The 288,358-nt window shown below is 43.2% G+C and overlaps 3 protein-coding genes across 8 annotated transcripts; all 3 read left to right on the forward strand.

Annotated features, from left to right (window-relative positions):
* The first annotated feature begins 341 nt into the window (after positions 1 to 341).
* LOC118399987 (sodium-coupled neutral amino acid transporter 3-like) lies at positions 342 to 64,000 on the forward strand. 4 transcript variants are annotated; one of them, XM_035796288.1, is made up of 17 exons: positions 342 to 470; positions 26,148 to 26,358; positions 27,145 to 27,165; positions 27,378 to 27,459; positions 29,807 to 29,922; positions 41,172 to 41,245; positions 41,729 to 41,821; positions 43,270 to 43,351; positions 53,839 to 53,921; positions 55,962 to 56,020; positions 58,566 to 58,748; positions 59,040 to 59,119; positions 59,438 to 59,538; positions 60,197 to 60,321; positions 60,664 to 60,808; positions 60,880 to 60,983; positions 61,180 to 64,000. In XM_035796288.1, the coding sequence occupies exons 2-17, from the start codon at positions 26,243 to 26,245 to the stop codon at positions 61,282 to 61,284; spliced, it is 1,569 nt and encodes a 522-aa protein (XP_035652181.1). In that variant the 5' UTR covers positions 342 to 470; positions 26,148 to 26,242; the 3' UTR covers positions 61,285 to 64,000. The 4 variants fall into 4 exon arrangements, with proteins under 4 accessions (XP_035652181.1, XP_035652182.1, XP_035652180.1 ...); XM_035796287.2 differs by lacking the exon at positions 342 to 470 and adding an exon at positions 601 to 909; XM_035796289.2 differs by lacking the exons at positions 342 to 470; positions 27,145 to 27,165 and adding an exon at positions 600 to 909.
* A 1,395-nt stretch (positions 64,001 to 65,395) lies between these two features.
* LOC118399830 (guanine nucleotide-binding protein G(i) subunit alpha-2-like) lies at positions 65,396 to 228,048 on the forward strand. 3 transcript variants are annotated; one of them, XM_052473253.1, is made up of 9 exons: positions 65,396 to 66,267; positions 178,204 to 178,246; positions 192,434 to 192,575; positions 203,161 to 203,321; positions 216,973 to 217,101; positions 221,684 to 221,813; positions 224,576 to 224,729; positions 225,131 to 225,361; positions 227,028 to 228,048. In XM_052473253.1, the coding sequence occupies exons 1-8, from the start codon at positions 66,150 to 66,152 to the stop codon at positions 225,319 to 225,321; spliced, it is 1,068 nt and encodes a 355-aa protein (XP_052329213.1). In that variant the 5' UTR covers positions 65,396 to 66,149; the 3' UTR covers positions 225,322 to 225,361; positions 227,028 to 228,048. The 3 variants fall into 3 exon arrangements, with proteins under 3 accessions (XP_052329213.1, XP_052329214.1, XP_052329215.1); XM_052473254.1 differs by lacking the exon at positions 65,396 to 66,267 and adding an exon at positions 114,326 to 114,413; XM_052473255.1 differs by lacking the exons at positions 65,396 to 66,267; positions 178,204 to 178,246 and adding an exon at positions 192,082 to 192,147.
* A 1,453-nt stretch (positions 228,049 to 229,501) lies between these two features.
* On the forward strand, positions 229,502 to 235,238 carry LOC118399993 (PAK4-inhibitor inka2-like). Its single transcript, XM_035796309.2, has 3 exons — positions 229,502 to 229,668; positions 229,768 to 229,818; positions 234,162 to 235,238. The coding sequence occupies exons 2-3, from the start codon at positions 229,816 to 229,818 to the stop codon at positions 235,110 to 235,112; spliced, it is 954 nt and encodes a 317-aa protein (XP_035652202.1). The 5' UTR covers positions 229,502 to 229,668; positions 229,768 to 229,815; the 3' UTR covers positions 235,113 to 235,238.
* Positions 235,239 to 288,358: the final 53,120 nt, after the last annotated feature.

Genomic DNA, 288,358 nt, shown 5'->3' on the forward strand with positions numbered 1-288,358 from the left:
GCGTCTCTAGCAACCCTAGATTTGTTTTGGGACTATATCTTGTGGAAGGATGAAATAGTATGAATCAATTAATCAAAATAACATTTTTTATTAAAATATGTCAATCATTATTTGAATATGTTGGTAACCCATTGTTATCCTCCAAACACCGGCTTCCCTGGTATTATCACTTAAGTATCTATGAGTTGTTACTGTTAACTATAATACTTGCTACCGTGTAATTACACATGTAGTTACACTGTAATAAGGATCCCTTAAAAGGAAGTGTTACCAAGAATGGTAACACAAGAGGAATCAACTCAAATACACAAGTATGGAGCTAGCCTACAGGGTGTACCAGTACCAGATCAATGTGCAGGGGTACGAGGCAATTGAGATATGTGGCCTACATGAAAGCAGGGTAAAGTGACTAGGCATGGGGATAGGTAATAACAAGAGTACAATAAATAACAGAGTAGCAGAAGCATATGGTGAGTGTACAATTGTGTGTATGTTTTATGTGCACGTATGTGTATGTGTGTTCGTGTTACAGGCAGAACATGAAAGCAAAGTGATGAGCGAAATGAGAGCCAATTTTCCGTAGTCCACCGTTGGTATCATTTTCTCACCGGGCGCAGAGTGGGAAGCATGAACGAACAGTATCTAGGGAAGGAGGCGGAACTTAAACGAGCCCCACAGCTCAGCCATAAAGTAGAACATGTACAAATGCAGTTAATATCTCAATCGACAATTTTCTGTTAGGCTACTACGAGAGATAATTGAGTGCGCGCGTTTACCGAAGAGCGTATACAGAAAAGAGACCTAGGAGTCAAGAAACAGAAGAGGAAAGTATCGAGATAAAGTACACGTGTAAAATGTCTCATTAATCGCGGAATTCATTCGAAACCAGCGTGGCACTCGACTCAACTGGTAAGATTTAAACATATTCCAGTGTTTCATATTCCTGTGACTTGTGAAATGTTCGAAAGTCTTGATCGATTGTTCCACAATTTACTAGCCAACATAATTAATACAAACGTTTTATAGCACGATAATTGCATTCATGAAATAAACCTAAGTGAGCGTCAACACATTGTTAAAGACAATAAAAAATGTTTTGATAGCCATTCCTTATTCACATGAATGAACAATTTCTTGATATCATATGTACGATTTAATTTGTCTATTTATACTTATTGTATTTATTTTGATCATCTTAATTTTCCCGCGACGCGTAAATTTAACCACCATCTGCCTTCTTCGAAGGAGTCGATTGTAAGTTAATTTCATTGTTTGTCATTTGAAGACTACATAACACTCATATTTTAATTTGATATAGCCACCTTTCACAATATATTTTGTGCACTCCATGTGCGATGACTCAAGTTTAATTGTCGGATAGCAAATGCTATGGTCCCTGATATTAACAAAATAATAGTACACTGTGAAAATAGAAAGACTCAAAACACCATGATTGTGTAATGAAACCACGAACAGTAGTGCACCTAACCTGGTATTTCGTGTTTGGAGGGGTGTTTGAATCTAAACCCAATGTATGTGTTATGATACAGAGAAAGTTTTTATTAATTTTTTAAAACAGAATGGAAGTACTCTGAAACATCCAAAGTGGTTCTTCAATCTGAATACTGTTGTTTTTAAGTCTTGTGAAAGTGAGTGTAAAAGGCACCATCAAAACACAATATATGTTTAAAAAAATGTCAGACTCTGTAGCTGCTACAATCGAATGGTTAAGAATTGCAAATGGTTTTTCGTCTAAATATTGATTGACGATATGGAGAATGGAGATCTCTATGAATTCTCCATTCTCTATGGAGAATATTTTTGGGTGGCATTCCACCCTTTTTTATGCTTTATAGATTACAGTGGTGTAAAGTACTTAAGTAAAAGTCCTTTCAAGTACTAATTAAGTCGTTTTTTTGTACTTTACAATTTTTTTTGACAACTTTTACTTCACTACATTCATAAAGAAAATAATGTACTTTATACTCCATACATTTTCCCTGACACCTAAAAGTACTTGTCACATTTTGAATGCTTAGCAGGACAAGAAAATGGTCCAATTCACGCACTTATAACATCATCCATACTTCCTCTGATCTGGCGGTCATCCCTACTGCCTCTGATCTGGCGGACTCACTAAACACAAATGCTTTGTTTGTAAATTATGCCTGAGTGTTGGAGTGTGCCCCTGGCTATTCGTAAATAAATAAAAAACTAGAAAATGCCCAGTCCGGATTGCTTAATGTAAGGAATTTGAAACGATTTATACTTTTACTTTTGATACTTAGGTACATTTTTATCAATTACATTTACCTTTGATACTTAAGTATATTTAAAACCAAATATTTTTTAGACTTTTACTCAAGTAGTATTTTACTGAGTAACTTTCACTTTTACTTGAGTCATTATCTATTAACGTAACTTTACTTTTACTCAAGTATAACAATTGGGTACTTTTCCCACCACTGATAGATGAGGAACAGGAGGAGATGGAGAAGGAGCAGTGGTGTGTATTCATGGATGCCAGAAACATATCAAATAATTTACAGTGCCTTCGGAAAGTATTCAGACCCTTGATTTTTCCCACATTTTGTTATGTTACAACCTTATTCTAAAATGTATGATTTTTTTTTCTCCACATCAATCAAGAAATCTTTGCAAAGAACCCCGGAAATATCACATTTACATAAGTATTCAGACCCTTTACTCAGTACTTTGTTTAAGTACCTTTGGCAGCGATTACAACCTTGAGTCTTCTTGGGTATGACGCTACAAGCTTGGCACACTTGTATTTGGGGAGTTTCTCCCATTCTTCTCTGCAGATCCTCTCAAGCTCTGTCAGGTTGGATGGGGAGCGTTGCTGCACAGCTATTTTCAGGTCTCTCCAGAGGTGTTCGATCGGGTTCAAGTTCAGGCTCTGGCTGGGCCACTCAAGGACATTCAGAGACTTGTCCCGAAGCCACTCATGTGTTGTCTTGGCTATGTGCTTAGCACATGTTGTCCTGTTGGAAGGTGAACCTTCGCCTGGGTCTGTTCCCAGAACTCTCTGTACTTTGCTTTGTTCATATTTCCCTCGAACTTGACTAGTCTCCCAGTCCCTGCCGTTGAAAAACATCCCCACAGCATGATGTTGCCACCACCATGCTTCACCGTAGGGATGGTGCCAGGTTTTCTCCAGACGTGACGCTTGGCATTCAGGCCAAAGAGTTCAATCTTTGTTTCATCAGAACAGAGAATCTTGTTTCTCATGGTCTGAGAGTCTTTAGGTGCCTTTTGGCAAACTCTGAATGTATCTCACTGGAGAAAGCATCCAAGCCAGGGAAACAGCGCCCCTTTTTCAACGCCGATACCAATTATTGGAGGACCAAAAAAGCCGATACCGATTAATCGGCCAATTTTTTTATATTTATTTGTAATAATGACAATTACAACAATACTGAATCAACACTTATTTTAACTTAATATAATACATCAATAAAATAAATTTAGCCTCAAGTAAATAATGAAACATGTTCAATTTGGTTTAAATAATGCAAAAACAAAGTGTTGGAGAAGAAAGTAAAAGTGCAATATGTGCTATGTAAGAAAGCTAACGTTTCAGTTCCTTGCTCAGAACATGAGAACATATGAAAGCTGGTGGTTCCTTTTAACATGAGTCTTCAATATTCCCAGGTAAGAAGTTTTAGGTTGTAGTTATTATAGGAATTATAGGACTATGTCCCTCTATACCATTTGTATTTCATTAACCTTTGACTATTAGATGTTCTTATAAGCACTTTAGTATTGCCAGTGTAACAGTATAGCTTCCGTCCCTCTCCTCGCTCCTCCCTGGGCTCAAACCAGAAACACAACGACAACAGCCACCATCGAAGCAGCGTTACCCATGCAGAGCAAGGGGAACAACTACTAGAAGGCTCAGAGCGAGTGACGTTTGAAACGCTATTAGCGCGCTAACTAGCTAGCCATTTCACTTCGGTTACACCAGCCTCATCTCGGGAGTTGATAGACTTGAAGTCATAAACATTGCAATGCTTGACGCACAACGAAGAGCTGCTGGCAAAACGCACAAAAGTGCTGTTTGAATGAATGTTTACGCGCCTGCTTCTGCCTACCACTGCTCAGTCAGATACTTAGATACTTGTATGCTTGTATGCTCAGTCAGGTAATATAGATAATATCTAGTTATATCATCAACCATCTGCCTAATTCTGTCTGGTCAAAAACAGTATGACATTGTTGCTGCCGGTAGCATTTAGCCTCAAGATAAACCCCCCTCCCCCAACATTAATAACCACTCAGCGTTGAGCTAAACTGAGTGCATTCAACTGTAAATGGGCCTGGCGTACCAAAAAAGTGTCACCATTCCCAGCACATCAAGCCAAACGTCTTTGACAGATTCTTTTTTGAATTGTTGCATCTCGTTGTGTTGTTGTCCTCTGGTGGCTAGCTAGCTAAAATGGACCCTTTACTAAATTAGCCATGGATGGAGATAGGGATTTGGACTTGTGGTTTTAATTAATTAAAATTCCTACATTGTGCCTCTGGCCTGAGAGGATGGAAGTAGCTAGATGTAGACTAATGTCAACCAGCTGGCCAATCGTTGCACATGAAAGGAAGTTAGGGTAGCGAGCAAGCATTTTAGCCAGGTAGACTTGGACAACAAAAACTAAAAGCGTGTACTGTATGACAGTCACAGACGTTTTTGGCAACATGAAAGAGAGGGGAGGGCATTGGCGTTTCTCTATAAGTCAGGTGAGTCAACACACAACACACACACACACACACACACACACACACACACACACACACACACACACACACACACACACACACACACACACACACACACACACACACACACACACACACACACAAAGAAATCAGTACCATGGGAAGCCACATCTACCTTACATTGATTGGACTAAATTGTTTTTGGAATCTTTTAGTTGTCACTGTATTAGACTAAGCATAGGTGATGATGTTCAAAAGTTGAAATGGTGCTAGTGGTGACAGCTCCTGATTTGGCTGCGAGTTGCAGTAATTCTCCGGTGTTGTAATATGGCCTTTTTCCCCTGGCTTGGCTTCCCCAGGGATTTTACCCATGCACCGCTACTGAGAAGGAGTCAAAATGGGAATTGAACCCCGATCGTAGGTTACATTTCATGTTGCATTTCACAGCAAAAAAAATAATAATTTTTGGGTGAATTGAAATTGACAAAAAAAAAAATCTACTGAATGCAAGTCATTTCAATGATTTGTTCATTTCATTTGACCAAAAACATTTAAGAATAAATCCAACTTAATACGTTGCTCGAAATGTAAGTATATTTTATGAGGACAACCAAAGGATATCAAAACAACGATGAGGTCGACCCATTCCCGCTTTTCCAACTTTTAATGGTGTCAGCAAATACAGTATCCTGCAAACTTCTAGCTACTGCTGGTGTATTGAGAACGTTGCGCAACAATGTCAGCCAAAATGGGTTAAACTGGCATATGCTCAGACACATAAATCCATGTTATACATGAAAACACTCTAGAAGAAGTGTTCTCATTCTGCAGTAGACAGGATTTGAAACGCCATTATAGTATTTAGAAGCTACAGTGAGAGGAAGCAACACCAAAAAAGAAAGTATCTAATTCTGCGCTGAACAGAACTCGAAACACCAAAATAGGGTTTTCGACCATTTCCGTCAGTGCTCCCAGTCCCTGGCAAAGTGTTGCACAACAGTTGATTAAGTGGTGTTACAGCACACCATGTAAGGTTTCAAAATAGCTCAGGATGTGTTTCAATACTCCAACAAATTTAAGGTTTTGTCTCCTTCACTTTGGTGGCAGCTCAGTTGCCATTAGTTTGGTGTTACAAAGCAATTTTAACAGTGTATAACCCACCATAGCCTACTGAATATGTGAGTTTGGAAGTAAAATCCTTCTCTGAATAAGACAAAAAAACAACGGGGGGAAAAAACGGGATGGGTTTGAGTGAGAGGTCTAATTGATGTTTCCAAGTTGCCACACAACGCTCCAAAGTTTCTGTACAGCACTTTGAGATATCAGCTGATGTACGAAGGGCTATATAAATACATTTGATTTGATTTGCATAGTTCCTAATTTCAATGTACATTTATGACTCGGAGATTAATCTTTAACTATAACGTGCAATTTGATCTCTCCTAGCTGTGCCGTTGAGGAACTAAAGCACTTCTAGTAGTTTTCTTTAGAACACACCCATGCACCCACACCCATGGGGCGGCAGCGTAGCCTAGTGGTTAGAGCGTTGGACTAGTAACTGGAAGGTTGCAAGTTCAAACCCCCGAGCTGACAAGGTACAAATTTGTCATTCTGCCCCTGAACAGGCAGTTAACCCACTGTTCCTAGGCCGTCATTGAAAATAAGAATTAGTTCTTAACTGACTTGCCTGGTTAAATAAAGGTAAAATAAATAAATAAATAAAAATCCCTGCCTTTACACAATTACTGTTGTTGTTCACGCAGTCCATTTATACATCTCAATCTGGGTCACGTGGTCATCATTTTCAAGCTAGCATGGCTAGCTAAATTATAAAGTAGGATTTAAACGGTGTTCGGCTTTCACTAACACCGCAAGAGAAGATGATCGTAATTTTAGTGACGCATGTGAAGAAGTCACCAGTGCATTCAGATGCGTGGTCCGCGGCAAGTCTTCTTCACAACACAACAACCCTGGGTTGTTCTGAACAGAATGAGGCTATGTCATCTTGTAGCTTTACATCAAGTGTAGTGATCATAAACGCATTTCGCTACACTCGCATTAACATCTATCTGCTAACCATGTGTATGTGACAAATAGATTTGATTCGATTTGATTTGAGATGGAACTCTGTTACATTCATTATTTGATCGGGAGAAAGCCATGCGTAATACAAATCAAGCGTAGCCTTCATATTGATGTAGCCTATCGAATGAAGAGAGAACACAAGATAACAAGATAGTTAAGGAGAGTCCGTTATATATATATATATATAAGTACAATTTATCTATATAAATTGGTTATAGCTTAAAGGCTTCGGTTCGGCTGGCGCCTATTGGCTGAAAAACTTGAAAATAGCAACAATTAGTACTCTTTGTCTGTCTTGAAACGCCTCAAAATAGTCTGAATGAATCTAAAATCACTCAAGAAATCTATTGATAAATCCCGAAATGATTGTGGTAATTGACACTAATGTTACACTAATGCTCGCTCCACTTAGGTTAGTTTGAGCACAGTCTGCCATGTGTCAAGTCTTCCTATTTACTGCCCTTGAGATGACCATTGAAAGGTATTTTTTTAAACATAATCGGTTGATATGACATTTCAGTACATTTCAGTGTGGACCAGTAGATTTCAGTTGAAACTGATAAGTGTTTATGGCTAGCTGGGGCACATATTTCTTTTGGTGGAGTTTGACTCTAGACCTGCATGAGTGTCCTCCATGATTTCCCGGGACAGGAGCTGGGGTGTGATGCTTTCGACTTTGGTCTTTATCTAAACACTACTAACCAACACGAGGAGCAGGGTCACTGTTCATGAGGCTGGAGAACAGGGCAGATAAGCAGGGCCACGGTCAATGATCCCCCAGCTAGGGCATGACGGATTGGATTAGATCAGTGGTCACCAACCATTTCTGAGTCAAGATCACTTTCTGAGTCCAAAAGCAGGCCCAAGATCTACCGCTCAGATTACATTACAGATCTAATTTAAAGAACAGAAGCCTATGCAACACTAACCTATTAAAAACATTTCAAGGGCCACAGCGCCAGCTGTGCCACCAGAGACTCTGGGTTCGCGCCCAGGCTCTGTTGTAACCGGCCGCGACCGGGAGGTCCGTGGGGCGACGCACAATTGGCCTAGCGTCGTCCGGGTTAGGGAGGGGTTGGCCGGTAGGCATATCCTTGTCTCATCGCGCACCAGCGACTCCTGTGGCGGGACGGGCGCAATGCGCACTAACCAAGTTTGCCAGGGGCACGGTGTTTCCTCCGACACATTGGTGCGGCTGGCTTCCGGGTTGGATGCGTGCTGTGTTCAGAAGCAGTGCGGCTTGGTTGGGTTGTGTATCGGAGGACGCATGACTTTCAACCTTCGTCTCTCCCGAGCCCGTACCGGAGTTGTAGTGATGAGCTACAAGATAGTAGCTACTAAACAATTGGATACCATGAAATTGGGGAGAAAACAGGGTAAAAAAACAAGTTCGCTGAAAAAAAAACAATTAAAAAAACAGTTCCGTAGCAATGAGGTTTGTGCAGTAAGCCCAGCCAGGTCACCCATTATACAAGTCAGTATTAGAAGTTCATCCAATTCTGAGGATATCGGGAAATGACTTGGAAATTGGCAACTACGGGGCAACAGTGAGCGATGTTACCTTCAAGTAGGTTTTGGTTTTGCTAGAGTGTTGTGGATGTTGTGGATGGGTGTAAGCATCTGCCTCTGGTGCAAAAGGTTGCATGTGTTTGAATCCAGCAATAGAAAGTTGTTTTTGAGATTTTTGTTTTAGCCTATCCCAAACCTTACAATTTCGAAATGTGACGTTTAAGAAACATGGATAAGCATCTAATTCTGACCTGAGAGTTTGTTGGTAGGCTTTAGGCTCAATTCATTATCACAGCATATTGGCTATGCTTGAATTGCCCTGCCAATGTTGTTCTTCTCAGACAATGTAGAAATGATTTCAAAATTGTAGGTATATGATCACACTGGTAGTAGATAATTTGTTGTATTACATGTGAGGCACAGCTGAGTGAGTGTAATAATTAGTTAAACATTTTTTTTACTGGACTGATGGCCTGCATCTGATGGTCAGTCTGAAGGGAGAGAGGAAGGGAGAGCAGCAATGAGTCTGCATCGGTGAGGCTGACTAACCGTCCCTCCGCTGTCCCTCCCTCCGCTGTGGAAAGGGGACACAGTCTTCCAGCTGATGGCGAAACTCAAGTCGCACTGCATTATTTCTGCCTCATGCACTAATTCATGTTGTTATTCATATGACCAGAGAAAGTGAAATAAGCTTATCGGAACACTTTGCTGTACTCATTCAGTTCTGGTTGTAGCGTGAGTGGAAGTAGGGAGAACAAGCATTTTATGGCTTATAAAATTGTTGAACAAAGTGTTGACAGTGCTGAATAACAACTTAAACAGGAACTTACTTATAAAAACAGCAGCTCTTTGTTGTTCATTGCGTCTCGGTCAAGTCAAGGTTTTAAACGTTTCGAAATCTCACAGTATCAATTTTGCTGTGCGCTCAAGGCTTCTTTTTACATCCTATGGCTTGGGAAAACTGTGCAGACACGGTCGTCTGAGCTATCTGATTGGCCAGTAGTAGGCCTATAGGTGCACTTGATTTTCTCTCTGGGCCTGCCGGGTTTGCAGAGTTACACCTTCAGACACATTAAATGGTTAAAAATGGGAACACTTTCCCATCCCGGTGCTAGGGCAGCTGAATCAAGTGCACCTACCGCCAACAGCACTAAAAGGAAAAAAGAATAATACAGAAATGTTTGATGGTCGACTAGGAAGGCCTTGCGATCGACCGATTGGTGACCACTGGAGTAGATGATTGGTTGACCTGGCTCAGTATTCAAGATGTGATTGGTGGGGGGCTGGGGACCAGGCTGGATGGGAAAGGGGCCCAGCTGTGCTCTCCTGTCAGTCTGAAGTGAAAAGCCCTGTGAATAGTTCTGTTTGAGCCAAGCATCCGGCTCCGTTAAAGTGGAGTTCATTCTTATCCCAGTCCTTTCTCTATCTGGGCCAGACAGGCCCCCTTCAGACCTGACCTTGTCACATTCTGTATTAATATACACTACCGTTTAAATGTTTGGGGTCACTTAGAAATGTCCTTGTTTTTGAAAGAAAAGCAAAAATGTTTTGGCCATTAAAATAACATCAAATAGATCAGAAATACAGTGTAGACATGGTTAATGTTGTAAATGACTATTGTAGCTGGAAACGGCTGATTTTTTAATGGAATATCTACATAGGCGTACAGAGGCCCATTATCAGCAATCACCACTCCTGTGTTCCAATGGCACGTTGTGTTAGCTAATCCAAGTTGATCATTTTAAAATGCTAATTGACCATTAGAAAACCCTTTTGCAATTATGTTAGCACAGCTGAAAACTGTTGTTCTGGTTAAAGAAGCAATAAAACTGGCCTTCTTTAGTCTAGTTCAGTATCTGGAGCATCAGCATTTTTGGGTTCGATTACAGGCTCAAAATGGCCAGAAACAATACATTCTTGTGCAACTCGTCAGTTTATTCTTGTTCTGAGAAATGAAGGCTATTCCATGCAAGAAATTGTACAACTCTGTATACTACTCCCTTCACAGAGCAGCACAAACTGGCCCTAACCAGAATAGAAAGAGGAGTGGGAGGCCCCGGTGCATAACTGAGCAAGAGGACAAGTACATTAGAGTGTCTAGTTTGAGAAACAGATGCCTCACAAGTCCTCAACTGGCAGCTTCATTAAATAGTACCTGCAAAACACTAGTCTCAACGTCAACAGTGAAGAGGCGACTCCGGGATGCTGGCCTTCTAGACAGAGTTGCAAAGAAAAAGGCATATCTCAGACTTGCCAATAAAAAGAAAAGATTAAGATGGGCAAAAGAACACAGACACTGGAGAGAGGAACATTGGAAAAAAGTGTTATGGACAGACAAATATAAGTTTGAGGTGATCGGATCACAAAGAAGAACATTTGAAAAGATGCTGGAGGAGTGCTTGACTCCATCTGTCAAGCATTTTGGAGGCAATGTGATGGTCTGGGGGTGCTTAGATGGTGGTAAAGTGGGAGATTTGTACAGGGTAAAAGGGATCTTGAAAAAGGAAGGCTATCACTCCATTTTGCAATGCCATGCCAAACCCCGTGGATGGCGCTTAATTGGAGCCAATTTCCTCTTACAACAGGACAATGACCCAAAGCACAGCTCCAAACTATGCAATAACTATTTAGGGAAGAAGCAGTCAGATGGTATTCTGTCTATAATGGAGTGGCCAGCACAGTCACCGGATCTCAACCCTATTGAGCTGTTGTGGGAGCAGCTTGACCGTATGATACTTAAGAAGTGCCCATCAAGCCAATCCAACTTGTGGAAGGTGCTTCAGGAAGCATGGGGGAAATATCTTGTCCTTTTCCAACAATGCAGAGTAAAAGAAAATATACAAAAATACAAATAAATAATAGAAATAGTGACACGAGGAATAAATAACAATAACAAATAAAAATACCATGGCTATATACAGAGAGTTCCAGTACCGAGTAACAGCTTCTACCCCAGTACCGGGGGTAGAAGCTGTTCAAAAGTTGGTGCACTGGTACCGCTTGCCGTGCGGAAGCAGAGAGACCAGTCTATGGTTTGGGTGGCTGGAGTCTGCCAATTTTTTGGATGACAATTCCCAGAGTGGTCTCTGAATTGTTTGATGAGCATGAAAACGATGTAAACCATCTGCCATGGCCGTCTCCATCACCAGATCGTAACCTAATTGAACACTAATGGGAGATTCTGGAGCAGCTGCCTGAGACAGCGCTTTCCACCACCATCAACAAAACACCAAATGATGGATTTTCTCATTGAAGAATGGTGTTGCATCCTTCCAATAGAGTTCCAAACACTTGTAGAATCTATGTCAAGGCGCATTGAAGCTGTTCTGGCCCGTGGTGATCCAACGCCCTGTTAAGACACTTTATGTTTCCCTTATTTTGTCAATTCACTTTATGTTGGTGTTTCCCTTATTTTGTCAGTTTCCTGTATCTGTCCATTAAAACACAACAACCGTCAACCAATGAGCTCACTGTAATGGATGCAGGTGTTTATTTTGACAGGGGCTTTGAATAAGGGGAGTAGATCAGAGTGTTGCGCAGTGAAAAATCAAATAGACCGATACAGACACTGTGTGATGTTACAGAGTTGTGTATGTCAGGACTTAATTTGAGCCAGTTTGCTACTGAGAATAATCCTGCCGCAACAGGAAATGTGAAGTATTATGTGGATTATAATTCATGGCAAATGTTGTGTGTTGATACATTTTTCGTAAGGGACAAACAAGTCCAATGTTTCAAGGTGTAAATGACAAACTTCAGAAGCCATTTTAAATAGACAATAGTTTTAGATTTCCTGCATTGCAGGAAAGTTCTTCTGCAACAGGGCGATCAAATTAAGATCCTACATCTCAGTTTGTAGTGATGGGAATTTCAGTTAAAATAAATAATATTTTGACTAATTTCTTTCATTAGAGTCAATAATGCCCAGAGCACTCAGGACCCCTATCGGTGAACGATGAACTAGCCTCTCGTTCACATGTCGTTCACCATACGGGACTTATTTGAGCTGTCATTTGTGATAGACTCGTAAACTTGTGATTTAAATCATGTACATGTGTTCATTGCTAGGCATACAAATACGATTATTTCTTAATACATTTGAAACTACAGACCCTGTTTCGATCCCGGGCTGTACCACAACCGGCCGTGATCAGTCCGTAGGGCGGCGTACAATTGGCCCAGCGTCGTCCTGGTTAGGGTTTGGCCGGTGTAGGCCGTCATTGTAAATAGGAATTTGTTCTTAACTGACTTGTCTAGTTAAATAAAGGTTAAATAAAGAATGACAAAATTAACAAGGTCTAGTTGTGGCCACGATTTAACTAAACTTTGAGCGACTGTTGACGGAATACATTACTTGACTGCCGCGAGGCTGATAAGCAAAGTTGTTCTCGAACTACAGCCCCCAAAACGATTTGTTCTCGAGTTTGTTGAGCAGAGGCTGTGTATGTTTTGGTTCTACAAAGCTGTGTCCATAACATTCAATTGGCAATTAATTTAATTTATTCTTGCAACGTGATCAATTAATTATCAGTTCTAAACATGTATTTTTCTTCTTTATGCTCATGATCTATTTCCGCGCACGCATATTACAGACAGTTGTCACTTGGTGGTTGGAGCATGTCTCTGGAGCCGCTGAGCCTGGTGGAGCAGGATTAATCCTGCTGTAGGACTCATTGCGGCAGAGGCACTAGCAGGTCAAATGAACGGCGAAATTGAACAAGTCCGTCAGAAAAATAAATCATGACTCCCCAGTCAGTAAAGAGTCTTTCATAAAGATTGAATCGTTCGCAAACTGCACATCACTAGTAGCTTGTGAAGTCACAAGTGTAAGCAGAGCCAATGGAGCCATCCTGACCTGGGCTCAGACCCAAAGTTGTGCCTCAAGTGTCAGAAGAAGCGAAGTAGCGCCTGGAACCTAATTGCAAAGTGGCTCTGTGGCTAACACTCTGTTGCCAGGCTGTTACTTAGAGCAATGTTCCCTCTATGTAACCTCTATAATGAAGTCAGCTCGGGAGGTTTATTTCTTTCATAAAAATTCTCAGCTGGGTATGTGTTTATTTCAGTGCCACTGACATTTTATTTTGTATACCAGTCCTTTCATGTAGGTTGATTACTCACTTTGCAGTAAGTTGACATTTCGCCCCTGTCGCTTCTAAGAACAATGTTTCAATGTTTTCCTCACGACTCCCTCAGGCTGAGGGATTTTCTTGTGCCTGCAAAATTGGTTTTGGCTCTATGTCCGAACCAGACCATTGAGAAGAGGGGTGATTTTGCATTACTAAATGGCTTGTGTTGGCTTTGCTTAACCAGGTTTTGAAAGGAAGGGGTTAATTTGCGTAAAACCATTTTCACATGTTTGTTTTTTTTTACCGAGTTTGAAAATGCTTTTGGTTTGCTCTTTGTTTGCTTGGTTTTTGAGGTTGAATACATTCAGTTGTGCAACTGACGAGGCATCCCTATTCTAGGGATATTCTTATGACGCTCAGCCTTTTTTAACCTACTGCGTGTAGACTTCACGTTCTATACAGTGTGTTGTCGCAGAGCTTTAGCCATTAGGGGGGGTATTATTACACCATTCTATATAATGGTCTATGTAAAGTATCATGGTTTTCCATTACAGTGAGACCACTGGGTAACATATCAAATATCACCCCGGCTTCAGTACATTTCAATGGTTTCCAGCAAGCTATAACGATTGTCGCCTGACGTGGCTGAATTTGATGAGACGTGGTGTAACCGAGTGGAACAGCTGCACTTGAGATTATCAGCTCTACATCTCAACGTGGACTGACTGCCCATGGCACAGAGGCACCCCATTCCCGTCGGCTCTGGCGCTAGATTCAGTCCACTTTGCCGTGCTCTTTGTGTATGTATCCCCATGCACACTTCTTTGGGTTCTCTCAGCTCACGCATCCACGATGGCCCTGGTACTGTGAGAACGGGATGGAGGATCAAAGATGAAATGGGGGTCAAAATGTCCACAGCGCTTAAACTCAACGCTGGACCTTGAAGCCAGTTCCACTGCATTTTTTCATTGTTCCCCTCTAGTCAGAGACTGATTTAGACCTGGGACACCAGGTGTGTGCAATTCATTATTAGGTAGAACAGAAAACCAGCCGTCTCCGGACCTCACAGGGTCAGAGTTGAGTATCCCTGGCCTACTGTTTATATTTTAATGCAGTCATCTCGGTTTTTATTTGAAGCATGTTGTTGTTATATGTTACTTGTTTGTATCAAGTGCAAAGCCATTGGAAACTTATCGGCGGTCACAGAGAGATTCTATGTATAGCGGAGATCTTCTATTTTTGTTCCGTGTATATACAGTACCAGTTAAGAGTTTGGACACACCTACTAATTTAAGGGTTTAAACTATTTTCTACATTGTAGAATAATAGCTAAGACATCAAAACTATGAAATAACACATATGGCATCATGTAGTAACCAAAAAAAGTGTTGAACAAACAGATTATTCAAAGTAGCCACCCTTTGCCTTGATGACAGCGTTGCACACTCTTGGCATTCTCTGAACCAGCTTCGTGAGGTAGTCACCTGGAATGAATTTCCATTAACAGGTGTACCTTGTTAAAAGTTAATTTGTTTATTTTCTTTCCTAATTAATGCATTTGAGCCAATCAGTTGTGTTGTGACAAGGCAGGGATGGTATACAGAAGATATCCCTATTTGGTAAAAGACCAAGTCCATATTATGACAAGAACAGCTCAAATAAGCAAAGACAAACAACAGGCCATCATTACTTTAAGACATGAAGGTCAGTCAATCAGGAAAATTTCAAGAACTTTGAAAGTTTCTCTTATGGGATTTCTATGAATAATGACTAAATGATGTATACATTTAACGTAGAACTATAACTAAGCAGAATACTACTCTGTCACTGTATGAATGTATGAATCTTATTATAATCATAATACTGAATATAATGTGTGTAGTTTTAGTTCTGAATTAGAACAAGGCCTTTCTCTTCCTTGTTAGAAACGAATGGAGCTATCGTCAGACCGGCTGTAATACTGTGTTCCTGACAGGACATTTTGTCCCCACCTAGGGAGGGGAGAGACCTTGGGTTTGTAGTAGATTATTTAACAGGTGGCAGACAATGTGAGAAGGCTTGTGAACTATATTGCCATAGTATCTGAGAGGAGGAGGGACATTTATGACGAAATGTGAGGTATATAGACCAATGTACCGGAAATGATAGGGAGATCGTTCCCGTGAATAAACATTTGACTATTGTAGACTGGGCCTCTGTCTGTTTTAATTTAGTTTTAATTTAGTATCCTACAGTATCCTACAAATCCTGATTTAACAGACTAATTTAATTGAATTGGTTAAAGAACATGATAACTTAATTCTCCTAACAGTTTCTTCAAGTGCAGTCGCAAAAAACATCAAGCACTATGATGAAACTGGCTCTCATGAGGACCGCCACAGGAAAGGCAGACCCAGAGTTACCTCTGCTGCAGAGGATAAGTTAATTTGAGCTTCAGCTAAGAAATTGCAGCCCAAATAAACAGACACATCTCAACATCAACTGTTCAGAGGAGACTGCATGACTCAGGCCTTCATTGTCGAATTGCTGCAAAGAAACCACTGCTAAAGGACACCAATAAAAAGAAGAGACTTGTTTGGGCCAATAAACACGAGCAATGGCCATTACACCGGTGGAAATCTGTCCTTTGGTCTGATTAGTCAAAATATGAGATTTCTGCTTTGCCAATTGAGGTGGTTTGGGATGAGTTGGACCGCAGAGTGAAGATAAAGCAGCCAACAAGTGCTCAGCATATGTGGGAACTCCTTCACGACTGTTGGAAAAGCATTTCAGGTGACCACCTCATGAAGCTGGTTGAGAACATCCAAAGAGTGTGCAAAGCTGTCATCAAGGCAAAGGGTTTGCGACTTTGAAGAATCTAAAATCTAAAACATATTTGGATTTGTTTAACACTTTTTTGCTTGTTCCCACATATGCTGAGAACTTGTTGGCTGCTTTTCCTTAACACTGCGGTCCAACTCATCCCATATCAATTGGGTTGAGGTCGGATGAAAACACCTAAGGGAGATTCTGGAGTGGCACCTGAGACAGCGTTTTCCACCACCAACAAAACACCAAATTATGTCATTTCTTGTGGATGAATGGTGTCGTATCCCTCCAATAGAGTTCCAGACACTTGAAGAGTCTATGCCAAGGTGCATTGAAGCTGTTCTGGAGGCTCGTGGTGATCCAACACCCTATTAAGACACTTTATGTTGGTGTTTCCTTTATTTTTGCAGTTACTTGTATAGTGAGCATTATGTTCAAATCTCAATAAAATCGCAGTATCGAATCGCAATGTATATAGAATCGGCACCAAGGTATTGTGGTAATATCGTATTGTCCCTGGAAATTCCCAGTCCTAACACACACACACACACACACACACACACACACACACACACACACACACACACACACACACACACACACACACACACACACACACACACACACACACACACACACACACACACACACACACACACACACACTGTTGTCATCTTTGCCAAGGTGGACTGGAGATGTTCCCTTTGTGTCTAAGCGCTTAATGGACATTTGGCTTAGGATGGTGAGGAGCGAGCACCTCCAGGCTGTCTGTGCTGGTATCTTGTGGTGGCTTCTCCTGATGTACCGACACACGGACTGGGCAGGGGCATCTCCTCATCCCTCCACATGTGCCCACTGCCTGCTCCAGCTCTGTGCCAGCCCTGTCCCCCCCCCCCCTGGCCAACAGGTGGAGACTCTGAGTCCAAGGGAATGGAACTAAATTGACAGCATGCTACACTGATGGGTTAAGATTAAGACATCAACCAAGTCATAGAATGAAGGATGGAAAAAGCTAACACGCTGAAGTGTTTTCCAGACAGATGTGGCTAGGTCGACAAGGCGTTTATAGTAAGGTCAGTCACATTGAGGATGGCTATAGGATCCGCTGTACACTAATAGAGCTGACGAAAATGCTTCCTTCCACTCTGCCTGTTTTTACTCACCTCATGAACTTTTCAAGGGGGTTATTTTGAGTCAGATTGAGATGGCAACAAGGAACTCTCAGGTGGTTGTGTGGCTAATGGGTTACATAACAGCACCATGGAACCGTAGGTTAAAGGATGACCCTGCTGTGTAGCATGGTGTGACACATGTGGTCATACCCTGTAGAATGAGATACATACTGGGGTGAGGGCAGGGGTGTGTTATAGCAAAAACAAACAACCGCCCTCCATCCACCCCCAACCGACCCCAACAGGCCCGAACCGTCCCCTGACTGTATAAGTGGATGAGGAGCATGGTGTGGAATACACACCCCTCGTGAAGCGGATGTGGTACATGGTATGTCAGAAGGTATTGCTGGCTATTTAAGACAGCTGGGATAGGAGCTTCAAAAACACATGCAGTATAGCAGAGACAGCAGTTGATGCCTGTATCAACATAGTTTGGGGGTCCTGAGTGGCGCAGCGGTCTAAGTCACTGCATCACAGTGTCACTAGGGGTGTCACTATAGACCCGGGTTCAATCTTGGGCTGTATCACAACCGGCCGTGATTGGGAGTCCCATAGGGCGGCGCACAATTGGCCCAGCGTCGCCCGGGTTAGGGGAGTGTTTGGCCGGGGTAGGCCCTCATTGTAAATAAGAATTTGTTCTTAACTGACTTGACTTTCCCCGGGTAAGTCTTACACTAAAGTATCATTTTAAACCTGCCTCATATGAAGATAACAGGCCGTTGATGGTGTGTCTTTGCTGCTTGACAGGACTAAGTCACCTAAACTTGGGCTTTTTATGGCCCTGTCTTATTAATATGGCCTCCTCCTCTCACTCTGTTCCTCTCCCAGGGTCAGCAGCAGCTGTATGGCAGGGTGCTGCTGATGTTTGTTTGTTATGCCATGGGGCTCTGAGTGTCACCAGAGCAGGTGTAAATGTTTTACAAGTCACCAGAGCAGGTCAATACTGGCTGATTAACTATGTTGACTTTGGTGTAAAAGCAGAAGCTACCCACGGCCACTAATGGTCCCCACTCAGCTTCATTCCCCCCCTGCTTAACAGGAGTAAACTCAGGGATGCCATTGTAGAAGACGAGTAAGACATCTTCCAACAGAAAACGTTTTGCAACTAAAAATGCATTGTCTGGGGCCTCCCGAGAGGCGCAGTGGTCTAAGGCACTGCTACGTAGTGCTAGAGACATCACTACAGACCCGGGTTCGATGTGTTGCAGCCGGCCGTGCCCGGGAGACCCATAAGGCGGCGCACAATTGGCCCAGCTTCGTCCGGGTTAGGGGAGGGTTTGGCCGGCCGGGATGTCCTTGTCCCATCTCGTTCTAGCAACTCCTTGTGGCCGGCCGGGTGCCTGCACGCTGACTCGTGTCGCCAGTTGTATGGTGTTTCCTCTGACACTTTGGTGCGGCTGGCTTCAAGGTTAAGCGAGCAGTGTGTCAAGAAGCAGTGTGGCTTGGAAGGGTTGTGTTTCGGAAGACACATGGCTCTCGACCTTCGCCTCTCCCGAGTCCGTATTGGAGTTGCAGCGATGGGACAAGACTGCAACTACCAATTGGATATTACGAAATTGGGGAGAAAAGGGAGAAAAAGTACATCAACAAAAAATGGCTTACAACGTTTCATCTGTTTGCTTTGGTTTGGTTCCTAGTAAATACACTCCTGGTCTGTGTGTTGGATTGTGTTGGATAGGGTGGGCACAGTGACACATACAGTACAGAGTAAATAAGGGGTTATAACAACCCAAGATAAATATACAAACATTGAAAGATGTGTGTGTGTCTGACTGTGTAAAGATGGAAGTGGACTCTTCTAACGTCTTACCGTTGGACCCATCTCGGTAACAAGAAGACTACAAGTAAAGGACATAGACAGGTTGTACAGCCAGCTGCTCTATAAATACACACACACACACACACACACACACACACACACACACACACACACACACACACACACACACACACACACACACACACACACACACACACACACACACACACACACACACACACACACACACACACACACACACACACACACACACACATAATGATTCCATGTGCGTTCATATTCTCCAGAGTGCAGAGCTTTCTGGGAAAAATTCACCACATCCAAGGGGACAACATGATTGAAATTGATTCAGAGAAGCCTATGGCAAACGCTTGTATGGTTCAGAAAATCAATTGCGATGTACTTACTAACAATGAGTCACAGAGAAAGGAACGTGTTGCTTTTATAAGCCATAGTCAATGATTACGGTTGTAAAGAGTGGACGCTACTCCATTAGTACAACGGTAATAAATGCATGTACTGGGATCTTCCTGACTTAACACCCTTATCCAATCATATCGTTTTCATTTAATACAGTGTTTACGTTGGGAAATAAACTCCATACGTATTCAAATATTTACATTGGGCCTGACAATGAGAACCGCACCAGAGAGCATTGAGGAAGTGAATGAGAAGAGAAAATGATACAAATAAAGTATAGAGACAGGAAATGCACACGGTGGCCATACAGAGACTGGGGGCTAAAGGTGCAGAGCAAGAGAGACAGCAGTATGAGAGAGTCTCCAGAGTCCTGAGATACAGTGAAACATTCGGAAACAAATTCAGACAGTGACAGGTAGGATAATAAACATTGCTTTAATATTCCCATGCTCAAAATGAAAGATGAAGATACTTTGGTAATTAGAGTGTATTTGATGTAGTGGGCTAATATTTCTTGAACTTGAACTCAACTATAATGTTATTTATGTCCCCAGGGACACTAAAGTGGCCTAGCAACTCAGCAGAAGCAATATGCTATTATTGAGGGAGATCTTCACATTCCATAGTCTATTTCTCACCCACAAGGGTGAGAAATCCTACATCTGTAGGGGATGTTATCAGACTGGACATTATTCTCTTTTTGTCAACAGTCCATGTGTATTTTCTGTGTGTCTCTCTTTTTGTCTGTGTTCATCTGTCTAGTGGAAATTGGGTGTCATCTTTTCTTTGACCCTGAACTGACCATCTCACGTCTTCCAAAAAGTGTGGTCTGCCAGTGTCCTAGATCATCAGCCAAGGCCACAGATATAAAATGGGGCCTAAATAGACACTCAGCCTTCTGCTGACTCATCTGATCTTTAATAACCTTTGATAGAACAAATTCTGGATCTATCTCCTCACTGCTTGATCCAGCTCCTGCCAGGCAGCACTGCACCCCACCAAGTCAGAGAGGGAAGATGAACGATTGATCTTTTGCAACCTTTCAGATTCAAATGAATGAATGTTACATTTGAACCTTTACTCACATGTCCCTCATTTCGAAGTTGCTGAGAGATATTCAAGGTCTCCAATGAACCTCACTGCGGCTCAGTTTCCTTATGTTAATCACATATTGTATTGTTCACTTTAAAACTGGAGTGGTGGTGGGTGATCCATTACCAGCTGTGTGTAGAGCTACGGCTAAAGATGCTCTGCCAGGCCTGGTGATACTTGTTGTGGTGACACAATGGGGCTGCTGTCTCCACCCAGGAAGCAGCTAGATAACAACAACAGCCCATTGTCTGTGGAACGGACTCCCCCGGGGCCTCTGATCTCACAGAGGATATTGGAAATGGGGTAAATCGGTGTCACTGAGGTCATGCAACCCAGTGGGGAGTAACTACACCATCATCGTAGAAAAGATAACTCCCGCACATAATTAAATAATTGTTATTGGTCACATGCGACAAATACAACAGGTGCAGACTTTAGCATGACAGGCTTACTTAAGAGCCCATTCCCAACAGTGCATATTTAAGTAAGACAAATATTTGCTGAATAAAAAAGGAAATAGTAGCACAATAAACTCAGATACCTAACAGGGATGTAAACAAATTTGTGCACAAAATTATTTGAGAGGAATAAGCTTTTTGTGGGTATGGAACATTTCTGGGGTCTTTTATTTCAGCTCATGACACATGGGACCAACACTTTACATTCATATTTTTGTTCAGTATAATAAACATAGTAGCAGCAGCATATGTGAAGAGTGTGAAAGTGTTTATATGTGTGTGTGTGCGAGTAGCATCAATATGCGTGTGTGTGTGTGTGTGTTTTATGTGTGTGTGTGGAGTGTTCAAAAAATAAAGTTAAATAAATAAATAATAAAGGGGTCAATGTAAATAGCCCGGGTAGTCATTCGATTAACTGTTCAACAGAGGGTTTGGTTTGAACCTCGTGATCACCCTTACAAAAATGTACCTTCATAGTACAATGAAAAAAATACAATGGTGCTATAATGTTTTTTTGGTCACTGCCATGGCAGGAGAATACCATGGGAATGTTGCAAATAGCAAGGTATTCTCTTGCCACATCAGTGACCAATTAGGAGCAGGAACAGGACGTACTGGGCTGTGAAGGCACACCGGAGACCTGGTGCGTATAGCCTGCATCAATGGTACCGGAACGATGACACACTTCGCATGGCGAGTGCGAGGAGCTAGAATAGGACGTACTAGGCTGTGGAGGCGTACATCTGGGCGAATGCGAGGAGCAGGCACAGGACGTACCGGACTGGTGAGGCGCACTGGAGGCCTGATGCGTGGGACCGGCACAGATCGCAGCGGACTGGTAACACGCTCCTCCAAACTCCTGCGTTGCCGCATACTCCTCGCCATCTCCACTCCCCGGTATCCCTCCTCGAACTATTCTATTGATTCCCAGGCGGGTTCTGGCACTCTCCCTGGGTCGACCGACCACCTCTCTACCCCTTCCCATGTTGTCACTGGTTCACACCTCGGCTCCACCCTGTGTGCCCCTTCCCAATTTTTGGGGGGGCTGTCTTTTGGGCTTTCCTTGTGGCCGCGACCCCCGGCGTCGTCGCTGTTCTCCATTCTCTCCTTGCTTAGGAGAACCTGTCCTGCCAGGATTTCTTCCCAAGTCCAGGATCCCTTCCCATCCAGAATCTCCTCCCAAGTCCACGTATCCTTCTCCTCCTGGGCACGCTGCTTGGTCCTGTTGTGATGGGATATTCTGTCTCGTTCGCTAGAATAAATGTCGGACCATGGCGCAGCGGATGTTGAGTTCCACATTATTTAATAGAACGTGAAACTAAGCAAAGACAAAAACAAATAAACAATAAACTAAACAACGAACCGTGACAACAGCGATGCTACGTACACTTACTCAAAACAATATCCCATAAACACAGGTGGGAAAAACAGCTACTTAAATATGATCCCCAATTAGAGACAACGACTACCAGCTGCCTCTAATTGGGAATCATACACAATCACCAACATGGAAAAACAAACCTAGAACCCCACATAGAAATAATTAACTAGACTAACCCCCCAGTCACGCCCTGACCTACTCTACCATAGAAAATAAGAACTCTATGGTCAGGACGTGACAAGCGTAATATATTTAATATGCCATAAACTATTCTTATTTTTTTTTAAATAGTTTCACTAATTCATTTTAATTGACTTAATCATTATGACACACCCCTCACTTTTGACATTGGTTGCACTAATTGCACTGTTTGTCTACATAACCTGGTTCAAGTATTCATGACATCACCCCGAGGAAGGCACAGTGATGCCGAAACGTTGGTAAATACCCATTAAATTGCTGGGAGTTTATATAAGGAGTGTGCGACTTTCTTTATTTTGATAGTTTATGTTTTACCCGCAGTTAGTCAGCACCACACAAACTAATGCTTCTGGGTGTGTACCAGCTCATGTTTTTTAACATGCCATACCTCACAACAGCAAGTTACAATGTTTCCCTTTGTTTACACTCTCTGTGTGAACTTTTGTTGGAGTCCTCTGTCGCCATGACTACGAGAGGCTAGCTTGACTGGAGCTAACGTTAGCTGACGTTAGCTTCTATGCTAACGGACTCTCATAAATTCATTAAACTATCAAAACATCATTAAAAAATTTACAATAATATATTATCACTCTGCTTAACTTGGTGTTTCATATCCTATGCTTTATAACTCGCTCACTGTGAAGATAAGGTTTAAAATAATAGTTTTATCTGGTGCTTCTCTCTTCAGTTTTCAGTTGTCTCTCTCGTTCAAATGACTCCTTGGGGGTGTTCACACTGTACATTAGTCCAGGGCTAAGAGCCTCCTAAGCGAGTGTTCATACTTACACATTCTAAAGTAAGCTCGCACCATCCTTAGCTCAGGGCTAGCTGGCCCTGGTCCAGAGCAGGGTTAGCACTGACTTTTCAGGGTTAGTCCCATAAACACAGTGCCAAAATAGCCCATGTGAAACTGGGTCAAGAACGATTATGTAATGTCTGTAATGTGTTCTGCACATTATTTTGATAAGAAAATTCATACTACCATATTTACTCCTTCCATCTGAGGACAAAAACCAAAGTACTTAAATCGGTAGAAAAGCATAGGCTTGCAAAGGTTAGGCTACCATACTGTATATTTCACATTCTCACAAATTTCTGGTTGGCAATACAGGGACCCCAAACATGAGCAAAAAAACAAGACTATTAATACAGTAAGTATTACCCCTTTTTTGACAGCAACTATTCCCTTTTTCATTGATGTTACAGACAAACTAGTGGCAGCCTAATACCTCTTATCAGAGACGTGCCTATGCTGGTATATAAATGCATCAGTATAATACCAACCAACCTCTTTTGACCTTGGTGGGTTTATTTATTTAATGCATTATACTGCCATTGTACCATGGTAACCACAATGAATAAAGATGGTACCATATAATATTTTTTGGTACCATTTATCAATGTTGTGTGTTACCATGGGCTACCGAGTGGCCCAGCGGTCTAAGGCACTGCATCTCAGTGCTAGAGGTGTCACTACAGACCCTGGTTTGATTCCAGGCTGCATCACAACTGGCCGTGATTGGGAGTCCCAAAGGGCGGTGCACAATTAGCCCAGCATCGTCCGGGTTAGGGTTTGGCTGGGGCAGGCCATCATTGTAAATAATAATTTGTTCTTAAAACCTCTTGAGACTCTAGGGGCAGTATTTACATTTTTGGATAAAAAGACTTGCCCGTTTTAAGCGCAATATTTTGTCACAAAAAGATGCTCGACTATGCATATAATTGATAGCTTTGGAAAGAAAACACTCTGACGTTTCCAGAACTGCAAAGATATTATCTGTGAGTGCCCTAGAACAGAAGCTTCAGGCAAAACCAAGATGAAACCGCAACCAGGAAATGAGCAGGATTTCTGAGGCTCTGTTTTTCATTATCTCCTTATATGGCTGTGAATGCGACAGGAATGAGCCTGCCCTTTCTATCGTTTCCCCAAGGTGTCTGCAGCATTGTGACGTATTTGTAGGCATATCATTGGAAGATTGACCATAAGAGACTACATTTGCCAAGTGTCCGCACGGTGTCCTGCGTGGAAATTGGTGCGCAAAACTCAGCTGCTGATATTTTTCCATGGGATTCTGAGACGAAAGCATGCTTCCACGAACGGCATATCAATGAAGAGATATGTGAAAAAACACCTTGAGGATTAATTCAAACAACGTTTGCCATGTTTCGGTCGATATTATGGAGTTAATTTGGAAACAAGGTCGACGTTTTGGTGACTGAATTTTCGGTTTGTTTCTGTAGCCAAATGTGATGTACAAAACGGAGCGATTTGTCATACACAAAGAATCTTTCAGGAAAAACTGGACATCTGCTATGTAACTGAGAGTCTGCTCATTGAAAACATTCGAAGTTCTTCAAAGGTAAATTATTTTATTTGATTGCTTTTCTGTTTTTTGTGAAAATGTTGCGTGCTAAATGCTACGCTAAATGGTATGCTAGCTATCAATACTCTTACACAAATGATTGATTTTCTATGGTTCAAAAGCATATTTTGAAAATCTGAGATGACAATGTTGTTAAGAAAAGGCTAAGCTTGAGAGCAGGCATATTTATTTCATTTCATTTGCGATTTTTAGAAATCGTTAACGTTGCGTTATGGTAATGAGCCTGAGGGTGTATTCACGATCCCGGATCCGGGATGGCTAAGATCTAGTTAAATAAAGGTTCAATTAAAAATAAATTAAACAATAATGTAGAATGCAGGTTAAAGCTATGATATTTCCATGATCCACATCTATACCATGGTATAAATGATGCAATACCTATTATATAGGTTCTTGGAAGTACCATCATACTTTAAAGCTAAAAACATGGTACATTTCCATGATTCAGATCTTTGCATGGTATAAATGCAATACCATGGTAGTATTTAGGTACAATGGCAGTACCATGGTACTACCATCATACTTCAAGACTAAAACCATGGCACATGTCCATGATTCAGACTATACCATGGTATATGTGAAAGTACCATAATAGTACTTGTGCTTCTACACCTGCATTGCTTGCTGTTTGGGGGTTTTGGCTGGGTTTCTGCACAGCACTTTGAGATATCAGCTGATGTACGAAGGGCTATATAAATACATTTGATTTGATTAGTACCATGGTATAAATAAAAGTACCAACGCAAATATTTGTAAGGGCAGGTCAGAAATGGGCTTCCTGTGTAAACACAGCCAATGTATGCATGAAGTGTTTGAAACAGGTCATATCTTGGGTGTTGAAGTGAAAGGTTTACTGTGTAAATAAGAGTAGCCAGATAGTCATTAGCAGAGAGAGAGACTCGCTGTTCAGGTGTATTGTGGAATTCAGTTGGATGTATTTACAGAAATGCAGTATTAACATACACAAGTGTCCCAAAATGGTCGTATCCAGTAGAAAGACAGACAGAAGAGTAGCTATGGGATCTGTGTCAATCAACTACGTTCTGTCTCTCTCCTCTAGATACAGTATCTGAGGGAGCAGACTGAGAGGACCACACCCAGTGAACAGACACCACACGAGCCAAACAGACTTCTGGGATAACTGCTGACTAGAGTATGGAGCCGGCACAATCAGAGATGAGCATCTTGGGATGCTCAACCAATGGGAAGGGTCACAACCGAGGAGATGACAAGTATGTGCCTATGAAGACCATGCCAGAGGAATTAGACACGTGAGTTTCTTTTTGCTGTACATGTACATCATTGTCACATAAATGTATTGCGAAACAGCCACAGCTAATCAGAATCAAGGCTTTGCATATCTGTCTGATAAGCATCTGAAACGTTCTATACACTCACCTGATTGTCTTTGTGCCTCTACACCACAGAAACAATACAATGCGATACAATGAATTTCATTCCAATTGTTTTTGAACTGATGCTTTGATATTGTTATTGCATAAGGGTGGTGGCATTTAGCCCGCTGTTGTGCCCGGCCCATAGACTGGAGAGAGTAATGGTTTTTGTGCTGTGTTGGGTTAAACTGTGAACGTGCCACGTGTTGTCGTCATTTACCTGCCAGTATGGAAACCAAAGCCCATTTAACAGTCTGTAAATGTCATCTCTGTTTTTCTTAAAAAATACAGTAGCCTGTATTCATCAGGGTTTTGGGGTCAATTCCTTTTCAATTCAATCAATCCTGGATATGAACTGAAATTCTAATTTCAACCCTGATATTCATCCACATGATTCTATCCAAAAGCGGGTGACTTACCCTCTAATACAGACATCATTTTACAGACAGAACTCTTAAAACCCTGTTTCTATTTCCGCCATGCAAATTGTGCTTTGTTCGCCCAGTCCTCCTTACTATGACATGTGTATGACATCAGCAATGAGGATGAAGCGTTTATACGCCGTGAATGATGTCTGAACAGACAATATAACTGATTTCCTAAGTGCATGTTTGCCTTGTTTTTGTCCCATCGTCTCCCTTGGATCCTTTGTTTGCCACACAGAAATGGTACTCAAAATGCCAGGTATGTTTATACTTCAGATATACAGTCACACAGACACAATCTCTATCTAGTAGGCTCACTGACTATGTAACATCGTTACAATCCTTTCAGTGAAGCACCATGCCACTGTTTTGACAATAAACTCCCTTCTATTTGTGTAGCTTGAGTCCCTCATTTTAAGGTGCCGGTTTTTAGGGACTATCAATTGTAATATCCTTTTCTGTTTCGCCCAGGTTTGATGATCCCGATGGCATCCTGGAGAGTGAGGAGTTTCTGCCCAACGGAGATGGGACGAAGCCCATGCGCTTCACAGACGTGAGTGTGACTGACTTTACTATCGACACAACTGAAACATTACTCACTGGGCTGTTTCCCAAATGGCACCCTATTCCCTATGTCTAGCCCATAGGACAAGTTGACATGGCCACAATTGTCATCTATTTCTTGTTATGATGGATGTCGCTCATAGCCTACATGTCTTTTTTTTCTTTGTTAAAGAACATAGATGTGCATGAAACTGTAAGCAAAAAACATATGCAGAAATGTGCCTTTCTGCCTAATTTTGTTTAACGTCAGTGGTCAAGTCAAGGAAGCATCATGACCAATATATTGGCCACACTCCACTTACCAAGACCATTGCCAAATGAGGAGCACTGTCACTGGCTTTTATAGTAAGCCCTGAGGTGGTGTAATGAGCCTACAGTGGTACCGCCCAGCACATCTAGAAGGGAGTGTATTTCATACCGAATTCCTCCCTTGGGATGACGTAGAGGCACCTTCTCAAGGTGATGTCAATGGTAGAGTTGAACCGCTAGGGTCCTCAAACTCAACTCAGGACCTCAAAGGCAGTTGCACTGCTTTTTTTCATTGTTTCCCTCTACTCAGGGACTGATTTAGACCTGGGACACCAGGCGGGTGCAATTAATTATCAGGTACAGAAAACCAGCAGACTCCGGACCTCTTTGGGCAAGAGTTGAATACAAATGCGCTAGGGCCAAAAAAGAGCTAGATTAACTACTAAAATACCAAATATATCACTTTTGCAACAAACTGTCAAAATTAAGACTAGAATTGACATGTTTCACTAAAACTAAGCCTAAAACATCTGGTTTTTGATTATTATTATTTATTTATTTTATATGAAAATTACTCTTTAAATTTGTCTGTGCCCATAGGATAACCCTTTGAAGAACCCTTTTTGGTTCCATGTAGTACCCGTTCCACAGAGGGTTGTACATGGAAACCAAAAGGGTTCTACCTTAACCCAAAAAGGTTCTCCTATGGGGACAGACAAAGAACCCTTTTGGAACTCTTTTTTTCTAAGAGTGTACCCAGCTAGCACATTTGGTTCCTTCGAAGTTGTGGGAACGTAACTTTTTGGTTTCCCTTTGGTTCTGGGAACGAAGCAATACGTTTCCTGACCAGTAAAACAGAAAATGATTTCAACATTTTTGAACTCCAAGCACAGATAGGACACATGTAAATTAATTTGCTTAGGCATTAGTCATTCAAACACATTCATTTTTTTTTTGTGGCACGGCATCAGTAAGATTCAACCCTATATTTTGATGTCTATCCTTGGAATTAGTCGACTGTAACACCAGGATGGAACTAGCATACCATGTTTTTTTTACTTGTACAAAACTGTTCATTTTAGTCTATTCAAACAGACCCCATGTCAAAGCAAACACGCATTCATTAACATTAGGTGTGGCCAATTAGTGGGCGAGGCTAACATACCTGAACTCACAAGATCAAGGATAGATAGTTTTGTTGAAGCTGAGAACGGAATATATATTTTTTTCAATAACATTCTTAGAACGTTATTTGCACATTACTAACGTTTTCTTGTGTTTTCACATTTTTATTACCTTTATTTAACTAGGCAAGTCAGTTAAGAAGAAATTCTTATTTTCAATGACGGCCCAGGAACAGTGGGCTAACTGCCTTGTTCAGGGGCAGAATGCCAGATTTCTACCTTGTCAGCTCGGGGATTCGATCTAGCAACCTTTCAGTTACTAGTCCAACACTCTAACCACTAGGCTACCTGCTGCCGGGGCGGGGCAGGTTCTGAGAACATGACTTTAGATGGAGCCATGAGTATTCCTGCAGAAAACGTTATGCTAAAGTACTGAAATTCCCACAGGAGAATGTTGTTTCTTAACGTTCTCTGAACTATTAGAGAATATTCCCAATGTCAAAACCAGTTGGAGTGCGTTCCTAGAACATTACCCAAATGTAATTAAATGTATCCATGTTTGAACGTTTAGTAATAGTTCTGTTAAAGTAATGAAATACCAAGATCAATAAGGTTATTTTTGTCAAGTTCCTTAAATGTGCTGAGAATGTTCCAAGGCCAAGCAACTATCCTGCTCCAATCCCAAAACGTTCTTGAAAAGTTGTATGTAAAATAACCATAGGACAACCACACTCACACCAAGCTCTAAGAAACATATGGTTATCAGAAAATTATGTGCAAGCTGGGTAGAGAATAGGGTGTCAATGTGGGGTGCCATTTGGGAAGCAGACACATTGCTAATGACACATTCACATTGCACTTGACAAGAACACAAATTTTGAAATGTAAGAAAATCTGAACTTTTCAGCTATACATTATTATTGAATTAACTAAATCTGAGATTGTTGTATTTGTTTTGATTAGTTTGAGGGAAAGACATCTTTCGGCATGTCTGTGTTCAACCTGGGGAATGCTATCATGGGCAGTGGAATCCTGGGACTGGCTTATGCCATGGCCAACACTGGCATACTCCTCTTCCTGTAAGTCAAACTGTCAGCTTTCTACATGTCTCTACATGTCTGTAATAATGACCGTAAGTCGCTCCGGATAAGAGCGTCTGTTAAAGTACCAAAATGTCAAATCCTGCCCATGCTTCTTAACGGTCTCCTAGTCTTTCCATTCCCCACTTGGCTTAGTGTTTTTATCCTTCCTCTTCTCATAAAACCCGGGAAACGGCAAAACGACACACTGACTTTCAAATCACTGACACACTGAGCACAGATACAGTAGGAGTCACACATTAGCTATTGGTTGGTCTCTGTTGATAGTAGCGCTGCCAGCTTGTTGTGATATGATATCCCTTTGCTTAACAAGAGTGCCTGTAGAGAACGTGCTCCCCAGTCCCAGTTATAGCCTTTAGGTTGCACATAGAGTCCACACAGTGGAAAGGGCCAGGGTGGGGGTTGAAAATAGCCACGACCTTCGCTTGTAGGAGGGAGCTGGGACAGCCAGGAATGCTATTTGCCCAGAGCCCCAGCCTGCCTGCCTCAAGAAGGGTCCTGTGCCTGGGTGGAGTGATAAGGGGCCAGGGTGGGGCTGGAGGCAGGGTAAGGGTCTGTGGTGACGTGACACTTCTCATGGCATGATCCACACTATCCCCTCCCTCCCATCTTCCAGTATTCTCCAACCCTTGTCCCCACCCTTGTGGGCACATACAGGCCCCAGAAAGGCCACAGCCCAGAATAGCCCCCCGCCTGCCAGTCCCCACGCCGCCTGCCAGTCCCCACGCCCTCTGTAGCGTTGGACATGTCCTCCCCTCTCCTTGCTCTGTCCCTCCTCCCTCTGCCCCCCCGTCCTTCTCATGGAAACATACAGCTTCTCATGGAAACATACAGCTTCTCATGGAAACATACAGCTCCTGTTTATTGCTTTTGTGACTCCAGGTTATAGTACAGGAGAGGTTAGGTTCAAAAGGTTTAGACAGATATATTTGTTTGGACTTTGAGATTCACATGGATTTTTTTTACTGTGTATTTTGCCCCATGGATTTTTCTTTCCATCCAAATACAGTATTATCGACTTTGGACTCAAAGTATTGTCTTCTGGTAAAAGTAAGCTGATAAGTCTAGATTCCTGTAGCAAGCAAGATGTGATCAAATTTTGAAGTCCTTGTTCCAAGTCCTCTATCTTTTCCCATGGAAAAACAGATCATGTTATATTAGCAACCATATTGGATATTGGTTGCATTGCGGGTGTGACCGACACAGGGGCTTCTTTGTCTCTCGAGGGTAACATACTGTACAAAATACAGGGTTTCTCAAGGTAGACCTAAATAGATGTTCTCTACTTCCCTCAGCATATTATCACACCCTAGCAGTTCCAATGGGATGCGGGGAGAGCTTTGAAAACGTCATTTAAACACAAGACCTGAGAACTCAGATTCCACGCTCACAACGAGACATTTCCTGGACAATGAACCAAACCAAACATTAAGCAACTCCTAATGGCTCTCGTGACTCCTGCACTCTAAAAACTGCTGGTTTAAAAAGCAACCCAGCACTGGGTAAATAGTGGGCAGAACACATGTCAGGTTATTTTTGACCCAGCACTTGGGTCACTTAGTTGGGTTATTGAGCTATGCTCAGATGGGCAGTATTTCTTTTACATTTATTTAAAATTCATAGTTGAATTATGTCGGAGTATTTTGCATTACACTGGGCTGAACTACACTCCAATGTATTTTGTGACAAGATACTTTTGAAAGCTGTAATTTGTATTTTCAAAATTCTATACCATTTCTTTATAGTGGTTCACAATTTTGTGGCCCCCTTTCACCCTAAATTGGTATTAGAAGTCTGATCGGACCATGGTGTTGATAAGAGTGTCTGCTAAATCAGCTAAATATAAATGTATATGTAAATAATAAACAATTGCAAAGCATGCCAACGTAAAATTCGAATGAGTTCCGCCCCGAAACAAGTCTAATGACAATACCCAGTGTGCTTTGCATTTGCTCATTTTCACATATACATTTTGGCCATTTTAGCACAGGGTTTCCCAAACTCGGTCCTGAGGGCCCCCCCTGGGTGCACGTTTTGTTTTCTGTCCTAGGCCTACACCGCTGATTTAAATAATCAAAGCTTGATGATGAGTTGGTTATTTGCATCAGCTGTGTAGAGCTAGGGCAAAAAAACACAAAACATGCACCCAGGAGGGCCCCAGGATTTAGCAGAAATCCTGATATAGCAGATGCTCTTATCCAGAGTGACAGTGCATTCACAGTAGATAAACAACATATCACAGTCATAGCAAGTAAGATGTTTCTGTAACCGTTATCTTATATTTTATTTCGATACATTGTCTTTAGGGTATTTTATAGTTGTAATTTGTAATTTAAACCCATCCCTGGCTATTACCCACCGGGTCAGATCAGAAGACTGGAGGCATGGCTTAGTAGGCGTGTGGCATTCAGATTGTTATTTTTGTTGACCCGTGAGAATAAATGTCATTCAGCATTGTCAACACAATTGAGTACTGACGCTTTTGTAGCTTTAATAAGGCTTACACAAGCGTATGAGTTCCTCAAGTGTCTATGCATATCCCAATGTTGGGATAGGTACCACTGTGTTATGATGTTTAAATACTCATGTTATTAAAAAAAAAAAAAAAAAAATGCATTCAATAAAAAAAAACAGGTAGCAATAATCAGTCCATCAATTAGTTAATCAGTCAGTCAGTCTGTAGGAGTGGTTGACGGTGTGTTAGTGTCTTTGTGCTGTGGGAGGGAAAGTGGTGGGGACTGGGATGGCAGTTGCTGGATAGATGTAGTAGTTGTGGCTGGTCGGTGCTGTGTCCAGGGTTGTTGCTGGTGTTAGGGCTATGACTGGGACCAGGAAAAGCTGGGTTAGTTTTTGGGCTGGGTTGGATATAAGGGGGTGGTGCCGGGACTGGGGAAAACAGGACCGGTAACCAGGAACTGGGGCTGGTGCTGGGTTGGGATCTGTCGAGGGGAAGATGGAAAATCTGAGGAGCGAGTAGACACACAATGGAGCCTTAGACCCAGAGGTCAATGGTGGTACTTCCCTGTGGGCTGCTTCCCTGTGGGCTGCTCGGCTGAAGATATTTTGGCCCTCCTCCATGCCTCGTCTGGTGGTTTGATGCTTGGGCTGACACTGGAAGCCGGGGACTGGGTTGGTGCTGGGACTGGATCTGCAGAAAGGTGGAAATACAACCTGGGGAGCAAGCAGACACCCAAGGGAGTCCTAGACTATTGTGGCACTCCCCTGTGGTCGGCTCGGGTGAAGGTCTGGTGTTTGGTCCCTCTTCCGTGTCTCTGCCGGGGTGTCCTGTTGCTGTGACTGGGTCTGGTGCTGGATCTGTAGAGGGGAGGAAGGACAAGCAGACACAACTGGAAGTGATGGTACTCCCCTGTGGCTTTCTCACATAGGTCTAGATCTTTGGTCTTTCCTCTGGTGTGGTGATGACTGGTTCCTGATTCTGGTGAGAGGGATAAGTGTAATGGGAGAAAGGGGGAAATGGATGGAGAGGGATCAGAGGGTGGGGGTGATGGAGGGTATGTTCATCAGTCTGGGCTGGTGTTGGAGGAGGAGCGGTGTGGCGATAAGGCTGGATGCTGGAACACAGAGGGAGCAAAAAGGGCCCACACCCACCTGTCCACGGAGCACTCCCAAACAGCTGGTGGGTGACTTCAGTGCGAGCGCCAATGTAGGGGCAGTTCTCTGTACGTAGCTTGTGCCGTCTGTAGATGGATTCCCTAGTGGGGAGGCAACCATGAACAGCCGCCTGAGGAAAGTCCTTCTGTTCGGAGTGTGTTGTGAGGGTCATGATTATGGGTTATTGGGGGGTCCAGGTCTGATCATTTAATTACAGATTAGGACGAGGGCTTCTAGCGGGTCGGTTGTGTTGTTGAGTAGGTTCTTGGATGTTCACAGGTCTTGCCGTGCCTCCTGACTACCTGGTGGCCCTGGTGGTTCTTGGAGGGGTGAAGGCGGTTTGGAGGGTCCGGTTCGAAGGGTCCGTGGGGTCTGGACAGAGGCTGGCTGGCTTGCTGCTGTGCAGGATCAGGGGTGGGGTGGGGTGGGGAGGGCTAAGGGAGGTGGATCTGGGTCACTAAGTAGTGGACGGAGCATAGCCTCTGTTGTTTCCTAGCGTGATGGTACTGGGGAGGTTTTGGATTCCGCCCACTCCGGTTGAGTCCGGTCTTAACAGGACCTGCCATTTTCGTGCCCCAGTCCAGGCGTGGTCTTTGTACAGGACCCTCCTAGCTACTGACTTGAGGGTGGCTAACCTGCTTAACCAAACTTCTATTTCCTAGTTCTGGATGCATTCCTTGTTAAAATATACTGTAACTATCTTGGATTCTGTGGCAGAAAGTGGGTATGCTCAGAGTGTAAGGTTCTGTATTGATTTTCTAAGTCAACCTTGTGTTCTGTTTCGTTGTGTTCTTGAACGTAGCCCTGTATCTTTGTGTTCTTGAACGTAGCCCCGTCTTTCATTTTTGTTCATTGATTTCACCTGTGTCAGTTAGTTCACCTGGTCTCTCAGCTCATTTAGTTCAGTTCATTCTGTTTGTGTCTTTGTGAGGTATTGTTCGTTTTGTCTCTACCAAGCCTTTTCCTAGCTCGTTTGTGCGCACCAGTTATAGCCTTCAGTTCTTAGTTTTGATTAACCTGCCTGTTTGCCTACCTTGTGTATGACCATTGCCTGCCTGTGACCACGATTCCTGCCTTCTGCGAAAGCGAAATAAACACCTGCCGCGGTCTGCACGTGAATCTACACCTTTTTCTCCCTGAGTATTCATTACAGAATACCTCACCTAAAAACGGAATGGATTCAGCGGAGCTACAGCGGCGCCTAACCCAGCAGGAGGGGTGTATGGAGGAAATTTGCCATCTTCTCCGCCAACCTATCCCTACTCCTCCAATGCCAGGTATCGTAACCCATAGCCCTCCTTCATTCATATCCATGAATGGAAAATATGACGGTTCACCTGGGAAATGTTTGGGATTTCTGATTTTAGAGATGACCTTCAGGATTTAAATAAATATATTCTTATGTCCATCTCCATCGACCACCTCATCGCCAACGAACTCTGCCACCCAGGCACACGGAACCTTGTCTTTCCATGATTCCGTCATCCCATCCGAGTCTTCCAGAGCCCATGAAGTTGAGCCATGCTCCTCTCCCGTGTATTGAACGTCAAAGGCAGATCCAAGTAGGGCTCTGCCTATACGGTGCAGGGAAAGATCATCTACTCAGCCATTGACCTGTTCGCCCCCCACGGAGAGATGAAAAGGGTCCCTCCACTGTCATGCAGGTAGGAGTGTCTGTATGTCTAAATATCTCCCAGAAGCAATTCTCCATCCCAGTATTGATAACCATTGGGCACTGGCCTCATTACGCATCTGACACGGAGCGTCACCCTCCGGATTGGAGTCTTCCACACCGAAACCATTCAACTCATGGAACTCTCATCCCCCAAACAGCCACTCATCCTCGGACACCCCTGGCTTTGTTGACACAAGCCTGCCATCTCGTGGCAACAAAGTGAACTACTGTGCTGGTCTTCTACCTGCTTCACCAGTTGTCCCAGCATACCCTGCAGAGCCACCACCATTGAGGACTCTGCCTCTGCAGTGCCACCTACCATACCATCTGAATACGCCCAGTACAGCAACGTCTTCAGCAAAATCAAGGCTTCCACTCTGCCACCACATTGCCCAGGGGACTGTGCTGTTGACTTACTCCTTGTAGTGTCCCCACCGAAGAGCCATGTTCACCCCCCATCTATGCCGGAAAATGAGGCAATGGAGAACTACATTGATGAATCACTCAAACGGTTTCATTCATTCTTCTTCCCCGGCTGCCTCCAGCTTCTTCTTCGTTGGAAAAAGGACGGTGGTCTCCATCCATGTATTAATTTTCGTTCCCTGAATGACGTCACGGTCAAGAATCGTTTCCCTCTTCCTCTGATCCCAGCGACCCTTGAACAAGTGGTCCGCTCCAACATCTATACAAAACTCGACCTGCAAAGTGCATATAACCTTGTCCGTATACGTGAAGGCGATGAATGTAAGGCGGCATTTATTACCGCACGAGAGCACTACGAATACCTGGTCATGCCCTACGTCCTTACTAACGCCTCCGCCATCTTCCAATCCTTTATGAACAAGGTTTTCCAGGATATCATCAAGCGTTCTCATCGTCTACGTTGATGACATCCTGATTTACCTCTACTCCCTGAAGGAACACATACAGCATGTGCAAAAGTTTCTTCAACGGCTCCTTGACCATAACCTTTATGTGAAGACTGAAAAGAGCACCTTCCATGTAACCTTGGTAAACTTCCTCATCTTCGTACTGACACCTGGAGGGGTCAGTATGGATGAGAACAAAGTCACCGCCGTCAGTAACTGGCCCAAACCTACCACCGTTAAGGAACTCAAACGTTTCATTGGGTTCTCCAACCACTTTCACCGGTTCATTTGGAACTTCAGTTCTACTGCCACTCCCCTCACTGCCCTTACCAGCCAAAATACCTGCTTTCAACAACTTGAAACGTTTTTTTCACCTCAGCTCCTGTCCTTCGCCAATCTGATCCGGCCCTTCCTTTCACCCTGGAGGTGGATGCCTCCGAAGTAGGAGTAGGAGCCATGCTCTCTCAGTGGATGGGACCACCTCCAAAATCACATCCCGCACAACATCCTTTTCTCGTCCTAACAGATCATCGTAATCTGGAATATATCAGAGGGGCCAAGAGGTTAAACTCCAGGCAAGCCTGCTGGGCTCTCTTCACACGCTTCCATTTTCATGTTACTTACATCCCTGGGAAGAAAAACGTAAAAGCTGATACTCTCTCCAGACAGTTTGACCTTTCGACCAGTAACTCAGACCCTACACCCATTCTTCCCCTTCCTCTTGCATTATGAGACCGGTACAGTGGGAGGTTCACTCGGCCATACAAGAAGCCCTAGCCTCAGACCCGGCTCCTCCTGAGACACCAGCTGGGAAGAGTTATGTACCAGCAGCTCTTAGACCCCAACTGATGCAATGGTGTCACACGTCCTTGGGGTCAGAACATCCGTGCATTACACAAACCACTGAACTTCTAGCCCGTAAGTTCTGGTGGTCCTCATTGGCATCCGGCGTAAGGGATTACGTACTCTCCTGTCCAGTCTGCGCCCAAACAAAAGCCCCACATAGCTGTTGACTTCATCACAGACATCCCTGAATCCTCTGATAACACCACCATCCTTGTCATAGACCATTTTTCAATGTGTCTGATTCCTCTTCCTCATTTACTTAACGCCATGGAATTGGCTGAGTTTATGTTCCATCTGTATGGGATTCCGGTAGACATCGTCTCTGACAGTGGGCCCCAGTTTGTCTCCCGGGTGTGGCGAGACTTCTGTGACCGACTGGGGGTCGCCTTCAGCCTCTCCTCCGGGTACCATCCCCAGACCAACGGGCAGACAGAACGCCTGAACCAAGAAATAGGGAAGTACCTCCTCCAACAATGTTCTGCCTCTCCACACAACTGGAGTCGGTATATGGCCTGGGCCGAATACGCTCAGAGCTCACCCATGCATTCATCGCTCTGCCTTACTCCGTTTCAGTGTGTATTTGGTTACCAACACCCCATGTTACCATGGGAGCCGGAGCCTGGTACTGTCCCAGCTGTCGATGACTGGTTTCGGCGTAGTGAGCGGGTATGGGAGAACGCTCACTGGCATCGGCAGGAAGCCTCTAATACCCAGAAATGCTTTGCCGACAGACGCCGCTGACATATGCCACTCTTTCACCCCGGACAGTGTGTGTGGCTCTCTACCAGAGACATCCTGCTCTGCCTCCCCTGCAAAAAGTTCTGTCCTCGCGTCATTCGGGACCAATGAGGTAAGGTTCTGTATTTATTTTCTTAGTCAACCTTGTGTTCTGTTTCGTTGTGTTCTTGAACGTAGCCCTGTCTTTCATTTTTGTTCATTGATTTCACCTGTGTTAGTTACTCACCTGGTCTCTCAGCTCCTTATTTAGTTCAGTTCATTCTGTTTGTGCCTTTGTGAGGTATTGTTCATTTTGTCTCTACCAAGCCTTTTTCTAGCTTGTTTGTGAGAACCAGTTATAACCTTCGGTCCTAGTTTTGATTCACCTGCCTGTTTGCCTACCTGTGTATAACCATTGCCTGCCTGTGACCACGATTCCTGCCTTCTGCGAAGGCAAAATAAACACCTGCCGTGCTCTGTGCGTGAATCTACCACTTTTTCTTCCTGAGTAATCATTACACAGAGTTACACAGGGCTGAATCTTTGCACTTTCTGAATTATGACCCAAATTGGGGGCCTTGAAACTAACTTCAAATTATTCCGGTGGCCTTCATCAGGCAGTTCAGGTTAGACGGCACAACGCCCATACGGCTCTGGATAACTCCCCTACTCTTATGTATTAAAGCTACTAAAGTGTCAGTGCTTAACCTTAACGTTGCTAACAATACAACAGAAAAGACTAACAGAGTAAAATTACATTTACTCACTGGTGGCCAATAATAACTACCGAAATGCCACACCCCTACTAAGCCACACCTCCAGTCTTCTGCTATGATCCAGTGGATCATAGCTCATTAACCCAGCATCAACAACCCAACTTAAAGAAAACAATGGGTTGTTTGTGACCCAACTGGCTGGGTCAAAATAACTCAATGTGTGTTTGGTCCAATATTTACCCAAATTGGGTTGTTCTCAACACAGCAATTTTTTGAGTGCTGGAATGTCAGACCTCAACCTATGTGCCCACACTGTGGCCAGATGCTAGGATCCTTACCTCTACTGTGTTCAGTAGTCTAGGGGCCTCCATCTGGCTGCAGGGGCCGGACTCTGAGGTCTGGGAAAGGTGATGGTACTGGGAGTGCCCTCTGACCATCTAGGAATGCTGACTGGGGAATGTTCAGCTCCCCTCCTCAGGGGTCAGTGCTACTGTAGGCAGACTGCAGCTCCTCTCTGGTCTCCCTTTCGGGCACAGGGGTCTAAGAGGGAGATGGGTTGTGGGGAAATTCTCTCTCAGATTACACTGGGCCAGGATTGCTGGAAGGAGAGTTATGGCCTTTGTTATACCCCCCCCCCCCACACACACACCTCGCTACTGGGTTCTTACTCCAACATGATCTTCTCAGACTGTTGGCAACATTATTAGCATTCTCATAACATTCAGAGTCTGCTGAGAAAGCACTTGCCTTTATTAACTCTCTGGGCTTGAGCCCTGAGATCACATGGCTACAGTTGGTATTTAACCAGCCAGTCGGATTTGTTCTAGCTAGTGTATTTCACTTTCCCTTCAGGATACAATTAATGCCTTTTCAGTGAAACCTTAATATGTTTCTTTTTGGAATTATACTGAGGCAGTAACTGTAATTTACTTTCAAACTGTAGTTTATTTTGGTTTTATAAGTCAAGCCACTAAGTGCAAGGGTTTGTCATAGAAATGTGTGTGTGCTATTCTTACATATTGATAGAGAGGAGCTGAGGCTTTCACTACTACAGCTAGTTCTGAGCTTGTTAGTTGCTATGCTCAACTAACCTCCTTTTATTGCATTGAAATGAGGCAATGACATGTCTTATCATGTACAGTTGAAGCCAGAAGTTTACATACACCTTAGCCAAATACATTTTAACTCAGTTTTTCACAGTTCCTGACATTTAATCCTAGTACAATTCCCTGTCTTAGGTCAGTTAGGATTGCCACTTTATTTTAAGAATGTGAAATGTCAGAATAATAGTAGAGGGTGATTTATTTCAGCTTTTATTTATTTCATCACATTCCCAGTGGGTCAGAAGTTTACATACACTCAATTAGTATTTGGTAGAATTGCCTTTAAATTGTTTACCTTGGATCAAATGTTTCGGGTAGCCCTCTACAAGCTTCCCACAATAAGTTGGGTGAATTTTGGCTCCTGATTTCCTCCTGACAGAGCTGGTGTAACTGAGTTAGGTTTGTAGGCCTCGTTGCTCACACACACTTTTTCAGTTCTGTCCATCAAATGTCTATAGGATTGAGGTCCGGGCATTGTGATGGCCACTTCAATACCTTGACTTTGTTGTCCTTAAGCCATTTTGCCACAACTTTGGAAGTATGCTTGGGGTCATTGTCCATTTGGAAGACCCATTTGCGACCAAGCTTTAACTTCCTGACTGATGTCTTTAGACATTTCTTCAATATATCCACATAATTTTCCTCCTCATGATGCCATCTATTTTGTGAAGTGCAGCAGTCCCTCCTGCAGCAAAGCTACCCCACAACATGAGGCTGCCACCCCTGTGCTTCACGGTTGGGATGGTGTTCTTCGGCTTGCAAGCGTCCCCCTTTTTCCTACAAACATAACAATGATCATTATGGCCAAACAGTAATATTTTTGTTTCATCAGACCAGAGACATTTCTCCAAAAAGTACGATCTTTATCCCCATGTGCAGTTGCAAACCGAAGTCTGGCTTTTTTTATGGCGGTTTTGGAGCAGTGGCTTCTTCCTTGCTGAGCAGCCTTTCAAGTTACATCGTTATAGGACTCGTTTTACTGTGGATATAGATACTTTTGTACCCATTTCCTCCAGCATCTTCACAAGGTCCTTTGCTGTTGTTCTGGGAGAGATTTGCACTTTTCGCACCAAAGTACATTAATCTCTAGGAGACGGAACGCATCTCCTTCCTGGGCATATGAAGGCTGCGTGGTCTCATGGTGTTTATACTTGCATACTATTGTTTGTACAGATGAACGTGTTACCTTCAGACGTTTGGAAATTGCTCCCAAGGATGAACCGGACTTGTGGAGGTCTACATTTTTTTTCCTTCTGAGGTCTTGGTTGACTTCTTTAGATTTTCCAATGATTTCAAGCAAAGAGGCACTGCGTTTGAAGGTAGGCCTTGAAATACATCCCCAGGTACACCTCCAATTGAATCAAATGATGTCAATTAGCCTATCAGAAACTTCTAAAGCCATGACATCATGTTTTGGAATTGTCCAAGCTGTTTAAAGGCACAGTCAACTTAGTGTACGTAAACTTCTGACCCACCGGAATTGTGATACAGTGAAATAATATGTCTGTAAAAAATTGTTGAAAAAATTACTTCTGTCATGCACAAAGTAGATGTCCTAACCGACTTGCCAAAACTATAGTTTGTTAACAAGAGATTTGTGGAGTCGTTGAAAAACACATTTTAATGACTCCAACCTAAGTGTATGTGAACTTCCGATTTCAACTGTACTTTCTTTCCCTCCTTCCTCCAGGTTTCTTCTGACTGTTGTGGCGGTCCTCTCCTGCTATTCCATTCACCTGCTGCTCAAATCCTCTGGCATTGTGGGTAAGCTGGCCCGCGTCTTCAGTTGACCTCATGCTTCAATAGTGCATGTGTAACAACACTGTAACCCGTAGGGATGGGTCACACTGTTGCTGAACCCTTGAGAGGAGATGATGGTATTACATATTGGGGGCCGCTGCAGTGTCAAGTCACAGGGATTGGGCCAGATGGAGAAAGATATTATGGCTTGCATATTTGCCGCGTTAGCATGTCTAGATTCATTTGGTATTTCCCTGTCATTTGGTATTTCCCCAATGGCCCAGCATTAAGGATGTTTAACAAAACCTAATATATTGTAATATATTGTTCTTCATATTCAGCTGTAGGTGCCTAGCATGGAAATAGAGGCCCGGCATGAAAAACCTGTAAATGAACCAGGAGATTCTACACTGACTATCTAACTAAGTGTTGTTTAACTTACTACCTGGGTGTCCCCCTGTAAAAGTTGTGTAATGATGATGTTGCGCAACCCACTTTCTCTCCCAGGAATCCGAGCCTATGAACAGCTTGGCTACAGGGCCTTTGGCACCCCAGGCAAGATGGCCGCTGGCATCGCCATCACATTGCAGAACATCGGAGGTGAGAAGTCACTGTGGTCACTGGTCTAGTGTCCCACAACACAAATCTCTGTGTGTTTGTAGAGTGTATGGTGCTATTATAAATCACAAAGCTCAGCAGCAGACTGTTTCGTCTTCCTGGCTGTTCGATTCACCTAAAACTGTCCACTTGGAGTGCAGCCCTTCACATTACCGACCTATATACTCCAGTCCATATTTACATAGCGCTAATACAGCCCTAACTGAACCCTTATGGTTTCAATATGCTGGTCTGGGAAACATGACAGTAGACATTTGAGGAAAATAGCTCTCTTTGTTTGTCTCCCTCTCTCTCCCCATCTCTAGTCTCTCTGTATGATATAGGGGAGTATTTTAGGACCTAAAGCCTGCCGTCCAGCATATATTATATATATTTTTTATTTAACCTTTATATAACTAGGCAAGTCAAACAGTCAAACAGCTGCTGCCGTGGATGTGGTGGTGGTGTTGGCATTGGTTAGACTTCCCTCACACTGCTAACAACCACTGAACAGTGCAGTGGCTGTCTGCCTGGCTGGCTGCGTGTGTGCGTACTTGGGCAAATCCCTGGCTGCGACAGACACAGTCAGCAGTAGTCAGAAGCCATGTTACCAATCTTTGATTTGTTTTGGGACCTGATACATAGCTTTCAATTGTTCTAAATCTATTTACAACGAATGCCTTTTGAAACCCACTTTCCACACCGTATTATTTTCTAGATATCTGTAAGTATTTCTTTCTCGCTCGCTAGATAAGGTGGGATCTTTTTGTGTCTGTAAAATTAAGAATGCCACAAATGGATATAGAAATGCCTTTAAGTGCAAATATTGGTATAATTAACCGTCATATAATGAGATGACATGTTGTGTGGTCCTCCCACCACGACTCGGGAAAGCATGCAGTTTATTAGGCTACAGATGAACTAAGTTATGATTAACTTTACCAGGTTGTGAAAGTGAAAGCGGTGATTGATGCTCCTTTCCAATAAATGTCGAGGGTCTTATTCCGGAGACATGGCGATCGATGCTTTGCTGGCGTTTGACCAATAAAAATATTATCGCTCGTTTGTCCATAATAGTCTCATCGTGTAGGCCTCTCCTACCCGCACTGTATCTGCCAGCTGTTGGGTAGAGCACACGCGCTAAAAGACCAGAGTTGGCACATATGCATTTTTTGGGACCAAACCATTTTTTTGGACCAAACCATCAGTAGAGTTGGTTTGCAATGGAATCCCATTTCAATTGTATTAAGTTATTTTAATGTGCAATATGTCACCCCACACAGCCTTTTATCCCCAACAAGTCAATTTGATGGAGAGAAAAAATTCAGGTGGGAAAATGTGCATATTTCATGCGGATTGTAGAATATTCGCATGAAAATCTGTTGCCAGTTGAATGGAAACCTAGCTACTGACTGTGTCACTCATAGTTCTGTCTGTCTATTCCCTCACAGCCATGTCCAGCTACCTGTACATCGTCAAGTCTGAGTTCCCATTGGTCATCCAGGCCTTCAGTAGGGCGGACCCCACCGCTGAGTGAGTACTCATTGGTCTATCCACTAGATCTACCTGAACATTTCTCTACATTCCAGTCCCACGTTTAGTAGGCGAATGTTTGCACATAGAAAATGCATGAGTAGAGTCGATGTGATTCCTTATTCTACATGTCAGAGGCATGTTTGTTCTATAAAGTATATTTATATCTGAATGTTCCACACCGTTGTGCTCTGCTGAACGTTCAGATCTAGGCCACTGCCTAGAGACGGCCCTTTCTGCCTTGTGTAGCTTTAGCTGGTAGCTGAGCTTGTACCATTACCCAGGATCACCTGGCATGAGCTGTGGGGTGGTGTCCTCAGAGGTTGATGCCGTGTACAGTGGCCTGGTGGCCTTGGCCTAGTATTCCAGGGGAGGGGTGGGGCAGGGGCGTGAGTCTGCTATTGGCTAGACAGAAGAAAGGGGAATGGCTAGCACACACCTCTTCTCCCGGTCCAACCCGCCAGGTTGAGGTGACAACTGCTACAAACAGCAGTATTGTGGTGATGGGGGTGGTGTGTTGGGGCGCAACTGCGGTCTCTGGCGGTAAGAACGGGATTCCTGCTCTGCTACTCCCCCTGACCGGATCTAAAAACAAACTCTGGACTAGACCGGAGAAGACAGGGAGTGCTGAGAGCTGAGCCCTGTCCTGCTCTACCCAACCAGCCAGCCAGGCAGGCTGCTCTAGGAAACGTCATTCCACAACTCCCTTCTCTGTTAGTCTGTCCAAAGGGCTCAGCCCTGCATCAAAGCACACTGGCTATAGTTGACATGGGGGAGTTGAATACATGAAATACATGTACAGCAGTGCAGCTAGAAGAGCAGTAAATTGGACTCATATTAAATCACAATGGCGTTGAGACGGCTTCACCATCCGTTCTCTCTGCTCTGGGTCTGACCCCTGTTTGTCATCCGGCCTGATGTTCTGCCTCCTGTCTGTGTTTATTTGTGTCCTGTAGCTAAGTGTTTCAGAGTTGCAGTTATGCGTGTGTGTTTCATTTCTGGGAGAGTGCAGAGATTTCTCCATAGGGATTTTAGAGCTCTTTGAAAGCCCGTCAGCACCGTTTGTGTTGATGGGGAGGGGTGTGACAGATTCAAATTGTGACGTGTGTGTGTGTGTGTGTGTGTGTGTGTGTGTGTGTGTGTGTGTGTGTGTGTGTGTGTGTGTGTGTGTGTGTGTGTGTGTGTGTGTGTGTGTGTGTGTGTGTGTGTGTGTGTGTGTGTGTTGGGGGTAGGACCAGCAGTATGCTGGTTCACGCACACACGCGCTCATGTGACAGCTGACAGTTGGCCAACCTCAAGTGGCCACACTCAATGTATTGTCAGCCCAGGCCCAAACATGACATGAATAAGACTCTCGACGCCCAGACATCCACCCACTTACAGAGGTTCTATAGACTCACTCTCTCTCTCTGTCCAATGGCCAGCAGCGAGTACTTTTGTACCATTCATTAATCAAAATTGACGGGAAAGTGTGCGTATCAACATTTTGTTTATCACAATACATGATTGTGTTTCTATCTCCTGCCTTGGTATAGGCACTGAGATTAAACAGGCTATGTCATGCATCCTATCGCACAGCAATACTCTAGCCTACCCCATACTGTCATAGGCTACCGTCTATTTACTGTCATGCCTGGTTGTCTTTTCAATGAGCGATTGAAAAATGGTAGCCTAATACTCGTTGCGTAGCGGGAATAAACCAGTCATGTTAGAAAAGAGAGACATGCCCTGCAATATGATTATGATTTAGGCCTGTGCAATAAAAGTTAAATGTATAGGAGACATGCTGCTATGTGATCTTCTTACCAATGGGAAATGCATTTTTTTTATCATTAGGCCTACGCTTTAATGTTTTTATTAGCATACCATTATTTTGATTCCTGTGCATCAAACACCACCCCCGTTTCACCCAAAATAACCATATTTGCTTGTAATACAGTTGCTCAACCACTAGAAGTTATGCTTAAGCGTGGTCTGAGATTTGCGTGGAGATACGCACACTTTCCAGTCAATTTGGAAATGTCGAAATTACCAACCTTTGCAGGAAAACTGGAAAGTTGAGTATTTTCCGTGCGCACGCACCAGTTTTCCCGCAAAGGTTGGTAGGGGTTTGTTTATGGCCTCGGGCTCTTTAAATAGATTTGAGTTTACAGTGATTCATACAGTGTGTCTGACGGCTGGATTAGGGCCTGTCACGTGCGCGCGCTCACACACACACATTTGTTTTACTATCCTTGATTCCCATTCAAAATCCTATTTTCCCTTTCCCTTAACCTCAAAACCCTAAACCTAACCTTAATTGTAACCCTAACCCCGAAGCCTAAAATAGCCTTTTTCCTTTTGGGGACCGGTGAAATGTTCCCACTTGTCCGAATTGTCCTTGTTTTACTATCCTTGTGAGGACCCCTCAGAACCTGGTTCCTCTCTAGGTTTCTTCCAAGCCACTGTGCCACCTAGCCACTGTGCTTCTGCCTCTGCCTCTGCATTGCTTACTCTTTGGGGTTCTAGGCTGGGTATCTGTAAAACACGTCTGTTTTAAAAAATAAAAAAAAAGTTTATTTTATTTTTACAGGGACAGTGCACATTAATCAACGTTTCAGTAAAAGTGCCGGTTTTAGCCAGCCGGCTAATTTTCAACCGCAGTCCCAGGGCAGGTTATTAAAAACAATTACAATATAGACAATAGCACCATAGACATAGCAACATAGCAACATAGGACAAGCAAGACATAGCATACAGACAGAGCAACATAGAACAAAAAGCAGCAAGACAAAATTCATAAAAGCAACAAAGTGTTTCCATACCTCACAAGCTACAGACTGCTGTCTTTAAAAAAATACATGAGATTTTATTTAGAAGCAAGCACAACACAGCTAATAGGAGTTTCAGGAGTTGAATGGGTAGAGGGCTACATGCTAAGGAAGAGCAGTACAATCGGTAATTGGCAGCTGGATAGAACAGGAGAGGGTTTGAATACAGGGAATAGAATGCTGTATGTAGAAGATGAATATCACTGTTGAACGCTATTGGTGAAATGAGATGTTGTGAATCTGAAACACTCAGAGTGAGACAGAGAGTGAGATGGACAGGTGGATCACACATGGGACTGACTTAGGGTCCAGGACCCCCTTGACCCTGATCTGTAACGAAATCATCTGGACTCACGGTCTGTGCTTCCTGCTTTCTAGGGACTCTCTAAAGTCCCCTCCAACCCTCCTCCCCACCCACACACACACCCACTCACAGACAAAGGACAGTGCATTAAGCCCACTGTAAATCAAATCAAATTGTATTTGTCACATACACATGGTTAGAAATGCTTGTGCTTCTAGTTCCGACAATGCAGTAATAACCAACAAGTAATCTAACTAACCATTCCAAACTACTGTCTTATACACAGGGGATAAAGAATATGTACATAAGGATATATGAATGAGTGATGGTACAGAGCAGCATAGGCAAGATACAGTAGATGGTATCGAGTACAGTATATACATATGAGATGAGTATGTAAACAAAGTGGCATAGTTAAAGTGGCTATTGATAAATGTATTACATAAGGATGCAGTCGATGATATAGAGTACAGTATATACGTATGCATATGAGATGAATAATGTAGGGTAAGTAACATTATATAAGGTAGCATTGTTTAAAGTGGCTAGTGATATATTTACATCATTTCCCATCAATTCCCATTATTAAAGTGGCTGGAGTTGAGTCAGTGTCAGTGTGTTGGCAGCAGCCACTCAATGTTAGTGGTGGCTGTTTAACAGTCTGATGGCCTTGAGATAGAAGCTGTTTTTCAGTCTCTCGGTCCCAGCTTTGATGCACCTGTACTGACCTCGCCTTCTGGATGGTAGCGGGGTGAACAGGCAGTGGCTCGGGTGGTTGTTGTCCTTGATGATCTTTATGGCCTTCCTGTAACATCGGGTGGTGTAGGTGTCCTGGAGGGCAGGTAGTTTGCCCCCGGTGATGCGTTGTGCAGACCTCACTACCCTCTGGAGAGCCTTACGGTTGAGGCGGAGCAGTTGCCGTACCAGGCGGTGATACAGCCCGCCAGGATGCTCTCGATTGTGCATCTGTAGAAGTTTGTGAGTGCTTTTGGTGACAAGCCAAATTTCTTCAGCCTCCTGAGGTTGAAGAGGCGCTGCTGCGCCTTCTTCACGATGCTGTCTGTGTGAGTGGACCTATTCAGTTTGTCTGTGATGTGTATGCCGAGGAACTTAAAACTTGCTACCCTCTCCACTACTGTTCCATCGATGTGGATAGGGGGGTGTTCCCTCTGCTGTTTCCTGAAGTCCACCATCATCTCCTTAGATTTGTTGACGTTGAGTGTGAGGTTATTTTCCTGACACCACACTCCGAGGGCCCTCACCTCCTCCCTGTAGGCCGTCTCGTCGTTGTTGGTAATCATGCCTACCACTGTTGTGTCGTCCGCAAACTTGATGATTGAGTTGGAGGCGTGCATGGCCACGCAGTCGTTGGTGAACAGGGAGTACAGGAGAGGGCTCAGAACGCACCCTTGTGGGGCCCCCGTGTTGAGGATCAGCGGGGAGGAGATGTTGTTGCCTACCCTCACCACCTGGGGGCGGCCCGTCAGGAAGTCCAGTACCCAGTTGCACAGGGCGGGGTCGAGACCCAGGGTCTCGAGCTTGATGACGAGCTTGGAGGGTACTATGGTGTTGAATGCCGAGCTATAGTCGATGAACAGCATTCTCACATAGGTATTCCTCTTGTCCAGATGGGTTAGGGCAGTGTGCAGTGTGGTTGAGATTGCATCGTCTGTGGACCTATTTGGGCGGTAAGCAAATTGGAGTGGGTCTAGGGTGTCAGGTAGGGTGGAGGTGATATGGTCCTTGACTAGTCTCTCAAAGCACTTCATGATGACGGAAGTGAGTGCTACGGGGCGGTAGTCGTTTAGCTCAGTTACCGTAGCTTTCTTGGGAACAGGAACAATGGTGGCCCTCTTGAAGCATGTGGGAACAGCAGACTGGTATAGGGATTGATTGAATATGTCCGTAAACACACCGGCCAGCTGGTCTGCGCATGCTCTGAGGGCGCGGCTGGGGATGCCGTCTGGGCCTGCAGCCTTGCGAGGGTTAACACGTTTAAATGTCTTACTCACCTCGGCTGCAGTGAAGGAGAGACCGCATGATTCCGTTGCAGGCCGTGTCAGTGGCACTGTATTGTCCTCAAAGCGGGCAAAAAAGTTATTTAGTCTGCCGTGGACCAGACAGCCCTGTCTGTTGTGTGGTCTTGCTCGCAGAGAGGGTTAAGAATAACAGCTGTAGCAGCTTAACCTGGAGCCTATATGTCTGAAAGAGCCTCTCATACCCAGGTTGTAGGATACAAGGGCTCAAAGACCCTCTCGCTGGAAAGCGTGTCAGACTGTGATTGTATTTTGGTGTACCACTTAGCCGCCCTGCCACTGATTTCACCGTGCTGCTAATGTAACTACAGGAGCTTGTTCGCAGCAAAGTGGCAGCAGCAGGACATGGCCAATCAGGCCTGAGGTGTTTCACATAGACCAATTAAAAGACCATTCGATTTCAGGAATGGTTGTCTCAGACTGAGCCCAGGGTAAACAGCAAGTGGCACTCAACCTGTCCCAAGCCACCATGTGATCCGACCATGGGGTAAACCCTGTAGCCAACATTCTCAACACTGAGCATGCGACATGTAGCACATCTCAATGCCTGGTGACGTGCACAAATGCATGAAGTGCACATGTGAACACATGCAGACCGTTATAGGTACAGTATGTACTGTTTATGGCTATTTAGGACCCTCGAATCCAATTACATTTTATTATGAGAGGCAAATCACAGTTTTGATGGGAGGATGTGTGTTTCCCATATACTGTATTGGAGATGCATGTAGAGGGGCCTGGCCAGTGTTTGGCTGAAGGGAGGGAAAGGGATGGAGGGGGAGTCAGGCTAAGAATAGCATCTCCCAGCCCAGACCTGCTCCTCACACGTACTGGAGCACTGCTCAGGCCAAGGCCCTGTGGAAGGAAAGTATGTTTGGGTCAGGGGAGGGGGTGTGTGTGGGACTGGGGGGGTTGAAGTGAAGTGTGTTTGGGTTGGAGGGGTAGTTAGTACTTGAGGGTATTTTGGTTGGGGGGTTACTAGAGGGACACAGATATGAGGAGAGAGATAGCTGCCAAAAGAGCAAGCGGGATGGCGTGGGAACAGGGCGATTCTCACTTATTGAGAAGTTCAACCTCAGTGCTGTTTAGGTCCCTATATGCCACCCTTATTGGAACTGTAAACGTCAACATAAATCAGTAGCCGTACATAAGAGAGTGGCTTAGACCCGCGTGCCAGATGAAAAGAGCAACGTCTCGCAGCAACAAACGGTTAGAAATTGACATATTTCCCCAATAAGCACTACAGGCGTTCTACTGTAAATCAAGGCTGTTTCTATGGCTCTCACAGAACAGGACAGAGCAGACTGTTATTCTGACTGGCAGCGACTCAGCCGACCAGTCAGCACATGCCGTCATCAGATGAATGATCATGGAAAGTAAAGGAATCAACGTTTTTTTAAATGAATAGATTTGGTTTACAGTTTCGTTATTTTGACCTCCCCACAGTGCATTGGAAAAGGAAGTGTAAACTCTAACATAGTCTATTTGCTTGAAAGATATCTTGGCAGCATAGATAAAATGTTTCAGTTTTGAAGCTCATTTCCAGCAATTCTACACAGTTTGGCATGGAGCTAAGAGACAATTTTGCAGTTGGTTAATGGGCATGTGCCTTGAATGCCCAATTTCTCCCTGACTGTCTAGTTTTGATTTGATTGCTAGTTGTCAAAGATGGTATTGTTTAAGTGTACAATATATATATATATTAGTTCAAAATCTTTTATATGCTTTCAATCTGATTTTGGTCGTTGACACTGAAATTGTTTTTCTATTCCGAAAATGACCACTAAGATGGCCCGCAGAACAATTTTCTATACAGAAAAAACCCTGTAATTAGCCCTATTTATCTACTTCCCCAGAGTCGGATGAACAGGAAAAGCTAGCATGCTAACTGTTCAAGTAGACCAGGGATCATCAACTAGATTCAGTCACGCACCATTTTGTTTCCTGAAGTCAGGGGGCCGGAACATAATTGCAAATAATTTGTAAACTGCAAATTGACCGCAAAAAGACCAAACAAACCCAATTTTATTGGTTGCGTACACATATTTAGTAGATGTTGTTGCAGATGTTGCAAAAAGCTTGTTCCTAGCTCCAACAGTGTAGTATTATCTAAAAATACACACGTCTAAAAGGTAAAAGAATGGAATTAAGGAATATAGAAATATTAGGACGAGTATAAATATATATTCTATCCATGTACTGTCCATACAGTGCATTCAGAAAGTATTCAGACCCCTTGACTTTACAGCTTTACACACAATATCCCATAATGACAAAGTATAAACAGGTTATGGAATATTTTCCACAAATAAATGTACTATAAAACTGAATACATAAGTATTCAGACCATTTTCTCAGTACTTTGTTGAAGCACCTTTGGCAGCGATCACAGCCTTGAGTCTTCTTGGGTATGACACTACAAGCTTGGCACACCTGTATTTGGGGAGATCAGGTCTATCTCTTAAAAAAAAAAAAAAAAAAAAAAATCTAAACCTGTTTTCACTTTGCCATTATGGGGTATTGTGTGTAGATTGAGGGATAATATAAATGTAATCAATTTTAGAATATGGCTGTAATGTAACAAAATGTGGAAAAGTCAAGGGGTCTGAGTACTTTCCTTCTGTATATATACAGTGCCTTGCGAAAGTATTCGGCCCCCTTGAACTTTGCGACCTTTTGACACATTTCAGGCTTCAAACATAAAGATATAAAACTGTATTTTTTTGTGAAGAATCAACAACAAGTGGGACACAATCATGAAGTGGAACGACATTTATTGGATATTTCAAACTTTTTTAACAAATCAAAAACTGAAAAATTGGGCGTGCAAAATTATTCAGCCCCCTGCGATTACAGCTGTAAGTCGCTTGGGGTATGTCTCTATCAGTTTTGCACATCGAGAGACTGACATTTTTTCCCATTCCTCCTTGCAAAACAGCTCGAGCTCAGTGAGGTTGGATGGAGAGCATTTGTGAACATCAGTTTTCAGTTCTTTACACAGATTCTCGATTGGATTCAGGTCTGGACTTTGACTTGGCCATCCTAACACCTGGATATGTTTATTTTTGAACCATTCCATTGTAGATGTTGCTTTATGTTTTGGATCATTGTCTTGTTGGAAGACAAATCTCCGTTCCAGTCTCAGGTCTTTTGCAGACTCCATCAGGTTTTCATCCAGAATGGTCCTGTATTTGGCTACATCCATCTTCCCATCAATTTTAACCATCTGCTGAAGAAAAGCAGGCCCAAACCATGATGCTGCCACCACCATGTTTGACAGTGGGGATGGTGTGTTCAGGGTGTTGCTTTTACGCCAAACATAACGTTTTGCATTGTTGCCAAAAAGTTAAATTTTGGTTTCATCTGACCAGAGCACCTTCTTCCACATGTTTGGTGTGTCTCCCAGGTGGCCTGTGGCAAACTTTAAACAACACTTTTTATGGATATCTTTAAGAAATGGCTTTCTTCTTGCCACTCTTCCATAAAGGCCAGATTTGTGCAATATACGACTGATTGTTGTCCTATGGACAGAGTCTCCCACCTCAGCTGTAGATCTCTGCAGTTCACCCAGAGTGATCATGGGCCTCTTGGCTGCATCTCTGATCAGTCTTCTCCTTGTATGAGCTGAAAGTTTAGAGGGACGGCCAGGTCTTGGTGGTTTGCAGTGGTCTGATACTCCTTCCATTTCAATATTATCGCTTGCACAGTGCTCCTTGGGATGTTTAAAGCTTGGGAAATCTTTTTGTATCCAAATCCGGCTTTAAACTTCTTCACAACAGTATCTCGGACCTGCCTGGTGTGTTCCTTGTTCTTCATGATGCTCTCTGCGCTTTTAACGGACCTCTGAGACTATCACAGTGCAGGTGCATTTATACGGAGACTTGATTACACACAGGTGGATTGTATTTATCATCATTAGTCATTTAGGTCAACATTGGATCATTCAGAGATCCTCACTGAACGTCTGGAGAGAGTTTGCAGCACTGAAAGTAAAGGGGCTGAATAATTTTGCACGCCCAATTTTTCAGTTTTTGATTTGTTAAATTTTTTTGAAATATCCAATAAATGTCGTTCCACTTCATGATTGTGTCCCACTTGTTGTTGATTCTTCACAAAAAAATACAGTTTTATATCTTTATGTTTGAAGCCTGAAATGTGGCAAAAGGTCGCAAAGTTCAAGGGGGCCGAATACTTTCGCAAGGCACTGTATATATAATGCCTTCGGAAAGAATTCAGACCCCAGTCTTATTCTAAAATGGATTATCCCAGATGGGATAGGGTAGTGTGCTGTGCGATGGCAATTGCGTCATCCGTGGATCTATTGGGGCGGTTTGAAAATTGCAGTAGGTCTAAGGTGTCGGGTAAGGTGGAGGTGATATGATCCTTAACTAGCCTCTCAAAGCATTTCATGATGACAGAAGTGAGTGTTACGATAGTAATTTAGTACAGTTACCTTCGCTTTCTTGGGTACAGGAATAATGGTGGCAATCTTGAAGCAAGTTGGGACAACAGGCTGGGATAGGGAGAGATTTAGCAGCATTGTGAGGGTTAACATGCTTAAATGTCTTACTCACATCGGCCACGGAGAATGAGAGCTCACAGTCCACGGGAGCTGTGGTGGCCCAGGTCAGCGGCACTGTGTTTCCCTAGGAAGCAAGTGAAGAAGTTGTTTAGCTTGTCCGGGAGCAAGACGTCGGTGTCCGCGACATGGCTGGTTTTCACTTTATAATCCGTGATTGTCTGGAGTCGTGTCCGAGCCATTGAATTGTGACTTCACTTTGTCTCTGTACTAACGTTTTGCGGTGGTATCCACTTTCAGTTTTGTGTGAATGCTGCCATCTACCCATGTTTTTTTTTGGTTTGGATAGGTTTTAATGACTAAAACATAGTAACTTCAAACCTTGCTTACATTTGTATATGATCACATATCTCTCTATGCGTGGGAATACTTTGGAACAGATTTCCAAAATTAAACTCACTTGGAGCTGATTTGCTGGTGTTTTTAGTCTCATGTCCCACAACAACAAAATAAAAAGAGAACTGGGGTGCAAATAAAATCAACTGTGGGCCGCCAGTTGGGGAACCCTGCTGTAAACTGTCATTACGCTAATGCTAGCTATCATTGGCATGTGAAACTACCTTTAACTTCCTTCATACTGGACCTGGAGACATAAAAACAGTATCCAGAGTGGTATTTTGTTGCAGCTAGCGATATTATGAATAAAAAATATATTCCTACCCCACCCCCCCCTACCCTGTGGACCCCAGTTTGAAAATCCCTGCTGTAAGTAACCTCTCTCCTCTGTCTTATTTTCACTCTCTCTGTTCTCTCACTAGTTTGTGGTACTTGAATGGGAACTACTTGGTGGTCATGGTCTCTATTGGCGTTATCCTACCATTGGCCCTGATGAAGCAGCTCGGTAAGTTGCACCTCTTCTCCTTTCCTCTAACCTCTTTGTTTTCCCTCAAAATAACATCAACCTTGTATGTGTGACCAACCAGGTGTAAACACAGGTTTGTTACAACTCAATACTGTTTGACTTAACAGAGCTAAAGCCAAGCCATTATGTTTTGGTAGCTAAGGTCTTAAGGTCTCCGGCAAGGTTACTAATCACTGAACCACCACTACAAAAGTACACACGGCTGTCCAAAAGTTCATTAGAGTTACCAGCCTCAGAAATTGCAGCCCAAATAAATGCTTCACAGAGTTCAAGTAGCAGACATCTCAACATCAACTGTTCAGAGGACACTGTCTGAATCAGGCCTTCATGGTCAAATTCCTGCAAAGAAGCCACTACTAAAGGACACTAATAAGAAGAAGAGACTTTGTCGGTGACACTGTCTGTGATTTATTTACAAATCAAGGCACACTTAACCAGCATGGCTACCACAGAATTCTGCAGCGATACGCCATCTCATCTGGTTTGCGCTTAGTGGGACTATCATTTGTTTTTCAACAGGACAATGACCAAACACACCTCCAGGCTTTGTAAAGGCTATTTGACCAAGAAGGAGAGTCATGAGTGCTTCATCAGATGACCTGGCCTCCACAATCACCCGGCCTCAACCCAATTGAGATGGTTTGGGATGAGTTGGACCGCAGAGTGAAGGAAAAGCAGTCAACAAGTGCTCAGCATATGTGGGAACTCCTTCAAGACTGTTGGAAAAGCATTCCAGGTGAAGTCAGTTGAGAGAATGCCAAGAGTGTGCAAAGCTGTCATTAAGGCAAATGGTGGCTACTTTGAAGAATCTCAAATATAAAATATATTTTGATTTGTTGAAAACTTTTTGTTGTTGTTGGTTACTTCATGATTCCAGATGTGTTATTTCATAGTTTCATGTCTTCGCTACTATTCTACAATGTAGACAATATTCTAAATAAACAAAAACCTTTGAGGTGTGTCAACTTTGAACTTGTACTGTATTAATGTACACTACCGTTCCAAAGTTTGGGGTCACATAGAAATGTCCTTGTTTTGTTAAAGAAAAGCAAAAAATGTTTTTGTCCATTAAAATATCAAATTGTTCATAAATACAGTGTAGACATTGTTAATGTTGTAAATGACTATTGTACGCCTACGCCTTCCAGCTACAGAGACCCATTATCAGCAACCATCACTCCTGTGTTCCAATGGCACGTTGTGTTCGCTAAATGATAAACTTGGATTAGCTAACACAACGTGCCATTGGAGCACAGGAGTGATGGTTGCTGATAATGGGCCTCTGTACGCCTACGCCTTCCAGCTACAATAGTCATTTACAACATTAACAATGTCTACACTGTATTTCTGAACAATTTGATGTCATTTCAACGGACAAAAATGTGCTTTTCTTTCAAAAACAAGGGCATTTCTAAGTGACCCCAAACTTTTGAACTGTAGTGTATGTGATTTAAATTATGAGATGGAGGAATAGAGGGTTGTGATAAGGTTCCCATTGACATGTGGAGGTCCTGACAGCATTGCCAACACTCATGGGTCGTGTAACACAGCAGCCTATCAGACCCTCACACCGCTCCCTCTCTCCTGTCCTGGTATTGGTGCTGACGTGGAAATGTCAGAGGCCCAATTAGCTTCATACCTCCATGGAGCTCAGAAACATGGAGTAGACAAGCAAAAGACAACACTAACACATAAGACCATGCATCACACACACATTGCATGCACTGACAATTATGGTGGCTCCATGCACCTGCAGCACACTGATTTCTTTTCAAGAAATTAAGCGCATCAATCCCCTCCTTTCAGTCTACACTGGTATTCATGTCCATGTTAAAGACATGTAATCGGCGGTGGCCTTTCTCCAATTCTAGTGTGATCACCCAACTCCATATAACACTGTAGAAAACCTCCCTGTAAATTGCAACTCCAGGAGTCAGATGTGGGTTGAACGGCAATGAACTCACAATTCTACTCCATTGTTTCTAATATAACATTTGTCATTGTTTTTGTGCTCTACAGGCTACCTGGGCTACACCAGTGGTTTCTCCCTTAGCTGCATGGTCTTCTTCCTCAGTGCGGTACGTTTGCGTCTTCTCCATGCCCTCTCTCTCCATTCGTTAAGTTCATCTTGTTAAGTGTCATTTTTGTTATGCCATGTGCACAAGTCCAGTGATATGCCTTTCTCAAAACGCAACAGTACAATAATCAATGGCAACGTATTACTAGAAAAGGGCACACGAGAACTAAGAGCAATGAATATGAAATACACAAAGTATGCATACTAAACTCAGCAAAAAAAAGAAACGTCCCCTCACTGTCAACTGTATTTATTTTCAGCAAACGTAAAATGTGTAAATATTTGTATAAACATAACAAGATTCAACAACTGAGACATGAACTGAACAAGTTCCACAGACATGTGACTAAGAGAAATGTGTCCCTGGACAAAGGGGGGTAAAATCAAAAGTAAGTCAGTATCTGGTGTGGCCACCAGCTGCATTAAGTACTGGAGTGCATCTCCTCATGGACTGTACCAGATTTGCCAGTTCTTGCTGTGAGATGCTACCCCACTCTTCCACCAAGGCACGTGCAAGTTACCAGACATTTCTTGGGGGAATGGCCCGAGTCCTCTCCCTCTGATCCAACAGGTCCCAGACGTGCTCAAGGGGATTGAGATCTGGGCACTTTGCTGGCCATGGCAGAACACTGACATTCCTGTCTTGCAGGAAATCATGCACAGAACAGGCAGTATGGCTGGTGGCATTGTCATACTGGAGGGTTATGTCAGGATGAGCCTGCAGGAAGGGTAACACATGAGGGAGGAGGATGTCTTCCCTGTAACGCACAGCGTTGAGATTGCCTGCAATGACAACAAGCTCAGTCCGTTGAGGCTGTGACACCGCCCCAGACCATGACGGACCCTCCACCTCCAATTCGATCCCGCTTCAGAGTACATGCCTTGGTTTGACGCTCATTCATTCAATAAACGCGAATCCGACCATGGTGGGACAAACCCGTGGCACTTTTTGCCAGTCCTGTCTGGTCCAGCGACGGTGGGTTTGTGCCCATAGGCGACGTTGTTGCCAGTGATGTCTGGTGAGGACCTGCCTTACAACAGGCTTACAAGCCCTCAGTCCAGCCTCTCTCAGCCTATTGCGGACAGTCTGAGCACTGATGGAGGAATTGTGTGTTCCTGGTTTAACTCGGGCAGTTGTTGTTGCCATCCTGTACCTGTCCCGCAGGTGTGATGTTCGGATGTACCGATCCTGTGCAGGTGTTGTTACACGTGGTCTGCCACTGCGAGGATGATCAGCTGTCCGTCCTGTCTCCCTGTAGCGCTGTCTAAGGCGTCTCACATTACAGACATTGCAATTTATTGCCCTGGACACATCTGCAGTCCTCATGTCTACTTGCAGCATGCCTAAGGCACGTTCATGCAGATGAGCAGAGACCCCGGGCATGTTTCTTTTGGTGTTTTTCAGAGTCAGTAGAAAGGCCTCTTTAATGTCCTGAGTTTTCATAACTGTGACCTTAATGGCCTACCGTCTGTATGCTGTCACGAACCGGCTCGAAGTCCGTAACAAAAAGGGAGACAACGTGGAGATTAGGAATAACAAAAAATATATTTGTTAACTGAAGTAACGTAAATACAATTAACATTGGTGTGTGTTGTCAGTAGTGTAAGTGAGTGGTTGCATGCTTTAATGTGATAATGAGGGGTGTTGAAAGGTGCCAAAGCAAGCAAACAAACAAAATTGTCACAAAAACCATGCCACAACCAAAATCTAACAGTGTGTCTGTATGGAGAGAGTCTCCTCAATGAATGTGGAAGAGGTGTATTTATCCTGGGACACACCCGGGCCCAGATGTGTCCCATATCGCTGACGACCCCCCCGGCTCCACCCACCGACGTCCTAATCAGGAAAACAAGAGCAAAGAGAAAGACCGAGTGGGAGGGTCGACACAAAGCTGTTAGTGTCTTAATGACCGTTCCACAGGTGCATGTTCATTAATTGTTTATGGTTCATTGAACAAGCATGGGAAACAGTGTTTAAACCCTTTACAATGAAGATCTGTGATTTTTTTTGGATTTTTACTAATTATTTTTGAAAGATAGGGTCCTGAAAAAGGGATGTTTCTTTTTTTGCTGAGTTTATATACAGGAACTATTTAAAAAGTCAGTTCACATCATCTGTGGATGAAGGTTTATGTGATTTGTCACTCAGATCTCCTTATCGGTTCCACTCTTTCCCTGTATCTATTTTCATAGGTAATTCATATATGAATGGGAATGTTTTGTGTTGATGGCAGTAAACACATCAAAGGGAAAGAGCTCAACCAAAGTCCTTAGAGACTGACTCACTCTAATCTACTGTGAAATGGCTTTTCTGGGCTCCGTGATACTCCCTCTCCTTCCCTCCTCATCTCTCCTTCCCTCCTCATCTCTCCTTCCCTCCTTCTTTCCCCAACTTTCTCGTCCCAGTCCTCCTGTTTCTTCATATGACACTGATCTCTGAGACCTGTTGCTGCATTGCTTAACGTGTATCCTACCTCTCTCTCGTTCTCCCTCTCTCTCATCATCCTCCTCCTCTCTCTCCTTCCTCTTCCTCGCTCTCCCTGCAGGTGATCTATAAGAAGTTTCAGATCCCCTGTCCCTTCGAGGAGTTCTCGGCAGCCAATCACACAGTGTCTCACCTCGACAGTCACCTAAACATCACTGACAACCATGCTACCCATGATAATGGTCTGGTACATGAGATGGATGACTCCCACTGCGGTGCCCGTATGTTCACCATGAACTCTCAGGTACAGCACACCAGACTCGAGGCCCAATGTTTCACCATTACCCTCGTTCACTTTGCCTGCGTCCCAAATGGCACCCCATTCCCTGCGTTGTAAAGTACTTTTGACCATAGCTGGTCAAAAGTAGTGCACTACATAGGGAATAGGGTACTACTTTAAACACGGCCTTTGCTCACCTATGTACTGCAAAGGTGCAGGCCATGTAAGTCTAGTAGATGAGTCAATGAGCGGCCCCTCGGAGGTAGGTCAGTGGTCTATGGTAACACTGGGCGTTTGCGTGTGTTTCCTTTACAGACCGCGTACACCATCCCCATCCTGGCCTTTGCCTTTGTGTGTCATCCTGAGGTTCTGCCTATCTACACTGAGCTCCGCAAGTGAGTATGCCTGCCCTTTCCTGCCCTGCGCCGTCTTTCTCCACACAGTTCCTCCCTAGTGTCAGCACGAAACCTCTGCTCATAGGCTCCCGCGTGTATCACAGGAGGCTGCCGAGGGGAGGACGGCTCGTAATAACGGGTGGAGCGAATGGAATGGCATGACACGCGTGTATATAGTATATGCGGCCCCATGTGGGATTCAAACCCGTCAAGACCTTGTTGCGAGCACCAACTGAGCCGTTGGATTGTCAGTGCTGGCTGTGACATTAACCTGTGTGTGTGTGTGTGTGTGTGTGTGTGTGTGTGTGTGTTATCCAGCCCTACTCAGAGGAGGATGCAGCATGTCTCCAACCTCTCGATCCTGGTGATGTACACCATGTATTTCCTGGCTGCTCTCTTCGGCTACCTGACCTTTTACGGTGAGCACTTTCACTTCACTACCCCATGCCCTTTCCTCTGCCTGAAATATACCGTACTCATGATTATGTGTGCTGTAGCCTCGGAGGCCCAGGCTTCTCACGTTACGTTTGAAAACCCGGGGAGGTTCTCCTCTGAAGGTAGTCTAACGTGGGTTGAATATCTAGATGGAAACCTATCAAGTATTTTGAATGGGTGGAGTTGCAAAGCGACAGTGTTTGGAAACTAAAATCTGACTTGCAACAAGCTAGCATGCATAAGATACAAAACGAATGCCGCACTGTGTATTGAACAGAAACATTCTACCCTTTCGGGATACTCCCTCATGTGCCCTCATGAACATACTGAATGTTATTGAACAGTTGCAATGTCAGTTTTGTTGAATGTAAATTACAGTAGTATATTATTATTACCCAAACACTTGTTTGCAGCCAGTTGCCTCAGTCTATTGGAAGTAGGAGCATAACTCTCCCTTGTGGTCATTATGTAGTACTGCACACTACACTACTATTATGTTATACCTTGTGACACGTTGGATTATGCGTTTCAATGAGGAACGGCAGACATCAATGTCTCAGTCAACACAAGTACGGCTCAGTCTGGGGTTTTAGTGTATAATACTGCACCTCTTGACGTTCCCTCCTGACGTTACCTTTACAGGTAAAACTGAGACAGAGCTGCTGCACACATACAGCAGGATCGACCCTTATGACACGCTGATCCTGTGCGTGCGATTGGCTGTCCTCACCGCTGTCACACTGACCGTCCCCATTGTGCTCTTCCCAGTAAGTTACACCCTCCTCCACTATATACTCTTTCCTCCTCTAAAAGACAGAGGACTGATATTGTATACTAGTCGTTGGGGTGGGATTGGCGTGGGGTCTGCGGGGGGGGTTATTGGGTGGCTTTCGACCAATCATTTGGATTCCTCATGTCTTCATCTGAAATGATGGGTGTCGTGGCTTGCTGAATTGAGATGCTCATTTGAAGTGGAATGACCCCTGTTGTTTCTGAGAGCAGCTCACAGATTCCTTTAATTTAGTGCCTTTCCCCTCCTTATCGCTCCCGCCCTCCCTCCTCTCTGCCCCTCTCCATCTCTCTCTCTCACTCTCTATCTATCCCCTCAGGTGCGGAGGGCTCTGAATCAGATGTTCTTCGCCAGTAAATCGTTTAACTGGCTTCGTCACGTGGCCATTGCCGTCACTCTACTCTCCTTCATCAACATGTTGGTCATCTTCGCCCCCAACATCCTGGGAATCTTCGGCGTTATCGGTTAGTTGCACAGATTAAACCTAGAAGTGTAAACTGTAGCCCTGTTCTTCACCCCCCTCTTCCTCCTCCAGGTGCCACATCTGCCCCCTGTCTGATCTTCATCTTCCCTGCTATCTTCTACATCCGCATTGTGCCTAAGGAGCAGGAACCCATGCACTCCATCCCCAAGATACTGGTGAGCACATATCTCATCCTCTCCCCCGTTTCACCCAAGCCATATGCTATATCACCATATCATGATGGCATCTTTCCAAGCCTCTCCACGATAATTGTAATATGATCTTTAGGATTAGTATTGTTATGGCTACTGTAAGGTTATGGTTACCCCATTAAAATACATTCTAATGATGGTGTTTCCTCTGTCCTCCCAGGCCGCCTGTTTCGCTGGTCTGGGGGTCGCCTTCATGATCATGAGTTTGAGCTTCATCATCATCGATTGGACAACGGGGAGCAGCAACTCTGGCGGTGGCCACTAGAGGCCGCCCTCTGCACTGTGCAGGCCGGGGTCGGCAAGGGGCTGGCAGGGGTCGGCAAGGGGCTGGCAGGGGCTTTGAGGGGATGCCTAGGAGTGTGTGTGTGTTTTTTAGAACTGTTTCATGTAATTGATGCACTATCCCCTCTGTGGTAGAGCAAGGGTTAGAGGTTAAGGGTCAAAGATGATTGGGGTAAGGAGGGGAAGACAGAATCAACTTGCTGGGCAAAACCATACTGAGCATTTCAGTCTTCTTGAGACGAAAGACTCCGACAAAACAGTCTGTACTACAGTAACGCAGTATGTAGCCCTGCACAGAGGAGTGCTTTTATATGAATCATCAGCACTAGACATGGTCTTTTTTTTAAATCATGATAATGTGTATTATTTATGAGTGGGATAGTGCATCCTAGTCAATCCATAATGGAAAATCCTGAAGAAACTCACGATGGCTTCCCTTCCTTTCCCCCCCTCCCTCCCTTCATCCATCCTCCCATCCTTATTTATCTCTTTTCCATCTGCCTGTTTCTTTCCCTCCGACGCCTTAATTCATGTCAACTGCAGCTAGTGCTGTGCAGAAGAAGCACCGATGGAGATATGTTTGAATCGCTATGTAAAGGAAGGAAATGAAAGCACATGATCTATACATTACATGTCATTTGGCATCTTTGTATAAGTAAATCGGAAATTTTGCCAATAGAAGAAATAGCTACATCTATAGATTAGGTGAGTGCTGTAAAACAAAGAGTCTGTGGCTGTCTTTGTATCCTGTCTATCACTTGGTGCCAGTGGCACTCAACTTAACCATCAAAGGGTAGTAGGCTTTTCCAAATATTCTATTGGCACGAGCACACAAAGATACAGTATATTTTCCCATGTTTTCTCACAAGAGTGTATTTAGCCTGAGCTGTTGTATGTGCCAAAGCTAAGGTTGAATGTGGTTTGTGGTTGTTGGGCTCAGTGCAGGCTGATGTCCCATGATGCATTATGGTGTTTAACTCTGGCTGTATCCCTGGTACATACAGTACACTCAGATAATGGAGGCGTGGCATTCAACCAACCACACACATAGCCTTTTCGTTGAAACAGTAATGTATATTTATTTAACTAGCTATATCCATGTTTTTTAAAAATTTCACACGTGAGCTAATGGACCTCAGAACAAAGTATTTAACTATATGATCAGGTATCTTGATAGACCTTATAGATGGTATGCACAGTCTATATTCGATGATTTTGCATATTGGAGGGTTTAGGTGACAGTTGAATGTGTAGGAGGTGAGCTATAGGGCACTGAGCTGATTAAGAAAGAAAAACATATAGAGCCTTTTACATTCATGTTAGTTAGATGATCAACTGACATCCTAGATACAGAATTGACTGATTTTTATGATCAATTGTGTTTTAAATTAAGATCAACAATTTAAACTTGCCTTTTTAACACTAATAGCACATATTTCACTCATACTTATATTTCTACAATTAATTTGGAAACCCTTGTTTAAATTCAGTACAGTTCAGGTGAACCCTTTCAGTTACTACGAATGGTTAAGCTTACTGTTTTTGGCATCACAAAATATGGAGGAAATGTGTTTTAGTTATGTGTTAGTTGTGACATACATGTCCAAACTACTACTATATTGTATTTTAATATCACTTTTCCACTTGTTTGTGATTGATCTTGTGGTTGACGTTTTAGTGAAGGAAAGCTGATGTGTCACCTGTCCAGTCTGTCTGGTGATTGGCTGATTTTAATTCATTAATTTACCGTAACTACTGTGATATTCAATCCATAATATGTTGATGTTTGGGCTCTATTTCCAAAACATATCTGGTCTCTAACAGTGGGCTCTTGTGATCAAGTACAGTTTGACAATTAAGTGCATTGTGATTGTTAGATTTAGTTTGATTCGATAGCGCAATGCCCCTTCTTAAGGCTTCTCAATTGTGTAGTGCAACATTCAACACTGTGACGTTGTATCTCTCAAAAAAACATAAATAGCATTGTAATAACATTGTTTCCAATATATCCTGGCAAGTCCTACGTAATGTATGTAAGACAATGCTTCCTTTCTTATTTTATTCTAAAACACTGCAGCCTGTGTTGCTTTCTCTTGTGTACATTAATTGATTTTTAATTTGTAATCAATAGAATGTTATTGAGCTGTTTCTTTTACTCATCAACGGCTAAAAGGTTATTGCATGTATCTGACTCAACCCTATATCTCTCCTGGTCTTGCTGAGGCAGTGGTTGTGGTAAAAATGAATGCCTGGTCAAGACCAGTCAAGGAGGCAACAGCTTGCCATAGACTGGGATTAGGCCTCTTCTGTCTGGGATTGTGTCTACATATCTAGCTCCTACCTAACTGTTTCTCTCTGAGAGGCCTTGCTCTTCAACTTTAGAGCTTTGCTACCCCTATTATAATGTCAGAGGCAACATTCTCAACATTTTGCCTCTTTCTCTTATACCCAAACTATGCCAGCCAGTTAACCTGTTGTTGTAGCTCTTGTTTTACCTTTGCAATTTATTTCTACGGAAATGAAAGGACTGTGAGTGAATAACAAGTTATATATGAATTTTGGGCTTATAAAGCGGCTTATATAAATAATGTATATAAATGTAAACCCTTTATATTCTTGATGCATATCTAGCTTGTATAGTGTAAATAGCTGGGACAGTTTTAGTCTTGACAATTAAAAAACAATTGTAGAAGTTTTTACACCTGTGTCACTTATGTCCTTTGTTTGTTTGCCCCCCTCGTCTACTATAGCTACTCTTAAGTGTTCCTGCTCCATGATCCATGGACCTGTATAGGTTAGGCAAGGACAGGGGTATAATAATATAGCGGAAGTTCAGCATTGCCTTGACCAGCATGGCAGACCAGAGGAACTACTGCACAGCTGAACTTGGCCTAGATCATTACTGATAATCCTTGCTTAACCTGTACAGGTAATATCAACTCAAATGTTTATGGGACAACTAGGGGGCATTTTCTGGGCAGATTCCAGTTAGGTCCGATTTTCCCTTCATGTCAAGACAATTGTTACTCATTTCCAACACTTGAGGGCACTACAAACCACTCCATAATGTAGTCTTGTGCACTGTGCTATGAGAATGTGTCTTCTCGGATGCTTCAGTAGAGCAAGTACAGAAAATAACATGCTCCCTTTTGATGTTCCAACGTATAGTGCCATGTTCAGTGTAAATCTAATACATGTTCAACTCCTGCTACTATTCTCAGATGAATGGGCAATTGAAGCTCCTTGAGAGGTCATATGCTGTATTTTCGGCTCAAGTAAACCCCCTCACACCATCCAAACATTTCAGACACTGTAGTCATTCATATGAAACATAAATCTTCTTCAATCACTATTAAAAACGACACAATTTTGGAGAGTACAAACTGTTCCCTGTAGGCCCACATGAAACAGACTAAAATCAGCTTGAGGGTCCCTTCAACAGAGCATTTCTTAGCTGATGGCAGTATGAAAGGGTGTTATCTTGTTAAGTAGTTAGTGATGTTATAAAATGTGTGTTCATGAATAGGCTTTTGAATATGAAATCATATGTGAATAGTTTGGATACCAAAGAAACCAAGAAGAATACATCCATCAGTTTAAAATGTTGTTTGTGTTATTACACTTATCTTATTACACTGTCAAAATCCATCAATGTACCCATTAGCCTATATATTAGCCTGCACTGTATTACACTCTATAACGCCTATGTAACTAGCCTACAATACAATTGTAGGCCACTTAATGTAAAGTGAGTGGCCTATTTTTAGTGCAGTCTATAGCTAGTGCACACGTTTTATTGTCATCACATCCCATGTTCATTTACATATATGCACACATTTCTTAGTTATCTGGAGAGAGAAACACCTGGATTCCTAGATAACCAGGCCTTTTAAACAGCCATTTAGTTAATAAATTAGTTAATAGACCAAAAATAATGTGTTTTAAACCTCTCCGCCAAAAACAGCTATTTTTCAGTTCGCCCTTCCCCAGTCAGACCACACCCAGACAGTCCTTGCTAAATTCTTGCCTGATAAATTGCCCTTCGAAGAAGCTGTTTTGGTTTATTTTTGACAATTTTCAATGAAAACAACCCAGAAATGATTTGATATTGAGATACAAACAGATGCGTTGGACATTTAAATACAGTAGGCCTATTGCATTTCTGCAGAAAACTTCACAACGGGTGGTTAGACAATAACAATTGTCTAAGATCTACGACGTCACATATCAACTGGGAGCAGAAAGGGTGCCAACAAATCCCCTTAGAAAGCAGGCGGCAGGTTGGCAGCTGAAGTGCACCAGCAGTTTCTCCAGATTTCCACTGGATAGCTATGTTTACTTGACTGCGCGGGTGAGTCTGGGAGCGCAGTCGCTCGTCCATGTGATTGGATTCCACCTTACCTTCACTTGGTCGGAAGAAACGTAGGAACGAGGAATAAGATTGATTGTATCGGTGAGGCTGTCAGAATTGATCATATTGATTACAAACGGTCAACACTACATAACCAATTCGCGTAGCCACTCGAGATTTGACTGCAACTTTCTGCGGCATTCTTTGACCTCCAAGAAGATTGCTCTGCGACGGACAGGATATATTGATGGAACGTTAGTTTACATCACTCAGAATAACGCAGCCGAGGACTGACTTTTTTCTGGACATTTTATGCGTGCCATACAACTAGACATCCTCTATTTAGTATAGCAAATTCGCACAATCACGTCTCTTGAACGGGCCGGCAAGTATTTTGGATAACCGTTTCTCTTGTGTAGGCATATCAAACAGAAGTCAAGACGAAATCGTTCAAGAATCCTTGCGCCGGCCGTCAGTGCGCGCGTGCTTTTGGAAACATGGGTTGTACATTAAGTGCAGAAGACAAAGCTGCTGTGGAGAGATCAAAGATGATTGATAAAAATCTCCGCGAGGATGGAGAGAAGGCAGCAAGGGAGGTAAAACTGCTCTTACTAGGTAAGGGTTGCCGTTTATTCTCAATCCTTTGTTTGTCCGGATGGACGGATAGCCAGTGTGCGTTCCTTGTTGAGCTGTTTCTAGGCTGAGTGCTTCAAACTCTTTATTAGAATTTCCCGCAATTTTGATATGTGGTAGCGTAATGGGTTTAATTGTCATACACCAAACAAGCATCACAAATCCATCACCACCTCGTCTCTTGCCACGGGTAGGGTGTTAATCAGCAGCGCGCACATTTTTTTTATTTACGTAAACTGCTGTGTGGTCGACTGTCTTCTGATGCTGAGCTTTCTCTGCCAACGCTGCATAAATAACATAATTCGTGTAGCAGGGAACCAAAAGCAATTATCCTAGTGCAATAGAGCTTTCGATCAAGCAGATATTTCAATCAAGTCCATTCATTCATCAATGTGGTTCTGAATCTGCTTAGGTAAAAATGAACATGGATGAGTCATCAAGTCAATCAATATTATGTTCAGAACAGCTTTATTACACAACCAGTATGTATGCTGGAGAGTGATTTTGACAGGGATTTGTCAGGAATTTTACAGATTGACAGCAGGGTAGTTGCTAGGATTTTTAGACATTGAGGGCTTAACCCAAAACCAGTAGGGGCCTCCGGGGGCATCCTCCCCTGGCAAAAAAATAAGGAATTTCAATAGCTAAAGATTAAAAGAGATTGAGAGATTAAAACATTGAGAGATTAGATATTTTTCAGGTAACTTGCAAACTTGCACCTTCCCACCTACCACAGCATATGCTGCCACTAATAAATTACAGTAGCTATTGTGGGTCTCTCTCTATACTCTGGAGCACATTCAGTGCATCTAAATGTATTGCCAAAAACCTTCATACTACTCAACAACTTAAAACAGACTGACCTGTCTTTTAGGGCCAAACTGATTAAAGAATCCCACAGAATGTCCTCACACTCTCCCTCACACACGGACACAAAAACACACACCATGCAGTAATTAGAATCCATAGAGCGGCGTTAAGTGATACAGTCTACTCTGTGCTCACCCCGCCTCTGTCTCTCTCCATCACTTTCTCTGTGTCGTCTGTTGCTGTCTTTCTTGTCTGCCCTCTTCTGTTGCTGTCTCTTAGTCTTCTATGTTGCTGTATCATTTGTCTAACCTCCTCTCTCATCCTGTCCTGGGTGTAAAAATTGCAAACGTATAAAAGAAAATTGATAGTAATTTCAGTCTTTTTCACCTCACCTGCAAAATTTGTTGTTAAAACCTAAAAATGCAGTGACTGCCATGAAGAAATCAAGGTACTCCCGCCTCTCCTGAATCTCAGTTTGCAGTTGCTCTACAATGTCTCCAAGGCCCTACACTACTACTAAAACTCTTCCAAGACACCCTAGTAGCTTAGCGCATAGCGTTTTTCTCATGGTCACAGAATGAGTTCAGAGCTCTCTTCTAATTTGTGTACCTGGTGCTGATCAAGGTGTCCTTACTGTTTCTTCTGTGTTGTCTTCCATACAGTCTACAGGAGAAGCAGAAGGCTGCATTTCTAACCAATCAAGTATTCCAATCAATCAAAGGTTTCAAAACATTTGTGTTGAAAGGCCTTCTTTTTCAAAGCAAAGTGGTTAAGGGGTTACTGGGGTAGCTTAATGGAAAATATTTCTTTTTTTTTTACAGCCAAATCTCTATTTTACAGCCAAATCTCTATTTCTGATGTAAAATGGCATGTTATAGAAAGGTCCAGACACTTCTTTTTCAGATTTCACTTGTTTTTGAGAAACTTACCCCAAACAAAATAGTTTTCCCCCTCATCAATCTACACACAATAGCCCACTATGACAAAGCGAAAACATGTTTTTAGAAAGTTTAGCAAATTTATTCAAAATAAAAACAGAAATACCTTATTTAGATAAGTATTCATACCCTTTGCCATGAGACTGGAAATTGAGCTCAGGTGCATCCTGTTTCCCATTTATAATCCTTGAGATACTTCTACAACTTGATTGGAGTCCACCTGTGGTACATTCAATTGATTGGACATGATTTTTTAAAGGCACACACCTGTGGAAAGGCACACACCTGACCTATAAGGTCTCACAATTGACAGTGTATGTCAGAGCAAAAATCAAGCCATGAGGTCGAAGGAATTGTCTATAGAACTCCGAGATAGGATTGTGTAAATGCACAATTCTGGGGAAGGGTACCAAAACATTTCTGGAGCATTGAAGGTCCCCAAGAACACAGTGGCATCCATTATTCTTAAATGGAAGAAGTTTGGAACCACCAAGGCTCTTCCAAGAGCTGGCTAGATAGGAGAACCTTCCAGAAGGACACCCATCTCTGCGAGTGGCCAGTCGGAAGCAACTCCTCAGTAAAAGGCACATGACAGCCCACTTGGAGTTCATATCCAAGAAGAGTCAATGCTGTAATAGCTGCTAAAGGTGCTTCAACAAAGTACTGAGTTAAAGGTCTGAATACTAATGTAAATGTGATATTTCATTTTTTATTTTTTATAATTTAGCAAAAATGTATAAAAACCTGTTTTTGCTTTGTCATTATGAGGTATTGCGTGTAGATTGATGGGTAAAACAATATATTTAATACATTTTAGAATAAGGCTGTAACGTAACAAAATGTGGAAAAAGTCAAGGGGTCTGAATACTTTCCATAGGTACTGTATATATTGTATATGTAAAGAAAATATGAAATCAAGAACAATCTGATGGGTGACAATATTAAACTATCACTTGTGAATGACGCCCAGCATGTGTTCAGTAAGGCAAGAAACTGTGCATCCCTTTTTTTGCGACCTTTTTCAAATCATAGTCGCACACCTCATGTACAGTTGAAGTCGGAAGTTTACATACACCTTAGCCAAATACATTTAAACTCAATTATTCACAATTCCTGACATTTAATCTGAGTAAAAATTCCATGTTTTAGGTCAGTTAGGATCCCCACTTTATTTTAAGAATGTGAAATGTCAGTATAATAGAAGAGAGAATGATTTATTTAAACTTTTATTTCTTTCATCACATTCCCAGTGGGTCAGAAGTTTACATTGCCTTTAAATGGGGTCAAATTTTTTGGGTAGCCTTCCACAAATCTCCCACAATAAGTTGGTTTAATTGTGGCCCATTCCTCCTGACAGAGCTCTTGTAACTGAGTCAGGTTTGTAGGCCTCCTTAATCGCACACGATTTTTCAGTTTTGCCCACAAATTTTCTATAGGATTGAAATCAGGGCTTTGTGATGTCGACTCCAATACCTTGACTTTGTTGTCCTTAAGCCCTTTTGCCACATCTTTGGACTGATGATGTGGGTATAGCCTGCGCAAGAAACAAAGCAGAGCTCATTCCTTTCATGCAACTTTTTTCAATTCATCATTAGAGACGCATCATGCAGCCGTAAAATGTATTAAAAATGCAAACATTGGCCTCCTGGGTGGCACAGTGGTCTAGGGCACTGCTTCTGGGTTCAAGCCCAGGCTCTGTCGCAGCCGACCGGGAGGTCCGTTGTGCAACGCACAATTGGCCTAGCGTTGTCCGGGTTAGGGAGGGTTTGGCCGGTAAGGATATCCTTGTCTCATCGCACACTAGCGACTCCTATGCCGGGCACAGTGCACGCTAACCAGGTCGCCAGGTGCACAGTGTTTCCTCCGACATATTGGTGCGGCTGGCTTTCGGGTTGGATACGCACTGTGTTAAGAAGCAGTGCGGCTTGGTTGGGTTGTGTTTTTGAAGACGCATGGCTTTCGACCGTCGTCTCTCCCGAGCCCGTACGGGAGTTGTAGCGATGAGACAAGATAGTAACTACTAACAATTGGATACCACGAAATTGTGGAGAAAAGGGGGTCAAATAAACATTATTTTGAAAATGCAAATGTTTGGCTGTATGTTTTTAATCACAAATAAAGTTGCATAAATAACTCTAAATTAACCGCTCAACACAGAATAGAAGTTTGTGCACACTCCCTCAAAAATATTTTGGAGAAAAGATCCTTTCTATTTTATATAGCTATGTTCAATTGTATTCTTCATACTATAAATTAATATAAAATGCAACGGAATTCTAAACAAATCTCGTCTGCTAAATTAACTAGTGTAGCCCTCAGCCATATGGCTTAGCCAGATCAGGGCTTAACATAAGGACAAGGAGTATGCTATTCTGTTCTTCTGAAATAGACTAGTCTAAAATTCATAATGGATTAATTTTGATGGTGTAGGCTATGGATTTATTGGACTTTTTTAAATGTAGCTGTTCCAAAGGTCTGCATCAGTGGCTTGTAGGCTGTGCGTGGATGCCTGGAGATGCTAAATGTGTATGTTAATTAACGGTCAATTACATTTACATTTACATTTAAGTCATTTAGCAGACGCTCTTATCCAGAGCGACTTACAAATTGGTGCATACACCTTATGACATCCAGTGGAACAGCCACTTTACAATAGTGCATCTAAATCTTTTTAGGGGGGGGTGAGAAGGATTACTTACCCTATCCTAGGTATTCCTTGAAGAGGTAGGGTTTCAGGTGTCTCCGGAAGGTGGTGATTGACTCCGCTGTCCTGGCGTCGTGAGGGAGTTTGTTCCACCATTGGGGGGCCAGAGCAGCGAACAGTTTTCACTGGGCTGAGCGGGAACTGTACTTCCTCAGTGGTAGGGAGGCGAGCAGGCCAGAGGTGGATGAACGCAGTGCCCTTGTTTGGGTGTAGGGCCTGATCAGAGCCTGGAGGTACTGAGGTGCCGTTCCCCTCACAGCTCCGTAGGCAAGCACCATGGTCTTGTAGCGGATGCGAGCTTCAACTGGAAGCCAGTGGAGAGAGCGGAGGAGCGGGGTGACGTGAGAGAACTTGGGAAGGTTGAAGACCAGACGGGCTGCGGCGTTCTGGATGAGTTGTAGGGGTTTAATGGCACAGGCAGGGAGCCCAGCCAACAGCGAGTTGCAGTAATCAAGACGGGAGATGACAAGTGCCTGGATTAGGACCTGCGCCGCTTCCTGTGTGAGGCAGGGTCGTACTCTGCGGATGTTGTAGAGCATGAACCTACAGGAACGGGACACCGCCTTGATGTTAGTTGAGAACGACAGGGTGTTGTCCAGGATCACGCCAAGGTTCTTAGCGCTCTGGGAGGAGGACACAATGGAGTTGTCAACCGTGATGGCGAGATCATGGAACGGGCAGTCCTTCCCCGGGAGGAAGAGGAGCTCCGTCTTGCTGAGGTTCAGCTTGAGGTGGTGATCCGTCATCCACACTGATATGTCTGCCAGACATGCAGAGATGCGATTCGCCACCTGGTCATCAGAAGGGGGAAAGGAGAAGATTAATTGTGTGTCGTCTGCATAGCAATGATAGGAGAGACCATGTGAGGTTATGACAGAGCCAAGTGACTTGGTGTATAGCGAGAATAAGAGAGGGCCTAGAACAGAGCCCTGGGGGACACCAGTGGTGAGAGCGCGTGGTGAGGAGACAGATTCTCGCCACGCCACCTGGTAGGAGCGACCTGTCAGGTAGGACGCAATCCAAGCGTGGGCCGCGCCGGAGATGCCCAACTCGGAGAGGGTGGAGAGGAGGATCTGATGGTTCACAGTATCGAAGGCAGCCGATAGGTCTAGAAGGATGAGAGCAGAGGAGAGAGAGTTAGCTTTAGCAGTGCGGAGCGCCTCCGTGATGCAGAGAAGAGCAGTCTCAGTTGAATGACTAGTCTTGAAACCTGACTGATTTGGATCAAGAAGGTCATTCTGAGAGAGATAGCGGTAGAGCTGGCCAAGGACGGCACGCTCAAGAGTTTTGGAGAGAAAAGAGAGAAGGGATACTGGTCTGTAGTTGTTGACATCGGAGGGATCGAGTGTAGGTTTTTTCAGAAGGGGTGCAACTCTCGCTCACTTGAAGACGGAAGGGACGTAGCCAGCGGTCAGGGATGAGTTGATGAGCGAGGTGAGGTAAGGGAGAAGGTCTCCGGAAATGGTCTGGAGAAGAGAGGAGGGGATAGGGTCAAGCGGGCAGGTTGTTGGTCGGCCGGCCGTCACAAGACGCGAGATTTCATCTGGAGAGAGAGGGGAGAAAGAGGTCAGAGCATAGGGTAGGGCAGTGTGAGCAGAACCAGCGGTGTCGTTTGACTTAGCAAACGAGGATCGGATGTCGTCGACCTTCTTTTCAAAATGGTTGACGAAGTCATCTGCAGAGAGGGAGGAGGGGGGATTCAGGAGGGAGGAGAAGGTGGCAAAGAGCTTCCTAGGGTTAGAGGCAGATGCTTGGAATTTAGAATGGTAGAAAGTGGCTTTAGCAGCAGAGACAGAGGAGGAAAATGTAGAGAGGAGGGAGTGAAAGGATGCCAGGTCCGCAGGGAGGCGAGTTTTCCTCCATTTCCGCTCGGCTGCCCGGAGCCCTGTTCTGTGAGCTCGTAATGAGTCGTCGAGCCACGGAGCGGGAGGGGAGGACCGAGCCGGCCTGGAGGATAGGGGACATAGAGAGTCAAAGGATGCAGAAAGGGAGGAGAGGAGGGTTGAGGAGGCAGAATCAGGAGATAGGTTGGAGAAAGTTTGAGCAGAGGGAAGAGATGATAGGATGGAAGAGGAGAGAGTAGCGGGGGAGAGAGAGCGAAGGTTTGGACGGCGCGATACCATCCGAGTAGGGGCAGTGTGGGAAGTGTTGGATGAGAGCGAGAGGGAAAAGGATACAAGGTAGTGGTCGGAGACTTGGAGGAGTTGCAATGAGGTTAGTGGAAGAACAGCATCTAGTAAAGATGAGGTCAAGCGTATTGCCTGCCTTGTGAGTAGGGGGGGAAGGTGAGAGGGTGAGGTCAAAAGAGGAAAGGAGTGGAAAGAAGGAGGCAGAGAGGAATGAGTCAAAGGTAGACGTGGGGAGGTTAAAGTCGCCCAGAACTGTGAGAGGTGAGCCGTCCTCAGGAAAGGAGCTAATCAAGGCATCAAGCTCATTGATGAACTCTCCAAGGGAACCTGGAGGGCGATAAATGATAAGGATGTTAAGCTTGAAAGGGCTGGTAACTGTGACAGCATGGAATTCAAAGGAGGCGATAGACAGATGGGTAAGGGGAGAAAGAGAGAAAGACCACTTGGGAGAGATGAGGATCCCGGTGCCACCACCCCGCTGACCAGAAGCTCTCGGGGTGTGCGAGAACACGTGGGCGGACGAGGAGAGAGCAGTAGGAGTAGCAGTGTTATCTGTGGTGATCCATGTTTCCGTCAGTGCCAAGAAGTCGAGGGACTGGAGGGAGGCATAGGCTGAGATGAACTCTGCCTTGTTGGCCGCAGATCGGCAGTTCCAGAGGCTACCGGAGACCTGGAACTCCACGTGGGTCGTACGCGCTGGGACCACCAGATTAGGGTGGCCGCGGCCACGCGGTGTGGAGCGTTTGTATGGTCTGTGCAGAGAGGAGAGAACAGGGATAGACAGACACATAGTTGACAGGCTACAGAAGAGGCTACGCTAATGCAAGGAGATTGGAATGACAAGTGGACTACACGTCTCGAATGTTCAGAAAGTTAAGCTTACGTAGCAAGAATCTTATTGACTAAAATGATTAAAATGATACAGTACTGCTGAAGTAGGCTAGCTGGCAGTAGCTGCGTTGTTGACACTACACTAATCAAGTTGTTCCGTTGAGTGTAATAGTTTCTACAGTGCTACTATTCGGGGCTAGCTGGCTAGCTAGCAGTGTTGTTTACGTTACGTTGCGTTAAAAGAACGACAATAGCTGGCTAGCTAACCTAGGAAATCGCTCTAGACTACACAATTATCTTTGAAACAAAGACGGCTATGTAGCTAGCTAAGTAGCTAGCTACGATCAAACAAATCAAACCGTTGTACTGTAATGAAATGAAATGAAAATGTGATACTACCTGACCGGGTTGTTGAATTCGATTCAGTAGACGTGTGTGTGGTGACGTTGGCTAGCTGTTAGCTGTTAGCTGTTGGCTAGCTAGCAGTGTCTCCTACGTTAAGGACGACAAATAGCTGGCTAGCGAACCTCAGTGAATTAAGATAATCACTCCAAGACTACACACTCTAAACTACACAATTATCTTGGAAACAAAGACAGCTATGTAGCTAGCTAACACTAAACTAATCAAGTCGTTCAGTTGAGTGAATAGCACTACAGTGATGCTAATCTGTGGGCGTTAGCTAGCGTTGCTAGCTCCTGGGCGAATAGCAGTGAAGGCTACGTTAGGGCGACGAAATACGATAATTATGCAATTATCTCTGATACAAGGACGGCTATGTAGCTAGCTAAGAAGAAATTGCTAAGATTAGACAAATCAACCGTTGTACTATAATGAAATGTAATGAAAAAGTTATACAACCTGCGGTGCGAAGTGCGATGCGACCGCTCGCTCCAACCCGGAAGTAGTAGAACAATTGCCATAAGACGGGCAGTTATTTGCTTGACAATATGTCATGACCATCACAGCCCTAGCCTGGACCATGAAAAACACTCCCAGACCATTATTCCTCCTCCACCAAACTTTACATTTGGCACGATGTATTGGGGCAGGTGGCGTTCTCCTGGCATCCGCCAAACCCAGCGTGATGCATCACTCCAGAAAATGTGTTTCCACTGCTCCAGAGTCAAATGGCGCGAGCTTTACACCACTCCAGCCGACACTTGGCATTGCGCATGTTGATCTTAGGCTTGTGTGCAGCTGTTTGGCCATATGGAACCCATTTCATGAAGCTCCCCACGAACAGATCTTAGAGATTTATGGAGATTGCATGGCTGTGTGCTCGCTTGTATACACCTGTCAGCAATGGGTGTGGCTGAAATAGCCGAATCCACTAATTTGAAGGGGAGTCCACATACTTTTGTATATATAGTGTATGTTTGGCTTCATTGTCTTAGTAGTGCCATTAGATTGTTATCCAGTAGGCTATTCCAACATGCACAGTATGGCCACATACTCTCTGAATCCCATGTTATCTGTGTCATATCATAATTATCTTGTACTTTTCTCATGTCTGATCTCAATACTACCCTCCTGTTAGCACTCAAACCCCAAATTTAACCATCAGTAAAGTATTCTGGTCCCAGGGAAGATGACATCATGGCCGTACAATGCATGTTGTGAACAATAACAGTAGCCTACCCTGGGTAACCTTCTTGTTATTGCCGATTCTTTAAAAAAACTAAACGTTTTTAACCCTTTTTAATGGTATATAATTGGTAGTTACAGTCTTGTCTCATTGCTGCAACTCCTGTACGGCGAAGGTCGAGAGCCGTGCATCCTCCGAAACACGACCCAGTCAAGCCGCACTGCTTCTTGACACAACGCCCGCTTAACCAACCGCACCGATGTGTCGGAGGAAACGCTGTACATTGGACGATTGTGTCAGCATGCATTGCGCCTGGCCCGCCACAGGGGTCGCTAGAGCGCAATGGGACAAGAACATCCCTGCCGGCCAAACCCTCCCCTAACCTCGACGACGCTGGGCCAATTGTGCGCCGCCTCATGGGGCTCCCGGTCACGCTCAGCTGCGACAGAACCTGGACTCGAACCAGGATCTCTAGCTAGCACTGCGATGCAGTGCCTTAGACCACTGCGCCACTCAGGAGGCCCGTTATTGCTGATTCTTATCCCAACCTCAAATTTGTTGGTACACTACAAGATGACACTCCTTTCAACTGCAGTGCTGAAAGAACAACAGCACGCTAACTTGTAGAGATTAAGTATTTTGCAGGAGACTCAACAAAACAAAGTACTGTATCTACGATACCACACATTCCTACCAATCACAGTGCTGTAAACAAAAACAACCAATGTTTTCACTTCTGCTGAACATGCCTATTTGCATGATGATCTACATTGGAACCCTTCAAGGTGCTCAAAACAAAGCCAAAGAAAATATGGAAATATGGAGTAAATTACTTCCCAGGGTCCTGAGTCGCATACGTTCCCGGTTTGCCGAGAGGGAACCACAATGGAGTCATATGTCCTGTGATGTCCCACACTGGAGTCATATGTCCTGTGATGTCCCACAGCGGAGTCATACGTCCTGTGATGTCCCACAGCGGAGTCTTACGTCCTGTGATGTCCCACAGCGGAGTCTTACGTCCTGTGATGTCCCACAGCGGAGTCTTACGTCCTGTGATGTCCCACAGCGGAGTCTTACGTCCTGTGATGTCCCACAGCGGAGTCTTACGTCCTGTGATGTCCCACACTGGAGTCATATGTCCTGTGATATCCCACAGCGGAGTCTTACGTCCTGTGATGTCCCACACTGGAGTCATATGTCCTGTGATATCCCACAGCGGAGTTTTACGTCCTGTGATGTCCCACACTGGAGTCGTATGTCCTGTGATATCCCACAGCGGAGTCTTACGTCCTGTAATGTCCCACACTGGAGTCATATGTCCTGTGATATCACACAGCGGAGTCTTACGTCCTGTGATGTTCCACACTGGAGTCATATGTCCTGTGATATCCCACAGCGGAGTCTTACGTCCTGTGATGTTCCACACTGGAGTCATATGTCCTGTGATATCCCACAGCGGAGTTTTACGTCCTGTGATGTCCCACACTGGAGTCATATGTCCTGTGATATCCCACAGCGGAGTCTTACGTCCTGTGATGTCCCACACTGGAGTCATATGTCCTGTGATATCCCACAGCGGAGTCTTACGTCCTGTGATGTCCCACACTGGAGTCATATGTCCTGTGATATCCCACAGCTGTCACATTCTGACCTTTATTTCCTTTGTTTTGTCATTATTTAGTATGGTCAGGGCGTGAGTTGGGGTGGGCAGTCTATGTTTAAAAAAAAAATGATTTTGGGATTTCTATGTTTCGGCCTAGTATGGTTCTCAATCAGAGGCAGGTGTCATTAGTTGTCTCTGATTGAGAATCATACTTAGGTAGCCTGGTTGTCTCTGATTGAGAATCATACTTAGGTAGCCTGGGTTTCACTGTTTGTTTGTGGGTGTTTGTTTCCGTGTCTGTGTTTTTTCACCACACGGTACTGTTTTGGTTTTCGTTCGTTTCACGTTTATTGTTTTTGTATTCAGTTGTGTTCATGTTAAGTATTTCTTATTAAAAGAACCATGGACACTTACCACGCCGCATTGGTCCTCCGATCCTTCTCGCCTCTCCTCTTCGGAAGAAGAGGAGGAAATCCCTTACAGAAACACCCACCAACCAAGGACCAAGCAGTGTGGTAACAGACAGCGACGACAGCAGCAACAACAACGGCCAGCATCACAGGACTCCTGGACATGGGAGGAGATTTTGAACAGAGAAGGACCCTGAGCACAGGCTGGGGAATATCGCCGCCCCAAAGCAGAGCTGGAGGCAGCGAAAGCTGAGCGGCGGCGATATGAGGAGGCAGCATGGCAGCGCGACAGGTACGAGAGGCAGCCCCAAATGATTTTGGGGGGAGGCACACGAGGTGTGGGGCTAAGCCAGGTAGCAGACCTGAGCTCACTCCTCGTGCTTATTATAAGCAGCGGGTTACTGGTCAGGCACCGTGTTATGCGGTTAGGCGCACAGTGTCGCCAGTACGTGCCCATAGCCCGGTGCTCTATAGGGCAACCCCCTGAGAGTGTCATGCGAGTGTGGGCATCCAGCCAGGGCGTATGGTGCCTGCTCAGCGTTTTGGTCCAGGGTATCCTGCGCCGGCTCTGCGTGCTGTGTCTCCGGGGCACTGGGAGGGTGCTCCGCTTGTGCCGGGCAAATGTGGGAGTGGAGCCTAAGGGAGAGGTGCACGTAGTAGGCACTAGATCAACCTGTGCCTGCACTCTGGAGGGTCCGGGCTAGAGTAGTTATCCAGCCTGGGGGAGTGGTGCCAAGGCTGCGCACCAGAGCTCCAGTGCTCCCCCACAGCCCGGTCCTTCAGGTGCCTCCTCCTAACACCAAGACTCCTGGAGGTCACCCCAGCCTGATTGGTCCTGTGGCAGCCTCACGCACCAGGCTGTCTCTTTGTCTCCTCCCTACAGGTGTTCCTGTCTGTCCAGAGCTGCTAGAGTCTCCCGTCTGTCATGAGCCGCCAGAGTCTCCCGTCTGTATTTCTTATTAAAAGAACCATGGACACTTACCACGCCGCATATTGGTCCTCCGATCCTTCTCGCCTCTCCTCTTTGGAAGAAGAGGAGGAAATCCCTTACAACAGCGGAGTCTTATGCCCTGTGATGGGCGTAAAGATGTTACTGTAACATCTGCTGACAAAGCTTGGCTGTACAGTACCTCTTTCGTCATCTTGGCCAATGTTCTGGCAGAAATACTGTGTGCCTGAATACAGAAATCCTCAATTTGCACACCATCTCACCCCCTGAAAAAAGGGCCAAAGTTGAAAGAACTACATTTTGGGGAGCTTCCGGGAAACTAAAACTCTGAACCAACTATATTAATAACAGTTGCATTAATCTCACCCTTTGAATGTCACCATCGCTGTTTTTATCATGAGAAAGTGATCGGTTTTTAATGGAAGGATTTGTATGGAAAGCCAAGTTGAAGCCAACATTAGATGTCGTCATAATAAGCACACGTGGTTTTACCACAATATCCTTCAATTGAAGTGGCGGGAAACAAATGAAAAACAAATTTTTCACAAAAACGGATTAATATTTTTTTATCACGGATAATTATAAGGGAGCAGGCAAACTTATAAATTGGCTACAATAATTACAAGGACTTTTCACGCACCAAATTGGGAAAATTTAGATTTTCCGGTACTTGAATTTCTGAGCTCAAAAGTTCAAATAAGCTACTTCAAGCCTCTTGTAGTATTGTTTAAATATGTATTTATCATGTTATTTCATTATCAGATCATATTGTGAATAAGCCCACTAGGCTGTCATTTTTTTGTCATTATATCCAGAATAATTAATAGGAATCGCGTTTTTCCCAGCACTTGGGCTGTTCACAACAGCTGTTCGTCACTTGACTGTCGTTCCGAAAATTCCTTCCTGGAACAGATGATGATGTGTGAAAATATCACGGTGTAATTAATCAGCTGGAACCCAAATGCTTGTCCAGTATTATGCATAATTATTGAAAAACCAAGTTAATGACAGTATCGATTTAGGTTTTAAGTATCAGGTAAGGTGACTCTTTCTGTTAGAAGCATTTGATTTTGCTATCGCATTTATGATTTTGAATTAGTGTGCCTATACAAACTGTTTTCACTATGTAACATAAGGAGAAACTAAATGTTACGCATAAAAAAAAACTGTCCGACAGCTAGAGCCAGGATTCTTACAGGGTTCAAGTTCAATGTCTAATTGAACTAATTCATGCTTAATATTTTATAAAACGGCAACTTACACTGCCATAAATACACGGATAGAAAAGTAACGTTTTAAAAGATTTTGGACAAATCCATCAAGAAGCCAAACATGATAAAGGGTTAAACATACTGTAGTTTTTAAAAAGTCGTGAATTTGATTGAATTTAGCTACGATTCCGACCTTATATCTTAATGTAATGACATGATAAAGATTGTCAGACTATTATCAGTGACTTATCAACAGATGTAACAAGTTGTCCAGTATAGGAAACACAGTCAACAAAACATGACTAGCAAAACAGTCAGACATTTCCGTTTTTTTCTCGGTCTTTCAACTTTGGCCCTTTTTTTCAGGGAGCAAGATGGAGGGTTTCTGTATTCAGACACACAGTATTTCTGTCAGAACATAGCATGTAGCATTATATCTTGGCCAATGTTTAACAATGTATTTCAATATTGACGCAATGCAATTAGAACAATGTGTACTGCAAATCTGTTCAACATATATAGCAAATATGGGGCAGGCTGTTTAATGAACTAGGCTATCATGGACTTACATTGGAATTGGAGTTGAAGACAAAGCAATACATAAAATTCAGTAAATACTCAACATATTTAGCCATGGAGCACGTTCTGATTGGCCAGTGAGGAGCCAAGCCTTGACACACCCACAACTTGTTTATTCATCAAAACCCAGCCCTTTCACACCACGGCCAGCTACTGCACCCTTAATTTCAGTTGTGAAAAATTCTCCAACCTATAACCCTACTGCCAGCGCTAAGATTTACCATTCCGTTGTTTGTTAAAATAGAGCCTAGAGAGAGAGACAAGTTATATGTCAGCACCAGGCTGAACACCTTCAGATTACAGGGGGACATGATAGGAAACAAAGATAGCTAGTGTGGATAAGAACTGAATAAGCTCTCTGCAGATGGAATTCTGCCCATTGTGTATTGTGCAGCAGTAATTGCCTGTGCTACAGGCACACAGTCAGATAAGAGGCAAAAAATAGATTACCCGGACAAACAACCCACTCTCAGCGCAGGACAAGGAGTGCATGGAATCTGAACAGCTTGACATTGGTCTAGTCAAAGTCAACAGGCAAGGCTATGTTTAATTTAAATCCTCAGTGGAAGTCAAATAGCTTCTGCTAGGGTGTCTAATCAAAAACGTATCTTGCAGATAATTCTCTAAGAAAACGAATGGTCCAAACCTCATGTCTCATGTTTATTTTTTTTCACCCAATTTTTACACGATACACACTTCAGCACTCAGCAGTCCCGTTATGTGAGCTTGTGTGGCCTACCACTTCGCGGCCGAGCCGTTGTTGCTCCTAGACATTTCCACTTCACAGTAACAGCACTTACAGTTGACTGGGTCAACTCTAGCAGGGCAGACATTTTACCAACTGACTGGAAAGCAAAGGTGGCATCCTATGACGGTACCACGTTGAAAGCCACTGAGCTCTTCAGTAAGGCCATTCTACTGCTAATATTTGTATATGGAGATTGCATGGCTGTGCGCTCGATTTTATACACCTGCCAGTAATGGGTGTGGCAGAACCAGCCGAATCCACGAATTTGAAGGGGTGTGCACATACACTGTATTTACAAAAGTATCAGAATACCTCTCTGTGGTTAGGAACACATTGTGGCTATGTAATATATGGGCAGTAAGCACATTTATTTTGGCTTCCTGGTGTTGGTAGCTGTGACAAACACTAACCGGATATGTTGCACCTAATGGCAAAGAAAGCTGATGAATGACAGGTTTTTAAAACGCTGTGCCTGCTCAGGTATCTGGAGGTAAGGAAAGGTGTTTAGGGAGATTAAATATCATATTTTGATCAAGTGTCAATGTCACTCTTCTATTGTCCTCACGGCCAAGCTCCAAGAAAGGATGAATTGAAAGGTGAATTGCCCTGTGTAAGTGTTGCCTAGTCTAGTGTAAAAGGATTCTCCGATTACAGAACAATTTAGAGGCATGCTTCTTCTCTTGGACACTGTAGACCAGGGTACCGCGATTATATTGAGCCGTGGGCTGATTTTTCCTTGAGCGGATGGTCGGGGGGCTTATAAATATATAAGTAATTATAAATAATTAGTACACTGCTTTTTAGAAAGTTTTGCACATTTATCAAACATAAAAAACAGAAATACCTTATTTACATAACACCGGTCTCCCGCATGCCCTGCATTCTGTAGTACAGACATGGCCTGCTCTCCCTTATGTAAGGAATTAGGCACTTTCCCATGTTTACTACAGTATGTATGTTAGACTGCAAAGTAGCCTAATAACACATTTCATTAATAAAATAATGATTAAAAATGTTATTTCAAAATGCAGATGTTGATTTAGTTATGGATCCATAATGAATTATTATGGGAATAAATATCACTGATTTACAGAAATATTGTAACAAAGTTGTCTAATGAAGGCAAACCATTTAGAATCATCCAATCCTGTAGCCTACTCCTGACATAACGTACAGCGCATAGAAACCCTGAGGGTTTCGTTTTTCTCTGAATAGAAACAACCATAATATTAATCAAATTAATTAAGCCAAATTTCTTAAAATCAATCCCATATACTATGTTATTACAAAAAAGGTTTTAAATTCTCTGGTAATGCCAATATGGAATACTATCAAATACTTCTCAAAGATGCCCTCTGGTGGTCAAACTAGCAATATCTTGCAGTAACAGATAAAATGCCTGAGAATTAAATGACGTGCCGCGGCAGCACTCAAGGCGTGCCGCAGTATGACACAACTTTTAAAGGAGGGACCACTGTATTCAGACCCTTTGCTATGAGACTAAAAATTGCATGCATCCTGTTTCCTTTGATTATCCTTGATGTTTCTACAACTTGATTGGAGTCCACCTGTGGTGAATTGAATTGATTGGACATGATTTGGAAAAGCACACACCTGTCTATATAAGTTACCTACAGTTGACAGTGCATGTTAGAGCAAAAACCAAGCCATGAGGTCAAAGGAATTGTCCATAGAGCTCCGAGAGAGGATTTGTCGAGGCATAGATCTGGGAAAGGGTATCAAAAAATGTCTGCAGTATGGAAGGTCCCCAAGAACACAGTGGCCTCCATCATTCTTAACAGGAAGAAGTTTGGAACCACCAAGGCTCTTCCTAGAGCTGGCCGCCTGGCCAAACTGAGCAATCGGGGGAGAAGTGCCTTGCTCAGGTGACCAAGAACCCGATGGTCACTCTGACAGAGCTCTAGAGTTTATCTGTGTAGATGGGCAGTCCACCAATCAGGCCTTTATGGTAGAGTGGCCAGACGGAAGCCATTCCTCAGTAAAAGACACATGACATCCCACTTGGAGTTTGCCAAAAGGCACCTAAAGGACTCTCAGACCATGAGAAACAAGATTCTCTGGTCTGATGAAACCAAGATTGAACTCTTTGGCCTGAATGCCAAGCGTCACGTCTGGAGGAAACCTGGCACAATCCATACGGTGAAGCATGGCAGTGGCAGTGTCATGCTGCTGGGATGTTTTTCCATGGCAGGGACTGGGAGACCAGTCAGGATCAAGGGAAAGATGAACAGAGCAAAGTACCAAGAGATACTTTTTTTATTTTACCTTTATTTAACTAGTCAAATTCTTATTTTCAATGACGGCCTAGGAACAGTGGGTTAACTGCCTGTTCAGGGGCAGAACGACAGATTTGTTCCTTGTCAGCTCAGGGGTTTGAACTTGCAGCCTTCTGGTTACTAGTCTAGGCTATCCTGCCGCCCCTTGATGAAAACCTGCTCCAGAGGGCTCAGGACCTCAGACTGGGGGCAAAGATTCACCTTCCAATAAGACAACGACCCTAAGCACACAGCCAAGACAACACATGAGTGGCTTCGGGACAAGATTCTGAATGTCCTTGAGTGGCCCAGCCAGAGCCTGGACTTGAACCCGATCGAACATATCTGGAGAGACCTGAAATAGTTATGCAGCAACGCTCCCCATCCAACCTGACAGAGCCTGAGAAGATCTGCAGATAAGAATGGGAGAAACTCCCCAAATACAGGTGTGCCAAGCTTGTAGCATCATACCCAAGAAGACTTGAGGCTGTAGCACTGCCAAAGGTGCTTCAACAAAGTACTGAGTAAAGCGTCTGAATACTTATGTAACTGGGATATTTCTGTATATATATATTTTTTAATCAAACATTTCTGAAAAACGGTTTTTGCTTTGTAATTATGGGGTATTATGTGTAGATTGAGGGAAAATGGATTTAATTCTGGAATAAGGCTGTAACGTAGCAAAATGTGGTCTGAATACTTTTCGAATGCATCGTATGATGGACAGGTCTCTGATTTGATAGACGACTGCTTATACAATTGTGTGTTAGTACACACTGTAGATAGCATGTAAAATATCCCCTCCATCTAAGGCACCTCACCGTCATGCAGTAACTCAGGAGAAATATGCGTTTGATGGCCATTATGGAGCTTTAAAAAGAGAGATGGTATCGATCACGTGCACATCAATCCATCAGTTTTTAACAAAACAGTGTAACCTGTCCCCATACATACTTTCTCTGTCGTACCAAACTGTTGGGAGGATGGACATGATTGCTCTGTTGGTGAAATTGGTAATCTCTGGTCCTGGCCTTTTGTTTAACAACATGTTTTTCTATTTCAGACCTTGCCCTATAGGTAATCCTTTCATAAACTGTTTTCACAGCAACTTTTCTCCAGCTGTTCTTACCTATTCAATTCCACTTTTCCACAATTTCTGTAAAGCCTCTTGCATTTCAGCAGCTGAGTGGATGTCTTCTTCTAAGCGCTCCCCCATTATGTGTGTGTGTGTGTGTGTGTGTGTGTGTGTGTGTGTGTGTGTGTGTGTGTGTGTGTGTGTGTGTGTGTGTGTGTGTGTGTGTGTGTGTGTGTGTGTGTGTGTGTGTGTGTGTGTGTGTGTGTGTGTGTGTGTGTAAGAGAGAGAGAGAGATCGAAAGAGAAGAAACATGAGAAATCTCTAGTGCTGAGCGATTACCGGAAATGTAGTTTTTTCCCCTCCCGGTTATTAAACAGCTAATTGACCTATGTTGGTTCAATTACTTGAATTCTATTATTTATTTATTTTTGTGAGCCCAACATGCTGTTTTTCTAGATGGAAGTCAAATAATTCACAAGAGATCAAGTCAAGAACAATGTGGGACGCTGTGCTGAAGGGAGTAGTTTTCATCAAGCAAATATTCAACGTAGTTCAGAAACGTGGTAATTAACCACAATGACCATAATCTAGGACAGTACAAGATAGTATGGGGAGCGCATATATAACTTTGGCTGGCTGCTACTGTCTGAGCAGAGATGAGATGATGACTTTAAGAAATAGAAAAATAATAATTAAAGTCCTCATATCAAAACTTAAGTAATAAAAATATAAATACAATATTTCAGTTAGTCATTTCTTATTTTTCTATTGATATCTACCCAATGTGGACCTGACCGAGACAATGGAATATTTTCTATGTTTTAGCAACTTAATGTTCACTATTTTTTTGGGGGTTGGATTTTCCATTCTAAAGCTCTAAAATCATTTTAATATCATTATTTCATAATGCATTGAATGTATTTATTATGGATCCCCATTACTCTTCCTGGGTTCCAGCAAAATTAAGGCAGTTATACAATTTTAAAAGCATTCCAACACATTCACAACACACTGTCTGCCCTCAGGCCCCTACCTCCACCACTACCACATATCTTCAATACAAAATCCATGTTTACGTGTGTGTATACCCTATGACAATCAGCGTCAGAATAAAAAAAAAGTTATTGCTCGTGTGTACCCTTTAATAATTTATCATTGGAAAGCCTAGTATCACAAAAGGCACATTTTCAGAAAGTTCAGGTCAACAGGACTTTGACAGCTTATCAGAATTACCTGTACAAATTCCTTTTAAGAGGAAACCCCGATACCTTTTAAACTTTGTTTGACAAGTGGTTCTGAAATGTCACCTTTCAAAGTCTATATCATATAATTCACTTTGAAAGCACCACATACAACTTTTGTAAAAAAAAAAAATGTAGCCCATATTGTGCCTTTGACAGTAGAGTGTTGGAAGCCATATAATTCCATGTAGTGGGTCAGCTATGTTTTGGGATTGTAACTTGTGATAGAAGCACCAAATTGCACACACACAGCTAGAACAGGGTTTAAGAAAAGGTTTCTAGATACTTGGCCATCACAGGATTCATGCATTCATCCCACCAGAAGCCTTTGTCCAATATGGCCGACAAACAAGTCAATGGGGTCTTATTGGGTCAAATCCGCATGACCATACCTGTATGAAATATAATTGTAGTATGCACAATAATATCTTAAAATGTACATAGTGATTTCGAAAACACAAGCAGGTGTGCCAGATATATAAAAATCTCACAGAATTGTGGTAAAAATGTTATTCTATTAACTGTTTTCATAAAACAGAGAACAAAAATGTAGGCAGCTGACAGAAACCATAATATGATTTACCTAATAGCAAATACTTACTTTACAATTTAGCACATCACGGGTGATCTCACCAACACGTGTTCTATTCTGGTTAGCGCCAGTTTGCGCTGTTCTGTGAAGGGAGTAGTACACAGCGTTGTACGAGATCTTCAGTATCTTGGCAATTTCTTGCATGGAATAGCCTTCATTTCTCAGAACAAGAATAGACTGATGAGTTTCAGAAGAAAGGTCTTTGTTTCTGACTATTTTGAGCCTGTAATCGAACCCACAAATGCTGATGCTCCAGATACTCACTAGTCTATAATAGTCCAGTTGTATTGCTTCTTTAATCAGTACAACAGTTTTTCAGCTGTGCTAACATAATTGCAAAATGGTTTTCTGATGATCAATTAGACTTTAAAAAAAAACTTGGATTAGCTAACACAACGTGCCATTGGAACACAGGAGTGATGGTTGCTGATAATGGGTCTCTGTACGCCTATGTAGATATTCCATAAAAAATCTGCCGTTTCCAGCTACAATAGTCATTTACAACATTAATGTCTACACTGTATTTCTGATCAATTTGATGTTATTTTAATGGACAGAAAATGTGCTTTTCTTTCAAAAACAAGGACATTTCTAAGTAACCCCAAACTTTTGAACGGTAGCGTATATATATATATTTTTTTTATTGAATATTTAAAGCATACAATACACTTGCAGTGAAGCCGCTCAACAACTACATCACATTAGTCATCTAACAGACTCACATCCAAAGCGACACACAGAAGTAACCAGGATCAACGCCCTGCTCAAGGGCAAGTCGACAGATCTCCCACAAGGTGGACCCGAACCAGTGATCCATCAGCCACCAGTCCAACCTCCCAACTGCCAGGCCACCAGCCCTCCAAGATTCCCCCCCACAGTTCCCCAAGAGCTGCCCCTCAACCATCCAATACCCCCCCATGTACCAACAACCAACTAAATGAGCAAAAGAGAAGGACAAAGGAAAACAGAAAACAATGCAAAAAAAAACAAAAGACATCAAGTACTACAAAAATCATAATAACAAGGTATGTTTTATACATGCACTAAAACTGCATATGCACAATTTACACATGTGCATTTTAATGAATGTGTGTGCATATGCATGTGTACAAACACCTGCACGGCATCAGCCAAACCGGCATTAGTTGTAACATTGCCCCTCAGTGTCATTCAAACATACTTTTTTGTTATGTTTGATTCTTTTTACTTACTCCCGCCCAGCAACTCCACTCCCAGTTGTCTCCAATTCCACATCCCAACCCTCAGCCCATCCCACCTATCTCTGCTGGCCACGCGCTTTGGATTTCTACGCACCATATATCTTTCAACTATGCTGTGATATTTCACATACAATTTTATTTGGACCTTTATTTAACTAGGCAGGTCAGTTAAGAACAAATTCTTATTTTCAATGACGGCCTGAGAACAGTGGGTTAACTGGGGTGTTCAGGGGCAGAATGACAGATTTTTACCTTGTCAGCTCAGGGATTCGATCTTGCAACCTTTCGGTTACCAGTCCAACACTCTAACCACTAGGCGACCTGCCGCCCCAATCTATTCGAATAGAATAGAGAGTATTCGTATATTAAGAGTATTCGTATATTAGTAATTGACCTGGTCTATCCAGAGCTCACAACAGTACTAATTCTAGGGTCAATTCTAGATCAATGTTATGCATTTTCAGCCATTCCTGAACCGGAGACCAGAAACGGGCTACCTAAGGGCAATACCAAAATAAATGAATGGTCTATTGATTCTGTATCCTCACAACAAAATCTGCAGAGCTTTGATGATTGTATGCCCCACATATTCAACATTTTGTTGGTGGCAAGAATTCTATATAATAATTTTAGCTGAAAAGCATGAAGTCTTGAAACTTGCGTCATGTTATATATCAACTCATGGAATCGGTACATCAAATCTCTTCCCAACTATTTTGCATGGCACAGCTGTCAACATCCTGGTCCTCAAATTAAACTGGTAAACGTTCCTAATGATGCTAATTTTATTCCTCCGCCTGTCTTGATCCTTTATATTGGGCAGACAGACCAGTTCCCTAACTCCTCCCTTTGCCACCTGTTTTTGGGGTAATGCTGTAATCAATTGGTTGTAATCTTGGATTGAGCAGACCTTCCCGTACAATTCTGATTCTCCATGAAAGACATAACTCTACCATTCCAATTTACAATAGAATTTAAAACAAAATACCCTTTTGAAAAATCTTTGACATAAATACAGGTATTTTATTAACCAGCACATTTGAGTTCAGCCATAATATCCGTTGTAATATTTGTTGTATCTTTTCAGGGGGATGAAATTGAAATTGTAACCAGCTCTGCAATGCTTGTTTGAAAAATAGAGATACTTTGAATTTTTTTTGGAAAACTAATTGAAAATCAGTCCATAAGTTACCAACGTAGCTGTTGCTCATGTTGGTACCTGTACTGATGGTGCAAAAGCCATGACAGGGAGACATAGTGGAGTGGTAACGCGCGTGCAAGCAGTTGTTCCCGACGCCATTTGGGTACACTCCAGCATCCACCGAGCGGCTCTTTCTGCCAAGGGAATGCCTGACAGCTTGAAAGACGTTTTGGACACTACAGTGAAAATGGTTAACTTTTTTAAAGCAAGGCCCCTGAACTCTCATATATTTTTTGCACTATGGAACGATATGGGCAGCGACCATGTAACACTTCTACAACATACAGAAGTGCGCTTGTTATCAAGCGCACAAACTCTCTCCAATACAACCCAACATTTCAGGGTTATGTGCATCCTTTCAAGCACACCCTTCTCATTAACCTGTGGTGAGTTATTCACAATTTCGATGAACAAATACGGTTTTATATGTAAGATGGTTAAATAAAGAACAAAATTACTGATTATAATAATATTATTATTTGTGCCCTGGTCCTGTAAGTGCTCTTTCTCACTTCCCACGAGCTGGGTTTTGACAAAAACTCACACTCATTCTTATGTTTAATTAATCTAATGTATTTATAAAGCCCTTTTTACCCAGCCTAAAACCTCAAACAGCAAGCAATCCAGATGTAGAAGCACAACCTAGGAAGAAACCTAGAAAGGAACCTAGCTCTGAGGGGTGGCCAGTCCTCTTCTGTTTAATAAATGTATCATATAGTGTGTGTAGGCTTACAATGATGGCAAAAAAAAACAACATTTGAGAGTGCGCTGACCCCGGTGCTAGAGGGGGTACGCAGCTGGAGGTTGAATGTTTGAAAGGGTACAGGACTATAAAAAGTTTGGAAACCACTGATCTAGATCTTCAATGAGACATTGCAGGGATTGAGCTTGCAGACTTAATATAAAACTAGAGTCATCGGCATACATGGACGCCTCGGATTTCTAATCCTCTACTGTTGTTATTTGAGCTGATATTAATAGCTAGCAATTCAATGCCCATAACAAATAGATATGGTGACAGCGGACACCCTTGTTTAACTACCCTTGATACTTCAAAACTCTGAGAAGTAGCCGCTATTTACTATTTTAAACCTGGGGTTGCTATATTTTACCCATTTTATAAGGGAATCACCTAAATTGAAAAAATCCAGGCATTTATAAATAAAATGATCAAATTCAACAACCTTGTCTCTGTCACAAACACATACAGTCATCGCTGGTAACTCTACAATTCACTCGAAAAGGCAAGGCACACTGGGAAATTATATTGGAGGCGTGGCTTAGTGGGGTCGTGCCTTTCAGATAGTTATTTTTGGCCACCCTTCAGTGGAAGTGTTGTACCAGTTTAAGTGTTCTACGGTAGAGGTACATTTTTTGCCACTTTTTCACTGAGGTAGTACTCTATGAAGGCAAAAAGCTTGCTTATTTTTTTTTAAATGTGGAGAAAGGTACTGAGTTATGAACTGGAGTACAATTATGTACCTATAACTAACAGTACAAAGGAGGACCATACAGGGTACCACCACAGTGACAAGCGGTTGGCACCCCTTTAGGAAAAATCGAAACCTCTATTTCTGAGAGTGTACGGTAAAATCCCTATGGGGAAAAGTATGGAATGCAGGGATGAAAGAAAGAGTGACAACACAGCTGCCATTGCTGCACTGCTATCACACATTTTACACCTCTAGGGACACACAGAGCCTTCAGAAAGTATTGACTTTTTCCACATTTTGTTGTGATATAGCCTTTGGGGAGGCAGGTAGCCTAGTGGTTAGAGCGTTGGGCCAGTAACAGAAAGGTTGCTGGATTGAATCCCCAAGCTGACAAGGTAAAAATCTGCCGTTCTGCCCCTGAACAAGGCAGTTAACCCACTGTTGCCGGTAGGCTGTCATTGTAAATTAGAATTTGTTCTTAACTGACTTGCCTAGTTAAGGTCACATTTTTATAAAACAATAATTAAAAATTGACTAAATATACCGCATAATGACAAAAGTGAAAACTTAAAAGAAAAAAATCTAATCTATGGAACATTTAAAAAAAATAAAAAAAAACAGAAATCTAATTTACATAAGTATTCACAGCCCTAACTCAATACTTTTGTAGAAGCACCTTTGGCAGCAATTACAGCTGAGTCTTTCTAGGTAAGTCCCTAAGAGCTTTCCACACCTGGATTGTACAACATTTGCCCATTATTCTTTTCAAAATTATTCAAGCTCTGTGGTTGTTGATCATTGCTAGACAACCATTTTCAGGTCTTTCCATCGATTTTCAAGTAGATTTAAGTCAAATTTAAGCCACTCAGGAAATCCACTGTCTTCTTGGTAAGCAACACTAATGCAGATTTGGCCTTGTGTTTCAGGTTATTGTCCTGCTGTAAAAATACAATTCTGTCTGCTATCCACCAGACACTGGGAGATGAATACTACTTGTGTCTGGTGGAAAGCAGACAGAATTTTATTTTTATTTTTAAACTTTATTTAACTAGGCAAGTCAGTTAAGAACAAATTCTTATTTACAATGACGACATACCAAAAGGCAAAATGCCTCCTGCGGGGATGGGGACTGGGATTTTTTTTTTTAAAGTTCAAAACACACATTACGACAAGAGACACCCCACCACACTACATAAAGAGAGACCTAAGACAACATAGCATGGCAGCAACACAACATGACAACAACATGGTAGCAACACATGGCAGCAGCACAAAACATGATACAAACATTATTGGGCACAGACAACAGCACAAAGGGCAAGAAGGTAGAGACGACATTACATCACGCCAAAAGCAGCCACAACTGTCAGTAAGAGTGTCCATGACTCAGCATCTTTGGGGACCCCCATGGGGACATAGTGTGGTTATGATCGCCAGGCTATTTAGATAGCTAGGTAGGTTAGTTACGCTAACCAGCTAACATGGGCTAGTTCAGGGCTGTCAAACTCATTTTCCCCGCTGGTTGCATCTGGCCTATACTGTACTATCTTGTATTCCACCAGCTGTTTTCTGAAGTGCCTGCTGTATAAGATGTTATTGTGTCACGACCATAGGTGGTGGCAATATATCAAGCTCAGTGACAGCAGCTGGAGTCCTGGCTGTCAAAGCTGCTTTTTGTGACAGTACAGTCATGCTCGGAGAGCCCCTGTGAGGGGACAGGTGTTACAGCCACACACTGAACCAGCAGAGTCAAAGACAGAGACTTAATTAATCAAAATAGAACTTCCTTTGTTTGACATCTTCAGGAAATTACAGAAAAAGACAAGAGTGGGAATGAAACTACTGTGTGTGAAGTGTGGGAGTTAGGAAACAGTAATAGAGAGATGATAGAAATCAGGCTTTGTAATGTTTCCTTGGCTTGAGGTTCTTATGACTAAACAGAACCAGTGGGAAATACCAGAGCAGGGTTTTTCCAAGCCTCAAATTAAGACAAGCCTATTCTACTCTGTTCTGATCTTGGCTACAAAAACTCTCCACCAATCTCCACCAATAATTTTTTGGGGAGAATTGGTACAGCTCTCATTATAAAGATCCCTTTCCCCTATTCGGGTACCTCTTGGGATGCAGGAGGATACACTTTATTATAGCCTGAGAGAACCTAGACCTTTGAATGAATGAGTTTCAAGTGAATGTTTCAACTGTTCCATTGCCACATGCTCTTAAAGAAAGGTTGTCATAACATGGAGGTCAAGGTTTTCCCATTCTCTGTGAACAAAGAAAGGTAAAGCCATCAGAGTGGATTAAAAAAACAATTCACTCTCAGCCCTGACGGTCCCTCCAGGTTAATGGCGCAAGATTAATTGAATGTGACTAATCTATTCTTTGATGTCAACAAATGCTCTACTCTCTTTCATAGACACACACCAAAGGGCATTTATCTCGCTCTCCCCTAAAGTGTTTTCAGGTAAACCATTTGTTTTGGGACTTGGTGACAGGTTAGCCCCTAGCAAGGTCTCTGTGACTGTAAAACATGTGGGCCTTTGGACCTGGGTTCAGATACTATTTAGGGTATTACAATTACTTTCAAAGACATTTGGAATGAAGTATTTAGATTTATTCCTTGAATTGGATTTTTATTTGAAAAGACAAGTAGTTGAATATTGGAATGTGTTGACTACAGTGACTCAAATAATCTCCCATGCATTTAACCCATGCATTCGAGATTAGTATTTTGAAATAAGTATTTGAAAAGACTTTCAAATATTAGGCTATTTATAGGAAATTATTTTCAAATATTTTCAAATACTTCCAATAGAAGTAGTTGATTTGGCCACAATACTCAAATACACAGAAAATAAATATTGAAGTAAATAATCCAATACACTTGTATTTGAACCGAGGTCTAGTTCCATCCCATGCCAGTGACAGAGATACTACTGCAGCTATGACAAAGTGTCTGTCATTTCATATGTTTTATTGGCTAGGGTTTTTCAGTGAAATCCAGCATGCAATCCTGATGAGAGAGATGATGATTAGACTATAGTGTTAAATCAATTATACGTCTAACCCATATCATGAACATTGATCTGTTTCATATCAATTGAAACACTAATCTAATGGTCCCAGTGCAAATAACAACAATGTTATTTACCCAGAGGGATTTGGGGTGTATGTGAAATGTGAATAACACCCTCTGTGAAGTCAGTAGGCTCTCAGAAACACAACACTAAAGAGCTAGATTACAGGCCTGTAATCCAGAAATCATGTTATAATCTATAATCTTGTGATTACACCCTGAGCTCAGCTTCACAACACATTATTTTCCTGCCCTAACTCCACCTCAATGTCTACTCTACTGCCATCATTTAAAAAAAATTAATCAATATATAAAAAAATCAAGGCAAACAGACGCAATACGATTTCTGGTTCACTCAACTTTGCTGCAGAAATGTTCTGCTAACACATATTATTGAGTTGTCTCAACACATTTGCCAAAGTTGAGTAAACTAGAAATAGTATTGCAGCTGGTTGCTTAGATTTTTTTTAAATTGACAACTCTCTACTTAACGATGTAAGGATACCATCATCATCTGAACTATTTAAAAGAGCAACTGAAGGCAATAAACAAATTGTCTGGTTTGAAACGGCCCGTGGCATCGATATTTGTCAGAGATTTTTATTCTAGTCTCAAAATTGACTAAAAAGTATAAAGAGGATACTTTTGGTCATAAAGTCAGTCTCGGCCAGTCTCGTCCATTACGCAGCGCCTCTGACTTGTTTACATAAGACAACACGTCACCAATGTTATGTTCAAAGAACACTTGGCCCCTAAACCCTTTATGGAAGTGATCACTTGTGTTTCATAGTGATCACTCGAGCACGACACTGTTTTGAGCAAAATGAGAATTGAGATGATCGGAGTGCACTTGAATCCCAACTGCCACTTGTCAATATTCAAAAATTCAAAACCCATTCGTGAGCATCTTGTGTCCTCCCGTGACCTGTTTAGTAACATGATTCACTGTGAAATACTGTCATACAGATGCACACTCTGGTAATAGGTAGTGAGAAAGTTGTCAAATAAATAAACAGCATCAGAGCACACACACACGTTGCCACTCACCAGTGACTTAATAAGCTGATTGTGGCCTGGCTTCTCAATGTGCCTGCTATCTACTACTTGCTAGTTTCATTGACAATCACAGAGTTGGAACTTAGCTAGGTTCCACAGGTGAACAGACAGATGAAGTTAATACATTATTGTTCTCAGAAATTAGTCCTGAACCCATAGCCAGACTTTCCCGACTAGATACAGTGTATTATTTGTATTTGTCATGGATCCCCATTGCTGCTGCCAAGGCAGAAGCTACTCTTCCTAGGGTCTAGCAAAATGAAGGCAACACTCTACTACCACATATCTACAACACACAATGAATGTGTACGTTTGTATAGTGTGTATGCCTGTGTTTATGCCTGTGTGTGTGTGTGAGTGTGTGTATGTGTGTGTCACTTCACAGTCCCCGCTGTTTCATAAGGTGTATTTTTCTGTTTGTTTTTTCATCCGATTTTACAACTTGCATGAGTTACTTGATGTGGAATAGAGTTCTGTGTATGCAGTGCACTGACTCGTTTTTCATGAAGGAAAGGATACAATACGACCGAGCGAGGATAATAAAATGCCCGCTCCTTTTTCTTAGTATCAGTAAATTGAGTCATGACGGCTGACAACCACATAGTCAGAATTACACCCAGAGGTATTGATCGGAGCCCTAAGCCCTCTCTGTGTCTAGGCTGGCTGAAGCGGTGATGTATCGACCGACCAGAGAATAAGTACCCACAGTGACTAAGAACTGACTGGTTGGACTGCTACTAAAAAACAACAAGTTCAGAGAAGTGGAGGAGGAAGGTGCTATCTTGTTTAAGAACATTCTGCAACTCATTTCAGCGTAGTACCAATTTAAACTGATTGATTTGTTGCGTTCTCTCTGAATAGGTTGAGCTTTCATGAATTATTATTGACATCAGTTTCCGACTAGAACTAGTCTGTGTTACCAAACAGAAAAAACATTGTCTGGAAACCTTGCTTGATCGTGCCACAAACCAGAGCTGTGGCTTCGAAGTTGGAGCCAGCTAGATGAGAATTACAGGAAATCAGCTTTAAAAATCTCAAATTCTCTTAGCCTCTTTGCAAAATGTGTAGAATATCATGAGATTAACTACTAAACTGCACATTTTTCTCTCTACCCCATGGAAATATGTGTAGAATTGTAGGAAGTTAGCTGTCCCCCCCCCTCCTAAAAGAAAAATCATAAGGCTTGCTCAGACATGGCTCTACGCCACTGTTTAGGATTGTGGTGTGCCATTTTTATTTTGCGTCAGTAATCAGTCTGGCCCAATTCTGTTGACATGAAAGGACAAGTCTTAGACTTAAATAGCTGTGTTGATTTTTGCACCCAGCGAGTGCTAACGCGCACACAAACACACAATTACCTCGAGAGTAAAGCGTTGTGCGGTGGGTGGCACATCACTGTAAACCCCAAGCTAGTCACACAGTCACCGCAAAGACAGAACAGTAAAATGGCACATGCCGAAACCAAATAACATGGCACAACACAACTTCCTCTATAACTCCATTTGATCCCTCAACCAAAAACCACTAGTTTGGTTGCTGACTACGAAATATTCCATGTCTGTGTGAGACCTTGAGACCTGGCTGCCACATAGCACTAAGCTGACATGTCATTGACAGTTGAGAGACAGATGTCTGGGTGCTTGATGTCATTTCCTGTGAGAGAAGACCTCACACTCACAGATACCTCGACAAAGAACACAAACATGCACTCACGTTCAATACTGTAGAAAATAAGGCTCAAACGCATACACTTTAATCAAGAATACCCTTAGTTGACCACATACAGTATACAGTGCATAATGTACACTCAGATAGAAGGATGACAAAAGCTACTCAGGGGAATGTAACTGAGCCTGTAACTGAGTCAGCCTTGTCAAGTATGCACTGAACATTGGCCAGTGTTACCTCGTGTTGATTTTGTGTAACATTTCTAGTGTTGATTCGGGAGTTAAATGAATTCTAAGAGAAATTAACACTCAGAGGTGTAAAATAACCCAGTGTTTGTGCTACTAACCAGAGTTGAGTGGGATTGTGCCAGTTTTACTCAGTGCAGAGTAAAGCATTCCCATCAAAACCACACATCGTGATCATATTTCCCAGCATGCTCTACTGCAGGTAGAGGTTTTTGGGTGTTTTTAACCCTTTGATGTGTACGATCACATATTTGTAATCACTGTTGAATGGTCCCTGTACCGTACCGTTGCAAATATGTGATTGGAACAGTAGCGACAGAACATATGATGCAACAAATGCGTCTATACAACATTGTTGCCTGAAAAGCATCTCAACAATGTATTGCACTGATGAGGTCAGTTAAGAACAAATTCTTATTTACAATGACGACCTACCAAAAGGCAAAATGCCTCCTGCGGGGATGGGGACTGGGATTTTTTTTTTTAAAGGACAAAACACACATTACGACAAGAGACACCCCACCACACTACATAAAGAGAGACCTAAGACAACATAGCATGGCAGCAACACAACATGACAACAACATGGTAGCAACACATGGCAGCAGCACAAAACATGATACAAACATTATTGGGCACAGACAACAGCACAAAGGGCAAGAAGGTAGAGACGACATTACACCACGCTAAAAGCAGCCACAACTGTCAGTAAGAGTGTCCATGACTCAGCATCTTTGGGGACCCCCATGGGGACATAGTGTGGTTATGATCGCCAGGCTATTTAGATAGCTAGGTAGGTTAGTTACGCTAACCAGCTAACATGGGCTAGTTCAGGGCTGTCAAACTCATTTTCCCCGCTGGTTGCATCTGGCCTATACTGTACTATCTTGTATTCCACCAGCTGTTTTCTGAAGTGCCTGCTGTATAAGATGTTATTGTGTCACGACCATAGGTGGTGGCAATATATCAAGCTCAGTGACAGCAGCTGGAGTCCTGGCTGTCAAAGCTGCTTTTTGTGACAGTACAGTCATGCTCGGAGAGCCCCTGTGAGGGGACAGGTGTTACAGCCACACACTGAACCAGCAGAGCCAAAGACAGAGACTTAATTAATCAAAATAGAACTTCCTTTGTTTGACATCTTCAGGAAATTACAGAAAAAGACAAGAGTGGGAATGAAACTACAGTGTGTGAAGCGTGGGAGTTAGGAAACAGCAATGTATTGCACTGATGAGGTCTTCACAACTTTATTCCTCAATTTCACCTTTTATTGTAAAAGATAAATGTAAACTTCATCATCCAAGCGTCACAGCCACACTCAATCCATAAACCAGTCTAAATAACATGTTGCGCTGACAAAATAAAAAACAGTTAGCGACTTAACAGCTAGACTTGTTTACAATATACCACATCTCTGGTGAGCATGTAATATTGTTTAGAAAAGAGATGCTAAGCTAACTGCAGTTCAATTATTTTAAACCATTTTAGAGTTTTTTATTGGGGGGGGTCAATTAATTTTGTGGGTTATTTCATTTGTGACAGGTTAGCCCCTAGCCAGGTCTCTGTGACTTTAAAACATGTGGGCCTCTGTCCCATCTGGACCTGGGTTCAAATAACATTTAGGGTATCTCAATTACTTCCAAAGACACTTGTAATTAAGTATTTAGATGTATTCTTTGAATTAGATTTTTATTTGAAAAGACAAGCGGTGTGTCACAGCATCATCGGACTGAGCTTGTCATTATAGGCAATCTCAACGCTGTGCCTTACAGGGAAGACATCCTCCTCCTTCATGTCGTACCCTTCCTGCAGGCTCATCCTGACATGACCCTCCAGAATGACAATGCCACCAGCCATACTGCTCATTCTGTGCGTGATTTCCTGCAAGACAGGAATGTCAGTGTTCTAACGTGGCCAGCAAAGTGCCTGGATCTCAATCCCATTGAGCACGCCTGGGACCTGTTGGATTGGAGGGTGAGGGCTAGGGCCATTCCCCCCAGAAATGTCTGGGAACTTGCAGGTGGAAGAGTGGGGTAACATCTCACAGCAAGAACTGGCAAATCTGGTGCAGTCCATGAGGAGATGCACTGCAGTACTTAATGCAGCTGGTGGCCACACCAGATACTGTTACTTTGACCCCCCCTTTGTTCAGGGGCACATTATTCAATTTCTGATAGTCACATGTCTGTGGAACGTGTTCAGTTTATGTCTCAGTTGTTGAATCTTGTTATGTTCATACAAATATTTACACTTTAGATCAAATTAAATTTGCTGAAAATAAACACAGTTGACAGTGAGGAGACGTTTATTTTTTTGCTGAGTTTAATATTTGAAATAAGTAGGCAACAAACACAAAACATGACAAGTAACAAAACACAGAGACAAGGATTGTCACACAAATAAAAAATACTAATCTTTCTTTGCTGCCCTTGACCATATTACTGGACAGTAATCAAGATGGGACAAAACCAGAGCCTGAATAACTACAGTAGTGCAGTTGATTTGTGTCAAAGACGCAGAACATCTTTTTATAACTCCCCATTTTCACAACAACTTTGTCAATATGACTTGACCATGATAATTAACCATCCAATGTTATACCTAGGCGATTAGCTTCCTCAACGTTCTCAATGGTCACACCCTTTACGTATAACTCCAGCTAAGGTTTAGGTCTTAAATAATGTTTTAAACCAAATACAATGATTTTAGTTTTATATGTATTTAATACCAGTTTATTGTGAATCATTCATTCTGATACTAATTAACTCCTTATTTAGAATTTGGGTGCTGACAGAGTGTGGAATCATCTGCATACATAGTCATTCTAGCTTTGTGTAAGACCAGTGGCAAATCATTTGTAAAAATGGAGAGAGTAACAATAAGAATTACATCACTTTGCAAAACAGTATAATGTGACTTGCAGGCCAGATGCAGCCTGTAAACCAGTAGTTTCAGTACACAGTATTAGGATAAAACTAAGCAAAATGAGATATGTCAAACAGTTGAATAATAACGTTTACCTAGAAACTCACTAGGTGAAGGCTACAGGATTGAAAATGTACACATTCAACCACCATGTCGGTCACTAACAAATACAGTCATGGGTGGCAACTCTGCAATTCACTTGAAAAGACAAGGAACACTGGTGGTTGGCAAGGAACACAAATCATATTGGACGCATGGCTTAGTGGGGGCATGGTTTTCAGTTAGTTATTTTTGACCACCCGTGAGTGGAAGTGTTATACCAGGTTTAAGTGGTCTATGGTTATGTAAATTAAATGTTAGCATGACTGCGGTCAGTTCTGAAGTCTGTAAATGCTTTCATAAGAGCGCGTGACAAAGTTCAAAATAATATTATAATCTCACGATGCTAAGTGACCTGGCCAGGATTCTCTCAAATCAAATGTTATTGGTCACATTCACATGTTTAGCAAATGTTATTGCGGGTGTAGTGAAATGCCCCCCTGGGTGCACGTTTTTGGTTTTTGCTCAAGTACTAAATACCATATGAGGTGTTATTGCATGTAACCTACAGTATATACACGCCCTATTGTTAAAAATAATAAGAGGTGTTATTGCGTAACACTAAAAGTGTTAATTCCCTAACATTGAGACAACGTGACCACGAAGCAAAGTGATGATTTAACACTGAAAAGTGTGGACCTGTATAGACACTGGGCCAGTGTTAAATGTATCACTGTCAGTGTTGATTCAACACTGGAGGATTTTCTGTATGTCTGTCGATTTGCGACAGACGTGACTCAGGTCCTGTGGCTCGACGGCTGGGTGGCTTCCAAGGAGAGCATTTTGGTCTGTCCACTGTGAACAGGTCACTGCACACCTTATCTTTCTAGTTAATGTAACTGCATTTACCTAATTGCTTTTATGAACTTGAATCGAATTGCTTTTATGAACTTGCCTCCCAGACATGGATCTGACTAACATTACACAGACTGCTATTCCATACTCATAGAAATGTTGTGAAGTGTACTATTCCATACTAAAATGTGTACAGAGCACATTAAGAGGCATAAGGATTGGTTTATTCATGTTAAGATATATTCAGCTATGGAATGTATGTGATTGTGTTGTGGAGCTGGGAACTCTGCAGTGTTACAAGCCATTTATTAACATCTAATGCTTTTGGCCTGGAGATAAGAAGCCAGGCCTAGCCATCCAGTGTGTGTAGAGGCAACTCAGAGGAGGAAGGGGAGGACCATCCTCCTCAGTAAAAAATGAAATAAATAAGCGGGGGAAAAAAGCTATCAGTTTTTGGTAAAACTATACTAAAATATATTCATGTCACCAAATAATTGATTAAAACACACTGTTTTGTCTACAGTAGCCTCAACATCACTCTATAGGTTAGCACAATGGTCAATCAAATTGAAATCAAATGTATTTTTAAAGCCCTTCTTACATCAGCTGATGTCAAAGTGCTGTACAGAAACCAAGCCTAAACCCCCAAACAGCAAGCAATGCAGGTGTAGCCGGAGGACAGTTGGTTTCCGTCCTCCTCAAGGGTACATTGACTTCAATACAACACCTAGGAGTCTCATGGTGTTCACCCTCTTCCATAGACTCATACAGTAATTATGATCATTTCCGTAGGACGTCCTCCAACCTAACAGAGCTCTTGCAACATGAACTGACATTTTTTCCACACAATCAAGGATCAGATAATGAATCTTGTACTGAAAGCACAAGCTACAGCTAGCTAGCACTGGAGTGCATAAAATGTGGTGAGTAGTTGACTCCAAGAGAGGGAAAGACAATAGTTGAACAGTTTTCCACAAATAAATGTATTAAAAAATGAAGGATGCAAGAAAGAGGGAGAGAGAGACCTAGCTATATTTCACAGTATTTTTTGACTTTCACTTGCTTAGCTGGTTTAGCCTACACAAAATACCTAGCTCAATCCAAGAGGGATGCTTTGTTAGCTAGCTAGCAATGGCTATCCAACGCTGGAACTCTTCCAAGTCAAGGTACGTTTTTGGTTTTATTAATTTATTGCCACTGGGGACTGCCGGTGTAACCGCTAAAGTTCTTGCTGACTGTACACTGTACTGCCTGATTGTAGCAGGTTTACTAATGCATTAGTTCTGTTAGCTATGTTCACTGTGACGTTCGATAATATGGTGGCAACGATGTAGGCTGTGTGTAGAGGTTAGAGGTTATGATATGAAGGTTTGGCTTGGAAAGGTTTTTTCTCCTGGTCACAGACAGCTGTTGTGTGCTGAAGTCCACAAGCGAATGGAAAAGATGAGAGGAGGAGAGCGCGTAGATGCGAGAAGGAATTACAACGAGCAAAGTGATTGTGCGGTTTGTATGTGGCTGCTATTATAGTGAACTGTGTTTGCATGTCATCAAGGGTGTATTCATTCCGCCAACTCGGTTTAAAAACATTTCTTAAAATGGAAGCATATGTAACGAAACGTGGATAAACATACCTCAATTTGTCCAATAGAAACTCTTGTTTGCAGCTGTTGGACTAACAGCTAGATGCAGGCAAGACTGTGCAAGGCGGTATTGAATGTGTCCCTGTCTGTCACCTTGATTACAAAGAATTCGACCTGTGCACCTACGTTGTTAACTTTAATTCGTAGGCTAGTTTGTTGCAACCTCATGATGGGTATAGGGAAATTTGAATATCATGAAGTAGCCTAAATCTATCAATGTTACATTGAGCTGGCTGAATGGAATGTGAATGACAGTCGTCCAATATGCTGTAATAGAAATAGGGCCATGCTCGTATTTTTTATTTTATTTTTTAAAGATTGTCCTCCCTCAAAAGGCACCGACCGCCACTGTGTGCGGTTGAAGTGAAGGGTCACGTGGTGTCTGAACACTGCATGACATTGCCTTTCTGTGGGTGTGGAGTTAGGGTAACGGTGGGGAAGAGAGTGGCAGTAAACATCAGGAGTAAGTGTTAATTATTATTTTAGTACCAGCCATTGCGCAGATAACTAGTTGGAGAATGACTGCTGATCCAAAGTCCTGTGCAGTAACAGACTATCTGACCAGTAATGATATGGGTGGCCACACCAGTTATCATTGTGTTTCTGTGGCATTAAAATGCTTCGCTAGTTTCTGTTTCAGTGATTTCAGTGTAACATTTCTAGTGTTGTTTCAGGAGTTAAATTCACTCTGTTAGTGAAATTAACACTCAGTGGCGTAAAATAATTCCAGTATTGGTGTTAATGACCAGTTATTGTCTTACACTGTGGAGAGTTAAACAGTCCCATCAAATGCACGCCCATCATCATCATATTTCCCAGCATACTATGCAGGTAGATTTTTGTTAGGATTGTTTTTGCATGTACATTGATTGATTGATTTAATCTCCAACTACACAAAGATAAATAGCATACATTTTTCTAAACTAATCCAATCATATTTTTGCACCTGTACCTGTCACTGAAATGGTTGGTAGTCCCCTCACAATGTTCCTAACCCGAACAGTCATTATGCATGCAGTTTGCGGCTGAAGAATTATCTAACTGTTGGCTACTTTTCTAAACGAATCCAAATCAAGTAATTTCAATTTATTGCACCCGTTACGGAAATGGTTTTTCCCTGTTTAAATGGTTGAGGTAGTCTCCTTTACCAGAGTTGCGAACCCTGGTAGTCATTCTGAATGCAGGATAGATATCTTAATGAACTCTGGCTGGATTCCAAAAGGAATTACACATCACTTTGCCTGCCAGCAAAATGTGACTTGCAGGCCTGATGTGGCCTGTAATTTGTAAACCAGGATTTTCCTAACAACACTGTCTTAGGGTAAAACTAGTCCATCAAGTAAGGCCTCGTGATGTATGTAACATAATCTCATGAAGTTACATTTTTTTAAATGATAACATTCACCTTGGTACTCATTTGTTGAAAGCCAGAGGCCTTTAAAAAGGAAAGCATTCAACAACCATGTCTGTCATTAACAAATACATTCATGGGTGGTAACTCTACAATTCACTAGAAAAGGCAAATTAGGCTTTATGCCATATAGTTTTAAAAACACCCCAAATCACTTATAGTAACATTGTTTTTGCACAACACTAAAGGAGTCAACACTAGATTAACACTAATGTCGAATAGAAATAACGCTGTGAGTGTAACTGGCAATTGTAATGTGTTAATGTTTTCCATTACAAAGTGTTACATTAACACTCAAAATGTAACACTATAATCAGAGTACTTTTTACACACTGTAGAGTGGGACCGTATGTTATCTTAGCTAGTGTTAAAATAAAATAAGTGTTGATTTAATATTGGAAAATGTACTGTGTACCTTGCCTCTCATTTAGGGCTGTGTGTATGTGACACACTTGATAACACACGTACAACTACACAAATTGTCTGATTCTCCCAGAATTAGATATTTTCCATGTGGGATACCGCACAATTTAAACACGTTCCCCCCTCAATCCCTCTTCCTCAAAACGTGTAAATATTGGACTATAAATAGTTCCTTCCTGTATTATGCTCATGTTAAAATGTTTATTCTATTCTACTGAGCCATTTACTTTATGTTCTTATCTTTTATCATTTCTTATTGTTGTCACATTGTCAAGAAGGAACCTGCAAGTAAGCATTTTGTTGGACGATGTGTATCCCGTACATACGACGAATAAAAACGTGAAACTTGAAATGTGAATGGATTCATGTGCATGAGCAGTGCTGTGTGTGTATCCATTCCCCAGGGGGGAGAAGATGGATTGCACTATTTGCATGCATTTGCAGAGCTTGATATATTGATATTCACTGTTAGAGCTACGGCCCCGAGACGACCGATCCAGTTTAGCCCCAATCAGACATTTCTGCTGAGTGGACTCCAGCCTTTGCTTGACCCCTGTTGTTCTTGTAGTTGTAAAACGGTATTTGTCATTGTCTGTTTCAATTTCACAGTCGGGTCTATTATTGCAAATTCACTCTGATTACAGTCGATATGAAATCAATCAACCAATCCATCAAATCAAATGACATTTGTCACGTTTCGTAAACAACATGTGTGGACTAACAGTGAAATGCTTGCTAACGGACCCTTCCCAACAATAGAGAGAGAAAGAAAAGGGATAAATAATAGAAAGGTTAAACACTCAATAGTCGATGTGCAAGGGTATGAAGTAATTGAGTAGTGTATGTGTGTGTACAGTGTATGTACAGTACCAGTCAAAAGTTTGGACAAACCTACTCATTCAAGGGTTTCTTTATTTTGACTGTTTTCTACATTGTACAATACTAGTGAAGACATCAACACTATGAAATAACACATGGAATAATGTAGTAACCAAGGAAAGTGTTAAACAAATCAAAATACACATTTTAGATTCTTCAAAGTAGCCACTCTTTGCCTTGATGACAGCTTTGCACACTCTTGGCATTCTCTAAACCAGCTTCACCTGGAATGCTTTTCTAGTAGTCTTGAAGGAGTTCCCACATATGCTGAGCACTTGTTGGCTGCTTTTCCTTCACTCTGCTGTCCAACTCAATTGGGTTGAGATCGGGTGATTGTGGAGGCCAGGTCATCTGATGCAGCACTCCATCACTCTCCTTGGTCAAATAGCCGTTACACAGCCTGAGGTGTGTTGAGTCATTGTCCTGTTGAAAAACAAATGATAGTGGGACTATGCGCAAACCAGATAGGATGCTGTATTGCTATAGAATGCTGTGTAGCCATGCTGGTTAGGTGTGCCTTGAATTCTAAATATATCACTGACAGTGTCACCAGCAAAGCAGCATCACTACACATGCAGAGATCATCTACATCTACTCACAAAGACATTGCTGTTCTCACAAAGACATGGCGGAGTCCAAATCTCAAATTTGGACTCATCAGACCAAAGAACAGATTTCCACCAGTCTAATGTCCATTGCTCGTGTGTCTTGGCCCCAACAAGTTTCTTCTGCTTATTGGTGTCCTTTAGTAGTGGTTTCGTTGCAGCAAGTCGACCACGAAGGCCTGACTCGGAGTCTCCTATGAACAGCTGATGTTTCTGTTACTTCAACTCTGTGAAGCATTTATTTGCCCTGCAATTTCTGAGGCAGGTAAATCTAATGAACTTATCCTCTGCAGCAGAGGTAACTCTGGGTCTTCCTTTCCTGTGATGGTCCTCATGAGGGCCAGTTTCATAATAGCGCTTGATCTTTTTTGCGACTGCACTTGAAGAAACTTTCAAAGTTCTTGAAATGTTTCGGACTTACTGACCTTCATGTCTTGAAAGTAGTAATGAACTGTCGTTTTTCTCTGCTTATTTGAGCTGTTATTAAGGCACATCTGTTATTTGAAATGCATTCCAGGTGACTACCTTATGAAGCTTGTTGAGAGAATGCTTAGAGTGTGCAAAGCTGTCATCAAGGCAAAGGGTGGCTACTTTGAATATTCTCAAATAAATGTAGATTTTTTAAACACTTTTTGTTACTAAATGATTCCATATGTGTTATTTCATAGTTTTGAGGTCTTCACTATCATTCTACAATGTAGAAAGTAGTACAAATAAAAACCCTGGAATGAGTAGGTGTGTCAACTTTTGACTGGTACTGCACATATTTCAAATATTTTGAACAGAAACACTGCCCATCTCTGTCTGGGATGATGGCTTTTATGTGAGCCATGCCCAGCCTTTCAAAGCTTTTCATGGCTACAGATATGAGTGCTATGGGGCAATAGCCATTTAGACAGGTTACCTTGGCATTCTTGGGCAAAGGGACTATGGTGGTCTGCTTGAAACATGTAGGTATTACAGACTGGGTCAGGGTGAAAATGTTACTGGAGACACTTGCCAGGTAGTCAGCACATGCTCCGCGTACACACCCTGGCAGTCTGTGCCCAGCGGCCTTGTGAATGTTAACCTGTTTAAAAGGTCTTACTCACATTGGCTACAGAGAGCATAATCACACAGTCGTCCGGAACAGCTGATGCTCTCATGCATGGTTCAGTGTTGCTTGCCTCGAAGTGAACATAGAAGGCATTTAGCTTGTCTGGTAGGCTTATGTCACTGGCCATCTTGCGGATGGGTTTCCCTTTGTAATCCGTGATAGTTTGCAAGCCTTGCCATATCCGAAGAGAGTCAGACTATGTAATCTTAGTTCTGTATTGATGCTTTGCCTGTTTGATGGTTCGTCACAGAGCGTAGCAGGATCTCTTACAAGCGTCCGGGTTAGTGTTCTGCTCCTTGAAAGTGGCAGCTGTACCCTTTAGCTCAGTGTGGATGTTGCCTGTAATCCACGGCTTCAGTTGGAATATGTACGTATGGTCACTGTGGGGACAGTGTCGTCGATGCAGTTATTAATGAAGCCAGTGACTGATGTGGTAAAGTCAATGCCATCGATCCCAAAATATATTCCAGTCTGTGCTAGCGAAACCGTCCTGTAGCTTAGCATCCGCTTCATTGGACCACTTCCGTATTTAGAGTGTCAGTGGTACCGTCTTAGCACTGTACTCGTGCATGCTGGCTGGCACACACACTGTAAAAAAAACCTTACCCAATCAGCATGATTCTGTGAGTTGAGTGTCTTCGAAAGAAAAATTATTTTAGCTAATGTGTTATAGTTTGTTTACCTAACTGTTCGAAAGTGAGCTGAATTTGAACAAGCTTATTGAGTAAAATTACAAATTCATGTTTACTCAAAAACACACCTATCATTATCATATTTCGCAGCATGCTCTATTACAGGTTGATTTTCGGAATAGTTTGTGTCAATACATTCATTTTTGCAAGTACATTGATTGGTTGATTATTCTTATGATACACAAACAGATACATACATTTTTCTAAACTAGACCCACACGCACCATGATTCAGGAAAATTGTATCCCCATCTCTTGGAATTACATGTGGTGATGGGGAAATTACGCTTCCTGAAGAGGTTTTCAAGTCAATTGTGTTGAAAATACACATGACCAAAAGTATTGACACCTGCTGCTCGTCGAACATCTCATTCAAAAGTCATGGGCATTAATATGGAGTTGGACCCCCCCTTTGCTGCTTTAACAGCCGCCATTCTTCTGGGAAGGCTTTCCACTAGATGTTGGAAAATTGCTGCGGGAACTTGCTTCCATTCAGCCACAAGAGCATTAGTGAGGTCAGGCGATTAGGCCTGGCTCGCAGTCGGAGATCCAATTAGGTTTGCAAAGGGTCATAAACTTTACGCAATTCTAGGTCAAGTGGCATATTTTGGTTAAACTATCCCCAGTTCAGAGGAATTGCAACCCTCTGCATGCACAGTGCACTCTTCCATCACTTGTACAGCTGATTCTCAAGATCTTGCACACTACCAGACTGCATGCTTTCTGGTAAGTTTTGATTACAATTCTGGGTGGGGTGAATATATTTTATATGACATACACAATTTTTTGTTAACTAGTAAATAGTAGCCGAGAACAAAGTGTGTTTAATTCATTTCTACTCTTAACAATTTCTGCTAGTTAAGTTTTGATACCATGTGGGTTTTAGCTTGCTTGAGCCTGCTAACTGAGTAGTGTTAATTCACCTGTTTCCATACAGGTTTAATTTTAAAACATTTATCTTACAAAGGAGTTGTTTAATCTAACTGCTTAACTATTTATCTGTACATGGAATTTTATTTGTTTAAAAAATAAATAATAATCTAATCTTTACAGGAAAATACCATGGGCACTAATCTGATTTCACTGCAGCTAATGTAGAAGGAAAAGCTGTGTACATTTGCAAATACCGTGCCAAATGATATTATCACCTCTTCGTCAGGTAATAGAAGTTTAGCTGGGACATTTCCTCTGGTTTGCTCACCTTAAAGGTACAAAACAATCTGCAGTCGCCAGAGAAAATGTGCTATGTGTCCTGCACACACATACTGTACAACACACACACACACACACACACACACACACACACACACACACACACACACACACACACACACACACACACACACACACACACACACACACACTCCCCTTTTCTCAGACAGATAGTGTCAGCAATGCCACCGTTTCTCCATCTCAGCCAGGCAGTCACATCAAATCATATTTTATACACATGGTTTATAAAGGGAGACAATTCCATCCTGTCTGATGTTCAGACTCTGTTTTCAGATGTAAGAGAAGAAATCCATACTGCCCGGCCCACTTCACTGTTGCACCAAGCAGAGGAAACTGCAGTTCTGAAATACATCAAAAAGCGTGAATACTTCTGCCTGTAGCCCATACACCCCGCAGCGTACATGTTGGACCCCAAGTATGCTGGCAAGAGCATCCTGTCTGGTGCAGAGATCAACAAGGCCTATGGTGTCATCACTACCGTGTCTCACCACCTTGGCCTGGATGAGGGCAAGGTTCCTGGCAGTCTGGCTAAGTACACTTCCAAGCAAGGGCTTTGGGATGGAGATGCCCATATGGTAGTCATGCCAACATATCTCATCAGCCACCTGGTGGAAAGGACGTTGTGGATCTGAGGCTCCTTCCTCTGTTGCCTCCACCATCCTCCAAATCCCACCAACTTAGAGAGCAACTGGTCCTTGTTTGGGAACACACACACACACACCAAAGCACACAACAGGCTGACCAATACAAGGGTTGAAAAATGGGTGGCCATCCAGGCAAATTTGAAAGGCTGACAAGCCATTCTCAACAAGGTTGGAAAATGACAGTGAAGATGACGCCTCAGTCTGATGTTCAAGAGGTGGACATTGAGGAGGACCAGGGAGAAGACATGTAAGCCTGAGAGGAAGACAACCAAAGCTTTAGTCTAGAAACTTTCATTTTACAGATTGCTTTTGGTAGATGTGATGGATCATTCAATATTCCCTTTCTTTTGTTCAGTGAAATCATCCCTTGTGAAGAGTCAACCCATTTAATTAAAGTTCAATTCGTAACTAACATTTTTTTTGGAAGGATTTAATTATTTGCAATTATGTCTACTTATGATAAGGTAAAAGGTTTATGTTTGTCTCCATATACTATGGTAAATATATCCAATGCAAAAAAACATCTACATTTAAAATGGTATTAATACTAATTGGCATATATTCCTGTTAATTCCCACAGAAATCTTCAACCTCTGAAAATTCCCCAAAATGTACAACCCTAGTTCCAATTCATCCCTAATGTGTTCAATGACCTCGCTTTGTGCACGGGGGACGTTGTCATGCTGAAACATTGAAAGGGCCTTCCCTAAACTGTTGTCACAAAGTTGGAAGCACAGAATCGTCTAGAACAGGCCTGGGCAAAGGCCGGGGGCCTGATTCAATATGGCCTGCGGAATCATGGTCAGATCAAAGAATTTGCGATAGTAAAGTTTTAAAAAACGTATTTGTTATTCAAATTAAAAAGCCCAATGAATACTCGCCTTTGTGTAAATGATTTACATTTCCACCGCTTATGGGAAATTTATTTTGAAGGCACTTATAAACAACAACTGCACAAGGACAGATGGTGACTGACAGGCTGACACACGTCACAGTTACAAATAGCTAGCTAGAAATTGCACAAACATTCATTTTTCAAATAGAAGGAGTAGACAATGAATGTATTTTAAGGCCTTTTTACACAGATGTACAGCCTTGTCAAAGCCTTCAAGGGAAAATTACTCCTCCTGACCCGCCAAGTAGAAGCCAACAATATCACTCACCTTCCAACACTACTAGTCTGTCTCCTGTCAGATGACCAGCGGGAGAAGTATACATTACTGCTGCGTGCTTTGAACGCTGCGTTTTCGCATCGTTTTGATCATTTCAAAGTGTTGGAAAATGACATGCTGTTGGTTTCCTCTCCTTTCACCTTGAATGTGGTTAACGCTCCCACCGACCTGTAACTTGAGCTTATCGATCTTCAGTCTGATGCAGTGATTGGAGAACTATTCAAAACAATGTCACTGACGAGGTTCTATGCATCTCTCGAATAAAACAGTCCAAAGGTTAGGAGTCATCCTCAGAAGATGTTTGTACTGTTTGGGTCAACCTATGTATGTGGACAGACATTTCAGTGATGAAATATAACAAGTCAAGGCACAGATTATCTCTGACTGACTCACCATTCAGCAATCCTGCACATAGCGACGTCAGAAACTATACCGGACTTCACTGCTCTAGTCAATGCCCATCAGAGACTTCACTGCTCACACTGATTGAGTAGTTGAAATGTAATATTGAGCTCTTCTTGTGTTTTTGTGCATACCCGTTAACAAGAGTTCTGTCCGTGGTGCTGAATGCACCGTGTACTTTTCCCTCTGTGTAGTATTTCTTTGCATGTTTAATAATGAGAATGCCTACCAAAAGGAGAACATGGATGTGGTTAATTTCTGTGCATGTTAAAAAAGTAGCATATCTGGACGTCATTTACAGTAGTGTTTCGCTAAATGAGTGAAGAGGTGTGGAGTCAGGCGCAGAGAGCAAAAGATGTGGGAAAGACCCACTTTAATGTCCAGGAAATATAAATGGGTGAAAAGAGCTTCCGCAGTCTGTAGGGCCGTAGGGAGACCGGGCAATGGGATAAGACGGCAGGACTTAGAAAACCCATCCACCACGACCAGGATAGTTGTGTTACCCTGAGAGGGGGGAAGGTCAGTAAGAAAATCCACCGATAGATGGGTCCACGGCCGTTGTGGAACAGGAAGAGGTTGTAATTTACCTCGTGGCAGGTGTCTAGGAGCCTTACTCTGGGCGCACACCGAACAGGAGGAGACATAGAATCGCACATCCCTCACCAAAGTGGGCCACCAGTACTTCCTCTGAAGACCTTGCGCTGTCCTAAGAATGCCTGGGTGACCCGACGAGGGTAGACAATGAGCCCATCGAATCAATTGATCACGAACAGCGAGCGGCACGTACCTACGACCCACCGGACACTGTGGAGGCGCAGGTTCCTCCCTTAGCGCCCGCTCGATGTCCGCGTCCACATCCCATACTACTGGTGCCACCAGCTTAGCTGCCGGAATGATGGGAGTAGGATCGATGGACCTGTCCTCAGTGTCATAGAGTCTTGACAGCGCGTCGGCCTTAGTGTTGAGGGAACCTGGTCTATACGAGATCGTAAAACTAAATCTGGTGAAATACATGGCCCACCTTGCCTGACGAGGATTCAGTCTCCTAGCTGATCGGATATACTCCAGGTTACGGTGGTCAGTCCAGATAAGGAAAGGGTGCTTAGCCCCCTCAAGCCAGTGTCTCCACACCTTCAGGGCCTTAACCATAGCCAACAACTCCCTATCCCCCACATCATAATTCTGCTCCGCTGGCCCGAGCTTCTTCGAAAAAAAGGCACAGGGGTGGAGCTTCGGTGGCGCACCCGAACGCTGTGAGAGCACTCGGCGGTCCCGTCCTGTGAGTTTGTGTGGCCTATCACTTTGCAGGTGAGCCATTGTTGCTCCTAGACGTTGCCACTTCACAATAACAGCACTTACAGTTGGCCGGGGCAATACTTACTCAAAACATGTCATCTTTAAAACATTTAATTAATTTGTAAAGATTTCTAGAAACAATTCCACTTTGACATTATGGGGTATTGTGACACAAAATCTCAGTTTAAACCATTTTAAATTTCAGGCAGTAACAAAATCTGGAAAAAAAGACAAGGGATGTGAATTCTTTCAGAAGGCACTGTATATGGTATATTACAGTACATCAAATATTATTCAGTACACTTTGAACCCCCATATAACCATTTTATTACATCAGATTGATAATGACGTTTAATTTTTTCACTCTACATTTGTCTCTGCCTTAAATTTGTAAAGTACCGGTTCAGAGAGAGAGTGATTACCATCATCAGCCAGTGTTTGACGTCAGTAGTCAGTCAGTCCCTGTCATTATGCTCTCATCATAACCTCTGAAGCTCACTGTCAGGCTTAAACCACTCTGGTATTGTTCAGTGTCTTTGACCTGACAGAGGAACACACACACACAAACTCCACTGTGAAGTAATTATGTGGCTGAGCGGAATCTGAAATAATATTGAATTAAATCTGATGATAGCCAAGCCATCAGTGCGTCTCACTGTGGGAGCCAGCCTATCTGTATATGATACCATTAACTAGGCTTTACCATTAACTAGGCTTTACATAATTGAATTAAAGGAGCCGCTTGATTGAAATATTAAATCACTACTGTAATTATAAAAACAGAAGATTTGTTGGAGGCACAAGCATAGGTTTCTTATCAGACGTGTTTAAAGTGCCTTATAGTGGGTTGAATCACAGCCCTGTGAATGATGGTGTTGGACACAACACATCCATAGCAGAGTTTTTGGATGGTCTCAAAAAAGGACTCATAAGTAAGAATTTTACGGTGAAGTCCACACCAGTTGCATTTGGCACATGTGACAAATAAAATGTGATTCGACACCCATATAACATGAACCCAACCTCTAACCCCCCTGACCTCCAACTGTCTGTGATTGGTTACCTTTATTCTACAAAATACTTCAAATATTGTAACTGTTGTTTTTAGCTCCTTCAGCCTTCTTGTCCTCCTCGTCTTACTTTCCGTATTGTCCTCCCATCCTTTCTTCTTGTCCTCCTTCTCCTCAAATCAAATGTAATTTGTCACCTGTGCCGAATGGAACAGGTGTAGACCTTACCGTGAAATGCTTAATTACAAGCCCTTAAATCAACAATGCAGTTAAAATGGACTAAAACGAAAGGAAAAAAGGAAAGCAACAATAACGAGGCACCAGTACCGAGTCAATGTGCAGGTTAGTCAAGGTAATATGTACATGTAGATAGGGGTAGTGACTATGCATGGATAATAAACAGCGAGTAGCAGCAGTGTAAAAATGCAAATAGTCCGGGTAGCTATTTGATTAACTGTTCAGTCTTATGGCTTGGGGGTAGAAACTGTTCAGGAGCCATTTAGGCCTATACTTTGCACTCCGGTACTGCTTGCTGTGCGATAGCAGAGAGTTAAGGGCCTTCCTCAAACACCGCCTGGTGTAGAGGTCCTGGATTGCAGGAAGCTTGGCCCCAGTGATATTAGCCACTCGCCATCAGATCCTTACAAGGCACCCCGACCTACGTCCCAGATATCTCCGTCTCTTTCTCATGCGAATGACAGGGATTTGGGCCTTGTCAGGTATCTGAAGTAAATCCTTTGCGTCCGACTCGTTAAAGAAAACAAATCTTTGTCCAGTACGAGGTAAGTAATCGCTGTCCTGATATCCAGAAGCGCTTTTCGGTCATAAGAGACAGTGGCAGAAACATTATGTACAAAATAAGCTACAAATAACACGAAAAAACACAATAGCACAAGTTAAATAAAGGTTAATTAAAAAAATATAAAAATTGGTTAGCTGCCGTTTTACGGGCTCCTATCTCCTCCGGCGCCATTGTGTGTACATTGATGAGGGGGAAAAAACTAATTAATCCATTTTAGAATAAGGCTGTGATGTGACAAAATGTGGAAAAAGTCAAGGGGTTTAAATACACACATGCTCGTAAGTCACGGATCATCAACTAGATTCAGCCGAGGGACAATTTTCTTGAGCGGATGGTCAGGGGGCCGAAACATAATTACAAATCATTTGTAATTTGGGGTGGCAGGTAGGCTAGTGGTTAGAGCATTGGGGCCAGTAACGGAAAAGATCGAATCCCCGAGCTGACAAGGTAAAAATCTGTCGTTCTGCCCCTGAACAAGGCAGTTAAACCCACTGTTCCCCAGTAGGCCGTCATTGTAAATAAGAATTTGTTCTTAACTGACTTACCTAGTTAAATATCATATATTTTTTTTAAAGACTGCAAATTGACCGCAAGAAGCCCAAACATAATACATTTGACTAAATCATTTCAAACCTTGCTTACATTTGTGTACAATCTTATATCTATCTCTATTATGAGTGGGAATACTTTAGAACAGATTTCCCAAATAAAAAATAACTTGGAGCTGATTTGCTGGGGTTTTTCCTCCCAGTGTTATGTCTACAAATTTAAAATAAATACATTCTCAGAAAACTTGTGGGGGGCAAAAATAAAATCTCCCAGTTGGGAACCCTACTGTAAATGAAGGGAGAACAGAGACAGAACGACAACATGAGTGTGGCTCAGCTTCAGTTCACCATGTACCTCAGACTCGATGGAAGTGGACCTCTTATTTAGTTTAATGAGTAGATCAATTGGCTGGTGTTTTCCGGACGTTATCAATACAATACTGTCAGTACGCGCAGTACTATGGTTCAGAAGAGACATGGTTATAGCGGAGTACCGGAGGCAGGGATAGGGAGAGGATATATCCGGCCTGGTGAGGTCTGATCTGCTTTTCCTGTCATCTCTGTAGCCCTGCCCTTTCTAACAAGCTCCTGATGAGTGAGGAATCCTGGGTAATTGCCACTGATGGCCCAAGCCTGTGGTTATAGTCAGTTTTCACTTTAGATTATTTGCAGAGGCTTGATTCAGAGGCGTGGTGCTGAACACAGGCAAACAAAGCTGACAGACACGGTGGCCAGAGAACCAAGAAATGTGGAGACTACGGAGACCAGGAGGGATAAGCTGACTGCTTGAAAGGATTTACTCTGATGGTCCGAGACAGTGTCCAAGTATTGCTCCTCACACCCCCTGCAGGGAACAGAATGGCCTTCCTACAAGAATGTATGTAAGCATTTATGGTCAGTGTGTGTTTGTCGTGTAGGAACTCTTATTCATTTGGTCTTCACGTAGTAGTAGCGCCTTATCAGAGGTTATTCCACCCCATCAAAAAGAGCAAACCATTGGGGCAGAGAGACGGAAAGGCAATACTCTTGCTTTCAGGTAATGTCTAGGCAAATAGGGAGCGAGTCTGAAGCACAGGATTTGTTGTGGAGCTGAAATTGATTGGCAAAACACTTGAGCTGTTAGCATAGAGCCATATCATTTTCCCCCTCCAGCGTGGGTGTTTGCATGTTTGTACATGAGTGTGTCCCAAAGTGTGTTTGAGTGGAAAGTAGAACAGTAATCATCATTATGTGTATTTGTGTTTTGAGTGATTAGAGTGATTAGTGTGAGACTGTGGCGAATTGTGGCTATTGGACCTTGTGAAAAATAACAGAAACATCGCTTAATGCACCAAATAAATCAAAACGGGGCTGAGGCTGAGCCAAACTTCGGGCTGCCACTCACACGGAGACAGCACCTGCACAGATAATACTAACAGCAACAACAACCACAGTGCTTACACAACCCATGGTAGCCGTACGCCATCACTATCACACTATTACCAAAAGCGACAAGTGACAAAGTCTGCCAGGCTCGTGATGCTGAAGTGACAGCAACAGTATTACCAGCACACTCAATGTAGGAAAAGCACACATTGTAAAACAAATAGTGCCAATAAAAAATGAAATCACTTCCCATTACCAAAAACCTTCACATTCAGAAGTTTAAATTCAATGTTTCACCGATAAACCTTGTTTTCAAAGAGAAAGCTAACATCAAGAGCTGCAATAATAATACACATTTTAAAAAGAAAGGTCCTTAGATGCTGATCATTGGAAACTGAACTACTTGTTGAAAGTTGATCTTGAAAACGGTGAAGCTAACAAATTAACATCCTCTCCGATAACACACATTGCAGCCGCTACACACTTAACTAGCCAACAAACTCTAGCTAATTAGACCGCTATGAAAAATACACTACTGCTTGCTATTGCGACCTGTCGGCCTTCCATACGTTTTTGTAAAAGTGGTCCCACCAATCACATTGCACGTCAAAATGTGATTTGTTGATTCCACTGTCACTCAAAATTCTGCCCTAATACAGTTGAATGGTAGATGCCTTCTATCTAGCTTCTGAGTTCCTGATTTAGCTAGCTTGATTTATCTGCCCAGAGACAGCCAAAGAAAATCCTCCTTTGGATATTTCTCTTTAGTGTTAACCCTTTCCTTTCCAACACACATTGAAGAGATTAAATCAGAATACCATGTATGTATACCCTTTGACTTATTCCACATGTTGTGTGATAGCCAGAATTCAAAGGGATTAAATCGTTTCTTAATTAACTCATCAATACCCCATAATGACAAAGTGAAAACATTTTTACACATTTATTGTAAATGAAAAACAAAAATCTCATACTGTACATAAGTATTCACACCCCTGAGTCAATGCATGTTAGAATCACCTTTGGCAACGATTACAGCTGTGAGTCTTCCTGGGTAAGTCTAAGAGCTTTGCACAACACCAACTTTGCACTCTGTCAAGTTGGTGTTGATCATGGGTAGATGGCTAGACTTGAAAATGACTATAGATTTAAATAAAAATTGTAAATCGGGCCTGTTTTAGGTTATTTTCCTGCTGAAAAGTGAATGTCTCAAAGTGTCTGTTGGAAAACAGACTGGACCAGGTTTTCCTCTAGGATTTTGCATGTGCTTAGCTCTCATCCATTTATTTTTATCCAGCACAACTCTAGTCCTTGCAGATGACAAGCATACTAATAACATGCAGCCACCACCATGCTTGAAAATATGGAGTGGTACTCACTAATATGTTGTGTTGGATTTGCCCCAAACATAACGCTTTGTATTCCGGACATAAAGTTAATTTCTTTGCCACATTTTGCAGTATTTCTTCAGTGCCTTATTGCAGGTTTTGGAATATTTATATTCTGAACAGGCTTTTCACTGTCATTTAGGCTATCGTTGTGGAGTAATTAATGTTGTTTATACATTCGTTTTTCCCCCCATTAAACTAAACATTGGCCTCATGGTGAAATCCTTGAGCGGTTTCCTTCCTCTCCGGCAACTGAGTTAGGAGTTTAAACTGAGTTTATACACCATCCAAAGCCTCATTACTAACTTCCCCTTGCTCCAAGTGATATTCAATGTCTGCTTATTTTTATTTATTTAAATAAACCCATCTACCAATAAGCCATTCTTTGCGAGGCATTGGAAAACCGCCATGGTTTGTGGTTGAATCTGTGTTTAAAAATTCACTGCTCAACTGAGGGACTTTACAGATAACTTGTACAGTATGTGTGGGTTACAGAGATGAGGTATCCATTGAAAAATCATGTTAAATACTATTGCACACAGAATGAGTCTATGCAACTTATGTGACTTGCTTAAACACATTTACTCCTGAACTTATTTAGGCTTGCCATAACAAAGGGGTTAAATATGTATTGACTCAAGACATTTCAGCATCTAATTTTTAATACATTTGAAAACGTAATTCTACTTTGACATTATGGGGTATTGTGTGTAGTCCAGTGTGACAAAATCTCAATTTAAATACATTTTAAATTCAGCCTGTAACACAACAAAATGTAGAAAAATGTCTACTGATAGTTTCAATATTTACAATGCCTTCAGAAAGTACATTTATGCTTTAAAACTGCAACAATTGTTTTATAAATCCTTACTCTGAAGGTGTAGAAAGCCCTCATGGTAGAGGGCTGCATTCCCATGGGATGCCTTCAGAACTTGTGGGTCCAGACAGAGATCATTGCAGTGCGCTCTGCATTTTTCATGCTGTGGGTGGGAGCGGGCAGTCAGAAAGACGACTTTGGGCTGAAAATATTTTTGGGATCCCACAGAATATTTGGAAAATGGTCATCTTTCTGATTTTTATGCGTTAACAATACAATAGGTAAGCGGAGGACAAACTTGTTCCAAGGATCAGGCAGAGCTCATTCTCCAGTTTATATTTATTCAAGCAATTGCAAGGAAGTTCTCCCTCAGGATAAAGCCAGAGAGTAACTTGATTATTCAAATCATCAAATCAAATTTATTTATATAGCCCTTCGTACATCAGCTGATATCTCAAAGTGTTGTACAGAAACCCAGCCTAAAACCCCAAACAGCAAGCAATGCAGGTGTAGAAGCACGGTGGCTAGGAAAAACTCCCTAGAAAGGCCAAAACCTAGGAAGAAACCTAGAGAGGAACCAGGCTATGTGGGGTGGCCAGTCCTCTTCTGGCTGTGCCGGGTGGAGATTATAACAGAACATGGCCAAGATGTTCAAATGTTCATAAATGACCAGCATGGTCGAATAATAGTAAGGCAGAACAGTTGAAACTGGAGCAGCAAAATGGCCAGGTGGACTGGGGACAACAAGGAGCCGTCATGTCAGGTAGTCCTGGGGCATGGTCCTAGGGCTCAGGTCAGTTGAAACTGGAGCAGCAGCATGGCCAGGCGGACTGGGGACAGCAAGGAGTCATCATGTCAGGTAGTCCTGGGGCATGGTCCTAGGGCTCAGGTCCTCCGAGAGAGAGAAAGAAAGAAGGAGAGAATTAGAGAACGCACACTTAGATTCACACAGGACACCGAATTAGGACAGGAGAAGTACTCCAGATATAACAAACTGACCCTAGCCCCCCGACACAAACTACTGCAGCATAAACACTGGAGGCTGAGACAGGAGGGGACAGGAGACACTGTGGCCCCATCCGAGGACACCCCCGGACAGGGCCAAACAGGAAGGATATAACCCCACCCACTTTGCCAAAGCACAGCCCCCACACCACTAGAGGGATATCTTCAACCACCAACTTACCAATTTACAAGTCACTGTCTTTATATACTTAATCTACACAGAGCTGTTTAGACTTCCTAGGAAGGGAAGTTTACAAAAGAGATAAGGGGTAATTAGCTATACACCCTTAAAGCATTTAAACAAATAAAAGCAGGTTTTAACCAGTTCTCACAGCCTGTGTCTCTAAGATACGGCCCAGTACATCACTGGGGCCAAGCTTCCTGCCATCCAAGACCTCTATACTAGGTGGTGTCAGAGGAAGGCACCAAATGGTCAAAGACTCTGGTCACCCAAATCGTAGACTTCTCTCTGCTACTACCCCCAAGCCATAAGACTGCTGAACAATTATTCAAGTGGACACTGCTGCTACTTGCTGTTTCGAGCCTACACAGACAGAACAAGAAATCATCCTGGTTGCTAAGGTACCAATAACAAAATCACTCCTTTATGCAGTGTATGAAAAGGTTAATGGACAGCAGAGAAAGTTACCAGTGAATGGCACTATTCCACTCAAGCATTTAGACTAAGAAAATAATTTTGTCAGAACAGTAGTAAAAGCACATCTTTGTCGCATCATTCACACACACACTTTGAATTTGCTGCTTCAACTTCAGTAGCATGCCTCTTCTACACTCTTAGGGGGAAAAAAGTGCAAAGTAGAACAATTTGGGGAAAACTATAGGGGAACCATTTTTCGGGTTCTTTAAAGAACCCCTTGTATATGGTTATGCCTAGAACCCCCTATGAAGGGTTCTGCCAATAACTATTTAATAATCTAAAAAAGGTTTTCCTATAACTGTCTATAAAAGGGTTATACTGAGAACCCTTTTATCTTTGGAGGGTTCTTCCCACAACCTTTTACGAACAGATTGAACCCACCAGCCTTATTAGCCACCAGCCAGAGTTAGGAAATCCAACAAGTGGAATTGTTAATCACTCGCAACCTGCATTCAGAAAAACTGCCAGGGTAGGGGAGCTTGAATACTAAGACTACCTCAATCATCTAAACTGGAACCACCATCTCAGTACCAGATGCAATAAATCCAATTACTAACAGATTGGATTAGTTTAGAAAACATATTTTTGTGTAGCATAAAATGAATCAACCAATCAATGCACATGCAAAAATAGATTACAGTAAGACAATCAATTCAGAAAATCTCCCAGAGCATGCTGGGAAATATTTAATATTGTTTTATGTAGAACCTTTGCCTTTCAAAAACGGTTTGTTGGATGTTAAAGGTTCTAGGTAGAACCCTATCCCTCCGCAAATAACTATTTTGGAAACATTTTTTCCTATTAGTGTCGTTTGGCGTGCGAGATCAAATGCGCCTAGTACATACAGTGGCAAGAATAAGTACGTGAACCCTTTGGAATTACCTGGATTTCTGCATAAATTGGCCATCAAATTTGATCAGCTCTTCATCTAAGTCACAATAGACAAACAGTGTATTTAAACTAATAACAAGTTGTATTTTTCTTGTCTATATTGAATACATAATTTAAACATTCACAGTGTAGGTTGAAAATTTGAGTTTGCTATTCACAAGCGTTGCCTGATGTGAACCATGCCTCGAACAAAAGATCTCAGAAGACCCAAGATGAAGAATGATTGACTTGCATAAAGCTGGAAAGGGTTACAAAGGTATCTCTTACACGGAACCCAAACTGGCTGCACGCCATCATGTATAAATGTTGTACCCCCACACCAAACGCGATCACAATACGCAGGTTAAAATATCAAAAGAAACTCAACCAATTACATTAATTTGGGGACAGGTCGAAAAGCATTAATTAAACATGTATGCCAATTTAGCTAGCTAGCTTGCACTTGCTAGCTAATTTGTCCTGGGATATAAACATTGAGTTGTTATTTTACCTGAAATGCACAAGGTCCTCTACTCCGACAATTAATCCACACATAAAACGGTCAACCGAATCGTTTCTAGTCATCTCTTCCTTCCAGGCTTTTTCTTCTCTTGACTATACATTGGCAACTTTCATAAATTAGGTGCATTACCGCCACTGACCTCGTTCGTCTTCAGTCACCCACGTGGGTATAACCAATGAGGAGATGGGAGAGGCAGGACTTGCAGCGCGATCTGCGTCAGAAATAGAACTGATTTCTATTTTAGCCCTTGGCAATGCAGTCGCTCGTTGGCGTGCGAGAGCAGCGTGGGAGCAATAATTGAATAACATGGATGTCTACATTTATTTTGCAATGCATGCGACGCGAGTGGTGTGGCCTATAAAAGCCTCGATGTTCATCAAGCCACGGTAAGACAAATAGTCTATAAATGGAGAAAGTTCAGCACTATTGCTACTCTCCCGAGGAGTGGCCGTCCTGCAAAGATGACTGCAAGAGCACAGTGCAGAACGCTCAATGAGGTTAAGAATCCTAGAGTGTCAACTAAAGACTTCCAGAAATGCCTGGAATCTTTAACTAGTGTACGATAAGTAAAACAACAATGGTGCTCATGGGGAGGACACCACGGAAGAAGCCACTGATGTCCCCCAAAAAAACATTGCTGCCCCTCTGAAGTTTGCATAAGTGCACCTGGATGTTCCACAGCGCTACCGGCAAAATATTCTGTGGACAGATGAAACTAAAGTTAAGTTGTTTGAAAGGAACACGCACACACACAAACAAACACTGTGTGGAGAAAAAAAAGGCACAGCACACCAACATCAAAACCTCATCTCAACTGTAAAGTATGGTTGAGGGAGCATCATGGTTTGGGGCTGCTTTGCTGCCTCAGGGCCTGGACAGCTTGCTATCAGACGGAAAAATGAATTCAAGTGTACCAAGAGATTTTGCAGGATAACGTAAGGCTGTCCGCCAATTGAAGCTCAACATAAGTTGGACTCAACAGGACAACGACCCCAAAACGCAGAAGTAAATCAACAGGATGGTTTAAACAGACGAAAATCCGTCATCTGGAGTGGCCAAGTCAGAGTCCTGAACTCAACCCAATTGAGATGCTGTGGCATGACCTCAAGAGACCAGAAATCCCAAGAATATTGCAGAACTGAAATAGTTTGTAAAGAGGAATGGACCAAAATTTAGACCGTTGTGCAGGTCTGATCCGCAACTACAGAAAACGTTTGGTTGAGGTTATTGCTGCCAGAGGGTCAACCCGTTATTCAATCCAAGGGTTCACATCCTTTTCCCACCCTGCACTGTGAATGTTTACACGGTGTGTTCAATAAAGACATGAAAACGTATAATTGGTTTGTGTTATTAGCTTAAGCAGACTGTCCATTGTTGTGACCTAGATGAAGATCAGATCAAATTTTCTGACCAATTCATGCAGAAATCCAGTTATTTCCAAAGGGTTCACGAATACCTAGGATAGGATAAAGTATTCCTTCTCACCCCCCTTAAAAGATTTAGATGCACTATTGTAAAGTGGCTGTTCCACTGGATGTCATAAGGTGAATGCACCAATTTGTAAGTCGCTCTGGATAAGAGCGTCTGCTAAATGACTTAAATGTAAATGTAGTGTAAATGTACTTTTTTCTTGCCACTGTATTCGGTCTCATTGAAATAGAGTAGGCTGCCTATGCGTGGGCGGATAATCCCGTGGCAGTTATCTTTCCAAGGAAATTCACTTTCAAAAATGATTAGACTATAGTGGAGGGAGCGCAAAAAAAAAAAATGCTAATCAATGAAAAATGAAAGCCACAACGCGTGCACAGGCTACCGTGGTGAGTAAGCATTGCACTCTTTCAGTTTCTCTTGAGCTACGTATTGAAAAGTAAAGTCCTTCCCCAACTCTGCTCTCTTCAAATTACGTCTAGCATATTTGGCTGATATAATGGCCACTTCTGAATCTCTGGTTGAACCTATTTCTTAGGATGAATCAGTCCTGTGCAGATCTCTACCTCATGGTTCCTCACTGGCGTGAGATTAGTTTCAATGATAGGTGTTTGTTAATACCCCTCCCCCCCCTGCTTGGCATGAGTAGAAAGGAGAGAGAGGTTTGGCGGTAGCCATGGCTATCTGCTGATGCATGCTGCTGTGTATCTGGGCTGGTGGTGCTGTTGTGTGCAGCAGGGTCAGCTGATGGGAAACGCAGGCCCCAACCTGGGCTCCATACACCCCTGGCCTTCCCTTCCTGGTCTGAGCAATACTAGTTCTTATCTGTGGGTTAGCAGCCAGCAGCACAGCTGGGTAGCAGCAGGTAGGATTCTAAATGAGAAAATTAGCCTTAGCTCATTTCTCTTGCTGAATACAGCACCAGGTGTAAACTGAGGGAGGTGGGTGACATGCTGTGTTAGAGAGATGCTACTTTGTTGCTCCTTGCTGAAACAAGCAAGGTTTTGTAGCAAACAAGGCAACACCCTCCTTCCTGCAGCAGCAGCACATGCTGTCAGGAGCGGAGGAAAGGAGAAAATGTGTCTTAAACACACTGAATTTTCCTATTCAAATCGGTGACCGTGGTCATTTGGCTGACCCATAACCGTCATCCACGCATCTCCGTGGACTGATGTAATTGCCTTTTAGATGCTCCTCTTTCCCCTGCATCTGTAAAATGTCACTTTCAAATGGCTTCTTGGCCGTGACCTTTACATTTAACAAAAGCTTCCACAGAGCTCTGAGGTCATCTATATTCCCTTTTATCAGCCCGGTTGTACACAGACAGACACCACACAATATTCACTAGTGGCTAATGAGTCTCACTCACTCCCGCCATCTCCATCACCCTGTGTCAGTTTCCATTGAGGCTAAAGCAGACGCATAGCAGAGAGAGAGAGAGAGAGATCAAGCTGCTAGGTCTGTCCCCTGTTCGTCTACTTTAGCAGGGGTTGATAAAACAGTGCCTGCCTTTAAGTGGAAGTCACTTAACAAGCAACCATTCCCACCACCATGCATTTACAATCATAATCCATTATGAAGGGTCGTTGTATTCCTGTTCAGTCTTTGTCTGTCGTTTCATGTCTTTCTTTCCTTAATTGTCTGGGTTCAGCTTGGCAGAGTAGTGTAATTAGAGCACCATACAACTGGCCATCCCACTGCCAATGACTGACTACTACCGCTTCCTCAGTCTCACAAACCGCCAACTTCCAAAATAACATCATTCAAATGGTCTCTCTTTATAGGAACCATTCAACGTTCCACTGCAGCTCTCATGCGGTATCAAACATTTGGCTGACAAATCTGGGGTGTGTAACTATGTACTTTGTGATGTTCTCAAGGCAACACACAGAGACAGAGAAAGACAGGACCTGTCTGTCACCTAGGGTAAGGACAGAGGACCACTGGGAGAGGGACTCTGGGTGTAATAGGCTGCAGGGACAGGAAGTATCAAGTCTCACATAACCATACCTCCAAATCCCGTTGTTGGAAAATGTTGTATTAGCTGAAACAACTAGAATGATGTGCTGGATTCCAGCAGCTACATCTTGATTGGATGTTACATTTCAACCCTCCCCCATATGCCTGTAGAAGAGGTGTTGCGAGTTGTGTTTGTCACTGTTTTGACGGGGTTTTATTCTGCAATTTCCCAGCCATCCTCACACGCTGTTGCTCCTATGGCACTAATGGCCACCTTTTAAGCTCTGCCCAAGCAAGGCATTTGATTGGTTTGATGTGTTGTGAGGGTTCACTGGTTTCCACCCTTTTGTAGCTACTTTCAACAATGCACTTTACCAGGCTTTCAAATTAGGGAAGCCTGGTTCTCAACAAGGCTAGAAAGTATCCATTCAAACAAGGTCACACTAGGCTGCACGCTGGTGCAAGTTTGTTCAGCTGTTTGGTTAGTGGCTACTACGCAAACCATGCTCAATGTGTCAGCAATGGAGAGCGGAGTGATTTTCAGAATAACGAACTAGTGTTAAGTGGATGAGCAAAATCTAGATTTTAAAAATGTATTTTTAAGACGAGTTTCACGTCCTACAAGACAGATCGGTTGAAGGACGGACGTGGCATAGGATTGACACCATCTAAAGTAAGACGATGGCTACGATCGCCATCTCTGAATTATGCCGATCTTAAGTCAGTGGCTGTAATGATGTTCAGAACACTTGGGCCTGACGTCTTGGAGAATCATTGGAGGTGTAAATTGTTTCACCAGCTCAATGTCCACTTAACCTAAGAGACGAAAGAGAAACAATAAGTAGACCTAAAGCTGAACTTGCTATAGTCCTCCGGTTTGTGTCAAACATTTCTCAGTTCACTGTACTACCCACTTCAGGCAACTAGAGCAGAGATGAGAGAATCAGGTTAGAGACAGATAGTCCACACAGAGAACGAATCATAGAATCGCCCAATAGTTGTGTCCAAGAGCCTAGCTATTATAATCCTCTCGTATTGAATTGTCACACAACACAAGGGATAGTTATCTTTCCTTCCAATTCATGTCTGGAGTTAGGAATCTCATCACATACCAACATGACCCACGTCTACAGCAGGGGTGGGCAACTGAAGGGTGGGCCACCTCTTTTGATGGCCTTCTGAACAATTTCCCCCAAAAGTTACTCAAGCGAGTTAGAATACACAAGGTGCAATTTCGAGATGAGATGTGGTTGTGCATCAGCAGTTTCTCTTATGTAAATCATTGATAGCTGACATGGGCTTATTGACTTACAAAAATTTGATAGCTGGCCGTAAAACAAATTTAGCAATCTAAACTTACTTGCCGGGGGCCCCCAATTTGATTTGGTTAGTCTCACTCAAATATAATATTAGAAATTGCAAACATTTTTCTCTACCCTATGGCAAAATGTGTACAATTGCAGGAAATTAGCTGTAAAACAGCAGATGTTCCTTTCCGCTCCATGGCAAAACGAGTAGAAATAATTTCACAAAATTAGATGTGGGTACGCAGACGCGCAATCAACTGTGGCCCTTCATGAGTTCAGATTTTTTTTTGTGTGGCTCCCACCGCCTTCAAAGTTGCCCATCTCTTTATCACATCTATCAAGACCACCATCGCTGCTGTGTATCTGGACACAGCAGTAGGATTTTTGCATTGTCAGTAGGCAGTGACATTACAGGGATGCTGTGGGTTACACAGAGAACATTTCTGACTGTTCACCCTTGATATCAACGTTTGTCCTGCCCCCTCAAAACAGAGCTATTTCCACCACTGCTGCTACAGCCAAGCCCAGATAAAGTTACTTCCTCCCACTCACCCAGCGTTGTCCTTGCTTGGTGTAGCGGCGCTAAACGATCCACTTTGTTTCAGTTCCACAGTACATGGACACATAGAACAGACCGAACAGACCGGGAGGTTTGCTGAACATACGCATTCTTACGAGAAGGACACGGGCATGAATATTATTGCACACCGACACAATATGTAAGTGGTCATCAGTTAATTTGCACTACACTTTTAGTTAAATGTTAAAGGGTCACGAGACGGTCGCAATTAATGGGTTGTACAAAAACAACAAAATAAAACTATAAAAAAGCCATACAGTTGGAACGTGCGGCTCCAAAACCACTGCAGAACTTGATATGGGGTTGCTATTCAATATAGTGCTTATAACAGTAGAACATATCTCCCTCTCTGAAATGTCACTCCCCTCCCAAGCTAAACCCAGCAATTTGGAAAGAAAGACATGAATTGGCTCTGTGACGCCAAATGGCAGATAAAGACTGAATGGGAATACAAGGATCCTTCATTAAGAGCGATGGGCCAGTAACAAAAAGAAAAAAGGTAGAATCCCCATCTGACTCGGTTAAAAATCTGTAGATCTGCCCTTGAGCGAGACACTTACCCCTAATTGCTCTTGTAGGTCGATCTGGATAAGAGCATCTGCTAAATGACTAAAAATGCAAGGTCAGCTTCATGATTACAGTAAGAGCCATTCAAAGAGAATTTGGAATGTAAAAAAGGAAGATCGAGGTGTACTGTAACAGTTTGACATCATCAGGCTTCACTCGCCACATTACAGGGGCTCTCTTTCTGTGGTAACATCTGCAAACATCCTCTGTCAGTTGGCTGTAAAAAAAAAAAAAGAATGAAAGGTGGAATTATCTTTATATCATTGTCGCCATAGTAACAAAGATCTGTGGTTAGCACAAGGCTGGACTTGCATGGCTGTTTCCAAAATACAAAAATCTCACACTCCGCATCCTACATATGACGCTATATCCACAAATGTTTCATATTTGGTGTTCACCATGGTGTTTTTTAAATATTTTTTTTACACCAGCTGTGATTGCTTATGGGTACCTGTGTGTAAAATGTAAAATATTACGCTCTGATTTTTATTACATGTTAGGTGTGTAATAAAATGTACAACACACCATCTATTGTTTAGCCTTAATGGAATGTATACTGTGTATGACTGTGATAGGTGATGGTCTCACCTAGTCATCTTAAGATGCATACATTTACTGTAGGTCGCGCTGGATAACAGGATCTGCTAAATGACTCAAAGGTCAAATAAATATTTTATCAGATCTGATATTACTGTATCGATTAATTTAATGTAAAATGTAGAATTTGTACAGTTCTTTAAAAAAAAGTAGTTATGTGTTACATTTGACTGCAAAACCGAGCACTGCTACTTATCTCTCTGACCCGGAAATATAGTGTTTGGCCAAGAAAATAAAAAATGATTTGTCTCTGAAATGAACCGTCAAATGATAGATTTCAAACAAGTACATGTCTGTCATTGAACAACCCCATGCCATGATTAGAGATTATGCTTTTTCCACTAAGTTCTTTAAAAACAAAAAGATAATTTGCCAACATTTCTGAAAATGGATGTGTGTTTTGGAAAGAAACTCTTCATGTGTGTGTGACTCTGCACTGGAGTATGACATGACAGAATGTGTCCTAAATCACACCCTATATAGTGCACTACTTTTTTTTTTGCACTATAAAAGAGTATATGTTGCTATTTGGGATGATGACAGAGTGTTTGTTTCTCTGAGTGAGGATGCTAATGTCCCTTTAACATCAGAGTAGCCAGCACTCTACTTTACACACTGATTGCAGCTGAATCCTGTGGATAATTTATGACTACCAGGGGAGCTGTAGGGAGAGATGATGATGTATTGTTGCCGATAGTGTGTGGGTGTGTGTGTGTGTGTGTGTGTGTGGTGGTAGAGCACATGAGGGCTAGTCTGAACATGTAAGAGCAAACACATTGTAATGTGAATGGTACAGAACCATAGATGTTTAGGAAAGACCATCAGGGTGAAGGAATGGTTTCATAAGTTAAAACCACTTCTCTGGAACCTGGCATGGTACTCCAGCTAAACCTCTGCATCCCTGGCACGGGCCACGTAGAGCAAAACAGACGTATGAGTACTTCAGCTAAACCTCTGCATCCCTGGCACGGGCCACGTAGAGCAAAACAAATGGTATGAGTACTTCAGCTAAACCTCTGCATCCCTGGCACGGGCCACGTAGAGCAAAACAGACGGTATGAGTACTTCAGCTAAACCTCTGCATCCCTGGCACGGGCCACGTAGAGCAAAACAGACGGTATGAGTACTCCAGCTAAACCTCTGCATCCCTGGCACGGGCCACGTAGAGCAAAACAGACGTTATGAGTACTCCAGCTAAACCTCTGCATCCCTGGCACGGGCCACGTAGAGCAAAACAGACGGTATGAGTACTCCAGCTAAACCTCTGCATCCCTGGCACGGGCCACGTAGAGCAAAACAGACGGTATGCGTACTCCAGCTAAACCTCTGCATCCCTGGCACCGGGCCACGTAGAGCAAAACAGACGGTATGAGTACTCCAGCTAAACCTCTGCATCCCTGGCACGGGCCACGTAGAGCAAAACAGACGGTATGAGTACTCCAGCTAAACCTCTGCATCCCTGGCACCGGGCCACGTAGAGCAAAACAGACGGTATGAGTACTCCAGCTAAACCTCTGCATCCCTGGCACGGGCCACTTAGAGCAAAACAGATGTTATGAGTACTCCAGCTAATCTAATGAAATGTGTCCAGATCTTTTATTTCCAAGGCCTTTAAAGGGTAATTATTGAACAGATGGCTTTTCCTGGGGCTACACACATTCGTTATTTAACACACAACTTGCTGACATAAGTACATACAAATGGCACATTTGGGGCAGTGATAGTCCATTATGAATTGCTGTGTCGTAGAACAGGTCAGGCTACATTGAAAAATACAAAAACCCGGGTCTGCTTTGGAAAAGCCTTTCTTGTATTACACAACCCATGAGTTGCATCTGACTATCATGTAGAGGTCTTTTAGGCTGCTGCAGTATATCACGGCCCTGAAAGCAATACTTGATGCAGAACACTGTAGGAATAGACCTGGTCTTCCTGGTTTCTTCTAGTGCAATTGGTTCTCTGAAGCAGTTCAAGACCTCATTCACTCGGTCCTCCTACCTTATATTCACTCAGTGTTCAGAGCAGATTGAGAGAGGTTGAACGTGGTAATAGAAGGAGATATAAAACAGTTCTCATTTACTCTCCCTCCCCCTCTGACACTGGAGGACATGTCATGCCTCCTACGACAGTCTTTGGTGCTTTTATTACACACCGCTCCCTCCATGTAGTGTTCTAACCCGGGGTTCAACTGGGAATTCAGAGGTGGGGGATAACTATTTGGAAGGGTTAGGGTAAGTGGTGAGCTGGGATTGAACATAAGGCTAGGGTTAGAGTTATCAAATGTTTTTGGTCACATACACGTGTTTTTGGCAGATGTTATTGCGGGTGTAGCGAAATGCTTGTTTCTCTAGCTCCAACAGTGCAGTAATATCTAACAACGTCAAGATTAGGATTATGGCTAGGGTTGAAACAGCGTGGACATGAAGCTAGGGTTATGGCGAGGGGTTGAACATGAAGCTAGGGGTTAGGAATCGATGTACTGCTTTAATGTATTACCATTCTAGGGTTAGTACTTTTATGCCGTTTAAGCCCCCTGTTAAAATGGATAATATAAATATTCCAGAGAAAAAAATATGGTTGAGAGAGACCTGCTCATGTGACTGGCAGCACCATTGACTTACTGTACTTCCTTATCCTCACTGGATGCTAATCTTGTACACTACCCCCTTAAGCATAGAGCTGGCCCCGTCATGCACAGACCCAAGTACTTCTTTTTTCGTCTGTGTGCATCCACTCTATGAAATAGTATTAGCCACGCTTTACCTAGACGACAAGCCTGCCTCGGAGTTGTCAGATATATTTATTACAGAAATGTGAGTGATGTTGGGATAGAGGATTCAAAGTGAGTGGTCCCTTCACATCATATTGCCTAGCCACACCACTGTGTAGTGCAGAGCAGTGGAATCGGCTACTGCACTATCAGGCCCTGGGAGGCTGTTGACCTCCACTTTAAAAGGGGTTAGCGAAAACTTGACAGTAGCTTACAGGCATCTCGTGGCAAGTCAAATTCTGTATTTCATATTACTACTGTATCAAAGCAAGTACTGTGTAATGACAGTACAATACCATAACATTTACTCTAAGAGAAAAACAAAATGCTACCATAATCAGAATGAATGTATTAATAAATGGATGAATTAATGACATTCGTTGAGGGACGGGTTTGTATTCACAGTATTTTACTGTAATTACAAGGTGGGGATTGGTGAAAGCTCTTTGGCTGCTAGGTAAAGTGTTGAAACATTACAGCATATTCATTTGGATTTTGTGTTTAATAAAACGGGCTTCCAAACTGGCAGCAACTACAGGGCAAAACAGACCAGAAGGACATGGCAAAGTGCTCAATCATTTAAGGTTTAAAAGGTCCTGAATAGTCATTCTGATGTAAAATAGGCTCTTTTTTTTAACACATCTCCTATTTGGCATGTCTTTTGTAATGCGGCTCACAGCAGTACTGATGGATGTGTTGACATGACAACTGTGTCAGAGTTTTGAACGTCCCTTCCCCCCTTTTGTTCCATGTTAGCTGAAGCCCTAGCCAGCCAGTACCTAGGGAACACCAGACACCGATGAAAGGGGAGACATAAGTATCTTTGCCATAGATTAAGCGTAAACTTTATTATATGATCTGACACTCTACAGTCAAATTATGGCAATAGAGTAGCTATCTAGTATATAAACCACGCCCCTCCGCAAACACACCTTCTCCGATGTTGGTTACAAGGCGATACTTATTAAAATGTGGTAAGAATAGATCAAGTTACCATTAGTGAATTAAAATGAGAGTTAAGGTGATGTCACCCTATCCCGGGGTGAGGGCTGTTTCCAGGACGTCTTGGGTGGTGCGTTGGGCAGTGCCTGTGGAAAGGCCTGGGTCTTCGTTATTGTCTGGTGGAGGGGGTAGATGGGTTTACAGATGGCTGTGCAGGCTGCAGCCAGATGGCCCAGTTGGCCACAATTCCCGCCTGCCATAGTAGTGGACGGAGCCTCTTGTTTCCTAACGTTAGGGTGTTGGACTCCGCCCACTCCGGTTGGGTCCAGTCAATCAGGATCAGCCATTTTAGTGCCCCAGTCCAGACGTTGTCTTCTTCCAGGACTTGGGCTGTGGAAGTCACTAAATGTTGTCAGCTTGCCAAAGACTGCTGGTCTAACGGTAATGTACCATTAATTAACATAAACACATTTAGCATCTCCAGGCCTCTACACATACAAGTAAAAATGATATATTTTCAATTTGGCAGCCAGTGCGCCTATGAAGGGGCTATGTTGAGCATAAAAGAGAATTTGAAACAGGTCCTATATGCTAGATTTAGAGTTATTTGGTAACTTTAGTTGGGAATGATACAAACCTTAGAATGTCATAGGAATGAAAACATATGGGCTGCATGGTGCAGCTATAGGCTATTGATTTGAAAAAGTTGCAAAAAAAGCTTGCGTTCTGTTCCTTGCCTCAGGCTGCACAGCTGTTCTCTCATCAAGTGATCATATTTTCATCCATTAGACTATTCTCAATTGAATCTCGTATTTATTAATATGTCAAATTAGTATAAATTTTGAATGATGCATTATGAAATGGGCAGAAAAAGGGGGGGAGGGACACATGGCATCTGCATTGCACGAATAGTGAATGGAAGCCGCACGCTCTCTCACCGGTCCGTTTTGTAGGCCACTTCGCTTTTATAGCTGAGCATTGTGCTTAATATGAGCAGCTGATATATAAGACTTATTTCACTCCACACATCAACCACCGTTTTAGGAGCATGGTCTCGCTGCCCCGACAGATGATATTCTGCCAAACTCTGGATGCCACGGGCACTCCAACCTTGTTCCTGTACCTACCCAGTGCTTAATTTGGGAACCAAGTGAAATCTGTTCGGTAACATCGATAGTAACGGGGCGCTAGAGAGCGTGCTATGGAGTAGACGTGCTTTGCTAGAGCTCCGCTCTATTTTGAAACAAATGAGTATTTATCTTAACCTCTCACGACCTATAACTTCAAACAAATATGACAAAGGGAAAAGGCACCAGAAAAGGGAGCGCTAAAACAAGATCATTTGAATGAGATAGACAACGAACCAATTTCAACGTCGCCGACCCAAGAGGAGTTAGCTGAAGAGGCTAGCTTCCAAGAGTTCCCCACAGAGCCTACTCAAAGTGACATACTGGCTGCCATAAACTCACCAAGCAAGAAGGTGGACACAAGGTTGGCTGATATCTCAAAGAGTATTGGGACTTTGGCCGAAACTGTGAAGGCAACTCGGGGAAGGGTGCAGGAGGTTGAGCAGACGACAGTCGAGGCCAGGCTACAGGACATAGTGCGCAACGTTCAAAACCCTGAAAGCCCGACTGGAAATGCTCGAGTCGCATTCAAGACGCCAGAACATCCGAATATGTGGGATCCAGGAGGACACTGAGAAAGGGAAACCCACTGAATTTGTCTTGGAGCTGGTACAGGCATTGCTGTGGAGTGAACACTTCAAAACGGCCATCCTGATCAACCGCGCACACAGATCTCAGGCAACGAAGCCGGCCAAGGGCGGGCCACCAAGGCCATTCATTGTACGGCTGCACTATCCCCAGAGCAGGGATCTCATCCTCAAGCTGGCTAGTCAAAGGTTCCCCCTTAACTTCAACGGAGCCAGGGTGGCTTTCTACCCAGATCTTACCTTGGAGGTGAGGAATCAACGGAAAGAGTATGATGAGGTACGCAACAAATGCAGGGCGGCCAACATCCGATATGGATTCCTCTTCCCAGCCCGGTTTAAGGTGACAGTTGAAGAATCAACACGTACGTTTGACAACCCAAAAGAGGCCAATCTGTTCTTGACAAGCAAGCTCCCTGGCTGAGGATACAGAACGGCTGCGTCAGCCGGCTAAATGACCAAATACAGGCCAGGAATGTGTTTGAATTTCCGGTCTATGTCTTTTCGATTAGAAGATCGGAAATTGGGACTTAATATGATAGGTGAGATGTTGTGGTTAAAATAGCAATTGTTTAGCACATCATGTTTTAGCGCCACTCACCCCCTAACGTGAGAGTTAAGTGTTAAGTGTTATTTAATATTAGCGTATGTGCGGAGCATCTATAGACAACGAGTTAGTTCAAGCTGTATGTCTAGACACCCTAAGGTTTGTGTGTTAGCCAAGGAGTGCTTCGTTTGGGGAAGTCACTCAGTAAAGGGACGGAAGGAAGGACGGGAGGGAGGATGGGGTCTGTGTTTTATGTTCACGTTTATTATTAGTACAGGTGGCATGACAAGCTCTCGCACGGCGGGACGTTTTTCTTCTGAGTTTTGTATGACAGCAACAATTTGCTCTAAAATAAGAAATGCCACATAGTGACAGAGCACAGAGTAGACCAGGTGGAATAAAGATAGTCAGCTGGAACTGTAATGGCTTAGGGCATGTGGTGAAACGAGCTAAGGTTTTTTCTCATCTTTAAATCACTGGGTGCTTCTTCAAGAAACTCATATTAAACGCTCCGCTCAGGCCAAGCTACGAGTCGGCTGGATCGGTCAGATATACCAGTCTATGCAAAAGTGAGAGGGGTAGCAATCCTGATAAGGAAAAACATTCCTTTCGTTTACTCATCCTCCATTTCAGATCCTAATGGTCGGTATATTATTGTGGCTGGTACACTGAATTCGAAACCAGTAACCTTGGTCAATTTATATGGACCCAACTTCGATGATCCATTATTTTTTCAAAGGGGATTTAAGGACATACCAAATATCTCGGATACAAGTGTTATTGTTGGCGGGGACTTTAACCGTACGTTAGATCCTCTTTTAGATAAACAGCTATCAAGGTCACTTCAACAATCAAATGCCAGTGTCTGTCTAAATACATTGATGACAAACCTTAACATTGTCGATATTTGGAGACTGACGCACCCAACAGACAGGCATTATTCTTTATTTTCATCAGTTCATAAATCATATTCCAGAATTGACTATTTTTTGTTGGACTCCAAACTAATTTCAGCAGCTGAGTCGGTTACCTATCACCCTATTCTAATTACGGACCACTCTCCTCTGTCCATGGTGCTGAAACTCGACAATATGTCGACAGGTCGGCGACCGTGGCGCTTAGACGCATACCTGCTGAAAGATGAGGCTTTTTGTCAGTATTTGAAGGAGCAGATTGCCTTTTTCCTCAGAACTAACGACACGGGGGATGTTGACGACTCCACCCTTTGGGAATCTCTAAAGGCTGTGATTAGAGGTTACATTATTTCTTATACATCAGAGAGGAAGAAACGCGCCAATACTAGGCTGAGAGAAATTGAAAGAGAGTTAGGGGAACAGGAGAACATTTTTAGGACAAATTCCTCGTTTACAGTCCTTGAGAAGACCACAAAGTTAAAATATGAACATAATACCATCCTTTCGAAACGGGTGGACTCTTTACTTGCTAGAACGCAACAAAGTTATTTTGAACTGGGTGACAAACCACATGAATTATTAGCAAGACAGCTAAGGCATGTACAGGCATCTAGAGCTATTCACAAAACAAAAGACAAGAAGGGTAAAATAGTAACAGATCCACAGGTTATTAATAAATGCTTTGCGCAGTTTTACTCAGAGCTATACCAATCTAAATGCGATGCTACTGATCCACACACTATGGAACGCTTTCTCGCTGAATGTGAACTTCCTAAACTATACAGGGGGGCAGCTGCTGCACTCGATGCAGGGATAACTTTAGAGGAAATTAACACAGCGATAGCACAATTTCCAAACAGCAAGGCCCCATGGGCCCGATGGATATGTAATAGACTGGCGCAGTACTTCTTATAGAATTCTATCTCCACTTATGTTGCGAATGTTCAAACAATCCAAAGAAAATGCCAAACTCCCGCAAACACTGTGTGAGGCTACAATAGCACTGATCTTGAAAAAAGATAGAGATTCCGTGGAGATGTCGTCTTATCGACCCGTGTTGTTACTCCCCATAGAAAACAAGGTGTTGACAAAGATATTGGCAAACCGATTGAAAACATAAATTTCCGACATCATACACCCTGACCAGACAGGTTTTATCCCGGGCCGACATATATACTACAATTTGAGACACCTTTTCAACGTAATGTATCACGATCATAAGGTTGAGGCAGTGGTAATAGCTCTTGACGCAGAGAAGGCGTTTGATCGGATTGAGTGGAAGTATATGATGTCGGTTCTGGAGCACTTCGCGTTTGGAAAGGAATTTATTAATTGGATAAGAATAATTTATGCACACCCAATGGCGTCCATGGTAACCAATCAAGAAATGTCGCAGTCATTCCGCTTGTTCAAGGGGTGCCGACAGGGGTGCCCTATTTCGCCTGCTCTCTTCGCTATAGCCATGGAACCCCTTGCTACTTGCATTCGGGCATGTGCGGATATAGCTTCTGTTAAAATAAAGGACACACAGCACAACATTTCCCTATATGCAGACGATGTTCTTTTGTTCTTGTCCAAGCCTAAAACTTCTATTCCACCCTTACTTAACTTGATAAACACATTTGGCTCCTTCTCTGGCAACAAGATAAACTGGCAAAAAAAGTGAGTTGATGCCAATATCACGGCCTGTGGATATGCAATTTCTGCAATCTACCCTGTTTAGAACAGTGAAGGACAAGTTCACAAGCCTTGGCATTGTAGTGACAAGAGATCTTGATCAGCTATTGAAAGCGAATTGGGACATGAAAATATATCAGCTTAAACAAAATATAGATTTTTGGAAAACTCTGCCTATCTCCTTGGTTGGTCGTATAAACGCTATTAAAATAGTTGTCCTACCCAGGTTTCTTTACCTCTTCCAATGTCTACCCAATTTCATACCACAAAGCTATTTTAAGAAACTGGATTCAATAGTAACTCCATTCTTATGGGATAACAAGGCAGCCAGAAGAAGCATTTTTGCAAGTACAAGATAGAGGGGGGCTTTGGCCTTCCTCACTTTAAACTGTATTATTGGGCTGCTAATCTGAACATTGTGTCTTTCTGGAGGGAAAGGTTACCTGCGATGAGACAGAAGGATATGCCTGCATGGCTTTTGATTGAGCAGGCCTCCTGTCAACGTTCCTCACTCCCTGCACTTGTTAATAGCCCATCATATGTGAAGAAATCCACTTATGACTCTAAACCAGTCATTTGTCATATGCTTAAGATCTGGAAACAGATGAGGTATTTTCTTAACATACCCACTGTATACATTGACAGCCGGATTTGCCTGAATCATGCTTTCCACCCCGCATTGGATGATGTGGTGTTTTCACAGTGGAGGGAGAAGGGGCTCACAACAATTGGTAAGTAATACATATGGAAAAGATTCGATGCAATACCTCCAATAGAAGTTCAATGTTTTACAAAATATGGCAGCCGAAACTGGATAAATGGTCTCGTCCCGCTTCATAACTGGGTTGACGATCTGCTGCTACTCTGTGCTGTACTCCACTCAATATTTATATTTGGCTTTACTACACTGCTTGTAATGACTATATGCTGTCTTCTTATACATGTACCACCTAATAGGATTTAGTTTTATTTTGTGTATGTGTGAGTTAAGTTTTGCCATCCCAATCAACAGTACAATGAATGTCATTGTTAGTATTGCTGTCTTTTTTATTAGTTTTTTTTATTACATATTATTAAAAAAAAAAAAAAAAAACATTGATAGTAACATGTTTTCTCAACGAAACATATTTCACTAAACTGTTGACAGCCCGTCTGCGCACTTGAGAATGGATTAAAGGAGAGAGGATATGGAAACGCATGGTGATGAGATTCTGTATAGCTGTCACCCAATTATGGAAATATAAATATGCACTATTACTAGGGTATTCAAAATAAAATTGTAAGATGCACTGCACAATCAATGAACCAACAGCGTCTCCTAGGGCTTGCTATATGTTCTCTCCCACACTCATTGATAGCAATTTTGGAGTGTAAGCATAAAGTAAACAGTCCATCCAGTATGCATAATACAGTCCACACTCAAAGGGGAGTCCTCAAAAATATTTCATTTGAGAATAGGTTCGACCAATTATGTACCAAAGACATCTTAAATCAGTTTTGTTTTATCTTTTTCTGCCATGCATAATATGCAATAGGCCATGTATTGTAAAATTGCACAATAAAACAAAATCACAATCATAAAGTGCTGTCCATTTTGTTCTGTTAGGCTTTGAAACATCCACAACCACCATGTTTTACACTCGTTGGACTAGTTAACCGTAAGGTTGCAAGATTGAATCCCATCGCTGACAAGGGAAAAATCTGTCGTTCGGCCCCTGAACGAGGCAGTTAACCCACCGTTCCTAGGCCGTCATTGAAAATAAGAATGTGTTCTTAACTGACTTGCCTAGTTAAATAAAGGTGTTAATAATAAAATAAAAAAATTAGGAAAAAAAAGAAGGCAAAATCGGCATCCAAAAATACCGATTTCCGATTGCTATGAAAACTTGAAATCGGCCCAAATTAATCGGCCATTACGATTAATCGGCCAACCTCTAGTTTTAGCGAAACATCACCCCTGGGATCATCACGGTCATCTTGTTCAGGTGCTTTTTGGGTCTGCTCAAGTCCTGCAGGGGGAGGAGGAATAAACCTCAAAGTGGGCACACCTGGAAGCCCGTGACACATAGGTCCATGTCGGCACTCCCCTGTGGTCTGCTCGCTCCAGGCGTAGGCTGGTGTCTTTGGTCCTGCCTCCTTGCCTCTGGTGGTAATGCGGTCTGGTCTACCCCGGGTGGTTGGCAGTCTGCTGGTCCAGGTTTGGTCGGTGGTGTCCTGAGGAGGGCAGATGGAAAAAAAGAAAGGCAGGGGAGGGCTGCAGGCCAAGGGTAGAGGGTGTAAGGCTCGCCTAGGCAGCACTCCACTCGCCTCAAGGCCTGCATTCTGTCGTGTCCTCAGGCACCTGGTCTGTTAGTGGTTCTGGATGTTGTGGGGGTCCGGGCTACTCCGTGGACTTGGGGAGTCAGGTCTCGCATGGTCAAGCCACTTCCTTTTCAGTATTCCCCAGTCAAGCCATTGTTACTGTTGCTGCCTCCTGGTCCGTCCAAAGAAAATTATAGAAGAAAGAGTAGGGAAAGGGACAACCCCTGAAAATCTCCACTCCGCAGGGATTTGCGTAATCAAGAGAAACGAGTCATTTTAAAACATGATTTAGGGCTTGCTGCCCCTCCAAATCAGTCCCCTATACAGTTTCAATTGACAGAGCACAACCAAATAAACTCTGCAAAAAAGAAAATGTCTCACTGTCGACTGCGTTTATTTTCAGCAAACTTAACATGTATAAATATTTGTATTAACATAAGATTCAACAAATGAGACAAACTGAACAAGTTCCAGAGACATGTGACTAACAGAAATGGAACAATGTGTCCCTGACCAAAGGGGGGTCAAAATCTAAAGTAACAGTCAGTTACTGGTGTGGTCACCAGCTGCATTAAATACTGCAGTGCATCTCCACCTAATGTACTGCACCAGATTTTTCTGTTTTTGCTGTGAGACGTTACTCCACTCGTGCACCAAGTTACCTGCAAGTTCCCGGACATTTCTGGGGGGGGAATTGCCCTAGCCCTCACTCTCCAATCCAACAGGTCCCAGACGTGATCCGGGCTCTTTGCTGACCATGGCAGAACACTGACATTCCTGTCTTGTAGGAAATCACTGTCGTGGTAATTTCCTGCATTACTTAACATTGAGAGAGGAAACGAAGTCCATCTTTAATTATATATGAGCTTCACCATAGCCCTGTGACTCTCAGATCAATTCAGTGTCTACAAATGAATTCTCTGAGAGTGCTTACAAAACAATTCTTAGTATCATCTATAGCCAAGACACACCCATCTCAACTCACATGACGAAACACAGATCTTAGGAACAGTTCACAAAGAACCTTTTACTTGAAAGAGGAGTATCCCAAAGCCGGATAGCATTAGCTATAAATTATCGTTCAGTTTGGTCTCCTAAGCTAAGTTCTTATCTCGTTCTTGGTACAACATAGTACCAAACCATTACCTCATCCAATGGCATATATCAATGGTCAATTCTAGATACTCCCATCTCAAAAACCATCCCTCCTGGACGAGATCAGAAAAGACAATGAGCCTCTTAGGTCATATACTAGATCAAGATAAGGGCAACCTCAGAGGGGACATACAATAGTTACAAACACATTCCCATAAGAAGACAAGCCTCCATTCTGTCCTCCTCCCCTTCTGATATTCTTCATAGCATCACATGGTTTATACATTGACATATGAAGACAAGCCTGACCTCTCCCCTCTCTGGGGCCCAAGTAACTTTCCCACATAAGCATACTTATGAAAATTGATAAAACATGTTATTTATCAATGTTACATTAACTAATTCAGATTCTGCTACCACATCATGCACAGAGTGAACAGTATGGCTAGTGGCATTGTCATGCTGGAGGGTCATGTCAGGATGAGCCTGCAGGAAGGGTACCACATGAGGGAGGAGGATGCCTTCCCTATAACGCACAGCGTTGAGATGGACTGAGCTTGTCATTGCAGGCAGATGATGCCGTGCCAGCAGTACGTGTGTTTCAGGCCATAGCCACCCACCTACCCGTACGTACACAGCAGTGCACTGTGGGAAGGAGATGAGAAGTCAGAGGACCAGGGAGGGTTGGATGTATGCTGTGCATCATAATCCTGGAGTCGAACCAATGTGAGAAATGTACACAGATTTTTTTGTATTATCAACAGTAAAATACTCAAACATTTTACTGCATCATACAGTGCATTGTGGGAAAATGTGGGCAGCGAAATATTTGCTGTATTTCGAGTGGTACTGTAATTCATCCTCACAGTACCATATCTTCACCAAAACCCATTTTGACCAGTAGTGGGTGCATGGTATTGTTGTTTCTGGCTCATTAACACATTGAGGTGTGCCTTGTAAGAAGCTATATTTGTTGTACTCGTTAGTAAGAATGCTGTACCAATTTAACTCCTAAACTCAACAAAAAAAGACAGGGTCCTGAAAAAGGGACGTTTCTTTCAAAGATAATTTGTAAAAATCCAAATAACTTCAGATATTCACTCTAACAGGTTTTCCATGCTTGTTCTATGAACCATAAACATGCACCTGTGGAACGGTCAATAATACACTAACAGCTTACAGACAGTAGGCAATTAAGGTCACAGTTATGAAAACTTAAGACACTAAAGAGGTCTTTCTACTCACTCTGAAAAACATCAAAAGAAAGATGTCCCTGCTCATCTGGGTGAACGTGCCTTAGGCATGCTGCAAGGAGGCATGAGGACTGCAGATGTGGCCAGGGCCATAAATTGCAATGTCCATACTGTGAGACGCCTAAGACAGCGCTACAGGACGGACAGCTGATCGTCCTCGAAATGGAAGACCACGTGTAACATCTGCACAGGATCGGTACATCCGAACATCACACCTGCGGGACAGGTACAGGATGGCAACAACAACTGCCCGAGTTAAACCAGAAGTGCACAATCCCTCCCTCCATCAGTGCTCAGACTATCCGCAATAGGCTGAGAGAGGCTGGACGGAGGGCTTGTAGGCCTGTTGTAAGGGAGGTCCTCACCATACATTACCGGCAACAACATCACCTATGGGCACAAACTCACCGTCTCTGGACCAGACAGGACTGGAAAAAAGTGCTCTTCACTGATGAGTCGCGGTTTTGTCTCACCAGGGGTGATGGTCGGATTCGTGCTTATCGTCGAAGGAATGAGCGTTACACTGAGGCCTCTACTCTGGCGCAGGATCGATTTGGAGGTGGAGGGTTCGTCATGGTCTGGGGCGGTGTGTCACATCATCATCGGACTAAGCTTGCAATCTCAATGCTGTGCGTTACAGGGAAGACATCCTCCTCCCACATGTGGTACCCTTCCTGCAGGCTCATCCTGACATGACCCTCCAGCATGACAATGCCACCAGCCATACTGCTCGTTCTGTGCATGATTTCCTGCAAGACAGGAATGTCAGTGTTCTGCCATGGCCAGCGAAGAGCCCGGATCTCAATTCCACTGAGCACGTCTGGGACCTGTTGGATCGGAGGGTGAGGGCTAGGGCCATTCCCGTCAGAAATGTCCGGGAACTTGCAGGTGCCTTTGTGTATGAGTGAGGTAACATCTCACAGCAAGAACTGTCAAATCTGGTGCAGTCCATTAGGTGGAGATGCACTGCAGTACTTATAGCAGCTGGTGGCCACACCTGATACTGACTGTTACTTTTGAACCCCCTTTTGTTCAGGGACACATTATTCCATTTCTGTTAGTCACATGTCTGTGGAACTTGTTCAGTTTATGTCTCAGTTGTTGAATCTTGTTATGTTCATACAAGTATTTACATGTTAAGTTTGATGAAAATTAATGCAGTTGACAGTGAGAGGACATTTATTTTTTCGCTGAGTTCATGTTGAACTCTTTATCAATGATATAACATTATGCATTGTTTAAAGTACTTTAGGTAAGAAACTTGGCTTGTCCCAGTAGTGTTGTAGAGTTGTAGTGACATGTTTTGGAATTTAGAGATGTATTATTTTGAATGCTAGAAAGTGAACAACAGTATGATAAAATATACACAAAAGTATGTGTACACCCCTTCAAATTAGTGGATTCTTCTTTTTCGCCACACCTGAGTCTGACAGGTGTAAAAAGAAATAGAGCACACAGCCATGGAATCTCCATAGACAAACATTGGCAGTAAAATGGCCTTACTGAAGGGCTCAGTAACTTTCAACGTGGCACTGTCATAGGATGCCACCTTTCCAACAAGTCAGTTCATCAAATTTCTGTCCTGCTAAAGCTTCCCCGGTCAACTGTAAGTCCTGTTATTGTAGAGTGGAAACATCTAGGAACAACAACGGCTCAGCCGCGAAGTGGCTGGTGTGGTGTAAAAGCTCGCCGCCATTGGACTCTGGAGCAGTGGAAACACGTTCTCCTGAGTGATGAGTCACGCTTCACTATCTGACAGTCCAACAAACTAATCTGGGTTTGGCCGATGCCAGGAGAATGCTACCTGCTCGAATGTATAGTGTCGCCCCCTTCGTTCCAGTGAAGCAAAATCTTATTGCTACAGCATACAATGACATTCTAGACCAGGCCTGGGAAATTATTTTCCATTGAGGGCCACAAAATATATTTTTGCCAGAATCACATTACAGGATTATACATCATGTGCATGACTGTATGACATGTCTACTGTAAATGACGTCCAGACATGCTACTTATTTTACTTTAACATTCACAGAAATTAGCCACATCCATGTTCTCCTTTTGGTAGGCATTTTCATTATTAAAACATGCAAAGTACACAGAGGGAGAATTACACTTTGCATTCAGCACCACGAACAGAACTCTTGTTAACAGGTATGCACAAACACACAAGAAAGAGAGAGCTCAACATTACATTTAAACTACTAAGTGTGAGGAGTGAAGTCTGATGGGCATTGACTAGAGTAGTGAACTTCGGTATAGTTTTTTGCTATGCGCAGGATTGCTAAGAGGTGAATCAGTAAGAGATGATCTATACCTTGACCTGTTATATTTAAGCACTGAAAATGTCTTCACATACATAGATTGACCCAAACAGTACAAACATCTTCTGAGCATGACTCCTAATCTTCGGAAAGTTGTTCATCAAGAGAGGCATAGAACCTTGTCAGTGACATTGGAGAACTATTCAAAACAATCACTGCATCAGATTGAAGATCAATGAGTTCAAGTTGCAGGTCAGTGGGAGCGTTATCCACATTGAAGGTGAAAGGAGACGAAACCAACAGAATGTCATTTTCAAACACTTTGAAATCCTAAAACGATGAGAAAATTCACCATTCAAAGCACGCAGCAGCGATGTATACTTCTCCCGCTGGTCATCTGACAGGGAACAGACTAGTAGTGTCGGAAGGTGAGTGATATTGTTGGCTTCTACTTGGCGGATCAGGAGGAGTAATTTTCCCTTGAAGGCTTTGACAAGGCTGTACATCTGATGTTCAAAAAGGCTCTTCCCTTTTTGTACAGTAGTTTGGAATTCAGTTATTCCATGAGGGCCATGAAGTCCACATTGAAGGCAAAAATCAGCCAACCATTCTAAATCTTGCAGTTGAAACATGAAAGGGCCTTCCACAAACTGTTGCCACAAAGTTGGAAGCACAGAAAAGTCTAGAAATCCACATATTTTCCTTTCATGTGCAAAAACTCTGCAATCTCCGTCTTCTGGTCCCACAACCTTTTAAGCACCTTCCCGAACTCAGCCATCTCACATTTGTGTGGTAGGGTAGATCTGCATCACCCGACTCTGTCTCTTCCAACAATGAGACAAACTGCCTGTGGTTTAAACATTTTGCTCTTATGAAGTTGTAAGACGTCGCTGGAATACTAACCAACGGTACTGGCACTCATCATTACGCACACCTGGCACCCATCATTACACACACCTGGCACTCATCATTACACACACCTGGCACTCATCATTACACACACCTGACACTCATCATTACACACACCTGTTAATCATTATGATTTGCACCTGGACTTCATTACCTTCATCATTTCCTCTTCTTTATGTGTCACTCTCTTATGCTCACTCACCAGTTGGTGTTATTCTTGTGTACTGGCGTGTAGCCACATGGAATTGTCTCGTCCATGTTTTTGTTGTTTTATTGAACGTTGCACCTGCTTCCCGACTCACAGCTCCATTATTACACACTTTAGTGACTGCATCACACAGCATGGCTCATTGTCAGAACACATTTACAGAGCACCTCCTGATGAATAATGCAATGCAGGAAAATCATTTTCTGATCTGGGTTCAGCTCAGCTCAGCTACTTGATCTTGTATCCTTTTCCAAAGGCCAATGTTTTTTCCTGTGAAGTTTGGGTACCCATCAGTGGTCACACTGGACATCTTATCAAAACTTAGTCCCAGCTTTGCCACACACTTATTAACCTCCTCCAATAAATCTTCTCTGTATTTTCAAAGTCTGTGGTTATGCCTGGTAAGAATATCAACAACTGCGCTTTGTCACGTGCGTCACTGCTCTCATCCAGGGCCAAGGAGAAATAGATATATCTTTTTACCTTGTCTTTCAACTGTTGTTCCATTTTTTCTGCGATGTCCTCAACATGCCCTGTCACTGTTCGTCTTGACAGGGAAACATTTTCAAACAGCTCTTTCTTGTCGGGGCAAAGTATTGCTTCAGAGTCAATTAAATATTCTTCAATGAATTTGCCCTCTGTGAATGGGTTGCTATGTGTAGCAATTTTGTGGGACAGTACATGGCTAGCACTCGCAATTCCATTGTTTACTGAATGCAATTTTGTGAAAAGTCCTTGCTGCTTTTGCAACTGAGAAAGCAACTCTTTCGATGCACCTGCACTCTGCTCAGAAGACATATTCCTATATTTCTCTGCATGCTTCGTCTGGAAGTGTCCGGACAAGTTGCAGTCTTTCAAGCCAGCGATGCTCTGTTTTCACACTAAGTGCACAGCTTTTCCTGGTACCTCAATAAAGAAATATTTCGATGTCCACTCTTGCTGGAACACCCGACATTCATTGTCTACTTTCCTTTTCTTTGAAATCTTGGAAAAACAAATTATTGCTCAATTTCTATATTTGGAAAAGTAATTTCAAGCCTTATTCAAACAGTTTTGTTGAATAGGAAGAAATACATCATATAAAAGATTTGATATTTTTTATATTGTTATCAGATTTGTACTGTGTACTTGAGCTTGTGTCCTCAAAAGTGACTGTGCCTCAGGAGTTTATAACAATTTTTTCCAGAAAGGTGAGATTTGAACCTTTCTTGGAGTATGCAGCATTACTAGTGTTTGTTTATAACCCTCTCATGAATAATAAATAATCACTTTTGGGGATGATGAAGATTACATTCCCCCCTGTTACAAAGGCATAGGTGTGCCTGTGTCAGTTCATGCAGCACGGCTTGAAACGCTGCCCATCCAATCAGCATCCAGGATCCAACCAACCTGCTTTATAATAAAGACAATTATTGGCTAATCACACACGTTTAGTATGTCATACATTTTTTGGATTCCATTGATAATTCAGAGTGTCTAAATCCAAAGTGTCACTTCGTGTTACTCAATTTAATTTGCACATTGTGAGCAAAATTATAAATCAATAAACTGTAAATAATAGATTTGAGGACCTGTGGCCTCCGTTCAAGAAAATTCTCAATAACCTAAAATACAGTATCTCATTGGTGTTACTACTGCTACTGGTGACACAATGCTATCCTAATGGTAAAAAAAGTAAGTTATTAAACTGCCATATTAGTTGGGAAAATATACCCAAATACATACTAGAAAAAATAAGTTCATTTTGTTCCAAAATGCCATGCCCAAATGCCACAGCAATTCAAGAACGACCCTTATGTTAGCTAGTGTGGTCTGGTGCGCCTGAAAGGGAATTGTGTGTGCATGTGTGTGTGTGTGTGTGTGTGTGTGTGTGTGTGTGTGTGTGTGTGTGTGTGTGTGTGTGTGTGTGTGTGTGTGTGTGTGTGTGTGTGTGTGTGTGTGTGTGTGTGTGTGTGTGTGTGTGTGTGTGTGTGTGTGTGTGACAGATGGATTTGCCTCATGTTTAGTCTGTGCCAAAGCGAGGTCCTGTGACAATGTGGATAAAAAGTGTAGGGATGTCAGACATAGAATTGAACAATTCTCAGATTTTTTTAGAGGCCAAATTATTCATCTGGAGAGCTGAGTATACAGTATTTTCTCTTACTTCATCTGAGCACAACCATCAGGCACATTTTATTTCAGCAGTAGTAGCCTATTTGGATTATTATCTGTGAGCATCAATAAGTGTTGCATCATGTTGCTATGTAAAAACAAAGTGTGAAGTAGTCAATAATATATATTTCTCCACCTCACTAAAAACTCTTTCTATTCGTCAGGGATACTCACGGCAATAGAGGGAAAAACAACCATGCTTACAACTCTAACTGCTGTAAACAATGTCACGACCACTTGTGTTAGTCTCTCCTGCCTGGAGCAGCAAATAGCCATGGCGTCATTGTTGTTGTGTGTCTTGTTCAATGTCACAAACCCCTGGAGGTGGTTAACCTTTAATAGCAATAACAGCCGGACTGGATGTGAGCAGTCGTGAAACGCTGCACTGCTGGGAGTGGGGCTGGATGGGTAGGGAGGGGTGGGATGGGACTGGGGGACTAGGAAGACAGCAGACTATGATAGGCTATGAATCACAGGAGGTTGGTGGCACCTTAATTGGGGAGGACGGGCTGGGGGTAATGGCTGGAGCGGAATGGTATCAACTACATCAAAACACATGGTTCCAATGTGTTCAATGCCATTTAATTCTCTTCGTTCCAGCAATTATTATGATCTGTCCTAGGGCTGTGGCGGTCGTGAAATTCTGTCAGCCGGTGATTGTCAAGCAAATAACTGCCGGTGTCACGGTAATTTCTCCCCAATTAACATAAACACGTCTAAGAAATCCATTTAAATAGCCTACACTATCATAATAAATCCATGATTTATTTTAGACAAGTCTAAAGAAACATGATATGAAGAAAATATGGTCTAGTTCAGAAGGACATAAGAGCATGAGTTGATTTTTATATTAGACCCTGATCTGGATATGCCATATGTCTGTGGGCTACACTAGTTCATTTAGCAGACAAGATTTGCTTAGAATTCCATGGCATTATTTGATATTATTTTATAGTATAAAGGAAAAAATTGAACATTGCTGAATGAAATAGAAAGGATATTTTCTCAAAACGATTTGAGGGAGTGCACGCATGCGGCCATTCCGTGTTGAGCGGTTAACAAAGAAACAGGTCCTCCTATATGCTTCATTTAGAGGTATTGATGCAACTTTAGTTGCGATACAAACGTTGGGCTGGATGTTTTGATTTTGAATACATTCTAAGGCTCCATGATGCGACTTTAATGATAATTTGAAAAAAAGTTGCGTGAAAGGCATGAGCTCTGCTTTGATTTTTGGCTCTCTCAGATATCTCAATTCTTACCAGCCAATGCCGTCACCCGATCGGGTCCTTCTCACAGGCTACAAGTGAAGACCGACACATCGGGGATGCAACTGCACGTGTCCTTATTGTTTTCCAAGGCGCATTTTGAAGATTTTGGAAGAACTGTCCACATTTCGTCAGCCAACAGGATGAGTAGGCCTAACGAACAGCAAAAGCACTAGCCTATGTCAATATAATATCCCCATAGTACAAAAGTTGACCTATTCTGTGCGAGAAATAAATATTCAAAACATAGTCTGGGACAGTTGTGGGATGCGATAGATTCCAAATTAATACAACCACTATAAAAAAAAATACAATGAGGCTACAGATCAGAACGTTTAGCTTAAAATGTTGCAATAAGCACAGCAATGCACTCACGGCAGTAGGCTATAAGCGCGAATGTTCCAAAATGGAATCAATTAGCGGGGAAAACACCCTTCTCAAAAGAGTCAGCAAATGCAATTATGCATGTGATGCTTTTATTATAAAGGTGCATTTTTATGGTGAAAATGATCTTCCCCAAACTTTAAACTTACGTGCCGCGTATGTATGCCAGTTAGGCTCTACACCCGTTTTAAAGCGGATTAATCCTTATCAAAAACATATAGGCCTACTGTATGAGCTAGGCTACATGAGGTGTGCTACTATGATTAGAAAAAGTCCCCTTACTGCACTCAAGCTGGGCATCATTCACAAGTGATAGGCTAATATTGTCACCCATCAGACTATTCTTGATTAAATCTTGTCTTTACATGTACTAAATAATATATGCGAAATTAGCTTTGATTTCTAATAGGCCCTTATCATGCACCTGTCTCAAAACAGGAGCAGGGGAAAAATACATCTACTTAAATAGCAAATGGCGGACTCTTTTCCTGTGGTTGATTTTCATGCCAGCCAGGTAGGCTATACTCCTATTGTAAAGTGTCACGCCCTGACCTTAGAGGCTTTTTATGTCTCTATTTGGTTTGGTCAGGGTGTGATTTGGGGTGGGCATTCTATGTTTTGTTATCTATGATTTTTGTTTTGGCCTGGTATGGTTCTCAATCAGGGACAGCTGTCTATCGTTGTCTCTGATTGGGAACCATACTTAGGTAGCCCGTTTTCCCTCCTTTCTTGGTGGGAAGTTGACTTTGTTTAGGGCACATAGCCCTTGAGCTTCACGGTTTGTTTTTGTCGTGTTTATTGTTTTGTTCGGCATCATTTTGATTAAATAAAAGAAAATGTACTCTCACAACGCTGCACCTTGGTCCTTTCCTTTCAACAGCCGCGACATAAAGAGAGGCAATGTGATTAATATTTGGAAATTTGAGAAATAAATAGTTTGATTAGATTTCTGATTACATTTTCATTGATGTCAGAGTTATTAGAGGGACAATGGAATGCTGAGTACCAGGCAGTTAGCAAGTTTGATAGGCTACTAATGACCATCAGCAGCATCAGAGCTTGGCGAAGCCTAGTTATTGTGACTAAACGGTCACGTGGAATTTGACTGCAATCATGACTTGTGATTGCCGGTGTGGCAGTAATATAGTCACCATAACAGCACTAAGCTGTCCTCCCCTCAGCAGCCTCATGTGGCTATGATAGTGCCATATGTGACCGACTAGCTCAAATCGGTCTGATGTAGCAAAACATTTAATTGTGTTTTTTTGCATTGGATAAAAGTAGAGACTCAGCTACAAAATGGTATATCATACACTGCATTTGAGGAACAATTGGAAAGTTATTCTGCTTTGAAAGTTGATAAACTTGTATAGTCACTTTTGAGAAAATGGCCTTTGAATGTTTTGGTACTACTACTGGAGAGCCCTTTGTCTACACTCATTCAGCATCGTTCACACCTTCTTAAGCTTTAGCCCCACCAATCTCTTTTTAAGGGTTAATCTGAGCATTCTGGACTAACAGCAGTCAAGCACCCAAGCTAACTTGCTAACTACCTCCGTACACAAATTACTTGCAGAGTTATGTTATCCAGAGCATTGGTGACTGCAACTGTGCTGTCAGATTGTTCGTTGATCCGAACGTTCTGACCTCACAACGGAAGTTAAGCACCCAAGCTAACTAGCTAACATTGGCTAGCTTTCTAGCTACTTCCAGACACAAATGATTGAACACCCCATTCTGACTATTATACTCACCCTAGCAGAGCTGGTTCGGCTGTTTTCATGTTATCCAGAGCGATGGTGACTGTAACTGTGCTGCTGGCAACATTTTAATTACTTTTTTGCCGACGTTTACTGACACCGGCCATATTCAACAGGTGTTGAGCTTTCGTAATTTCATCAGTATTTCTGCGCTCTGGCACACTCAGACAAGAGTGCTCTGAAAACGGAGTAGATGGCCAGACTGAATTTACCAACGCTCCCAAAATGGTTACTTGCATAGTGGAGTCTATTAAAACATGTAGATAGCTATCTAGCTAAACAATTAACCATAATCCCACCTCATGACGTTACTACCCTGCATGAATCTGCAGGCAGCTAACCAACCAGGTTCAATTTTAGCTAGCTACCATTAGGCTATAGCTAGCCAAGCAAATGGCTCTGAGATACGAATAATCATCCACGTAACGTTAGCTAGTGAGACAGCCAACTAACTTTAGCTAGCTAACAGTACACTAACTTGAAATGAAACTACTTTCTTTCCAACTAAATGGGCTCAGCCCTAGTTGTGACTCTCCAATTTATTTTAACCAGAGGAAAGACAGGGCTCCTTGTGTACAATGAGAGGACAGTTAAAGTTTTCTGGGACACAGGTGTTGTACTACAAGTCCTTTTTGAAGATGAGGGGAGAGGTGGGTGAAGGTGCCGAGAGTGATGTGATTGTCTGCTCTGAGACAGAAAATGTGAAATTTAGAGCAGGAGTGAAGTAAACTGTGTTTAGGAGATGCATTCAACAGAAACTGTTCATGTATACGAGAGGGCCCATATGGAAAAAGTAGTTTTTAGATACAAAATGTAGGATATCCAGTATGTGAAAAAAATGTAATTGGCAAAATAATTGTATTATTTTAATTGTATTATATTAAGGAATGTATTTCAAATGTATATCACATTATAGAGTAAATGCATCGGAAAATGTATTTAAAAATGAATTCTGAAATACATTAAAGAATGTATTTAAGAATATATTTTCACTTTTGTAGTAAAAAGAGCCGAACTTCCCGTCCCTATCATTTGATAGTATTTTGTAAGAAATATATATATTGTTAAAATATATGGCAAATATAAAGCATTTGCCAAATCATATTGTAACAGTTAAACTTTAGTAGGCTCTTTGGTATCACATGCACTTAAGTCATACTCATTAAGACTGCAGAACTGGCAGTGTACAAGCGTATCCTTTAATTTTCTTCTGTTTTGGTATCATGGCGTTCACACATTTGTTTGTGCATCACGCTACCTACTATGTGCGTAGTCGATCACGGTACATTTTGTGATACAAAAATAAAAAGGGGGAAAGGAAGAAATTGCACCACTGACAAACCCTATATTACACTACTAATATATAGATATACACACATGCACACACTACCGGTCAAAAGTTTTAGAACACCTACTCATTCAAGGGTTTTTCTTTATTTTTATTATTTTCTACTTTGCAGAAATACTAGTGAAGACATCAAAACTATGACATAACATATATGGAATCATGTAGTAACCAAAAACATGTAAAACAAATCAAAATATGTTTTATATTTGAGATTTTTCAAATAGCCACCTTTTGCCTTAATGACAGCGTTGCACACTCTTTTCATTATCTTAACCAGCTTCACCTGGAATGCTTTTCCAACAGTCTTGAAGGAGTTCCCACATATGCTGATTACTTGTTGGCTGTTTTTCCTTCACTTTGCAGTTCGACTCATCCTAAACCATCTCAATTTGGTTGAGGTCAGGGGATTGTGGAGGCCAGGTCATCTGATGCAGCACTCCCATCACTCTCCTTCTTGGTAAAATAGCCCTTACACAGCCTGGAGGTGTGTTGCGTCATTGTCCTATTGAAAAACAAATGATAATCCCACTAAGCGCAAACCAGATGGGATGGCGTATCGCTGCAGAATGCTGTGGTAGCCATGCTGGTTAAGTCACAGAAAGTGTTACCAGCAAAGCACCCCACACCATAACACCTCCTCCTCCATGCTTTATGGTGGGAAATACACATGCAGAGATCATCCTTTCACCCACACCGTGTCTCAAAAAAGACACTGCGGTTGGAACCAAAAATCTCCAATTTGGACTCTAGACCAAAGGATATATTTCCACCGGTCCAATGGCCATTGCTCGTGTTTATTGGCCCAAACAAGTCTCTTCTTATTATTGGTGTTCTTTAGTTGTGGTTTCTTTGCAGCAATTTGACCATGAATGCCTGATTCACAGTATCCTCTGAACAGTTGATGTTGAGATGTGTCTGTTACTTGAACTCTGTGAAGCATTTATTCTGGCTGAAATTTCTGAGGCTGGTAACTCTCTAAAGAACTTATCCTCTGCAGCAGAGGTAACTTTGGGTCTTCCATTCCTTTGGCGGTCCTCACGAGAGCCAGTTTCATCATAGCGCTTGATGGTTTTTGAGACTGCACTTGAAGAAACTTTCAAAGTTCTTGAAATGTTTGTATTGACTGACCTTCATGTCTTAAAGTAATGATGGACTGTCGTTTCTCTTTGCGTATTCGAGCTGTTCTTGCCATAATATGGACTTGGTCTTTTACCAAATAGGAACATCTTCTGTATACCCCCTACCTTGTCACAACACAACTGATTCTCACAAATGCATTATGAAGGAAATAAATTCCTCAAATGAACTTTTAAGAAGGCACAGCTGTTATTTGAAATGCATTCCATGTGACTACCCCATGAAGCTGGTTGAGAGAATGCCAAGATTGTACAAAGCTGTCATCAAGGCAAAGGGTGCCTACTTTGAATAATGTCAAACATAAAATATATTTGGATTTTTGGTTAATACACGATTCCATGTGTCATTTCATAGTTCTGATGTCTTCACTATTATTCTACAATGTAGAAAATAGTAAAAATAAAGAAAAACCCTTGAATGAGTAGGTGTTCTAAAACTTTTGACCGGTAGAGTATACGTACAGTACCAGTGTTTAAATCAATAAAAAATGTATAAAAAAACACTGTTGTCATTATTTAAGTTGAAGCGAGGCTTTTACTATTGTAAATGTTTATGTTTATGTAAATGTTTTAACCTCTAGAGTAGGAAAACATGTTTTTTACAAAGTTGAACATGTGATAATTATGACAGAATGTTCCATTTCTTTTTAATTCACCATGTTTAGGCTTGTTGGGCCCAAACATGATCTCTATTGAGCAATACGTAAAGAGTAATTGAAGAAGCCGCATTAGGAACCACTTTGGCCAACCCGTAGAGTAGATGTCATAGCCATGCATTTCTGGAATATTGTCAGGTGGTACATGCATTTGAGCAAAGATGCAAAATGTATCTAGATGTGTTTGAAATACATTTTAGAGGGGAGAATATCATAAAATGTAGAGAGTAAGGAAAAATGGTGCTTGGAGGGGAAAAGCCTCAATGGTCTTGCCAAACACCCGTTTGTAACGATATAGAACTTGGTTCCCAGCTCTAGGACTCCGTCCAAGCAGAGATAACTCAGGTCAGTAGTAATAGCAGTTTGACCACACACCAGTCCCTTTTCAGGCCTGGCCAGAATGCAGCAGCCAGTAATGAGATTTCAGACTCACAAATTATGTTGTGCCTACAGGCGGTCCAGGCCCTCACTAAGTCATCCAATATGTCCAATCTTCTGGGACGCACCTTTTGAGGCTGTGAGGCAACTGCTTTAAAAGAGCGAACTGCGTCATCTTAGTTTCTGCAGGCCTTTGATGAAGTTGGATGTGGAGCTTTTTCTTTGCAGACTGCACAGTGTGAGCTGTCTCTTTGGTTCATCCCAGGGGCCCCGGAGGGCCAGCATCTCTCTCTCTCTCTGAGCCAGCTCCTGAAACACAACCCAAACCAAGACACACTGCTGACTCTGACCTGAATGTATCAACCCCTTGCCCCCCCCCTTCTACTATCTACACAGGAGCAGCTGCATTTGTGTTGGACAGGAGTCAGCACGGAAACACAGTCTTCATAACATCTTTGAAATTGATACTGTGTGCTGGAAAAAGTCAGGTAGTATCCATTGTTTAGATTTTAGGGAGTCATTGCTCTGCTGTAATGGAAAAACATTTGGATGACCTGAAGTAGCACTTTTGGTTTTCATGTTTATATTTATTGCTCTCTGCCTTGATAAGAGAAGTTGTTTTTGTTTCCGCCAAGTTCCATTACTGGTGGGCAGAACGAGCAGAATCGTTAAAAAGGGCTGCAGGGCACGCCTTGCTCTCATTCGAAAAGGATACATGTAGCCTGGCGAAAGTAAACCCAGCACATGACACAACTAATTTGAGTTTGTTTATTCGGTCAAAGATTTAAAGTAAAAAATAATGAGATAATATGAATCGCAGCAAAGTGAAACCCACTAAGGTAAATGACAATAGTGATGTAAGGTCTGTGCGAAATGAATAACTAACCACAATAAACTTAGTAAAGTAAATGTCAGAGTAAAGTGCATAAAAAACTATGGTCAAGTACAGTATGTGCAAAGTGAATTGCATAAACGGTAGTGGCTCTGCGTTCTAACATAAAAAAACATAAATCCACAGTTCACAGTTCACAGTTAGAAATATAAATCTAACATTTCCAATGTCTAAGTACAAAATGTACAAATGACAATAAACCAAATTAAAATACATGTATTTTGTATATTAAAATACAAAAATAGATTTGCAAGTAGCCGGCCCAAACAGCAACAACATTCTCAGTAACAGTTACAAAAAGGTTTTTACCTGCAATGACTATGATATGTTGTTGTTTATCTACCTTAGTTGAGCAAGTCACTCTGGAGAAGAGTGTCTGCTAAATTATCAATAAGTAAATGTATATGTGAAGATGAACATACCAAAATGAACTGTAAAGCACACTGGGTATTATTATCGGCCTTGTTTCGGGGCGGAACTCATTAAAATAATACTCAGCGTGCTTTGCAATTATTAATTTGGACATATACAGTACATTTATATTTAGTTCATTTAGCAGACGCTCTTATCACACCATAGTGCTATCAGACTTAGGATACCAATGCAAGGTGAAAGGGAGGAAATGTAAACCACTATAAAAATGTTTTTATAAAAGTATTTTGTACTTTGAAAATACAAATGACAGTATTATGAAAATACGTTGGAGTGTAGTTCAGCCCAGTGTAATTCAAATGTCAAAATACTCAGAAGTAATTAAAATATGTATTTCAAATAAATGTAATAGAAATACTGACTATCTCTGGTCCACTTGATACCCTAACCCCACATTGAACAGCAGTTCGACCATAGATAATGATAGAGAACTCGAGTGACCAAAAGCTAGTTTTAGCATGGGCAGCATCATTAAGGACTTTCACCATTTTGAAGAAGTCAACTTGGTGGGACAACCTATGGGTTAAATGGCTCCGCCATGAGGAGCATGTGATGCCGCGGAGCTGAGCAGACGTTGACAAACCGAGCTCTTCAAAGTTATTCTATTTTTACCTAATTAACAACGTTGAAACAATATTCTAACATCGGCTGATAAATTGTCAAGTACTTACATTCTCAAAGAGCCATGGACCACCGACCGAGAGGCAAGAAGGACGACCAAAACGTTGTTGATTCCCAAGTTAACGATAACGCTACAGCTAGCAAGATTAGCATTAGCCCTCATAACTCAGACGACAGTTCCAGGCTGTTCCTCTCAGCAGCCTCTTGCGAGCCTGCCGACATGCTGGCTACTCTCCTCCGGGAAATTCAGGATGGTAACAGAGGTCTTTCTATGAAAATTGATAAGAAATCGGCTGAACTCCATTCTTCCATTGACGACCTGAAATCCTCCAAGAATGATCTCCTTTTGAGAACGACTGAGGCAGAGTTGCGCATTAACACAGTTGAAGATACCATCGCTCGACATGACCAGGTCTTGACACAACTGCAAAAGGACAATGCCTACCTCAAAAACAAGGTAGATCAGATGGAGAACCAGAGTAGACGTAGTTATATCCGTGTGGTGGGATTGAAAGAGGACAGCGAGGGCCGTGACCCGGTCCGTTTCTTCACTCAATGGATCCCGGAGGACCTAGGCATAAACAACTTCACCAAGCCGCTGGAAATCCAAACGCTCCCACAGAACATCAGCGACGAAACCCCGGCCAGATGAGTCTTCCTTTTTTCTATGTTTATTGTTTCATTCCTAAAGAGACACATAGGTCACTTTTGTGCTAAAACCAAAGTTGAAACATTTCCTAATTATCTGCATATGATAGATTTCCATTCAGTTACATATTTGAAACCCAACCTATGCTTAATCCACTAATATATGTCACATTCAATGTAAAAGGTCTTAACAGCCCGATTAAAAGGAAAAGAGTCTATACATACCGTAAGAAATTAAAGGCTGACATTGTGTTTTTACAAAAAAACACATCTTACAGCCAGTGAACACAAGAAATTGAAGAGGGAATGGGTAGGACGTATGCATATGAGATGAATAATGTAGGGTAAGTAACATTATATAAGGTAGCATTGTTTAAAGTGGCTAGTGATATATTTACATCATTTCCCATCAATTCCCATTATTAAAGTGGCTGGAGTTGAGTCAGTGTCAGTGTGTTGGCAGCAGCCACTCAATGTTAGTGGTGGCTGTTTAACAGTCTGATGGCCTTGAGATAGAAGCTGTTTTTCAGTCTCTCGGTCCCAGCTTTGATGCACCTGTACTGACCTCACCTTCTGGATGATAGCGGGGTGAACAGGCAGTGGCTCGGGTGGTTGATGTCCTTGATGATCTTTATGGCCTTCCTGTAACATCGGGTGGTGTTTGCCCCGGTGATGCGTTGTGCAGACCTCACTACCCTCTGGAGAGCCTTGTGGTTGAGGGCGGAGCAGTTGCCGTACCAGGCGGTGATACAGCCCACCAGGATGCTCTCGATTGTGCATCTGTAGTTTGTGAGTGCTTTTGGTGACAAGCCGAATTTCTTCAGCCTCCTGAGGTTGAAGAGGCGCTGCTGCGCCTTCTTCACGATGCTGTCTGTGTGAGTGGACCAATTCAGTTTGTCTGTGATGTGTATGCCGAGGAACTTAAAACTTGCTACCCTCTCCACTACTGTTCCATTGATGTGGATAGGGGGGTGTTCCCTCTGCTGTTTCCTGAAGTCCACAATCATCTCCTTAGTTTTGTTGACGTTGAGTGTGAGGTTATTTTCCTGACACCACACTCCGAGGGCCCTCACCTCCTCCCTGTAGGCCGTCTCGTTGTTGTTGGTAATCAAGCCTACCACTGTTGTGTCATCCGCAAACTTGATGATTGAGTTGGAGCGTGCGTGGCACGCAGTCGTGGGTGAACAGGGAGTACAGGAGAGGGCTCAGAACGCACCCTTGTGGGGCCCCAGTGTTGAGGATCAGCGGGGAGGAGATGTTGTTGCCCACCCTCACCACCTGGGGACGGCCCGTCAGGAAGTCCAGTACCCAGTTGCACAGGGCGGGGTTGAGACCCAGGGTCTCGAGCTTGATGACGAGCTTGGAGGGTACTATGGTGTTGAATGCCGAGCTGTAGTCGATGAACAGCATTCTCACATAGGTATTCCTCTTGTCCAGATGGGTTAGGGCAGTGTGCAGTGTGGTTGAGATTGCATCGTCTGTGGACCTATTTGGGTGGTAAGCAAATTGGAGTGGGTCTTGGGTGTCAGGTAGGGTGGAGGTGCTATGGTCCTTGACTAGTCTCTCAAAGCACTTCATGATGACGGAAGTGAGTGCTACGGGGCGGTAGTCGTTTAGCTCAGTTACCTTAGCTTTCTTGGGAATAGGAACAATGGTGGCCCTCTTGAAGCATGTGGGAACAGCAGACTGGTATAGGGATTGATTGAATATGTCCGTAAACACACCGGCCAGCTGGTCTGCACATGCTCTGAGGGCGCGGCTGGGGATGCCGTCTGGGCCTGCAGCCTTGCGAGGGTTAACACATTTAAATGTCTTACTCACCTCGGCTGCAGTGAAGGAGAGACCGCATGATTCCGTTGCAGGCCATGTCAAGTGGCACTGTATTGTCCTCAAAGCGGGCAAAAAAGTTATTTCGTCTGCCTGGGAGCAAGACATCCTGGTCCGTGACTGGGCTGGATTTCTTCCTGTAGTCCGTGATTGACTGTAGACCCTGCCACATGCCTCTTGTGTCTGAGCCGTTGAATACTTGACACGATTTACATATGTAATAGTGTCCATGGAAGTTTTTAGTCGGTCAAGCTTTCTTGTTTGTTTTTTTATTCCGTTTTGATTTGTTAAAAAATGATGTTCAATGGGACAAAAAGTTGTTTTATAGTCATCATACATCTTGTGTTCCGAATCTTATTGTTCACAATGCATATTATTGTCCACCATAGATCTTTAGATCGTCATCCATGTGAGTCTCAAAAACACTGTGAAAGACTGTCTTGGGATTTATACATACATTGAAATCAATACTTATTTGGCATAGGACGAAATGTTCTTTTAACAAAACAGCTCCACTTTACTACAGCACACACTGGTAAACGTCTTACAGAAAACAACCACGCAGTATCTCTGGCATTTCCTGAGTACACTTTTTGTAAATTCTTTAATTTAGGCTCTCCCTTCAGTATCTAAATTGGGTGGCTCATATTGGTATGGAAAGCTAGCTTCACAGATCCCGGCTGTCTAGAAGAAATCTCTCTTTAGGAAAAATCCATTGTTTGATTGTATTCTCTCTCTCTCTCTCTCTTTTTCTCTCTCACTCTGTTTTCATCTAATAAGACACACCTCCTGTTCAAAAGTTTGGGGTCATGTAGAAATGTCCTTGCTTTTGAAAGAAAAGCAAATGTTGTAAATGACAATTGTAGCTGGAAAGTGCAGATTTGTTTTTATAGAATATCTACATAGGCATACAGAGGCCCATTATCAGCAACCATCACTCCTGTGTTCCAATGGGATGTTGTGTTAGCTAATCCAAGTTTATCATTTTAAAAGACTAATTGATCATTAGAAAACCCTTTTGCAATTATGTTGGCAGAGCTGATAAGTGTCGTTCTGATTAAAGAAGCAATAAAACTGGCCTTCTTTAGACTAGTTGAGTATCTGGAGCATCAGCATTTGTGGGTTTGATTCGTTTTCGACACACACAGATTGGTGATAGGAATTAGAGATCAGTTTGGGGACCACGAGAAAGCAGCTTGTGGGTCAGATTTGATCCCCGGGCCAGGAGGTTGAGACCCTTGAGCTAGTCTCTAAAATTCCAAACACCCCATCTTAAAGCTGCAAAACTGTATGTAACTTTTTGGGCAACCCGAACAAATTCACATACTGTAGATATGTAAGTTATAGGTCTGTCATTCTCAAATAAAGCAAGTCCAAGAAGCGTAGATCTGTTCTTGGTGTGCTATTTCTATGGTTCCCGTTCTAAAGTTTTGTTTTTGTGTCTTTAATTTCCGGTTTTGTACGCAAGCTTCAAACAGCTGAAAATACACTATTTTTGGTTAAGGAAAGCAAATATCACAGAAATGTAGATGGTACAATGATTCTCTACACAATGACTGCTTTGTCACATAAACTGAAACTAGGCAAACTATTAGAATTTTAGCAACAGGGAAATGGCATAGAGATGTCTGCATATTGCTATTTAAGGGGTCACTCAAGGTGCTGTTGATACTAAAGATGATTTGCCTTCCTCCATTATAAGGTTTTCAGCTTCCAGAAATTGTGTACAGATCCTTTGTCATGCTGAAACATGAGGTGATGGCGTCGGACGAATGGCACGACAATGGGCCTCAGGATCTCGTCACGGTATCTCTGCGCATTCAAATTGCCATCGATAAAATGCAATTGTGTTCATTATCCGTAGCTTACGCCTGCCCATACCATAGCCCCACCGCCACTATGGGGCACTCTGTTCACAATGATGACATCAGGAAACCGCTCGCCCACACGACGCCATACACGCTGTCTGCCATCTGCATGGTACAGTTAAAACCAAGATTCATCTGCAAAGAGCGCACTTCTCCAGCATGCCAATGGCCATCGAAGGTGAGCATTTGTCCACGGAAGTCAGTTACAACGCTCAACTGCAGTCCAGTCAAGACCCTGGTGGGGACGACGAGCACGCAGTTGAGCTTCGCTGAGACGGTTTCTGACCGTTTGTGCAGAAATTCCATCGGTTGTACAAACCCACAGTTTCTGGTATCAGATGGCTGGTATCAGACGATCCTGCAGGTGAAGAAGCCAGATGTGGAGGTCCTGGGCTGGCCTGGATACACGTGGTCTGCAGTTGTGAGGCTGGTTGAGCGTACTGCCAAATTCTCTAAAACTACGTTGGAGGCAGCTTATGATAGAGGAATTAACATTAAATTATCTGGCAACAGCTCTGGTGGACATTCCTGCAGTCAGCATGCCAATTGCACGCTCTCTCAAAATATGAGACATGTGTGGCATTCTGTTGTGTGACAAAACTGCACATTTTAGAATGACGTTTTATTGTCCCCAGCACAAGGTACAACTCGTGCTTTTTTAAATCAGCTTCTTTATATGCCACACCTGTCAGGTGGATGGATTATCTTGTCTAAGGAGACATTTTTGCACAACATTTGAGCTAAATAAGATTTATGTGCATACACTGTAGAACATTTCTGGGATCTTTTACTTTAGCTCATTAAACATGGGACCAACACTTTACATATTGCATTTGTATTTTTGTTCAGTATAGGTTAATACAACCAGATACATTTACAGTATTTCATGTATTTTTCTTGCTGGCCTGTTCCCACACTCTCTCTCATGGGTTGGTGTCTGTCTCGTGTTATTTGTCCTCCTCTGCTCAAATCCATGAGTCATCTGACCATAAGTGTATTTGGGCATCAAACACTCAAGGAGACAAGAGGTGAGTTATACCATAATGAATTCAACAGCTCCTTGGTGGACAGTGGACACGCTTATGCTATTACCGAGGCCTCTTTCTAATAGCCAATCTCTTGTCTTTCTGCCTCTCCTTCCTCCTCTCACAAATCTCTCCTTCTTTCTAATTTTCTTTCTCTATCTCCCTACACCCCCCTTTTCAGACACACACACACACATTGCATTAACTGTTTAATTTAGCGGTGCATCAGGTGAGAGAGAGAGAGGTCCTCAGCAAGCTGGAACCAGTGTTTGGGAAGTTACTTTGTAATCATAGTTTACCAAACTACCAATTACTTCACACTTAAAGAAGAAAAGTGAAGCACAGATTATTAATTAAATTGACCAGATACTCTAGTGACTGCTCTAACAATGGAAATACATGTAGGAAGGAGTAGTACATACGGAGGAAAGGTCAGGTGGGACCATTCTAGCCAATGAGAGGGCAGATATACATGTGAACAACAGGCACAATTGTTTCCACTAGTTTCAGTACCACAACCACATAGTTCAAATGGGCTTAATTTAAGGTTAGGGTTAAGCATAAAGTTAGCAGTGTCATTAAGATTAGGGTTAGGTTTAAGATCACATTTTAGGAATAGAAATTGTAGAAATTGGCAGGGTTAATGACTTTGTGGCTGGGGTAACTAGGGACGACAGACAACGCTGATATAGTGCTATATTTCGTGGTTTCATTACACAATCATGGTGTTTTGAGTCTTTCTATTTTTACAGTATGGGTCCCTTAATGGGGGACCATTTGAGGGGGTGTCCCCAAAATGCAGACCATTCTCATTGTTCTGCTGTGAGATGCTCATGTCTGCCTTCACAGGTAATGAAGCTGGCAGAAGAGTGAAGTGACAGGCTTCCCCTCGTCTTCCTTTCCCACTTTCTTTTTCAACCTTCTTCCCCTTAACCCTCCCTTTTCTCTTATCTAATCACACACACACACTACCTGAGCACGCCACCTCCATCCCACCACTCCAATATTTATCTCATGGACTGGTTGGCCCCAAGGTGAGTAGAGGTGGTGTTAGGTGGAGGCAATTCTGAGCTCATCTACAGAGGGTGTGCTCTCTGTTCTGTCTTGGTGCAGCCTCTTAAAGCTGGCCAGAAATTTTGTCAAAGGGAATCTGCCTTGTCTGAATTAGACCAGTGCTCTCATGTTCTAACACACATAGAATAGAGTCTGCCAGTGTGACTGGTACTGACACGGAGGCGCTACTGCAATTAAAGTTAAATTAAGGGGGGGGGATTGTGATTAACAGTGAAACTACTCTATCCATCATCATTATGACCACACAAGTCTCTCTCATGGCACGCCCCCGCCGACAGCCACAAGATGCATCACCACCACTTAATGATACCCCGTCATCAGCCATTGAGCCAGCATGACCGAGTGGGCCAGTTATGTCATTTATTTAATAAAATGGCTGACTATCCCCTTTACTGTTGCAAGAAAGAGTGGGGTCTTTGTGAAATACACTGGGAAAAAATGGTTCCTTGGAGAACTCTTGCCCGATAAAGAACCAGTGGGATTCTTGACATGGCCTCTACGGTTCTTCAGAAGGATAAAAGGTTCTTAAAATGTATTTAAGCCTGCAGATGTATCCCTTTCATAGCACACAGCAAATTGGCGTGTGGGGATTTTTTCAGTGAAACATGTATATGGTTGATTCAAAAGTTAAATGAACACTGTAAATAGTTACATTAACACTCAGTGGTGTAAAATAAAAACATTGTGTTCTTTTCATATTAAAATATGTAATGTGCAAAAACAGTGAAAGAAAACTGACATTTATAGTTACTTGTCTAACAGAACACAGTGTTCTTCAATGAAAGCCTCTCAAACATAATCCAGGTAGAGTCAGGAATTCCCCAGGGTAGCTGTTTAGGCCCCTTGCTTTTTTTCAATTTTTACTAAGGACATGCCACTGGCTTTGAGGAAAGCCAGAGTGTCTATGTATGCAGATGACTCAACACTATACATGTCAGCTACTACAGTGACTGAAATGACTGCAAAACTTAACAAAGAGTTGCTGTTAGTTTCAGAGTGGGTGGCAAGGAATAAGTTAGCCCTAAATATTTCTATAACTAAAAGCATTTCATCAGGGACAAAACATTCACTAAACCCTAAACCTCAACTTAATCTTGTAATAAATAATGTGGAAATTGAGCAAGTTGAGATGACTAAACTGCTTGGAGTAACCCTAGATTGTAAACTGTCATGGTCAAAACCTATTGATACAATAGTAGATACGATGGGGAGAAGTATGTACATAATAAAGTGCTGCTCTGCCTTCAACACTATCAACATGGCAGGTTCCTACAGGCCCTAGTTTTTTCGCACCTTGACTACTGTTTAGTCGTGTGGTCAGGTGCCACAAAAGAGGCTCAGAACAGGGCAGCACAGCTGGCCCTTGGATGTACACAGAGAGCTAATATTAGTAATATGCATGTCAATCTCTCCTGGCTCAAAGGGGAGGAGAGATTGACTTCATCACTACTTGTATTTATGAGAGGTATTGACATGTTGAATGCACCAAGCTGTCTGTCTGAACTACTGGCACACCCATGCATACCCCGCAAGGCATGCCGCAAGAGGTCTCTTCACAGTCCCTAAATCCAGAACAGACAATAAATAGTAGATTTACTTGCTGGTAAATATTTTGTCTTGAGTGGCCCAAAGTCAATGCTTGTTTTCCATGGGCCAGGTACTCCTCTCTGTGTCATGTTGTGTTTCTCTTCATGCTATCCATACAGTCCAAATGCATTGCTCTGTTCTATAGTCTTATCAATACCATGATTTTGTGTATCTATTTTTTGCTGGCTCATCTCATTTATGTTGGTAGCGTTTTAGAGCAATCATGAGGCTGAGCAAATGGAATCCGGCTTGCTGGTCACAGAGATAAGCCGAACCTAATATAATCATCCCTGTTTCCCGTAGGGAGTTTACTGTATACTGTCACGTAGCGCAAGGCCAATCAGCAATATCTCCCCCACATCTGCTCTGCACTCCAGTAACACAGCTCATTAACCCAAGCCAATTCATGATCAGAGAAAGAGTAACTTGTTCATATTGTTTACACTCTGTGTTCAGCCAGTTCTCCCCTTGGCCTTGAAATATTAACGTGGATTGTAGGAAGGAAGGTGACCTCTGTGGAATGTGGACAAAGATTCTCGTCTCAGACGTTGCCCCCTCATTTTTCCTATCAAATTATATTTTGTACTCAGGTCACCTCCAGTGTTATACCTTGTTCATTGTTCCACTTGCATTTCTCACAGAGAAGCCAACCAAAAGCAAAGGGGTGAGGGTTGACAGACTACTCAGACTCCACAGTAGACGTTATTCTTGCAAAGGTAGAGAGAGGAAGGAGAGATGAGAACAGTCTAACGTTGAGAAGCTGATATAGCTCTGTGCATGAGAATGTTGTGGATATCATTGCCAATCAGTTGTGTTGTGACAAGGTAGGGGTTGCTATACAGAAGATAATCCTATTTGGTAAAAGACCAAGTCCTTATTATGGCAAGAACAGCTCAAATAAACAAAGAGAAACAACAGTCCATCACTACTTTAAGACATGAAGGTCAGTCAATGCAGAACATTTACAAGAACATTTACAAGTGCAGTCACAAAAAACATCAAGCGCTATGATGAAACTGGCTCTCATGAAGACCGCCACAGGCAAGGAAGACCCAGAGTTACCAGCCTCAGATTTCAGCCCAAATAAATGCTTCACAGAGTTCAAGTAACAGACACATCTCAACATCAACTGTTCAGAGGAGACTGAGTGAATCAGGCCTTCATAGTCAAATTTCTGCAAAGAAACCACTACTAAAGAACACCAATAATAAGAAGAGACTTGCTTGAGCCAAGAAACACGAGCAATGGACATTAGACCGGTCGAAATCTGTCCTTTGATGAGTCCAAATTCGAGATTTTTGGATCCAACCACTGTGTCTTTGTGAGATGTAGAGTAGGTTAACGGATGATCTCCGCATGTGTGGTTCCCTCTGTGAATCATGGAGGAGGAGGTGTGATGGTGTGGGGGTGCTTTGCTGGTGACACTGTCTGTGATTTATTTAGAATTGAATGCACACTTAGCCAGCATGGCTACCACAGCATTCTGCAGCAATACGCCATCCCATCTGGTTTGCACTTAGTGGGACTATCATTTGTTTTACAACAGGACAATGACCCAACACACCTCCAGGCTGTGTAAGGGCTATTTGACCAAGAAGGATGATGGAGTGCTGCATCAGATGACCTGGCCTCCACAATCACCTGACCTAAACCCAATTAAGATGGTTTGGGATGAGTTGGACTGTAGAGTGAAGGAAAAGCAGCCAACAAGTGCTCAGCATATGTGGGAACTCCTTCAAGACTGTTGGGAAAAGCATTCCAGGTGAATCTGGTTGAGAGAATGCCAAGAGTGTGCAAAGCTGTCATCAAGGCAAAGGGTGGAGGTTTGATTTGTTTAACACTTTTTGGTTACTACATGATTCCATAGGTGTTATTTCATAGTTTTGATGATTTCACTTTTATTCTACAATGTAGAAAATAATCAAATTAAAGAAAAACCTTTGAATGAGTAGGTGTGTCCAAACGTTTGACTGGTACAGTATATCCATTTTCTGTCAGCTGATACGTTTTGACACATAATTAATTTTGCACTAAATATGGACCCATATTTCTGAGACAATTCACTAAAACGTTTAAGTTTACCACATTTAGGTCATGGAAACAACATGCCTTATAATTTATAAAGGGAAAGGAAGTAGTAAATTATTCACCAGATCATTCTATTGTTTTTGCTCGATGGAGAATAAAACTAGACTTCCACTATGAAGCCAGAGAATTATCTCTGTGCCTCACTAGAAATTCCTGTCATGAAGTAGAAAATCCATCATTGTTTGTTTTTTTGTTTTTATCTTTTTCAAAACAGACTTCAGGAGTTGTCTTTTGATTGCTGCTCTCTGTGTGTTTTTATCTGAGAAGGGTAGAATTTACTAGCTTCACCGTGACGTCCTCATGTTTGACCTACTGTGCTCTGTCAGCAGATGGTCTGTCCCTTTCAGATAAATAAACCATTCTCCATGTCAACCCCTCCACCCACTGCCCAAATACCCATACAGACTCAGAGTATGCTACGTTAACACCAACCCACTCAGCAGGATCAGGGCCAAGACTCTCCAGTCTGAGAGAACCCTTGGCAGTGAGAGTCAAGAGATGTGAGTGCATCTTTAGGGTTGAGAGCTTATTCAAATGAAAGATGAACAGTAGGCTTTGTTATTGTTTTCTGTCTCTTGCTGCTCGGTATTCTAATTGTGAGGACTGGCCACGTTTATCAAATGATCAAATCATCAGATCTGCTGTGCAAGAACAGGGAGATTCAAGATTGATGTCGAAATTGGACGTCTATCCATGTCCTGAGGATGTCTGGGAAATAGCTTCAAAGGGGCAACAGTGAGCGCTATTACCATCAAGTAGACTTGGGTTTTCCTCTGGCGTTGTGGATGGGTGTAATCCCATGACTCTGGATCAGAAGGTTGTGTTCAATCCCAGCTGTGGACACTATTTAGTCTATCCCAATCCTTAATCCTTACTTTAACCATTCGGAATGCAGGCCTAAACTTCTAAAATAGGGATGGAGTTAGACACCAAGGCATTCCTGAATGGACTAGGCCTCAGGGATGGGAAAGAGGTCATCCACATGGATGGATGAGCAGAACGTCTCTGTGCTGGGCTCGCCTTTAAAGTCACGACTCTCAACCAATGGAGTCCTACCCACATTTCAACTTGCATTAGATGCTGCCCTCCCTCTGTGTCTGTCAGCAAACACACACAAACAGAACAGAACGGACTGGTGGAGGAGGAATTAGCTTTTCATTAGTGATTGAGGACATGCAGTCTCTCACGCCCACTTTATCCCACCTCTCTCGCTCTCTCCCTATCACTACCACCTTCTCTGGAAGGCATGTGTGTGTGTGTGTGTGTGTGTGTGTGTGTGTGTGTGTGTGTGTGTGTGTGTGTGTGTGTGTGTGTGTGTGTGTGTGTGTGTGTGTGTGTGTGTGTGTGTGTGTGTGTGTGTGTGTGTTTGTTTGTGTGTGTGTGTTTGTGTGTGTGTTTATGTGTGTGTGTTTGTGTGTGTGTTTATGTGTGTGTGTGTTTATGTGCGTGAGTGCCCTCGTGATGAGGTGTGAGTGGTGGTGACAGGCAAGGCCAGGCCAGGAATAGTGCTGTTGGCCCCTCTGGGCTGTCATGGCAGGGCTTGATGCACCGTGACAGGGCCAGGCTAGGTGGAGCGCAGGGACACAACACAGTGGCATAGCTAGCGCGGACAGCATAGGGGCTGGGAAAAGAGCCCGGGCCTGGGACCTGCACTCCAAACAGGAGCACACGAGTGAGAATGAGCTGAATCACTACAGCACTAACAGTTCATATGGCTTAATATAACTTGCGTCAGAGTAAATAAAAACCATAGCAGTCAGATTTGAGGTTTGAGGCCTCAAAGGCATTGTCTTGTCTTGTCACAAAAGCTCTGAGATCATTTCTCCCCAGAGCACACAGCAAAATCAATGGTGTATATTTAACTTGGGAAGTGTCAAATGTACAGTGTCTTCAGAAAGTATTCACACCCCTTGACTTTTTCCACATTCTGTTGTATTACAGAGATTTCCTGTCACTGGCCTACACACAATACCCCATAATGTCAAAGTGGAATTATGTTTTCAAAACCTTTACAAATTCATTTAAAATGAAAACCTGAAATGTTTTGAGCCAATAAGTATTCAACCCCTTTGTTATGGCAAGCTTAAATGAGTTCATGAACTCACTCTGTGTGCAATAATAGTGTAACCCCACACATACACGCTTAGTAAAAAAGTGCTAAGTAAACCAAACCATCCTTCGGATTGTTCCCCTAGGGGAATCCTTTGCAGAGGGTTCTATCTAGAACTCTTTGTAGGGTTCTTCAAATAACCCCTTGTATGTGGTTCTACCTAGAACCCTCTATGAAGGGTCATACCAATAACCTTCTTATAATTTGAAGGTTCTTCCTAGAACCATCTATGAACCATCTGAAAACCCTTTTAACTTTGGAGGGTTCTTCCTGGAATATTTATTCACCAACAACCTACACTCAGAATGACTTCCAAAGTGATTAAAATGTATAAGAAGACTAACACAACCTAAACTGGAACAACCATTTCTGTAACGGGTGCAATAAATCTGATCGGATTAGTTTAGAAAAATGATATTTATATATGGCAAATCAAATCAAATTGTATTTGTCACATACACATGGTTAGCAGATGTTAATGCGAGTGTAGCGAAATGCTTGTGCTTCTAGTTCCGACAATGCAGTGATAACCAACAAGTAATCTAACTAACAATTCCAAAACTACTGTCTTATACACAGTGTAAGGGGATAAAGAATATGTACATAAGGATTTATGAATGAGTGATGGTACAGGGCAGCATACAGTAGATGGTATCGAGTACAGAATATACATATGAGATGAGTATGTAGACAAAGTAAACAAAGTGGCATAGTTAAAGTGGCTAGTGATACATGTATTACATAAGGATGCAGTCGATGATATAGAGTACAGTATATACGTATGCATATGAGATTAATAATGTAGGGTAATTAACATTATATAAGGTAGCATTGTTTAAAGTGGCTAGTGATATATTTACATCATTTCCCATCAATTCCCATTATTAAAGTGGCTGGAGTTGGGTCAGTGTCAATGACAGTGTGTTGGCAGCAGCCACTCAATGTTAGTGGTGGCTGTTTAACAGTCTGATGGCCTTGAGATAGAGGCTGTTTTTCAGTCTCTCGGTCCCAGCTTTGATGCACCTGTACTGACCTCGCCTTCTGGATGATAGCGGGGTGAACAGGCAGTGGCTCGGGTGGTTGATGTCCTTGATGATCTTTATAGCCTTCCTGTAACATCGGGTGGTGTCGGTGTCCTGGAGGGCAGGTAGTTTGCCCCCGGTGATGCGTTGTGCAGACCTCACTACCCTCTGGAGAGCCTTACGGTTGAGGCGGAGCAGTTGCCGTACCAGGCGGTGATACAGCCCGCCAGGATGCTCTCGATTGTGCATCTGTAGAAGTTTGTGAGTGCTTTTGGTGACAAGCCGAATTTCTTCAGCCTCCTGAGGTTGAAGAGGCGCTGCTGCGCCTTCTTCACGATGCTGTCAGTGTGAGTGGACCAATTCAGTTTGTCTGTGATGTGTATGCCGAGGGACTTAAAACTTGCTACCCTCTCCACTACTGTTCCATTGATGTGGATAGGGGGTGTTCCCTCTGCTGTTTCCTGAAGTCCACAATCATCTCCTTAGTTTTGTTGACGTTGAGTGTGAGGTTATTTTCCTGACACCACACTCCGAGGGCCCTCACCTCCTCTCTGTAGGCCGTCTCGTCGTTGTTGGTAATCAAGCCTACCACTGTTGTGTCGTCCGCAAACTTGATGATTGAGTTGGAGGCGTGCGTGGCCACGCAGTTGTGGGTGAACAGGGAGTACAGGAGAGGGCTCAGAACGCACCCTTGTGGGGCCCCGTGTTGAGGATCAGCGGGGAGGAGATGTTGTTGCCTACCCTCACCACCTGGGGCCGGCCCGTCAGGAAGTCCAGTACCCAGTTGCACAGGGCGGGGTCGAGACCCAGGGTCTCGAGCTTGATGATGAGCTTGGAGGGTACTATGGTGTTGAATGCCGAGCTGTAGTCGATGAACAGCATTCTCACATAGGTATTCCTCTTGTCCAGGTGGGTTAGGGCAGTGTGCAGTGTGGTTGAGATTGCGTCGTCTGTGGACCTATTTGGGCGGTAAGCAAATTGGAGTGGGTCTAGGGTGTCAGGTAGGGTGGAGGTGATATGGTCCTTGACTAGTCTCTCAAAGCACTTCATGATGACGGAAGTGAGTGCTACGGGGCGGTAGTCGTTTAGCTCAGTTACCTTAGCTTTCATGGGAACAGGAACAATGGTGGCCCTCTTGAAGCATATGGGAACAGCAGACCGGTATAGGGATTGATTGAATATGTCCGTAAACACACCGGCCAGCTGGTCTGTGCATGCTCTGAGGGCGCGGCTGGGGATGCCGTCTGGGCCTGCAGCCTTGCGAGGGTTAACATGTTTAAATGTCTTACTCACCTCGGTTGCAGTGAAGGAAAGACCGCATGTTTTCGTTGCAGGCCGTGTCAGTGGCACTGTATTGTCCTCAAAGCGGGCAAAAAGTTATTTAGTCTGCCTGGGAGCAAGACATCCTCGTCCGTGACTGGGCTGGGTTTCTTCTTGTAGTCCGTGATTGACTGTAGACCCTGCCACATGCCTCTTGTGTCTGAGCCGTTGAATTGAGATTCCACTTTGTCTCTGTACTGACGCTTAACTTGTTTAATAGCCTTGAGGAGGGAATAGCTGCATTGTTTATATTCGGTCATGTTACCAGACACCTTGCCCTGATTAAAAGCAGTGGTTCGCGCTTTCAGTTTCACGCGAATGCTGCCATCAATCCACGGTTTCTGGTTAGGGAATGTTTTTATCGTTGCTATGGGAACGACATCTTCAACACACGTTCTAATGAACTCGCACACCGAATCAGCGTATTCGTCAATATTTTATCTGACGCAATACGAAACATGTCCCAGTCCACGTGATGGAAGCAGTCTTGGAGTGTGGAGTCAGCTTAGTCGGACCAGCGTTGGACAGACCTCAGCGTGGGAGACTCTTTAAGTCGTGGTCAGCTTTTCCAAAGGGGGCGGGGCAGGGCCTTATATGCGTCGCGGAAGTTAGAGTAACAATGATCCAAGGTTTTACCACCCCTGGTTGCGCAATCGATATGCTGATAAAATTTAGGGAGTCTTGTTTTCAGATTAGCTTTGTTAAAATCCCCAGCTACAATGAATGCAGCCTCCGGATAAATGGTTTCCAGTTTGCAAAGAGTTAAATAAAGTTCGTTCAGAGGCATCGATGTGTCTGCTTGGGGGGGGGGGATATATACGGCTGTGATTATAATCGAAGAGAATTCTCTTGTGAAGCACAAGTTTAACCAATGTACATGCAAAAACACATATATTTAAAAACAATCCTACAAAATCTAGTTGCCAGTAGAGAATGCTGGGAAATATAATAATGATGGGGGTGGTTTTGATGGGACTGTTTAACTCTCCAAAGTGTAAAACAATAACTCTGGTTATTAACACCAACACTGGGGGTTATTGTGTCATTCTGCCCCTGTGCAAGCCAGTTATCCCACTGATCCCGATGATATGGATGTCGATTGAGGCAGCCCCCGCACCTCTCTGAATTCAGAGGGTTGGATTAAATGCGGAAGACACATTTCAGTTGAATGCATTCAGTTGTACAACAGACTAGGTATCCCCCTTTTCCTTTATTTTACACTACTGAGTGTTGATTTCACTCTTACAGAGTGAATTTAACTCCTGAATCAACACTAGAAATGTTACACACAGAAATCAAAACTGGCCAATTTGGTTTGCAGGAATCACTTCGGGTTTAATTATTATCTCTTCTCCTGTTAGCAGAGTCTTTACAATACTTCCTACAGAGAAACAATGAGTAAAGATCTGTTGCTATACAATGTGTTAACTGGCCATGAAATGGAATGTACTCTGCAATTATTTATTTAACCTTTATTTAAGCAGGAAGTCATGCTGAGACCACGGTCTCTGCCGCAGATGTGCCCTGCATGAACACATAAAAAAACAATTCACTATACATATCTATAGACATCAATTACACAATACATTAAAAGAAAACACAAAACATGAAAAGCGAAACACAGTCATATGAAACAAACACATTCTTCAGTAAAAGGCTCTCTGACATCTGCCTTAATTGTCATAGAGGCACCAACGCCACCAACACCAACTAAAGACTAGCTACAGATGGATCCTTTATTAAAGTGAAAAATAAACCTCTGAGTGAATATAAACTCAGCAAATAAAAGTCCTCTCACTGTCCACTGCGTTTATTTTCAGCAAACTTAACATGTGTAAATACAGTGCCTTGCGAAAGTATTCGACCCCCTTGAACTTTGCGACCTTTTGCCACATTTCAGGCTTCAAACATAAAGATATAAAACTGTATTTTTTTGTGAATAATTTTGCACGCCCAATTTTTCAGTTTTTGATTTGTTAAAAAAGTTTGAAATATCCAATAAATGTCGTTCCACTTCATGATTGTGTCCCACTTGTTGTTGATTCTTCACAAAAAAATACAGTTTTATATCTTTATGTTTGAAGCCTGAAATGTGGCAAAAGGTCGCAAAGTTCAAGGGGGCCGAATACTTTCGCAAGGCACCCTATTTCTATGAACATAACAAGATTCAACAACCGAGACATGAACTGAACAAGTTCCACAGACATGCGACTAACATAAATGGAATAATGTGTCCCTGAACAAAGGGGGTTAAAGGAACAGTCAATATCTGGTGTGGCCACCAGCTGCATTAAGTACTGCAGTGCATCTCCCCATGGACTGCACCAGATTTGCCAGTTCTTGCTGTGAGATGTTACCCCACTCTTCCACCAAGGCACCTGCAATTTCCCAAACATTTCTAGGGGAACAGCCCTCACCCTCCAATCCAACAGATCCCAGACATGCTCAATGGGATTGAGATCTGGGCTCTTGGCAGAACACTGACATTTCTGTCTTGCAGGAAATCATGCACAGAACGAACAGTATGGCTGGTGGCACTGTCATGCTGGACGGTCATGTCAAGATGAGCCTGCAGGAAGGGTACCACATGAGGGAGGAGGATGTCTTCCTGTAACGCACAGCGTTGAGATTGCCGTACAATGACAACAAGCTCAGTCCAATGATACTGTGACACACCGCCCCAGACCATGACGGACCTTCCAGCTCCAAATCGATCCTGCTCCAGAGTACAGGCCTCGGTGTAACGTTCCTTCCTTTGACCATAAACATGAATCCGACCATCACCGCTGGTGAGACAAAACCAGAACAGAGCACTGTTTTCCAACTCTATATAGCATTCCAACTCTATATAGCATGTCCTTTCGCTACACCCGCAATAACATCTGCTAAATATGTGTATGTGACCAATAAAATGAGATTTGATTTAATGAACAACCCTGTGTACAGTGCAGCGAGAAAGGTGAGGTAGACTGTCTGAGTTTGTCAGAGGGTCACAAGAGTTTTGCTAGAGGAATGGTTATGGCTAGAGTTCAGTTAGGATTCAGCGGATGCACGGCAAGCCTAGGGCTGTTGCGGTGACATTTTACATTTACATTTACATTTAAGTCATTTAGCAGACGCTCTTATCAGAGCGACTTACAAATTGGTGCATACACCTTATGACAACCAGTGGAACAGCCACTTGCATCTAAATCTTGTTGGGGGGGGAGAAGGATTACCTACCCTTACTTACCCTATCCTAGGTATTCCTTGAAGAGGTGGGGTTTCAGGTGTCTCCGGAAGGTGGTGATTGACTCCGCTGTCCTGGCGTCGTGAGGGAGTTTGTTCCACCATTGGGGGCCAGAGCAGCGAACAGTTTTGACTGGGCTGAGCGGGAACTGTACTTCCTCAGTGGTAGGGAGGCGAGCAGGCCAGAGGTGGATGAACGCAGTGCCCTTGTTTGGGTGTAGGGCCTGATCAGAGCCTGGAGGTACTGAGGTGCCGTTCCCCTCACAGCTCCGTAGGCGAGCACCATGGTCTTGTAGCGGATGCGAGCTTCAACTGGAAGCCAGTGGAGAGAGCGGAGGAGCGGGGTGACGTGAGAGAACTTGGGAAGGTTGAACACCAGACGGGCTGCGGCGTTCTGGATGAGTTGTAGGGGTTTAATGGCACAGGCAGGGAGCCCAGCCAACAGCGAGTTGCAGTAATCAAGACGGGAGATGACAAGTGCCTGGATTAGGACCTGCGCCGCTTCCTGTGTGAGGCAGGGTCGTACTCTGCGGATGTTGTAGAGCATGAACCTACAGGAACGGGACACCGCCTTGATGTTAGTTGAGAACGTCAGGGTGTTGTCCAGGATCACGCCAAGGTTCTTAGCGCTCTGGGAGGAGGACACAATGGAGTTGTCAACCGTGATGGCGAGATCATGGAACGGGCAGTCCTTCCCGGGAGGAAGAGGAGCTCCGTCTTGCTGAGGTTCAGCTTGAGGTGGTGATCCATCATCCACACTGATATGTCTGCCAGACATGCAGAGATGCGATTCGCCACCTGGTCATCAGAAGGGGGAAAGGAGAAGATTAATTGTGTGTCGTCTGCATAGCAATGATAGGAGAGACCATGTGAGGGTTATGACAGAGCCAAGTGACTTGGTGTATAGCGAGAATAAGAGAGGGCCTAGAACAGAGCCCTGGGGACACCAGTGGTGAGAGCGCGTGGTGAGGAGACAGATTCTCGCCACGCCACCTGGTAGGAGCGACCTGTCAGGTAGGACGCAATCCAAGCGTGGGCCGCGCCGGAGATGCCCAACTCGGAGAGGGTGGAGAGGAGGATCTGATGGTTCACAGTATCGAAGGCAGCCGATAGGTCTAGAAGGATGAGAGCAGAGGAGAGAGAGTTAGCTTTAGCAGTGCGGAGCGCCTCCGTGATACAGAGAAGAGCAGTCTCAGTTGAATGACTAGTCTTGAAACCTGACTGATTTGGATCAAGAAGGTCATTCTGAGAGAGATAGCGGTAGAGCTGGCCAAGGACGGCACGCTCAAGAGTTTTGGAGAGAAAAGAGAGAAGGGATACTGGTCTGTAGTTGTTGACATCGGAGGGATCGAGTGTAGGTTTTTTCAGAAGGGGTGCAACTCTCGCTCTCTTGAAGACGGGAGGGACGTAGCCAGCGGTCAGGGATGAGTTGATGAGCGAGGTGAGGTAAGGGAGAAGGTCTCCGGAAATGGTCTGGAGAAGAGAGGAGGGGATAGGGTCAAGCGGGCAGGTTGTTGGGCGGCCGGCCGTCACAAGACAGCGAGATTTCATCTGGAGAGAGAGGGAGAAAGAGGTCAGAGCATAGGGTAGGGCAGTGTGAGCAGAACCAGCGGTGTCGTTTGACTTAGCAAGCGAGGATCGGATGTCATCGACCTTCTTTTCAAAATGGTTGACGAAGTCATCTGCAGAGAGGGAGGAGGGAGGGGGGAGGATTCAGGAGGGAGGAGAAGGTGGCAAAAGAGCTTCCTAGGGTTAGAGGCAGATGCTTGGAACTTAGAATGGTAGAAAGTGGCTTTAGCAGCAGAGACAGAGGAGGAAAATGTAGAGAGGAGGGAGTGAAAGGATGCCAGGTCCAGCAGGGAGGCGAGTTTTCCTCCATTTCCGCTCGGCTGCCCGGAGCCCTGTTCTGTGAGCTCGCAATGAGTCGTCGAGCCACGGAGCGGGAGGGAGGACCGAGCCGGCCTGGAGGATAGGGGACATAGGGAGTCAAAGGATGCAGTAAGGGAGGAGAGGAGGGTTGAGGAGGCAGAATCAGGAGATAGGTTGAGAAAGTTTGAGCAGAGGGAAGAGAAGATAGGATGGAAGAGGAGAGAGTAGCGGGGGAGAGAGAGCGAAGGTTGGGACGGCGCGATACCATCCGAGTAGGGGCAGTGTGGGAAGTGTTGGATGAGAGCGAGAGGGAAAAGGATACAAGGTAGTGGTCGGAGACTTGGAGGGAGTTGCAATGAGGTTAGTGGAAGAACAGCATCTAGTAAAGATGAGGTCAAGCGTATTGCCTGCCTTGTGAGTAGGGGGAAGGTGAGAGGGTGAGGTCAAAGAGGAGAGGAGTGGAAAGAAGGAGGCAGAGAGGAATGAGTCAAAGGTAGACGTGGGGAGGTTAAAGTCGCCCAGAACTGTGAGAGGTGAGCCGTCCTCAGGAAAGGAGCTTATCAAGGCATCAAGCTCATTGATGAACTCTCCGAGGAACCTGGAGGCGATAAATGATAAGGATGTTAAGCTTGAAAGGGCTGGTAACTGTGACAGCATGGAATTCAAAGGAGGCAATAGACAGATGGGTAAGGGGAGAAAGAGAAAGACCACTTGGGAGAGATGAGGATCCCGGTGCCACCACCCGCTGACCAGAAGCTCTCGGGGTGTGCGAGAACACGTGGGCGGACGAGGAGAGAGCAGTAGGAGTAGCAGTGTTATCTGTGGTGATCCATGTTTCCGTCAGTGCCAAGAAGTCAAGGGACTGGAGGGAGGCATAGGCTGAGATGAACTCTGCCTTGTTGGCCGCAGATTGGCAGTTCCAGAGGCTACCAGAGACCTGGAACTCCACGTGGGTCGTACGCGCTGGGACCACCAGGTTAGGGTGGTCGCGGCCACGCGGTGTGGAGCGTTTGTATGGTCTGTGCAGAGAGGAGAGAACAGGGATAGACAGACACATAGTTGACAGGCTACAGAAAAGGCTACGCTAATGCAAGGAAATTGGAATGACAAGCGGACTACACGTCTCGAATGTTCAGAAAGTTAGGCTTACGTAGCAAGAATCTTATTGACTAAAATGATTAAAATGATACAGTACTGCTAAAGTAGGCTAGCTGGCAGTAGCTGCGTTGTTGACACTACACTAATCAAGTCGTTCCGTTGAGTGTAATAATTTCTACAGTGCTGCTATTCGGGGCTAGCTGGCTAGCTAGCAGTGTTGTTTACGTTACGTTGCGTTAAAGAACGACAATAGCTGGCTAGCTAACCTAGGAAATCGCTCTAGACTACACAATTATCTTTGAAACAAAGACGGCTATGTAGCTAGCTACGATCAAACAAATCAAACCGTTGTACTGTAATGAAATGAAATGAAAATGTGATACTAACTGTGGAGCGAAGCGGAATGCGACCGGGTTGTTGTTGGCTAGCTGTTAGCTGTTGGCTAGCTAGCAGAGTCTCCTACGTTAAGGACGACAAATAGCTGGCTAGCGAACCTCAGTGAATTAAGATAATCACTCCAAGGCTACACACACTAAACTACACAATTATCTTGGAAACAAAGACAGCTATGTAGCTAGCTAACACTGAACTAATCAAGTCGTACAGTTGAGTGAATAGCACTACAGTGATGCTAATCTGTGTGCGTTAGCTAGCGTTGCTAGCTCCTGGGCGAATAGCAGTGAAGGCTACGTTAGGGGGCGACGAAATACGAAATACGATAATTATGCAATTATCTCTGATACAAGGACGGCTATGTAGCTAGCTAAGAAGAATGGCTAAGATTATGTAGCTAGCTAACAGTAAACTAATCAAGTCGTACAGTTGAGTGAATAGCACTACAGTGATGCTAATCTGTGTGCGTTAGCTAGCGTCAGCTAGCTCCTGGGCGAATAGCAGTGAAGGCTACGTTAGGGCGACGAAATACGATAATTATGCAATTATCTCTGATACAAGGACAGCTATGTAGCTAGCTAAGAAGAATTGCTAAGATTAGACAAATCAACCGTTGTACTATAATGAAATGTAATGAAAAAGTTATACAACCTGCAGAGCGAAGTGCGAATGCGACCGCTCGCTCCAACCGGAACCGGAGCGAGCGGTGACCATATAACCGCCACACCGGCGATCACGAGTCATGAAGGCAGTCAAATTTCACGTGACCATTTGGTCACGATAATTACTTTCGCCCAACTCTGATGCCGATGGTCATTCGTAGCCTGAATGTAATCGAAAATCTAATCAAACCCTTCATATGAGCTCATGTTGCACAACATTTCTATAGGCTATGCAATTGGGCGAGAAAACAGAGTGATGGCCTCTATTAAAAGAGGGGAGTCCCATCAGCCTACTATATTTATTTCTCAACTTTCCTAATATTTAGCAAATTGATTATCTTTACAACAGGAGTATAGCCTACCTGAAAATTATCTACAGGAAAATCTTCCTCCATTTGCTATTTAGGTGCATAGAGGACATTTTTCCCACTGCCCCTGTTTCTAGACAGGTGCATGATAATGGTCCATTCTAAATCCAAACAAATATTATTTAGTGTGTGCAAAGACAAGGTTAAATCAAGAATAGTCTGATGGGTGACAATATAAGCCGATCACTTGCGAATTATATTATCACTTGTGAACGATGCACCACATAAGGCAAGAAACAAAGCCTTTTTTGTGACTTCTTTTAAATCATAGCCGCACATCTCATGTTGACTTGCCCATACGCCTATATCTTTTGAAAAGGTTTGTAACACAACTAAAGTGGCCAAATAACGTCTTAAAATGAAGCACATTAATCCGCTTTACAAGGGTGTAGAGCCTAACTGGCATACATACGCAGCAGGTGAGTTTCGAGTTTGGGAAGATCTTTTTAACCATAAAAATGCACATTTATAATAAAAGCATTACATGTGTAATCACATTTACTTTTGATCATGGTGTTTTCCCCTAATGGAACATTCATACTTATAGCCTACTGCTATGTGTGTATTGCTGCGCTTATAATGTGAAGAAATAGCCTAATAGTTTATCAACATTTAAAGCTAAACGTTCTGATCTGTTGCGTCAGCCACATTGCGTACAAAAGTTTTTTTTTTTTTTTTTTTTTTTTTAATGTATTACTTTGGGATCTATCGCATCCCACAACTGTCCCAGACTATGTTTGGAATATTTATTCCTCACACAGAACAGAATAGGTCAATAGGTAGATTGACATAGGCTAGTGCTTTTGTTGTTCGTTAGGCCTACTCATCTTGTTGGCTGACGAAAAGTAAATGTGGACAGTTCTTCCAATATCTTCAATATGCACCTCGGAATTGGATAAGGAAGCTCGCAGTTGTGTCCCCGATGTGCCTGTCTTCACTTGTAGCCTGTGAAAAATACCTGATCACTCACGTGATGGAGAACCATGTGCGTGAGAGGTGCTTCAGAGAGCGGAGCACTCAGGGAAAAGAGCACAACGCAGCACTACGGGCCAAGGGTACAATGGCCACCGGCTGCAAAAGGCATGGATTTTTTTAGGGTGCATTAAGGCCACACAAAGGGGATGCCGTCGTGAAATTTGAGGCATTGTCAAGTGCTTGTCCAATTGTGAGTGAGAGACTGATAAAGTGTGAACAGCCTGCGCAAAAAAATAGAAAGCAGAGCTCATGACTTTCATGCGACTTTTTCAAATCATCATTAGTCGCATCATGCACCCTTACAATGTATTAAAAATCAAAACATATAGCCCAACATTTGTAGAAAAACTCACATTACCTCAATAACTCTAAATTAAGCATATAGCAGTACCTATTTATTTTTTAACCGCTCAGCACAGAATAGTCGGATGTGCACACTCCTTTCAAATCATTTGGTAGAAAATGTCATTTCTATTTTATTCAGCTTTGCTCAATTGTATTCTTCATACTATAAAATAATGCCACGGAATTCTAAGCAAACCTTGTCTACTAAATGAGCTAGCGTAGCCCACAGCCATTTGGCATAGCCAGATCAGGACCTGACGTAAGGGACAAATGCTAAATGTGTTTATGTTAATTAACGGTCAATTACCGTGAGACCGACAGTTATTTGCTTTGACAATCACCGGCTGACGGAATTTTGTGACAGCCACGGCCCTATGCAAGACCGCACACACACAAACGCACGCACACACAGTCTGCATAGAGATAATAGTCCGATGCAGATTCAACTCTAACCTGTGTGTTTCTTGTTCCTCCTACAGGTGCGGGGGAGTCGGGGAAGAGCACCATTGTCAAGCAGATGAAGTGAGTTACAGACATCTTTAATCAGCAGTTTCTCTAACTGATCAGGGCACATCATGAACTCCCTTAATATTAATAGATGAGGCACTCTATCCTCCTTTGGTTTCATCGGTCCGAGTCAGCCAGTCCTCCTCACTCCTTGTGGGATTGGTCTACAGTACTACTGATACATTGCTGATTCAGTCCTGGCAGACAGTCAGGCATGTTGAACATAGGCATATTCATTTGTTTTTAAGGTAGATACATGGAGGGCAAATCCACTTGTCTTCCAGGCTGTGGTTTTTGGGCTGGCTTCCTCTCATCTTCCTGCCCATAATTGTCTTTGGCTACTGTAAGCATGAGTCTCAGTGCACGAATGTTACAGCTAGAGGTCGACCGATTATGATTTTTCAACGCCGATACCGATTATTGGAGGCATAAAAAGTCCGATACCGATTAAATCAGCCGATTTTTTATATATACAGTGGGGAGAACAAGTATTTGATACACTGCCGATTTTGCAGGTTTTCCTACTTACAAAGCATGTAGAGGTCTGTAATTTTTGTCATAGGTACACTTCAACTGTGAGAGACGGAATCTAAAACAAAAATTCAGAAAATCACATTGTATGATTTTTAAGTCATTAATTTGCATTTATTGCATGACATAAGTATTTGATCACCTACCAACCAGTAACAATTCCGACTGTCACAGACCTATTAGTTTTGTATATATATATTTGACAATATAATGACAGTTGCAACAATACTGAATGAACAATGAACACTTATTTTAACTTAATATAATACATGAATAAAATCTATTTAGTCTCAAATAAATATGTTCAATTTGGTTTAAATAATGCAAAAACAGTGTTGGAGAAGAAAGTAAAAGTGCAATATGTGTCATGTAAAAAAGCGTTTAAGTTCCTTGATCAGAACATAAGAACAAATGAAAACTGGTGGTTCAATATTCCCATTTAAGATGTTTTAGGTTGTAGTTATTATAGGAATTATGACGTGTCGACCATCTCTCTATACCATTTGTATTTCATTTCCTTTGACTATTGGATGTTCTTATAGGCACTGTAGTATTGCCAGCCTAATCTTGGGAGTTGATAGGCTTGAAGTCATAAACAGCGTTGTGCTTCAAGCATTGCTAAGAGCTGCTGGCAAACGCAGGAAAGTGCTGTTTGAATTAATGCTTACGAGTCTGCTGCTACCTACCACCACTCAGTCAGACTGCTCTATCAAGTATCAAATCATAGACTTAATTATAACATAATAAGCACAGAAATACGAGCCTTAGGTCATTAATATGGTCAAATCAGGAAACTATAATTTCGAAAACAAAACGTTTATTCTTTCAGTGAAATACGGGTGGCAGATATTTTATCTAACGGGTGGCAAACCTAAGTCTAAATATTGCTGTTACATTGCACAACCTTCAATGTTATGTCATAATTATGTAAAATTCTGGCAAATTAATTACGGTCTTTGTTAGGAAGAACTGGTCTTCATGCAGTTCGCAACAAGCCAGGCGACCCAAACTGTTGCATATACCCTGACTCTGCTTGCACTGAACGCAAGAAAAGTGACACAATTTCCATAGTTAATAGTGCCTACTAACATTAATTTATTGTAACTAAATATGGAGGTTTAAAGATATATACTTCTGTGTATTGATTTTAAGAAAGGCGTTGATGTTTATGGTTAGGTACATTTGTGCAACGATTGTGCTTTTTTCGCGAATGCGCTTTTGTTAAATTATCACCCGTTTGGCGAAGTTGAAGTAGGCTATGATTAACTCATAAATTCCCAGGCACCGCATTAATTATATGCAACGCAGAACAAGCTAGTTAACCTAGAAATATCATCAACCATGTGTAGTTAACTAGTGATTATGTGAAGGTTGATTGTTTTTTATAAGATAAGTTTTAATGCTAGCTTGCAACTTACCTTGGCTCCTTGCAGCCACAAGGTCCTTTTGACGCTGCACACGCGTAACGCTGCCACGCAGTCTCCTCGCGGATTGCAATGTAATCGGCCAAAATCTGCGTCCAAAAAGGAAGATTACCGATTTGTTATCAAAACTTGAAATCGTCCCTAATTCCCATACCGATTAATCGGTCAACCTCTAGTTCTAGCCCTGTGGTTACTGTAATGACTGATCAAACCGACACTCAATTACAGGGACACGTTCACCAATGACGTATACAAAACATGTGTATGTCTATGTCTGACACACACACACACAAATGGTTTAATTATTCACATTCCTGTGTGCTAGCCAGGCGATTAATCTATTTTTCATGAGTGTAGAGTAGAGTACAGACTGTAGCTCTAAGCCCAGGTTACTACTCTAACGCGGCCACATAGGGAAATCAGTACCTGGGAGACAGACATACACTCATAACACACAAGCCGTCCCAGCTCTTTAAGCATTAGCTCCGTCTCTTACCACAGAGATCATGTGTCAACATAAAAGGAGGCCAGGGAGACCAGTAAAATGCAGTAAAAATGGTTGCTTTATCCAACACCTTCAAATAGAATTACAAAATTTTATAGGTAACTAACTGGGTTAAATCCCTGTACTTTTCCTATGAGGTGATATATTGCGTTGGGATTCATGTGCGGTTGTCCTGGTGCTCCTGTGCTCTCTCTGCACTGCCTCCTGCATTCTGATGAAGTCTGGACCCTAGCATCACACACACACACACACACACACACACACACACACACACACACACACACACACACACACACACACACACACACACACACACACACACACACACACACACACACACACACACACACACACACACACACACACACACACTTAACATGCAGAGCGTTCCCTTGTGCATGACAAGCTGAGAAGTGGATCAGATACCAACACACAGGGGAGACTAGATGTATTACACACAGAGGAGATTTGCACAGGACTGCAGAGTAACAGAGCTAATATGCTACTAAACATTACAGTCATTGACTGAATATCCAAACTAAAGCAACTAAACATAGCACCTTGCACTCCAAAAAATGCTTGTTTAAAAACTACCCAGCACTGGGTGAATATTGGACAGAACACACATTGGGCTATTTTGACCCAGCCAGTTGGGTCACTTAGTTGGGTTATTGAGCTATGTCCCCACTGGGACAGATTAGAAGACTGGAGGTGTGGCTTAGTAGGGATGTGGCTTTCAGATAATTATGTTTGGCCACTGGTGATAGTAAATGTAATCTGTTCAGGGTATTATTAACCTCATGTATAGGAATTAGATTTACTCTCACAGGTGGCCAAAAATAACTACCTGAAAGAGACCCCCATACTATTTTTTAAAAATCAGCTACTGCATCAACCCAGCATGAAAGTGGATACAAATCCAAACCGATGGTTAAATTAACATGTTTGGTGTGGCCTATTGGGGGCGTGGCTTTCAGATAGTTATTTTTGTCCACCCATGAGAGTAAATGCCATTCCTGTTCATCAAGTTTGTACACTGCAAATGTCAGTTATGTCAATATTTCTGCCTATTAGATATTTTTATAGAAAATGTATAACGTTATTATTTAAATATAAGAAAGTGGTGACTATCCTTAGTCATGTTACATTTGATACTGTCTCCCGAGGCATGCGTCAAAATCGTTAAGCACTTTATGTCGAGACAGTGTGTATCACTTCATCAGAAGCTTTGTTTTGTCCACCAACCACCTGTATTGGTTTTGATGGAAGACAAAAGGTTACCCTGCGCACATTCAACGGCGTCTGTGACGTCATCTATAATAATTTTGCTGTTCAAAGGGACAGAGTGTAATTTAATGGGGGATAGGGGTGATCCAAATTATTAATTTTGTCTCTCTGGGGAGGGTTGTGTGTTTTTTTATTGGGCACCGGGGACGGTAGTACGTTTTACCCTGGTTTACGTTCGCTATTTGCAGGTTTTACTATATATCTACTAGACAAATTTCCCCATCTGCTTGCCTGCGCCTCCCCTCTATCAAGGTGTTTTGGTACTTTCCTTCTGCACTACGCTTCTCTGTGTGCTAACTTTTACTATACCATTCTTAGAAAAAAGGTGCTCTGTGGAACCATTTACTGTAGGGTTCTTCGGTTTGTCACCATATGGAACCCTTTGCAGAGGGTTCTTACTAAAACCCTGTATGTAGACTTCTTCATAGAACCCTGTATATAGTTCTACCTAGAACCCTCTATGAAGGGTTCCACCAGAGGGTTCTTACTAAAACCCTGTATGTAGACTTCTTCATAGAACCCCTGTATATAGTTCTACCTAGAACCCTCTATGAAGGGTTCCACCATCCTTATTAACCTTTACAATTAAATTATTTATGACAATACATTATCTATCTATCTATCTATCTATCTATCTATCTATCTATCTATCTATCTATCTATCTATCTAGCTATAATGCTGGTGGATATTGTCACGCCATGACCTTAGTTATCTTTGTTTTCTTTATTATTTTGGTTTAGGTCAGGGTGTGACGTGGGTGGTTTGTGTAGTTTTTGTATTATCTAGGGGGTTTTGTATGTCTAGGGTTTGTGTATATCTAGGTGTTTGTGTATATCTAGGTGTTTATATGTCTATGGTTGCCTAGATTGGTTCCCAATCAGAGGCAGCTGTTTATCGTTGTCTCTGATTGGGGACCATATTTAGGTAGACATATTTCTTGGGTATTTGGTGGGTTATTGTCTATGTGTAGTTGCCTGTCAGTACTCGTGTCTCATAGCTTCACGTTCGTTTTGTTGTTTTGTATAGTTTCTTCAGTGTTTATTCTTCATTAAAAGAAGCATGTATATCTTATCACGCTGCGCCTTGGTCTCCTCGTTATGACGAACGTGACAGATATACAGTGCATTCGTAAGGTATTCAGATTTTTTCCACATTTTGTTATATTACAGACTTATTCTAAAATTGATTAATTTAAACATTTTGCGCATCAATCTACACAGAATAACCAATAATGACAAAGTGACAACAGGTTTTAGAAATGTTGGCAAATTCATACAAATATAAAAACTGAAATACCTTATTTCCATATGTATTAAGACCCTTTACTATGAGACTTAAAGTTTAACTCAGGTGCATCACATTTCCATTGATCATCCTTGAGATGTTTCTACAACTTGATTGGAGTCCACCTGTGGTAAATTCAATTGATTGGACATGATTTGGAAAGGCACACACCTGTCTATATAAGGTCCCACAGTTGACAGTGCATGTCAGAGCAAAAACAAGCCATGAGGTCGAAGGAATTGTCCTTAGAGCTCTACCTAACCTTAGAGCTCTGAGACAGAATTGTGTCGCAGCACAGATCTGGGGAAGGGTACCAAAACATTTCTACAGCACTGAAGGTCCCCAAGAACACAATGGCCTCAATCATTCCTAAATGAAGTTTTGAACCACCAAGACTCTTCCTAGAGCTAGCTGCCCGGCCAAACTGAGCAATCGGGGAGAAGTGCCTTGGTCAGGGAGGTAACCAAGAACTCTAGTGTCACTCTGACAGAGCTCCAGAGTTCCTCTGTGGAGATGGGAGAACCTTCCAGAAGGACAACCATCTCTGCAGTTCTCTACCAACCAGCCCTTTATGGTAGAGCGGCCAGACGGAAGCCATTCCTCAGTAAAAGGCACATGACAGCTCGCTGGAGTTTACCAAAAGGCACCTAAAGGACTCTCAGAACATGAGAAACAAGATCTTTGGAAACCAAGATTTAAATATTTGGCCTGAATGCCAAGCGCCACATCTGAAGGAAACCTGGCACCATCCCTACGATGAACCGTGGTGGTGGCAGCATCATGCTGTGGAGATGTTTTTCAGTGGCAGGGACTGGGAGACTAGTCAGGATCGAGGGAAAGATTAATGGAGAAGAGTACAGAGAGATCCTTGATTAAAACCTGTTCCAGAGCGCTCAGGACTTCAGACTGGGGTGAAGGCTCACCTTCCAACAGGACAACGACCCTAAGCAAAGAGCCAAGACAATGCAGGAGTGGCTTCGGGTCTCTGAATGTCCTTGAGTGGCCCATCCAGAGCCTAGACTTGAATCGAATCAAACATCTCTAGAGAGACCTAAAAATAGCTGTGCAGCAACGCTCCCCATCCAACCTGACAGAGCTTGGGAGGATCTGCAGAGAAGAATGTGAGAAACTCCCCAAATACAGGTGTGCCAAGCTTGTAGCGTCTTACCCAAGAAGACTCAAGGCTGTAATCACTGCCAAAGGTTCTTCAACAAAGTACTGAGTAAAGGGTCTGAATACTTATGGAAATGTGATAATTCAGTTTCTTATTTTTAATACATTTGCTCAAATCTGTACAAACCTGTTTTTGCTTTATTATGGGGTAGTGTGTGTAGATTTATGAGGGGGAGAAAAACTATTGATCCATTTTAGAATAAGGCTGTAACGTAACAAAATGTGGAAAAATTCAAGGGAACTGAATACTTTCAGAATGCAGACTGAACAAAAATATAAACGCAACGTGCAACAATTTAATTGATTTTACTGAGTTGAAGTTCATAATGAGGAAATAAGAAATGAGCAAATCAGACATTTAGGCCTTAATAAATTGATTTCACATGACTGGGAATACAGATATGCAATACAGATATGCATCTGTTGGTCACAGATAGATACAAACAAAATGGGCCTCACAATGGGCCTCAGGATCTCGTCACTGTATTTTTTTTTTGCATTCAAATTGACATAGATTAAATGCAATTGTGTCTGTAGCTTTTACCTGCCCATACCATAACGCCAACGCCACAATGGGGCACTCTCTTCACAATGTTGACATCAGCAAACCGCTCACCCAGATGATACCATACACGTGGTCTAAGGCCAGTTGAACGTACTGCTAAATTCTCTAAAACAACGTCGCAGGTGGTTTAGGTAGGGAAATTAACAAGTCTGTAGCAACAGCTCTGGTGGACATTCCTGCTGTCAGCATGCCAATTGCACACTCCTTCAAAACTTGAGACATCTGTGGCATTGTGTTGTGTGACAAAACTGCACATTTTAGAGTGGCTTTTTATGTCCCCAGCACAAGGTGCGCCTGTTTAATTATCATGCTGTTTTATTAGCTTCTTGATATGCCACACTTGTCAGGTGGATCTTGGCTAAGGAGAGTTGCTCCCTAACAGGGATGTTGTGAGCAATTCAAGACGTAAGTTTACATACACCTTAGCCTAAGACATTTAAACTCAGTTTTTCACAATTCCTGACATTTAATCCTAGTAAATATTCCCTGTTTTAGGTCAGATAGGATCAGCACTTTATTTTAAGAATGTGAAATGTCAGAATAATAGAAGAGAGAATGATTTATTTCAGCTTTTATTTCTTTCATCACATTCCCAGTGGGTCAGAAGTTTACATACACTCAATTAATATTTGGTAGCATTGCATTTAAATGATTTAACTTGGGTCAAACGTTTCGGGTAGCCTTCCACAAGCTTCCCACAATAAGCTAGGTGAATTTTGGCTCATTCCTCCTGTCAGAGATGGTGTAACTGAGTCAGGTTTGTAGGCCTCCTTGCTCGCACACACTTTTTCTGTTCTGCACACAATTTTTCTATGGGATTGAGGTCAGGGTTTTGTGATGGCCACTCCACTACCTTGACTTTGTTGTCCTTAAGTCATTTTGCCACAACTTTGAAGTATGTGTCACACCCTGACCATAGTTTGCTTTGTATGTTTGTATGTTTTGTTTGGTCAGGGTGTGATCTGAGTGGACATTCTATGTTGTGTGTCTAGTTTGTCTGTTTCTGTGTTTGGCCTGATATGGTTCTCAATCAGAGGCAGGTGTTAGTCATTGTCTCTGATTGGGAACCATATTTAGGTAGCCTGTTTGGTGTTGGAGTTTGTGGGTGATTGTTCCTGTCTTTGTTACACCAGATAGGGCTGTTTTCGTTTTTTTGCGGTTTCTTGTTTTTTTTTGTATATTGTTCTATTTTCATCTTTATTAAAGATGTATCACAATAACCACGCTGCGTTTTGGTCCGCTCTCCTTCAACAGAAGAATCCCGTTACAGTATGCTTGGGGTCATTGTCCATTCTGCTTGTTTGTTTTATCTGTCGACCCAGTTGCCTAGTCAACGCCATTTTACCTGCTGTTTGTTGTGCTAGCTGATTAGCCTCGCCTACTGTTTTTAGCTAGCTTTCCCAATTCAACACCTGTGATTACTGTATACCTCGCTGTATGTCTCTCCCAAATGTCAATATGCCTTGTATACTGTTGTTCAGGTTAGTTATCATTGTTTTAGTTCACAATGGAGCCCCTAGATCCACTCTGCATACCCCTGTTACCTCCTTTGTCCCACCCCCACACATGCGGTGACCTCACCCATTACAACCAGCATGTCCAGAGATACAACCTCTCTCATCATCACCCAGTGCCTGGGCTTACCTCCGCTGTACCCGCACCCCACCATACCCCTGTCTGCGCATTATGCCCTGAATATATTCTACCATGCCCAGAAACCTGCTCCTCTTATCCTCTGCCCCCAACGCTCTAGGCGACCAGTTTTGATAGCCTTTAGCCGCACCCTCATACTACTCCTTCTCTGTTCCGCGGGTGATGTGGAGGTAAACCCAGGCCCTGCATGTCCCCAGGTACCCTCATTTGTTGACTTCTGTGATCGAAAAAGTCTTGGTTTTATGCATGTCAACATCAGAAGCCTCCTCCCTAAGTTTGTTTTACTCACTGCTTTAGCACACTCTGCTAACCCTGATGTCCTTGCCGTGTCTGAATCCTGGCTCAGGAAGGCCACCAAAAATTCAGAGATTTCCATACCCAACTATAACATCTTCCGTCAAGATAGAACTGCCAAAGGGGGCGGAGTCGCAGTCTACTGCAGAGATAGCCTGCAAAGTAATGTCATACTTTCCAGGTCCATACCCAAACAGTTTGAACTACTAATTTTGAAAATTACTCTCTCCAGAAACAAGTCTCTCACTGTTGCCGCCTGCTACCGACCCCCGTCAGCTCCCAGCTGTGCCCTGGACACCATTTGTGAATTGATCGCCCCCATCTAGCTTCAGAGTTTGTCCTGTTAGGTGACCTAAACTGGGATATGCTTAACACCCCGGCAGTCCTACAATCTAAGCTAGATGCCCTCAATCTCACGCAAATCATCAAGGAACCCACCAGGTACAACCCTAACTCTGTAAACAAGGGCACCCTCATAGACGTCATCCTGACCAACTGGCCCTCCAAATATACCTCCGCTGTCTTCAACCAGGATCTCAGCGATCACTGCCTCATCGCCTGTATCCGCCACGGAGCCGCAGTCAAACGACCACCCCTCATCACTGTCAAACGCTCCCTAAAACACTTCTGTGAGCAGGCCTTTCTAATCGACCTGGCCCGTGTATCCTGGAAGGACATTGACCTCATCCCGTCAGTTGAGGATGCCTGGTCATTCTTTAAAAGTAACTTCCTCACCATTTTGGATAAGCATGCTCCGTTCAAAAAATGCAGAACCAAGAACAGATACAGCCCTTGGTTCACCCCAGACCTGACTGCCCTCGACCAGCACAAAAACATCCTGTGGCGGACTGCAATAGCATCGAATAGCCCCGTGATATGCAACTGTTCAGGGAAGTCAGGAACCAATACACGCAGTCAGTCAGGAAAGCTAAGGCCAGCTTCTTCAGGCAAAAGTTTGCATCCTGTAGCTCCAACTCCAAAAAGTTCTGGGACACTGTGAAGTCCATGGAGAACAAGAGCACCTCCTCTCAGCTGCCCACTGCACTGAGGCTAGGAAACACGGTCTCCACCGATAAATCCATGATTATCGAAAACTTCAATAAGCACTTCTCAACGGCTGGCCATGCCTTCCGCCTGGCTACTCCAACCTCGGCCAACAGCTCCGCCCCCGTAGTTCCTCACCCAAGCCTCTCCAGGTTCTCCTTTACCCAAATCCAGATAGCAGATGTTCTGAAAGAGCTGCAAAACCTGGACCCGTACAAATCAGCTGGGCTTGACAATCTGGACCCGCTATTTCTGAAACTATCTGCCGCCATTGTCGCAACCCCTATCACCAGCCTGTTCAACCTCTCTTTCATATCGTCTGAGATCCCCAAGGATTGAAAGCTGCCGCAGTCATCCCCCTCTTCAAAGGAGGAGACACCCTGGACCCAAACTGCTATAGACCTATATCCATCCTGCCCTGCCTATCTAAGGTCTTCGAAAGCCAAGTCAACAAACAGGTCACTGACCATCTCGAATCCCACCGTACCTTCTCCGCTGTGCAATCTGGTTTCGAGCCGGTCACGGGTGCACCTCAGCCACACTCAAGGTACTAAATGATATCATAACCGCCATCGATAAAAGACAGTACTGTGCAGCCGTCTTCATCGACCTCGCCAAGGCTTTCGACTCTGTCAATCACCAAATTCTTATCGGCAGACTCAACAGCCTCGGTTTTTCGGATGACTGCCTTGCCTGGTTCACCAATTACTTTGCAGACAGAGTTCAGTGTGTCAAATCAGAGGGCATGCTGTCCGGTCCTCTGGCAGTCTCTATGGGGGTGCCACAGGGTTCAATTCTCGGGCCGACTCTTTTCTCTGTATATATCAATGATGTTGCTCTTGCTGCGGGCGATTCCCTGATCCACCTCTACGCAGACGACACCATTCTATATACTTTCGGCCCGTCATTGGACACTGTGCTATCAAACCTCCAAACGAGCTTCAATGCCATACAGCACTCCTTCCGTGGCCTCCAACTGCTCTTAAACGCGAGTAAAACCAAATGCATGCTTTTCAACCGATCGCTGCCTGCACCTGCATGCCCGACTAGCATCACCACCCTGGATGGTTCCAACCTTGAATATGTGGACATCTATAAGTACCTAGGTGTCTGGCTAGACTGCAAACTCTCCTTCCAGACTCATCAAACATCTCCAATCAAAAATCAAATCCAGAGTCGGCTTTCTATTCCGCAACAAAGCCTCCTTCACTCACGCTGCCAAGCTTACCCTAGTAAAACTGACTATCCTACCGATCCTCGACTTCGGCGATGTCATCTACAAAATGGCTTCCAACACTCTACTCAGCAAACTGGATGCAGTCTATCACAGTGCCATCCGTTTTGTCACTAAAGCACCTTATACCACCCACCACTGCGACTTGTATGCTCTAGTCGGCTGGCCCTCACTACATATTCGTCGCCAGACCCACTGGCTCCAGGTCATTTACAAGTCCATGCTAGGTAAAGCTCCGCCTTATCTCAGTTCACTGGTCACGATGGCAACACCCATCCGTAGCACGCGCTCCAGCAGGTGTATCTCACTGATCATCCCTAAAGCCAACACCTCATTTGGCCGCCTTTCGTTCCAGTACTCTGCTGCCTGTGACTGGAACGAATTGCAAAAATCGCTGAAGTTGGAGACTTTATCTCCTCACCAACTTCAAACATCAGCTATCCGAGCAGCTAACCGATCGCTGCAGCTGTACATAGTCTATAGGTAAATAGCTCACCCTTATTCACCTGCCTCATTCCCATACTGTTTTTATACTGTTTTTATTTATTTACTTTTCTGCTCTTTTGCACACCAATATCACCAATATCTCTACCTGTACATGCCCATCTGATCATTTATCACTCCAGTGTTAATCTGCAAAATTGTATTATTCGCCTACCTCCTCATGCCTTTTGCACACATTGTATATAGATTGCCCATTTTTTTCTACTGTGTTATTGACTAGTTAATTGTTTACTCCATGTGTAACTCTGTGTTGTCTGTTCACACTGCTATGCTTTATCTTGGCCAGGTCGCAGTTGCAAATGAGAACTTGTTCTCAACTAGCCTACCTGGTTAAATAAAGGTGAAATAAAAAAATAAATAAAAAATTTGTAAGACCCATTTGCGACCAAGCTTTAACTTCCTGACTGATGTCTTGAGATGTTGCTTCAATATATCCACATAATTTTGCTTCCTCATGAAGCCATCTATTTTGTGAAGTGCACCAGTCCCTCCTGCAACAAAGCACCCCCACAACAGGATGCTGCCACCCCCGGGCTTCACGGTTAGGTTGGTGTTCTTCGGCTTGCAAGCATCCCCCTTTCTCCTCCAAACATAATGATGGTCATTTTTTTTTTGTTTCATCAGACCAGAGGACATTTCTCCAATGTGCAATTTCCCCATGTGCAGTTGCAAACTGTAGTCTGGCTTTTTTTAATGGGGTTTTGGAGCAGTGGCTTCTTCCTTGCTGTGCAGCCTTTCAGGTTATGTCAATATAGGATTTGTTTTACTGTGGATATAGATACTTTTGTACCTGATTCCTCCAGCATCTTTACAAGGTCCATTTCTGTTGTTCTGGGATTGATTTGCACTTTTCGCACCAAAGTACGTTCATCTCTAGGAGACAATCTGTCTCCTTCCTGAGCGGTATGACGGCTGCGTGGTCCCATGGTGTTTATACTTGCGTACCGGTGAACGTGGTACCTTCAGGTGTTTTGAAATTGCTCCCAAGGATTAACCAGACTTGTGGAGGTCTACAATTTTTTTCTGAGGTCTTGGCTGATTTCTTTTGATTTTTCCATGATGTCAAGCAAAGAGGCACTGAGTTTGAAGGTAGGCCTACATCCACAGGCACACCTTCAATTGACTCAAATTATGTCAATTAGCCTCTCTGGGATATGTGGGACGGTAGCGTCCCACTTGGCCAAAAGCCAGAGCGCCAAATTCAAATAAATTCCTATAAAAATCAAACATGTAAGATACCAAATTAAAGCTACACGTGTTGTGAATCCAGCCAACATGTCAGATTTCAAAAAGGCTTTTCCATAAACCTCCATAAACACACAAAATGCAGAAATAACCAAATAAATCATGCCTTACCTTTGACGAGCTTCTTCTGTTGGCACTCCAATATGTCCCATAAACATCACAAATGGTCCTTTTGTTCGATTAATTCCATCCATATATATCCAAAATGTCCATTTATTTGGCACGTTTGATCCAGAAAAACCTGTAAATAGATGTCCTAACCGACTTGCCAAAACTATAGTTTGTTAACAAGAAATTTGTGGAGTGGTTGAAAAACAAGTTTTAATGACTCCAACCTAAGTGTATGTAAACTTCCGACTTCAAGTGTATATGTAAAAAAAAAAAAACGGACAAAACCATCAGTAGGCCGAGGGTTGAAAATGCGATGCGAAAACTTGTATTTTTTATTCGGTTCATGGGAATCAAGGTGGAATAAGCAGGATATCCGGAATCCTCCAACCAGCATTTTTGTCTATTATTGTGGTGTTGAACATGATAATGAAGTGCCTAAGTCAGTATGCTTTGTTAATTGGTTATGTGGTGCATTGGCAGAGAAACCTGTTGGTGGAAAATGTGTTGCATATATTCTATATAATTTTAAATATGGCATCAAAATGTCGAATATCAGATTTCCCACTAGCTGATCATTGGTCGTAGTGTCAGCGAACCATCAAACTTCTGGCCCGTAGCCCTGCGTGGGATCGACTGTGCCACAAAAGCATACTGAAGTGACAAAGTCGATATCAGCATTTTATAAACACAGGGTTTCTAAAGTTATTATTATTTGTCCTCGGTAACATTATTTTGAGTTAATTCTATTAGGGGGGAGGGTGTTCAATACGTTTTACAGTACAAGAGGAGGGTCATGGTAAAGTATTGTTAATGTTGAGGGGAGGTGCATTATAAAAAACAATGTTTATGACACCTTGAGTTGGACCGGCTACAAAAGCATCAGTGCTCACCCTTAACATATGTTGACGACACAACAGAACAAATGAACCTGGAATGGTATTTACTCTCAAGGCAAACATTTTTGCATTTTTAGCCACGCCACCTACTAAGCCACGCCTCCAGTCTTCTGATCTGACCTGGTGGATCATAGCGCAACAAACCATGCAGCATCAACAACCCAAGTAAGTGATCCAACAGGCTGCGTCAAAATAACCCACCGCGTGTTCTGTCCAATATTTACCCAAATTGGGTTGTTTTAACCCAGCGCACTACCTTATAATGGCTTGCCTACTTACAAATCACGGGATATTCAAACATGAACGTTCCTCGAAGCACCTAAAGAGTTGTCAATACGCCACACTGTCAGCACCACTGATGTCATTGTCATCGTAACACGTTACCCCCAACACTGTTCCTGACTTCTGTGACATCAGAAGAATGCTCAGGTTTGTTTTCCTTCCCGATCAGGATCATCCATGAGGATGGCTACTCAGAAGATGAGTGTAAGCAGTACATAGCTGTGGTCTACAGCAACACCATCCAGTCCATCATGGCTATCATCAAGGCTATGGGCAACCTCAAGATCGACTACACAGAAGCCGCCAGAGAGGTAAGACACACACACACACACATTTGGCCATGTTTTTTTAGGCTCCTCTGTTTCTGAAGTCAGATAATTAGAGAAGAGGTCCAGCTTTGCCTCTACACATCCACTAGAGCTCTTGGGTTACCATGTCCTGGGCCTTAACGAGAAAGTTAGTCACTATCATCCATAATCCCATGCTTGATCCAAGGAGCCATTTCATGTACTAACACAGTTTGAAAAGAACAGCCAATAGGAAATTGTGTGTACCATTATGCAGCCATTGACATACCCCACCCTTCAGTCTGGCCCCCCATTAATAAGCACACGAAGGCCTTGCAACTTTCCATGAGAATATTTCCCCAGGTGACTGAGTTGATTCCACAGGAGCTGGATCCTGTATAGATCCCAGATATATAAAGAAATAGATAAATAAGTGCTTAATTTGAAGAGAAAAAAAATAAAGAAAATAAAATTAAACCAAATTCAGCTAGTTTGCAGTCTTTACAGCTTCAGTTTGAATTGATTATTTTAGCTGTGTTGTTGGCTAGTTCCTCAGCAGCAACATTGTCCTGACAAGAGAGCACATTTTCTATGCCGTGCATTATTAGCTCAATGTTATGGATGTATCGAAAAAAATGTCACAAGAAAACATCTTAAACAAACGCAAACGCAGCTTCTTTACTGTTATTCAGGCTGCACTCTTTGACGTGCCTGAAAGGTTAGCCGTAGTTGGCTAGCTACAGTAGCAAGCAATGAATAAGAAGGTTGCCAGCCAGTATGGCAATTGAACATTTAGAACGAACGTCCATAGATATAGAACAAAAAAAGTTAGCGACTGTTTGTGTCGGGACTATATCATGTGGAAGGATGAAATAGTATGAATAAATTACGCAAATATGTTATGCAAATATGTTATGCAAATATCAATCATTATTTGAAAACGTTGCTAACCAGTTGTATAAAAGTGATAATGCCGTCAAAGCCGGTGTTTGGAGGATATATTGGCACGGTTTTTCGGCCCTTGACTTTGCTTAGGTAAAGTTGCTCTTTTCAATTGTGATATCAACATATTCAAAGGTACAGTACCAGTCAAAGGTTTGAACACACCTACTCATTCAAGGGTTTTTCTCCATTTTTACTACATTGTTGAATAATAATACAAAACTATGAAATAACACACATGGAATCAACAAGAAAGTGCTAAACAAATCAACATTTATTTTATATTTGAGATTCTTGAAAGTAGCCAGCCTATGACAGCTAAGCAAAGAGAAACGACAGTCCATTATTACTTCAAGACATGAATGTCAGTCAATCCGGAAGCTGTCAAGAACTTCTTCAAGTGCAGTCGCAAAAATCATCAAGAGCTATGATGAAACTGTCTCTCATGAGGTCCACCAAAGGAAAGTCAGACCCAGAGTTACCTCTGCTGCAGAGGATAACTTCATTAGAGTAAACTGCGCCTCAGATTGCAGCCCAAATAAGTAACAGACACATCTCAACATCAACTGTTCAGAGGAGACTCCGTGAATCTCAGCATGTGTGGTTCCCACCGTGAAGCATGGAGGAGGAGGTGTGATGGTGTGGGGGTGCTTTTCTGGTGATGCTGTCTGTGATTTATTTAGAATTCAAGGCACATTGAACCAACATGGCTACCACAGCATTCTGCAGCGATGGTCATCTTATCTGGTTTCCACTTAGTGGGACTATCATTTGTTTTTCAACAGGACAATGACCCAACCCACCTCCAGGCTGTGTAAGGGCTATTTGACCAAAAAGGAGAGTGATGGAGTGCTGGATCAGATAACCTGGCCTCCACAATCACCCGACCTCAACCTAATTGAGATGGTTTTAGGATGAGTTGGACCGCAGAGTGAAGGAAAAGCAGCCAACAAGTGCTCAGCATATGTGGGAACTCCTTGTTGGAAATGAATTACAGGTGAAACATATGAAATCATGTAGCAAGCAAATGCTTGCTACATGATTCCATATGTGTTATTTCCTAGCTTTGATGTCTTCACTAGTATTCTACAACGTAAAATAGTAAAAATAAAGAAAATTGAACGAGTAGGTGTGCCCAAAGTTTTGACTGGTACTGTAAGTATATTGAACTGAATCGCCACAGGAAAGAAATAGAATGGATTTCAAATCAACGCTGCTGCTCTAATCAACCAAATAATCTAAATTTCAACGTTCTACGAACATTGCTTTGGTTGATATAGCATTTTTATTAGTTAGAATTGCCTCGACAATGGACAACTATTAATGGATGTCCTGTGCATCGTACACACACACACACACACACACACACACACACACACACACACACACACACACACACACACACACACACACACACACACACACACACACACACACACACACACACACACACACACACACACACACACACACACACACACACACACACACAGTGCTCAGGGAGATAGAGAGAGAGCGTGAGGAAGTTTAGAGAGTGATTGAGAGAGAGGAGTTTGAGGCTGTGAGTGGGTTTTCCTGTCTCCATGAGGGCCATGCAGGCTTGGTAATGAAGAAACATGAAGTGTGCTGAAAAGGGAATAGGTGGCACTCGGACTAGGCTGTTTATTGGAATGGGTTTATTTAAAACTGCTGGCAGGACAAATTTCACAAGCAGATTTCCTTAGCAGTGTGTCGGCACTGTGCACCTCAAAAACAACACTGCTGCTGGGTGGTTCCACCAATTAGTTGCATATTGAATCGTGTAAAAAAATATATTTTTAAAAACATTTTTCCCATCTCAATAGGTTAAATAAATATAAATTGGCAATAAGAGTAGAACCAGTTCACATGCTTTTACATTAGGATTTGACTAATAGATGTTCATCTTTCTTTTGAAAAAAATATTATAAAAAGGAATAGTTTCACCATATTAAAACTAGAGTTCAGTTCACGTAACAGGGTTGACCTTAAAAGTGGGGACATGTTGTTCTTTTTACTTTGATAAAATGAATCACTAATCACATGAAATAAATAATAATCTTTAGAAATGACTTTGTCAAAGCAACAAAATAACTAGGGCTTTACAATGATGGTGAAAATGTTGGGAATAAGTGGGTTAAAATCCTCCCAGAAGTCACAGAGGATGCACAGAGGGACGCTGAAATGCTGAATTTTGTCTTTATTTATACATTACTACATGGCCAAAAGTATGTGGCCACCAATTCATGTTAGTGGATTTGGCTATTTCAGCCACACCTGTTGCTGACAAGTATATACAATTGAGCACACAGCAATGCAATCTCCATAGACAGACATTGACGGTAGAATGGCCTGTACTGAAGAGCTCAGTGACTCTCAACAAGCCACTGTCATAGGATGCCATCTTTCCAACAAGTCAGTTTGTCAAATGCCCTGCTAGAGCTGCCCCGGGCAACTGTAAGTGCTGCTACTGTGGAAACGTCTAGGAGTAACACTCATTACCAAGTTCCAAACTGCTTCTGGAAGCAACGTCAGCACAATGACTGTTCATCTGGAGCTTCATGAAATGGGTTTCCATGGCCGAGCAGCCACACACAAACCCAAGATCACCATGCGCAATGCCAAGCATCAGCTGGCATAAAGCTCACTGCCATTGGACTCTGGAGTGATGAGTCACTCGTCACCATCTGGCAGTCCGACGGACTAATCTGGGTTTGGCAGATGCCAGGAGAACGCAACCTTGTGCAATCCATAGTGCCAACTGTAAAGTTTGGTGGAGGAGGAATAATGGTCTGGGGCTGTTTTTTATGATTTGGGTTCGGCCCCTTAGTTCCAGTGAAGGGAAATCTTAACACTACAGCATACAATGACATTCTAGATGATTTTGTGCTTCCAACGAAAGTGGCAACAGTTTGGGGAAGGCATTTTTCTGTTTCAGCATAACAATACCCCCGTGTAGGGGTGAGGTCCATACAGAAATGTTTTGTCGTTGTTTAAGATCTTGACTGGCCTGCACAGAGCTTTTACCTCAACCCCATCAAACACGTTATGGACGAATTGGAATGCTGACTTTGAGCCAGGCCTGATTGCCCAACATCAGTGCCCAACCTCCTTAATGCTTTTGTGGATAAATGGAAGCAAGACCCCGCAGCAATGTTCCAACATCTAGTGAAAAGCCTTCCCAGAAGAGTGGAGGCTGTTATAGCAGCAAATGGGGACCAACTCCATATTAATGCCCATGATTTTGAAATGAGAGTTTCGGCAATCAGGTGTCCACATACTTTTTAGACCAAGTAGTGTAAAAATATTTTTTCGTGTGGTCTATATTAAAGGGCAATGCATTTACTATAACAGGCTTTTCAAATTAAATATTTGTGCACAATGTCTACTTAAAATATCAAAGGGATGCAAAAGGTCCTCATTTCGTGGAATGACCCTGCTGCTGCAACTTGCAAATGCATCATCCAGCCCAGACAGTGCAGGATAGAAGTAGTTTGCTTCAGTTTGATCTTTTTTTACTTAATCGATATATCTGGAAACTTGGGGAGTTTGCTGTTCACCAACATCAAACGATGACTACCTCAGGCTGATAAGGAAGGCTTAATTCCCAACCCATCTTCAAGTCTTTCTTATTATTTACAGACCCATACACACACACACACACACACTCACACACAGCTTCGCTGGTCTCACCTGTCAGAACCAATGAGTCTGCAGTAAGAGAAAATCCAGTCTAGTGGTACCATGCAGAGGGCTCAGCCTGTCAGTGTGTTCCTCAAAGAGAGCAAGCTCCAGTGTATGACCGTATATATTAGAGGGCTTCAGTCTTGGGTCTGTAGCTGTAGGATGCGTGGATGTGCTTTATAACTGTACTCTCGTCTTCACATGGCCTGAGGGGAGGGTCTAACAGGGATGAGTAGAGAGGCTGTCTTGGTTTTTAAGGGAGGATGGATGGGTACGCTCCTCTGTGTCTTCAGACCATCCTTCATACAGTGTGTCGCTGGACCTAGTGATACTTACTCTGTCTCCTATGCAGGCAATTAGTGCACCGGCTGCCACAAACATGCTTTCATACAGTACATTTAGACAACAGACAACATTTACGCATAGGCAGTGATGCACAAGAACACACAGAGAACAGTGCATAGACACACACACACTTATGCACACACACACACACACACACACACACACACACACACACACACACACACACACACACACACACACACACACACACACACACACACACACACACACACACACACACACACACACACACACACACACACACACACACACGCACACACACATATACTTGTGCCCGGAATTGGCTCAGTGAGTCATCCTAAGCCCAGTGCCCAGGGAGGATGCAGAAGAGAGGAGATCTTGCCTCCATATGCTGTGTTATTTCATTTAATTTGCTTAGCCATTTCATATCAGAGAAAGATGCCCAAAACACAGGCAAAAAATCTTCTGTGAACTGCACTCCAAGGCTATTAAACTGTAGTCTTAATTTTTATTTATATTAGTTTTAAGATTTTATTTGAAATTTTGTTTAGTTTCAGTTTGTTTCCAGATCGACTTTACTAGTTTCATTTAGTTTAGTTTAAGTTTTATTAAGACATTTCTAATACTTTTTTATATGATTTAGTTTTAGTTTTAGCGTTAGGGACATAAAGTAGCCTATGCATGGGAGGGTAGTAGCCATGAATGTGTTGTATAGTTTTGGTGTTTTTGGGGATGTCACTTCTTGCCACTTTCGGGTATCACAGATGCACCTCTCCTGACTTCACTCCTCGACTCTAGTCTACTGTCGGCTGCTTTAGCCTTACCACTCAAACGCCCCCAATATCTGTGGTGCTGCTCGTGGCAACGTTATCTCGCTGAGTCTACCTTTACCTCTTAATGTGACGTGCTAGATTCAGAAGCTTAGAAAAAAAGCTTGAAAACCCAATTTGATTTTGCCCCCAATAAGACACAAGAGGCAGTGCTGCATCATGAATACAGTCTGAAGTAAATTACATTTTACATTTAAGTCATTTAGCAGACGCTCTTATCCAGAGCGACTTAAATGCCGTTGTTCGGCCTCACGCAATTTACCTGTGACTGTATTCATGATACTTTTATTTATTCAAATTTTATTTAACCTTTATTTAACTAGGCAAGTCGGTTAAGAACAAATTCTTATTTACAATGACGGCCTACCCTGGCCAAACCTTAACCCGGACGATGCTGGGACAATTGTGCACCACCCTGTGGGACTCCTAATCACAGCCGGTTGTGATACAGCCTGGAATTGAACCTGGGTCTGTAGTGACGCCTCTAGCACTGAGATGCAGTGCCTTAGACCACTGCGACACTCGGGAGCCCCAGCACTGCCTCGCATGCCTTATTGCTTTTATAATACTGTTAACAACATATTAAAATAACAATGATTTACTATACATATTTTAATTAAAGTGTTATTTTGATAAGTAAATTAATACAATTTCATTCTTCCACCAAAAGATATAGTCCGGACAAAAATCTGTTTGTCAGTTATTTTAGTCATGCTACAGACCCAATCGTTAATCATTTTTGCATCGTTGCTATGCAAAAGGAGTGGTCACCCGTTCCCAACAAAATGGTTGCTATGCAGGCTCGATAACATTCTTCACATTTGCAAGCTAGCTAAATAAAACTTCAGTTAATTCAGTCACCTCAAACATTGAACCTGGAATGGCAGTATGCTATAGCGGCATTGTTGTTTGGTGAGCTTTTTTTCATTCGGCATTTACTTGGATATGTCCATGACGGTGATGTGTGAAAATGTTGTCTTGTCTGGGCACTGTTCACTCTCTATGTGTAGACCCTTTTCCAGTACACGACACACTGATGTAATGCACAGATGCGTGCAGCCGTAAGAAAGCCATCGCCATCTGTGCCCATTCAACATAGCCTAGATTTACGCTCCATTACAAAATAACTTTTGGGGGTTCTCATATGCTTGCAATGACGTTTTGATTCGTGCCTGAACATTCGCTAAGATTATATTTGGATGTGACCTTTGCAAAATAACTATTTTTAGATGCAGCAGTTGTTAGCTATAATGCTAACGCTCATTGACATAGGCTGTAGCAAAAGCTAGCCAAAGAGCCATTTTACTGGTTTGAAGTGTTTTTTTAAAAAGAATAATGCAGTTGATTTGTGATGAAAACACAAACATTCAATTGTAATCCAAAAGTAGTGTGAAATGCACTCATAAGAAACATGTAAATAGAGGCTTTTTTTTGCTGGGGTTCAATATTTGAACCCAACTTTGTTCTGCCACCAATTTGCACGCATCGCCCACCTGCGACAATGTTTGTAAACACAGAAAGGCGTCAATGGTACAGAGATCAGGCAGACAATGGGGCTTATATTAACCCCTTATTGTACCAAACTAAATGCTAGACAGGAAGTAAAGGGATATAATGTGCGAGTTTAGATAAATACAAGAGGTGATATTGTTATAGGGGAGCAGTGATAATTGTGACGGCCAATACATCACAGCTTGGAACGCTGCTTGTCCAATCAGCTTCCAGGATCCAAACAACCAGTTTTATGATTCCCTATAATGCACAGTATAATTCAATGACTATGAAGTTCATTCTTACATGTTCTATGTTTGAGCTGCTTTTGAAAGCCAAAGTCGAATTGAAAACATGATTGGCATTGTTCAATTTTCGTTTTCATAATAGCAAGCCAGGACTGATGGTTTGGTTAGTTAAGCTAGCAAGTCTTTGTGTTTGGTTACCGAGGCAACTACTGTAGCTAAGCTAGTAAACTTGCTCGCTACTTCAGTGGATGTTGCACACGTTTCGACATTTCTTGCGGAAATGTGTTCAATTATAGCCTTGGTATAAAAGGGATAATCAACTCGGGACTCTCTGGAAAATAATGCAGTATAGTTTTTGTTTTTCACACAAGTCTGTTCATTATTTTATTTCAGTTCACTAATCATGAAAAAACTATTCAGTTTTCATTTTAGTTTCAGTTTTAGTTTACTGTAATAACATTGCTTCACTCCCAGTCTTCAATTGAACTGTATATCTATGGCAATTTTGTTCCACTTCACCAAATTGATTGATTATTCACTTTGAGTTTTTCTTATTTGCTAGTATGGAAACACAGGTGACACAGCAGATCTGCATACTGTATGTGTATGTGGGTGGAGCGGTGTTGTCTCAGTGTATAGTATGTGGAGGTGTTCATGAGTCTGTTCTGCTGAGTCTCTGGTTATGGAGGTGCCTGGCTCTTTGAGCCAAGACAGGTGTTCATCTCACTATAGAGATATGAATGCCTGACTAGGTAGGGATTCCACAGTTGCTGGGTGGGTAAAGAGCTGACTGACTTGCTAGCCCTCTACACTCAATAGCTGGACATTTGGAGAGAAATGTGTGGCCATAACTCTGAATTATTTAATGTTGTGACTTTGACCCCTTGTCTTCACATTGGCGACAGACTTCTGTTGTCATCATCACCATCATCCCATTAATTCCTATCTATTTACAGTACAGAATGTAGTGGGAGGAAACCCAGAGGAAATACAGTGGGGCAAAAAAAGTATTTAGTCAGCCACCAATTGTGCAAGTTCTCCCAATTAAAAATATGAGAGAGGCCTGTAATTTTCATCATAGGTACACTTCAACTATGACAGACAAAATGAGGGGGAAACAATCCTGAAAATCAAATTGTAGGATTTTTAATGAATTTATTTGCAATTTATGGTGGAAAATAAATATTTGGTCACCTACAAACAAGCAGGATTTCTGGCTCTCACAGACCTGTAACTTCTTCTTTAAGAGGCTTCTCTGTCCTCCACTCGTTACCTGTATTAATGGCACCTGTTTGAACTTGTTGACAGTATAAAAGACACCTGTCCACAACCTCAAACAGTCACACTCCAAACTCCACTATGGCCAAGACCAAAGAGCTGTCAAAGGACACCAGAAACAAAATTGTAGACCTGCATCAGGCTGGGAAGACTGAATCTGCAATAGATAAGCAGCTTGGTTTGAAGAAATCAACTGTGGGAGCAATTATTAGGAAATGGAAGACATACAAGACCACTGATAATCTCCCTCGATCTGGGACTCCACGCAAGATCTCACCCCGTGGGGTCAAAATGATCACAAGAACGGTGAGCAATGACCTGCAGAGAGCTGGGACCAAAGTAACAAAGCCTACCATCAGTAACACACTACGCTGCCAGGGACTCAAATCCTGCAGTGCCAGACGTGTCCCCCTGCTTAAGCCAGTACATGTCCAGGCCCGTCTGAAGTTTCTAGAGAGCATTTGGATGATCCAGAAGAAGATTGGAAGAATGTCATATGGTCAGATGAAACCAAAATATAACTTTTTGGTAAAAACTCAACTCGTCTTGTTTGGAGGACAAAGAATGCCGAGTTGCACCCAAAGAACACCATACCTACTGTGAAGCATGGGGGTGGAAACATCATGCTTTGGGGCTGTTTTTCTGCAAAGGGACCAGGACGACTGATCCGTGTAAAGGAAAGAATGAATGGGGCCATGTATCGTGAGATTTTGAGTGAAAACCTCCTTCCATCAGCAAGGGCATTGAAGATGAAACGTGGCAGGGTCTTTCAGCATGACAATGATCCCAAACACACCGCCCGGGCAACAAAGGAGTGGCTTCGTAAGAAGCACTTCAAGGTCCTGGAGTGGCCTAGCCAGTATCCAGATCTCAACCCCATAGAAAATCTTTGGAGGGAGTTGAAAGTCCGTGTTGCCCAGCAACAGCCCCAAAACATCACTGCTCTAGAGGAGATCTGCATGGAGGAATGGGCCAAAATACCAGCAACAGTGTGTGAGAACCTTGTGAAGACTTACAGAAAACGTTTGACCTCTGTCATTGCCAACAAAGGGTATATAACAAAGTATTGAGATAAACTTTTGATATTGACCAAATACTTATTTTCCACCATCATTTGCAAATAAATTCATTAAAAATCCTACAATATGATTTTCTGGATTTTTTTTTCTCATTTTGTCTGTCATAGTTGAAGTGTACCAATGATGAACATTACAGGCCTCTCTCATCTTTTTAATTGGGAGAACTTGCACAATTGCTGGCTGACTAAATACTTTTTTGCCCCACTGTATATCTATCTCCTGCCTGCCACTAGCTGCCACTGTCACACTTTATTACAACAGTGCATTATTTATCAGCCAGACACCTTGTCCACAGACACTAATATATCTCCCATATTAGCTATCCACACAGTGTAGATTGCCTGGCCTCTGGTTATGACAGGTCCCCAGTGATGACACAACAATATATAAAGCTACATATTTAAACTGTGGCACAATTGACCTTGGGCCATTGGCCACCTGTCAAAACAAACCAATATTTATTAGCTTTATCTGAGTCACTCAATCATCACTAGAGAGACCCTTTAACTATTTATGATAAGATCTTACCTCATCACACCAGATGTGTTTGCTTGTTGATAATGTGGGTTCTCCCTCCTGAGATTTAAACATAAGCCCTCACTCTCTGTGATGTCTCTGGCAAGGACTATTCTGTAGTCCTGTGGTATGTCTGACCCACAACCTCCTAGCTCTGGCCATAATGGCCCTCTCCTGTCCGCTCCCACCCCTGCAGGATGACGCCCGCCAGCTCTTTGCCCTGTCGGCTGCTGCTGAGGAGCAGGGCATCCTGCCCGATGACCTGTCCAAAGTGATCCGCCGCCTGTGGTCCGACAGCGGGGTGCAGAGCTGCTTCACACGCTCCAGAGAATACCAGCTCAATGACTCAGCCGCATAGTGAGTAGGCATAGTGTGTGTGTGTGTTTGGCTGTTTGTGTGTTTTTTTGTTGTGTTAGTTAGTTTGTTTGTTTGTTTGCTGCAGCAAAGAGCGGTATGGGAGGGCCATCTTATTTGGGCTATGGTTAGTGATACAGTAAAAGACGCTCTATAACTTTAGACTACATCCCTTCATGAGGATATAAAACTCTCTGTGGTTCCCTTTCAGTCGGTCAACTCGTTACAACACAGCTATGGGGAGTTTGCACGCTAGCGTTCTCTACTGAAGAACATTAGAATCACGTCTGACAAGGCCAAAGCACTCATTCCTTCAATGTTCTTCACCTTGAGCTTAGCGGAACAATTTCACGCATTTAACAAAAAAATGAACACAAAATCTATCCGGCTTTGCACCAACTTATCTATCCCACTTAGGGAGTGCCTGCTCATCCTTCTGGATGTTGTGTGTTAAAGCTCGATAACCGGTTTCGTGAGTTTGAATTTGGTAGGATTAAGTGTCTTGTCGGGCTGAGGCATGCAAAAGTCTCCCTGGCTTAGCCTGGTTGATGTGCGCTCTGTCGCTGGCTAAGGGAGGCGACTTGAAGGGAGAGGTCGGGCCAGGTCGGTGGGCGCTCCCTGCCGCCTGTGCCCTGCCGCCTGTGTCCTGCCTCAGTCAAGCCCCGTTTACCTCTCTTCCCAGACTTGGTCGATGATCGTCTCTTATGTGGACGGGATCAGGCTAGTTAATCAGCGCTGTATAGCTAACTCATCAAGGCGAGTTAGCTAGCGTACTGCCAGTGGTGCTTCCATGTGTTTGTGTAGCTCTCTCATTTAGCATATGAAGCGTTCAGTCAATTAGTTATTCTAAATTGACTGTACTGTGGCTAGTGCTAGCCTGCGGGGATAATGCCAGGTAGCAAGACTGATAAGCTGCATGTGGATGTCGGCTAGCATACAGTACTGTGACAAAAGTGCCTCTGTCTGTGCCTATAAAAGTGCCAGGCTATGGTGGGCTATACAGTACCACGGAAGCACAACGTGCTCAGTAGGTGCTCGGTAACCACAAGTGGATACCCCTTTCCATAGGTGTCTTATTACTGGGATTCATTGCTGGGTCCTCCCTCTAGCTCACTGGTCCCTATGAGGTACTTAGTGGTATAGGTCATGGACTCGGTAGGCGATTGGCAATCGTGCTTTTATCCCACACACAGTCTCTGTGGTTCATATGAACTCCAAGATGAGATTTCTGTCTCCTGCTCAACGCGTTTTGTTCCTGGGAGTTAGATTTAATTACGAATGGCCCTGTCTGTTATCACAGATGGGGTCTGTTTTTCAGAGCTGTCTGTCCCTTTTCTAGCTGGGTTACAAGGTGCGGTGTCACCGGTACCTATTACTGGTGGGCATGATCACCTCCATGATAAAGTTTTTTTCCTGGGTTTATTCTTAATGTGTGCAACCCCCGCACACATAGCGCATTGAAAGGGGAGGTGGCACTGGCTGGGGTCCCCCCCTTGCCCCCCTTCCCAGATGTTTGCTGTGACAACTACCCCCAAGTGGCACTGCTAGCCCCAATTCTAACTTGTGCTCTGATATCTGCTTCACTTACTCTCGTAAAAACCAGGGTTTTATGCTTATTACCTCAAATTGATCAATTGAAAGTGTAGATTCACAGCTCCAATCCAGATGTGTTGGTCATTACTGAGACATGGTTAAGAAAGAGTGTTTTGAACACTGATGTTAACCTTTCTGGTTATAACCTTTTTCGGCAAGACAGATCTTCCAAAGGTGGTGGAGTGGTAATCGTTACCAAGGAACACCTTCAGTTGTCTCCACCAAGTCTGTCCCCAAACAATTACATTTGCTGGTTTTACACATTAAACTTTCAAATAACTCTTTGTTGACTGTTGCTGGGTGCTATCAGCCATCATCACCACCGGCCTGTACCCTAAATGCCCTAAGCTCTCTCCTGGCCCCTTACACTAAGTCTGAATTTGTCCTGCTAGGTGACCTAAACTGTGACATGATTAAACCACCTGACCAAGACCTATTGCAATGGGACTCCCTAAAGCTTTCTGCTACCTTGTTGTGATGCTGACATGTTGTGTTGCTACCTTGTTGTTGTCATGTTGTGTTGCTAACATGCTAGGTTTTCATATGTTGCTGCCATGCTGTGTTGTTGTTTTAGGTCTCTCTATATGTAGTGTTGTGGTGTCTCTCTTATCGTGATGTGGTGTCTCTCTTATCGTGATGTGTGTGTTGTCCTTGTCATGCCTTGGTCATTGTCTTTTGTGTTTTTGTTATATATTTGGTCAGGCCAGGGTGTGACATGGGTTTATGTTATTGTATTTTCGTATTGGGGTTTGTAGTATTTGGGATCGCGGCTGATTAGGGGTGTTGTATAGGCTTGGCTGCCTGAGGCGGTTCTCAATCAGAGTCAGGTGATTCTCGTTGTCTCTGATTGGGAACCGTATTTAGGTAGCCTGGTTTCGCTTTGTATTTCGTGGGTGATTGTTCCTGTCTCTGTGTAGTTTCACCAGATAGGCTGTAATAGGTTTCACGTTCCGTTTGTTGTTTTGTATTTTGTATCGTTATTTCATATGTCACTTTTTCTATTAAAGTCTATTAAGTCTATTACTATTAATGGGTAACCAATCCCAGCCACTGTCCACCTTTTTTCTTTTGGTAGGCTGTCATTTTAAATAAGAATTTGTTCTTAACTGACTCGACTAGTTAAAAAAAGGTTAAATAAAGGCCACAAACCCAGAGTGGACAGGGCAAACATCAGCTCTTATATTAAAACATTGTTAAACACATACTTTCTTGTGGCCATATATTCCATTCACAGGAAGTTCCTGAGGTTCCATTTCAAGGCTGTGGTCTACAAGTCGATGGGCCTCCCTTTCAGGCTTTCACTCTTGCCTCACACTTTCACCAAAGTTGTGGAGGCGGGTTTGGCACCTCTGTGGTGTCTGGAGCTTAGGATATTGGACTACCTGCATGATTGGCAGGTGGTAGCGGAGTCGAGGGAGCAGGTGGTGTAACACCATGCTGGTTTCCCATGTTCAGTCTCTGGGTTTCATAGTGAATCAAGAGAAGAGCTATGTGACTCCATCTCAGCACATTCCGTTTAGACTCAGTCAAGAATCGTGCATTCTTGTCCCTGCAGAGGGAGGCCAGTTTCTGACATTGCTTGGTCCATTTTCGCCAGTGTCTGCGCCTATATAAGATGATGGCTTCTATGATGGCTGTGTTTCCCCCCGGGCTGTTGCTCATGCGACCTTTCCAGCAGTGAGTGAAAGACTCACACATGGACGCATTGCGCCACCTAAACCGGTCACTCCAGGTGTCCCTGTCATGCCTATGGGCTTTAGCTCGGTGGAGGGACCTGTGGCTGTTGTTGCTGCGGACCCCCATGGGTTGAGTTGTATCCCGCAAGGTGATCATGACATGTCCCCAAGGGAAGATTTTGTGGGCAGTGTTGCAGAGTGCGTTGCACATCAATAACCTGGAGCTTTTGACGGTGTACATAGCGCTCAGGCGCGTTCTCCCATTGTTGGCAGGCCAGCATGTGATAGTTGAGGACCAAGAGCAGGACAGTGGTGGTATACATCAACATACAGGGAGGGGTGAGGTCTTGCCCTCTCTTATCCTTGAATCACTCCCTACCTCTGTGGAGAGGTGCACACCTTCCCCCTACCGGGTGCCTCACCACGGGAGCGGTTCTGCTATCTAGAGGGGGGTGGCCCTCGTTCTCAGGTCTCATTGACTTCCCACCAGTCATTGCTCTTGACATGCGTGATTCTAATGTTCTTCAGTAGAGGGAGCTGACGAGCAAACTCCCCATAGCTGTTTTGTTCCTCGTTTCCCTCCTTCAGGGAACAGTATCACGACTCAGGATATGACCCAGATGCAGACATAGGAGGCGATAGTACAAAAGACAAAGTACAGTGAGAAACAGGTTTTTATCTTGGACCCATGAAACATAGGATGGATACGAAGGGTGCGGGGAAACAGAAGACTAACAGCAAAGGGGCTAAGGATTTTAGAGATGGGGAAAGGGAATCTCCAGTGATGATCAAACAGTTTACAGGACTCCACCTAGAGGAGCAGGTCCCGAGTGGACAGCTATACACTCTGCCCATGCCGATAGCGGGAAGCAGGGGTCTGGTGGCAATCCACTTGTCACGATACCTGGACGTGGTCTTCAAAAATAGCAGCCCGGGCTCTCTTCCAGGTATAGTGACAGCGGCGGATGAACATCTGGGTAGATGGTATGCTGACTTTTTGCTCAGGGAAGAGTGGGGACTGATATCCCAAGGAACACTCGAAGGGTGAGAGACCAGTGGACGAGCAGGGAAGGGTGTTATGGGCGTATTCCACCCACATGAGTTGCTGGCTCCAGGTGGTGGGGTTGACGGAGAGGAGGCAACAAAGGGCCATCTCCAGGTCCTGATTGGCTCGCTCCGACTGGCCATTAGATTGGGGGTGGAGACCAGAGGACAGGCTGGGTGACGACCCAATGAGGGTGCAGAACGCCTTCTAGAACCAGGACAAGTACTGGGGACCACGATCAGAGACAATGTCAACCGCAAGTCCATGGATCCGGAAGACGTGCTGCACCATTTGCTGAGCCGTCTCCTTGACTGAGGGTAACTTGGGAAGGGGAATAAAATGGACGGCTTTAGAAAACCTATCCACCACCGTCAGGATAGTACTGTTGCCGGGAAGCCCAGTAACAAAGTCCAGTGATAAATGGGACCAAGGGCGGTGAGGAACAAGGGAGTGGTTGAAGCAGACAAAAGCCAGGGGCCTACGGGAGCCTGGATGGCAGGTCAATCTTGAGGAATGTGTCCATTCCAGGACTGGGGAATGGGCAGAGTCCGGGACAAACATCCGGTTAGCCCCCTCGGATTCCATCTGGGAATGCTGCACCTTACAGACCAGGCTCTCTATACCCCAGACGACTGCAGCTGGTAGACAGGAGGAAGGGAGGATGTTCTCGGGTCAGATGGAGTAGCTGCGGGGAAATACAACCGTGAGAGTGCATCAGGCTTCATGTTCTTGGACCCCGAGCAGTAGGAGAGAGTGAATTTGAAACAAGTGAATAACAGGGCCCAACGAACCTGCCTAGATTTGAGGCGATGGGAGTTTGGTCCTGGGCAGAACGCTGGGACAGGACGGCCCCACTCCGACATCGGAGGCTACGACCTCCACCACAAACTGACAGGGCATGTCCGGATGGATTAAGATGGGGGCTGTAGTGAATCGACGTTTGAGGTCCAAGAACGCCTGGTCAGCTGCTGGAGACCACGTGAACGGAACCTTGGGTGAGGTGAGTGCTGAGAGGGGGGAAGCCAGGATCCTGTAACACTGGATGAATCGGCGGTAGAAATGAGAAAACTCCAGAAAATGTTGCAGCTGCACCCTGAATGATCACCTTGTCGAGATCCATCTGTATATACCCTGCAGCGATGACGTATCCTAGGAAGGAGATGATGGAGCGATGGAATTCACACTTCTTCGCTTTAAACTCTTGAGTGTAGTATTTTCGTGTTTGGCTGATAAACATACCCAATTGAAACTGCCTATTTCTCAAGCCCAGAAACTAGAATATGCATATAATTGTCAGATTCGGATAGAAAACACTCTACAGTTTCCAAAACGGTCAAAATATTGTCTGTGAGTATAGCAGTACTGATATTGCAGGCGAAAACCTGAGGAAAATCCAACAAGGATGTGCTGTTTTTCCTGAAAGCTCTCTGTTCCATTGAATGCCTTGCCTCCATTTAAAGGGATATCAATCAGATTCCTTTTCCTATGGCTTCCTCAAGGTGTGAACAGACTTTAGACATAGTTTCAGGCTTTTATTTGGAAAAATGAGCGAGAAAGATCACACCACATCATTGTATGGCTGGGTGACAGCAGCGTTTTGTATGCACAATAGCTTGGAGCATCCATTTTCTCTCCCTCTGAAGAAGCTACATTCCCGGTTGATATATTATTGTTTATATATTGTAAAAACAACCTGAGGATAGATTATAAAAAACGTTTGACCTGTTTTTACGAACATTATGGATACTATTTGGAATTTTAGTCTGCGATGTCGTGACCGCTTGAGCCTGTTGATTTCTGAACATAACGCGCTAACCAAATGTAATAAGAGGTATTTTAGATATAAAAATAATCTTTATGGAACAAAAGGAACATTTATTGTGTAACTGGGAGTCTTCTGAGTGCAAACATCCAAAGATCATCAAAGGTAAGTGATTGAATTCATTGGTCACGGAAGTCAGAAGAGCAATCTACTTGGCTGCTCGCGGTTTGTAATATTTTGCCAACTGAGAGAGATGTGCTTACATAAACGCTTGGTATGCTTTCGCCGAAAACCTTTATTGAAATCTGACATGACATGTGGATTAACAACAAACTAAGTTGTGTTTTGCTATATTACACTTGTGATTTCATGAATATTAAATATTTTTGGTGATTTAATTTGAATTTGGCGCTCTGCAATTCAGCTGTGGTTGACGAAAATGATCCCGCTAACATCAAGAAGAAGTTAATGAAAAGCTGGTTCTCCAGGAGACACTGAAGGACTTGTCGGACGTGGAGGACGTGTTCTTGAGCTGAACAGGAAAGACAAGGATGTCGTCGAGGTAGACAAACACAAACTGGTCCAGTATGTCCCAGAGCACATCGTTGACCAACCAGGGCCTGGAACACCGCGGGAGTGTTGGTCAGTCCGAATGGTATAACTAAGTACTCATAGTATCCACTAGCCATGTTAAAGGCTGTTTTCCACTCAAAGAAGAACCCTGTGCCGGCGGCAGAGGCCAATGGATTAATTCTCCCTGCAGTGAGAGAGTTCTCAATGTACTCCATAGTCTTGGTCTCTGGACCCGACAGGGAGTAAAGCCACCCGGGATAAGGACAATGGCGCAGTCGTAGTGTCGATGCGTAAGGAAGAGACGTAGCGTGGGCCTTGTTGAAGACTTCCCGGAGGTCCAGGTATTCTGCGGGAATGGCGGAGAGATCCGAGGCTTCTCTCAAGCCTACAGGTAGACATCCCGGGGCAGGCTGGACCAACTTAAGACAATGAGCATGGCAGAACGGGCTCCGACCCACGATAGAACCAGTAGCCAAGTCAATCGGGGGATTGTGCTTCTGGAACCATAAATATCCCAAAACCACGGGTACGTGGGGAGTATCTATGAGCAGGAACTCTATTGCACTGTGTGATTTCCTGATACTCGTAGGTCGATCGGAATCATAGTGCGGGTGACTCTGCCAATAGAGCACCCATCCAGCCCTCTGACGTCCATGGGAATGGAGAGGGGTTGAGTGGAGATGCCCAGCTCCGACACCACGGTAGCGTCAATAAAGCTTTCATCGGCCCCAGAGTCAATGAGCACCCGGAGTGATTTGGCCCGGTCAACCTACAACAGGGTGGCATGGAGATGGGTGCGAGAATTGATTGGAAAATCCCCGTACGGCTCACCAGAGTACTCGTACTTACTGATGAGCCTGGTCTTTTTAATGGACAGGTGGAAATATAATGTTCTGTAGTCCCGCAATACAGATAGCTCCTGGTGTTCAGTTTGCGTAAACGTTAATCTGGAGACAATCGAGCCCTCCCCAGTAGCTTGGGCTCTAGAGGAGGCGAGTCGACCACCCTCGGCGTGACATCGGATTCTCTCGTAAATGACTGAGTGTTTCCGGGATTCCTCTGAAGCGAGGCGAGAATCGAGGGTGAGCGAGGGCGACAGAGAACATATTCTCTCTCCCGCCTACGTTCTCGTAGCCGCCTATCAATCCAGATGGTCAAGGATATGAGGGAGTCGAGGTCCATGGGCAGCTCCTGGGCTGCAAACTCATCTTTGATCACCTCTGATAATCCGTGAAGGAACATGTCGAAAAATGCTTCCATGTTCCAGGCCCTGTCAGCCGACACTGTCAGTCGCCAACGAAAATCCACTGCGTAGTCTGCCACACTACGGGAGCAATTTACGAGCACCCTCTCTCTTGGACAACGAAGAATCAAACACCTTCTGTACTTCCGCCACAAACTCCTCCAGACTGAGGCAGACGGCGGACTATTGCTCCCACACCGCCCGTAGCCCAGGCAAGTGCCCTCCCGGACATCAGCGTTATGAGGTACCCTATCCTCGAGCGGTTCGAAAGTAACGACGAAGGCTGTAGCTCGAAGATGATGGAGAACTGGAAGAGAAAGGCCCGGCAGGTTCCAGAATCTCCAGTGTAGCACGCCGGGGGAGGAAGGCGGGGTTCTCGGGACACTGTGGTATGCTGGGAACAAGTGCCGCTGGTGGTGGTGTTGCTGAGAGTCTGGGGAATTACTGGTGTGGCTTGCTGCCTTGTAGGGAATCCACAGAATTGCTCCAGCAATGTATCGAACGCATGGCCATGGCGTTGTGCCAGGATATGGAGTCCCTCCATAAGACATTGCAGTAACTCCTCATGTCTTCCAATGGTGGCTTCTTGCCGGGAGACAGTATTGTGGAGCTGGTCTGAGTCTGCTGGGTCAGTTATGGCCAGTTTGTACTATCAATACTCAGGATATGACCCAGATGCAGACACAGGAGGCGGAAAGTGGAGTTCTCAATAATTTATTTTAACACAGGGAAAAGGGCAGGTCGAGGACAGGCAGAGGTTCGTAATCAGGTCAGTGTCAGGCAGGTACAGGACGGCAGGCAGGCTTGGCGTCAGGGCAGGCAGAGGTTCAGAATCAGGTCAGAATCAGGCAGGTACAGGACGGCAGGCCGGCTCGGGGTCAGGGCAGGCAGAATGTTTCCTAGTTTTCCCGGTTCTGACCAAACACTTGAGAAACATGAAAACGGGAAGGCATGCTGGTAAGACATGGCAAGACAAGACGAACTGGCAACAGACAGAGAACACAGGTATAAATGCTCAGCGAATAATGGGGAAGATGGGCGACACCTGGAGGGGGGTGGAGACAAGCACAAAGACAGGTAAAACCGATCAGGGTGTGACAAACAGAAAGACTTTCAATATCAACTCCTCCCTCCATCCCTTCCCTTCCTCTACTACAATCAGTATGAAATCTGCACACACACCAGGAGGCCAACATTTACCACCAGTTAGATCTCACTATCCCCTCCTGCTGCTAGTTTATTTTTTATTCAAACTGGAAAACGAGCACCCATCTACTTTGCATACAGCTTAACAACTCAGCTTTGTCTGCCAATTCCCTCTTTAATAGCATCACAGAAACATAGGGATCATTCATTTCTTCCTAGAGAAGAAGGCTGGGTATTTACCATGATGGTATAACAATGGCAGTTGGATTGATCGAATGCTTGTATGTATCATATCAGGTTTACTCAGGACTGCGTAATACCTCTGGCCAGCCTCCCATTAGACTGATGTATGGTGGTAATGTGTTCCTCTCCTCTCCATTCCTCTCCTCACCCTCCTCTCCTTTCCCCTCCTGCTCTCATCTCCTCTCCCATCTGCTGCTGTGTGAAACCTGTCACATTACTCCACAGGGGGAAGCATCAGCAGACAAATCTCTGCAACGTTCTCTAAATCATGATCCTCCTCCTCCTTTGATGCTCTGACTCTCTCATATGGCTCTGTCTTGCTGGTTGGCTGTCCGGACAACATGAGAATGATAACGTGTTGATTAGTTATCTGAGATTCCATCCTGGCAGTCCCCAGGAATAGGACTCTCTTGCAGGGCAGGGTCAAGCTGCAGGGGTCAGCCTTAAGGTCAAGGATGACCTCTAGGAGGACTTCCAAGGAGAGTCAGATTCCCTTAGGTTTTACATTGGTTTTCATATGCTGTTTTCTCCATACACTCTCAACTAATGGTTATATATCAAGGTTGATGAATGTCCTATCATGCATCATTCACTTCAAGAGCACAGAGTGAATGAATTATTCTATAGTTTTTTTTATTGGATCACAAAGGCAATTTACAATCAATAAAACAATAGAATCAATAGAACACAAAATAATTTCCCCCTTTTTGAACAACCCCACATTCCCACCCAGTCACCCATCCCAAACACAACCCTGGCGGCACCCCATCCCCAACCCCAGTCACCCATCCCAAACATAACCCTGGCGGCACCCCATCCCCAGTCACCCATCCCAAACATAACCCTGGCGGCACCCCATCCCCAACCCCTGGCAGTCACCCCCATCCCAAACATAACCCTGGCGGCACCCCAACCCCAGTCACCCATCCCAAATATAACCCTGGCGGCTCCCCAACCCCAGTCACCCATCCCAAACATAGCCCTGGCGGCACCCCAACCCCAGTCACCCATCCCAAACACAACCCTGGCGGCACCCCATCCCCAACCCCAGTCACCCATCCCAAACATAACCCTGGTGGCTCCCCAACCCCAGTCACCCCAAGTCACCCATCCCAGTCACCCATCCCAAACATAACCCTGGCGGCACCCCATCCCCAACCCCAGTCACCCATCCCAAACATAACCCCAGGCCCATCCCAAACATAACCCTGGCGGCTCCCCAACCCCAGTCACCCATCCCAAACATAACCCTGGCGGCTCCCCAACCCCAGTCCATCACAAACCCCAGTCACCCATCCCAAACATAACCCTGGCGGCACCCCAACCCCAGTCACCCATCCCAAACATAACCCTGGCGGCTCCCCAACCCCAGTCACCCATCCCAAACATAACCCTGGCGGCACCCCAACCCCAGTCACCCATCCCAAACATAACCCTGGCGGCTCCCCAACCCCAGTCACCCATCCCAAACAACCCTGGCGGCACCCCAACCCCAGTCACCCATCCCAAACATAACCCTGGCGGCACCCCAACCCCAGTCACCCATCCCAAACATAACCCTGGCGGCTCCCCAACCCCAGTCACCCATCCCAAACATAACCCTGGCGGCTCCCCAACCCCAGTCACCCATCCCAAACATAACCCTGGCGGCACCCCATCCCCAACCCCAGTCGACGCATTATATTAAAAAACATAAACATACCAACAAAAAACGAAGCAACAGACAAGCACTACAATAAAATAAACATGACACCCAGTAAAATTGTTTACCCATATGACATGACCAGGAGATAATTGAGGCAACTACTTTCCACATGTCTATAGGAGTATGGTTAGCTTTATTCGTGCGGGCGGGGGATAACTCCAACATAACTACGTCCTGAAAGTAGGCCAGCCATTTCCTTATATGAAGGTCATGAGGTGGCAACCAGCGCTGGAACAACGTGTTTTTAAAAAAAACTTCACTTTACACTGTTTCTCATTCAGCTGCATACCTGAATCGTCGTTAGGTGAAGGAGGAATTGGTTCAAAGGGTACAGTTTTATCAATCGTGTCAGAGAGAATAGACGACACTTTCCTACCAAAACCCATAAAACCTCAGGGCAACCCCATATCATCTGTTTGTATGTGCCAATTGTCTTGGAGGAACATAGGTCACAGTTTGGGCTTAGATCCCGTTTTGCCTGAAATCTTACAAGTGGCGTCCAGAGCTTAAAATGAATTCACTGATGGTTTGTGGTTCTTTGATGAGGGAAATATGTTCTCCCAGTCATTTTCCCAATCAATAGCATCATCATCAAGCAAAATCCTTTACATATACTTTAACCATTAAACGATCTTTCTGCTTTAGTAATTGAAGATGAGAGTACATAACTGATACAAAACCTCTGGAAGAGAATGTAAAAATTCACTGGGTGCCTTTCCAAACGTGTACCCCATGGGACCCATAAGGGCACGACGCGCTGACTGCAGTCGACCCTGGCGAATCGAAAAGGAGAAATTTCAGAAAACTAAGGATACCCTCCGAGTTAAATATATACCCTACACCAGGGGTATCAAGCACGCGAGGGGGTCCAAACCGTAAAAAATGGACCTACGATCAATAAAGGTCTATGATTTTGATCGTTTTAACGGCATTGAAAAATGTGCCATTTTCAGTGCAGCCCTCAGTACTTCGTTGGTTAATTAGCTGAAGAGATCTGGAGATACCAGTACCAGTTAACTTACACATTGCTCAACCCTCCTAAAATGATCTATTGTATTAGGACCATAACATAACGTGCATTTCTTATTAGTTATACCAGAAAATAACAACTAGTATGTGACCTTCTCTGAAGGTGACAGAAGCGCCATCCAATCCAGAATCAGTTGGAACCTTGTTGGTTTTCTTCATACATTGATTGAGCTCCTCTCCTCAAAAGTTGATAGTCAACCAGACACCTTTTCTTAATGAACTCATTTGTGACAATGAGCTGGAGGATCTACGATTGTCTCAAGGCACAGGAGCACAGGCCCATAGCTGAAACCACCATTGACAGAGGTATTGACTGATTTAGGGAAATGAGGAATCTATGGCCATGAGGATGAACACTATAGAATGGATCCCTGCTGCTTTACAAGGTTATTTTACATACAGTGTGTTTTATATGGTCACTGTCTGTCTGTATGTCTGTCTGTATGCCTGTGTCTGTCTGTAACATCAGAGCAGAAGGGTTTATATGATCAATACTCTGATCAATACTCTGATCAATACTCTACTTTCTGATCATAAAGAATAGAGCTCTGCTTGGAATGCTAGTTGAATGGATTTGGTTTGCTCCACCATACCATGTAGTAGTTTATACCCCTTTATCAATGTGATCTTGGTAAAGCGTGGATACTGTATATCTATAGACGTTGCCAGGATCACAGTGATTAAGGAGTATAGCGGAAACCTACATCGTCCAGTGGAGAAAACCAAATCCATTCTACTGATGTTGTGAGCATGTCAGTCAGTATCCCTGTCGGTGCTGTGTTCATGGACTATTGGCTGGGGTAGCAGCTAGCTCTGGCCCTGGCTGATGATACAATCCGTAGAGCAGACAGGCTGTGTCCAGTACGGAACAGAATTATAGACAGAGTGCTACGGCCCTCCCACATCACAAAGGGAAGCAGAGTGAGAGAGAGACAGGGAGGGAGGGAAGCAGAGCGAGAGAGGACGAGCGAGAGAGTGAGATGTTCTACACGGTGAAATCATCCCTACCTCCGATGACTTTTCCATCTTTGAATTTTTTTTGTTTCCATGTATGTGTCGCATCCGGGGTTCCTGATCTATGGCTCTGCGTTATAGATCTGATTTTAGCCCTGATGTCCCTGACACATATTGATCTGAATGACAACATGGAATGTGAAGCTTCTTATCTCATGTCACCTCACATACAACTGAATAGCATGTGGAGTGGCCGATCTCATCTTAACTCCCAGTGACAGCTCTGGGATTTCTACGCATCATGGATTACAGCTCAAACTACCAATTTTGCTTTCCATAATGCTTAAAATATCATGCGTAAAAACCCATTGAAGTGAAGCGGGGGGGAAAAGTGCCGTTGCCATAGAAATGTTCCCTTTGCGAAAAGCAGAGGGAGTGAGAGAGAGAGGTGATCTAACATGACTATTTATGGCCTAGAACAAATGTAGAAAAACACAGCACGCACAGACTCTGTGGCCGTGCGTGATTAACAGAACCAATCCAGAATCACTGTTGTGCTAAAACAGAACAGCAGAGAACATCTGTGGTTGGTGTCTCTGCTTGGATGTGTGTGTGTGTGTGTTATTGTCTTGCCAGTGTGTGTGAGTGTCTCCCCTCCTCATAATTATGTGTGTGTTTGCCGCAGCTACCTGAATGAAATGGAGAGGATAGCCAAATCAGACTACATCCCCACACAGCAGGACGTGCTGCGGACCAGAGTCAAGACCACTGGCATCGTGGAGACACACTTCACCTTCAAAGACTTGCACTTCAAGTAAGGGCTCTCAGAACAAACTTGGCAACCTGACTAGTGTTTATTTGTATGGCTTTGTTATTATAATATATATATATATATATATATATATTTTTAATCTTCACCCCTTTTTCTCCCCAAATTCGTGGTATCCAATTGGCAGTTACATTCTTGTCCCATTGCTGCATTTCTCATATGGACTCGGGAGAGGCGAAGGTCAAGAGCCATGCGTCCTCCGAAACACGATCCTGCCAAGCCGTACTGCTCGCTTAACTCAGAAGCCAGCCGCACCAATGTGTCAGAGGAAACACCTTACAATTGGCAACCATGTCAGCGTGCATGCGCCCAGCCTGCCACAGGAGTTGTTAGAGCGAGATGGGACAAGGACATCCCGGCGTGCCAAACCATCCCCTAACTCACACGATTCTGGGCCAATTGTGTGCTGCCTCATGGGGTCTCCGAGGCCCAGCCGGCTGCGACACAGCCCGGGATCGAACCCGGGTTTGTAGATACACCACACTGCGATGCAGTGTCTTAGACCGCTGTGCCACTCGGGAGGTCTAGCATTACATTATTACATTAATGTGAAAATGTATTCATTGCACAAATATAAACCTACCAGCCCCTGGTCTATCTTTCTGCCCCCCTTATCTTTAACCTTCTTTAGATACTGCTTCCTTATCATGTGTAGTTCTGCCAATCACAACATTTTAAAATGTCTCTCCGTAACACGAGTCACTCGAGACTTGAAGCCAAAAGAGGGTAGAACACATTTCAAACGTTGCTTTTTTAGATATGTCCGAAGTGTATGTGGTTGTGTGTGTCCTACATGTTTGTGTTGCAACTGAATGAGTGTGTGACCTCTGGCTGACCAGGAAGTGTTGTGAGACCCCCTCTGCCTTCCTGGCTCTGAACAGCCTGGGGGGGGACGCAACACTTTTTTTAATCAAAGATCTATTTGTATCACCATTAATTTACACAATGTTGATAGCAGAGCAGAGATGCTACTGGAAAGCACTGGTACATGAACATAGAGAGAGCTGCTAGTGTGTCTAGTATGAGGTGCACGTCGTGGTGTCAAGGTTCAGAGATGACAGTAACCCAGGCACATCTCTTTAAGACATCTCATACTTCCATCAGACTTGTTAGTTTGGTTGTCACTGTGTTGCTGACCACTGTAGCGTCAACTAATAACATCATCACACCTGATACAGTGGCAGATTCATTCAAGTTTCAGTGGCATATGGTTCACATGTGCTTCAAACAGCCAGATATACGATGAGAAACATGGTGATAATTAGGCCATTCCTGTCTGTCTGTGTAAGAGGTCTGACATGAGTCCACAGTGACTTGGTTCCAGCTAAACTCAGAGCACTGGGCTGGCTGACATTTGCCTCCTGTCACAGACACGATGTCAGGGATGAATAATACATGGGGACAATCGATACGAAAAAAAAAAATACACTTCTTTTTATCTCCATCCCGTCGACTGTAGCTATGGCAACTAATCTCCAGGAAAACACCAACAGAATGAATGGCATAAAAATGACAACGGCAACAGAAAAAGGAAAAGAGATGTGGTACATTAGAGAGAAAATGAAAGAAGAAAGAATACTTTTTTTTTTTCACCAGCTATGTCTGTTTGTTTTGTGTCGGTATCTCTGATTCCATATACAGAAACCATTTAAGCTCAGAGAACCCCATGCCTTCCGATGTATCAGCTTGGGTCGTTACATGAACACGGCAGCCAAAGTGACAGCCGGTGAGAGCTAAGTAGAGGAGCTGGAGAAAGAGGTGATGGATCAGAGAATGGAGCTGAGCTTCAACACTGGACTGGACTTCTACAAGAACAAAGTAGAAGAACCGGAGAGCAAGGATGCAGCCCAAAACAGCAGAACTATTCACCGTGGGCCCGATTCAGACTTATGAAATGTATGCCTTTCCTATGCACACCTTTCTACACACTTCTCAGTAGTTAGTATTCAGACTTACCTTATGGAGATGAGTAACAAGGTTTGTGGCTCCCTTGTGCACACCGAATGCCTTTAATTGAATTATTTGAAATCCATTTTGTTCTGTGAGCTCAATGTGCACATTGCACAGCTTCTGTAGAGATAAGAGTTGTAGTTTCCAACAGGCCAATATTCTACATAGTTAAGTTGTTCTTACGTCCATCGTCGGAATGAGACCAAAGCGCAGCGTGGAAAGTGTTCGTCGTACTTTATTAGAATGAGCACCAAAAAACAACAAAGGAGAAGAGAAAACAAAAAACGTTAAGTTCTGCAGGGCTATACAGCTACTGTGCAAAAACAACATCCCACAAACTAGGGTGGAAAACTAACGCTTGTCGTCTGGGGAAGGAGAGGAGGACCAAGGGGCAGCGTGGTAAGTGTTCATATTATTTAATGAAATATGCAACACGAGACAAAACAACAAACACGACAAACAAACAAACAGTCCTGAAAGGTGAAACAAAAACACTAAACAGGAAACAACCACCCACAAAACACAATGGAAAACAGGCTACCTAAATATGGTTCTCAATCAGGGACAACGATTGACAGCTGCCTCTGATTAAGAACCATACCAGGCGAAACACAGAAATAGAAAATCATAGACAAACTAACATAGACAACCCACCCAACTCACGCCCTGACCATACTAAAACAAAAGACAAAACAAAGGAACTAAGGTCAGGACGTGGAAAAAAACAGGCTGCCTGTATGATTCCCAATCAGAGATAACGATAGACAGCTGCCTCTGATTGGGAACCATACCCAGCAAACAAAGAAATAGAAAACTAGAATGCCCACCCAAATCACACCCTGACCTAACCAAATAGAGAAATAAAAAGGCTCTCCAAGGTCAGGGCGTGACATAAGTGCAGAAAATGTAGTAATTAACTACAATGACCATAGTCCATAGTCCAGCACCTACTTGTCCGGTCTGTGTGTTTCTTTTATGCGATTGTGGGGGGGGGGGTATAGAGAGCAGCTGTTGAATTAAATATATTCAGTGCGCTCAAGGGAACCACGTCTGAATACCAACTACTGAGAAGTGCATAGGAAAGTTGTGCAAAAGAAAGGCGTACGTTTCCTAAATCTGAATCGGGCCCATGGTGAATAGTTCTGCTGTTTGGGCTGCGTCTTTGCTCTTCAGTTCCTCTACTTTGTTCTTGTAGAAGTGCAGTTCACTCTTAGTGACACCCACTTCACTCTGATCCATTACCTCTTTCTTCAGCTCCTCTACTTGGCTGTCACTTTGGCTGCCAGGTTCCTCAGCTCCACTCTCTGCTCTACCACCATGCCTCTCAGCAGTCTCAGCAGCCGTGGTTCTCTCCCCATTCCCGTGACCCTGTTGAGTGATGTCATTCTCTCCAACCTCTCCACTCTCTCCGTGTGCCCATGCCCCAGAGAGGCAGAACAGCAACAGCAGCAGCATTTACAGTACTACCCATTCTTAAATGAATACCTCAAACTAATGAAGCATACTGGACTCAGTCCCTCCATATACACACTGATCTTTGTGGATCAGTACATGGGACATGAACACTTGTTCACTGTGGAAATGTCAAGCTCATCGTCAAGGACTGTGGATGATAATATTACAGGGGTACAGATTATTCCATGCCAAGTCGTTCACATTTTGGTTGTTGACAGAGCCACGGGACAGTCGAACCTGTCACTCAGTTCTAAACTGGATCATCTTCATCTTGTGTGGCTAAGCTTGCAAAAACCCATGTGTGCAGGTTGAAGCTCTCTGTCATTAATGTGTGATAGAGAGGCTGTGTTGTTAGCGGGAAGAACAGCTCGAGCAGGTGTATAACCTCAGCATCCCCTGATAACCAGTGTATTCACACTGGGTGGCGTGTTCACCTGGTAGAGCCTCTGTTACAGTGTAATGTGTCTACAGTGTTTAGGTGTAAAGCGTCTGACCACTCCGAGTAAAATTCAAGCGTTTGCCCCTGTGCCTTTTAAATTACGATGAATGTAATTATATGGATAGGGGGGGGCTGATTCTAGATCACAACTACAATTGTGAGGAGATGCTTGATACATATGGCCCCTGAGGGCTTCCTGTGTTGGCCCTGCGGTCTTTTATCACAGCCCAGCATCTCTAATGGATCTCTCTCTGTCTCTCTCCCGAGCCGCCTTTGTTCTGAGAACAATCTCATGAAATGTTAATGCATGGCCTGGGACGGAATGTCTCCCTCACTTTCTCCCCCCCTATTCCCAATCCCTTTTTCTTCTCTACTTCTCTCCTCTATCAACATCACCCCCTTTTTCTTTTTTTCAAGCTACCTATTTTGGTGTTACAACCTTCATCTCTCTCTTTCTCTCTCCATCTTTCTTTCTCTCTCTTACTCCCCCACCCCTTTCCCCCATCCTTTCTCTCTCTCTCTCTCTCTCTCTCTCTCTCTCTCTCTCTCGCTCTCTCTCTCTCTCTCTCTCTCTCTCTCTCTCTCTCTCTCTCTCTCTCTCTCTCTCTCTCTCTCTCTCTCTCTCTCTCTCTCTCTCTCTCTCTCTCTCTCTCTCTCTCTCTCTCTCTCTCTCTCTCTCTCTCTCTCTCTCTCTCTCTCACTCTCCCTCTCTCTCTCCTGCAGGATGTTTGACGTGGGTGGCCAGCGCTCAGAGAGGAAGAAGTGGATCCATTGTTTTGAAGGAGTCACATCCATTATCTTCTGTGTTGCGCTGAGTGCTTATGACCTGGTGCTGGCTGAGGATGAGGAGATGGTGAGGAGGAAGAGTCAGCTATCCTATCCTACTATATTTCTATGATCCACACATTTTCAACTGGGGACACGTTACACAGAACTTCCATATACTGTACATATTATAAAGCATATGTTACTAATCTACATAATATACTGTATGTGCACTGGAGTAGGCTATTTGATTAGATAGATTAGATTATTTTATAAGGGTATGAATGTAAATTGGGTCATTCATTTATTTTATAGGGGTGTAAATGTAATTGATAATCAAATCAAATATTATTTGTCACGCCCTTCATAGACAACAGGTGTAGATTAACAGTGAAATGTTAATTTACGGGTTCATTTTCAACAATGCAGAGTTAAAGATAAGATTATATATATATATATATATATATATATATATATATATATATATATACTGCATACACTACATAACCAAAAGTATGTGGACACCTGCTCGTTGAACATCTCATTCCAAAATTATGTGCATTAACATGGAATTGGTCCCCCTTTTGCTACTATAACAGTCTCCACTCTTCTGGGAAGGCTTCCCACTTGATGTTGGAACATTGCTACGGGGACCTGCTTCCATTCAGCCACAAGAGCATTAGTGAGGTCGGGCACTGTTGTTGGGCGATTTGGCTTGGCTCGCAGTCGGTGTTCAAATTTATCCCAAAGGATTTCGATGGAGTTGAGGTCAGGGCTCTGTGCAGGCCAGTCAAGTTCTCCTACACCGATCTCAACAAACCATTCTGTATGGACCTCACTTTGTGCATTGTCATACTGAAACAGGAAAGGGCCTTCCCCAAACTGTTGTCACAAAGTTGGAAGCACCGCATTGTCTAGAATGTCATTGTATGCTGAATGTAGCGTTTCGATTTCCCTTCACTGGAACTAAAGGGCCTAGCCTGAACCATGAAAAACAGCCCCAGACCATTATTCCTCCTCCACCAAATTTTACAGTTGTCACTATGCATTCGGGCAGGTAGCGTTCTCCTGGCATCCATAAAATCTAGATTAGTCCATTGGACTGCCAGATGGTGAAGTGTGATTCATCACTCCAGAGAACGTGTTTCCACTGCTCCAGAGTCCAATGGTGGCGAGCTTTACACCACTCTAGCCAACGCTTGGCATTGTGAATGGTGATCTTAGGCTTGTGTGCGGCTGCTCGGCCATGGAAACGCATTTCACAAAGCTCCCGAAGAACAGATCTTGTGCTGACATTACTTCCAGAGGCAGTTTCGAACTTGATAGTGAATGTTGCATCCGAGGACAGCTGATATTTGCGTGCTACGCGCTTCAACACTTGGCGGTCCCGTTCTGTGAGATTGTGTGGCCTACCACTTCGCGGCTGAGCCGTTCGCGGCTGAGCACTTGACCGTGGCAGCTCTAGCAGGGCAGAATTTTGACAAACTGACTTGTTGGAAAGGTGGTATCCTACTACGATGCCACGTTGACTGTCACTGAGCTCTTCAAGGCCTTTCTACTGACACTGTTTGTCTATGGAGATTGCATGTAAGAGAGTTAGTGCAAAAAAAGGGTCAATTCAGGTGGTCTGGGTATCTATTTGATTATCTACTTAGAAGTCTTGCATAGGCTTAGGGTAGAAGCTGTTCAGGGTCCTGTTATTTCCAGACTTGGCAAATTGGTATCACTTGTCGTGTGGTAGCAGAGAGAACAGTCTGTTGCTTAGGTGGCTGGAGTCTTTGAAAATTATCTGGGTCTTCCTCTTTTACCACCTGGTATAGAAGTCCTGGATGGCAGCTCAACCCCAGTGATGTAGTGGGCCATATGCACTACCCTCTGTAGCACCTTGCGGTCAAAGCAGTTGGCATACCAGGCGGTGATGTAGCCAGTCAAGATGCTCTCGATGGTGCAGCTGTAGAACGTTTTGAGGATCTGAGGGCCCATGACAAGTCTTTTCAAGCTCCTGAGTGGGAAGAGGCGTTGTTGTGCCCTCTTCACGACTGTGTTGGTGTGTTTGGACCCTGATAGGTCTTTAGTGATGTGGACTCTGAGAAACTTGAAACTCCATTTCAGCCCTGTCGATGTGAATGGGGGGAGTGCTCACCCCTCCATTTCCTGTAATCCATGATCAGCTCCGTTGTCTTACTGACGTTGGGGGAGAGGTTGTCCTGACACCACACTGATATACCGCTCACACAATATTTAGAGTAAGTTTGGGCTGAGGACTTAATAGCCTGAAGAGCAGTTGAAGCTGCTGAGATATCATCAAACTGCTGTGCAATGAGCCATTTGTTTCCCTCACTGTGGTGTGAAGCACCCAATCAATACACCACTTATTTAAGTCTGGGAAAAATAAGATGGGAGGAGCCATTCTACTTCACAGACACTGCATTTTGTTAGAGAGTGTAGCATCTTACGTTAATTCAATCGTCTTGTCAAGCAGTTATATCTCACTAATTCTTAAGACCAAATAGACCATTGCTGTATTTCTATGGATGTTATGGAGACGTTCACCTGTTTTTACTTCTTATCAGTCCTTTTTCTATGGCATATTAATCCATTTTTAACAGTCTGCTTGAACAATATACTTCCTATAACCATATCCCCAACACAAAGACACACTCTCAGCTTCTCCATTGCTACTACTGCAGTGAGAGGGGAGAAAGCATAGACACATTCACAAAATACATACTGTACCACTACCCGATACAGCTAGATTTGAAATGTGAGGCGTTACTGCCCCCTGGTGGCAGATCTTATGTTTTATCCTTGGATGCGATGGGACCCAGTATTTGTCTGTCTGTCTACCAGAACCGGATGCATGAGAGCATGAAGCTGTTTGACTCCATCTGCAACAACAAGTGGTTCACAGAGACCTCCATCATCCTCTTCCTCAACAAGAAGGATCTGTTTGAGGAGAAGATTACAGGCAGCCCCCTGGCTATCTGCTACCCCGAGTACACAGGTAGAGAATCCTACCAAGGTGCCCCCCCCCACTGGGCACAGACATCAATTCAATGTCTATTCCACGTTGGTTCAACGTCATTTCATTGAAATGATGTGGAAACAATGTTTATTCAACCAGTGTGTGCCCAGTGGGTCTGTAGCACTGCGACATACAGTGGATTGCACTGCGCTCTGACAGAGAAATCATATAGTTGTGATTGTTGAGGCTGTGGCAATTTCAGCAGCAGTAGTAGCTCTAGCAGAATATTGGGGGATATTGAGCACGCCAGTGATGATTTCCAGGAGATGTCAAGTTATAATTCATCAATAGTGTTTTTTATCTTGGAATAAATCAGTAATGTCTGGCATCTCATCACATGCTATAAAGCTTCATTTATGTTGACTATGTTCACTACTCAGGAGCCAACAAATACGACGAGGCAGCGAGTTACATCCAGACTAAGTTTGAGGACCTGAACAAGAAGAAGGACACGAAGGAGATCTACACCCACTTCACCTGCGCCACCGACACTAAGAACGTCCAGTTTGTCTTTGACGCCGTCACCGACGTCATCATCAAGAACAACCTGAAGGACTGTGGTCTCTTCTAGAGGCGGGGCCAGGGGAGGCGGGGCCAGAGGAGGAGCTAAGGTGAGGACAAAGATTAGGGGAAAACCAAATCAAATCAAATCCAATGCTGATGATATAGCCCATTATCTCTTTTGGGGACGAGATGACCATGTTAGACTAAATCATCAGTATGGTGATGACCAGGGCCCTGTGCTTTGCGTAATCATGTGTCATAGCAAATATCTTATCCTGTATTTTAAGCCTTATCCGTACATTAGCATCACACCAAAAGCGAACAAAATATTCTAAGGATGGTGCTGGACTGTTGGCTGAAAAATCTTTAAATAAAGGTTACAATCCAGGCATGTCACATGACTGCACAAAACACAGGGCCCGAGTCATAACTGAGAACATTATAATTCACTGTATCACAATTCCAGTGGTTCAGAATTTTACATACAGTAAGTTGACTGTGCCTTTAAACAGCTTGGACAATTCCAGAAAATGATGTCATTGCTTTAGAAGCTTATGATTGGCTAATTGACATAATTTGAGTCAATTGGAGGTGTACCTGTGGATGTATTTCAAGGCCTACCTTCAAACCCAGTGCCTCTTTGCTTGACATCATGGGAAAATCAAAAGAAATCATCCAAGACCTAAAAAAACCCAGACTACGGTTTGCAACTGCACATGGGGACAAAGATCGTACTTTTTGGAGAAATGTCCTCTGGTCTGATGAAACAAAAATAGAACTGTTTGGCCATAATCCATAATCCAAAATCCATAATGTTATGTTTGGAGGAAAAATGGGGATGATTGCAAGCCGAAGAACACCATCCCAACCGTGAAGCCCGGGGGTGGCAGCATCATGTTGTGGGGGTGCTTTGCTGCAGGAGGGACTGTTGCATTTCACAAAATAGATGATATCACGAGGAGGCAAAATTATCTAGATATATTGAAGCAACATCTCAAGACATCAGTCAGGAAGTTAAAGCTTGTTCGCAAATGGGTCTTCCAAATGGACAATGACCCCAAGCATACTTCCAAAGTTGTGGCAAAATGGCTCAAATGACATCAAAGTCAAAGTATTTGAGTGGCCATCACAAAGCACTGGACTCAATCCTATAGAAAATGCGTGGGGAGAACTGAAAAAGTGTGTGCGAGCAAGGAGGCCTTTAAACCTGACTCAGTTACACCAGCTCCGTCAGGAGTCATGGGCCAAAATGCACCCAACTTGTTGTTGAAAGCTTGTGAAAGGCTACCTGAAACGTTTGACCCAAGTTAAACAATTTAAAGGCAATGCTACCAAATATTAATTGAGTGTATGTAAACCTCTGACCCACTGGGAATGTGATGAAAGAAATCAAAGCTGAAAAAAATCATTCTCTCTACTATTATTCTGACATTTCACATTCTTCAAATGAAGTGTTGATCCTAACTGACCTAAGACAGGGAATATTTACTAGGATTAAGTGTCAGGAATTGTGAAAAAAACTGAGTTTAAATGTATTTGGCTAAGGTGTATGCAACTTTCCGACTTTAACTGTACATGATGTATGATTTTGTTTTCTGATGGTTAAATTGACTCAGCAGTACATCATAGATAGACCCCCTGCATGGCTTACATGTAAAAACGTTTCCCTTTCTCATTATCATACATACATACACAAACTACACATCTCATATTTAATACACATTTGCTCAGCCATGTCTGGGCTAGCTTACTCTTTATGCCTCTCTTCGCCAGGAGTGCTTGTACAATGAGTCTGCTGCCTGGGGGATAGAGTGGACAGACACACCACCGTCACAGACGGACTGTACCGGCCTTGAAAGCTCCTGCTTTTCTATATGGGGAAAAAAAACATAACAAACTGAGAAGTTGGGAGAAAAAGCCTTGCAGAATTATTCCAATGATCACTTATTCTCACCTGTCATGTCCATCCTCTCCCTCTTGTGTACCTTTGTTTATTTTCGTTGCATGTTAGATATTTAATTTGATTAGGGGTCTCTTTTTTTCTTCTTCTGCCAAGTCTGAATTTGATCTCAGATGTAATTCTTTTTTTTTCTCTCTTTTCTTTGTTGTTTTATAAGTATTATCCGAGGTTAGAAAAATAGAGGAAACGACTTTTATATACTTTACATTCACTGTACTTTAACAGATGTCGGCATTTTATGAAACGTTCAATTGCATAAGGCTTTTTTGTTGTTGAAGGGAAACAAGTATGGAGAGAGAACATGAGTTGAGGAGGAACACGTTTTTGCTAATATTTACATGACATACTAACGTTGTACGCTGTATCATATCACTTATTATCGTTATTACACTTGACTGTCCGTAGACGATCATAGCTGTACTTCTTTCGTCGCCACAATGTAACATTCCTTCCAAAACAATTTACAAAGAGTAAAAGAAAAAAAGTCTCAATTTGAAGATTTAAAAACCTTCAAGTTTAAAAAAAAAAACAATATTGAATACGTATGTTCCTAACATTGGCATATTTTGTTTTCATCCCAGGTCTTTTCTCAGTATGTTTGTGCCTTGATGTATGTTTACACCTGTTACATCTAGAGACTTGCTTTCTCCATAGTGTGAATTAGGGCTATTTCTACTCCCATACCATTCACACGGCGTATAAAGAGGAAACATAATATATCACAGTGATGAGAAAGAAATGAACAATGATAGTGTTTTGGTAAATATTTCAAATGCTTTGAAAGCCCTACTATTGTTTCATTTAAATAAAGTTTGGATCACCTCAATTACCATTCTCCTGGTGTGTCTCTAGAATAATTGGACCTATCCACAGATTCCACTGTAAGAATGCCCTTTTGAACATGGCATGGCAATGCTAATCACATTTAATTAGGGTCTTAAAGGTAAGTAGAACATCCCCATAAGGTAAACATTGCACATCCATCCTAATGCACACACATGTAAATGAGAATGTATAAACAGTGCCAACAATGCTTCATCCCCCAATTACATGGAGTATTCATATACATGAGGAACAGACCATGGAGGGTGATGAGGAGGGGCTTTTGTACATTCAAATGTAGAGCTATGGACATGATCTGCCTAAGCCTATACAGACCCTGATGTGCAGTCTTGCTCATTCCAATAAATTGATTGGGGACAATGTAACAGTCCATGAGGAACAGACCATGGAGGGTGATGAGGAGGGGCTTTTGTACATTCAAATGTAGAGCTATGGACATGATCTGCCTAAGCCTATACAGACCCTGATGTGCAGTCTTGCTCATTCCAATACATTGATTGGGGACAATGTAACAGTCCATGAGGAACAGACCATGGAGGGTGATGAGGAGGGGCTTTTGTACATTCAAATGTAGAGCTATGGACATGATCTGCCTAAGCCTATACAGACCCTGATGTGCAGTCTTGCTCATTCCAATAAATTGATTGGGGACAATGTAACAGTCCAGCTCCAGCATTTGCGCTGTAAAACTGCCATTAAGTAAAGAATGCAGCGAATGGTGTAGGCATTGGGACAACAATGGACTCCCAACAGCCCAGGGTACCAGGCGCTCAGGTAAATCAGGGAGTAAAATAGGATGGGGGTTGTTTGAGTGTTCAAGCTTTGAGCCGTTCCGTGGTTCCAGAACAATCCGTGAGGTGGTGCTACACGCCTCTATAGATGTGCTTCAAATCAAATGTAGCCTAACTGCATCCACACGAGAAGTGCCCTTTATTCACTGTGTTCGAAATGAAAGGTTTTTATTATTATTTCTCTATAGTGAAATGCAACTGATTACCTAAACTAGGTAGGTCTAGACCTTTTTCAACAAAGCATCATGCGCGTTTTGCGGCAACTTTGAACTAAAAGTTGCACATAGGTGAAGAAGCCTAAATCCAAAATTGTCTGTTGGACTATGTAGGCTAACAGCCTATGATAATAGAGAAAACATCAAACAATATAGTTTAGCTACTCCAAACGGTGATAAGTAGTCTATGTTATAGGCTAGACCCTGTCCCTACGATTGATGGGCTATGTGTCTCCTTGCCCAGTCTGAGACAAATATTTTTTTTTTAAACATCGTCTCGTCCATGATTAACACATGACTGAAATCTGAAGTCCTGGCAATTGTTTTAATTCCACGCATAATACAGCAGAACTTCTCAGGTGAGGGAGATGTTTTGACGCGGTGTTTAGGTGTTGGGTCGTATTTCAGGCGGGTTGCTATTGGCGCATTCTGTGATGCGCGCATTTGACTGGCTGCCTAGGAAGAGACTGCGCTCACAAAGTACACGGCCGGCGCTACAAACACATGCACTCTACTGTCGGCGTTGAGTGGACATCGGATTTACTGAGAAAGTTGCAACTGTTTTGGATTAATTGTTCTATCAGAGGAGTCATTTATTCACCGATGTAAGTAGCCCGATCTAGAGAAATGCATCCTATAGGCTAGGCAAACTGAGCGCTAGAGAACATAATTTTGTATGCTGAATAATTCTTGTCTTTTTGCAGGATAAAGTAATACATTTGGAATTCATACAATCAGACACGACAAGAGCAATGGTAAGTTTATTTTGTAACATTTCCAGATTGTTATTTGTATTCCAGATTGTATGTGTTTTTTTGTGTGAAGTGCCTATACATTTCTCCCTAACAGTTGTACAGAACAGTCGGGGAGGTTATTATCGTGAGCGGCTGAATGTTGTGGTAAATAAAACCAAATGTTCGGCGCTTATAATTTTACGCCCCTCCGGTGACAGACAATACAGAGCAGCTGAGAATAATTGTAGGATATAGACGACAATTTGTTGGAAAGATGGCAAACTATTGTTATTATTCCATTTGAACTTTAAGGCCTAAATCCATTTCCTTAACAAACTTTTCTTGAGAAATACTGTCTTGTTTATTGCTTACTTTTCCCATAAGCTACTTAGTCATTTCTGGCCGATGCAGTTGCAAATGTCTGGAAATCAGAATATATTTTACCTGGTAACTTACAATAGACATATTTAATGGTGCGTTATATACGTGTTATTGATGATTAATCAAGGATCAATAATGTCATAGACATGTCGTTATCATTTCTGTACATGCCTCCCTCCACCATATGTGTGGAGTCCTTCCTTCTGAGTCTTTCCTGTAGCACAGATATGGCCTTGTTTATTTATTTTATTTAACCTTTATTTAACCAGGTAGGCTAGTTGAGAACAAGTTCTCATTTACAACCGCGACCTGGCCAAGATAAAGCATAGCGGTTCGACACATACAACAACACGGAGTTACACATGGAATAAACAAAACATACAGTCAATTTACATCAACGTTGGATCAGCCTGTAGTGTGGTTTTCCACTTTAATTTTGAGTGTGACTCCAAATGCAGACCTCCATGGGTTGATACATTTGATTTCCATTGATAATTTTTGTGTGATTTTGTTGTCAGCACATTCAACTATGTAAAGAAAAAAGTATTTAATAAGAATATTTCATTCATTTAGATATAGGATGTGTTATTTTAGTGTTCCCTTTATTTTTTTGAGCAGTGTATAAAGTATTGAGTGAGAACAGTAGTTCTTTGATCATGATACACTCTAATGAGCTTTCTATGAAAAAAGTTTGTTAGGCAGTTGTTTTCAGTGACAGTTCTCCTCTTTGTCTCTCTGAGGTGGGCGAATTGCTCAGCTCCACATAACACCACATTTTATTTGTCACGTGCCGAATACAACAGGTGTAGGCAGACCTTACAGTGAAATACTTACTTACAAGCCCTTAACCAACAATGCAGTTTTGAAAATAAACAAAACTAACCAATAATTAAAGAGCAGTGGTAAAATAACAGTAGCGATGCTATATACCCTACTGGGGGTACCGGTACAGAGTCAATGTACATGTAGGCAATATGTAAATGTGGGTAGCGTTAAAGTGACTATGTATAGATAATAAACAGAGTAGCAGCAGAGTAAAATAGTGGCGGGGGGGGGGGGTGTTAGCTGTTCAGGAGTCTTGTGGCTTTGGGGTAGAAGTTGTTAAGAAGCCCTTTGGACCTAGACTTGACGCTAGAAAAATACCTAAAAGTAGAAAAAGTCTATATACAGTGTGTGCAAATGAGGTTAGATAAGGGAGGTAATGGCAATAAATAGGCCATGGTGGCGAAGTAATTACAATATAGCAATTAAACACTGGAGTGATAGATGTGCAAATGATGAATTTGCAAGTAGAGATACTGGGGTGCAAAGGAGCAAGATAAATAAATAAATACAGTGTGGGGATGGGGTAGTTGGATGGGCTATGTACAGGTTCAGTGATCTGTAAGCTGCTCTGACAGCTGGTGCTTAAAGTTAGTGAGGGAGATATGAGTCTCCAGTTTCAGTGATTTTTGCAGTTCGTTCCAGTCATTGGCAGCAGATAACTGAGTGACCAGTGAAATATACCTGCTGGAGCACGTGCTACGTGTGGGTGCTGCTATGATGACCAGTGAGCTGAGATAAAGTGGGGCTTTACGTAGCAGAGACTTGTAGATGACCTGGAGCCAGTGGGTTTGGCGACGAATATGAAGTGAGGACTAGCCAACGACAGCGTACAGGTCGCAGTGGTGGGTAGTATATGGGGCTGTGGTGACAAAACGGATGGCAATGTTATAGACTGCATCCAGTTTGTTCAGTAGAGTGTTGGAGGCTATCTTGTAAATGACATCGCCAAAATCGAGGATCAGTAGGATGGTCAGTTTTACGAAGGTATGTTTGGCAGCATGAATGAAGGATGCTTTGTTGCGAAATAGGAAGACGATTCTAGATTTCATTTTGGATTGGATATGCTTAATGTGAGTCTGGAAGGAGAGTTTGCAGTAACCAGACACCTAGGTATTTGTAGTTGTCCACATATTCTAAGTCAGGGCCGTCCAGAGTAGTGATGCTGGACGAGCAGGCAGGTGCGGGCAGTGATCGGTTGAAGAGCATGCATTTAGTTTTATTTGCATTTAAGAGCAGTTGGAGGCCACGGAAGGAGAGTTGTATGGCATTGAAGCTCGTCTGGAGGTTAGTTAACACCGTGTCCAAAGAGGGGCCAGAAGTATACAGAATGGTGTCGTCTGCGTAGAGGTGGATCAGAGAATCACCAGCAGCAAGAGTGACATCATTGATGTATACAGAGAAGAGAGTCGGCCCGAGAATTGAACCCTGTGGCGCCCCCATAGAGACTGCCAGAGGTCCTGACAACAGGCCCTCCGATTTGGCCTTGGAGCATTATCTCTTACCTTAACCAATGACTGACTGGTGCTCTCTACCGGTGTTTAATAACACCACATTAATGGAAGGCTGCAGGGTACAGTTTTGCTGCTTTTTGACTGTAATGCCAGTGTTACACTCTACGCTCTAATGTTATGCTAGGGAAATTGGGTTTCCATGCCTCGGGCTGACAGTGGGGACTTGTGAAGAGCATAATCAAAACAGTTGCTTTGTGAGAAGGTGTTGATGTTCATAGTGAACCATTGTTAGGTAAATGAAAGCTTAAAAGTACCGGTGGCCTGGCTTTGGTCCCAGATTAGAGCGGGTCCACCAGAGCCATGAGACACGTGTAGATGGAGACCGAAAAGTCTGAGCCTCTTGGGTAAAAAACCCAGAGGTAAATCCTTTGTGGAAATGTGCAACATATTTATGTGCCTCTTTCAGATTCTCTCCGACATTCGGTTTAGGGCACAATTTCTATCACCCGAGCCTTTCGGGGTATTGTATTGATGAGTGAGACCTCCACGCTATTGTGAAGGACAATGCACATGGCAGACCTTTCAGTGTTTAATGCACCTCCAAGGCCCTGTCTCACTCTGTCAAACAGAGCTCTCCTCTACAGCCAAATGGTTAAGTTCCCACAGCTGTGATAACATCAGGGCATCGTCTGATGCTGATTTAGTCTACTCACTGTGCCTCCAAACAGCACTCTGGCCTAAGACAGATGAGGGTTGAGAGGTAGCAAACACAAACATGCTACACAAGCATGCTACAAAACATGGAAAAACCTTGTAGGATTATTAAAATTGAAAGTTGAACAAATTGCATCATTCTAAAGCTGTTATTTTTGGTGATTTGTAGTACAGGGGGAACTGTTTTTTAAACAAGACATGTCCTGTGCATACAGTAGCCTGTGTTCTGTTCGCTACAACACCCGAGTGAATGGGATTGATCTTGAAGTGTTGCCTTGTCACCTTTTAACCTTGATGTGATAAAATGGATTCAGTGGTGGTTCCCAAACCATCTTGGTCGTTAAGGCATCCTGAGAATATTGTTGTAATGCAACTGAATGCTATGGAAGCTTGTGTCATTCAGACTCTGTCATTCAGACTTCTATATTTCAGATGATTTGGTGATGACTTTGATATGATTCATACACAGGGTTTCTTACTCCCATTGTGTAATTCCAGAACGGTGATGTCATTTCCTGCCGGACAACATGGGCTAATCCCGAAGGCATCCTGTGATTCTTGTGTGCAGTAAAGGATGTGTAATACTGAGTGCCTCTAAAAATGTATCAGTCTCTAGTTTGTCCAACCGAAAGAGGCAGCGAGGATTTCCCTGTATATCCTGATCCCACAAGCCATATTCTAATCAACTCAGAGCATACCGCTGAGAAGCTTCTCCATAAAGCTGCTCTGAGGTTTGGGTGGAATGTCTGACTTGATATGTGGTGGTGGTACGGCTGCAGCGTGTGATCTCAGCTGATTAGAATCTTGGTGCAGTGCTGGATAGAAGCACAGGAAACTACTTAAGCTTTTGGGCCAGGAGTTGGTCCATTCGTTTCTGTAAAAGTGCTCTGTTACACATTTTGTTCTGAAATGTTCTTAAACCATGTATGGAGGAGTCAGTGTTTTCAGTTTGTCAGTAACCAACCTGTTATATCTCTCTCCCTGTCTTTCTAGCTGTGTCTGCGGGACTCTGGAGACTGTTTGATGGACCAGATGCAGTACATGATGAGGTCCTTGCAGGATCTGAAACACATGAGAAGGCCGCTCAGCGAGCCCTCCGGCCGCTCTGACGCCGTGACGCGCGTTTGCCAGCGGGGGGCGCAGCGGCGGGAGCGCCTGACATGCCTCCGTAGACCCATCTCTGAGGCCAGCGAGGCCAGCACCTATGACTCAGCTTGCTGCCTGGCCAGCCCCGTGGAGGAGGAGGAAGAAGAGGTGGAGGAGGAAGGGCAGGAGCGCCTAATGCAGAGCTCCCCTAGCAGTGAGAAGAGTATGGAGTTTGACTCAGGCTACTCAGAGGCGTCCTGGCAGGATGACGGCGTGGTGCTCAGGAGGACCAGGAACGTACGGGTGTCTAACTCTGCCTGCCTCCGAACCAACCGGGGAGTAGGCTCTGCCGACCGGATCCGGCCCAAGTCCACGTCGGACGCTTGTCTGGAGCGCTGGACGTCATTTGAGGCAAGCAGCGACCCGGAGGACTGGACCACGTCACTGCTGAGCCGCAGCAGGAACAGACAGCCCCTGGTGCTGGGGGACAACAGCTTTGCTGACCTCATTAAGAACTGGATGGACTTGCCAGAGTGTCCTGAGCCAGCAGAACTCAAGCCCCATGCAGGCCGGCGCCTGGCCAAGGACCTCCTGGTCAACATGAGGAGGAAGCTGGCGGGGATGTCAAAAAGCGTGGAGATGAGGGCCAGACCAGCAGACTCCACCAGGGTCAGTAGGGCCGCGGCAGCCCCGAAACGCATGTCCTGCCCTGTAGGCTTCCAGCCACGCAAACCCTTCTTTCACCAATCCCACACAGGCCTGCATGAACTGGGGACGGAATTCTACCAGTTCAACGCTCTCATGAAGACAGGCAGCCGACAACCTATAATATGTAATGACATTATCGGGTACATCTGATCTGAGTGATGTTACAGCTACGGACTCCTACCACAGACTAATGTTATTTTATTTTTTATATGCGCTTTATGTGGAAATAATGTTGAAATTGTTACAATAATAAAGTTTTTTTTTATTGAAAAGGGAAAAAGTGTTGACTGCAATAATTATTAACTTGAACTTTTCTTAAGTTTTCTTTTTTATTATTAAGTTTTATTATTAACTATTAAGTTGTATTCTTAAATGACTAATGGAATAATAAGGCATGCTTAGGTTTAGGTTCAGCTGTAAAAAAGGTAGTGACATTCTCGATTACATCTGGGTATAAACACTCTAACACATTCTTTAAATGACCTGTCAACTGACCAACATAATGTCAGAAATCTTGCCTTTGAATACCTGCCTATTTGAATACAATTAGCAAGGAGGGTGTTGCTGTATTGTGTTTCTACTGTCAGATGGGAAGTTGAACGTTATATTTCCAAATGTGGGTTGTTAAGCCCCGTTTATACCTGGTGCTAACATAAACCCTTTGTCCTGATATTGTTCACATTCTGATTGTGCCCACATTTTTAGACAGATGTAGGCGATTAAAATACACGCAGTGATCTGATCTTCCTGACCACCTCTGGAGGTAGTCAGGCACACATTGTCTCTGGATAGCAATTAAGTGAAAACGGATCTGGATGGTCAAACTATTTAAATCATCATTTACAGGCCTCTAAAATCATTGAAAGGTAGCACCGCTGACTTAAGGCATCAGTAATGGTCTTAAAATAAATACAATCATATTATTTTGAATTAATATCTGTTAAATAATTTGCATACAGGGGGGCATTAGCTAATCTGGTCACAAAGTGGACACAGTGGATGTATAACAGACTAATTTCAATACAATTTGTTGATGTGACAAACTTGATCAGATAGGGATCGGATCATATTGATCAGATCATGAAACTCCCACTTTAGCGCAAGGTGTAAAGAAGGCTTAGATGTGTCATATGATGCTTAGATCTAAAGGGAGTAGCCCTCTAAATGTGCAGCCTTCTAAAGACCAGTTGTCAAAACAGTCATATACATGTACAGGATAGGATAAAGTAATCCTTCTCACCCCCCTTAAAAGATTTAGATGCACTATTGTAAAGCGGCTGTTCCACTGGATGTCATAAGGTGAATGCACCAATTTGTACGTCGCTCTGGATAAGAGCGTCTGCTAAATGACTTAAATGTAAATGTACAGTGTTTAATGTAGCCACACACTTAGGGTTATTCAATCTGTATCGCTAAGGCACGCTAGAAATGTAAAGGTAATTTCCTATTAAACCGACATCTGCAGCATTTACTGTGAACGCAATCTCCTCTGTGTGAACATTGCCTTGAAATTTAAATCACTGTACAGCAGAATTTCCGCGATACGGATTGAATAGAGCCCTAAAATAACTCAAAGGGATTTTATTACATTTACAACATGAACACATCAATTAATTTATTGGAATCTAGAAACAAAAGGAAAGAAGCAGAGAAGCACATTTTCTTTCTCAATCAGTCACCTAATGAACAAAATCAAATCACTAAACATAGGCCCATGTAGCAAAGTAGTGTATTTCAGAATAGACCTACAGATCTATCCTACTATCCATCTGGGGGCTTAATTTGAAAGAGATTACTCCATGTGCATGTGAGACCTAGTGCTGGGTAGGTCTCCACAGAGAGAGACTGATCTTAGATCCCAGAGGGAGCGAGACCAGGAATAAGATGTTTACTTCTGAGGACAGAGAGGAAGGTCTGCTCACAGCCTCCTGCCGCGGTGGTTGATGAGCTCATGGCCTGGGTCCCCCTGGGGTTTCTGTGTGTGTGTGTGTGTGTAGGGGGGGGGGGGGTTGTTGGACTGGGCAGCTGTGTCCAGATGGTGACAGATTCAGTGAGCCTCTACTCACCCGACCCTCAATATGCCAGCACAAAGCTGACCAGGGGGCCGAGGCTCTGACTAGTCCGGGGAACCAGTCCAGCAGACTCCAGCCCAACCCAGCAGGCCTGGGCCAACTCATCTAATCCATATGCCCTGGCATATTCTCACAGCGCAACTTCCCAAACACAGTCACGCAAATCTAATGATGTTTGCAAACATTGCCTCAGCATCTGTCACTTGGCATTACCCAAGGCCCAAGTTGATAAGAACAGATAATGAAGTAATCAAGGCTTGCCAGGCAGAGGCCAGAAGCAGATGCATCTCTCTAAATCACGGTCTAGCGGAGAGATCCCCTACAACCGCTTCAATCCCTCCTCTGCAAGGGGACTGGGTTTATTTTTGGACAGTTTAGGGAAGTAATGTGTTACTTCATCCCTCCGCGCTTCTCTATTTCCAGATGTTCTATGTGGGTCAATTTCAATGAGTTCCGACTCGCACTGGTAAAATCAAATGAAAGTGTTTTGGCCGAGTACACAGTTCAGCAGATGTTATAGCGGGTGCAGCCAAATGCTTATGTTCCTAGATTCTAATGATGCAGTAAAATGTAAGATCATTCTTTTTTCTTTTTTTTACAAGAAATCAAGAATGGCGGGATGAATTTGATTAACAACCCAAATAGCGCTTTAGCAAGTCATCAAATGCAACCTATACGTATGTACACTGGGAGAATTTACACAAAATCAGCTAGGAATGATATGTTTGGGTGATTTAAAAAGCCATAGTCAATCGATCAATAATCAAATAATTATTTTAGCAAAAAATGTTTATCTTTAATTTCAAAATCTGTAGAAGATATGAGAAAAGAAAGGTTCAGTACTTTTGTGAAGCATCACAGCGGAGTTGAAAAATATATGGCAAATAGAAATCCAATATGGATGGTGTTTAAGAGATAGATGGGAGGGGTTGAATGGAGCTGAAGGGTGGGACTAATAACAACAAGATAACCAATGTAAAATGTATATAGGTTCAGAAATGTTGTCAAATAGCACAGTTACAAACATAAATCAGAAATAGAAGAAGGCCAGGACTAAAAACAAACAAAATATCACTAATGTGAAATAGATTGTGTCTGTAAAATGTGTATAGTATGTATAAACTGAAGGTAGAAGCCTAAGTGTTATTGTTTATTAGTTTACTCCAATTGGGGGAGGGGTGGTAGGGTTGCGGGGAATAATAAAGGTATATTCTAAAAATAAGTGTGTATATGTATGTTCAGTTGAAGTCGGAAGTTTACATACAATTAGGTTGGAGTCATTAAAACTCGTTGTTCAACCACTCCACAAATGTTCTGTTAACCTCTTCAACCTATGGGGGCGCTATGTCATTATTGGATAAAAACAACGTGCCCGTTTTAAGCGCAATATTTTGTCACGAAAAGATGCTCGACTATGCATATAATTGGCAGCTTTGGAAAGAAAACACTCTGACGTTTCCAAAACTGCAAAGATATTATCTGTGAGTGCCCCAGAACTGATGCAACAGGCGAAACCAAGATGAAACTTCAAACAGGAAATGAGCAGGATTTTTGACGCTCTGTTTTTCATTGTCTCCTTATATGGCTGTGAAAGCGCCACAAATTAGCCTGCCCTTTCTATCGTTTCTCCAAGTTGTCTGCAGCATTGTGACGTATTTGTAGGCATATCATTGGAAGATTGGCCATAAGAGACTACATTTACCAGGGGTCCGCCCGGTGTCCTTTGTTGAAATTGTTGCGTAATCACCAAGCTGCTCGCATTCATCCATGTGATTGAGACAGAGAGGAGACTTCCAGGAATGATATATCATGAAGAGATATGTGAAAAACACCTTGAGGATTGATTCTAAACAACATTTACCATGTTTCAGTCGATATTATGGAGTTAATGTGGAAGAAAGTTTGGTGTTTGGATGAATGAATTTTCTTTTTTTTTTGGTAGCCAAACATGACGCAGAAAACAGACCGATTTCTCCTGCACAAATAATCTAAAGCTAAATGCTAATGCTAAATGCTAACGCTAAATGCTAAATGCTAGTTTGCTATGGTTGAGAAGCATATTTTTGAAAATCTGAGATGTTTGTTTTGTTGTTAACAAAAGGCTAAGCTTGAGAACTAGCATATTGATTTCATTTCATTTGCGATTTTCATGAATAGTTAACGTTGCGTTATGGTAATGGGCTTGAGGCTGTAGTCATGATCCCGGATCCGGGTTGGCTCGGCCATCGTTATGTTTGGAGGAAAAAGGGGGATGCTTGCAAACTGAAGAACACCATCCCAACCATGAAGCATGGGGGTGTTAGCATCATGTTGTGGGAGTGCTATGCTGCAGGAGGGACTGCTGCACTTCACAAAATAGATGGCATCATGAGGAGGCAAAATTATGTGGATATATTGAAGCAACATCTCAAGTTAAAGCTTGGTTGCAAATGGGTCTTACAAATGGACAATGACCCCAAGCATACTTCCAAAGTTGTGGCAAAATGGCTTAAGGACAACAAAGTCAAGGTATTGGAGTGGCCATCACAAAGCCCTGACCTCAATGCTACAGAAAATGTGTGGGCAGAACTGAAAAAGCATGTGCGAGCAAGGAGGCCTACAAACCTGATTCAGTTACACCAGTTCTGTCAGGAGGAATGGGCCAAAATTCACCCAACTTATTGTGGGAAGCTTGTGGAAGGCTACCCGAAACGTTTGACCCAAGTTAAACAATTTAAAGTCAATGCTACCAAATACTAATTGAGTGTATGTAAACTTCTGACCCACTGGGAATGTGATGAAAGAAATAAAAACTGAAATAAATCATTCTCTCTTCTAGTATTCTGACATTTCATATTCTTCAAATAAAGTGTTGATCCTAACTGACCTAAGACAAGGAATTTTACTAGGATTAAGTGTCAGGAATTGTGAAAAACTGAGTTTAAAAATATTAGGCTAAGGTGTATGTGAACTTCCGACTTCAACTGTATGTATATAGATATATATATTTACCCCCAAAATATTTGGGGGATTGGAAATTATGCAGACAATTACATTGATGGAAGCAACAATCTATCCGTGATATTAAACCTGATCCACCCCCTATAAAAAATAAATAAAAAATAAGTAAAATAAGAATGATATGTACGTACAGCAGTAGATATTGGAGTAAGCCATGTCAAGAATGCAGTGTATAATTAACATATGTTGTGTAACTAAAATACAATGTACATTAGTATAAATATTATGATGTATACGTTGGGGATACAGAATTTAAATACACAGTGTGAAATGGGAAGTGACCACTGGTTCATTGTCTCTATAGCATGGAACAGCACCAATGGCTGTGTGTGTGTATTTGAGTGTGTGTGATCGCTTGTGTGTGTGTGTTTTGTGTCAGTGAGAGTGAATCACCTGGTAGACAGCTAGTGATGGCTGTTCAACAGTCTGATAAAATGGTAATATAAGCTGTTCAATAGTCTGATGGCCTGGTAACATAAGCTGTAAAACAGTCTGATGGCCTTGTAATATAAGCTGTTCTTTAGTCTCTCTGTCTTAGCACTGATGGACCTGTACTGTCTCTGTCTGTCGGTCTGTGGCGTGTGAACAGTTCGTGATTCGGGTGGCTACGGTCCTTAATTATGTTTTTGGCCTTCCTTTGACACCGGGTGCTGTAGATCTCCTGGAGGGCATGCCCTCACCACCCTTTGGATAACCATGTAGTTGAGGGCGGAGCAGTTGCTGTACCAGGTGGTGATGCAGCCTGACAAAATGCTCTCAATGGTGCATCTCTAGAATGGGGCCATGCCAAATTTCTTCCGCCGCCTGAGGTTTTTCAATGCGATATCAGTGTGGCGAGACCATGTCAGGTCCTCAGTGATCTGCAAGCCGAGGAACTTGAAGTTTTTGACTACATCCACTTTGGCATGATCCTTGATAAGCTCCTTTGTTTTGTTGATGTTGAAAAATAGGTTATTTTCTTGCCATCACTCCGCCATGGCTCTAACCTCCTCCCTGTTGGTTGTCTTGTCGTTCTTAGTAATCAGGCCTAAAAATGTTGTGTCGTCAGCAAACTTGATGATTCAGTTGGATGGAAACACAGTCATGGGTGAACAGGGACTACAGGAGGGGCTGAGCACACACCTCTGGGGTGTTGAGGATCAGCATGGTAGAGGTGTTGTTGCACCATCTGGCGTCGGCCCATCAAGAAATCTAGGACCTCGTTGCACAGGGAGGAGTTCAGACCCAAGGCCTCGGGCTTAATGATAAGTTTGGCGGGCTAAACTGTAGTCGATAAACAGAATTCTTACATAGGTATTCCTCCTGCCCAGGTGGGATAGGAAAGTGTGCAGTGCAATGGCGATCACATTGTCTGTGTATCTGTTGGGGTGGTATGCATATTGTAGTGGATCAAGGGTGTCTGTTATGTTGGAGGTGATATAGTCCTTGACTTTCAAAGCACTTCATGATGATGGGGCGATAGTCTTTTAGTTCAGTTTCCTTGGCTTGCTTGGATACAGGAACAATGGTGGCCATCTTGACGCAACATTCCAGCTAACTGGTCTGTGCATCCTCTGAGGACACGGCTTGGTATGCCATCTGGGCTTGCAGCCTTGTGAGGGTTAACATGCTTGAAGATCCGACTCACATCGGCTACAGAGATCGGGAGCCTGCAGTCCTCGTGAGCGGTGGGGGCCCATGTCAGTGGCTCTGTGTTGTTTTCCTTTCGAAGCAGGCAAATAAGGTGTTTAGCTTTTCTGGCATTGAGGCATCTGTGTCCGCGACGTGGCTGGTTTTCCCTTTATAATCCGTGATTGTCTGAAGTCCCTATCACATGTGTTTTATATCTGATCCATTGAATTGTGACTCCATTTGTCCCTGTACAGTTTTTATGCCTCTTTCATTGTTTCGTGGAGGTCATAGGTGGTCTGTTTGTAATTGTCCAGGTTTCCAGACACTTTACCAAGGTTAAATGCGGTGGTTCGGCGGGCAAAGGAGGGCTTTTTATTCATCTTGGAATGGAGAATATTAATGGTCTAAAGTATTTCTCCAGGCAAGAGATGTGTTTGTGGAATTTCGGGAGAATTTTCCTTGCATTTCTTTTGTTAGGAATGCGGCCTCGGCATATGATGTTTCCAGAGTTATTGAAAAAAAATTCACATTTTTCCACAATACAAAACAGTCATTTATAATTAATAAACTTGATCAATCAATCAAATGCATTTATAAAGCTCTTTTTACATCAGCAGATGTCACAAAGTGCCGTACAGAAACCTCAACAGCAAGCAATGCAGATGAATGGGGGCTAGAAAGCACGGGGGCTAGGAAAATAGCGCGGGGCTAGGAAAAACTCCAACAGCAAGCAATGCAGATGAATGGGGGCTAGAAAACACGGGGGCTAGGAAATAGCGCGGGGCTAGGAAAAACTCCCCAGAATGGCAGGAACCTAGGAAGAAACCTAGAGAGGAACCAGGCTCTGAGGGGTGGCCAGAAATCTTCTGGCTGTGGAGATTATAAGAGTACACGGCCATTAACGCCAGATAGTTCTTTAAGATGTTCAAACATTCATAGTAATCACAGTGGTTGTAGAGGGTACAACAGGTCAGCACCACCTAAATGTCAGTTGGCTTTTCATAGCCGAGCATTCAGAGGTCGAGATAGCAGGTGCAGTAGAGAGGGAGAGAAAGCGAGGGAGAGTCAAAACAGCAGGTCCCAGATAAGGTAGCACGTCCGGTGAACAAGTCAGTGTTCCATAGCAGGCAGAACAGTTGAAACTGGAGCAGCAGCATGACCAAGTGGACTGGGGACAGCCAGGAGTCATCAGGCCAGGTAGTCCTGAGGCATGATCCTAGGGCTCAGGTCCTCTGGGATGAGAGGGAGAGCAGGAAAAATAATTGGAGGGAGCAGTTAAATTCACACAGGACACGAGATTAGACAGGAAAATGACACCCGATATAACAGTGAACATTCTAGTGAACATTCTAGCAGAAGTATTTAGCACTAACTGAAGTTTATTTAGTGCTTGTCAGATCAAACAGCAGATCTCTTTGTTTCTTGGAACCTATAACTAGCATATCTGTTTTGTCCAAGTTTAAAAGTAGAACATTTATCACCATCCACTTCCTTATGTCTGAAACACAGGCTTCCAGGGAAGGCAATTTTGGGGCTTCAGCATGTTTCATCGAAATGTACTGCTGTGTGTCGTTCGCATAGCAGTGAAAGTTGACATTGTGTTTCCGAATGACATCACCAAGCAGTAGAATATATTGTGAAAACAATAGTGGTCCTAAAATGGAACCTTGAGGAACACCGAAACCTACAATTGATTTGTCAGAGGACAAACCATCCACAGAGACAAACTGATATCTTTCCAACAGATAAGATTTATACCAGGCAAGAACTTGTCCATGTAGACCAATTAGAGTTTCCAATCTCTCCAAAAGAATGTGATGATTGATGGCATCAAAAGCAGTAATGTCTAGGAGCATGAGGACAGATGCAGAGTCTTGGTCTGACACCAGTTAAATGTAATTTACCACCTTCACGAGTGCAGTCTCAGTACTAAGATGGGGGTCTAAAACCAGACTGAAGCATTTCGGATACAATATTTATCTTCAGAAAGTCAGTGAGTTGCGGCGCAACAGCTTTTTCTAAAATGTTTGAGAGGAGTAGGAGATTTGATATACACTGATAGTTTAAAAAAAACATTTTCCAGGTCAAGGTTTGGCTTTTTCAAGAGAGGGTTTATAACCTCCACTTTTAGTGAGTTTGGTACACATCCGGAGGATAGTGAGCCGTTTATTATGTTCAACATAAGAGGACCAAGCACAGGAAGTAGCTCCTTCGGTAGTTTAGTTGGAATAGGGTCCAGTGTGCGGCTGGAAGGTTTAGAGGCCATGACTATTTATGAATGTGTCATGAGATCCCCACTCTGCTATTGCATGTGGAAACGAACATTGCAGTGCGTGGCTAATGGGACATGGCTGGAGGCTGGGGGGCTGAATTGGTTATGTATGAGGGGACAGACAGGACAAGAGTGTGAGGTGTGGAGATCATTATCATTAGTCACCTGCTCTGTTCCTTCAGAGCCCCTGTATTTTACATGTTGATGGATGCTGAGGGGCAGATAAAGCACGGGTGGATCTCTGTGAATCACAAAGACAGGCTGGCGGGAACCTGGGTGGTACCAATCCCAGGTGATTGCAACAGGTCATTACAGAGGTCAATAATTCATCAAAATAAAATAATAGGCCATTCTTCCTGCTTATTTAAATAATAGGAGTATGTTAATAGAAGTGGAAAGCTATTGTTTATTTATCACCGCAATGCAGCGTCTAGAAATCCACCCCTTTGCAAAAATATTACATTTCAACATCCAAATGCAGCTTGTTTGAATTCACCAATATCATTTATTGGATGTACCTTCTGCACTTGATCCGAGCAGATAAATATGAAGTGACAGGAGTGTGTGGTTGGAATATGAGGGTTGATACAGTGGCTCTCAGTAAGGCTCTACTGTTAGGGCCTCTCAGGTCTGTCTCCTCTTGATGACATCATCTGAACAGGTACCTGATGGGAGGAAGCATCCCACAGTCCTCATCCTTGGCGAAGGAAGGGAAAATCTCCAGAATGTGCAGGTGTTGGGGGATCTGTGTATTGGTCACCTGGACCGACCACATCAGACACACTGCCAAGACAATCCATTATACACATATCAACACCAGCCTGGTGGTTCAGGTGACTTAAAACAATGCTCTCCGTTCTTACTTCTAAGAATTGTTTTAACAATGAGTAGTGATGATTTGACCTCTAGTAGCAGATATGGGACATGCTGTATATTATAGCAATTCAGAGAGATCAGAAGTCCTATAGATGTATGATCTCAATTGAGACAGTTTGCTAGAGAATTAAAGTAGTTCTGCAGCAACAGGAAATGTGAATTTTTATGTGGATTATAATTAATACATTTTTTTGGGGGGGTGCTGATACATTTTTCATAATGGCAAATCAAGTCTGACATTTTAAAGTGGATATTACCAACTTTAGAAGCCTTTTTATACCTTGAATACACACATTTGCATTTCCTGTAGTGGAGGATAATTCTCAGCAACAGAAGAGATCCCACATCTGTATAAAGTGGTAAAGAACAGCTCCTGACTAGTCACAGCCATTACACTGACTGTGTCCTATAGCTAAATGGCCATCAGACAGAATACATGTGGAAGGTTCTTCATATCGTCTGGATCTCAGTCCTCCATACATACAACTCATCAGACCTGTAAACACAGGAAGCTGAGTTGGTGCCGGGGCCTGATATCCCAGGATGTGACTCCTGGAGAGGGCATTTGTCAAGCGAGGCCTGCTGTACCACACTAACGGCCCTCTACCTCTGGCTTCACCATGTCTTCTCTTAGCTTCCTCAAGGCCAGGCGCTGGGCTGAACACTGGGCTTTCCGGGGACTGAGGTGTTAACACAAAGCCCCCAAAAGACATATGATGTGTGTCTGGAGGAACAGAGGGAAGGGGGAGGAGGTTCAGGTTCAGAGAGGTAGAGGGGGCGAGTGTCAGGAAGAACAATGCATAGACATGAGGGAAAGGGGGAGAGCCAAGAAATTGGCTGTCGTTTTACAAAGCTAAGCAGCATTTCCTGGTGTATAATAGAAGTCCTGTTTCAGAGCTCTGACACACTAACTGTGTTTATGAACACATGGGTGGGGTAATGACCTGAGGATACATATTCTTCTCTGTGTGCCAATGACTTTGAGTGAGTGAGAGAAAGAGCGTCACTTCATAATTTATTGCCAGCCTTCGGGTTGCTTTGCGTTTTGATATGAGCGTGCCTCGACAACATAGGTACTGCCATGGCAAGCCAAACGGGCATTCCTCACAGTTACTCAATCTTGCTCCTCACCATACGGAGCACAGGAAGCCTACAAACTAGGAAGAGCCATATCTCAGTCAGCAGTGCCCACTGATGCACGTGACAGTGTGGAGATGAGTCCCTCAGCACTCCCTTTCTGTTGAGGAAACACCTCATCCTGCCATTGCCTTGACACCAGGGCTGCTGCGTGTGTTGATGCTTGGCTTGGATATAACCCTGTTGGTAAGGTATTCCCACACACGTTACCACATTAGAAGACAGACTAAGGTATGGTGATGACATCTCTACTGGCTCAAAAGCTTTGTTTCACCACAGAGGGTTCAGGACTTACCTCTTCACAAGCCTCTCCTTGTGATTGGAGTCAGCATGGTACAAGACAGCATTCCCATAAAAGAAGCTGGTGATCTCCAAACTGTATGTTTGCTGCAACATGAACAGTAATACAACATTGCATTTAGGATCATGGAAATTAGAGCATAATAAAGTTCCTAATCAGTTCATATAGAATGACAAGCAAAGATCCAATAGAGTCTTACAATTGTTCTCAAGACACTTGACACTTTAATGAAACTGGGGTCCACTTGATCTCCATCATAACCTAATGAGCGCAATAGTATTATTTTGTTGTTGTTGCAAAACTGTAAGTCAGTGCTTTCACACACAACGCAATTGCTAAGCAAAATTTTGCAAAACAGTAAACATAACTCTCTACAGGAGACGCAAAGCTCAGTCGACAAACAAAATGAAAACATTTGGCCACGGCTGATTCAAATTGCTGAATGTGAATATGAACCTCTTCTGCACGTGTGCAAAACTTCTATGCACAATTGTTCAAATCAGCAGTCAGTTCTGACTCATGCATAAAAGAGGTCACCTCCGAGTTGCCGTTTGCAAGAATGGACCAAGTGAGAGGCCGAGGGCAAGGAAAAAGGAAAAGGTAGAGGGGCCCATAGAGGAAGATACTTCAGCTCTCAGTTACTGTAAAATGGAAAAAGGTCAAATAAAGCCATTTGTTGATAGATATTCATGCTCCTGAGTGACTTTCTTTCTGCATTTCTTTCTGCTTTGCTGCCCCAGGGCCTGGAGACAATCATCAAGTTTATCAAGACATTTTGCAGGAGAATGTAAGGCTATCTGTCCTCCAATTGAAGCTCAACAGAAGTTGAATGATGCATCAGGACAATGACCCAAAACACAGAAGTAAATCAACAACAGAACGACTTCAAATCAAATCAAATCAAATCAAATTTGATTTGTCACATACACATGGTTAGCAGATGTTAATGCGAGTGTAGCGAAATGCTTGTGCTTCTAGTTCCGACAATGCAGTGATAACCAACAAGTAATCTAACTAACAATTCCAAAACTACTGTCTTATACACAGTGTAAGGGGATAAGGAATATGTACATAAGGATATATGAATGAGTGATGGTACAGAGCAGCATACAGTAGATGGTATCGAGTACAGTATATACATATGAGATGAGTATGTAGACAAAGTAAACAAAGTGGCATAGTTAAAGTGGCTAGTGATACATGTATTACATAAGGATGCAGTCGATGATGTAGAGTACAGTATATACGTATGCATATGAGATGAATAATGTAGGGTAAGTAACATTATATAAGGTAGCATTGTTTAAAGTGGCTAGTGATATATTTACATCATTTCACCATTCTTCACCAGAAGAAAATATGCCTTCTGGAGTGGACCAGTCAGAGTCCTTACCTCAATCTGATTGAGATGCTGTGGCATGGCGTCCAGAGAGCGGTTCACACCAGACAGCCCAAGAATATTGCTGAACTGAAATGGTTTTTGTCAAAAACGGTCAGAGATTCCTCCTGACCGTTGTGCAGGTCTGATTTGCAACTTCAGAAAATGTTAAGTTGAGGTTATTGCCGCAAAAGGAAGGTCAACCATTTATTAAATCTAAGGGTTCACATACTTTTCCCACCCTGCACTGTGGATGTTTACACGGTGTGTTCAATAAAGACATGAAAACGTATAATTGTTTGTGTGTTATTAGTTTAAGCAGACTGTGTTTGTCTATTGTTGTGACTTAGATGAAGATCAGATCAAATGTTATGCCCAATTTATGTAGAAGTCCAGGTCATTTCAAAGGGTTCACATACTTTTTCTTGCCACTGTAAGTCTAGTATCAACAAATGGCACAGACATATAGACGAGGGTTCACCATGTTTGGGTGTATTTAAGCAACCGAAAAGTGCCTGGGTGGTTCAAACCCTGAATGCTGATTGGCTGACAGCCATGGTAATTCAGACCTTATACCATGGGTACGACAAAACATTTATCTTTACTGTTCTAATTACGTTAATAGCCTGTTAATAAAGCAATAAGGCACCTCAGGGGTTTGTGATATAGGGCCGCGTTGCGTCGTGAACTAAGAACAGCCCTTGGCCATATACCACATCCCCCCGGGCCTAATTGCCCAATTATACTCTAATTAGTATTTATTGGGCCATTGTGTGACGATTAATTGAATTAACTTTTTATTAGATCAAAGGTTGTATGCTTTGGAGGAAGTAGTTGATTTCGTGTCATGTATTTAATGTTTTGAGAATCTTACTGCTTTCTCCAAAACATGGGTCATTGTAGCCAACGTGTTTCAATTTGGGGCTACGTGTTCATTGTTTTAAAAAAAAAGTCCACTCCGTTTGAATAAATGTGCACAAGCAATCGAGAAAAACTGATTATAGAGTCTGTAACCTCAACCAACCCCTGAAGCTCAGGAAGTGGCGCAGCACAAATAAACCAGCGGATCTCAGAGTCCGGGTGTCAAAGGTTAAGGGAAAACTGGAGCAAAAGAGAGCAATGTTGTTTTTGCCAAATTCTCTGCCTCAAAATAAACAGTTGGAGGAATCAACGAGTCAATGTTTTGTCCAGGGCAGGTTAGTGACATGTGTACTCCACAGCCTATGGTTGTTGTGTTGACAGAGTAGTCATGTAGTTGACCTACGTAACTGCAGATAACGCGCTACACTAAGCAGCTATAAGGGAGAGGATAAATGGAGGGTGTGAATAGAACGATTAGGGTGTGAATGGAACGTTCTAAATAGAACGATTCAGGAAAGTGTCAGACGCTGACAGTCAAAGAGCAAAATGACAACAGGGCCCGTGCAGACAGGATCAGAATGCTTACTAAAGAGTCACCAGTAAAGGCGTTGAATAAATCTGGAGTGAAAGAAAGACTGAGAGTTCCCATCTCTCATCGACGGCCAGATGAGCCACCCCATCATACCCTCCCCTCAGCGCCCTCCACACTTAACTCTCATTGTGTTTGAAGAGATGAGGGTGCCGAGGTCAGAGTAAGCTGTCCCAGAGAAACCTTTCAAACGTCAAACTTTTCAATGACACACAAACATGCCATCACTACACGAACAATGTAGTATGATTGCTCTGCCTCATGAGTGTGTACAGCATCTGTCAATGGTTGGTGTGAAAATGCATGCATAGAATGCATAGATGCTTGCATACAATATTTATACCAGTGTGTGTGTGTGTGTGTGTGTGTGTGTGTGTGTGTGTGTGTGTGTGTGTGTGTGTGTGTGTGTGTGTGTGTGTGTGTGTGTGTGTGTGTGTGTGTGTGTGTGTGTGTGTGTGTGTGTGTGTGTGTGTGTGTGTGTGTGTGTGTGTGTGTGTGTGTGTGTGTGTGAGAGAGAGAGTGTGTGTGCGCACATGGATGTCTAGTTTATCTAGTGATAAAGAGTGTCTTGTCAGTGTAGGGAGGGAGGCTGTACTATTGTACCTTGATGTTGTGTTGCAGTAGGTCTCCCAAGGTCATTTCACGTCCACGGTCACATATTTTTAAATCACTGAGATACACTACATGACCAAAAGCATGTGGACAACTGCTTGTCGAACATCTCATTCCAAAATCATTGAGTATTAATATGGAGTTGGTACCCCTTTGCTGCTATAACAGCCTCCACTTTTCTGGGAATGCTTTCCACTAGATGTTGGAAGATTGCTGTGGGGTCTTGCCTCCATTCAGTCACATGAGCAATACTGCGGTCAGGCACTGATGTTGGGCGATTAGGCCTGGCTCGCAGTCGGCGTTCCAATTCATCCAAAAGGTGTTTGATGGGGTTGAGGTCAGGGCTCTGTGCAGGCTAGTCAAGTTCTCCCACACCGATCTCGACAAACCATTTCTGTATGGACCTCGCTTTGTGCATCTGGGCATTGTCATGCTGAAACAGGAAAGGGCCTTCCCTAAACTATTGCCACAAAGTTGGAAGCAGAGAATGGTCTAGAATGTCATTGTATGCTGTAGCATTAAGATTTACCTTCACTAGAACTTAGGGGCCTAGCCAGAACCATGAAAAACAGACCATTATTCCTCTTCCACCAAACTTTACAGTGTGCACTATGCATTGGGGCAGGTAGTGTTCTCCTGGCATCCGCCAAACCCAGATTAGTCCGGCGGACGACCAGCTGGTGAAGCATGATTCATCACTCCAGAGAACACGTTTCCACTGCTCCAGAGTCCAATGGCGGACAGTTTTACACCACTCCAGCTGACGCTACTCGGCCATGGAAACCCATTTCATGAAGCTCCTGATGAACAGTTCCTGTGCTGATATTACTTCCGGAGGCAGTTTGGAACTCGGTAGTGAGTGTTGCAACCAGAGTAAGCTGTTTTACTTTTTTTTACGCGCTTCGCACTTTAGTACTCGGCGGTCCCGTTCTGTGAGCTTGTGTGGCCTGCCACTTCGCTGCTGAGCCGTTGTCGCTCCTAGACGTTTCCACCTCACAATAACAGCACTTACAGTTGACCGGAGCAGTTCAAGCAGGGCAGAAAGTTGACGATCGGACTTGTTAGAAAGGTTGCATCCTATGACGTGCCACGTGGAAAGTCCATTCTACTGCCAATGTTTCGCTATGGAGATTGCATGGTTGTGTGCTCGAGTTTATTCACCTGTCAGCAACTGGTGTGGCTGAAATCGCTGAATCCACTAATTTGAAGAGGTGAACACATACTTTGTATATATAGAGTACGTACTGTATATATGAGCTATATTTGTTTTTCCTTTCCACGGTCACGTCTACCCTGAACCAGGAAGTCATTGCACAGGAAGTAGGCCTACTCCTTTCCTGCAACCTGCTAACACACACACACACACACACACAGGCAGAACACCTTGTACATCGAATATCAGTCAGGAGACACATCTTCCCAAAACAAGAACTGCAGCAATGGACAATTTTATTTATTTATTCAACCAGGCAAGTCAGTTAAGAACAAATCCTTATTTACAATGATGGCCTACCCCGGCCAAACCTGGACGAAGCTGTGCCAATTGTACGCCACTCTATGGGACTCCAAATCACAACCAGATGTGATACAGCCTGGATTCTGCACTGTCGGTTAGGGGCTCGTAAGTAAGCATTTCACTATAAGGTCTACCTGTTGTATTCTGCGCATGTGACTAATACAATTTGATTCTAACCAGGGACTGTAGTGACGCCTCTTGCACTGAGATGCAGTGCCTTAGACCGCTGCGCCACTCGGGAGCCCAACCTCAGCAGTGAGATCAGCTGCCCAATAAAACGAAGCAATGTGAAGTACAATATTTGTTTTATATCACCAACACTGGATAGGTGCAGTGAAATGTGTTGTTTTACAGGCTCAGCCATAGTAGTACAGTGCCCCTGGAGCAAATGATGATTAAGTGTCTTACTCAAGGACACATTGGCAGATTTTTTTTTACCTTGATGGCTTGGGTATTTGAACCAGAAACAGAGAGAGGAATATTATATCTCACATGGGGAGAATAAAGCTAAATTATAAATGAAAGGGATGGAAAACCTGCAGTTTGGACACGGGGCTACCCTCCCATTATGTACATACCTTCCCTTTCTCTTAAAGGGTCATTTCACAATATCATATTCATCCTCTCCAGCACCACCCCAACATTAAAATACGTGAAGATGACACGTTTCTATGCTTTGTGGTAAAAAGATAAGAGAAAGATAAGCGTTTCCTTTGACATCAACAACCAATTAGTAGACCAGTGGTAAGCAATTAGAAAGCAATGCTGGCTCATAATTGGTCAAAATCACACGATGCACACTGATGTCATTGGAAACATATCTTCCTCTATATGTTTTAACTACAAAACATATGAACACACCATTTTCACATATGTTGATGTTGGGGTGATGGTTGAGATGCTGAAAATGAAGTAAATGAAGTAAATACAGTTGAAGTCCACACCTCTGTGACTCTGAATCTGCTGCTTCTACTGTGAAATAACACAGGAATTTTCCAGAAGCTTGGCCAGACTGCACATCAAATGTAGTAACAGTGAGGGGCTTTAGTAAAGAGTTTTATGGGCCAATTTCCCTTCAGTATTTCCTGAAGCAGTGTGTAAGTCTGCCAGTTCATAAAGAGACTATCTCTAAGTCTGGCTGTTGGACTGGAACAGTTTACTCAGACCAAGGGGTACAGGCAGGGTGGAAAACATAGATAGACAGAGATGTGCTTTATCCTGTCCACTCTGGGCTCTAAGCCAGCTTCCACTCCCTAAACTCTTATTTTAAACTAGGTCTGCATATTCGAGAGGAAACACAACAGTGCTGCAACACCACAGAAGAGTTGCACATAAATGACAGTAGACGTGTCATTATGAATGTTAGGATACGTGAGTAATTATCGAGTTGTGTTCCTTCAGGTTGGATTCTAGCTTGAAATGTACTTATTCATGTTACCGTACCAGACCTTAGTGAGGACTTTACATGTATAAGAAATGTATATGCTGGGGGTCAAGGAAGGGTAAAGAGGAACTTGGTGTGCAGAAAGTTACTGAGTGAGAAAAGGGGAAGGGCAGAAAGTTAATTTTCTGTTCAAATATATTATTGTCGAATATGAATGTTGCTAAGGAGGGCGTTAAAGGCAACAGTCTAGTTTCAGTTCTTGATAAGGCAGACCAGTTGCTGCGGAGCCAGGACCATGAGGGATGTAGAACTCGAGACAAGGTCAACAGTTGAAGAGAGAAGACACTGCTGGGAGGGGGATCACAGGCCCTCCCCGAAGACCATCTGATTACAGTCCTATCTCTCTCTCTCTCTCTCTCTCTCTCTCTCTCTCTCTCACACACACACACACACACACACACACACACACACACACACACACACACACACACACACACACACACACACACACACACACACACACACACACACACACACACACACACACACACACACACACACACACACACACACACACACACACAAGTTGCTGTGGAGCCAGGACCATGAGGGATGTAGAACTCGAGACAAGGTCAACAGTTGAAGAGAGAAGACACTGCTGGGAGGGGGTCACAGGCCCTCCCCGAAGACCATCTGATTACAGTCCTATCTCTCTCTCTCACACACACACACACACACACACACACACACACACACACACACACACACACACACACACACACACACACACACACACACACACACACACACACACACACACACACACACACACACACACACACACACACCCATGAGGGTCCAGGACTGAGGCAGGGCCATGACAATACGAGTAAGAGGAACCTACTGTGTTTCTGCCTAACACCAAAGAAGGATTGGTTATCTTAGATATGCAAGGAGGTGACTCCGCCTAGTCGTGAGGTATAAAGATGTGCTTGAGTGGCTTGTATGTTGTCTTTGCAGCTGTATGACCGAATGGGGTGAATAAACTTGGTTTGAGCTTTTTCTAGACGTCCTCAAGTTTTTACTCTGTTTGTTCAGTACCAAACAGCATGTCATCAATACACCCAGAATGCAACACTAATGCCAACCAAAGCCTGTCTAATGGGAGTAAGGGGCTTCATGACCCTAAAATAGCCAGAACGTAGAGCTTCTGTCACTATTCTACTGAGCTATATGAAGCTCTTTGTGTGACTCCACCATCATCGTCAATGTGTGTTGGCTGGGAGACCTCTGGTTTTATGCCATGATTATACCAGGCACTACATCTAGCAATCAAACCATTCATTTTCAATGGGGGGAGCAGATATAAGGATACACCCAGCGACTTAATGGTCAGTGACGACGATCTCAGTGACAGGAGTTCAAATGATCAGTGACGCGACTGCACAAAACCAATCGGCGAAGGGAGCTAGCTTTGACATTATGCTAGATGAGGTGATGTTATACATGCTGTTTGGAATATACACTAAGTGCAGTGGCGGCTGGTGGGAGGAGCTGTAGGAGGAAGGGCTAAATGCTGCACGGTCAATAAAGACGTAGGATCGACCGTCCAGCGCCTTTTACCCTACAAGGTCTGGAGCCTGCTGATTCTCTGTTCTACATGATAATTAACTGCACACACCTGGTGTCCCAGGTCTAAATCAGTCCCTGATTAGAGGGGAACAATGAAATATGCGGTGGAACTGGCTTCGAGGTCCAGAGTTTAGTTGGAGGGCCATAGAGGGTCAAGCTGCGATGGCCTCTAACCCCAACCACTGTTCCTCTAACAGGATCAATCCCAGTACTCTAAACACAATCCGAGAATGCCTCGTCATAGTAATCCAGTTAAAGCTCAGCAAACATTTTTGCTTCTGTTGCCACCAGATGGACATGACTCCAATGGCGTCACGTGACCCAGTGGTTTTACCATCAACATCCTAATCCTCTCTCAGGCTCCATGTGCACAACCCGAAGGAAAGTGTCAAGTCACCTGACCACGGCAGTGCCACTCACACGAGAATGTGTCAAAATATATCGCTTCCTGGGCCTAACCAAACGCAAGATCTGTCTGGCTGGGGGTTTTTTGTGAAAGATTAAAAGTTGGCCTGAGACACGAATAACAGAACCTGGGTCCAATTATCTGTGCTTCAGCAGCCAAGAGGAACAGTCATGGAGTATCTTACTGTCGTACTACCACTGCCTGCCTGCCTGCCTGGTGGGGTTAGGGATATGAAGACACACTCGCAGTTTGCTGCCTTATTGGGTGTGTAGAGATGTTCTCTTATGAATTAGAGGGAGAGCCAAGAAAGAGGGGTTGTTTTAAACTTAACATAGAGTCTGTAAAATCTATAAAAACGCAGATGTTTTGAGACTGTCGTCTTTGTGAAGAACTGCCTTGTTGAGGTTTTCCAGAGAGAATGGACCAGAGCAATGTTTCTAATTGAGGCCTTTCTGCGTAGATTGTTCAGAATATAAACCAGGCTATTTTTACTCTGCCTCCCTCCCTTCCTCTCTCACGGGCCTCTCCAGGAACTCTACAAGGAGCCTTCAGCCAATTGGCCACCCCATCAGTCTCTATAAGTAAGAACATAAGTAAGAACGGTGGAAACAACCAAGACGGCTGCTGCTGGAAACAATTACAAAGTTCTGAGACTTAACCCCCCTCCAATGTTTCTTTCTGTTTGAATTCCCATAGTAAAAAAAAACACAATCGTCCCCATTGAACTGTAAACTAAAACAAAGGGACCCAAAATGGTGGACAACAGCATATGTCTCTGCTTTGATGGTTTCAATTAACTCGCACATTTGAGGGAATGTTCAATAAGGGAACTAACACAAAGCATGAGAGCCTCCACTTACTGGTGATGCATAATGATAGGCTTTGCCGGTGATTTAATTATAACTGCCTTGAATCCTGATTGATTGAAACACCCTTTTGTCAAATCAAATTTGAACACCAGGGTCTTCAATGCTGGCTGACCCCAAATCTGTCAGAGTGTTGTGCTGAGATGGGGCAGTGTTCGGCTGCCACCCAGAGAGCAGCAATCCATATGAGATCTCAGAGTGTGAATCTACAGAATATGGACCGATGGTGGACGGGAGTGTGCAGTTCATGTCAAACACGGCCCCTCTGGAGTTTGTCCTCAAGTCTACTTTGGTCTAATTTGAGACAGTCAGTGCAAAGCTGTTTAGAACCGGATCTTCTGATGAGCTGGGATATATGAGGAGAGAGAGAGACATGCAGACTGACAGACAGGCAGGCAGGCACCCACAACATATGGCCCATGTTGAGAACAGTCTGTCATGGACACAGGTTTTCATGCAGCCCTCTCCGTCCATGGAGCACAGCCAACATTCTTATCTGCTCTCCTCATATCATAGCCTGCTTTATAACTCTCTACTCAAACACGTCTTTACAGTTGTTGCCAGAACAACTAAATATCAGAGCATGTACAGTACCAGTCAAAAGTTTAGACACACCTACTCATTCCAGGGTTTTTCTTTGTTTTTACAATTTTCTACATGGGAGAATAATAGTGGAGATATCACATCTATGAAATAACACACATGGAATCACGTAGGAACCAAAAATGTTTTCAACAAATCTAAATATATTTTATAGCCACCCTTTGCCTTGATGACAGATTTGCACACTCTTGGCATTCTCTCAACCCGCTTCATGAGATAGTCACCTGGAATGTATTTAAATTAACAGGTGTGTCTTGTTAAAAGTTCATTTGTGGAAGTTCTTTCCTTCTTAATGCGTTTGAGCCAATCAGTTGTGTTGTGACAAGGTAGGGGTGGTATACAGAAGATAGCCCTATTTGGTAAAAGACCAAGTCCATATTTTGGCAAGAACAGCTCAAATAAGCAATGAGAAATGACAGTCCATCATTACTTCAAGACATGAAGGTCAGTCAATACAGAACATTTCAAGAACTTTGAAAGTTTCTTCAAGTGCAGTCGCAAAAACCATCAAGCGCTATGATGAAACTGACTCTCAGAGGACCGCCACAGGAAAGAAAGACCCAGAGTTACCTCTGCTCCAGAGGATAAGTTCATTAGAGTTACCAGCCTCAGAAATTGCAGCCCAAATAAACGCTTCACAGAGTTCACGTAACAGACAACATCAACTGTTCAGAGGAGACTGCGTGAATCAGGCCTTTGTGGTCGAATTGCTGCAAAGAAACCACTACTAAAGGACGCCGATAATAAGAAGATACTTGATTGAGCCAATAAACACCAGCAATGGACATTAGACTGGTGGAAATCTGTCCTGTGGTCTGAGGAGTCCAAATGAGATATTTTTGGTTCCAACCGCCATGTCTTTGTGAGATGCAGAGTGAAGCATGGAAGAGGAGGTGTGACGGTGTGGGGGTGCTTTGCTGGTGACACTTTCTGTGATTTACTTAGAATTCAAGGCCTACGTAACCAGCATGGCTACCACAGCATTCTGCAGCGATACACCATCTGATCTGGTTTGCACTTAGTGGGACAATAATTTATTTTTCAACAGGACAATGACCCAACACACCTCCAGGCTGTGTAAGGGCTATTTGACTGAGAAGAGTGAGAAGAGTGATGGAGTGCTGCATCAGATGACCTGGCCTCCACAATCATCCAACCTCAACCCAATTGATATGGTTTGGGATAAATTGGACCGCAGAGTGAAGGAAAAGCAGCCAACAAGTGCTCAGCATATGTGGAATGTAGAACATAGTACAAATAAAGAAAAACACTTGAATGAATAGGTGTGTCCAAACTTTTGACTGGTACTGTATATCATAGGATTATGCACATGCACACACATCAAAAATCCAGATGAGGAAGCTACATTACAACGTTATCTATGCTTACAAAATGTTGGCCCTCATGCTGCATTCCTCCCTTCATCTATATTGTAAGATAGATAACCATGATTAGAAGTGGATCCCTCTCCTAGACATAAATGTTCCTCTCAGATTGAGGCAGCTCCCTCTCTCTATCAGGATGTCTACATGAACCGCATGTCGCTGTGCTGTTAGGGATCTCCTCTTCTCTCAGGCAGGAAGCTGGGTGGGACATCCACTGAGACTCCACTGCTACTTCCTGAGGAAAAGGAAACCAGGCTGGGGCAGTGGTGGCTTCCAGGAAAATACAGGAAATCAGGAATTGTCCGCTATAGACACCTTGACATCCTGGGATTTTTTAACACACAACTTCCCAGAACCAGCTCAATTCAGCCGTTTACACCACTGTACATGTATCCAGTTTATCCACAGCCCTTTACAAGGCAGAAACACATACACAGTCAAGGACACAGAGATAGAGACACACACAGACACACACACACACCTCACCACACACACCTAACTCTGCATCCAGATGAAGCCAGACGTAAACACAGGAAAATAGGAAAGCCACTCATTAGCAGACCACATGGCTCAATGAACGGCAACACACACAAACTTAGTTTGACATATAACAGAGCTCAGTGATAGACGGAGACCACAAATAGCAACAACTCCTGACAGCTGATATAACTCGCAGGGAAGCCAGGGGAAGTTCTGCCATTTAGTCTAGTGAACCCCAGCACCGGACTGATAAGGCAACCAGAATAGTCTTGAGTCCTGAGTCCCTGTCGAAGAGGACAATCGTGTGTGCTGGCCATTTTGAAAAGGCCACATTGTTAGCTGTGGTACTGGGACTGTAATTACGATGTAAGGCAGCAATCTGCCCCTTCACACAATGGCCCATTCTCCTGGGCAGGAAGCTGGCTCAGGGGGCTAACCTTGATAAATCCTCCTTCCTGCAGCACCAAAATCTCAACAACGGATTCACTTTTAGAAACTAAACCAAATTGACTTGAGTTTTTTTGGGGGGTAAAGTGGGTCCTTTTTCCTTTGGACATTTTCAAAGTGAGCTTTTGAGAGACAGATGGGATACAATCTGTGCAGCCGTATAGATCATCGCATTACGACAGCGATCCATCCTGTATTCACCCTCTTCTCTTTCTTTCTGTGGTCTTTATCTTTCATTTAATTTCATGGTTTCAAATCAGAGAGAGAGAGAGAGAGAGAGAGAGAGAGAGAGAGAGAGAGAGAGAGAGACAGCTTTGACATTTTCATATATCCTCCTCACACCCAGCCAGAATGTGACAGAAGTCATTTCAGGAAATACCTATCTCTGGGCAGTTCTCTCTTCCGGCTGATGGGAGCAGTGAAACCAGAGAAATAAGTGAACAATCAATTTCCTCTTCTCCCCCGTTGTGCGTATCATGGCAGTATTACAAACCCTCCACTGACGTCCTCTCTACGTCATACTGACACCACACAGGGCATGCGGGAACGTGATGCAACCCATGTGTCTGAATATCTTGACCCAGTGAAGAGTCAGCTGGGATGCCATATTGTCAGTCAGTCATTTATTTTTTCTTTGACATGCTACTTCTAAAAGTGGTGTAAAATAGCTACCCAATTGTGATGATAACGCAGATATGCACTTGTGTTTGTTTTCGATTGTATTGGTGGTGGTGTTGTACATCTAGAGCCTGGGGTCTTTATTGATCATTGTTGATCATGGTTCCCATAGGAGCACTGCAAGGAGGCGGATGGCAGCATAAAAGCCTCAACGTCCAAACTTATCCTCACTCTCTAGTCTCGTACCGCCACTCAAAAGCTTTCCAGTGTACCCACCTGTCTGACATCACTCATCAATCTACCAACACCGGACACACACCACCACAATCGGGGTATATTACGGAGCAACCCTCATTCAAGATGGTTCATTGTTATTAAGCAAACATACCTAGGCTACGTTCCAGTATCTACTGCAAGTTTACACTAATTGTAATTCTATCAATGCAAATTCACCAATCCAGGGAAGCAGAGGAACAAAAAGGGAGGGAGTGGCAGGCGGGCAGGCAGGCGGGCAGGCAGGCAGGCAGGCAGGCAGGCAGGCAGGCAGGCAGGCGGGTGGGCAGGCAGGCAGGCAGGCGGGCAGGCAGGCAGGCGGGCGGGCGGGCGGGCGGGCGGGCAGGCAGGCGGGCAGGCAGGCGGGCAGGCGGGCAGGCGGGCAGTATGGAGAGGAATCTCTCAGGAGACTGCAAGGGATTTAATACTCAGGCTAAAAGCGGCAGCAGCCAGTCAGTCCATTTCTAAAAGCCTCTATTGACACGTGATAAGACAAACAGAAGCTCCGAAAGATTGTCTTTTAAATGAGCAGAAAGCAGCGCTCCACCGACTGTGATCACCTCTGTTCCTCACAAATGTTCCCCTCCATTGACATGTTGGGTCCTGTAGGTACTCAGTAGGAAAATGGTTTGAACCGACTCACTGATACAAACAAGTGTGTCAACGAGCTTTGTGAGTAATACTATAGCAACTTTAAAGCCAAAGACTTGTTTTGAGGCAACGATGATTCACGTTTGTTATGAGGATGATCTTTTTTTTGAAAACTCATCAATCACCACATGCAGTTAAGTATGTGCAGCTGCTTTCGTAAAAGTGCCAGAAAAGATCACATGCAGGGTTTTTCCTGCTTTTCACTTTCAAGTGCTGAGCTTGAATATGATTTGGAGGTTACCAATATTCTCACCTCATTAAAACAGTAGCTATTCTGTATGTGGAACACAGAAAACATTACCCCATTGGCCCCATGTGGGTATTTGGTGGGCAAGGTGGGCAGGGGCTAGCCCACACATGGACGACACCAGCCTAACACGGGATAGCCCGGCACAGGCTAGCACACAGCAATCCCACATCGGCCTGACCTAGCCCCTTTTTCAGATAGAACCTGACCGTTCTAAGCTCACAAATTATTTTTGCACAACCGTTACTGAGATTGTCGTTCCAGTGTAAGTGTTCTGTTGTGCAATGTCAAAAAAATATTGATCTTCTACACTGCCAATGATGAAGTCTGTAAAGACTTTATGTTTTTCGCCAATCCAAAAGGGTGGGCTTATTTCAGGCAAATTGAGGACTGCCTTGGAGCCAGTGTTGCCAAACCATGTCACAGCACCAATGTGCCTTGCTGCGACACAGCTGCTGTCCCCGACGTAGCATTTATGCCCCTCCCCGTGTGCTTCTCTCCCTGTGTGTGAGCCATTGCTGTGACCTGTCACAGACAACTTCTCCCACTCTGTTTGAGGCAGAATTGAGTTGGGAAAGTCGCTAAATGCTATCAGAATCATAGAAACCATCGATATCAAAACTCTGAAAAGTAGCTGAATTTGTCGCTAGACCCTTTTACCAATAAAAGTAGCTGGAGGGGTCGGCCCAATGTGGGCAACCAATATTTTTTACCCCCTGGGCTCTATTGATCCACTCTTATTGCAACAGGAGGTCACATCTATACTGTCGCAAGACTTAATAGAATAATCAATTATGAAACACCAGTAACATTCCATGTGTTATTATGTCGAGGGCCTAACGAGGGCCTCATCGTTAGCCTTATCATCAGCCGTATGTTCAACTACAGTGCTCAACACATGGAAACAGTTGTATATGTAATGCTGCAGACATATTTGGCCCTGACGACCCTCAGTCGGTGTGATATTTGACAGATCAATGCATTGGGACTGTATAGACTCTGGAGCAACTAGCCCATACAGAAGAAAATGCCTGTGACGCCAGACAATATTCCAGAAATGCATGGCTATGACATCTACTCTACAGGTTGGCCAAAGTGGTTCCTAATGCGGCTTCTTCAATTACTCTTTACGTATTGATCAATGGAGACAATTTTTTTGGGACAACCAAAAGCCAACACTTTGGCAGTGATATAATTACAATTGTGATGGTGAGTATATATATTTTTTAACGTTCTGGCATAAAGAGCATGTCAGAGTTTACTAGGAGTGGTGGGTTGGAGTCAGGCGCAGAGAGCAGAGGGTCCGGTAAATCGTAATTTATTCTCCGGCATAAAACGGTCACGCCAAAACACAGGGCGCATAAAACAGACCAGCCCAAACACAGGACCAAACAGTCCGGAGAAAACAAACACAAAACACATCCACAACCAACAGAGTAACAATCCCGCACAAACCTAGGCGGACCTAACAGGCTTAATTAGACATAAATAAAGAAACGGAACAAGGAACAGGTGCAAACAATGAGACAAAATTAAACGAAAAGGAAAAAGGGATCGGTGGCGGCTAGTAGACCGGCGACGACGACCGCCGAGTGCCGCCCGAACAGGCAGGGGAGCCTGTGGGGGTCGTGACAGGTTTTCCCATCTCAAGAGGTTAAACATGAGTATCGTAAGTGCCTTTCTTCAGCTTAATTTAATAATGAAAAAAGTATTTCAGATTTTACTGTGATTATTATTATTTGACCCTGCCGATCATCTGTAAATGTTTTAACATCTTGGCCATGTTCTGTTATAATCTCCACCCGGCACAGCCAGAAGAGGACTGGCCACCCCTCAGAGCCTGGTTCCTCTCTAGGTTTCTTCCTATGTTCTGACCTTTCTAGGGAGTTTTTTCCTAGCCACCATGCTTCTACATCTGCATTGCTTGCTGTTTGGGGTTTTAGGCTGGGTTTCTGTATAGCACTTTGTGACATTGGCTGATGTAAAAGGGCTTTATAAATACATTTGATTGATTGAAATTAGTTACAAACAGGGAAGGGCAATCGAATACACGATTCACATTCTAAAACATGTATTGTTAAAACATTCCTAGCCTGTCTATCTATAGGTAACAGGGTTTGAAGTGTTACGCTCAACCCGCTCAGTTTTTCACCAGAAAACACCAGAAAATTGCTAAAAAGAGTATCACCAGCTCACCTGCTTTGACACAGTGATTTGAGAATTCAAATCTTCCCAGAAATCACAGAGGGTGCATGGAAGAACATGTCAAAATGCTAAGTCTATATTCATATTGAAAATCAAACGTATTTAATTCTCCATGTGTTCTATATTAAAGGGTACTTTATTTCATATAACAGGCTTTCACAAATGCAATATTGTTGCATAATTTCTACTTAATTACATATCAAACGGAGCGCAAAAGGCACTCATTTCGTGGAACAACCCAGTACACGTTAAGTTTTGCCCGATGGAGATTGGCTGCAATGCTGTCGTCAGGTTCGTTAGTAGTTATTTGTAATATGCACATGAAAGCCATGGGGTCACTACATGTATCATGTTTTTAGTCTTTATTTAATGCATGTTAGTGCTTTTAGTATGTGTCAAGTACAATAAAAATGCATTTTGACCAAATATATTGCCTATTAGAATACTTGGAATGGATGGTTCTGGGGTGTGTGGATTTGTCTTAGTGCTTTTTGGCCTCCCATGACACAAATTGTCATGTCATCTGTTATGTTGTGTTCTGTTAAAAGTCAAGGTTGAACACTGCCAATTCCGTGGTCCTAATGCGACTGACATAAGTGTGTGTGATACCAAACAGACTACTAGTTTCATTGGTAAGACAGTCACCATTTATTACAGTATGATTTTAATTATTGTATTTTATTTTTTGACCATTTTAAATACATTCACTTTACACCCAGCAATCGATACGTACACCAAAAGCTGTTGAGGATATAAACACAATAAAGCCATAGGACTTATTTCCATTGGGGTCCCCTGTCAGTTACAGACAGAAACTATGCACAACAACATAAAAACAAATATTATTTTTTTTCATAGGATTCCTAAAATACAGCACATTGAACTATCTGCACAGCGGGACTTCCTTTTTCGATCTAAATGAGTTCCTACTTTCTACTTTATGATGCTGTTGTTGACTGCCCCCGCATGCCAGTTTGTGACCCATACCTAATATACTTCCCCTGTCAGTTACAGACAGATACTTGACATTGTTCATTACTACAACTACAAGACAGTGGACCGAGGACGGTGTGTAGGACATCAAAACTTTCTTACGCAGCCAGGGTCACAGACCATCACATTGACGATACCAAAATAAACACACACCTGTGCAAGCCCTCAAACACAAGAGTCGTTAGGCTACTGTAATTACAGGCCATCATGTGTGTTATATAAAACCCATACTAACATCTAAACTTCTCCTGTTTTATCCGAAGGGCCAAGTACAGACCAAAGCTTGTGGGTTAGCAAAGCTTTGGTCATAGCAATTGTGTAAATGGGTCTCAAATTTGGGGGAAGGCGCAACAGTCGTCAGTTTCATGATTTATTTCGCCATACATGTCACAGTAGGGATTTGGAATGACTGTCTCAACATCCAGAGACCTCTGAGCTCGCAGGCATCTGACCAGCAGCAACACATGTCTCCCTGTCCTCCTCTCTGTTTATCTGGGATTAACCCTGACACACACACACACACACACTAACACAAGCACGCGCGCACAAGCACCAAAAAACATCTGCTTTATCAACCAGTCAAGAATGATTTGAGTCAACCCGAATGAGGTTGTAGTTTTTATGCACAAACAAGGCAATGCTGCATGGTTTCACGAAACTATTGTTAGGCTGTGTATGAACACTTGCACAGTCAAATAAATAGGACCGTGTAAGTGCTTGTGTGTGATAGAGTTGGCGTGTGCATACTGCAAGTTCGTGCAAGTGCTTAGGTGTGTGTGTTTTATTGTCAGCAGTCCAAAAGGCTGCCTTGCCAGCAGCATAAATTCTAGCCTTCCTCAGAAGCCATATCCTGCGGGCAACCTCTGCAAATTCTATTCAGTGTAACAACAGGGAAAGTGAGGGTGTATGAATGTACCATAAGTGAGGGGGATATTGTTACAGTGTTCCTCTTCTGCTTCTTTAGCTGACACATGGAACTACACTGTCCCCCTGTTGTTATGACTTACTGCCTTTTTACAGCAATCTTGACCATAGGAAAAATAGGCATTTGAATTCTGAGCAGGACACACACACACACGCAACTGACACACACGCACACACAAAAGTCACGTTTAAGTCCGATTTATTAGACGGACCAGAGGAAAATTAGGCCAGGGCATACCGAGGATACTTCAGATTGGACGGCATTCCGCAGGGAGACCTTTTATATATTTAGTTAGACCGACTTTATTTTCATGCTTTGGGCCTGCTGTAATATTGGAAGATTATATGTTGGAAAATGTTAAACATGTTAAACATGATTTATATATATATATATATATATATATTATTTCCGTCTCAGCTTTTTCCCATGGGGGATGGTCATTTACATTATGTCGTTTCACACGAGACTTTCTTAACTCTCTCAGCGTAAACACACCAGGTCATTAGCCGCAGTAAATACCATCTGAAACCACAGCCTGTAGACCTCCACAGGTTTTTTCCAATTGCTTACTACTACATTAATGTGGAATTTAAGACCAATAAAGATACATTTTATTAGTCATTTTCCATTACAAAACTGGACGTGTTCCATGTTTTCTACCCTAAGCATGCATGTTTAACTTTAAGATTAACTTATTGGTGTCCCAAAAGGGGGACAAATGCACACACACACACACACACACACACACACACACACACACACACACACACACACACACACACACACACACACACACACACACACACACACACACACACACACACACACACACACACACACACACACACACACACACACACACACACACACACACACACACACACACACACACACACACACACACGTTCATGCACAGATCTTGAACTGCCCAAAACCTTAAGAAGAGCAAGGCCTTTGTTTAGCCTCTTCTATCCTCCGGGCCTGTCGAGCCTTGTTCTGCAATGGAGATCTGAGTGTGTCTGTGAGTAATCCGTCTCATCTGGAGTAGAGATCTGAGGGTGAGATGCATGAGGCCTCTCACCACCTGTCACATAACATACAGTAAGTCCGGCTGTGTATATGTACTAACACAGAGACAGAGCTGAGCTCAGAAAGCAGCAGTAACCCCATCAGAAGCCCCAAGAGCTGTGGTTGGAAGTTGTGGCAGCAGCAGACAAGCTAATTAGCACACTAATAAGAGGCTTGGCCTGGGGCACTTTACTGTCCTGCCACCACTCCACACCTCTTACCCTAACACCTCCATGTGAACAGAGGGATACAGATTTATAACAAAGAACAAACAGCAGAAACATATACATGATCAAATACAAATTGTAGAATTAGCTATTAAAGACTACTAGAACCCACTAGATTATTCAATCAATTACTTTGAATGAACTACAGGACAAAATACAAACCCTCCAACCTAAAAAGGCCTGTTGGGTTGATGGTATCCTAAATGAAATGATAAAATATACAGACCACAAATTCCAATTGGCAATACTTAAACTCTTTAACATCATCCTCAGCTCTGGAATTTCCCCAAATATTTGGAACCAATGACTGATCACCCCAATCCACAAAAGTGGAGACCAAAATTTGACCCCAACAACTACCAGGGGATATGTGTCAACAGCAACCTTGGGAAAATCCTCTGCATTATCATTAACAGCAGACTCGTACATTTCCTCAGCGAAAACAATGTACTGAGCAAATGTAAAATTGGCTTTTTAACAAATGACCATACAACAGACCACGTATTCACCTTAATTGGGAAACAAACAAACCAAAACAATGGCAAAGTCTTCTCATGCTTTGTTGATTTAAAAAAAGCTTTTGACTCAATTTGGCATGAGGGTCTGCTATGCAAATTGATAGAAAGTGGTGTTGGGTACACAAACAGCAAGTGTGCGGTTAAAATTGGCAAAAAAACACATTTCTTTCCACAGAGCTGGGGGGGTGAGACAGGGATGCAGCTTAAGCCCCACCCTCTTCAACGTATACATTTGATGTCAGAAGTTTACATACACTTTAGCCAAATACATCCAAACTCAGTTTTTCACAATTCCTGACATTTAATCCTAGTAAAAATTTCACGTCTTAGGTCAGTTAGGATCACCACTTTATTTTAAGAATGTGAAATGTCAGAATAATAGGAGCGAGAATGATTTATTTCAGCTTTTATTTCTTTCATCACATTCCCAGTGGGTCAGAAGTTTACATAAACTCAATTAGTTTTTGGTAGCATTGCCATGAACTTGTTTAACTTGGGTCTAACATTTCAGGTAGCTTTCCACAAGTTTCCAACAACAAGTTGGGTGAATTTTGGCCCATTCTTCCTGACAGAGCTGGTGTAACTGAGTCAGGTTTGAAGGCCTCCTTGCCCGCACATGCTTTTTCAGTTCTGCCCACACATTTCCTATAGGATTGAGGTCAGGGCTTTGTGATGGCCACTCCAATACCTTGACTTTGTTGTCCTTAAGCCATTTTGCCACAACTTTGGAAATATGCTTGGGGTCATTGTCCATTTGGAAGACCCATTTGCGACCAAGCTTTAACTTCCTGACTGATGTTGAGATGTTGCTTCAATATATCCACATAATTTTGCCTCCTCATGATGCCATCTATTTTGTGAAGTGCAGCAGTCCCTCCTGCAGCAAAGCACCCCCACAACATGATACTGCCACCCCCGTGCTTCATGGTTGGGATGGTGTTCTTCGGCTTGCAGCCTCCCCCTTTTCCCTCCAAACATAACAATGATCATTATGGCCAAACAGTTCTATTTCTGTTTCATCAGACCAGAGGACATTTCTCCAAAAAGTACGATATTTGTCCCCATGTGCAGTTGCAAACCATAGTCTGATTTTTTTAATGGCAGTTTTGGAGCAGTGGGCGTCTTCTTTGCTGAGCGGCCTTTCAGGTTATTTTGATATAGGACTAGATTTACTGTAGATACATTTGTACCTGTTTCCTCCAGCAGCATCTTCACAAGGTCCATTGCTGTTGTTCTGATTGATTTGCACTTTTCGCACCAAAGTACGTTCATCTCTAGGAGACAGAACACTTCTCCTTCCTGAGCGGTATGACGGCTGCGTAGTCCCATGCAGAGCAGAATTAGGCCAACACCCGCTAATGATCAAAATTCAGAAAAAAATGTTTTAAATTCTACAACCACATAAAAGTAAACGATTCCCAAACCTTCCATAACAAAGCCATCACCTACAGAAAATTACCTGGAGAAGATCCCCCTGAGCAAGCTAATCATGGGGCTCTGTTTACAAACACAAACAGACCCCACAGAGCCCCAGGACAGCAACACAATTAGATCCAACCAAATCATGAGAAAACAAAAATATAATTCTTGACACATTTGGAAAGAACATACAACAAATCACAGCAAACTAGAATGCTATTTGGCAATAAACAGAGAGTATACTTTGGCAGAATACCTGACCACTGTGACTGCCCCAAAATTAAGGAAAGCTTTGACTATGTACAGACTTAGTGAGCATGGCCTTGCAATTGAGAAAGGCCCCCGTAGGCAGACCTGGCTCTCAAGAGAAGACAGGCTATGTGCACACTGCCCACAAAACTTGGTGGAAACTGAGCTGCACTTCCTAACCTCCTGCCAAATGTATGACTATATTAGAGAAACACATTTCTCTCAGATTACACAGACACACCACGAATTCGAAAACAAATCAAATGTTGATAAACTCCCATATCTATTGGGTGAAATGCCATGGTGTACAATCACAGCAGCAACAAATGCCATTGTAAAATACAACCTATATTTATGTTTATTTATTTTCCCTTTTGTATTCCAACTATTTGCACGTCATCACAACACCATATATAGACATAATATGACATTTGAAATTGTCTTTATTCTTTTGGAACTTTTGTGAGTGTAATGTTTACTGTTGTTAATGGTCTATTTCACTTCCTTAGGCAATGTAAACATGTGTATCCAATGCCAATAAAGCCCCTTAAAATGAAATTGAAAATCAAGGGGGGAATGGGTGAAGTACATTTAATAAATCCCACATGTTTCTCCCTCAATCTAACTGAACAAAGAATAGAGGAAAGGACCAGAGAAATGCATACTGTGGTGAAGGAGTCAGTCTTTTTTGAAACCGGTGAGAGTTTCATGTTTATTTTCACTGATATGGGCTGTTCAGAGGACCTACTGTACCTAAATCCTAATAAGCATGACGTGAAAGACACAGAGCTGTTATTGTGTGTCATTGTCACCCACAGAGAGGGTCTGTTGATTCAAGTATGAAGTTAGACAGTCACGGGGGACTGGTGGCTTTGCCTGGAGAGGTGCGTATGTATGTAAACTCAGCAAAAAACTAAATGTCCTCTCACTGTCAACTGCGTTTATTTTCAGCAAACTTAACATGTGTAAATATTTGTATGAACATAACAAGATTCAACAACTGAGACATAAACTGAACAAGTTCCACAGACATGTGACTAACAGAAATGGAATAATGTGTTCCTGAACGAAGGGTGGGTCAAAATCAAAAGTAACAGTCAGTATCTGGTGTGGCCACCAGCTGCATTAAGTACTGCAGTGCACCTCCCCACTCATCCACCAAGTCACCTGCAAGTTCCTGGACATTTCTGGGGGGAATGGCCCTAGCCCTCATCCTCCGATCCAACAGGTCCCAGACGTGCTCAATGAGATTGAGATCTGGGCTCTCCGCTGGCCATGGCAGAATACTGACATTCCTATCTTGCAGGAAATCACACACAGAACGACCAGTATGGCTGGTGGCATTGTCATGCTGGAGGGTCATGTCAGGATGCGCCTGCAGGAAGGATACCACATGAGGGAGGAGGATGTCTTCCCTGTAACGCACAGTGTTGAGATTGCCTGCAATGTCAACAAGCTCAGTCCGAAGATGCTGTGACACACCGCCCCAGACCATGACGGACCCTCAACCTCAAAATTGATCCCTCTCCAGAGTACAGGCCTCGGTGTAATGCTCATTCCTTCGACGATAAACGTGAATCCGACCAATCACCCCCGGTGAGACAAAACCGCGACTTGTCAGTGAAGAGCACTTTTTGCCAGTCCTGTCTGGTCCAGCGACAGTGGGTTTGTGCCCATAGGCGCGTTGTTGCTGGTGATGTCTGGTGAGCACCTGCCTTACAACAGGCCTACAAGCCCTCAGTCCAGCCTCTCTCAGCCTATTGCGGACAGTCTGATCATATTGATGGAGGAATTGTACGTTCCTGGTGTAACTCGGGCAGTTGTTGTTGCCATCCTGTACCTGTCCCGCAGGTGTGATGTTCGGATGTACCGATCCTGTGCAGGTGTTGTTACACGTGGTCTGCCACTGCAAGGACGATCAGCTGTCCTTCTTGTCTTCTTGTCTTATGCGTCTCACAGTACGGACACTGCAATTTATTGCCCTGGCCATAAATTGGCACGTTCACGCAGATGAGCAGAGACCCTGGGTATCTTTCTTTTGGTGTTTTTCCAGAGTCAGGAGAAAGGCCTCTTTAGTGTCCTAATTTTTCTAACTGTGACCTTAATTGCCTACCGTCTGTAAGCTGTTAGTGTGTTAACAACCATTCCACAGGTGTATGTTCACTAATTGTTCATGGTTCATTGAACAAGCATGGGAAACAGTGTTTACAACCCTTTACAATAAAGATCTCTGAAGGTATTTGGATTTGTACAAATTTTCCATGAAAGACAGGGTCCTGAAAAAGGGACGTTTTGAGAAAGCATCTCACTATCAGATGATAAAGTTTTAAAAGTCTCATTAAAATTCCACATGGATAGGTTTATACCATATCAGCCAATATCAATAGGTCTCGCTTTCTCTGATTTCCATTGGAACAAAATAACACATCAGATGCCAAGTTGTTTTTAGTCATCTTACTAAAATTCCTCAAGGAAACGTTTGCATCTGTTTTCTAGATTTATATAACAGGCACAATCAGAGGCATATTGGTATACCATGGCTATCAGCCTGTTATGGAGCAATACCTGGCTAATACATGTCAACATCATTATTATGATATCAATATACACTGTTCAGTGCCTTCGGAAATATTCAGACCCCTTGACATTCTCCACATTTTGTTACGTTAGATTTTTTTCCCCACGTCAATCTACACACAATAACCCAAAATGACAAAACAAAAACAGATTTTTTTTTAATTTTTGCAAATGTATAGAAATCAAAAATGTCAATATTACATTTACATAAGTATTCTGACCTTTTACTCAGTACTTTGTTGAAGCACCTTTGGCGGCGATTACAGCATCGAGTCTTCTTGGGTATGACGCTACAAGTTTGCCACACCTGTATTTGGGAGTGCCTTTCATTCTTCTCTGCAGATCCTCTCAAGCTCTGTCAGGTTAGATGTGGAGCTTTGCTGCACAGCTATTTTCAGGTTTCTCTGGAGATGTTTGATCAGGTTCAAGACCGGGCTCTGCCTGGGCCGCTCAAGGACATTGTAAGACTTGTCCAGAAGCCACTCCTGCGTTGTCTTGGCTGTGTGCTTAGGGTTGTTGTCCTGTTGGAAGGTGAACCTTCACCCCAGTCTGAGGTCCTGAGTGCTCTGGAGCAGGTTTCATCAAGGATCACTCTGTACTTTGCTCTGTTCATCTTTGCCTCGATCCTGACTAGTCTCCCAGTCATGCCGCAGAAAAACATACCTAGGACATTATGCTGCCACCACCATTCTTCATCGTAGGTATGGTGCCTGGGTTCTTCCAGACATGACGCTTGGCATTCAAGCCAAAGAGTTCAATCTTGATTAATCAGACCAGAGAATCTTGTTTATCATGGTCTGAGAGTCTTTAGCTGCATTTTGGCATACTCCAAGCGGGCTGTCATGTGCCTTTTACTGAGGAGTGGCTTCCGTCTGGCCACTCTAACATACGGCCTGATTGGTGGAGTGCTGCAGAGATGGTTGTCCTTCTGGAAGGTTCTCCCATCTCCACAGAAGACCTCTAGAGCTCTGTCAGTGACCATTGGGTTCTTGGTCATCTCCCTGACCAATGCCCTTCTCCCCCGATTGCTAAGTTTGGCTGGGTGGCCAGTTCTAAGAAGAGTCTTGGTCGTTACAAACTTTTTCCATTTAAAAATTATGGAGGCCACTGTTCTTGGGGACCTTCAATGCTGCAGAAATGTTTTTGGTACCCTTCCCCAGATCTGTGTCTTGACACAGTCCTGTAACAGAGGTCTACGGACAATTCCTCCGACCTCAAGGCTTGGTTTTTGCTCTGACATGCACTGTGAGCTGTGGGACCTTATATAGACAGGTGTGTGCATTCCAAATCATGTCTAATCAATCAAATTTACCACAGGTGACCTCCAATCAAGTTGTAGAAACATCTCAAGGATGATCAATGGAAACAGGATGCACCTGAGCTCAATTGCGAGTCTCACAGTAAAGGGTCTGAATACCTATGTAAATACATTTAAAAACCTATTTTTGCATTGTCAATATGCGGTATTGTGTGTAGATTGCTGAGGATTTTTTATTTATTTAATCCATGTTAGAATAAGGCTGTAAGTTATTCAAATGTGGAAAAGTCAAGGGGTCTGAATACTTTCCGAAGGCACTGTATATATTACCTTATGGACATATGCTATTACTATGACTACAGATTAGCCTCAGAGCCAAACATTCCCCTCCACATTGAGACAATAAAGGGTAAAACAAGGAGACACACTTACACCAATTTAATTACTAGAGCCCATCCACAGTGTCAGCTACAGAGTAGCATGTGTCCAATCAGGAAGCATTACGCAAAGAACAGTGAGTGAGTCACTGATCATCTTGAGGGATTTCAACTCATGGGTTAAAATCACGGGTAAAACGCTCCTGTCCCGTAGAGTACAGAGTCTTGATGCAAAGCAGGTTGTAAAAATAGTTCCATCTGTGGCCTTTTTCAAGCTATGCAATGGTCGACTAAAATTCCACCTTCAGCAACCAACTACGTAGAAAAGCTAGCAAAGGGGCCCAAGAGGAAACACATGGGAGAGTACGCTATTGTCACTTAGTGTTCTTATGGAGCAGAGCTGCATATCCCTGCAGGGCGGGATATGTGTGTATGGAGAGATCTGGGTGGGCGCCAGGATCGCAGGGACTCTCTGACGAAGGGGAAACATCCAGGGTTAACCCCACAAAGAAACAGTAATAGCCTGCGATCACCGCTGCTCTCCATCTCTCTCTCGTTCTCTTTTACCAGACCACGACATGGTTTTACATCTGTCTAATCTGTTTGGAGAAATGTGGTTTGAAGATGGGGAATGGAAGACGATTTGAAAATGCATTTCACAGAGGAGCCATTGAAACCCACTGAAAACCCTCATGGCTTTGTGGTTTGGCCGACAGTGAGTAAGCATGCTGAGTTCATGGGCTGGCGTCATAACGTTACTGGCTAAATTAATGAGGATATGTACATTTGTTAAACATATGGAACACATAGACCAGCTCTACACTGGCTAAGCTCATGTAGATGTGAAGTTATTGCTCTCAGAAAATAAGGTGATATCTAGAACATTTAAAGGGTTCTTCAGCTTTCCCCATGAGATAACCCTTTGAAGAACTATTTTGGTTCCAGTTAGAACCATTTTCCGTTCCATGTATAATCCTTTTCATAGAGGATTCTACATGAAACCCAAAATGGTTCTGTCTGGAACCAAAAAGGTTTATCCAATGTGGACAGCCAAGGGAACCCGTTTGGAACCCTTTCTTCTAAGAGTGTATCGAGGAGCTGTTTCTATTCAATGGTAATCTCCTGGCCATTGTACTCTGCATGGGTTATGGGCTACAAGACAGCCACACCAGATTAGACAGACACATCTGCACAGGTGAGGGATCCTGCTGCTACAAACTTTGAAGTAGGCCTAAGTGACACACCCTGTAACAAAGAAGACACTCCACACCAGGGTGAGACTGGGTAATGATGAAGTCAACACCCATGTGTAGTGGACAAATGCCCATGAGTAAACTCTAACATACCCAAATTCAAACATAAGGGTTTATACTATGAGGTTGGGATAATACTGTGGAATTTGGAAAATTATTATAATGCCCTATTGGTGCAAGAACTGTTTGAAAAGACAGTCTGAAAATTCAGCCTGCCTGGTAAATAAATTAGTTAATAGACCAATAAGAAAGAGAGTCCCAAACCGCTTTGCAAATAACAGCTAGTTTTCAGTTTTCCCCCCCCCACTCAGACCCCTCCCAGGCAGTTTAAGCTAAATTCATGCTTGAGAAATTGCTCTTTGCTAAGAAGCCATTTTTTGTAAAAAAAAATTTACCATTGTAATTTAAAACAATTGCAGTAAGGTACTTAATTGTTACCCAAAAATGATTTGATATTGAGATTTTTTTTAAAACAGCCGCAATGGATCTTTAAAACAATGATAAAAAGCCACCTCTACCAAACAAAGAAAAGAGGAACAACAGAAAGCACAAGCCGTCTGTGTTCTTTACAGATGATTTTTTTTATCCAGTGAGATAGTGAGAGAGAGAAAGAGAGAGGCAGGGCAGATGAGCTTCAAAGAGGTTCTCCCTGCAGCATGCAGCACCTATCTGGGCGTGGTGAGGCTGTGGTTGTGAGTGATTAACAGGAAATCAGCAGCCAGATCACATGGTGCTCTCCTCTCCTCACTGGAAAATCTGGTTTCAAATACAACGCTTCCTGTGAAGGCAGGAAATACCCATAAATTCTGCAAGGCATCTAACAAAGCAGCAGTGAGAGAGAGAGAGTCAGCCGTCCTTCAAAAGAGAGAGCAGCTTCACTGGGTACAGGAATCTGCTGCCTTCACGCCAACACAGTTTGTTCAATTAGGAGAGAGAGAAAGAGAGAGAGAGAATACATTCCTCGGCCTTAACATCAGCGCCACAGGTACTGTAATTTCCACAAAGCTGTGCCATCAAAAGGAACATAAAATTCGACATACCAATTAGGATCTGACAAAAAAATACAAAAAAAATCAGTTAAAGATCCCATTGCTCTTTATGGTTGTGAGGTCAAGGGGTCCGCTCACCAACCAAGAATTCACAATTTGGGAAAAACACCAAATTGAGACTGCATGCAGATTCTGCAAAACATATACTCAATGTACAACGAAAAAAAAAACAATAAAGCATACAAGAGCAGAATTAGGCTGATGCCCACTAATTATCAAAATCCAGAAAAGAGACGTTAAATTCTACAACCACCTAAAAGGAAGCAATTCCCAAACCTTCCATAACAAAGCCATCACCTACAGAGAGATGAACCTGGAGAAGAGTCCCCTAAGCAAGCTGGTCCTGGGGCTCTGTTCACAAACACAAACAGATCCCACAGAGCCACAGAATAGTAATACAATTAGACCCAACAAAATCATGAGAAAACTAAAAGATAATTACTTTACACATTGGAAAGAATTTACAAAGAAAGATCACAAACTAGAATGCTATATGGCCCTAAACAGAGAGTACACAGTGGGAGAATACCTGACCACTGTGACTGCCCCAAAATTACGGAACGCTTTGACTATGTAAAGACTCAGTGAGCATGGCCTTGCTATTGAGTAAGGCCCCCGTAGGCAGACTTGGCTCTCAGGAGAAGACAGGCTGTGTGAACACTGCCCACAAAAAGAGATGGGAACTGAGCTGCACTTCCAAACCTTCTGCCAAATGATTGACCATATTAGAGACACATATTTCTCTCAGATTACACAGAACCACAAAGAATTCGAAAACACATCAAATGTTGATAAACTCCCATATCTACTGTGTGAAATACCACAGTGTACAATCACAGCAGCAAGATATGTGTCCTGTTGCCACAAGAAAAGGGCAACCAGTGATGAACAAACACCATTGTAAATTCCCTTTTGTAGTTTAACAAATTCCCTTTTGTAATTGTTTCACTTTTGTTTATTATCTATCTATGCTTTGGCAATGTAAACATATTTTTCCCCATGCCAATAAAGCCCTTTGAATTTAATTGAGAGATGTAATGTACATCATTACAACACTGTATATACAGTGCCTTGCGAAAGTATTCGGCCCCCTTGAACTTTGCGACCTTTTGCCACATTTCAGGCTTCAAACATAAAGATATAAAACTGTATTTTTTTGTGAAGAATCAACAACAAGTGGGACACAATCATGAAGTGGAACGACATTTATTGGATATTTCAAACTTTTTTAACAAATCAAAAACTGAAAAATTGGGCGTGCAAAATTATTCAGCCCCCTTAAGTTAATACTTTGTAGCGCCACCTTTTGCTGCGATTACAGCTGTAAGTCGCTTGGGTTATGTCTCTATCAGTTTTGCACATCGAGAGACTGAAATTTTTTCCCATTCCTCCTTGCAAAACAGCTCGAGCTCAGTGAGGTTGGATGGAGATCATTTGTGAACAGCAGTTTTCAGTTCTTTCCACGGATTCTCGATTGGATTCAGGTCTGGACTTTTACTTGGCCATTCTAACACCTGGATATGTTTATTTTTGAACCATTCCATTGTAGATTTTGCTTTATGTTTTGGATCATTGTCTTGTTGGAAGACAAATCTCCGTCCCAGTCTCAGGTCTTTTGCAGACTCCATCAGGTTTTCTTCCAGAATGGTCCTGTATTTGGCTCCATCCATCTTCCCATCAATTTTAACCATCTTCCCTGTCCCTGCTGAAGAAAAGCAGGCCCAAACCGTGATTCTGCCACCACCATGTTTGACAGTGGGGATGGTGTGTTCAGGGTGATGAGATGTGTTGCTTTTACGCCAAACATAACGTTTTGCATTGTTGCCAAAAAGTTCAATTTTGGTTTCATCTGACCAGAGCACCTTCTTCCACATGATTGGTGTGTCTCCCAGGTGGCTTGTGACAAACTGTAAACAACACTTTTTATGGATATCTTTAAGAAATGGCTTTCTTCTTGCCACTCTTCCATAAAGGCCAGATTTGTGCAATATACGACTGATTGTTGTCCTATGGACAGAGTCTCCCACCTCAGCTGTAGATCTCTGCAGTTCATCCAGAGTGATCATGGGCCTCTTGGCTGCATCTCTGATCAGTCTTCTCCTTGTTTGAGCTGAAAGTTTAGAGGGACGGACAGGTCTTGGTAGATTTGCAGTGGTCTGATACTCCTTCCATTTCAATATTATCGCTTGCACAGTGCTCTTTGGGATGTTTAAAGCTTGGGAAATCTTTTTGTATCCAAATCCGGCTTTAAACTTCTTCACAACAGTATCTCGGACCTGCCTGGTGTGTTCCTTGTTCTTCATGATGCTCTCTGCGCTTTTAACGGACCTCTGAGACTATCACAGTGCAGGTGCATTTATACGGAGACTTGATTACACACAGGTGGGTTGTATTTATCATCATTAGTCATTTAGGTCAACATTGGATCATTCAGAGATCCTCACTGAACTTCTGGAGAGTTTGCTGCACTGAAAGTAAAGGGGCTGAATAATTTTAACGCCCAATTTTTCAGTTTTTGATTTGTTAAAAAAGTTTGAAATATCAAATAAATGTCGTTCCACTTCATGATTGTGTCCCACTTGTTGTTGATTCTTCACAAAAAAATACAGTTTTATATCTTTACGTTTGAAGCCTGAAATGTGGCAAAAGGTCGCAAAGTTCAAGGGGGCCGAATACTTTCGCAAGGCACTGTATATATAATATGACGTTTGAAATGTCTTTATTCTTTTGGAAGTGTAATGTTTACTTTTCATTTTTATTGTTTATTTCACTTTTATTTATTTTCTATTTCACTTGCTTGGTCAATGTAAACATATGTTTCCCATGCCAAAAAAAGCCCATACATTGAAATTGAATTGAGAGAGAGAGAGGGCAAAGTGTGGCAGGAGGAGAACCATGGGAGGGAGGAAGAGTGGGGAAGTAAGAACTAAGAAAACCCAAGGACGGGGTGCGGCAGGGGGATATGTTGGGAGGGAGGAGGTACGGGGGGGTGATACAAGCAGGATGTGACCTGTCCACAGCAGGCAGGCAGCAGTACAAGCAGACACCACCAGCCAGAGCAGAGCAGAACAGGGCAGGGCAGACGAGTCCAGTCAGGCAGCTAGACTGAACAGCTGGGCCTTGCTGGACTCCTCACTCCCCACTCCTCCATCAGTCCCAGGACTGGGTCACGTTTCTGCTCTGTGCACCTTCCTTTCCTGGTTTAAGGGCCCGTGGCTCCCATTTCAGCTAACAGCACCCAGGGGCGTCATTAGGGGCCAACTCCTCCTCGCCCCTACACCCCTATCAACACGCAGGGTAGAGATAGCCCTGATAACAACACCAGTTACACTGACTAGAGTAATACAATAGCCCTACTGAACTTCTTAATATTGCTGACATTCCTTCATTGTAAGAGAACTTGGTTGGAAATACTGAACTTTGATACTATATGGAATTCTGGGTTGTATTTGTGCAACATGCTTTGTACAATAACATTGAGAGCTGAGTGTAAGCCCTGTTCCCACTCGAGGACATAATAGAACATCAAATGACTCCACAGTGCAAGAATGTGACCAGGGACTACCACTGTCCCAAAGAGGCACATTAAACTGTATTGTCAATAACTGTGCCAAGTAAACCAAGTAAACAACAATGTTCAAAAAGAGAAGAATAAAACGCGAGGAAAGTTAGCTAGTTCTACTTGGACATAGTATTTCTTCACGTCAATCTCATAGATGAGAATCAGTGTTACAGTGTCATGTTTCAGTGCTCTCTAAAGTTATTCCCCTGCCCCCTAGTGAAAAACATCAAACAGCGGAAAAATAGTCTCTCCGTGTTGCTGACGGAGGCTGCCTTCCGTTTGTTTACATTTCTGTGCCTCCATCGAGAGAATAACAACAGTAGTAGAAAAGCAGGAGAGGGCTTCCTATTTTGTGAAACAGCTGTTTAAAGTCCACAGTCCCTGGGGATGCAGGGGAAATGGGGGGAAAAAAGTGCATTCGTTTTGTAAGTTTGAAATGGCAAAAGTACGGTTGTAGTTCACAGTGTTCGCCAGCAAAGCCCAATTTCCTCAAACGTTTTAACACAGCACAAAATGCCTTTGCTCTTATTCCAAGTTAGGGTACCAGATGGACACACCACTCCAGTCGCAACAAGAGTGTATTCAAAGTGAACAACCTCAGATTCATCACATTTATGGTTGCAATAACTATCTACCACTCTCCATGGCCAGATGGTAATGGTCCATTTCTATGGGGCATTCACTGCTGGCTTTCTGTTAGCCAAACCTTGTGTTTCCTCTCTCTTTCTCCTCACAGAGCATGTTTTTGCAGAGAAGGAGGACTGTTGCACCCCAACAAAAGATCTAAAGATGGGGTTATCTGCTGGTCAACCTGACAGAATACCAATAACATTCCAGGCTTTCTCTGGCTGGGCCACCTGGGCATAAAACTTCTAGTCCAGTTATTTTATATTAAAAAAATGACTGATTGTATGAGAAGATTGGTGTACAGCACTGTAGGTGTAAGTTGAGCCCTTGGTACGCAGCGTCAGATCACCAGGGAAATTTAACAGCTGTCTTGCAGGGATAAAGGCCGAGCTAAAAATATAAAAGCACAGTCTAAAAAATGACAGGCTAAAAACAACCCAATTTAGGCTTTTTGGCAACCCAGTGCTGGTGGTTAAATAGTGGACAGAACACATGTTGGGTTATTTTGATCCAGCCAGTTGGGTTGCGTGAATAACATATTGGGTTGTTGGGATTACCCGAACATGGGTTAATTTACCTAGCAGCTGGGGCTTTTTTTTAACATAATCCTTATGTTGTTTTCAGGAGGCGTGTGTCAGAGTCGTGTGTATAGGTGGCAGGGGAGTCAGGCGCAGGAGAATCAAACTGAGTGTAATGGAGTTATTTAATAACGATAAACTAAACAAACTCCAAACACTAAATGTAAACAAATAAACAAAGTGGGTACGAAAACCCATCGCGCACCAATACAAACAACAACACAACACTGAATAACAAACAATCTTTGACAAAGACATGAGGGGAAACAGAGGGTTAAATACATAACAGGTAATGAATGGGATTGAAACCAGGTGTGTAGGAAGACAAGACAAAACCAATGGAAAATGAAAAATTGATCAATGATGGCTAGAAGACCGGTGACGTCGAGCACCGCCCGAACAAGGAGAGGCCTCGACTTCGGCAGAAGTTGTGACAGTACTCCCGACGCGCGGCTCCAGCAGTGCGTCGACACGGAGGGTGAGGTTCAGGGCGATCCGGATGGAGACGGTGGAATTCTCGCAGCATGGAAGGATCTAATATGTCCTCCACCGGAACCCAGCATCTCTCCTCCGGACCGTACCCCACCCAGTCCATGAGGTACTGAATGCCCTTCGCCCGATGTCTCGAATCCAAGATGGATCGAACGGAGTACGCCGGGACCCCCTCAATGTCCAGAGGGGGCAGAGGAATATCCCGCACTTCTGCGTCCTGGAGAGGATCAGCCACCACCGGCCTGAGGAGAGACACATGGAACGAAGGGTTAATACTGTTATTAGTGGGTAGCTGTAACCTATACCATACCTCGTTCACTCTCCCCAGGACTTTAAACGGCCCACAAACCGCGGACCCAGCTTCCAGCAGGGCAGGCGGAGGGTCAGGTTTCGGGTCGAGAGCCTGACCCTGTCCCCTGGTGCGAACACCGGGACCTCATTGCGGTGACGGTCTGAGGGGGAGAGGGCTCTGTATGTGATGCCCGCTCAATGTCCACGTCAAGCTCCCACACTACCGGCGCCACCAAACAAGAAGCTGGGAGTATGGGAGTGGGATCCATGGGCCGCTCCCCTGTGTCATACAGCCGGGACAGTGCGTTTGCCTTAACGTTCTGGGAGCCTGGTCTGTAAGAGAGGGTAAACACAAAACGAGTGAAAAACATGGCCCACCTTGCCTGACGAGGATTCAGTCTCCTCGCCTCCCAAATGTACTCCAGATTGCGATGGTCAGTCCAGATGAGAAAAGGGTGTTTAGCCCCCTCAAGCCAATGTCTCCACGCCTTCAAGGCTTTTACAGCTCCCGGTCCCCCACATCATAGTTTCGCTCCGCCGGGTTGAGCTTCTTCAAAAAGAAGGCACAGCTTCAGTGGCGTACCTGAGAGCTGAGAAAGCACTGCTCCTATCCCAGCTTCGGATGCGTCCACCTCCACTATGAATGACAGAGGGATCCGGATGAGCCAATACAGGAACTGAGGTAAACAGAGCCTTCAGGTGTCTAAAAGCCCTGTTCGCCTCAGCTGACCACTGCAAGAGCACCGGGCCCCCCTTTAACAGTGAGGTAATGGGAGCAGCAACCTGACCAAAACCCAGAATAAACCTCCGGTAGTATTTGGTGGGAGTCGGCTAATTACACATGGCTGCAATGCGGTCGCTCTCCATTTCCACTCCTGACGTGGAAATCCAATGCCCTAGGAAGGAGACGATTGTTGGAAGAACAAGCATTTCTCAGCCTTGACATATAGATCATGCTCCAACAGGCGACCAAGCACTTTTCCCACCAGGGACACATGCTCGGCGCATGTAGTGGAATATATCAGGATATCATCGATATACACCACTACACCCTGCCCGTGCAGGTCTCTGAACATCTCATCTACAAATGATTGGAAGACTGATGGAGCATTCATCAACCCATATGGCATGACGAGGTACTCATAATGACCTGAGGTGGTGCTAAATGCCATCTTCCACTCGTCTCCCTTCCGAATACGCACCAGATTGTACACACTCCCGAGATCCAGTTTAGTGAAGACGCGCACCCTGTGCATTGGCTCAATCCTGTAATGATAAGAGGTAGCGGGTAACTATATCTCACCGTGATTTTATTGAGACCTTGATAATCAATGCACAGGTGCAACCCGCCATCCTTCTTCTTCCCAAAAAAGAGACTCAAGGAGACGGGTGAAATGGAGGGCTGAATTTTCACCTGATGTAGGGATTCGGTGACATATGTCTCCATAGCCACCGTCTCTGCTTGCGACAGGGGGTACACGTGATTCCAGGGAAATGCAGCGTCTACCAGGAGATCTATCGCACAATCCCCCCCGTCGATGGGGTGGTAATTGATTCGCCTTCTTTTGACAGAAGTTGAGAACCAAATCGGCATATTCTGGGGGAATGCGCACGGTGGAGACCTGGTCGGGACTTTCCACCGTAGTAGCACCAACGGAAACCCCTAAACACCTACCTGAGCACTCTCACGACCACTCACGACCACACAAACTGAATTGGTCCACTCACATAGACAGCATCGTGAAGAAGGCGCAGCAGCGCCTCTTCAACCTCAGGAGGCTGAAGAAATTCGGCTTGTCACCAAAAGCACTCACAAGCTTCTACAGATGCACAATCGAGAGCATCCTGGTGGGCTGTATCACCGCCTGGTAAGGCACCTGCTCCGCCCACAACCGTAAGGCTCTCCAGAAGGTAGTGAGGTCTGCACAACGCATCACCGGGGGCAAACTACCTGCCCTCCAGGACACCTACACCACCCGATGTTACAGGAAGGCCATAAAGATCATCAAGGACAACAACCACCCGAGCCACTGCCTGTTCACCTCGCTATCATCCAGAAAGCGAGGTCAGTACAGGTGCATCAAAGCTGGGACCGAGAGACTGAAAAACAGCTTCTATCTCAAGGCCATCAGACTGTTAAACAGCCACCACTGACATTGAGTGGCTGCTGCCAACACACTGACACTGACTCAACTCCAGCCACTTTAATAATGGGAATTGATGGGAAATGATGTAAAATATATCACTAGCTACTTTAAACAATGCTACCTAATATAATGTTACATACCCTACATTATTAATCTCATATGCATACGTATATACTGTACTCTATATCATCTACTGCATCCTTACGTAATACATGTATCACTAGCCACTTTAACTATGCCACTTTGTTTACATACTCATCTCATATGTATATACTGTACTCGATACCATCTACTGTATCTTGCCTATGCTGCTCTGTACCATCAATCATTCATATATCTTTATGTACATATTCTTTATCCCCTTACACTGTGTATAAGACAGTAGTTTTGGAATTGTTGGTTAGATTACTTGTTGGTTATTACTGCATTGTCGGAACTAGAAGCACAAGCATTTCGCTACAATTGCATTAACATCTGCTAACCATGTGTATGTGACAAATAAAATTGGATTTGATTTGATTTGATTTGTATTATAGTATTCTACAGTATAATACAACATTCTATAGTAAGTACTACGCATGATTGAGGGACACTACAGTAAATACTATAGTATTCTATAGTAAACTGTAGTATTTTTTCATGTGGGCAGTACATCTCTTACCGTTTATTTGTGTGCTGTGAACAAAGGGAACACAAGTCTTTAGGTGAAGAAACATGTGTGATATTTCACGTGTGTGTGAGTGTGTTTATGTGCACGATAAAATCTACACATCTGACACAAGGAGTGAAGAGCAGAACTGCAGAGAACTATATCTCATGTCACACCAATCTGCTTGTCATCATCACCTTCCTCACCCCCAGAGCCCACCCAGACCTAACACTCTCTCTGTGTTCTCCCCATCTGGAGGCCTCCTGTGCAGGGAGTGTCAGCTCAACACAGCCCAGTCCATCCCAACCCAACACAGCAGAGCTCAACACAACACAGCCCAGCCCAACACAGCACAACAGTAGAGATCAACACAACCCAGCCGTTGGCTGCAGTTATTCTGTGCATTAAAACATGAAGACACTTATTGAAAAGCCGAGCTAAAATATATGCTGATGCCACAAAAAAAGAGACTTGACACAACAGTTGGGATCTGGAAAATATTGTCCCTGTCCCCCTGGAAACAACCAGAAGATATTTACTTTGTAGTGTGTTATACATCTTTATAGGCCCAGTGCAGTTAAACATGAGATTTCCTGCATTTTATATACACTGAGTGTACAAAACATTAGGAACCCTTTCCTAATATTGAGTTGCACCCCTTTTTGCCCTCAGAACAGCCTCATTTCATCGAGACATGGACTCTTACAAGGTGTCGAAAGTTTTCCACAGGGATGCTGGCCCATGTTGACTCCAATGCATCCCACAGTTGTGTCAAGTTTCAAGTTGGCTGGATGTCCTTTGGGTAGTGGATCTCGATACACACAAGAAACTGTTGAGCGTGAAAAACCCAGCAGCGGTGCAGTTCTTGACACACTCAAACCGGTGCTGCTTCCTACCATAATCCATTCAACGGCACTTAGAGGGATACTTCGGGATTTTTGGCAATGAGGCCCTTTATATTACCATTTGTATGTCTCTGTGTTCAACATGATCTATGTTACAGGTAGTTTTGTGAGCCAAAGCTAACTAGAATTAGCACAATGACTGGAAGTATATGGGTATCATTGCGCTAACGCTAGTTAGCATTGGCTCTCAAAAGTACCTGTAACTTTCTTCAAACTGGACACAGAGACACAAAAATGGTATTCACGAGTTCATCTGGGGATGTACAGTAGATACATGTAATCATTGCCAAAATCCCAGTGTCCGTTTAAATATTTTGTCTTGGCCATTTACACTCTGAATGGCACACATACACAATCCATCTCTCAATTGTCTCAAGGCTTTAAAATCCTTCTTTAACCTGTTTCCTCCCCTTCATCTACACTGATTGAAGTGGAATTTAACACGTGACATCAATAAGGGATCATAGTTTTCACCTGGATTCACCTGGTCAGTCTAGCCATTTCATGGAAAGAGCATGTGTTCCTGATGTCTTATATACTCAAGAGTATATTTCCACACTATGATGTTGGAAAAGTACTGTGAAATTGTGAAAATAAGGATGATGTACGTTTAGTAAGAGCTGCTTGAAAGGAATGCCTGAAATGTCAGCTTGTTTTGATGGGATGGAGTTTTGGCCTGCCTGGTGGCATCACCAGGTTTCCCCAGGCCACTCACAGACGGTCTTAGCTAAATTATTTTTGAGCCCCCCCCTTGTTTCTAGGAAGCGCTACCTCTGCACGACTGCTAACATTCACGGGTGAATCAACTTTTCCATGCAGTTCTGACTAGGTTTGGAATGTCTGTCAAAGGGAGAGGGGGGAGAGAGAAAGAGTTAGCAAATACAGAACTTCCCTAGACAGGGGAAAGAACAAGGGAGAAGAAGCATGATTTCCAACATTAATCATAATAAAAAGACATAGTCCCTGCCCCGTTGTTCCCATAGGTTTGATAAACAGGCCTACATATTGCTATAGCCATCTAGTTGTTCAACAAGCTTTGGCATCCCAAAACAAGAGAGGCCAGGGTTGGTCTTAACTGAGAAAGAGGACTGTACACTCTGTACAGTACTATACTGGTTTGGTGAGAGAGTCAGTCTCAGCATTGGATTGCAGTGAGGCACAGCTGTACCTGTCATCAGAACACACCATCACACAGCTACAGTATGTTTGGCGGTAACCACAGCTGTAACCGGACCTGCACTGTTTCAAAGCCTCCCTCGCCGCTCCCTCAGGTCCCAAGGGGCAGAGTTACCAGGGTTTCCCCACTCTGACCTCCTATGACCCCCTCTAGAGGTGAGCTTTCAAGGGACAGGAGGGTGTGTTGCGAGGAGGCCGTCGCATTGCCTCATCATCAGGCACCCTCCAAATTCATGACCCAAAACTAGACCCCAAGTTCTGTTTGGCTTTCTTATTGGTAGGCCCAAATTCTTCCTCTAGGTTCTAGAGTGTGGCCATTGTTCCATATTACCCATTAAGCCTGGCATTACCTCTAAAGCCACTGGAGATTTGGGACTGAAAGCTCTCTCTTCTAGAGCACAGGCTCTTTTCTATTGCTTTACACTTGGGTGCCTTTATGCATTGAGGACTTCTGGATTGTGCAAACACAGCTGCAGGCAGTGTGTGTGTGTGTGTGTGTGTGTGTGTGTGTGTGTGTGTGTGTGTGTGTGTGTGTGTGTGTGTGTGTGTGTGTGTGTGTGTGTGTGTGTGTGTGTGTGTGTGTGTGTGTGTGTGTGTGTGTGTGTGTGTGTGTGTGTGTGTGTGGGAGGGGGGGAGGGTATACAGTTACTCCCTGTTTTACCTGGATGCTAACACCCCTCAGATTAGACTGAATTTAGTAAGACCTCCCTTACGGGATTTGGATTCTCAGGTTAACTGTAGTTTTTAACACTCACTGCAGGAACTAACTTTCCAGAGAGAATGGATGTGATTTCATGTGTCTATAAAGCCGAAGAGCGTCTGCTAAATTACTTAAATGTAAATGTAAGATATTTAGACCTAAATGCTTAAAGGAAAAATCCACCCAAAACAATCTTTTTTAATTTTTTTTAATAAGTCCACTGTTTTTTGCATCATCGTGATAATGTGGCAAGTGACACTTTGCTTCTTGAAAGTCCAATATCTTGAAAACTTGAGTGCTGACATGCAAAACAATGTGGGACTGTGGAACAAAAAACAAAACTTTAAGTAAAGGTACTGTAGCAGTTAAGAGTTATATGCTGTTTTACCACCTAAATACTGTCATTTCATTCTCCATTAAACAACCAATGGCATTCATCACTCTACACCAAGGGTGTGTGTCCTGACTGGTCACACAACATGAAGCGCTGCGACCTGAGGAGCTCTGACAGGGCACTGTACAGTAAGAAAAAAGGCTTCCAAAAGGGTTCTTTGTGGAAGGATAGGGTTCTACCAAGAATCATTTTGATCAGAATAACCCTTTTTGGAAGACAAGAGTTCTTTGTAAGGCAAATGTTTCTACCTAGAACCTTTAATAACCATTTAGAACACATAGCGGCCGTCAACAGCCTTTCTTTATAGTACTATAGCGGCCACAAACGGCCTTGTAATTCTAACAATAATATCTGTATCAACTTGAACAAAATGAACTTGAGAACAACCTGTCGTATTCGCGTGGCTGTCATCAACCAGAAATGAGAAATGGTATGCTGGTATGCTGTCATTTGACTTTTAAAGTAAAAAAATCACTTAAATAAACTACTTTTCACTGGGGAAGAGGCTGTACCTATGTTGGTTGGTGATACGGATTCACGATGATGTCGAGGTGAGTGAAATAAGTAAACAGCAAATATATGTTTGACGTTGTCGACGTTTGATGCAATTCATTAGGAAACTGTCCCAGCTTCATAACTAATCAGCTAACATTGGCAAACTCTGTAGTTAGTCTGTCAGGCAAGAAAACGAGAGTTGGAGACACCATTTTGCTTCGCTCGCGACGCTGTCAATTTCTCGTCTCACTCACTCCCTACAAAGACAAGCAGCTAACTATGCCCATCGAAATAGATTAATCATTATTCTAAACCTGTTTTGCTAAATTGCACATAATGTCATCTTTGTAATATTTTACTTTCAACATCCTAAATAAATAAACAATAGTTGATGGTGTGTTGAATCTGTAAACCGTTGTGCTACATAATTTGACTTCTTACCATCTATGAAAGTAATCTGGCTATGGTCTTGAAGTGTGTGTACCCTATATAGCCTTTATGGTTCAAATCTGACCCATCTATGAGCATATTCATGAACATATTTTTGTGTACTCTATCCTGTCTGATTATCCTTCAGTATGACATACAGTACACTGCTCAACAAAAAAAGGGAACACTAAAATAACACTTCCTAGATCTGAATGAATGAAATATTCTTATTAAATACTTTTTTCTTTACTTAGTTGAATGTGCTGACAACAAAAGCACGCAAAAATAATCAATGGAAATCAAATTTATCAATCCATGGAGGTTTGGATTTGGAGTCACACTCAAAATTAAAGTGGAAAACCACACTACAGGCTGATCAAACTTTGATGTAATGTCCTTAAAACAAGTCAAAATTAGGCTCAGTAGTGTGTGTGGCCTCCACATGCCTGTATGACCTCCCTACAACGCCTGGGCATGCTCCTGATGAGGTGGTGGCCAACTCCTGGACAGTCTGTGGTGCAACGTGGCGTTGGTGGATGGAGCGAGACATGATGTCCCAGATGTGCTCAATTGGATTCAGGTCTGGGTAACGAGCGGGCCAGTCCATAGCATTAATGCCTTCCTCTTGCAGGAACTGCTGACACACTCCAGCCACATGAGGTCTAACATTGTCTTGCATTAGGAGGAACCCAGGGCCAAACGCACCAGCATATGGTCTCACAAGGGGTCTGAGGATCTCATCTCGGTACCTAATGGCAGTCAGGCTACCTCTGACGAGCACATGGAGGGCTGTGCGGCCCCCCCAAAGAAATGCCACCCCACACCATGACTGACCCACCACCAAACCGGTCATGCTGTAGGATGTTGCAGGCAGCAGAACGTTCTCCACGGCGTCTCCAGACTGTCACGTCTGTCATCTGTGAAGAGCACAGGGCGCCAGTGGCGAATTTGCCAATCTTGGTGTCCTCTGGCAAATGCCAAACGTCCTGCACGGTGTTGGGCTGTAAGCACAACCCCCACCTGTGGACGTCAGGCTCTCATACCACCCTCATGGAGTCTGTTTCTGACTGTTTGAGCAGACACATGCGCATTTGTGGCCTGCTGGAGGTCATTTTGCAGGGCTCTGGCAGTGCTCCTCCTGCTCCTCCTTGCACAAAGGCGGAGGTAGCGGTCCTGCTGCTGGGTTGTTGCCCTCCTACGGCCTCCTCCACGTCTCCTGATGTATTGGCCTGTCTCCTGCCTCCATGCTCTGGACACTACGCTGACAGACACAGCAAACCTTCTTGCCACAGTTCGCATTGATGTGTCATCCTGGATGAGCTGCACTACCTGAGCCACTTGTGTGGGTTGTAGACTCCGTCTCATGCTACCACTAGAGTGAAAGCTCTGCCAACATTCAAAAGTGACCAAAACATCAGCCAGGAAGCATAGGAACTGAGAAGTGGTCTGTGGTTATAACCTGCAGAACCACTCCTTTATTGGGGGTGTCTTGCTAATTGCCTATAATTTCCACCTGTTGTCTATTCCATTTGCACAACAGCATGTGAAATGTATTGTCAATCAGTGTTGCTTCCTAAATGGACAGTTTGATTTCATAGAAGTGTGATTGACTTGGA

The sequence above is a fragment of the Oncorhynchus keta genome, chromosome 21 (genome assembly GCF_023373465.1).
Source record: "Oncorhynchus keta strain PuntledgeMale-10-30-2019 chromosome 21, Oket_V2, whole genome shotgun sequence".
Lineage (NCBI taxonomy): Eukaryota > Metazoa > Chordata > Actinopteri > Salmoniformes > Salmonidae > Oncorhynchus > Oncorhynchus keta.

Coding starts and splice junctions, on each gene's coding strand:
- LOC118399987 (XM_035796288.1), top strand. CDS start 26,243: ATGGAGCCGGCACAATCAGAGATGAGCATCTTGGGATGCTCAACCAAT. Junction 27,460..29,806: donor AGCCCATGCGCTTCACAGAC/GTGAGTGTGACT, acceptor TGTTTTGATTAG/TTTGAGGGAAAGACATCTTT. Junction 29,923..41,171: donor ACTGGCATACTCCTCTTCCT/GTAAGTCAAACT, acceptor TCCTTCCTCCAG/GTTTCTTCTGACTGTTGTGG.
- LOC118399830 (XM_052473253.1), top strand. CDS start 66,150: ATGGGTTGTACATTAAGTGCAGAAGACAAAGCTGCTGTGGAGAGATCA. Junction 66,268..178,203: donor GGTAAAACTGCTCTTACTAG/GTAAGGGTTGCC, acceptor TTCCTCCTACAG/GTGCGGGGGAGTCGGGGAAG. Junction 203,322..216,972: donor CTCAATGACTCAGCCGCATA/GTGAGTAGGCAT, acceptor TGTTTGCCGCAG/CTACCTGAATGAAATGGAGA.